The sequence below is a fragment of the Somniosus microcephalus genome, chromosome 7 (genome assembly GCF_052327205.1).
Source record: "Somniosus microcephalus isolate GS21.2 chromosome 7, FLI_Smic_1.0, whole genome shotgun sequence".
Classification (NCBI taxonomy): domain Eukaryota; kingdom Metazoa; phylum Chordata; class Chondrichthyes; order Squaliformes; family Somniosidae; genus Somniosus; species Somniosus microcephalus.
The window spans coordinates 249,133,169-249,395,151 of record NC_140993.1 but is presented as its reverse complement, the minus strand read 5'-3'; the positions used below and the strand labels follow the sequence as shown (position 1 = coordinate 249,395,151).

The window sequence follows — 261,983 nt, the reverse complement described above, 5'->3', positions numbered from 1 at the left end:
GCCTGAAGAGTTTGGGCAATGGGGTACTGCTGGAATTTAACCAGCCAAAATGGTTCAAATTAGAAGTACTAAACACTAGTAAGCTTCTTGCTGCTTGTCTGACTAGGACTTCCATACAAGAGCATTGACTTAAAGACTCATCTGGAGCCAAGTGGGCAGCCCCAAGTAACAGAATAACTCCTCCAGGTGAGCCACACTGGCTGGGCAATCATCAACTGTATCCTGAAGCATTATGGCAGTAAGTATTAGATTACCACAGAGGATTGACTCAGTTGTAATTTCAGATCACCAAACATGCTATCTTGGAACCAATTGCTCATTTGCCTTCCACTAAAGAAAATAGTTACAAGTTGGTTATCAGACTTCTTACAGGCACAAGTCTGAATCCTTGCTAGGCTCCTCCTGAGTGGCATAATGAGCAGCACAACCAATCATAAAGTATGTGTGTGAATTGCCAACATCCTCCTGATCACGGGATAGACACACTCCATCAAACAATGGTTGAATCAGTTAGAAGTGATTAGCTTAAATAAGAACATAAGAAATAGAAGCAGGAGTAGGCCATTCGGCCCCTCGAGCCTGCTCCGCCATTCAATAAGATCATGGCTGATCTGATCTTGGCCTCAACTCCACTTTCCTGCCTGTTCCCCATAACCCTTGACTCCCCTGTAGCTCAAATATCTGTCTATCTCCACCTTGAATATATTCTATGACTCCACCACCACAGCTCTCTGGGGTAGAGAATTCCAAGATTCACAACCTTCTGAGAAGAAATTCCTCCTCATCGCCGTCTTAAATGGGCAACTCCTTATCCTGAAACTATGCCCCCTAGTTCTAGATTCCCCCATGAGGGGAAACATCTCTCAGCATCAACCCTGTCAATCCCCCTCAGAATCTTATGGCCTAGAAATTCAGTTGGTTGCGCCAGCCGCTAGTGCCTTAGGAGGAGTAGATGTCGGGCGCTAGGCGGCTAGCGCCCGGGCGCAGCGCGATCTGCGCCTCGCCCCAACTTCACTAGAGATTTAGCGGCGGCGCAAAGTCTTTGCGCGCGCTCAGCTGCGCGCGCAGATCATGACGTCATTTCCTCGTGCAACGCCCTTTGTGCACCCCAAACCGGAACTTCAGTGGCAACGCCCCATTGTGCGCCTGGCGCCCCTAGCGACTGTTAGAGTGGAATGGTGCTCAGCTGATGCGGGGCGCGGGGGGCGCTATTTAAAGGGGACTCCTCCTGCCGTCTAAGTGGCAGACATTTTGTGCCAATCCCTCTGTGTGAGAGACGGATATTTTGAGAGAGACAAAGGCAGAGAGCTTTCTGCTTTGACTCAGCGCTCGCACAGGTACTTGTGGCTTCAGGCCAGAGCTTTGCACTTGGATTTCACTTTCAGTGCCATAGCCTTGAGTCGCCACATATAATGGGGGCTGCAACGGGTGGAAACGTTGGCTTTCTGCATTGCATTCAAAGGGATCAGAGACGCCGTGAGAGAGTGCCAGTCATGGCCAGATGGAGATTGGCCAACAGGCGTCGGCACAGGAGGCCTTACCCACCCAGGGTATACCGCCAGCAGTTCGCATATCTGACCATGTCTGAGGAGCAGTGTGTTTGGAGGATGCGATTCAGAAGGGAGGTGGTCACTGAGATCTGCCACCTGCTTCGCAGAGATCTGCAGCCACAGCTGAGGAGCAGGACGTCTCTGTCAGTGGCAGTGAAGGTGACGGTGGCTCTCAACTTCGATGCCACTGGCTCCTTCCAATCCGCTACTGGGGACATTGCCAACATCTCCCAGTTCGCGGAACATTGCTGCATCCGCCAGGTGAACAATGCCCTTTTCAGAAGGAGACGTCAGTACATCTCCTTCCCCATGACCCTGGACAAGCAGCAAGAGCGTGCAATCGGATTTGGAAGAATAGCGGGCTTCCCCATGGTTGAGGGCGTGGAACTGATGAACCAGCAATGGTCAGGCCTTGCTTCAGGGCTGCAGTGTGCAGGGCATGGCAGCCAAACAAGTCGACCCTTCCCCTTTAAGAGCTGACCGGCGCCAGCGTGTCTGCCTTCATTGAGCAAGTTGCCGCACCTGCGCTGCGCCCGTCCTCGGTGTTAGCGCCCCGGATCGCCGGCTTAGCGCCTAATGATAGTCATGCATCACCTGTTTTAGCGCAGCAGCAACCTCTTGGGGCGATGCGACTGAATATCGGCGAAGGTGGCGCGACTTTGCGCCGGGCGCAAACTTTAGCGGCCGCCCGACTTTACCGCCCCAAAAGTGGCTATACTGAATTTCTAGGCCTATATGTTTCAATAAGATCACCTCTCATTCTTCTAAACTCCAATGAGTATAGGCCCAACCTGCTCAACCTTTCCTCATAAGACAACCCTTTCATCTCAGGAATCAATCTAGTGAACCTTCTCTGAACTGCCTCCAATGCAAGTATATCCCTCCTTAAATAAAGAGACCAAAACTGTATGCAGTATTCCAGGTGTGGTCTCGCCAATACCCTGTACAGTTGTAGCAAGACTTCCCTACTTTTATACTCCATCCCCCTTGCAATAAAGGCCAACATTCCATTGGCCTTCCTAATTACTTGCTGGACCTGCATGCTAACTTTTTGTGTTTCATGTACGAGGACACCTAGATCCTTCTGTATCGCAGCGTTCTGTAGTCTCTCTCCATTTAAATAATATTTTGCTTTTCTATTCTTCCTACCAAAAAGGATAACCTCACATTTTCCCACATTATACTCCATCAGCCACCTTATTTCCCAATCACTTAACCTGTCTATATCACTTTGCAGGCTCTTTGTGTCCCCCTCACAGCTTACTTTACCACCTAATTTTGTATCATCAGCAAACTTAGATACATTACACTCAGTCCCTTCATCTAAGTCATTAATATAGATTGTAAATAGCTGAGGCCCAAGCACTGATCCTTGTGGCACACCACTAGTTACCGCCTGCCAACCAGAGAATGACCCGTTTGTCTCTACTCTCTGTTTTCTGTCCATTAGCCAATCCTCTATCCATGCTAATATATTACCCCCAACCCCATGAGCCTTATCTTGCATAGCAACCTTTTGTGTGACACCTTATCGAATGCCTTTTAGAAATCCAAATATACTACATCCACTGGTTCCCCTTTATCTACCTTGCTAGTTACATCCTCAAAAAACTCTAATAAATTTGTTAAACACGATTTACTTTTCATAAAACCATGCTGACTCTACCTAATCATATTATGAATTTCTAAGTGCCCTGTTACCACTTCCTTAATAATAGATCCCAGCATTTTCCCAATGACTGATGTCAGGCAAACTGGCCTGTAATTCCCTGTTTTCTCTCTCCCTTTTTACATTTGCTACCTTCCAATCTGCTGGGATCGTTCTAGAATCTAGGGAATTTTGGAAGATCACAACCAATGCATCCACTATCTCTGCAGCTACCTCTTTTAGAACCCTAGGATACAGGCCATTAGGTCCAGGGGATTTGTCAGCTTTTAGTCCCATTAGTTTCTCAAGAACTTTTTCCTCTACTGATCTTAATTACTTTAAGTTCCTCACTCTCATTAGCACCTTGTTTCCCCACTATTTTGGTATGCTTTTTGTGTCTTCTACTGTGAAGACAGATACAAAATATTTGTTTGAAGTCTCTGCCATTTCCTTATTCCCATTATAATTTCTCCTGTCTCAACCTCTATGGGGCCAACACTTGCTTTTGCTACTCTTTTCCTTTTACATACTTGTAGAAGCTCTTATAATTTGTTTTTATATTTCTTGCTAGTTTACTCTCATTCTATTTTTTCCCTTTTTAGCAATCTTTTGGTCATCCTTTGCTGGTTTCTAAAGCTCTCCCAATTCTCAGGCTTATTACTATGCTTTGCAACATTATAAGCCTCTTCTTTTAATCTAATACTATCCCTAACTTCTTTAGTTACCCATGGATGGATCACTTTTCCCATGGAGTTTTTATTTCTCAATGGAATATATCTTTGTTGAGAATTTTGGAATATTTCTGTAAATGTTTGCCACTGCTTTTCTACTGTCATACCTTTTAATCTAACTTCCCAATCTACCTTAGCCAGTTCGCCCCTCATACCTATATAATTGGCTTTATTTAAATGTAAGACACTAGTTTTGGGCTTAAGTATTTCACTCTCAAACCCAATGTAAAATTTTATCATGTTATGATCACTCTTCCCCAGAGGATCCTTTACTATGAGATTACTAATTCACCCTGTCTCATTACACAATACAAGATCTAAAATAGCCTGTTCCCTGGTTGGTTCCATGACGTATTGTTCTAGGAAGCTATTTCAAATGCATTCCATGAACTCATCCTCCAGACTATCTTTGCCAATTTAATTTGCCCATATGAAGATTAAAGTCCCCCACGATTATTGCATTACCTTTATTACAAGTTCCTATTATTTGTTGATTAATACTATGTTCAACGGTATAGCTACTGTTAGGGGGCCTATAAACTACTCCCACCAGTGTTTTCTGCCCCTTGTTATTTCTTATCTCCAGCCATACTGATTCTATTTCATGATCTTCTGAGCCAAGATCCTCTCTCACTACTGTCCTTATGTCATCCTTTATTAGCAGGGCTAACCACCCCTCCCCCCCTCCTTTTACATTCTGCCTGTCTTTTTGAAATGTCAAGTACCCTGGAATATTTAGTTCCCAAGGTTGGTCACCTTGCAATCAGGTCTTACGACACAAAGCTGGGTGGGCGTGTGTGCTGTGAGGAGGATGCAGAGAAACTCCAGTATGATTTGGGCAGGTTGGGTGGGCAGATGCAGTATAATGTGGATAAATGCGAGGTTATCCACTTTGGTGGCAAAAACAGGAAGACAGGTTATTATCTGAACGGCAATAGATTGGGAAAAGGGGAAGTGCAACGAGACCTGGGTGTCCTTGTGCACCAGTCGCTGAAGGTAAGCATGCAGGTTAGCAGGCGGTTAAGAAGGCAAATAGTATGTTGGCCTTCATAGCGAGAGGATTTGAGTACAGGAGCAAGGATGTCTTGCTGCAGTTGTACAGGGCCTTGGTGAGACCACACCTTGAGTATTGTGTGCAGTTTTAGTCGCCTTATCTGAGGAAGGATGTTCTTGCCATGGAGGGAGTGCAGCGAAGATTCACCAGACTGATACCTGGGATGGCAGGAATGACATATGAAGAGAGATTGGGTCGATTAGGCTTATATTCGCTAGAGTTTAGAAGAATGAGAGGGGATCTCATTGAAACTTATAAAATTCTAACAGGACTAGACAGACTAGATGCAGGAAGGATGTTCCCGATGGCCGGGGAGTCCAGAACCAGGGGTCACAGTCTAAGGATAAGGGGTAAGCCATTTAGGACTGAGATGAGGAGGAATTTCTTCACCCAGAGAGTGGTGAACCTGTGGAATTCTCTACCACACAAGGCAGTTGAGGCCAACTTATTAAATATATTCAAGAAGGAGTTAGATATATTTCTTAAGGCTAAAGGGATCAAGGGATATGGGGAGAAAGCAGGGACAGGGTACTGAATTTGGATGATCAGCCATGATCTCATTAAATGGAGGAACATGCTCGAGGGGCCGAATGGCCTACTCCTGCTCCTATCTTCTATGTCTATGTAATGGCTATTAGATCAAAGCCATTTATCTCTATTTGTGCCACTAATTCGTCTATCTTGTTACGAATGCTTTGTGCATTCAGTTAAAGAGCCTTTAATTTTACCATTATTCCCTGCTTTAACCTTATTCACAGATGTACTATTAGCATTAAATTCTCTGCCCCTTCCTGTCACACTCTGCTTATCTTTACCCAAATCGCTGCACTGCTTTATTGCCTTGACTTTCCGCTTTAGATTTCTAAATATCCCCTCACCCGACTCCTCCCCCCGCCCTTTTTAGTTTAAAACCCAGACTACAGCCCTAGTTATTCGATTCGCCAGGACACTGGTCCCAACCCAGTTTAAGTGAAGTCCGTCCCAACAGAACAGCTCCCTCTTTCCCCAGTACTGGTGCCAGCGCCTCATGAATCAAAAGCCCGTCCTCCCACATCACTCTTTGAGCCACGCATTTAACTCTCTGATCTGCTTGTCCTTATGCTAATTTGCGCATGGCTCAGGTAACAATCCAGAGATTATTACCTTTGAGGTTCTGTGTTTTCATTTGGAACCTAGCTCCTCAAACTCTCTCAGCAGAACCTCATTCCTAGTTCGACCTATATCATTGGCTCCTACGTGGACCACGACAACTGGAACCTCCCCCTCCCACTCCAAATTCTTCTCCAGCCATGAGGAGATATCTTTAACACTGGCACCAGGCAGTCAACACAGCCATCAGAACTCCCGGCCGCGGCTGCAGAGTACAGTGTCTATCCCCCTAACTATACTGTCCCCTACCACTACAGCTTTCCTTTTCATTCCCCCCACTTGAATGGCCTCCTGTACCATGGTGCCGTGGTCAGTTTGCTCATCCACCCTGCAGACTTTGCCCTCATCCACACAGGCAGCAAGAACCTCATACCTGTTAGATAATGGCAAAGGTGAGGTTCCTCCAGCACTGCACCTGGGGTCCCCTTACCTGCCTGAGATGCAGTGACATCCTTCTGTCCCTGACCACTAACCCGACCTGTAAAACTACCTAACCTGTGGATTGTGACTGCCTCCTGGATCAAAGTTTCCAGGTAACTCTTCCCCTCCTTGGTGCCCCGCGATGTCTGCACCTCGGACTCCAGCTCAATAACTCTGAGCTGAAGTTCCTCGAGATGCAGATAATTACTGCAGACGTGGCCGTCCGGGATCGCGATGCTCTCCACAAACTCCCACGTGCTGCACTTGCGGCACACTACCTGCACTGCCATCCCTTTATAACTTTGTTTTATTTATTTAATTAATTAAAGTATTTAATAAAATTAGCTTACAGTTTAGTTTTTAACTAATTAATAGATCTAGTTTAAGTTATAGGTAGAAGAAATTAAATATTTACCTGTAACACACAGCGCTACAAGAATTAGAGGCAAAATGCAGTACGTTCTTTCCCCTCTGCTCCGAATTCCCATTCTCTCCATATTCCCAAATTTAACACTGTTTAGAAGCACTCAGTTTAAGTCCACTCAGTGCAGACCACTCTGTGCATCAGCAGATAGTGTTTTCTGTTTTGAGTGAAGAAATTTCTCCTCCTCTCAGTCTTAAATGACCGACCCCTTATCCTGAGTCTATGGCCCCTAGTTCTAGACTCTCCAGCCAGGGGAAACAGCCTCTCAGCATCTACTCTGTCAAGTCCTCTAAGAATTTTATACGTTTCAATGAGATCACCGCTCATTCTTCTAAACTCCAGAGAATAAAAGCCCATTCTACTCAATCTCTCCTCGTAGGACAGCCCTCTCATCCGAAGAATCAATCTAGTGAACCTTCGTTGCACCCGCTCTAAGGCAAATATATCCTTCCTTAGGTGAGGAGATCAAAACTGTACACAGTACTCAGGTGTGGTCTCACCAAAGCCCTATATAATTGCAGCCAGATTACCTTACTCTTATACTCCAAACCCCTTGCAATAAAAGCTAACATACTATTTGCCTTCCTAATTGCTTGCTATACCTGCATTTTAACTTTCTGTGATTCGTGTACAAGGACCCCCAAATCCCTCTGAATACCAACATTTACTAGTCTCTCACCTTTTAAAAAATATCCTGCTTTTCCATTCTTCCTAGCAAAGTGGATAATTTCACACTTCCCCATATTATACTCCATCTGCCACATTCTTGTTCAATCACTTAACCAGTCTATATCCCTTTGCATCCTCCTCACAGCTTATTTTCCCACCTAGCTTTGTATCATCAGCAAACTGGGATATATTACACCCGGTCCCCTCATCTAAGTCATTGATATAGATTGTAGCTGAAGCCCAAGCACTGATCCTTGTGGCACTCCCTTAGTTAAACGTTGCCCTCCCGAAAATGAACCATTTATTCCTACTCTCTGTTTTCTATCTCTTAACCAACCCTCAATCCATGTTAATATATTACCCCCAATCCCATGAGCCCTAATCTTGTGTAACAACATCTTATGTGGCACCTTATTGAATGCCTTCTGAAAATCAAAATATACTACATCCACAGGTTCTCCTTTATCTACCCTGTTAGTTACACACTCAAAAAACTCTAATAGATTTGTCAAACACGATTTCCCTTTCATAAAATCATGTTGACACTGCCTAATCATACTGTGTATGACATTCTGCCTCTCTTCCTTCTTATTCCACTGAAAACTCTGCTCTTCAGCAACTTATTCTAGCCTCATTTCCTCCTCCAGATATCTGAGGAAGATGAAGCAGAGGAATAAAACCTCTGTAGCCACTCCTACCAGAACTTCATAGCATGTGCAATCACTCACACCTTTTTCTCTCAAACACCAACCTAGAAACATCCACAACAGTGGATTTAGAGACACCGCACTGGGTGAAACATAAAGCATGACTGAGCAGAAGCACCCGAGAATAGAAGATGAGAAGGTAAACATTGCTGATCGGAGTGTCAGGAAACATCACACCATAGCTGAAGAGCCTTTGGATCCAGATGCCTGCACAGGCAGAAATGCTGTCCATGTAACAACTCAAGAGATGCAGTCTGTAACAGGCCCATCTCAGGACTTAGCTGCTGTGGAGGCAAGGACCACCTCAGTCCCAAGAGGCTCATAATGGCACTCAGAAACAAGTACCTCACACATTCCTGCCACTCAGGTAGCATCTAGGAAGAGCACGAGATAAGGGATAAGAATTCACACCACACATTGGCAACAAGGGGAAGCATGGTGGTAAGAAGCACTAGGAACATATGTATACTAATGAGGCGCCTGCCTGAAATAGTCATTAGCTGCCTTGTATTAGCAAAACGGGGTATTATCGCTGGTTGGAGGACAGCAATTGAAATTTGTGCTGTGCAAGCTTCGTCTAGGTGTATCATGTTTTGAGCGGTCTAACCAGTGGTTCTTAAAGGGACCACTGGAGGCCGCTCAAGAAATGACCATAAAACCTTTTAAAGGTTGAAAAGCTCCTCGTGGTACAACAAAAATATTGTGAGCTGCTGCCAGCCCTGCACCTCCCAACCTCAATCACCCCCGCTCCCCCCGCCCCCCACCCACACCACCCCCACCCCAACCCCCGCCACATTTTGGAGGGTTACTCACAAGAAAAAGTAAGGACCTTTATAAGTAGAGAGGAATAGTTAAAGTTAATGCCCATAAAATCTTTAGTTATTGTAGATGTAGTAGTATATATTAAAATAAGGTAATTTTTACCGAATGCCAACAAGGATGACAAAATTTTTTGTCTTGAAGAATTTTCTGTTTTTCTTTCTTTTTCCATGACATGAAATTCCTTTTACACTTTATGAAATTCCTCAATTCAACTCCAATATACAGGAAGAGTTCAGTAATGCACACAAAGCTGAGTGTAATTCTCCACCAATCCTAAAACCCAAACAGGAAACAACTATTACATTTAATTGCAAATGAAAAGACTTCAGCAGTTCTATCCCAAATATGTTATGCAAAATAGGTTTCTTAAACTTATATAAAGCTTACCTAGTTTTCACAAAGATTTTTTTAATGAGAATAGACGAGATACTGGGTCTACTTCCAAGTAACAGAGAAGACTGAGGAGATCTATTAGAGGTTTTTAAAATTATGAAGGGTTTTGACAGATTGTATAGGGAAAGACTATGGCCTAGAAATTCAGTGGCCTGCGCCACCAGTTTGCGCCCAAAGAGGGCTTTTGCGCCACTGTGCAAACCTACCGCGATATTTAGCGGGGCGCTAATGGCAGCGTTAGCCATTAGCGCTGCGCCGCCACCGATGACGTCATCGGTGTGCGCAGCGCCCCGCTATCGCCCCGCTGGCCATATTTGGTTGCTGCCGCCTCGCCCGCGCCGGCCGCAAACAGCGACCGGTACACGGGGCCTACCTGTGCCGGTACTGGGACGAGTTAAGGTGGAGGTGCGGCCGGCCGCTTTTTCGGCGGCCGCCTGCCCGCACCTCCTTCCCCAGCCTCCTACAGCCCCTCCCCCGCGGCATTGCCGGCTGTTTCCAGAGAGCCTGGCACTTCTCCTTGGTGCCGGGCTCATTTGCCGGCACTCGCGAGCGGGGATCGCGCTGTTGCAGGCACCTCCCCCTTAAGACTGAGAGGAAGGCCTGCAGTACCGCAGGCTGCCGTGCCGCAGCGGGTGGCGCTGCGGCACTTTGCACGCCGATATTCAGTTTCAGCGCCCCAAGCGTGGCGCCAAAACCCTTGTTTAGCGGCCGGCTTCCACTTGGGGCGCTGAAAGTGAATTTCCCGCTGGCGCAAGTGGTTCCTTGCGCAGCAGTAATTCCGGCGCCCAGGCGAGCTGGGCGCCCCTAACTGAATTTCTAGGCCTATGTTCTCTGGTTGGGGATTAAGTGCTGAAGGATCATTAATTTAAAATTGCACAAAGTGACAGAGGAAAGAAGATAAGAAAAATGTCTTTATGCAGACAGTTGTCAGAGCACAGAATGCTTTGGCACAGTGAGTAGTTAAGGCAGACCACTGCATCTTTTAAAGAAAGAGTAAACATCTAAAGCAGAGGTAGACACAGAGCTGTGGAGAAAGAACAGCAAACTGGGATTAGTTTTGGATTGCTCTAGCAAAGAGCTGGCACAGGCACGATAGACCGAATGGCCTCCAACTGTGCTGTAAACTTTTATGAAAGAAAAAGAATGAAAGACTTGCATTTATATAGCACCTTTCACAACCACCGGATGTCCCAAAGCACTTTACAGCCAACGAAGGACTTGTGAAGTGTGGTCACTGTTGTAAACACGGCAGCCAATTTGCACACAGCAAGCACCCACAATCAGCACTGTGATAATGACCAGATAATCTGTTTTTGTTATGTTGATTGAGGGATAAATATTGGCCAGGACACCGGGTTCTATGGTAGCATAAGGCAGCGCAGATCTTGGTTTCTACTGCCAGTAGCCAGTTCAAAGATAGAATTGTGACTATGTGCTCAGCATTGCTTACAGTTCCTGTAGTTTCTTTTTCTGTCTTACTTTCCACATATGGTAACTCATTGAATCCACTTTGGAATGATGGAAGACTGAGTAAACCCTGCTGAGATTCAAACCTAGCTGCATCTAGACCCCAAGCCAGAGGTCAACCATCTAAGCTACCCAGTGCATACATCACTTAACGCAGAAATATAGAAGATAGGAGCAGGAGTAGGCCATTCGGCCCCTCGAGCCTGCTCCGCCATTCAATGCGATCATGGCTGATCATCCAAGTTCAGTACCCGGTACCTGCTTTCTCCCCATACCCTTGATCCCTTTAGCCTTAAGAAATATATCCAACTCCTTCTTGAATATATTTAATGAATTGGCCTCCACTGCCTTCTGTGGTAGAGAATTCCACAGGTTCACCACTCTCTGGGTGAAGAAATTCCTCCTCATTTCTGTCCTAAAAGGCCTACTCCTTATCCTTAGACTGTGACCCCTGGTTCTGGATTCCCCGACCATTGGGAACATCCTCCCTGCATCTAGTCTGTCCAGTCCTGCCAGAATTTTATAAGTTTCAATGAGATCCCCTCTCAGTCTTCTAAACTCCAGCGAGTACAAGCCCAATCGACCCAATCTCTCCTCATACGTCATTCCTGCCATCCCAGGTATCAGCCTGGTGAATCTTCGCTGAACTCCTTCCATGGCAAGAATATCCTTCCTCAGATAAGGCGACCAGAACTGCACACAATACTCAAGATGTGGTCTCACCAAGGCCCTGTACAACTGTAGCAAGACATCCTTGTTCCTGTATTCAAACCCTCTCGCTATGAAGGCCAACATACCATTTGCCTTCTTAACCACCTGCTGCACCTGCATGCTTACCTTCAGCAACTGGTGCACAAGGACACCCAGGTCTCATTGCACTTCCCCTTCTCCCAATCTATTGCCATTCAGATAATAATCTGCCTTCCTTTTTTTGACACCAAAGTGGATAACCTCACATTTATCCACGTTATATTGCATCTGCCATGCTTCTGCCCAATCACCCAACCTGTCCAAGTCATCCTGTAGTTTTCTGGCATCCTCCTCACAGCACAAACGTCCACCCAGCTTTGTGTCATCTGCAAATTTGGAGATATTACATCTAGTTCCCTTGTCTAGATCATTAATATATATTGTGAATAGCTGGGGTCCAAGGACCGATCCCTGCGGTACCCCACTAGTCACTGCCTGCCACTCGGAAAAAGACCCGTTTATTCCAACTCTTTGCTTTCTATCTGCCAACCAGTTCTCTATCCAAGTCAATACCTTGCCCTCAATCCCATGTGCCTTAACTTTACACGCTAATCTCTTATGTGGGACCTTATCGAAAGCCTTCTGAAAGTCCAAATACACCACATCCACTGGTTCTCCCTTATCTATTCTACCAGTTACATCCTCAAAAAATTCCAGTAGATTAGTCAAGCACGATTTACCTTTTGTGAATCCATGTTGACTTTGTCCGATCCTGTCACTGTTTTCCAACTGCTCTGCTATTACATCTTTTATAATGGACTCTAGCATTTTCCCCACTACCGATGTCAGGCTTACCAGTCTGTAATTCCTCATTTTCTCTCTACCACCTTTTTTGAATAGTGGGGTAACACAGGAGACTGGTCAAGAAGGTAAGAGCCCATGGGATCCAGGGTGCCTTGGCGCGTTGGATCCTAAACTGGCTGAGTGGCAGGAGGCAGAGGGTGATGGTCGAAGGATGCTTTTGTGACTGGAAGCCTGTGTCCAGTGGGGTACCTCAGGGATCGGTGCTGGGTCCCTTGTTGTTTGTGATCTACATAAATGATTTGGATGAGAATGTAAAAGGTATGATCAGTAAGTTCGCAGATGACACGAAAATTGGTGGGGTGGTAAATTGCGAGGAGGAAAGCCTCAGGCTACAGGACGATATAAACGGGTTGGTCAGATGGGCGGAAAAGTAGCAAATGGAATTTAACCCTGAAAAGTGCGAGGTGATGCATTTTGGACGGACAAATAAGGCAAGGGAATACACAATGAGTGGTAGGACCCTAGGAAGTACAGAGGGTCAGAGGGACCTTGGTGTACATGTACATAGATCTCTGAAGGCAGCGGAACAGGTAGATAAGGTGGTTAAAAAGGCATATGGGATACTTGCCTTCATTAGCCGAGGCATAGAATATAAGAGCAGGGAGGTTATGATGGAGCTGTACAAAACGCTGGTGAGGCCACAGCTGGAGTACTGTGTGCAGTTCTGGTCGCCTCACTATAGGAAGGATGTGATTGCTTTGGAGAGGGTGCAGAGAAGATTCACCAGGATGTTACCTGGGATGGAGCGCCTCAGCTATGAAGAAAGACTAAACAGGCTGGGGTTGTTTTCCTTGGAGCAAAGAAGGCTGAGGGGGGACCTGATTGAGGTGTACAAAATGATGAGGGGCATAGATAGGGTAGATAAAGAGGAACTTTTCCCCTTAGTAGGGGGGTCAATAACAAGGGGGCATAGATTCAGGGTAAGGGGCAGGAGATTTAGAGGGGATTTGAGGAGGAACTTTTTCACCCAGAGGGTGGTTGGAATCTGGAACTCACTGCCTGAAAGGGTGGTAGAGGCAGGAACCCTCACAACATTCAAGAAGCATTTGGATGAGCACTTGAAATGCCATTGCATACAAGGCTATGGACCAAATGCTGGAAAATGGGATTAGACAGGACAGGGGTGGATGGGCGGCGCGGACACGATGGGCCGAAGGGCCTCTTTCTGTGCTGTAAAACTCTATGGCCTAGAAATTGAGTTTTGGCTTAGCCAGGGCTTTAGCGCCGGAAGTTAGTGCCGGCGCTAAGTCCCCCTGCGCGCGCCAAAAATTCAGCAGGGCCGCGCCCAAACGGCTGCCGGCGCTACTGAAGGGTCTTTGCGGCGGTAAATCGGCGCTAACTGCCGTTTCGCGCCGCAATTCCGGCGCTGCGGCACCCAATGCGGTGCGGCAGGCTCAGGAAGTGCAGGCCTCCTCCTTCCCTTAAGGAGGAGCTGCCTGCACCCGATCGCGGCCCGCGAAAATCTTTTAAAAAATGAGCCCGGCACCTCGGACAAGTGCCGGGCTTGCTTCTGTTCCGCGGGGGGGGGGGGGGGGGGTTAGTCCGGGGAGGGAGCTGCGGCCAGGCGGCCGGCGGGAAAGCGGCCGGCCGCCGCGGGGCCTTTAATGCGCCGGCGCAAAGACTCGTAAGACTCTGTTGCCAGAGTCTTAGTTGCGGCTGTCACGGGCGAGGCGGCCGCAACTGAATTTCGGCGCTGGGGCCCGTCAGCATGGCAACCGGGACGCTGCGCACACCGATGACGTCATCGGTGCCGGCGCAGCGCTACCGGTCTACCGCGGCGTAAGGGCCCCAGGCAATATCGGCGCCGGCGCCAAATGCAGCGCTAGGCCCTCTAGCGCCGCAAAATCGGCGCTAAGGGCACTCAATTTCTAGGCCTATGACTCTATTAGCTACCCTCCAATCCATGGGTACTGTTCCAGATTCCATCGAATGTTGGAAGATGACATTAACTTACAAAGTTAAGCTCAAATAAGATCAACCATCTGCCACCAAACATACTAAAAACTGGAATTGGCTATACAGATATTGTTGTTTTCATATCTTCACATTATTCCCTTGGTGAAAAGTATGAAGCAGTGGAAGGATTTGCAGGCTGATTAACAGTCTGGCAGGCCACAACGTGAATGCTTGTTCCATGACTGTAACAGCAGAAGTTGTGCTTAGTCTTGTATGGCCGGATGTTTTATGGGGTCTCACAACCCATACAATAAGGGAGGCCACCCACAGACACCGGACAGAGTATCCTGCTGGATGTCAGCCCAGAAGTCAGAGCCGGTGCTCGGTTCCCCACCCATTGGGCCTGTCTGGAGCAGGGTTCGCACCCTGCACCTTCTGAGTCGGAGGAAGGAATGCTAGCACTAAGCCAAAGGCTTGCTCCTATGTGAATAGTATATTGGGATCTTTTACATCCACCTCAGGCCCAGATTTTATAGGACAGGGCTCAGCTACAGCTGGTGATTGTCGGGCCCCGGCTTTCAATGTAAGTTCATTCATGTACCCTGAAATCCTCTTCCACCTCTCATTTTTATGTCAAACACATCTAGACATCATTCCAACTTCTAAAATAAAATCATAAAATGCTGGAAAACACTTAGCAGGTCAGGCAGCATCTGTGGGAAGTGAAACAGAGTTCACGTTTCAGGTCGATGGTCTTTCATCTGAACTCCAACTTCTAAATTCATTTCATCAATGGAATATCAGTCTTCCCCTTTAAGTTCATAGGGCAGATTTTACGAATTCATGCTTCCACCATGGAACTTCACTATTAGGAGTAAATATTGGGAATTCAGGCATGGAGGTCAACTGACCCCATAGGATTTTTCATCAGCTCACAAGTATGCCTGTATGTCCTGTCCCACCGGCAGGACAGACCCACCAGAGGTGGCAGTAGAGTGGTATACAGTTGGGAGGGAGTGGCCCTGAGATTCCGCAACATTGAATCCAGACCCCATGAAGTCTCATGGCTTCAGGTCAAGCATGGGCAAGGAAACCTCCTGCTGATTACCACCTACCACCCTCCCTCTCAGCTGATGAATCAGTACTCCTCCATGTTGAACATCAACTTGGAAGAAGCACTGAGGGTAGCAAGTGCACAAATGTACTCTGGATGGGAGACTTCAATGTCCATCACCAAAAGTGGCTTGGTAGCACCACTACTGACCGAGCTGGCCTGAAGGACATAGCTGCCAAACTGGGACTGCGGCAAGTGGTGAGAGAACCAACACAAGGGAAAAACCGACTTGAGCTCATCCTCACCAATCTATCTGTCGCAGATGCATCTGTCCATGATAGTATTGGTAGGGGTGACCACTGCACAGTCCATGCGGAGACGAAATCCCGTCTTCACACTGAGGACATCCTCCAGCGTATTGTGTGGCATTACCACCGTGCTAAATGGGATAGATTCAGAACAGATCTAGCAGCTCAAAACTGGGCATCAATGAGGCACTGTGGGCCATCAGCTGCCGCAGCAAAATTGTATTCCACCACAGTCTGTAACCTCATGGCCTGGCATATTCCTCACTCTACCATTACCATCAGACCAGGGGACCAACCCTGGATCAATGAGGAGTGTAGAAGAGCATGCCAGGAGCAGCACCAGGCGTACCTAAAATTGAGGTGCCAACCTGGAGAAGCTGCAACACAGGACTACATTGCATGCTAAACAGCGGAAGCAGCATGCTATGGACAGAGCTAAGCAATCCCACAATCAATGGATCAGATCAAAGCTCTGCAGTCCTGCCACATCCAGTCGTGAATGGTGGTGGACAATTAAACAACTAACGGGAGGAGGAGGCTTCGTAAATATCCCCATTCTCACAAATGGCGGAGCCCAGCATGCGAATGCAAAAGACGAGGCTGAAACGTTTGCAACCATCTTCAGCCAGAAGTGCTGAGCGGATGATCCATATCAGCCTCCTCCAGAAGCCAGTCTTCAGCCAATTCGATTCACTCCACGTGATTATTTTTCTTTTTCGTTTATGGGATGTGGACATCGCTGGCAAGGCCAGCATTTATTGCCCGCCCCTAATTGCCCTTGAGAAGGTGGTGGTGAGCCGCCTTCTTGAACCGCTGCAGTCCGTGTGGTGAAGGTACTCCCACAGTGCTGTTTGGTAGGGAGTTCCAGGATTTTGACCCAGCAACGATGAAGGATCGGCGATATATTTCTAACTCAGAATGGTGTGTGACTTGGAGGGGAACTTGGAGGTGGTGTAGAGGAACAAATGGACCTTGGAGTGCATATCCACAGATCCCTGAAGGTAGCAGGCCAAGAAGATAAGGGCCTAGAAATTCAGTGGGCCTTGCGCCCACTTAGCGCCTAAAGAGGTCTTCTGCGCCGGCGGGGTTGGTAGTGCAGAAATTGAGTGCAGCGTTAATGGCGGCGGTAGCCGGTAGCGCTGCGCCGGCACCGATGACGTCATTGGTGTGCGCAGCGCCCTGGTTCTGCCCCGACGCCCATATTCAGTTGCGGCCGCCTCTTCCGCAGCGGCCGCAAACAATGTTCGTGAAACACGGCCTTCATGCAGCGTTAGTGGGGCGCATAAAGGTGGAGGTGCGGCCGGCCGCTTTTTCGGCGGCCGCCTGCCCGCACCTCCCTCCCCGGCCTCCTACACCACCCCCCCGCGGCATTGGTGGCTGATTCCCGCGAGCCCGGCACTTCTCCGTGGTGCCGGGCTCATTTGCCGGCAGAATCCAGCGGCGATCTCACGGCTGCAGGCAGCTCCTCCTTAAGAGAAGGAGGAGGCCTGCAGTACCCCAGCCTGCCGCACCGCATCGGGTGGCGCAGCGGCAGCTGGAGCGCTGAAATTCACTTTCAGCGCCTCAAGCGGAGGCGGGCACACCCTGGAACAGCGCCCGGTTCCGACTTGGGGCGCTAAAAGTGAATTTCTGGCGGGCACAACGGGCTCCGGGCGCTGCGCAAACTTTTGGGCGCAACTGAGCTGGTGGGGCCATACCTAATTTCTAGGCCAAGGTGGTTAAGAAGGCATACGGAATGCTTGCCTTTATTAGCCGTGGCATAGAATACAAGAGCAAGGGGGTTATGCTTCAACTGTATAAAACATTAGTTAGGCCTCAGCTAGACCAGCTCTGGTCACCACATTACAGGAAAGATGTGATTGCACTAGAGAGGGTACAGAGGAGATTTACAAGGGTGTTGTGGGAGTAGAGAATCTTAGCTATGAGGAAAGACTGGATAGGTTGGGTCTGTTTTCCTTGGAACAGAGGAGGCTGAGGGAAGACCTTATTGAGGTGTATAAAATTATGAGGGGCATAGATAAAGTGGATAGAAAGGACCTATTTCCCTTCACAGATGGGTCAAAAACCAGGGGGCACAGATTTAAAGTAATTGGTGGAAGGTTTAGAGGGGATTTGAGGGGAAATTTCTTCACCCAGAGGCTTGTGGGGGTCTGGAACTCACTGCCTGAAAGGGTGGGAGAGGCAGGAACCCTAACCACATTTAAAAAGTACTTGGATGTGCACTTGGGATGCTCTAACCTGCAGGACTACGGACCAAGAGCTGGGAAGTGGGAGTAGGCTGGATAGTTCTTTGTTGGCCGGCGCGGACACGATGGGCCGAAATGGCCTCCTTCCGTGCTGTAACTTTCTATGATTCTATGATTCTATAGTGGAGTTCCCATGCACCTGCTGCCCTCATCCTTCTAGGTGGAAGAGGTCGTGGGTTTGGGAGGTGCTGCCAAAGAAGCCTTGGCGAGTTGCTGCAGTGCATCTTGTAGATGGTGCACACTGCAGCCACGGTACGCCGGTAGTGGATGGGATGCCAATCAAGCGGGCTGCTTTGTCCTGGATGGTGTTGAGCTTCTTGAGTGTTGTTGCCGCTGCACTCATCCAGGCAAGTGGAGAGTATTCCATCACACTCCTTACTTGAGCCTTGTGCATGGTGGAAAGGCTGTGGGGAGTCAGGAGGCGAGACACTCGCCACAGAATACCTAGTCTCTGACCTGCTCTTGTTGCCACAGTATTTATGTGGCTGGTCCAGTTAAATTTCTGGTCAATGGTGACCCCCCAGGATGTTGATGATGGGGGATGCAGCGATGGTAATGCCGTTGAATGTCAAGGGCGGTGGTTAGACTCTTGCTTGTTGGAGATAGTCATTGCCTGGCAATTCTGTGGCATGAATGTTACCTGCCACTTACCAGCCCAAGCCTGAACGTCATCCAGGTCTTGTTGCATGCGGGCATGGACTGTTTCATCATCTGAGGGGTTGTGAGTGGCGCTCAAGACTGTGCAGTCATCAGCGAACATCCCCATTTCTGACCTTATGTTGGAGGGAAGGTCATTGATGAAGCAGCTGAAGATGGTTGGGCCTAGGACACTGCCCTGAGGAACTCCTGCAGCGATGTCCTGGGGCTGTGATGATTGGCCTTCAACCAGCACAACCATCTTCCTTTGTGCTAGGTATGACTCCAGCCAGTGGAGAGTTTTCCCCCCCCGATTCCCATTGACTTCAGTTTTACTAGGGCTCCTTGATGACTCACCCGGTCAAATGCTGCCTTGATGTCAAGGGCAGTCACTCTCACCTCACCTCTGGAATTCAGCTCCTTTGTCCATGTTTGGACCAAGGCTGTAATGAGGTCAGGAGTCTTGGCGGAACCTAAACTGGGCATCAGTGAGCAGGTTATTGGTAAGTGCTACTTGATAGCACTGTTGATGACACCTTCCATCACTTTGCTGATGATTGAGAGTAGACTGATGGGGCAGTAATTGGCTGGATTGGATTTGTCTGGCTTTTTGTGGACAGGACATACCTGGGCAGTTTTCCACATTGTCGGATAGATCTAAGTGTTGTACCTGTACTGGAACAGACTGGCTAGAGGTGCGGCTAGTTCTGGAGCACATGTCTTCAGCACGATAGCCGGGATGTTCTCAGGGCCCATAGCCTTTGCTGTATCCAATGTGCTCAGCCGTTTCTTGATATCACGTGGAGTGAATTGAATTGACTGAAGACTGGCTTCTGTGATGGTGGGGACCTCAGGAGTAGGCCGATATGGATCATCAACTCGGCACTTCTGGCTGAAGATGGTTCCAAACGCTTCAGCCTTGTCTTTTGCACTCACGTGCTGGGCTCCACCATCATTGAGGATGGGGATATTCATGGAGCCTCCTCCTCCCGTTAGCTGTTTAATGGTCCACCACCATTCACCACTGGATGTGACAGGACTGCAGAGCTTTGATCTGATCCGTTGATTGTTGGATCACTTAGCCCTGTCTATAGCATGCTGCTTCCGCTTTTTATCATGCATGTAATCCTATGTTGCAGCTTCCCTAGGTTGGCACCTCATTTTTAGGTATGCCTGGTGCTGCTCCTGGCATGCTCTTCTGCACTCTTTATTGAACCAGAGTTGGTCCCCTGGCTTGAAGATAATTGCAGAGTGAGGGATATGCCGGGTCATGAGGTTCCAGATTGTGGTGGAATATAATTCTGCTGCTGCTGATGGCCCACAGCGCCTCATGGATGCCCAGTTTTGAGCTGCTAGATCTGTTCTGAATCTATCCCACTTAGCACGATGGTAGTGACACACAACATGCTGGAGGATGTCCTCAGTGTGAAGACGGGATTTCGTTTCCACAATGACTGTGCGGTGGTCACTTCTACCAATATTGTCATGGCCAGATGCATCTGTGACAGGTAGATTGGTGAGGACGAGGTCAAGTAGGTTTTTCCCTCGTGTTGGTTCTCTCACCACCTGTCGCAGGCCCAGACTGGCAGTTATGTCCTTCAGGACTCGGCCAGCTCGGTCAGTAATGGTGCTACCGAGCCTCTCTTGGTGATGGACATTGAAGTCCCCCACCCAGAATACATTCTGTGCCCTTGCTACTCTCAGTGCTTCTTCCAAGTGGCACTCAATATGGAGGAGTACTGATTCATCAGCTGAGGGAGGGCGGTAGGTGGTTTCCTTGCCCATGCTTGACCTGAAGCCATGAGACTTCATGGGGTCCAGAGTCAATGTTGAGGACTCAAAAGGGCCACTCCTTCCCAACTGTATAGCCACCTCTGGTGGGTCTGTCCTGCCGATGGGGATGGTGATGGAGTTTGGGACATTGGCTGAAAGGTATGATTCTATAGTAATCTGGTATGTTATGATTAAGGTTATCCACCAGGTGGTGCTGTAGCCAATGCTGCTGCTAAGGTCAGGGGTTAGCTTCCTGCCAAGGTCAGCAAAGGTGCAATGCCTGGATGCAGGCCTGCCTGGTTGTTTCGCAGTCGTTTAATAAAGTACTCATATTAATCCTAATACCTCGCCTCTTTGAGTTCCTTGTCTCACTACATGGATTTATCACATTTGGTGACGAGGTAAAACAGGACCCTGAATAAAGAAGAGACGTCTGCCAGGACGTTTAAACAATAAAATCACAAGCTAAAGTTAGCTACCAGTTGGAAGCGAGCATGGCTGCCACGGTAGGAACGGTCTCCGCTTTTGATATTCAAGCACAAACCTGGGAGGAATACTGTGAAGTGTTGGGTTATTTTTTCGAAGCAAATGAAATAAATGATGCCGGAAAAAGGAAAGCCATTCAGCTTAGTTCAATGGGAAGCAAAACCTACAGTTTGATGAAGAATCTGCTCAGTCCTGAAAAGCCTGGAGACAGGTCATTTGTTGAATTAGTGGCCTTGCTAAAGGAACATTTCAACCCTAAGCCTAGTGAGATTGTACAGCGGTTCAAGTTTAATTCAAGGAACAGAAAAGAGGAAGAGAGTGTAATGGACTATGTAATGGTGTTGCGTAAATTAGCACAAGATTGCAAATATGGGAACAACCTGAAGGAAATGCTGCGAGATAGGCTAGTTTGCGGAATTAGGAACGACCGAATGCAGCGTAGATTTTATCCGAGACTGGGCTTACATATGAAAAAGCATTGGAACTTGCTCAAGCCATAGAGACAGCGAACCGAGATATAAAAGAAATACAGGGTTCAGACAGGGCTAATGCTAAGCAACTTGCAGGTCAGGTTGTTGTGCACAAGTTGAACATGCGTCAGAAACCACAATGTGAGCATGTGAAGGCATGTTATAGATGCAAGGGCGATCACCTGGCGAGTGAATGCCGGTTTCTGGAGGAAAAGTGCTACAAGTGTGGGAAACAAGGACACATAAAATGAGCTTGCAGGGCGAAATCACCTGTGGAGGAATCCAAACCAAAAGGGGGAGGACAGCAAAACCAAGGGAGAGAAGTGAAAAAACAGGAGCACACCACATCAGCGGGGAAGCTGAGGGTGAAGAGGACATGTTCATAATGTATAGCATGTTAGAGAACTTTCCAAAAGTGGCTCCTATCACATTGCAACTGACAGTAAATGACTCTAAGGTGAACTTTGAAGTGGATACAGGGTGTGGCGTGACCATAATGAACAAGGCAGAGTACTCAAAATTGTGGAACTGTGCAAAACTTCCAGAGTTAAAGCCTTGCTCCATGCATCTTAAAACATATACAGGTGAACGAGTAGCGACATTAGGTACAGCTAAGGTAACTGTGCAACACAGGGACACAGTGGAACAGCTACCTGTAGTTATAGTATCGGGTACCGGACCAAACCTGTTAGGTCGCGGCTGGATAAAAGAACTTAAATTAGACTGGGGAGCAGTACATCAAATAGATGCGGGCAAACAGTTGACTTTGCAAGAAGTGTTGAGTGAACATGAGAATGTGTTCAAGGAGGAACTTGGCACATTTAATGGCCCCCCAGCTAAGATTTATGTAGACAAGGAGGCACCACCAAGGTTTTTTAAACAACGACCTGTGCCTTATGCCATGAAGCCAAAGGTAGAGGTTGAGCTTGACCGTCTATTGAGAGAGAACATACTGGAGCCAGTGAAATGTTCGGAATGGGCAGCTCCCATAGTACCTGTTTTAAAACCGGACAATTCGGTAAGACTCTGTGGAGACTATAAATTGACAGTCAATCGGGTGTCCAAGCTAGAGCAGTATCCTATTCCCAAAACAGAGGATTTCTTTGCAAACCTGGCTGGAGGAAAGAAATTCACAAAGTTGGATATGAGTCATGCCTACTTGCAGATTACACTGGATGACGAATCAAAGAAGTATGTCATCATAAATACACACAAGGGCTTGTTTACATATAACCGCTTACCGTTTGGTGTCTCATCTAGTCCAGCTATCTTCCAGAGGACAATCGAAGGTGTACTGCAAGTGATTCCACATGTTTCCATCTATCTGGATGACATTCTGGTGACGGGAAGAACCGACCAGGAGCATCTGAGCACTCTGAGAGAGGTACTACAGAGATTGGAGAGGGCAGGGTTCCGGCTCAAGAGGAGTAAGTGCACTTTCCTGGGGAATGAGGCAGTGTTCCTGGGACACAGAGTGGACGCCACCGGGCTCCATCCACTCAAGGAGAAGGTACAAGCACTGCAGGATGCCCCTGCTCCTACAAATGTGGCTGAGTTAAAAGCTTACCTGGGACTGCTGAACTATTATAACAGGTTTTTACCAAACTTGTCAACTGTGTTAGCACCTCTTCCCAAACTACTGCGCAAGGAGACACAGTGGCAGTGGGGAGAGGAGCAGGGGGTTTCATTTGAACAGTCCAAGAAACTGATGCTGTCGTCGGATGTGCTGGTTCACTACAATGCAGAGAAAGACATCATTCTCTCTTGTGACGCTTCACCTTACGGGGTTGGAGCAGTTCTTTTACACTGCATGGAAGATGGAACTGAAAGACCAATAGGGTTTATGTCCCGAACTCTAACACCAGCGGAAAAAAACTATTCCCAGTTAGACAAAGAGGGGTTAGCAGTAATGTTTGGGTTACAGAGGTTCCACAAGTACATATATGGCAGGAAGTTCACCATATGCACCGATCATAAACCTCTTCTCTCTCTTTTCAATGAAATGAAAGCAGTTCCACAGATGGTGTCACCCCGGATCCAGAGGTGGGCCGTGACGTTGAGGGCATATGAGTATGTCATCATCTACAAGGCGGGCAAGTACCATGGGAACGCAGATGCCTTGAGCCGTCTTCCACTACCAGGCACATCTATCCATGCAGCTCCAGAGGACAGAGTGTTGATGTTGGAGGGCACTGACACAGCACTTGTGACTGCAGAGCAAGTAAGAACATGGACAGGTAAAGATCCAGTACTGTCTAGAGTTCGAGAATATGTGGTGAGGGGATGGCCACAGCATCCGGAAGGGGCTGACTTCACACCCTACAGTGTCAGGAAAACAGAGCTGAGTGTGCAGGATGGTTGCGTGTTGTGGGGAGCACGAGTGATTATTCCACAGCCAGCACGACAGTCTATCCTAGAGCAACTACATCAGTGTCATCCTGGGGTCTCGCGTATGAAAGCCTTGGCTAGGAGTTACTTGTGGTGGCCAAAGCTAGATGAGGAGATAGAAAATCTAGTCAAGACATGCAGCACTTGTCAGGAACACCAGAAGGCACCAGCAGCGGCTCCTCTCCACCCCTGGGAGTGGCCGGATAAACCATGGAGAAGATTGCACTTAGATTATGCGGGTCCATTCATGGGGAAGATGTTCCTCATAATCATTGATGCACATTCCAAATGGATGGATGTTTATCCTGTAAATTCTGCTTCCGCCACTACTACTATAGACTGCCTGCGTCGGAGCTTCAGTAATCAAGGGCTACCGGAGATCGTGGTAAGTGACAATGCCACTTGTTTTGTGAGTAGAGACAAAAGAGTTCTTGAGAAAAAATGGCATAGTGCAGGTGACCTCGGCTCCATATCATCCGTCCTCAAATGGACTTGCGGAGAGAGCCGTACAAACATTTAAAGGGATGATGAAAAAAAGTGCAGAAGGGAGTTTAGCAGCCAAAGTGTCACGGGTTCTGTTCAGCTACAGAATAACACCTCAATCCACCACAGGACTCTCTCCTGCTGAGATGTTATTAGGTCATAGACTACGCTCCACTCTTGACCTTGTCCACCCAGACCTAAAAAGGAAAATGGAAAACAGACAAAACAAACAAAAAGAGAACCATGACAAAAGAACAAAGAGCCGAAGTTTTGGAGAAGGAGATGCGGTCCTTACCAGGAATTTCAGTTATGGATCCAAGTGGATTCCTGGCTTCATAGACTCAATGACCGGTCCCGTATCATACAAGGTCATGTTGGGTGATGGTAGGGTAGTATGCAGACATGTAGATCAGATACTTACCAGACAAGGGGAAATTGAAATGAAGGTTCCAGATGCAATGGCTGAGGACAGGTTTGCCCCCAGTTATCCAAGTGCATCTGTGGTGCCACCACCAGGGACAGAGACAATTCCACAGGAACCCATTCGTCAAGAGGAAACCATCGTTGCAGAGTCAGATACTCCGAGCACTGCTCAGGAGCAGCTGGTGGCTTCACCATAAACAAGCAGGGACTTCACTGTCAGATGTTCACAAAGGCCTCGCAAGCCACCAGAGAGATTGATACTGACCTGTTAGATTCGTCAAGTATGGAACATGGTGAATGGAGACTTCTTATGTGACCCTTAGGAATGGTTGTTTGTTAAGAAATTCATACTGAAATCTTAAGGGGGGAGGGATATAGTAATCTGGGATGTTATGATTAAGGTTATCCACCAGGTGGTGCTGTAGCCAATGCTGCTGCTAAGGTCAGGGGTTGGCTTCCTGCCAAGGTCAGCAAAGGTGCAATGCCTGGATGCAGGCCTGCCTGGTTGTTTCGCAGTCTTTGAATAAAGTACTCGTATTAATCCTAATACCTCACCTCTTTGAGTTCCTTGTCTCACTACATGGATTTATCACAGATTCTGTAAGCATGACTATGTCAGGCTGTTGTTTGACTAGTCTGTGAGACAGCTCTCCCAATTTTGGCACAAGTCCCCAGATGTTGAGGAGGACTTTGCAGGGTCGACTGGGCTGGGTGTATCGTTGCTGCGTCAGTAGCCGGTGCCAAGGTCGATGCCGGGTGGTCCGTCTGGTTTCATTCTTATTGTTGTGTTTCGTAGCAGTTTGTTACAGCTGAGTGGCTTGCTAGGTCATTTCAGAGGGCAGTTAAGAGTCAACCACATAGCTGTGGGTCTGGAGTCACATCTGGGCCAGACCAGGTAAGGACGGCAGATTTCCTTCCCTAAAGTACATTAGTGAACTAGATGGGTTTTTACGGCAATCCAATAGTTTCATGGTTACTGATACCAGCTTTTCATTTAATGAAGTGATTTTAAACTCCCCAGCTGCCGTGGTGGGATTTGAACTCACGTCTCTGGATCATTAGTCCAGGCCTCATTACTATCAAGAAATGGCTGAGCAAAATGGCTGAGCGCACTGGATACAGCAAAGGCTATGGGCCACGACAACATCCCGGCTGTCATGCTGAAGACTTGTGCTCCAGAACTAGTTGCACCTCTAGCCAAGCTGTTCCAGTGCAGCTACAACACTGGCATCTACCTGACAATGTGGAAAACTGCCCAGGTATGTCCTGTCCACAAAAAGCAGGACAAATCCAATCTGGCCAATTACCGCCCCATCAGCCTACTCTCAATCACCAACCAAGTGATGGAAGGTCAACAGTGCTATCAAGCGGCACTTACTCACCAATAACTTGCTCATTGATGCTCAATTTGGGTTCCGCCAGCACCACTCGGCTCCAGACGTCATCACAGCCTTGGTGCAAACATGGACAAAAGAGCAGAATTACAGAGGTCAGGTGAGAGTGACTGCCCTTTACTGAGTGTTTAAGTCAATGATAATCAGGGGGAAAACTCTCCACTGGCTGGAGACATACCTAGCACAAAGGAAGATGATTGTAGTTGTTGGAGGTCAATCATCTCAGCCCCAGGCCTGCAGGAGTTCCTCAGGGCAGTGCCCTGGGCCCAACCATCTTCAGCTGCTTCATCAATGACCTTCCCTCCATCATAAAGTCAGAACTAGGGATTTTCACTGATGATTGCATGGTGTTCAGTTCAATTCGCAACTCCACAGATAATGAAGCAATCCATGCCCGCATGCAGCAAGACCTGGACGACATTCAGGCTTGGGCTGATAAGTGGCAAGTAATATTCACGCCACCCAAGTGCCAGGCAATGACTACCTCCAACAAGCGAGAGTCTAACCACCTCCCCTTGACAGTCAATGGCATTACCATCGCCGAATCCCCCACCATCAACATCCTGGGGGTTACCATTGACCAGAAACTAAACTGGACCAGCCACATAAATACTGTGGCATCAAGAATGGGTCAGAAGCTGGGTATTCTGCGGCAAGTATCTCACCTCCTGACTCCCCAAAGCCTTTTCACCATCTACAAGGCACAAGTCAGGAGTGTGATGGAATACTCTCCACTTGCCTGGATGACTGAAGCTCAACACCATCCAGGACAAAGCAGCCCACTTGATTGGCACCCCATCCACCACCTTAAACATTCACTCCCTACACCACTGGCGCACCGTGGCTGCAGTGTGTACCATCTACAAGATGCACTGCAGCAACTCACCAAGGCTGCTTCAGCAGCACCTCCCAAACCAATGACCGCTACCACCTAGAAGGACAAGGGCAGCAGGCACATGGGAACACCATCTCCTGCAAGTTCCCTTCCAAATTACACACCATCCTGACTTGGAAATATATCACCGTTCTTTCATCGTTGCTGGGTCAAAATCCTGGAACTCCCTCCCCAACAGCACTGTAGGAGTACCTTCACCATAAGGACTACAGCGGTTGAAGAAGGCGGCTCACCACCACCTTCTCAAGGGCAATTAGGGATGGGCAATAAATGCTGGCCTTGTAAGAGGTGCCCACATCCCAGGAATGAATTTAAAAAATGCCCAGTGATGCTTTGTATGCTGCCTTGATTTGTATTAGATCAAATCCATCTTTCATAGGTACAAAGCTGGATACTTGGGACTCACTTATAATATGAAGTGATTTTACTTTAATTGATTTAAACTTTCAATAATTTTATTTGAAGTGGCTGAGAGATGCCACACTGCTCTGAGTACCATAAAACACAAGGGCCTAGAAATTGAGTTTTGGCGCAGCCAGGGCTTTAGCGCCGGAAGTTAGTGCCGGAGCTAAGTCGCGCTGGTTGGGCCTAAAATTCAATAGTTCTGCGCCCAAACGGCTGCCGGCGCTGCTGAGAGCTGTTTGCGCCTGAAAACTGGCGCAACGCGCTGAATTTCGGCGCTATTCCGGCGCTGCGGCGCCCGCTGCGGTGCGGCAGGTTCGGGAAGTGCAGGCCTCCTCCTTCCCTTAAGGAGGAGCTGCCTGCACCCGGCCGCGGCCCGCGAAAATCTTTTTAAAAATGAGCCCGGCACCTCGGACAAGTGCCGGGCTTGCTTCTGTTCCGGGGGGGGGGGGGGAAGTCCGGGGAGAGAGCTGCGGCCAGGCGGCCGGCGGGAAAGCGGCCGGCCGCCGCGGGGCCTTTAATGCGCCGGCGCAAAGTCATGTAAGACTCTGTTGCCAGAGTCTTAGTTGCGGCTGCCACGGGCGAGGCGGCCGCAACTGAATTTCGGCGCTGGGGCCCGTCGGCATGGCAACCGGGATGCTGCGCACACCGATGACGTCATCGGTGCCGGCGCAGCGCTACCGGTCTACCGCGGCGGAAGGGCCCCAGGCAATTTCGGCGCCGGCGCCAATTGCAGCGCTAGGCCCTCTAGCGCCGCAAAATCGGCGCTAAGGGCACTGAATTTCTAGGCCAAGGAGTGTGCAATGCTTCCTTTGCTGAAACCCTTCCACGGTGGGTGACAATGATGATGATTTGTCCATTGTTGTCAATGATGACAGTCTCTGATTCATCTCCAATTTCGTGCAGATTGTAAGTTCTCATATGACTGTAAAGGACACACAGGACATCGGATGTCAGATTGAGTCATGATGCTTCCTAGGAAGGTGAACCTGTCCCTTGCAGACAGCTGTGTGCCTTTCAATGGTAATTTTGGGTGGCACATAAGGTTTCCCGGGGCAGACTGGTATATAACTTCAATCTTCTTCAGATTGATATTGAGGCCAAATTTTTTACAAACATCCGAGAAATGTTCCATGATGATTTGAAGGTCCTCTTCTAATATATCATTGAGTTACATTGGGTCTACAGCATAGGAACCAGCCACTCAGACCAACTGATTTATGCCAGCATTTATACTCCACACAAACCTCCTCCCACCCCTCTTCATCAAACCCCATCAGTGTATCCTTCTATTCCTTTCTCCCTCATGTGCTTATCTAGCTTACCCTTAAATGCATCTACACTATTTGCTTCAATTACTCCTGTGCTAGTGCGATCAACATTCTTACCACTCTTTGGGTGAAGAAGTTTCTCCTGAATTCCCTATTGGATTTATTACTGACTATCTTATATTTATGGCCTCTAGTTATGGGCTCCCCTCAAGTGGAGACATTTTCTCTATGTTTACCCTATCAAATCCTTTCATTATCTTAAAGACAGAATACCCCTCAGCCTTCTCTTTTCTGAAGAAAAGAGTCCCAGTCTATTCAGCCTTTCCTGATAAGTATATCCTCTCAGTTCTGGTATCAGCCTTGTGAATCATTTTTGCACCTTCTCCAATGTTTCTATATCCTTTTTATAATATGGAGACCAGAACTGTGCAGGGTACTCTAAGTGTGGTCTAACCAAGATTTGATACAAATTTAACATAACTTCTCTGCTTTTCAGTTCTATCTCTCTAGAAATGAACCCTAGTGTTTGTTTTGCTTTTTTATGGCATTATTAGTCTGCGTCGCTACTTTTAGTGATTTGCGAATGTGTACCCCTAGATCCCTTTGCTCCTCTACCCCATTTAGACTTTTATTATCCAAGCAGTATGTGGCCTCTTTATTCTTCCTACCAAAAATGCACCACCTCACACTCATATATATCTAATTTGCCATTTACATGCCCATTCTGTAAGGTTACTAATGTCCTCTTGTATTTTGTCGCATTCTTCCTTTATGTTAACTACAACCCCCAACATGGTGTTGTCTGCAAATTTTAAAATTGTACTTCCATCTCCCGAATCCAAATCGTTAATGTAAATTATGAAAAACAGTGGTCCCAGTACTGCGCTCTGTGGAAAACCACTTCCAACCTTTTACCAGTCTGAGTAGCTACTCTGTTTTCTGTTTTGTAGCCAGTTTGTTATCCATTCTGCTACCTGCCCCTGACTCTACATGCTCTGACCTTAGTCAAGAGTCTACTATGCAATACCTTATTGAAGGCCTTTTGAAAATTCAAATATATTGCATCCACTACATTACCTCTGTCTACTCTTTGTTACTTCTTCAAAGAATTCAATAAGGTTGGTCAAGCATGCCTTTCCCTTTTGAAAACCATGTTGACTACGCTTTTGTGGTAAACCACTGTTTGTATTCCACTGTGTACATGCCTGGACATGCCTCGGCTGACTCCTCCCACAAGTCCTAGTATAAAGGTGACTGCTCCCCAGCCCTTTGTATTTCTGGACCGGTCGACCACTCGAGGCAGACCTTCATTCTTTTGTTAATAAAAGCCTTTAGTTACTCTCTTAACTCTCAGTCTTTTATGAGTAATTGATAGCGCATCAATTTTATTAACAAAATTTTTATAATGGAGAAGATCCTCACACCAGCATGCCTGGACTTAGATCATCGGGAGGCGGACTCATCCACCAAGTTTACTCACTGGCTTAAGTGTTTCGAAAAATTCCTGACCGCCTCCGCAGCAATCAAATCGGACGAGGACAAACTGGATGTCCTGACCTCCAAAGTGAACCACCGAGTGTACTCGGTCATCCAAGACGCGACCTCGTATGCGGACGCTATCAAGTTCCTCAAGGACCAGTACACGCGCCCAGTGAACGAAGTATACACCAGGCACCTTCTGGGGAGTCGTAAACAACAACCTGGGGAATCGACCGTGGAATACCTTCAGGCACTGTCTGTGCTTGGCCGGGCCTGTGGTTGTAAGGATGTAAAGGCCGCCGTGTACACAGAGGAACTTATCCGGGACGCTTTTGTAGCGGGCCACAGATCCAATTACACCCGACAGCGACTGTTGGAGCAGAGTGACCTCGACCTCAACAAGGCCTCTGAACTCGCACTATCATTGGATGCAGCCTACCGGGGCATGGATGCCTACTCCTCTGCACCGTGGACGCCGCGGGGAATGACAGCCTGGGACACGGTAGGACCGCCTCATAGCGCCGTGCCACCCCAGCCACACCCCAGCAACGGCCCAACTACCGCAGCAGTGTCCCAAGGCCAGACAGCAGTGCCCCAAGGCCAGAAATGCTACTTCTGTGGCCAGGCAAAACACCCCAGAGCGCGCTGCCCGGCGAAAAACGCGATCTGCTCGGGCTGCGGGAAGAAGGGACACTACGCTAACGTCTGCAGGGCCAAAGCCACCCCGAACCCCAGCAGCGCCGCGTGTGGGCCATGCGGGCCGCCATCTTGGGCCTCCCCGGCCATGTGCGAACCACCGGTACAGTAGCCATTTTGGACGCCTCCAGCCACATGGGGATCATGGACGCCGCCATCTTGGACGACAGCTGGAACGCAGCAGGCCCCCAACACCGCCTCATCTGATACCCGCAGCGACACACCGACCCCTACGTTGGCATCCGTTACACTGGACCAAGCGAGACCGCACCAGCTGGCCAGTTCCACAATGGACATTAAGGTAAATGGCCACGAAACAATCTGCCTTTTTGACTCTGGGAGCACGGAGAGCTTCATCCACCCCGACACGGTGCGGCGTTGCTCTCTCCCAGTCCTGCCTGCGCACCAGCGGATTTCTATGGCCTCCGAGTCCCAGTCGGCGGACACCGGCGGCTACTGCGTAGTGACACTCGTAGTAGACGGGACCGTGTACGATCATTTTAAACTTCTGGTCCTGCCCGACCTCTGCGCTGCCGTCCTGCTGGGGTTAGATTTTCAGTGCCACCTTAAAAGTGTTACGATGGCGTACGGTGGACCCCTACCCCCACTCACAGTCCGCAGCCAGCAGCTCCCAAATTGCCCGCTGCGCACCAGGTGCAACCTCTCCACACTCAGAGTCACCCCCCCCCCCACTGTTTGCTAACCTCACCCCCGACTGTAAGCCCATCGCCACAAAGAGCAGGCGATACAGTGCCGGGGACAGGGTTTTCATTAAAACCGAAGTGGAGCGGCTCCTGAAGGAAGGGATTATTGAGGGCAGCACCAGCCCCTGGCGAGCCCAGGTTGTGGTCGTTAAGACCGGCGAGAAGCAGCGCCTGGTCATCGACTACAGCCAGACAATAAATCGCTACACCCTGCGGGACGCCTACCCACTCCCCCGCATAGCTGATATGGTCAACCAGATCGCGCAGTACCGCGTCTTCTCGACCATTGACCTGAAATCAGCGTACCACCAGCTCCCTATCCGCCCTGAGGACCGCCAGTATACTGCCTTTGAGGCAAACGGCCGCCTCTACCACTTCCTTAGGGTTCCCTTTGGCGTCACCAACGGGGTCTCCGTCTTCCAAAGGGAGATGGACCGGATGGTAGATCAAAATGCGTTGCAGGCCACTTTCCCATATCTGGACAATGTGACCATCTGCGGCCGTGACTTGCAGGACCATGACGCAAACCTCGAAAAATTCCTCCGCACCGCCCAACTCCTGAACCTGACATATAACAAGGGGAAGTGCATATTCCGCACAAACCGCCTCGCCATCCTTGGCTGTGTTGTGGAACACGGAGTCATCGGCCCCGACCCCGACCGGATGCGTCCCCTTATGAAACTCCCACTGCCCCACTGCCTCAAGGCCCTGAAGAGGTGCCTAGGGTTTTTCTCCTATTATGCCCAGTGGGTCCCCTACTATGCGGACAAGGCCCATCCGCTGATCAAGTCCACCTCTTTTCCCTTGACGGCAGAGGCCCGCTTAGCCTTCCACCGTATCAAGGAAGACATTGCCAAAGCCACCATGCACGCAGTGGACGAATCCATCCCCTTCCAGGTGGAAAGCGACGCGTCCGACTTTGCCCTGGCCGCTACCCTCAATCAGGCGGGGAGACCCGTGGCCTTCTTTTCACGAACCCTCCAAGGCCCGGAGACCAGACACTCCGCTGTTGAGAAGGAGGCCCAGGCGATTGTGGAGGCTGTGCGTCATTGGAGGCACTACCTGGCCGGAAAACGATTTACCCTGCTCACTGACCAACGTGACTACGCTTTATTATGTTTTCAGTTTCTAGTTGTTTTTCAATTATGTCTTTGATTAAAGATTCCATTATCTTTCCTATCACCGATGTTAAGCAAGCTGGTCTATAGTTCCCTGGACTTCTTCTATCTCCCTTTTTAAATATAGAAATCACATTAGCTGTCCGCCAGCCAATTTTTACATATATGTAATAGTGCCTCTGCTATCTCTTCCCTAACCTCTTTTAATATGCGTGGATGCAATCTATCTGGACCAGGGATTTTATCCTCTGTAAGTTTGATTAATATAGATAATACTTTGCCTGGAATCTCAAGCAGAGTCTCAAAACCAAGCAGTTCACACATATTACCTCTGATTGAGATACAAATGCCTATTCCACCTGGAATCATGGTCCTATGAAGGAAGTAGGCGGCTGCTAAAATGTTTCTCAGTTGATTCTAGGAATTGGAGCATGGACAGCATGGTCTGAATGGCTTCTCTCAAAGACTCTGCTGAAGACATTGGGCCAGACAGTCATCCAGGGGATACTTAGGGAGTCCTACTTGAATCAATTAGGTAGCCACAATGGAGAAAGCCCAGGTAACATCAGACTGAACTACAGTACATTATACTGATAGTTCACTCTGCCAATGTCAAAATGAAGGTACTGGTGCCCAAAGGAAGTAATTAACATGAAATTCGGCATATATAATTTAGGTATTGAAATCAGGCTGGCACAGGCCAAAAGTACACTTGGCCACTTTCATCTCTATGAAATGATGTGTGTTATAAATGAGGCACTTGGGTCACCACGTCCAATTTCACGATCCATGTTTTCTTTTAGCGAGGGCCCATACTGCCACCAGAGTCTCACAAAATCAGGGCTTTAATACCATTGAGATTTGGAGATTTTTTGTTGTTCCCAAATAATGTAGTTCACCTGACCATGACTTCCTCAGCTAAGATAAAGGCTCCAGATTCCTGTCTGTGTATTTAGATTTATGGCTAGCTCTTTACATTTATCATATATAATTTTCCATCCAGATTTGCAGACAGAATCTTCAAACGTGCCATATCAGAATTAAGTGGATTATTCCTAGCTCAATATGCTAGTTACAATGTAAATTGTACCTTCAACTGATTGGGTGCCTTATTTTTCCAACAGTAGAAGCACTGTTTTGGCGGTGGACCATTTAGTGTTATCCATAGCTCTCAGTCAGCCTGTACAGGTCAGCAATAAGGTTTTTACATTAATCCCTGTAAAGACCCTCCACCAGCATCAGGGAAATTCTGCAGCTGGAAGTATGAAGTCACAATTGTGACTTTTGAGTATCTCTGCAGTCTTGACATGGTTAAGTTGTTTCAATGTATCAGAGTTGAGGACTGGCCTGAATATTACATAACATAATTTTACTATTTGGAATATGTAGTATGACTTGTTGATCGGATCTGTCCTCTTTCCTCTTCGCACCTCAATAATTGGCTCAATTAGTGTTTTTAGTCCACTGTCCAATTGAAACATTTACTACCATGTCAAGCCTACATCAGAATATGCAAACTGGTTTTAAAACCACCCAAATCATCTTTGATAATTGGACAGCCATTTTCTTCATACAGGAGGTAGACATAAAACTCCTAGTATTGCTGTACTCAGTCATACAAGCAGTTGGACAATGACATGTACTAGGAGTTGCTCTAAATTGCTAAAAGTAAAAGCGATTTGTGGAAAAATATTCCATGATTTACTTTCAAAGTCAATGGAGGTTCTTCGTTAGACTTATTAATATCAATTATTAATCAATAAATAGGAAAATGCACATAACAATCACAGTAAGCCTTTTCCTTTCAACTGGTGATTTTGTGACAGGCCTACTTCAGTTAAATTTTACCTGAGGGAAAGTGTAACTATGTCTCTTCTGCCAGTCTGTTATTGTTATGAGGATTGTCCAAGTGATGATAAAGAAAAATTTCAGCACCAAAGCTATGCAGGCTCCAGAACTGAAAATTAATTAAAAAATATTATGAGAGCTCTCCTGCACTATTCACATTAGCATAAAAGATATTTTTCAACCAAAATACCACCACTGACATTGCATTAATTTACTACAGAGAATTTGATTCCATTCATTTTTAGTGTGGTCACACAGAGCATGCCTATTTTATCTGTCAAGAATTTGCGATATCTTGCAATAAGAGCCCCCAGTTTCTTTTTTCATTTCCTGCATTACTTTAAAGGAGTTTTATGCCTGAGTTGTGGCATATAGATGACTTTTTCTTCCCTCTTACTTTCTCCACTCCATTCCAGGGTACAGTTCCAGAAGCATCAGACAACCTTTGGTACTTTGTCAAGCTGCCATTCACAACAGTACTATTGAACAAAGGGGGCGAGGCAGCACAGTTGAGCTCTCTGCTGTTCTCAGATGGTGCAGTTCCAGCAGGAGTTATTGGGCAACGATCAGGAGTGGTAAACCTGGTTGATTTTCCCTTCAATTGTACCATCCCTTTAAACCCCCCCCCCACTCTGAGATCAGTTAGCTCAGCACAGATTGAGGGAGTTGGCTTTTGCAAAAGAATCTTTTAAATATATCCCCATCACAATTCTACATTACTCTATTTTCTTGTACTGTTACATTTTCTGCACATCTTTTAAATAAATTCTACCTCATTGTTATGTTTTTGAATCTTTTGTAACCTTTCTCTCCTAGATCATGCATATCTTAAGTCACTGTCACAAGTTCTCAACTCCCATATCTTCAAGAATATCTATCCTTGCCTTGAGATCTCAGTAAGCGTTCTGTAATGTGCCCAAAAAAATGAACAGCAAACCCTGTCTGGTAATTGCTTTTAACTACTAGACTTATGCCTCCTTAATTATTACTCCAGTCTACAAAAATGGTGAAGTATTACATCAAACCTCATTTTAAGTTTAAAATAACAAGCAAATTTATTTTACAAGCACATAAGTAACAGTCATATAATATATTTATATATTTACAGAAGGCACCTCTACACCCAATTCCTAAAAGTGAACAAAATAGTAATGGTCGCAATTCTAAGAACTAAGTTAATACTTTGTAAGTACATTTTAAATTTAGAGTTTATTTTGCTTGAATTAGTTAATCTATACTGTTCTTAGTAATTCAAATGGATTTTGCTCTCTTTCTGGAATTTCAAACTGATCAGTTCTTTTCAGCTGACTCCTCAAACATACTCTTTCACTTGAACAGAACAGCCCTTTTTTTATAGTCCAGAAAACAGTTACTAGGAGTGCTTGGATTTTAAATATAACACTCAGATGTAAAAAAGAACTGTCAGTCGTGTACAAACTGAACCAATCGCACAGCATTACTGAATTATTTCTGTCTCCAGCCTGTAACTGTCAAAACTGGTGACATTGTATCAGAATAAACATGGTACAGGTATCTGTCTTTTTAAACAGCTTGAGATAGAATTTCCATAGGGGTTCTCCCATCATAACTTTGGTGGAAACCTCAGAGAAACAAAATAATGATCGTTTATGCCCTTTCTTCAAGATTTCTGCTGAACTTTCAATGAATTACGGCGGGAGATTGGGAGAACCCCTGTGGAAATTCTACCTGCTTATGTACTGTGACTGAATTTAAAGAGACCGAGAAATACTTCATTTTTATTCCACTCTCCAAACAAAACAAATAATCTGCCATCTTACTGGGGGAAGGAGGAATCAGCAAGGGATATTACCTCTTTAAGAGATTCACTCCTTGCACAACCATCTCCACCCTTTCATATGTAAGCCTTCTCCTACACCACACTTTAACTGAATGGTGGAACTCGGGGGGGGCAGGGGGGAGCGCCAAGGAGAGCATTGGAGTAGCTGAGTCTGGAGGCGACAAAGGCATGGATAAGGATTTCAGTAGTAGTAGGAATGAGATGGGGTGGAGGCGGGTGATGTTGCAGAGTTGGCCATAGGCAATATTGGTGGTGGCTCAAATGTGGAATTTGAAGCTCAGCTTAGTCAAACAGACACTGAACCAAGACAATGCATTGAAAACATCAACAACTGTAGATGAAGCTCATCAATAGGAACTCTTCTAACTGAGAAATAGTTTCTCACTAAATTAACAGTTCAAAATGAATTGATAATTATTAATGATGTCAGATACTTACAGAAGGCGAATACTAAAACCAAATATCTGCTAAATATCATGACACGCTCAAGTTACACCAACTCCCCGGCATAACTGCTGGTTGCAAGGGATGCCTGGCTGTCCCTGATGCCGAGCATTGCTGTGGGCAGCACTGGGACTGCTTAAAATTGAACAGTTCCAAAAGCTTATGCAATTGATCATTCAGTGCTTGACAGCATAGACTTAGGTGCCAAATTCAAAAAGAGTTTTAAAAAATTGCCTCCTGTAGCTAATCTCTGCTCTCCCACTGGGCAGACTCACACCAAGAAGACTCCTCAGCAGAAGCCAACCCCTAAGGCCAATAAATGAGCCGGGATCAGGGTGCATCTTTATGATGGGCAGAACACATGAGCATACAAAAGAGATAGACAAAAAAGACCAGCTAGTCCATTGAGTTTGTCCCATTCTGCCATGTTGCAACTAAATAACACAACCTCCTCCCACCAACAGCCATGTAATCTCTTGGGAGAGGCAAATAATAAGATATATTTAAAAAATCCTAGGCCAATTCAGGAAAAAAGAATTCTGGGATATTTCTCTCTGACATCCAATGGTGATGTAAAACAAGTTCTAGGAAATAACAATGACCACATGGTACATTACCCAACAACCCACCGAACTTTGCTACTCAGCAATATCGGCCACCTCCAGGAACTCATTCAGCTCCCTTTTGAATATTTGCAGCGAACCTGCATTCACTACTCTGGCCAGCAACTTATTCCAAAGGTCAATGACCCTCCAGGAAAAGAAAAACCTCCTGACATCTAACCTAGTTCTACACTTACACAGCACTGAAAATCATTGGACTGACAGAAAATTACAGGCTGGCAAGCCGAGAAGCAAAAACCCTCGGCCATTATAACCAGCATTAACAATAAAAGATAACATAAAATATTTACTTACAATCCATAGCTATTCCACTTCAGGTTGATGAAGTGTTGAATTGTAGGATGTTTTAGGACTTCAAATATTTGGTACTTCACTATCAGCTCAAGCTATTAAAAAACAAAAATGTTTTATAAGCAGTTCTGTAAGAGCTTCTGCTCCATCTTAACTGGGCTGACTGCTTTGGCTGCATTGAAAAGCAGCTATGAAAGGTCAGCAAGGGAACATGGTCAAACCTGCCCCCCTCCAATCATGATAGTTTGAATGTTCTGCTGGAAAAGATGCAGTAGAGCAGGTGGTGAGAGCAGATGAGGAAGAAATTCTCAGGCCAGAGCAAGAGTGTCAATGGAAGTTTGTCCATAATTTGCCACCTCAAATTAAGTCAATGCCCATAGTATAGGGAACATAGGAACAGGAGTAGGCCGTTCAGCCCCTCGAGCCTGTTCCGCCATTCAATGAGATCATGGTTGAGCTGCGATCTAGCTCCATATACCCGCCTTTGGCCCATATCCCTTAATACCTTTGGTGAACAAAAAACAATTTAAAATTAACAATTGATCTAGCATCAATTGCCGTTTGCGGAAGAGTGTTCCAAACTTCTACCACCCTTTGTGTGTAGAAGTGTTTCCTAATTTCACTCCTGAAGGGTCTGGCTCTAATTTTTAGACTATGCCCCCTAGTCCTAGAATCCCCAACCAGCGGAAATTGTTTCTCTATCTACCCTATCTGTTCCCCTTAATATCCTGAAAACTTCGATCAGATCACCCTTTAACCTTCTAAATTCTAAGGAATACAACCCTAACTTGTGTAATCTCTCCTCGTAACTTAACCCTTGAAGTCCGGGTATCATTCTGGTAAACCTACGCTGCACTCCCTCCAAGGCCAATATATCCTTCCTAAGGTGTGGTGCCCAGAACTGCTCACAGTACTCCAGGTGTGGTCTAACCAGGGTTTTGTACAGCTGCAGCATAACTACTACCCCTTGCACTCTAGTCCTCTAGATATACAGGCCAGCATTCCATTAGCCTTTTTAATTATTTTCTGTACCTGCTCAAGACATTTTAATGATCTGTGTACCTGAACCCTCAAGTCTCTTTGGACATCCACTGCGTTTAACTTTTCACCATTTAGAAAGTACCCTGTTCTATCCTTTTTAGGTCCAAAGTGGATGACCTCACATTTGCTTACATTGAAATCTATTTGCCACAGTTTTGCCCTTTCACTCAATCTATCAATATTCCTTTGTAATTTTATGCTTTCATCTACACTGCCTACAATGCCGCCTATTTTTGTGTCATCGGCAAACTTGGACAGATGACTTTCTATGCCATCATCTAAGTTGTTAATAAATACTGTGAATAGTTGAGGCCCCAACACAGATCGGGACACCACTATTCACATCCTGCCAATTTCAGTATGTACGCCACAAGTACTGTGCCCCCAAAATAATGCAAGCACACAGCACAAGTGAGGATGAACAATGGAGCTGCCTGCAGACAAGCAAGGACAATCTAAATAGAGGGACAGCACCAGCCATTCCTCTACTACAAGATCCACGAAATCTTACCATGGACTGCCCATAGAAGGTCATAGAGTCAAAGGGCGAAAAATTGAGTCGCGCCCTCTTTGGGGCACTAACTTCGTCTTTAGCACCCCGGAAAAATTAGCATCCCCGTGACCGAAATTGAGTGGTAGCGCCCCAAGAGGGAAGCGGGGCGCTACTGGAAGCACCCTGCCTCCCTCTTGGGGCGCTGCGAGGGAATATCGCGGCGCTATGTGCACCACGTCACGCCACGGTATTGCAGGCCTTCCTCCCCTTCTTAATGGGGAGGGGCCTTGTGCAGCGTGACCTGGGGCCCAGCTTGGCCCGCGGGGATTGGGAGTGCTGGCAAGAGAGCTTGGCACGCAAGAGAAGTGCCGGGCTCATGGAGCGCAGCTGGCACTCCACGGGGGGGAGGGGGGGGGCGGGTAAGGAGCCCGGTGCTGGCAGGCGGCCAGCAACAGAAATGGCCGCCCGGCACCTCGCCTTTAAATAGCGCTGCCCCGGCCGCAGGTAGGCCCCCCTGATCCCATCGGACAAAGCGTCCGGAGGTAAGTCAGGGGGCGCTACCAAAGATTGTGGCCGGGACGCGAGTGGGGCGCTGCGCACGGCGATGACATCATCGCCTGGGGCGCAGTGCACTAATGGTTAGCGGCGCCGCTAACATCCCGCTGAAATTCGCGGGAGGTGTTGGCAGCGCCACGCCCGGGCGCAAGTTGCATTGAGTCCTGTTAGCGCCCGCTTAGGGTGCTAACAGGTGGCGCAAAGCAACCGAATTTTTCCCCAACAGAGTCATAACGGCACAGAAGGAGGCCATTCGGCCCATTGAGTCTGTGCCAGCTCTCTGTGGATCAATCCAGTCAGTCCCATTCCACCGCTCTATCCTCGTAGCCCTGCCTATCCAGTCTCCCCTTGAGAACATTGAGTGTCTCCAGTTCCACCACTTCTGTCGGCAGCGAGTTCCAGGTCCTCACCACACACTGTGTAAAAAAGTTTTTCCTCACATCCCCCCTGTAGATCTTGCCCAAAACCTTAAAGCTGTGTCTCCTAGTCGTTGTACCATCAACCAGTGGGAACAGCCTTTCCCCGTCTAGCCTATCCAAACCCGTCATAATCTTGTACACCTCTATCAAATCACCCCTCAACCTCCTTTGCTCTAATGAAAACAAATCCAGCTTCTCCAACCTGTCCTTGTAGCTAAGATCCCCCATCCCCGGAACCATTCTGGTAAATCTCCTCTGCACCCTCTCAAGTGCCTTCACATCCTTCCTAACGTGTGGGGACCAGAACTGGACGCAATACTCCAGTTGTGGCCTAACCAGCACTTTATAAAGGTTCAGCATAACTTCTCTACTTTTGTACTCAATACCACTATTTATGAAGCCCAAGATCCCGCCACCTTCAGGAACCTATGCACATTAACTCCCAGGTCCCTCTGTCTCTGCACACTCTTTAAAACTGTGCCATTAAGTATATATTGCCTCTCCCTGTTCCTCCTGCCAAAATGCATCACCTCACACTTCTCTGTATTAAATTCCATCTGCCATTTGTCTGCCCATTCTGCTAGCCTTTCTATGTCCTGCTACAGTCAATTGGTATCATCCTCACAGTTTGCCACACCCCCAAGTTTAGTGTCATCGGCAAATTTAGAAATTCTACTCTGTATTCTATTCCAATATCCAGGTAATTTATATATAACAAAAAAGCATCGGCCCCAGCACTGACCCTTAGGGAACACCACTGTCTACCTTCCTCCAGTCTTAAAAACAGCCATTTACCAAAACTCACTGGCCTAGAAATTCAGTGCCCTTAGCGCCGATTTTGCGGCGCTAGAGGGCCTAGCGCTGCAATTGGCGCCGGCGCCTAAATTGCCTGGGGCCCTTCCACCGCGGTAGACCGGTAGCGCTGTGCCGGCACCGATGACGTCATCGGTGTGCGCAGCGTCCCGGTTGCCATGGTAACCCGCCCGAACTGGGAAATTGACTTGCGGCCGCCTCGCCCGTGGCAGCCGCAAGCAACGTTCTGGCAGAGGTGCCTTGCACAAGTTTGCGCCGGCGCATTAAAGGCCCCGCGGCGGCCGGCCGCTTTCCCGCCGCCCGCCTGGCCGCAGCTCCCTCCCCGGACTTCCCCCCCCCCCCCCCCGGAACAGAAGCAAGCCCGGCACTTGTCCGAGGTGCCGGGCTCATTTTTAATAAGATTATCGCGGGCCGCGGCCGGGTGCAGGCAGGTCCTCCTTAAGGGAAGGAGGAGGCCTGCACTTCCCGAACCTGCCGCACCGCAGCGGGCGCCGCAGCGCCGGAATAGCGCCGAAATTCAGCGCATAGCGCCAGTTTTCAGGCGCTAACAGCTTTCAGCAGCGCCGGCAGCCGTTTGGGCGCAGAAGTAGTGAATTTTTGGCCCGACCAGCGCGACTTAGCTCCGGCACTAACTTCCGGCGCTAAAGCCGTTGCTGCGCCAAAACCCAATTTCTAGGCCACTGTTTTCTGTCCTTAAGCCAATTCCTTATCCAAGCTGCCACTGATCCACCTATTCAATGACCTATTCCATGGGCCTCAATTTTGTTAACCAGTCTTCTATGTGGTACTTTGTCAAACGCTTTCCTAAAATCCATGTAGACAACATCCATTGCATTCCCTTCACCAATCCTCCCTGTTACTTCATCAAAAAATCCAATTAGACTAGTCAAACACGATCTGCCTTTTACAAATCCGTGTTGGCTCTCCTTAATGAGCTTAAACCTCTTCAAGTACTGGTTAATTTTTTCCTCGATTATTGTTTCTAAAATTTTACCCACCACTGATGTTAAACTGACCAGCCTGTAGTTACTAGGATTGTCCTTACACCCTTTCTTGAACAATGGTGTCACATTTGCCACTTTCCAATCCTCAGGCACCACCCCCACATCTAGGGACTATTGGAAAATGATGGCAAGCCCTTCAGCTATCTCCTCCCCCAATTCCCTTAGCAACCTGGGATGCAAGCCATCTGGACCAGGCGACTTATCCACTCGAAGCATACCCATTTCTAGTACATCGTGTCTATCAATTTTCACCCCTTCCATTGCTTCTACCTTTTCCACTTCTACCAATATTTTGTCAGCATCCACCTCCTTAGTAAACACCGATACAAAGTATTCATTCGGTATTCGGGCCTTGCCCTGCACCTCTAAGCATATATCACCTTCTTTGTCCCTAATAGGCCCCACCCTGCCTCTTACTACCCACTTACTGTTTACATGCTGGTAGTTGATATTTGGGTTCCCTTTTATGTTAACTGCCATTCTACTCTCATATTCTCTCTTTGCCAATCTTATTTTCATCTTCACTTCCCCTCTCAACTTATTGTATTTGGCCTGGTTCTCCCTTGAAGAATTCACCTGACAATCATCATACACCCTCTTTTTTTGTTTCATCATCTTCTCTATCTCCCTCGTCATCCAAGGAGCCCTTGTTTTGGTTCCCTTACCTTTCCTTCTTACTGGAATGTACTTGGAACATCTCTTTAAAGATCACCCATTGCTCCGTTACTGTTTTTCCTGTCAGTCTTTGGTTCCATTTTACCCTGGCTAGATCCTTTCGCATCCCATTGAAGTTAATTGTTTAATAAGTGGAAATGCTTCATAAAGTTTTTTGAGAATGCTCAGAGATCCCTATATAGTAAATCACAGATTCTTCTTCGGACCCCACAAAAATACTCTGGCATGCTGCCAGCCCCCAACCCCCCTGGATCACCTCTCCCCAACCCCCAACCCCAGGTCCTGCTAACATTCAGTGCTATCTGATGAGTGTGGCTACGGGTCCTGATGCAGTAGGTAACAGTGCTATTCTATTGCTTCTTTGGTGAAACACACTCTTCTTATACACACCTCCTCAGTAAAACCCTCATACGACCTATGCTGCCTGTAATTCCGACTAAGTTGCCCTGAGTGCATCAGGAGTATATAAGCAGGAAACCTAGAGCTACAGTGCCATTGGTGCTCATTATATTTGTAAATGAGGGCACTCAGGGTGGGTGGGAGGGGGGTGGTGTTGGTGGGGGTATGGAGAGGAAGCAATTATATGGCCGAAGCACAAAAATTTACTTGCCTCAATTATGCATCAGAAATATGCTCAACGGCAAGGAAGTTGCAGTTTTTGTACTGCAAATAATATACATGTTTTCCTTGTAACACTGAAATGTTTTAAATTCATTTATTACACAACCATAAAAGTGAAAATTTACAAAAATTCAATCTAATTTGAAAATATCTGTAAAATTAAATGGAAATTTAGTCTTGCTTCCAAATAATATTATGCAAAGTACTAGTTAATACTGTAACATTAAATAATTTGTAGGACTAGGTAGAATAAGCTAGTCCAACGAAATTGCCAACCTGAATCTTGTTTGGTCCTGATGGGATCAGATTAGTGGTGTTCTGTTATATACCAGCTAAGTGTCAAAAACTTTGTAGTAAATTAGTTGCACACTTGACATGAGTGCAATTTGTGTACATTTTCTTTCCACTAAATACTTACCGGCAACTTTCTGTCGGCATCTTCCTCTGTAGGTAAAAACGCAAATATTAAATATATCGAAGCCTACTCTCATCTTTTTGTGACAAATTTTAATTTCCATTTGTTCCAACAAACACTCTTGTCTCAAAGTCAGAAGGTTGTAAGTCCAGAGACTTAAGCATATAATCTAGGATGATACCCCAGTACAGTACTGAGGGAATGCTGCATTGTTGGAGGTGCTGCCTTTTGGATGAGACATTAAACTGAGGCCCCATCTGCCCTCTCAAGTGGACAAGAAAGATCCCATGGCACTATTTCGAAGAGTTCTCCCCGGTGTCTTGTTCAATATTTATCCCTCAACCAAAATCACTAAATACCAGATTATCTGGCCATTATCACATTGTTGTGTGTGGGCCCTTGCTGTGCGCAAACTGGTTGTCACGTTTCCTACATTACAATAGTGGCTACACTTCAAAAGTACTTCATTTGCTGTAAAGCGCTTTGGGACGTCCTGAGGTTGTGAAAGGCGCAATATAAATGCAAGTCTTTCTTTCATTGTTTTTTAAACAGTTAAATGTGTGCTAAAGTCAAAAAGGCTTATATTTTTCTGTAATTTCCAGAAATTACAAATCCCCAACAAAAATATTAATGTTTGCGTGCAGTTGCATGCAAAGCATTGGGGCAGATTTTCATCTTTACCACCTGGGCATTAAGCATTGTAAGAACGATAGCTTGCTTCTTACAGAACCCGTCGGATTTTCCTTCCATTCATTTTAATCTTTCGATTAGGCACTTTACAGCCTGACGGACTCAACATAGAGTCATAGAGTTATACAGCACGGATAGAGGCCCTTCGGCCCATCGTGTCCGCGCCGGCCATCACGCCCTGTCTAATCTAATCCCATATTCCAGCATTTGGTCCGTAGCCTTGTATGCTATGGCATTTCAAGTGCTCATCCAAATGCGTCTTGAATGTTGTGAGGGTTCCAGCCTCCACAACCCTTCCGGGCAGTGAGTTCCAGACTCCAACCACCCTCTGGGTGAAAAAGTTCTTTCTCAAATCCCCTCTAAACCTCCCGCCCTTTACCTTGAATCTGTGCCCCCTAGTTATTGACCCTTCTACTAAGGGAAAAAGCTCCTTAGTATCCATCCTATCTATGCCCCTCATAATTTTGTACACCTCAATCATGTCCCCCCTCAGCCTCCTCTGCTCCAAGGAAAACAAACCCAATCTGCCCAGTCTCTCTTCATAGCTGAAGCGTTCCAGCCCTGGTAGCATCCTGGTGAATCTCCTCTGCACCCTCTCCAAAGCTATCACATCCTTCCTGTAGTGTGGCGACCAGAACTGCACACAGTATTCCAGCTGTGGCCTAACCAGTGTTTTATACAGCTCCATCATAACCTCCTTGCTCTTATATTCTATGCCTCGGCTAATGAAGGCAAGTATCCCTTTGAGAGGTTGAGTAGATTGGGACTCTACTCATTGGAGTTCAGAAGAATGAGAGGCGATCTTATTGAAACATATAAGATTGTGAAGGGGCTTGATCGGGTGGATGCGGTGAGGATGTTCCCAATGATGGGTGAAACTAGAACTAGGGGGCATAATCTTAAAATAAGGGGCTGCTCATTCAAAACTGAGATGAGGAGAAACTTCTTCACTCAGAGGGTGGTAGGTTTGTGGAATTTGCTGCCCCAGAAAGCTGTGGAAGCTACATCATTAAATAAATTTAAAACAGAAATAGATAGTTTCCTAGAAGTAAAGGGAATTAAGGGTTACGGGGAGCGGGCAGGAAATTGGACATGAGTCTAGGTTCGGAATGGTCATGGCCCTGTGGGTAGTGGAGTGGGCCCAGGGGCCGTGTAGCCTTGTTCTGCTCCTACTGTGTTTTAATTCTGTTAGATTTCAGGAGATGGTTTTATTCCTGTTCCTGGCTGGGGTGGAGATCGCCTTTACAGAAGGTAAGTACTGTAGAAAATATAGGGACAGAGTGATCTCCTGGAAGAATTTCGATCGCCTAGATGGGTCGGAGAGGAATTTCCCAGATTTTTTTCTCCCAAATTGGCCATTGGGTCTTTATCTGGTTTTTCGCCTCTCCCGGGAGATCACATGGGTTCGGGTGGATGCAGAGTGATAGAAGATTTGAGGTTGGGATCAGATCAGCCATGATCTTATTGAATGGTGGAGCAGGCTCGAGGGGCCGATTGGCCTACTCCTGCTCCTATTTCTTATGTTCTTATGTTCTTATGTTCTTATCCCATATGCCGTTTTTACCACCTTATCCACCTGTTCCGCCGCCTTCAGGGATCTGTGTACTTGCACACCCAGATCCCTCTGACCCTCCGTCTTGCCTAGGGTCTTACCATTCATTGTGTATTCCCTTGCCTTGTTAGTCCCCCCAAAGTGCAACACCTCGCACTTTTCCGGGTTAAATTCCATTTGCCACTGTTCCGCCCATCTGACCAACCCATCGATATCGTCCTGCAGACTGAGACTACCCTCCTCGCTATTTACCACCCTACCAATTTTTGTATCATCCACGAACTTACTGATCATACCTTTTACATTCATATCCAAGTCATTAATATAGACCACAAACAGCAAGGGACCCAGCACCGATCCCTGTGGTACCCCACTGGCCACAGGCTTCCAGTCACAAAAACAACCTTCGACCATCACCCTCTGCCTTCTGCCACTAAGCCAGTTTTGTATCCAACGTGCCAAGGCACCCTGGATTCCATGGGCTCTTACCTTCTTGACCAGTCTCCTGTGCGGGACTTTATCGAAGGCCTTACTGAAATCCATGTATACCACATCCACTGCGTTACCCTCATCCACACACCTAGTCACCCCCTCAAAAAATTCAATCAAATTAGTCAGACATGATCTTCCCTTGACAAAGCCATGTTGACTATCCCTGATTAATCCTTGCCTCTCCAAGTGGAGACTGATTTTGTCCCTCAGAATTTTTTCCAATAATTTTCCCACCACTGATGTTAGGCTCACTGGCCTGTAGTTCCCCGGTTTTTCCCTACTCCCCTTCTTGAATAATGGAACTACATTAGCGGTTCTCCAGTCCTCTGGCACATCCCCTGTGGCCAGAGAGGTTCTGAATATGTGTGTTAGAGCTCCCGCAATCTCTTCCTTTGCCTCACACAGCAGCCTGGGATACATTTCGTCCGGGCCTGGGGATTTATCCATTTTTAGGCCTGCTAAAACCGCCAATACCTCCTCCCTCTCGATGTTAATGTGTTCGAGCATATCACAGTCCCCCCGCCCTATTTCTATGTCTACATCGTCCCTCTCCATAGTGAAAACAGATGCAAAAAATTCATTTAGAACCCCTCCTACATCTTCCGGCTCCACACACAGATTGCCACTTTTGTCCCTAATGGGCCCTATTTTTTCCCTAGTTATCCTCTTACCCTTAATATACTTATAAAACATCTTAGGATTTTCCTTTATTTTGCTCGCCAGTGTTATTTCATGGCCCCTCCTTGATCTCCTAATTTCTTTTTTAAGTATCCCCCTGCACTTTTTGTACTCCTCTAGGGCTTCCTCCGTCTTTAGCCTTTTGTATCTGCCAAAAGCCCTCCTTTTTTTTCTAATCCATTCTCGTATATCCCCTGACATCCACGGTTCCCTGTGGTTTTTGGAACCACCCTTGACCTTTACGGGAACATGTTGCCATTGTATGATCTCAATCTCCCTTCTGAAAGCCTCCCATTGCTCCGATGCGGATTTTCCTACCAGTAGCTGATCCCAGTCCATTTTGGCCAGGTCCTGCCTTATCCTATTAAAATCGGCCTTCCCCCAATTTAGAACCTTTATTTCCGGCCCATCCCTGTCCTTTTCTATGACCACCTTAAATCTCACCATATTATGGTCACTGTCACCAAAGTGCTCACCTACTAGCACTTCTTCCACTTGGCCGGCCACATTCCCTAGAATTAGGTCCAGTACCGCCCCCTCTCTTGTAGGACCTTCTACATGCTGGCTCAAAAAGCTCTCCTGGATGCACTTTACGAATTCTACACCCTCTGTGCCTTTCACACTCTGACTATCCCAGTTAATATTGGGGAAGTTGAAATCCCCCATTATTATTACCCTATTATTTGCACATTTCTCTGAGATTTGCCTACATATCTGTTCCTCTATCTCCCCCTGACTGTTTGGAGGCCTATAGTACACTCCCAGCAAAGTGCTTGCCCCCTTCTTGTTTTTAAGCTCCACCCATATGGCCTCATTAGAGGAACCTGCTAATATGTCATCCCTCCTTACTGCAGTAATTAACTCCTTAATTAATATTGCTACACCCCCTCCTCTTATACCCCCCCCCTCTGTCTCGCCTGAAGATTCTGTACCCCGGAATATTGAGCTGCCAGTCTTGCCCCTCCCTCAACCATGTCTCCGTGATAGCAACAATATCATACTCCCATGTGTTTATCAACACCTTCAGTTCATCCACCTTATTTGCAAGACTCCTTGCATTAAAATAGATGCCATCCAGCCTTGCCCTTGTATATTTGCCCTGTCTACCAAGCTGACTTGTTTTTTTCTCTATAATTGGCAGCACATCACCCCCTCTTTCAGCTCCCCTCTGTATCCCACCCCCCTGCCAAGTTAGTTTAAACCCCCCCCAACAGTGCTAGCAAACCTCCCCGCAAGGATATTTGTCCCGCTCTGGTTCAGGTGCAACCCGTCCGACTTGTACAAGTCCCACCTTCCCCAGAAGCAGGCCCAGTGATCCAGGAAAGTAAAACCCTCCCCCCTACACCAACTCATTAGCCACGCATTCATCTGCTCTATCCTCCTATTCCTATACTCACTAGCACGTGGCACTGGGAGTAATCCAGAGATTACAACCTTTGAGGTCCTGCTCTTTAATCTGTTACCTAGCTCCCTAAATTCTTGATGCAGGACCTCATCCCCCTTCCTACCTATGTCGTTGGTCCCAATGTGGACCACGACCTCTGCCTGCTCACCCTCCCCCTTAAGAATGCCCTGTAGCCGCTCAGTGACATCCATGACCCTGGCCCCAGGGAGGCAACAAACCATCCTGGAGTCACGTTTGCGGCCACAGAAACGCCTATCTGTTCCCTTTACGATAGAATCCCCTACCACTATTGCTCTCCCACTCTTTTTCCTCCCTTTCTGAGCAGCAGAAGCGTCCCTGGTGCCAGGAAGCTGGCTGCTGCTGCCTTCCCCTGGTGAGTCATCCCCCTCAACAGTATCCAACTTGGTATACTTGTTTGAAAGGGGGATGTCCGCAGGGGGCCCCTGCACTTCCTGCCTGCCTCTGTTGCTCCGCCTGATGGTCACCCCCTGTGCAGCCCTACCCTGAGGCGTGAACAACTCGCTAAACGTGCTATCCACAAGCCTCTCAGCATCGCGCATGCTCCAAAACTCATCCACCCGCAGCTCGAGCGCCACAATGCGGTCTACAAGTAGCTGCAGCTGGATGCATTTCCCGCACACATGGTCGCCAGGGACACTGGCAGCGTCCCTGACTTCCCACATAGAGCAGGAGGAGCAGAACACGGGTCTGAGCTCTCCTGCCATGACTTACTCCTTTAATTAATCTAAAAATGTATTCAATACCCCAGTTACAGGTATACTCTAGGGCGCTTTATTTACCAACTGTCCTCACTACAACACAGAGCCCCTAGAAATTTAACACCACAGAATTCAAGCTTGTATTGAAAAGAGAGAAATACTCACCAACCAATCACTTACCTGCTCCCTGGTGACGTCACACCCCGATTACTTTTTACCTCTCTGCAACTTCCGAGCTCGCAGACTGGAGTTTGGTATGCCTCTCCTGGCCCCGCTGCCGCCTTAAGTACCTCGCCGCCGAGTCTCCCACAGGTCCCGCCTCTCGCTGCCTGCCGCCGCTGCTCTGAGGCCTCTCCTGGCCCCGCTGCCGCCTTAAGTACCTCGCCGCCGAGTCTCCCACAGGTCCCGCCTCTCGCTGCCTGCCGCCGCTGCTCTGAGGCCTCTCCTGGCCCCGCTGCCGCCTTAAGTACCTCGCCGCCGAGTCTCCCACAGGTCCCGCCTCTCGCTGCCTGCCGCCGCTGCTCTGAGGCCTCTCCTGGCCCCGCTGCCGCCTTAAGTACCTCGCCGCCGAGTCTCCCACAGGTCCCGCCTCTCGCTGCCTGCCGCCGCTGCTCTGAGGCCTCTCCTGGCCCCGCTGCCGCCTTAAGTACCTCGCCGCCGAGTCTCCCACAGGTCCCGCCTCTCGCTGCCTGCCGCCGCTGCTCTGAGGCCTCTCCTGGCCCCGCTGCCGCCTTAAGTACCTCGCCGCCGAGTCTCCCACAGGTCCCGCCTCTCGCTGCCTGCCGCCGCTGCTCTGAGGCCTCTCCTGGCCCCGCTGCCACCTTAAGTACCTCGCCGCCGAGTCTCCCACAGGTCCCGCCTCTCGCTGCCTGCTGCCGCTGCTCAACAAGAGTTCAACAATTTCAAATAATAATCCCTGCCCCCATTTTTCATGCAGTATGATTTTGCCATTCCCATTTGCAACATTTTCACAGCATGTTCTTTCAATTCCTTCCTCCCCTCCTAAACCGCACCCCCCGTCTCTGCACCTGCTTAATATCTGTTACATTTCCAGCTTTTTCCAGTTCTGATGAAGGGTCCCAGACCGGAAACGTTAACTCTGTTTCTCTCTCCACAGATGCTGCCTGGCCTGCTGAGTATTTCCAGCATTTTCTGTTGTTATTTCTGAAGAGGCATGCTGTTTTCCCCACTAGATTTTCTTTTGTGTGCTCCACCCAAGCAATGTTTAACACCCAGGCGGTAAAGACAAAAATTTACCCCATTGATTTTGATGATTATATTTATATTTTCCTAGCCTGAGTATACTTTAAACTTTATGAGGATGGGCAAATATTTTGTGTATGAACATAAAAACTTGGGTTGTCCACCTTACGGGAATTTCTTAATTCTTAAAGTAGAGGTATTCATCACAAAGCACTGTGGTAAGCTCAAGATACCATCAGGCAGAGTCATGAGAACAAACATCCCAAGGTATAGTTGAAGTCAGAGCATTGACCAAGTGACTCGCCCTTTCTCATGACACATGATAAGAGTTCACCCTGAATATCAAGCCATAGCAAATAACTGCAATGAATAGTTATTGTAAATTAATTCCAAAAGGTTAGAAAGGACAAAGCTAGGTTGGTGCATGCTCTATGAAAAAGGCTTCTATTTGAAGTATGAGGATAAAAACACTACAGAGTAGCTTCTTTTCATTATAGATTGCTCCAATTTCAGGTTGGCTCAAGATGTGGCCTTTAAGGGAGTTTGGCAACTCAGGTTTTTTATCGTTCCTTTCTGCTATACCAAGCGTTTGGAGTACAAAAATGCAGCACTATGCAGTGGGGGGCGGGGGTGGTGATGCAGGTCTGAGCCACTGCTCTGCTGCAATCTCTTTCTTAATCATGTTACCTAAGGAAAATGCCTGGCCTCCACTCAGTGCCCCTTCTGGATAGTGGAGTGGGAATTAGAAGGGTGCTTCTGTTGCACACTGGCTCGTGGCTGGCCAGCATTAACATTAGCCATAGTCTGGGATAAAGCCACTTTCTTAAAACACCTTCTGAGCTGTAGAGGCATCATGGACTGTGAGGGTAGAAATGTGGTAGGAATAATAAGGCCACATAATAATTGGAAAATAAGGCTGCGAATTTAATTGAGGAGGCAGCTTGGAGTCGGGTTGCCTGGTGGGCGGGGTCCGGACCCGGTCCCTCCATGCTCTTGTGGAAGGAGTAAGAGGACGCAGGGAGATTCTGTTCCCTCCCGATGACCGGAGGAAGCCTCCTCAGCAAACCAATGCAGCCTGGCTGCGCATTGCTGAGGAGGTCAATGCAAGGTCCATTTGTTCACGTGCCTGGATCCAGTGCCAGAAACGATTTAAAGATCTCCTGCGATCAGCTAAAGTAAGTATCACATCACACTTACCTTCAATCTGCTTCCCTTCTCTTCTCCTCACCAGCACTCTGCTTTGTAAGCCTGCTCCTCCACAACCCATCTTGCCCTTACTTCCCTTGCACCCTTACCTATCCATCGCTCTCTCTGTACTGAATCACCTCACCATCCTGCTATGCACCCCTCACACTCACTCTCACTTGTAATGATCAATAACATGTCATTCTGGAGTGGTACACTAGATGGAGCCATAGAGCTGTATAGAGCTGTATATTTAGTTGTATGTGTTTAAGACTACACTACCCACGATGCACTAGGCTATCCAGAAGGCAGTAGTCAAGATGGAAGCCTGCACACAGAAGCACACATGATGAATCTCTACAGATGCTGTACCTAGAGAACGTGTACTGAATAAATGTCTAGCTAGAAGCTAGCTGTTCATAATAAGAATGCCTAGTTATTAATGAACATAACATGGTACCAGGATTGATGAAGATCTGAAAATTGTGGAAAGCGACATGGAGAATTTGAGGCCACCGGAGTTTTTGAATCTCACGGGAAATATCGACTACAATTGGCGGACTTTCAAACAACAATTTGAACTCTACATTGCTGCCATCGGATTCGGTACGAAGCCAGACGCAAGAAAAATAGCATTGGTGCTCACGGTTGCAGGCCCACAGGCGATAGAGGTATTTAATACATTTGTATTTAATCCAGAGGAGAACAGAGAAAATTTAGACGATGTGCTAAAGAAATTTGATAAACATTGTTCTCCCAAAAAGAATGAAACCTATGAAAGATACGTGTTCCGTTCGAGGACACAGCGGCAAAATGTGACTTTTGATAGCTTTGTGACCGATCTGAAACTGAAAGCACGGACATGTAATTTCTCTGAGCTGAAAGCATCCATGATTCGTGACCAGATTGTGTTTGGTATTCATGATAAAAAAGTCAGGGAATGTCTGTTGAGAGAAACCGAACATTGGAAAATGCTGTGAATATACGCCAAGCCAGTGAGCTAGCTCGACAGCACGCGAAGACTTTCAGTGAAATCAATAATGATGCGATTGTAGTAAGTGCTGCTGTCGGTGCTGTGTTCTACAAGGGGAAGCAACATGGGCAGAACAGAAATGAAAAGCAATCGGAGGAAGGAATTTTTAATTGTAAACGCTGTGGTTACAAACACCAGTTAAAACAATGCCCAGCGTTTGGAAAAATGTGCACAAAATGTCATGGAAAGAATCACTTTGCCAAACAATGCTTCTCAAAAGTAAAAACAAAGAAAGGGCAACAAGTCCGAGTTAATGTGATTGAGGACACTGATTTAAGTGAGACATTTTTTGTAGGAATGGTGTCATGTGACAATATAGAAAAGGATACAGAAAATGTGCAGCCCTCAGGAATAAACAATGCTGAACATAACGTCAATGCAGTAAAAGAGGACAAATGGATGATCCCACTGCCGGTAAATGGAGCATTAGTTACATTGAAACTAGACACTGGGGCAAAGGCAAACTTAATCAGTATGAGTGACATTAAAAACATGAAAGAAAAGCCCAAAATACAGAAAAAGTCAGTACTACTGGAGAGCTATAATGGACAGAAAATAGATGGCTTAGGTGTATGCAGACTTAAAGTGACAGTCAAAGACAAAGTGCATCATCTCATGTTTTCTGTTGTGGCTGAAGGACTTGATTCACTATTGGGTGACAAAGCTTGTGAGGACTTAGAACTGGTCAAAAGAGTCTACCGTATAAACTGTGCCATAAGCAGACCAGATGACTCAGTGGATTCTGTAGTGAGTAATTTCCAGGATGTGTTCAAAGGATTTGGAGTTCTACCATTCACTTCCAAGATCCAGCAAAAGGAGGATGCTCAGCCAGTGGTACCTGCTCCACGAAGAGTTCCAGCACCCCTGTGTGACCGGCTCAAGAAAGAACTGGACAGAATGACCACACTAGGAGTCATCAGGAAAGTCGAAGAGCCAACAGACTGGGTTAACTCCATGGTATGTGTAAAGAAAAAGAACAATGATCTAAGAATATGCATGGATCCAAAGGACTTAAATGCAAGCATAAAACGTGAACACTACCAGATTCCCAAGCGAGAAGAAATCACCAGTGAAATGTCAGGTGCCAGATACTTTACAAAGCTCGATGCCTCACAAGGATTTTGGCAACTAAAACTGGATGAAGAGAGCACCAAATACTGTACCTTCAACACACCATTTGGCAGGTATTGTTTCCTCAGAATGCCTTTCGGGATAATATCTGCATCTGAAATCTTTCATAGAGCGATGGAACACATAATTGAAGGTCTGGAAGGAGTTCGGGTCTATGTTGATGATATCATCATCTGGGGCTTCTCACTGAAAGAAAACAATGAGCGACTGACTAAAGTGCTACAGAACATACGCTGGAATGGACCGAAGCTCAACAAAGCCAAGTGTCAGTTTGGCATCCAGGAAGTCACTTTCTGGTAAAGGAATAGAGCCAGATATGGAAAAAGTAAACGCCATACTCAAAATGCCCCGACCCACTGATAAAAAAGGAGTGCTACGCATCATGGGGATGATAAACTTCATTGGAAAGTTCATTCCTAACTTGTCAGCCAAGACAACCTGTCTGCGAGACCTGCTACATAAAAGAAATGAGTTCGCATGGACAGAAAGGCATGAACAAGAGTGGGTGAATCTCAAAACAGTGCTGTCAACCACACCTGTACTCACCTTCTTTGACCCAACAAAGAGAATCAAAGTGTCAACGGATGCATCAAAGGATGGCCTAGGCGCGGTCTTGCTACAAGCAGAGGGTGAAGATTGGAAGCCTGTTGCCTATGCCTCCAGGTCTATGACTGATACTGAGTGTCGATATGCCCAGATTGAAAAGGAATGTCTAGGCTTGGTAGTTGGATTAGAAAAGTTCCATGGCTACATCTATGGGTTTCCCACCTTCACAGTTGAGACAGACCACAGCCCACTGGTTGCCATCATTAAAAAAAATCTGAATGGGATGTCTCCAAGGATTCAACGACTCATGATGAAGCTGCAAAGATATGACTTTGAACTGATCTACACACCAGGCAAATACATAGTGTTAGCAGATGCACTAACCCGAGCACCCACAATGAGTCAAGTGAGCTCTACTGAAGAAGACGTGGATGTTCATGTGAGTATGGTCACTGCTGCGCTGCCAGTATCAGACACAAAATCAAAGCAAATAGCAGAAGGAACAGTAAAAGATACAGGCCTAGAAATTCATTGACGCCACTTTTGGGGCGCTAAAGTGGGGCGTCCGCTAAAGTTTGCGGCCGCCGCCAAATCGATGCCACTTCTCCGATATTCATTAGCTTCGCCCTAGGAGTTCGGGCGAGCGCTAAAACTGCTGCTGGATGCCTCTCTTTGGGCGCTAAGCCGGAGGTGGTGATCGATAGCGCCGAGGCCGGGCGCAGCGCAGGTGCGGCCATCTCGTGATTGACATCAGACACCCTGGCGCCAGCCAGCTCTTAAGGGGGAAGGGTCGACTGTGTCTGCTGCCACGCCCTGGATAGTGGAGCCCTCCAGCTAGGCCTGAACACTGCTGCTGGACCCAAATAGCGCCTGAAGACATGGAGAAGGCCCGTGAACGTGCGCAGCGCTTCTCAGAGCGTGATCTGAGTGTGCTGCTTGCTGCTGTGGAGAAGAGGCGCCATGTTTTGTACCCGGACAATGGCAAGAAGGCGACGGTCCGCGTCTACAGGAGAGCCTGGAGGCATGTCGCCACCAAGCTGTCAGCCAACAGCGACGTCCCCAGGAGCGGTGCCCAATGCCGCAAAAAGTTAAATGACCTCACACGCATTGTCAGGGTGAGTACCCTTTCCAGTGACCTCCTCATCCTTGCAGGTGCACCTCACATTATGGGCAAAGGGACCTGAAAGCTCTAATGGCCAGCCTTCATCCAGCAGCTATGGGACAGGCATGAGCATCAATTGCACATTCTGCACTTAACACACTGGCCAAGCTATTCCACCATGGGAGGCATTGCACACCAGATCATGGCGACACACTGGCCAGGCTATTCCACCATGGGAGGCAGTGCACACCAGATCATGGCGACACACTGGCCAGGCTATTCCACCATGGGAGGCAGTGCACACCAGATCATGGCGACACACTGGCCAGGCTATTCCACCATGGGAGGCAGTGCACACCAGATCATGGTGACACACTGGCCAGGCTATTCCACCATGGGAGGCAGTGCACACCAGATCATGGCGACACACTGGCCAGGCTATTCCACCATGGGAGGCAGTGCACACCAGATCATGGCGACACACTGGCCAGGCTATTCCACCATGGGAGGCAGTGCACACCAGATCATGGCGACACACTGGCCAGGCTATTCCACCATGGGAGGCAGTGCACACCAGATCATGGCGACACACTGGCCAGGCTATTCCACCATGGGAGGCAGTGCACACCAGATCATGGCGACACACTGGCCAGGCTATTCCACCATGGGAGGCAGTACACACCAGATCATGGCGACACACTGGCCAGGCTATTCCACCATGGGAGGCAGTGCACACCAGATCATGGCGACACACTGGCCAGGTTATTCCACCATGGGAGGCAGTGCACACTAGATCATGGCGACACACTGGCCAGGCTATTCCACCATGGGAGGCAGTGCACACCAGATCATGGCGACACACTGGCCAAGCTATTCCACCATGGGAGGCAGTGCACACAAGATCACGGCGACACACTGTACTTAGAGGCCGTCCTTTCTCTTGCAGGCCAAGCTGGCGAATAATCGCAAGAGCCGGACTGCGACCAGGGGAGGCCGACCCCATATCCAGCCACTCACCGACCTGCAACATCGCGTGGAGCGCCTCATGGGTGGCCAGGTGATTGGGCCCGTTGCATGTGGAGATGCCGACCCTGTTCTGGGCAGCAATGGTAAGGACATCACCTTTTGCACCTCTCTCGTCCCACTTGCGCATCAGATCTACATCCTTTGCCACTGTCCGACCAATGCGCTGAATGCCACCACTCATACATCCCGCACTGATGCCCTTTCCTCACTCTAAAGCTACTCTTGTGCCTTCCTGCTTTCAGATGGTGAAGAGGAGGTCCCTGAACTTGCCAGTGACAGACCCTCCGAAGAGGAACAGGAGGAGGAGCAAGAGGAAGGCGGCCCATCAGAGGAACCCTCAGCCGCGGCCACCCAGGCCAATGTAGGGGACACGTCTTCCCTGGAGGGCAGCGTGGCGGAAGTGTCGAAGGGGAGGGGAGCTCCTGGGACCTGCGGGCTGCAGAAAGGCGGGAGGGGGGTGGAAGCTCGGCGGCCTTCTCTCCAGAGGGGGGATGCGTCGGAGGGGAGTCCAATTGCTGGGCCCAGCGGCCTCCAGCAACGCAGGAAGGGTCGGCCAGCTCGGCGGCCTTCTCCCCAGAGGGAGAGTCCGGCCTCCAGTCAGGAGATGCTCTTCGCCGAGGAGATGGAACGCCTCGAAGACTTGTCCGCGGACTCGGAGCGCCGGCACACGGAGCTCATGGTGGCAGTGGCACGGTTGCCTGAGTCCATCGATTCCCTCTCTCGGAGTGCGGCCGAGTTCGGGCCCTCAGAGGCCACCAGTCGGGCGGAATACCGGGCAGATCAGGCAGCGAGTCGGGCGGAATTCGGGGCAGCTCTGCCAGCGACTGGCCAGGTGATCAGTGGTGCCGTCCAGTCACTGGCTGCTCTGATGCGGTCAGTGAACAGGTCAACACGGGCACTCACTGCTGCCACACTCGCTGTGTCGGCCAGGCATCGCCAGGGCACCCGGCGCGCTGCAGCAGCACAGCGGTCTGTCCCTCGGCAGATTGGTGCACATGCTGCAGTGCTGGCCCGGGCAAGTGCCAGTGTCTCAGGTGACCAGCAAGCGCCTGCCATCCGCCAGCTTGCCGCCATTCCTCCAGCCGCCACTGCCAGTCCCCCAGTGGAGCTGCCAGGAGCTGCTGCAGCGACTGATGCTGGCCAGCCACAGCTGCAGCAATCAACAGCCGCCCGCTCGACGGCCAGACCTCGACTAGGCCGACCCCCAAGGGCATCTGCCGTCACGACATGTGCCCCTCAGGAGCCTGCCCCCAGCCTTGCAGCAGCCAATGGCCTTACTTTGAGGCGGAGCAGCAGGGCGGGCAGGGGCCACCCAAAGATGGCCAAGGCATCGCCCTAGCGGGCCAAATAGTCGAATGTGTGGCCATTTGTGTTTGTTTCTTGAGGCCGAGAATTGGATGTTTGTTTTTTGAAGGCCGATGATGTGATGTTTGTTTCTGACGAAGGCCGAGAATGACGGCCATTTTAGTTGCCCTATTTTGTTAATCCTCTCCAGGTTGTGGGAGCGAGTAATGTGTTTGAGTGTTTTTTGGGGGTTTCGTCTGTTTTTGGTTTTCATGTGGGAAGGGCCCAGAGTTTGTACAATAAAGCATTTTATTTATTCACATTGTCCATGTTTGATCTTTGAAGTGTTTGTTGCCTTAACCGGCTGAGGGCTTGCGGAGCGGCTGCAATCATGTTCTATCATTGGCACAAGCCATTCCCTGACAGGGGGCCTAGAAGTGACGTTCAATAAGCCGCCGACGGGCGGCCCTTGGACCTTGTGCGTCCCTCCTGGGCTGGTACTCCTCGTCCTTGTCGTCCTCATGCTCCTCCTGCTCCTCCTCCTGAGGTGGTGGTCCAACGTGAGGTGGCAGTGCCTGAGTCCTGCGGGTAGCCAGGTTGTGCAGCATGCAGCAAACGACGACGAATTGGGAGGCTCGATCCTGCGAATACTGGAGGGCTCCCCCGGAGCGATCGAGACAGCGGAACCGTTGCTTGAGCACGCCGATTGTTTGTTCTATGAGGTTCCTCGTCGCTTGATGGCTCTCGTTGTATGCCTCTTCAGCAGGGGTCGTGGGTGCGTGGAGCGGGGTCATGAGCCAGGTACACAAAGGATAGCCTTTGTCCCCGATAAGCCATCCTCTTGGGGGAGGCTGTGCCTGGAACATGTCAGCCACAGTTGTCTGTCGCAGGATAAAGGCATCGTGGCTGCTGCCTGGAAAGCGGGCATTGACAGCTAGGATGCGCTGCCTGTGGTCACACACCAGCTGTACATTGAGGGAATGGTAGCCCTTCCGGTTGCGGTAATCCTCAGCATGCTCAAGAGGTGCCCGCAAAGCCACATGCGTGCAGTCAATGGCGCCCTTCACCATGGGGAAGCCCGCTATTCTTGCAAACCCCACTGCACGCTGCTGCTGCTTGTCCAGGGTCATGGGGAAGGAGATGAATTGATGTCTCCTTCTGAAAAGGGCTTCGGTCACCTGGCGGATGCAGCAATGCACGGCGAACTGGGAGATGTTAGCGATGTCCCCAGTAGCGGATTGGAAGGAGCCGGAGGCATAGAAGTTGAGAGCCACCGTCACCTTCACTGCCACCGACAGAGACGTCCTGCGCATCAGCTGTGGCTGCAGATCTCTCTGAAGCAGCCGGCAGATGTCTGCAACCACCTCCCTTCGGAATCGCAGCCTCCTAACACACATCGCGGCAGACATGGTCAGATAGGAGGTCTGCTGGCGGTATACCCTGCGTGGGTAAGGCCTCAGTTGGCGACGCCTGTTGCCCCCTCTGCGTCTAGCCAGGGCTGCCACTCTCTCACGGCGTCTGTAAGCCCTTCTGGCATAAGGCTGAAATTCAGCGTTGCCACCCAATGCAGCCCCCATTATATGCTGGCAAACACTGAGCTCTGAATGAAGGCAAAGATAATTGGTAAGCTCTGGCCTGAGCCAAAAATACCTGTCCAAGTGTTGGTCCAAACCAGTAAACTCTCCTCCTTGGTCTCTGTCCAAAAAACCGTTGCACAAGAGTGAATGCTGCAAAATGGCTGGCCTTTATACTGCTGGGTAAGTGCCCTTTAATTTGTGCTCCCCGCGGCCCGGCTGGGCTGTGTACCGTTCCACTTCACAGTCGCTCGGGCCGCCCGGCGCACAATGGGCCGGCGCGAGTGAAGTTCCGGTTCGGGGCGCACAAAAGGCGTTGCACTAGCAAATGACGTCATGATGTGCGCGCGCAGCAGGGCGCGCGCTAAGACTTTGCGCCGGCGCTAAATGTGTACTGAAGTTGGGGCGAGGCGCAGATCGCACTGCGCCCAGCCGCTAAGCGCCTAGCGCTCGAAATCTACTCCTCCTAAGGCGCTAACGGCTGCCGCGCCCAACTGAATTTCTAGGCCACAGTGTTACAAACAGTAATAGAGAACATTCATCATGGTTGGCCAAAAGGTTCCTGTCCAAAATACTTTCACATAAGGTCAGAATTGAGTGTCGCAAGTGGACTATTACTAAAACAGAACAGAATAGTAATTCCACAGGCTCCATGTCAAGACATGCTCAAAAGGATTCATGAGGGACACCTCGGAATTGAAAAATGCAAAAGGAGAGCAAGAGACACTGTTTATTGGCCTGGCATAAATAAGGACATTGAGAACATGATAGGCAAATGTGAGACATGTCAGAAACACCAAAACAAACAAACAAAGGAACCAATGATAGTAGCTGACTTACAATAGCACCATGGCAAAAGGTTGGTATGGACCTCTTTCATTTAAATGGTAAAGAATATCTAATAGCGATTGACTACCATTCTAACTATCCTGAGATGGCGCTGCTCTCAAGCACATCAGCAAGCAGTGCCATAATGCATGTGAAATCCATCTTCGCCAGACATGGAATTCCCAGGATTGCCGTTAGCGACAATGGTCCGTGCTTCAACTGTAAGGAGTGGCAACAGTTTGCAGCACAGTATGACTTTCAGCACATCACATCCAGTCCTTTGTATGCTCAGTCAAATGGTAAGGCAGAGAAAGGTGTTCAAGTTCTCAAGCAGCTACTGAAGAAAGCGACAGAAAGCAAGTCTGATCCTTATCTCGCCCTGCTGAGCTACCGAGCCTCACCTTTAGACTGTGGTTCTTCACCTGCTGAACTACTAATGGGTTGTAAGTTGCGCACCACGCTACCCTGCTGTGCAAAAGAACAGCAAAGTGAGGAACTGAGACAGAGACTTCAACTGTTAAAGCTGAAACAGAAATCATACTATGACAAGTCATCCAAAACTCTAAAACCATTGACAAGGATGATGTTGTCAGGATTGAGGATCTAGATGCATGGAACAGGGAAAGCTACAGTTCTTGAGGAAGTACGACCAAGGTCATACACTGTTAGAACTGAGGAAGGACAGATTCTCAGGAGGAACCGCCGTTCCCTCCTGAAAACACAAGAAACTATCCAAGAGCAGATTGATGACAATGCCGCAACTGAATCTTGTCATTCACCACCAGAACAATCTCATGAAAACACATCAGACTTACCCATGCTGAGAAGACCCACACGTGTAGTAAAAAAGCCTGATAGACTTAATCTTTGAGTACAAAGAAAAACTGTATTGAAAATGTATTGACTGTTGTGAAAATGTTTATGTTTATAGAGTACCAACAAAAGTGTTACTGATATCATCTTTATCGTTTTCTTGAAAGTTGATTGATATTGATTTTGTTGACCTCAAAGAAAGGGGGATGTAATGATCAATAACATGTCATTCTGGAGTGGTACACTAGATGGAGCCGTAGAGCTGTATATTTAGTTGTATGTGTTTAAGACTACACTACCCACGATGCACTAGGCTACCCAGAAGGCAGTAGTCAAGATGGAAGCCTGCACACAGAAGCACACATGATGAATCTCTACAGATGCTGTACCTCGAGAACGTGTACTGAATAAATGTCTAGCTAGAAGCTAGCTGTTTATAATAAGAATGTCTAGTTATTAATGAACATAACATCACTGTTATGCATTGACAACAGCTAACACACAGGGAGCTAGCTTACTCTTGGCACTTCACTCCATCCTCATCTCCCTCTAACCTTCTTCACAGTCACTCCATCACTCTCGCTGAAACTTCACTTGTGTCCCTTGCAGGAAAAGATAGCCCACAATAAGAGGGAGAGAGCACAGACAGAAGGAGGCACACCATCCCTTGCGACATTGACAAGAGCTAAGGAGGCTGCGCATGACATCGTTGGAGGTGGCGAGGAGCTGGAAGTGGGGGCCGAAGAGACGGGGACACTAGATGAAGCTGGTGACAGAATAGAGTTTCATCCCTCTCATTTAGATTTCATGTTTGACTGCAATGGGATATGAAGTTCATAGAGGTTCATTTTGTATCATCTGCACAAAAGGATGTGTCTGCTGCATCAAAATCAGATGTCTAACTCATGCCTTTATTCCCCCACAGGACATTAGACGAAGCTGGTGACAGAATAGAGTTTCATCCCTCTCATTTAGATTTCATGTTTGACTGCAATGGGATATGGAGGTTCATTTTGTTTCATCTGCACAAAAGGATGTGTCTGCTGCGTCAAAATCAGATGTCTAACTCATGCCTTTATTCCCCCACAGGACACTAGATGAAGCTGGTGACAAAATAGAGTTTCATCCCTCTCATTTAGATTTCATGTTTGACTGCAATGGGATATGAAGTTCATAGAGGTTCATTTTGTATCATCTGCACAAAAGGATGTGTCAGCTGTGTCAAAATCAGATGTCTAACTCATGCCTTTATTCTCCCACAGGACCATCGAACATCCCCCTCCCCACTGTCCAGGATGAAGAGCCAGACGACTCCTCAGAGGAGCCTGTAGCCTCCGAGGGAGCAGCGTTACCATTACTCAGAGCACCCAGAAGCAGCACAGATACGCACACCTCGGTGGGGCATTCACGACATAGAGTAGTGTTGTCACCTGGTGTATCACAGCTCACAAATGAGCATCAGCAAATGGTGGAGACAACGCAGTAGTGGAGAGTCCTCATCGGAGGTCGCAGGACTCTCCTAGCTCTGCTCAGCTGCATGCAGACGCTGTGCCTCTGGGGCCATCCAGAAAGAGAGCAGTGCTGGAACTCCAGGAACAAGTGCAGAAGTCTCTGACAGGGTTTGTATCCAGGGTAACTGCGAGTTAACATGAGCAGTGCCTTTGTGGAGGCAATGGTGCATAAACATTCCGCCATGGAGTGGGTGGCAACCGCCATGGAGGACATAAGTCGCTCGACTAACGAAAACATGGTGACTCTTCAAAATAGATTGTCTGCTATAGAGGAGAGATGGGCATCTATTGAGGAGAGACACCAGAGCTTTATAGGCATCCTTGTTATGAGGACTGCCAGTACAGATATGGGTCCTCATGGCCCCCCTGATGTGGAGCAAGGTGCTCTCCAGCTCTTTGCTAGCACTGAAGTGCAGCTGACCCATGAGAGGGATGTTGGTAGCAAGCAACACAGAAGTGTGGGCTCTTCTCCAAGCACTCACACGACCATGCCACTGCAGAGCCCTCGCTCAGAGACCCACATTGCACACCCAACTGAGACGGCCATTTCAGCCCCTGCACAGCCACAGGAAGAGCAGACTGTTGCAGAGACCTCCCAGGCTCCCAAACGCAGAGGACGCCCGCCAAAGACGTCTAAGCAGGCGCAGCATCAAAGTCAGCAAGGTGCTTCTATATCTGCTGAAGCCACAGGGGAAGCACCACGTATAAGAGGAGGATAAAGCACAAATAGTCACAAGGGGAGTCACTTGGGTGTTTTGTTCTGTTGTTTTTGGCTCTATTTAATATTTTGCATTGTCATGTTTTTGTGAATGTAGTAAACAAAAGTGATGACAAACTGTTGAAGGTGTGGCCTATGTGTTCTGGGAAATGGAAGTTGCACATTGAGGGCTCAGGGCGACTTGCATTTGCAATGATGATGGTGAAAGTGATAGGAAACAACCATTTATTGCAGAGATGATGTATGGCGTTATAGGAAGGTCGCCTAAACATTCATAGCCATATGGTAGCCATCTGTGGTTGAAGAGCAAGCTTATGGGAATTTGACATGGATGAGTGCATCCCTTGCATGACGGCCAGCAATGAGCTCGAGGGCTGCTGCATTGGTCTCCTCCTTGTCCTCCTCCTCTTCTTCCGAGGATGCTCTGCGCTGAGCCACTTCTTCCTCAGGGAGCGCTAAGCCACGCTGCTGTGCGATGTTGTGCTGGGCACAGCAGACAACGATGATTCTGGACATCGTGGCTGGTGCATACTGCAGGGCTGCACCAGATTTGTCGAGGCATCGGAATCGCTTTTTAAGAAAGTTGATGCTTCTGGTGGAAATGTGGCTCACATTGTACCGCTCCTCAGCTTCGTTTGATGGCCTCCTCATGCATGTCATGAGCCACTTTTTCAGGGGATAGCCCTTGTCACCAAGTAGCCATCTGGAAAGTTTGTTTGGTGGATTGAAGAGCAGAGGCACAGTAGACTGCCGCAGGATGAAGGAGTCATAGTCAAAGAGTCATAACGGCACAGAGGAGGCCATTTGGCCCATCGAGTCTCTGCTGGCTCTCTGTGGAGCAATCGAGTTTGTCCCATTCCCCTGCTCTATCCCCGTAGCCCTGCAAGTTTATTTCCCTCAAGTGCCTATCCAGCCTCCCCTTGAAAACATTGAGTGTCTCCGTTTCTACCACTTCCGTCGGCAGCGAGTCCCAGGTCCTCACCACTCGCTGCGTAAAAAAGATTTTCCTCACGACCCCCCCGTATCTCTTCCCAAAACCTTAAAGCTGTGTCCCCTAGTCCTTGTACCATCAACTAGTGAGAACAGCCTTTCCCTGTCTAGCCTATCCAAACCCGTCATAATCTTGTACAACTCTAAAGGGTTGATGGTGGATAGGCAATGGCAAACATTCAAAGACCGAATGGATGAGCTACAGAATTTGTTCATCCCAGTTTGGCATAAAAATAAAACAAAAAAGGTGACTCAACCGTGGCTAACAAGGGAAATTAGGGATAGCATACGATCCAAGGAGACGACATATAAATTGGCCAGAAAAAGCAATAATCCTGAGGATTAGGAGCAGTTTAGGATTCAACAAAGGAGGACAAAGGGATTAATTATGAAAGGGAAAATAGAATATGAGAGTAAGCTAGCTGGGAACATAAAAACTGACTGTAAAAGCTTTTATAGATATGTGAAGAGAAAAAGATTGGTGAAGTCAAGCGTAGGTCCCTTACAGTCAGAATCAGGGGAATTTATAATGGGAAACAAAGAAATGGCAGACCAACTAAATTCATACTTTGGTTCTGTCTTCACAAAGGAGGACACAAATAGCCTCCCAGAGATGCAGGGGAACATAGGGCCTGATGAAAGGGTGGAACTGAAAGAAATCAGTATTTGTAGGGAAATGGTGTGAGGAAAATTGATGGGACTGAAGGCCGATAAATCCCCAGGGCCTGATAATCTACATCCCAGGGTACTTAAGGAAGTGGCCCTAGAAATAGTAGATGCATTGCTGGTCATCTTCCAGAACTCGATAGACTCTGGAACAGTACCCATGGATTGGAGGGTAGCTAATGTTACCCCACTATTCAAAAAAGGTGGTAGAGAAAAAGCGGGGAATTATAGACCGGTAAGCCTGACATCAGTAGTGGGGAAAATGCTAGAATCTATATATATAAACGGATCGATCTGTCTGTCTGTCTGTCCTCCGGTGTGCGTCTGTCCGGCTATGCGCTCGAAAGTTATAGAGCGTACCTACGCGTGCGTTACGTCGAAAGAAAGCTTACCTTTCCAAAACGGTCGTAAGCGTATTTACGTTTCGGCCGAACAAAAATCGCGTCCGCGGTATCCAAAAAACATTCAAAATTCTGCTCATTAGCATCTCATTATCCGCTCATTAGCCACAGAGTGACGTCGAGGTCGACCAATCGTACGCCGGGTTCCTGGCACGTGCGGGCAGGCCCTCCTACAGTCGAGTGACGGGACGATTGACCAATCCTACGCTTCGGTGACCTGACGGTCGACCAATCGGTGCCTGTGTGGGCGGGCCTTATCGTTCTGAACCGAGGTGAGTCGCCGCCATCTTGATTCCAAACTTCTCATTTCTTTTTCCCGCTTTCTGCGTGTTTCTTTTCAAATCTACATTTCCAGCAAAAAAAAAGTTGCTTTTAAAACACAAATTGTTTTTTAAAAAAGTTAATTAATTTGTAAATCTTTTGTCTAACCTCTATAATTCTCCTACCTTTCACCGTTTTTCCAGGCCCGGGGCCTAGGCTTCTCCAACTGCCAGCAGTGCAACTCTAAACCCAGGCTCCCGGCCTAGACAGAGACAAACGCTGGCAGAGGGCAGAGGGCAGAGGGTGTGCTGCCTTAGCTCCATTCCCGGGGTCAGTAGGTGGGGAGGCTTCATAAGCAACTGGGGTAGGTCGCAAGCCCCGAATAATAATCTGAAGATCCTGTGTTTGCAGCTGAGGAAATTTCTTCTGCTGACAGTCCCCAGGTTAACGCCAGCCATCTTTGTCAAGGAGGGTGAAAAGTTTCAGTGCGACGCCATTTTGATTCAGTGCGTAACAGAGTGCATGCGCGGCCATCTTAGTACAGGAACATAGAGTGGGTGGGCTTCTGTGCTCCAAATCGGGTGCTGGTGACCGAGACAGTGTGGGCGGGGCCTAATCTTTCCAACTGAAAAGCAAGCGGCGGCCATTGTTTGTGATACAATACACTGAGAGGTGAGCACCCCTTTTTTAATAAAAAGATTGGTGAGGTTGTAAAGTGTATGTTATAGAAAGATTTACCAAAAATGTTTTATAAGTACAGGAAACTTTGTGCTATCCGGAGGTGAGCTATCCGGCAATCTGGAGCCACCGGCAAAAATCAGCAGCTGTTTTTTATTCTTTTTTTTTGTTGCTTTGTTTGAACAGTCAAGCTGTGCAAGGTCTGTAGCTATAGCAACAGCTTTAGCTACAGAGCTTTAGGGCCACACCTGAGTGTTTAGAAGCTGTTGCTAAGCAACAGTGTTTGTTGTTAAATACAGAGATAAGAATCTCCGTATCTCTCAACATTAACTCTGCAGAGTACTTGAGGCAAGGCAGCAGCTTGGTCCCATGGGTGCCGGATAGCACAAAGTTTCCTGTACTTTAAGTTTATCTCCCCCCTCCCCTTCCACCCCCCAACCCCCCCCCACACCCCCTTCCACCCCCCTTCCCCCCCTTCCCCCACACCGCCTTCCCCCCCTCCACCCACAACCCCCTCCCCCCCACACCCGCTTCCCCCACACCTCGTTCCCTCCTCTCCCCACCCCCCTACCCCCCCTCCCCCCACCCCCACTTCCCCCCCACACCCCCTTCCCCCCTCCCCACCCCCCTTCCCCCTCCCGACCCCCCTTCCCCCTCCCGTTCCCCCCCTTCCCCCCACTCCCCACCGCCCCTTCCCCTCCCTCCCCCACCCCCCTTCCCCTCCCCACCACACCCCCCTTCCCCTCCCCCCCACACCCCCCTTCCCCCCACTCCCTACCCCCCTCCCCCTCACACCCCCTTCCCCTCCCCCCACACCCCCTTCCCCTCCCCCCCACATCCCCTTCCCCTCCCCCACCCCTCCCAAACCCCCCCTCCCCAACCCCCCTTCCGCCCATCCCCACTCCACTCCCCCATCCCCCCTCCCCCCACCCCTCCCCCTTCCCTTCCCCCTCTTCCCCCTCCCCCTTCCCCCCTCTCTCCCCTTCCCTCCCCCTTCCCCCCTCCTCTCCCTTCCCCTCCCTCCCCTCCCCTCCCCCCATCTCCCCTCCCCCCTCTCCCCTCCCCCCCTTCCCCTCCCCCCTTCCCCCCCTTTCCCCTCCCCGCCTCCCTCCCTCCCCTTCCCCGCTTCCCCTCCTCCCTCCCTTTCCCTCCTCCCTCCCTCCCCCATCCCCCTCCTCCCTCCCCCCTCCCCTCCCCTTCCCCCTCCTCCCTCCCCTCCCCTTCCCCCCCACCCTCCCCCTCCTCCCTCCCCCTCCATTCCCCTTCCCCCTCCTCCCTTCCATCCCCCCAACCCCCCTCCTCCCTCCATCCCCCCGCCCCCTCCTCCCTCCCCCTCATCGCCCCCCCTTCCCCCACTCCCCCCTCCCCCTCCTCCCTCTCATCGCCCCCCTTCCCCCACTCCCCCCTCCCCCTCCTCCCCCTCATTGCCCTCCCTTCCCCCACTCCCCCTCCCCCTCCTCCCCCCCACTCCTCCCCCCTTCCCCTTCCCCCACTCCTCCCCTCTTCCCCTTCCCCCACTCCTTCCCCCACTTTTCCCCTTCCCCCACTCCCCCTCCCCCTCCCTCCCCCCCACTCCCCCTCCCCCCTCCCTCCCCCCCACGCCCTCCCCACTCCTCCCCCTTCCCCACTCCTCCCCCCTCCCCCCTTCCCCACTCCTCCCCCCCTTCCCCCACTCCCTCTCCCCCCTACCCCCTCCACTCCCCCCCGTCGCTCTCTCTCTTCCCCCCAGTCGCTCTCTCTCTCTCTTCCCCCCCAGTCGCTCTCTCTCTCTCTTCCCCCCAGTCGCTCTCTCTCTCTTCCCCCCGTCGCTCTCTCTCTCTCTTCCCCCCCAGTCGCTCTCTCTCTCTCTTCCCCCCAGTCGCTCTCTCTCTCTCTTCCCCCCTGTCGTTCTCTCTCTCTCTTCCCCCCCAGTCGCTCTCTCTCTCTCTTCCCCCCCAGTCGCTCTCTCTCTCTCTCTTCCCCCCCCGTCGCTCTCTCTCTCTCTTCCCCCCAGTCGTTCTCTCTCTCTTCCCCCCCAGTCACTCTCTGCCTCTCTTCCCCCCTTCCCCTTCCCCCACTCCCCCTTCCCCCTCCCCCCCCACTCCTCCCCCTTCCCCACTCCTCCCCTTCCCCTTCCCCCACTCCCCCCCTTCCCCCACCCCCATCCCTCCCCCTCCACTCCCTCCTCATTCCTCCCCTTCCCCTTCCCCCACTCCTCCCCACCTTCCCCTTCCCCCACTCTCCCTCCCCCCTTCCCCCTCCACTCACCCCCCCTCCCCCCGTCGCTCTCTCTCTCTCTTCCCCCCCAGTCGCTCTCTCTCTCTCGTCCCCCAGTCGCTCTCTCTCTCTCTTCCCCCCCAGTCGCTCTCTCTCTCTCTTCCCCCCAGTCGCTCTCTCTCTCTCTTCCCCCCAGTCGCTCTCTCTCTCTCTCTTCCCCCCAGTCGCTCTCTCTCTCTTCCCCCCAGTCGCTCTCTGTCTTCCCCCCCAGTCGCTCGCTCTCTTCCCCCCCAGTCGCTCTCTCTCTTCCCCCCAGTCGCTCTCTCTCTTCCCCCCCAGTCGCTCTCTCTGTTCCCCCCAGTCGCTCTCTCTCTTCCCCCCCAGTCGCTCTCTCTCTTCCCCCCAGTCGCTCTCTCTTCCCCCCCCAGTCGCTCGCTCTCTTCCCCCCAGTCGCTCTCTCTCTTCCCCCAGTCGCTCTCTCTCTTCCCCCCCAGTCGCTCTCTCTCTTCCCCCCCGTCGCTCTCTCTCTTCCCCCCCAGTCGCTCTCTCTCTTCCCCCCCAGTCGCTCTCTCTCTTCCCCCCCGTCGCTCTCTCTCTTCCCCCCAGTCGCTCTCTCTCTTCCCCCCAGTCGCTCTCTCTCTTCACCCCACCCCCAGTCGCTCTCTCTCTTCCCCCCCGTCGCTCTCTCTCTTCCCCCCCAGTCGCTCTCTCTCTTCCCCCCAGTCGCTCTCTCTCTTCCCCCCCAGTCGCTCTCTCTCTTCACCCCCCCAGTCGCTCTCATCTCTTTCCCCCCCGTCGCTCTCTTCCCCCCCGTCGCTCTCTCTCTTCCCCCCCCGTACCTCTCTCTCTTCCCCCCAGTCGCTCTCTCTCTTCCCCCCCAGTCACTCTCTCTCTTCCCCCCCAGTCGCTCTCTCTCTTCCCCCCAGTCGCTCTCTCTCTTCCCCCCAGTCGCTCTCTCTCTCTTCCAACAACAACATGCCCTCGAAAAAGCCTCGGCACCGCCGGGCCCTCCAGCTAGTCTATTATAAAAGATGTAATAGCAGAGCACTTGGAAAACAGTGACAGGATCGGACAAAGTCAACATGGATTTACAAAAGGTAAATCATGCTTGACTAATCTACTGGAATTTTTTGAGGATGTAACTGGTAAAATAGATAAGGGAGAACCAGTGGATGTGGTGTATTTGGACTTTCAGAAGGCTTTCGATAAGGTCCCACATAAGATATTAGCGTGCAAAATTAAGGCACATGGGATTGGGGGCAAGGTATTGACTTGGATAGAGAACTGGTTGGCGGACAGAAAGCAAAGAGTTGGAATAAACGGGTCGTTTTCCGAGTGGCAGGCAGTGACTAGTGGGGTACCGCAAGGATCGGTCCTAGGACCCCAGCTGTTCACAATATATATTAATGATCTGGACGAGGGAATTGGATGTAATATCTCCAAATTTGCAGACGACACAAAGCTGGGTGGGAGGGTAAGCTGTGAGGGGGATGTCGTGAAAGTCCAGTACGATTTGGACAGATTGGGTGATTGGGCAGAAACATGGCAAATGCACTATAATGTGGATAAATGTGAGGTTATCCACTTTGGTGGCAAAAACAGGAAGGCAGATTATTATTTGAATGGCAATAGATTGGGAGAAGGGGAAGTGCAAAGAGACCTGGGTGTACTTGTGCACCAGTCGCTGAAGGTAAGCATGCAGGTGCAGCAGGCGGTTAAGAAGGCAAATGGTATGTTGGCCTTCGTAGCAAGAGGGTTCGAGTACAGGAACAAGGATGTCTTGCTACAGTTGTACAGGGCCTTGGTGAGACCGCACCTTGAGTATTGTGTGCAGTTTTGGTCGCCTTACCTAAGGAAGGACGTTCTTGCCATGGAAGGAGTGCAGCGAAGATTCACCAGGCTGATACCTGGGATGGCAGGAATGACGTATGAGGAGAGATTGTGTCGATTGGGATTATACTCACTGGAGTTTAGAAGATTGAGAGGGGATCTCATCGAAACCTATAAAATTCTGTCAGGCCTGGACAGACTAGATGCAGGAAGGATGTTTATGATGGCCGGGGAGTCCAGAACCAGGGGTCATAGTCTAAGGATAAGGGGTAAGCCATTTAGGACTGAAATGAGGAGGAATTTCTTCACCCAGAGAGTGGTGAACCTGTGGAATTCTCTGCCACAGAGGGCGGTGGAGGCCAGTTCATTAAATATATTCAAAAAAGAGTTGGATATATTTCATAAGGCTAAAGGGATCAAGGGATATGGGGAGAAGGCAGGGACAGGATACTGAAATTGGATGATCAGCCATGATCTCATTGAATGGCGGAGCAGGCTCGAAGGGCCGAATGGCCTACTCCTGCTTCTATCTTCTATGCTTCTATGCTATCAAATCACCTCTCAACCTCCTTTGTTTTAATGAAAACAAATCCAGCTTCTCCAACCTGTCCTTGTAGCTAAGTTCCCCCATCCCCGGAACCATTCTGGTAAATCTCCTCTGCACCCTCTCAAGGGCCTTCACATCCTTCCTAAAGTGTGGTGACCAGAACTGGACACAATACTCCAGTTGTGGCCTAACCAGCGCTTTATAAAGGTTCAGCATAACTTCCCTACTTTTGTTCTCAATACCTCTATTTATGAAGCCCAAGATCCCATATGCTTTGTTAACCACTCTCTCAATATGTCCTGACACCTTCAGGGACCTATGCACATTAACTCCCAGGTCCCTCTGTCCCTGCACACTCTTTAAAACTGTGCCATTAAGTGTATATTGCCTCTCCCTGTTCCTTTTGCTAAAATGCATCACCTCACACTTCTCTGTATTAAATTCCATCTGCCACTTGTCTGCCCATTCTGCTAGCTTTTCTATATCCTACTGCAGTCGATTGGTATCATCCTCACTGTTTGCCACACCCCCAAGTTTGGTGTCATCGGCAAATTTAGAAATTCTACTCTGTATTCCAATATCCAGGTCATTTATATATATCAAAAAAAGCAGTGGCCCCAGCACTGACCCTTGGGGAACACCACTGTCTACCATCCTCCAGTCTTAAAAACAGCCATTTACCACAACTTGCTGTTTTCTATCCTTAAGCCAATTCCTTATCCAAGCTGCCACTGACCCAACTATTCAATGAGCCTCAATTTTGTTAACCAGCCTTCTATGTGGTACTTTGTCAAACGCCTTCCTAAAATCCATGGAGGCAGCATCCATTGTATTCCCTTCATCGATCCTCACTTTTACTTCATCAAAAAATTCAATTAGATTAGTCAAACACGATCTAACTTTTACAAATCCGTGTTGGCTCTCCTTAATTAGCTTAAACCACTCCAAGTGCCCGTTAATTTTTTCCTCGATTATTATTTCTAAAACTTTACCCACCACTGATGTTAAACTGACTGGCCTGTAGTTACTAGGATTATCCTTACACCCTTTCTTGAACAGTGGTGTCACATTTGCCACTTTCCAATCCTCAGACACCTCCCCCTGCATCGAGGGAAGATTGGAAAATTATGGCAAGCCCTTCCGCTATCTCCTCCCCCAATTCCCTTAGCAACCTGGGATGCAAGCCATCTGGTCCAGGCAACTCATCCACTCTAAGTATACCCAGCCTTTCTAGTACATTGTATCTATCAATTTTCACCCCTTCCATTGCTTCTACCTTTTCCACTTCTACCAATATTTTGTCAGCATCCACCTCCTTAGTAAACCCCGGATCAAAGTACTCATTCAGTATTCGAGCCTTGCCCTGCGCCTCTAAGCATATAACACCTTCTTTGTCGCTAATAGGCCCCACCCCACCACACCTCTTACTACCTGCTTACTGTTTACATGCCGGTAGAAGATTTTTGGGTTCCCTTTTATGTTAACCACCATTCTACTCTCATATTCTCTCTTTGCCAATCTTATTTTCATCTTCACTTCCCCTCTCAACTTATTGAATTTGGTCTGGTTCTCCCTTGAAGAATTCACCTGACATGCATCATACTCTTTTTTTGTTTCATCATCTCTATCTCCCTCGTCATCCAAGGAGCCCTTGCTTTGGTTCTCTTACCCTTCCCTCTTGTGGGAAAGTACCTAGCCTGTACTTGGAACATCTCCTCCTTAAAGATCACCCATTGTTCCGTTACAGTTTTTCGTGTCAGTGTTTGATTCCATTTTAACCTGGCTAGATCCTTTCGCATCCCATTGAAGTTAGCCCTATTCCAGTTTAGAAGTTCCACTCTCGATTGTTCCTTGCTCCTCTCCATTGCTAATCTAAATCTTATGATACGATGATCACTCGTACCCAAGTGTTCTCCCACAGACACTTGGTCGACCTGGCCCACCTCATTCCCAGCACCAGATCCAGCAATGCCTCCTTCCTAGTTGGGCCAAGAAAATACTGGTCAATGAAATTCTCCTGAACACATTTCAGAAATTCCTCCCCTTCTTTCCCTTTACCCTAGCATTATCCCAATCGATATTTGGGTAATTAAAGTCCCCCAATATCACCACTCTGTAGCTCTTGCATACGTCTGCGATTTCCCTGCAGATTTGCACCTCTACCTCCCTCTCACTATTTGGAGGCCTATAGAATACCCTCAATAGCGTGATCATACCCTTTTTGCTCCTCAACTTTAACCAAACGGATTCTGTCCTTGTCCCCTCAAGAATATCCTCCCTTTCCAACACTACAATGTCTTCCTTAATCAGCACTGCCACCCACCTCCCGTTTTTCTTTCCCTATCTTTTCTGAACACCTTGCACCCTTGAATATTAAGTGCCCAGTCCTCACCGCTTTTAAGCCACGTTTCCGTTATTGCCACAACATCATATTGCCACACGGCTAATTGTGCTTATAGCTCACCAACCTTCTACCTTTGAGGTCCTGCTTTTTAATCTCTTTCCTAGCTCCCTATAGTCTGCCTGCAGGACCTCATCCCTCTTTCTGCCTATGTCATTGTGATAAATCCATGTAGTGAGACAAGGACTCGAAGAGGTGATATCGTAGAATTAGCACGAGTACTTTATTAACAGAGTAACAAACATCATGCCTGCCTCCTGGCATTTCACCTCGCTGACCTTGACAGGAAGCAAACCTCTAACCTTAACAGGAAGCAAACCTCTGACCTTAGCAGCAGCATTGGCTACAGCACCACCTGGTGGATAACCTTAATCATAACATCCCAGATTACTATATCCCTCCCCCCTTAAGATTCCAGTATGAATTTCTTAACAAACAACCATTCCTGAGGGTCACATGAGGAGTCTCCATTCATCATGTTCCATACTTGACGAATCTAACAGTTCAGTATCAATCTGGTGGCTTGCGAGACCTTTGTGAACGTCTAACAGTTAAGTCCCTGCTTGTTTGTGGTGAAGCCACCAGCTGCTCCTGAGCAGTGCTCAGAGTATCTGACTATGCAACGATGGTTTCCTCTTGACGAATAGGTTCCTGTGGAATTGGCTCTGTCCCTGGTGGTGGCACCACAGATGCACTTGGATAACTGGGGGCAACCCTGTCTTCAGTCATTGCATCTGGAACCTTCATTTCAATTTCCCCTTGTCTGGGAAATATCTGATCTACATGTCTGCGTACTACCCTACCATCTCCCAACATGACCTTGTATGATACTGGACCTGTCATTGAGTCTATGAAGCCAGGAATCCACTTTGGTCCATAACTGAAATGCCTGGTAAAGACCGCATCTCCTTCTCCAAAACTTCGGCCCTTTGTTCTTTTGTCATGGTTCTCTTTTTGTTTGTTTTGTCTGTTTTCCATTTTCCTTTTTAGGTCTGGGTGGACAAGGTCAAGAGTGGAGCGTAGTCTACGACCTAATAACATCTCAGCAGGAGAGAGTCCTGTGGTGGATTGAGGTGTTATTCTGTAGCTGAACAGAACCCGTGACACTTTGGCTGCTAAACTCCCTTCTGCACTTTTTTTCATCATCTCCTTAAATGTTTGTACGGCTCTCTCCGCAAGTCCATTCGAGGACGGATGATATGGAGCCGAGGTCACCTGCACTATGCCATTTTTTCTCAAGAACTCTTTTGTCTCTGTACTCACAAAACAAGTGACATTGTCACTCACCACGATCTCCAGTAGCCCTTGATTACTGAAGCTCCGACGCAGGCAGTCTATAGTAGTAGTGGTGGAAGCAGAATTTACAGGATAAACATCCATCCATTTGGAATGTGCATCAATGATTATGAGGAACATCTTCCGCATGAATGGACCCGCATAATCTAAGTGCAATCTCCTCCATGGTTTATCCGGCCACTCCCAGGGGTGGAGAGGAGCCGCTGCTGGTGCCTTCCAGTGTTCCTGACAAGTGCTGCATGTCTTGACTAGATTTTCTATCTCCTCATCTAGCTTTGGCCACCACAAGTAACTCCTAGCCAAGGCTTTCATACGCGAGACCCCAGGATGACACTGATGTAGTTGCTCTAGGATAGACTGTCGTGCTGGCTGTGGAATAATCACTCGTGCTCCCCACAACACGCAACCATCCTGCACACTCAGCTCTGTTTTCCTGACACTGTAGGGTGTGAAGTCAGCCCCTTCTGGATGCTGTGGCCATCCCCTCACCACATATTCTCGAACCCTAGACAGTACTGGATCTTTACCTGTCCATGTTCTTACTTGCTCTGCAGTCACAAGTGCCGTGTCAGTGTCCTCCAACATCAAAACTCTGTCCTCTGGAGCTGCACGGATAGATGTGCCTGGCAGTGGAAGACGGCTCAAGGCATCTCCGTTCCCATGGTACTTGCCCGCCTTGTAGACGATGACATACTCATATGCCCTCAACGTCACTGCCCACCTCTGGATCCGGGGTGACACCATCTGTGGAACTGCTTTCATGATCGGTGCATATGGTGAACTTCCTGCCATATATGTACTTGTGGAACCTCTGTAACCCAAACATTACTGCTAACCCCTCTTTGTCTAACTGGGAATAGTTTTTTTCCGCTGGTGTTAGAGTTCAGGGCATAAACCCTATTGGCCTTTCAGTTCCATCTTCCATGCAGTGTGAAAGAACTGCCCCCACCCCATAAGGTGAAGCATCACAAGAGAGAATGATGTCTTTCTCTGCATTGTAGTGAACCAGCACATCCGACGACAGCATCAGTTTCTTGGACTGTTCAAATGAAACCCCCTGCTCCTCTCCCCACTGCCACTGTGTCTCCTTGCGCAGTAGTTTGTGAAGAGGTGCTAACACAGTTGACAAGTTTGGTAAAAACCTGTTATAATAGTTCAGCAGTCCCAGGTAAGCTTTTAACTCAGCCACATTTGTAGGAGCAGGGGCGTCCTGCAGTGCTTGTACCTTCTCCTTGAGTGGATGGAGCCGGTGGCGTCCACTCTGTGTCCCAGGAACACTGCCTCATTCCCCAGGAAAGTGCACTTACTCCTCTTGAGCCGGAACCCTGCCCTCTCCAATCTCTGTAGTACCTCTCTCAGAGTGCTCAGATGCTCCTGGTTGGTTCTTCCCGTCACCAGAATGTCATCCAGATAGATGGAAACATGTGGAATCACTTGCAGTACACCTTCAATTGTCCTCTGGAAGATAGCTGGACTAGATGAGACACCAAACGGTAAGCGGTTATATGTAAACAAGCCCTTGTGTGTATTTATGGTGACATACTTCTTTGATTCGTCATCCAGTGTAATCTGCAAGTAGGCATGACTCATATCCAACTTTGTGAATTTCTTTCCTCCAGCCAGGTTTGCAAAGAGAGCCTCTGTTTTGGGATTCGGATACTGCTCTAGTTTGGACACCCGATTGACTGTCAATTTATAGTCTCCACAGAGTCTTACCGAATTGTCTGGTTTTAAAACAGGTACTATGGGAGCTGCCCATTCCGAACATTTCACTGGCTCCAGTATGTTCTCTCTCAATAGACGGTCAAGCTCAGCCTCTACCTTTGGCTTCATGGCATAAGGTGCAGGTCGTTGTTTAAAAAACCTTGGCGGTGCCTCCTTGTCTACATAAACCTTAGCTGGGGGGCCATTAAATGTGCCAAGTTCCTCCTTGAACACATTCTCATGTTCACTCAACACTTCTTGCAAAGTCAACTGTTTGCCCGCATCTATTTGATGTACTGCTCCCCAGTCTAATTTAAGTTCTTTTATCCAGCCGCGACCTAACAGGTTTGGTCCGGTACCCGATACTATAACTACAGGTAGCTGTTCCACTGTGTCCCTGTGTTGCACAGTTACATTAGCTGTACCTAATGTCGCTACTCGTTCACCTGTATATGTTTTAAGATGCATGGAGCAAGGCTTTAACTCTGGAACTTTTGCACGGTTCCACAATTTTGAGTACTCTGCCTTGTTCATTATGGTCACGCCGCACCCTGTATCCACTTCAAAGTTCACCTTAGAGTTATTTACTGTCAGTTGCAATGTGATAGGAGCCACTTTTGGAATGTTCTCTAACATGCCATACATTATGAACATGTCCTCTTCTTCCTCAGCTTCCCCGCTGATGTGGTGTGCTCCATGTTTTTTCACTTCTCTCCCTTGGTTTTGCTGTCCTCCCCCTTTTGGTTTGGATTCCTCCACAGGTGATTTCGCCCTGCAAGCTCGTTTTATGTGTCCTTGTTTCCCACACTTGTAGCACTTTTCCTCCAGAAACCGGCATTCACTCGCCAGGTGATCACCCTTGCATCTATAACATGCCTTCACATGCTCACATTGTGGTTTATGATGCATGTTCAACTTGTGCACAACAACCTGACCTGCAACTTGCGTAGCATTAGCTCTGTCTGAACCCTGTATTTCTTTTACATCTCGGTTCGCTGTCTCTATGGCTTGAGCAAGTTCCAATGCTTTTTCATAAGTAAGCCCAGTCTCGGATAATAATCTACGCTGCATTCGGTCGTCCATTATTCCGCAAACTAGCCTATCTCTCAGCATTTCCTTCAGGTTGTTCCCATAATTGCAATCTTGTGCCAATTTACACAACACCGCTACATAGTCCATTACACTCTCTTCCTCTTTCCTGTTACTTGAATTAAACTTGAACCGCTGTACAATCTCACTAGGCTTAGGGTTGAAATGTACTTTTAGCACAGCCACTAATTCAACAATTGATTTGTCTCCAGGCTTTTCAGGACTGAGCAGGTTGTTCATCAAACTGTAGGTTTGGCTTCCCACTGAACTAAGCAGAATGGCTTTCCTTTTTCCGGCATCATTTATTTCATTTGCTTCGAAAAAATAACCCACACTTCACAGTATTCCTCCCAGGTTTGTGCTTGAATATCAAAAGCGGAGACCGTTCCTACCGTGGCAGCCATGCTCTCTTCCAACTGGTAGCTAACTGCAGCTTGAGATTTTGTTGTTTAAACGTCCTGGCAGACTTCTCTTATTCAGGGTCCTGTTTTACCTCATCGCCAAATGTGATAAATCCATGTAGTGAGAGAAGGACTCGAAGAGGCGATATCGTAGAATTAGCATGAGTACTTTATTAACAAACAGAGTAACAAACATCATGCCTGCCTCCTGGCATTTCACCTTGCTGACCTTGACAGGAAGCAAATCTCTGACCTTAACAGGAAGCAAACCTCTGACCTTAGCAGCAGCTTTGGCTACAGCACCACCTGGTGGATAACCTTAATCATAACATCCCAGATTACTATAGTCATTGAAACCGATATGGACCACGATCTCTGGCTGTTCACCCTCCCCCCTCAGAGTGTCCTGCAGTTGCTCAGTAACATCTTTGACCCTGGCACCAGGGAGGCAACATACCATCCTGGAGTCACGCCTGCGGCCACAAAAACGCCTCTCTGTTCCCCTAACTAATGAATCCCCTATCACTATTGCACTTCAACTCTTGTTCCTCCTCATTGTGCAGCCGAGCCACCTGTGGTGCCGTGGCCTTGGCTCTGGCTGTTCTCCCCAGAGGAGCCATCACCCCCACCAGTTTCCAGAACTGTGAACCGGTTAGCGAGCGAGATGCACTCTGGGGATTTCTGCCCTATCTGCCTGGTCCTCCTTCTCTGTCTGGGGGTCACCCATTCCCTCTCTGCCTGCACATTCTGAGGCTGCGGGGTGACCACTCTAGAAGCATGCTTTCCAAGTATTTCTCAGCCTCGCGGATGCACTGTAGTGACTCCAGCTGCCGCTCAACCTCCGAAACCTGGAGCTCGAGATGCTGCAGTTGGCGACACTTCCTGCACACGTGGTCGTCCAGGCCGCAAGAAGCGTCCAGGACTTCCCAGATGCCACAGGATGTGCAAATCACGGGACTGAGCTGCCCTGTCATACCAGACAAAAGAGAACAAAAAAAAAATCTTACCACAAATACTCACCCTATACTCACCTTTCAGCTCCCTTGTGTCAGCCACACCTTTGTGATTTGGTTTTTTCTCTCGGCTTGTTGCTGCACCACTCCACTCCGCTCCCGCTCTTTTTAAACAGCCGCTCCGCCTTCTGCTCCCGCTCTTGGTAAACAGCCGCTCCCGCTCTCTGTAAACAGCCGCTCCGCCTTCTGCTCCCGCTCTTTGTAAACAGCCGCTCCTGATCTCTGCTCCCGCTCTCTGTAAACAGCCGCTCCGCTCTCTGCTCCCGCTCTTTGTAAACAGCCGCTCCTGATCTCTGCTCCCGCGCTCTGTAAACAGCCGCTCCGCTCTCTGCTCCCGCTCTTGGTAAACAGCCGCTCCCGCTCTCTGTAAACAGCCACTCCGCTCTCTGCTCCCGCTCTCTGTAAACAGCCGCTCCGCTCTCTGCTCCCGCTCTTGGTAAACAGCCGCTCCGCCTTCTGCTCCCGCTCTTTGTAAACAGCCGCTCCCGCTCTCTGTAAACAGCCGCTCCGCTCTCTGCTCCCGCTCTTGGTAAACAGCCGCTCCCGCTCTCTGTAAACAGCCGCTCCGCTCTCTGCTCCCGCTCTCTGTAAACAGCCGCTCCGCTCTCTGTAAACAGCCGCCCCGCTCTCTGCTCCCGCTCTTGGTAAACAGCCGCTCCCGCTCTTGGTAAACAGCCGCTCCGCTCTCTGCTCCCGCTCTCTGTAAACAGCCGCTCCGCTCTCTGCTCCCGCTCTTGGTAAACAGCCGCTCCGCACTCTGCTCCCGCTCTCTGTAAACAGCCGCTCCGCTCTCTGCTCCCGCTCTTGGTAAACAGCCGCTCCGCTCTCTGCTCCCGCTCTCTGTAAACAGCCGCTCCGCTCTCTGCTCCCGCTCTTGGTAAACAGCCGCTCCCGCTCTCTGTAAACAGCCGCTCCGCTCTCTGCTCCCGCTCTCTGTAAACAGCCGCTCCGCTCTCTGCTCCCGCTCTTGGTAAACAGCCGCTCCGCTCTCTGCTCCCGCTCTCTGTAATCAGCCGCTCCGCTCTCTGCACCCGCTCTTTGTAAACAGCCGCTCCGCTCTCTGCTCCCGCTCTCTGTAAACAGCCACTCCGCTCTCTGCTCCCGCTCTCTGTAAACAGCCGCTCCGCTCTCTGCTCCCGCTCTTGGTAAACAGTCGCTCCGCTCTCTGCTCCCGCTCTTTGTAAATAGCCACTCCGCTCTCTGCTCCCGCTCCCTGTAAACAGCCGCTCCGCTCTCTGCTCCCGCTCTTTGTAAACAGCCGCTCCGCTCTCTGCTCCCGCTCTTTGTAAACTGTCGCTCCGCTCTCTGCTCCCGCTCTCTGTAAACAGCCGCTCCTGCTCTCTGCTCCCGCTCTTTGTAAACTGTCGCTCCGCTCTCTGCTCCCGCTCTTTGTAAACAGCCGCTCCGCTCTCTGCTCCCGCTCTTTGTAAACTGTCGCTCCGCTCTCTGCTCCCGCTCTCTGTAAACAGCCACTCCGCTCTCCGCTCCCGCTCTTTGTAAACAGCCGCTCCGCTCTCTGCTCCCGCTCTTTGTAAACTGTCGCTCCGCTCTCTGCTCCCGCTCTCTGTAAACAGCCGCTCCGCTCTCCGCTCCCGCTCTTTGTAAACAGCCGCTCCGCTCTCCGCTCCCGCTCTTTGTAAACAGCCGCTCCGCTCTCTGCTCCCGCTCTTTGTAAACAGTCGCTCCACTCTCTGCTCCCGCTCTTTGTAAACTGTCGCTCCGCTCTCTGCTCCCGCTCTTTGTAAACAGTCGCTCCACTCTCTGCTCCCGCTCTTTGTAAACAGTCGCTCCGCTCTCCGCTCCCGCTCTTTGTAAACAGCCGCTCCGCTCTCTGCTCCCGCTCTTTGTAAACTGTCGCTCCGCTCTCTGCTCCCGCTCTTTGTAAACTGTCGCTCCGCTCTCTGCTCCCGCTCTTTGTAAACTGTCGCTCCGCTCTCTGCTCCCGCTCTTTGTAAACAGCCGCTCCGCTCTCTGCTCCCGCTCTTTGTAAACAGCCGCTCCGCCCTCTGCTCCCGCTCTTTGTAAACAGTCGCTCCGCTCTCTGCTCCCGCTCTTTGTAAACAGCCGCTCCGCTCTCTGCTCCCGCTCTTTGTAAACAGTCGCTCCGCTCTCTGCTCCCGCTCTTTGTAAACAGTCGCTCCGTTCTCTGCTCCCGCTCTTTGTAAACAGTCGCTCCATTCTCTGCTCCCGCTCTTTGTAAACAGCCGCTCCGCTCTCTGCTCCCGCTCTTTGTAAACAGTCGCTCCGCTCTCTGCTCCCGCTCCTTGTAAACAGTCGCTCCGTTCTCTGCTCCCGCTCTTTGTAAACAGCCGCTCCGCTCTCTGCTCCCGCTCTTGGTAAACAGCCGCTCCGCTCTCTGCTCCCGCTCTTTGTAAACAGCCGCTCCGCTCTCTGCTCCCGCTCTTTGTAAACAGTCGCTCCGCTCTCTGCTCCCGCTCTTTGTAAACAGTCGCTCCGCTCTCTGCTCCCGCTCTTTGTAAACAGCCGCTCCGCTCTCTGCTCCCGCTCTTTGTAAACAGCCGCTCCTGCTCTCTGCTCCCGCTCTTTGTAAACTGTCGCTCCGCTCTCTGCTCCCGCTCTCTGTAAACAGCCGCTCCGCTCCCGCTCTATGTAAACAGCCGCTCCGCTCTCTGCTCCCGCTCTCTGTAAACAGCCGCTCCGCTCTCTGCTCCCGCTCTCTGTAAACAGCCGCTCCGCTCTCTGCTCCCGCTCTTTGTAAACAGTCGCTCCGCTCTCTGCTCCCGCTCTTTGTAAACAGTCGCTCCACTCCGCTCCCGCTCTCTGTAAACAGCCGCTCCGCTCTCTGCTCCCGCTCTCTGTAAACAGCCGCTCCGTTCTCTGCTCCCGCTCTCTGTAAACAGTCGCTCCGCTCTCTGCTCCCGCTCTTTGTAAACAGCCGCTCCGCTCTCTGCTCCCGCTCTTTGTAAACAGTCGCTCCGCTCTCTGCTCCCGCTCTTGGTAAACAGCCGCTCCGCTCTCTGCTCCCGCTCTTGGTAAACAGCCGCTCCGCTCTCTGTAAACAGCTGCTCCGCTCTCTGTAAACAGCCGCTCCGCTCTCTGCTCCCGCTCTTTGTAAACAGTCGCTCCGCTCTCTGCTCCCGCTCTTTGTAAACAGCCGCTCCGCTCTCTGCTCCCGCTCTTTGTAAACAGTCGCTCCGCTCTCTGCTCCCGCTCTTGGTAAACAGCCGCTCCGCTCTCTGCTCCCGCTCTCTGTAAACAGTGTGATGAAATCTTCCATTCATCACTGCCTGTGACTGAGATCGGTTTCAGTGTCATTTCCTTTCCCCCAGACCTCATTGTATTGTGTACTGGAATGTGCTGGAATGTGCTGTGTGTAGGGCTCCGCCCATACCTGGCCCCGTTTGTAAGCTAACTCAGTCTGGCCTCAGTCTCCAGAAGGAAGACATCTCTCTCTCTTACGTGTTACGTTCCAAGTTAATAAAAGCCTTGTTTTTGTTTTGCTAACTTCGAGTCTCGGAATTATTGAGGCACATCAATTTTATTAACTTATTTTTCAACACTATGGATCAACTCCTGAAACCCGAACGTTTGGATTTGGATCAACATGCTCCGGACGCATCAGCACGCTTCGGACACTGGTTTGAGTGTATGGAATTCTTCCTGGACAATTCCGCAGCCGTCAAAGACGCTACGGACGCTGCGAGGATGAGACTCGGAATTCTGCGGAATTGGGTAAGCCACCGGGTTTACCCCCTCATCCAAGACGCCGAGACGTACCTGGCCGCCTGCGACATCTTAAAGGCGCATTACCAGCAGCCTACGAATGAGGTGTATGCTAGGCACCTGCTCGCTACCCGCGCACAGCGACCTGGGGAATCGGTGGAGGAGTTCCTAAGCACCCTGAAAATGCTTGGCAAAGACTGCAAGTGCCGAGATGTAAAAGCCGCAGTGTACACTGACGAGCTTGTTCGCGATGCCTTCATCACAGGCCTCAGCTCCACTTACATCCGGCAAAGACTGCTGGAAAAAACGGGGTTGGACCTGAAACAGGCTGCGGACACCGCGCGATCCCTGGATGTGGCCCAGAGAAACTCGGACGCCTACTCTTCAGCCCGCGCCGTCCACGCCGGCACGTGTGCACCGAGGGCGCCGCCATCTTGGAAGGCATCTTCCCCGCCCGACAGCCCGACACCGGCTGGGCCCCGCTCTCCCCCCAGAAGCCCTACGACAGCCGCGACACGTCAGGGACCCAACTGCTACTTCTGCGGGCAGCCAAAGCACACCAGAAACCTGTGCCCGGCGAAAGGCACCACCTGCTTTAAGTGCGGTAAGAAGGGGCACTTCGGGAAGGTGCGCAGAGGGAACCCCGCCGGAAAACCAACCGCCGGAAAACCCGCCACCGCCGCGTGTGCGCCGTGGGAGCGGCCATCTTGGACGCCATCTTGCCCGACCTCGTGGGGTCCGCCATCTTGTGAGCAGACAGCGTGGACGCCATCTTGTATCGATCAGGGCCCTACAGTGGCATCGGTCACAGTGGACCAGACCAGGCCGCACCCGCTATCCAGATCAATGGTGGACATCGAGGTAAACGGGTGCCGGGTTAAATGCTTAATTGACAGTGGAAGCACGGAGAGCTTTATCCACCCAGAACTGGCACAACAACTCTCCCTAAAGGTGGTCCCTACTCAGGGTACCATCTCTATGGCTGACAAAACCCAGACATCGACCATTCTGGGTTACTGCACGGTACAATTGTGCGTTAACGGAACTGTATATGATAATTTTTAAGTATTAATCATGAAGAACCTATGTGCGAGCGTGATCTTGGGCCTGGATTTCCAGTGCAACCACCAAAGCATCACGCTCAAGTACGGTGGGTCCCAGCCGCCCCTCACAGTGTGCGGTCTGGCTACCCTGAAGGTAAAGCCGCCTTCGCTATTCGCGAACCTTACCCCTAACTGCCGGCCAATAGCGACCAAAAGCAGGAGGTACAGCTGGGAGGACAGGTGGTTTATCGCGACCGAGGTAGACAGGCTCCTGAAAGAGCGCATTATTGAACGCAGCAACAGCCCGTGGCGTGCCCAAGTGGTAGTGGTAAGGGGTAGCGAGAAGAAATGGATGGTGATCGACTATAGTCAAACGATCAACAGGTACACCCTACTAGACGCCTACCCGCTACCCCACATATCAGAAATGGTGAACCAAATCGCCCAATACCGGGTGTTCTCCACCATCGACCTCAAGTCAGCGTACCACCAGCTCCCTATCAGACCAGAGGACCGCCCGTACACCGCCTTCGAGGCGAACGGACGCCTCTACCAATTCCTCAGAGTCCCCTTTGGGGTGACGAATGGGGTCTCGGTCTTCCAGAGGGAGATGGACCGCATGGTCGATGACCACCACTTGCAGGCAACCTTCCCCTACCTCGACAACGTCACCATCTGCGGTCACAACCAGCAGGATCACGACTCGAACCTCGAGAGGTTCCTGAAAACCGCACAAAAACTCAACCTCACCTACAACGAGGACAAGTGCGTTTACAACACCACGCGCCTCTGCATACTAGGCAGCGTGGTGGAGAATGGGGAAATCGGACCAGACCCCGACCGATTGCGCCCCCTACGGGAGCTGCCCCTGCCCAACACTCCCAAAGCCCTGATAAGGTGCCTGGGGTTATTTTCTTATTATTCCCAATGGGTCCCCAACTACTCCGACAAAGCCCGCCCCCTCTTGAAAGCATCCTCTTTCCCGCTCTCTGCTGAGGCCCACGCCGCCTTCAAAAGCATTAAGCAGGATATTGAGCGGGCCACGCTACAGGCAGTGGACGAGAACACTCCATTTCAAGTGGAAAGTGATGCGTCTGACTTCGCCTTGGCGGCCACCCTCAACCAGGCGGGGCGGCCCGTAGCTTTCTTCTCGAGGACCCTCCAAGGGCCCGAGATCAGACACTCCTCCGTGGAAAAGGAGGCCCAAGCCATCGTGGAGGCAGTGCGCCACTGGCACCACTACCTAGCCGGCAAACGCTTCACCCTACTTACCGACCAGCGGTCGGTAGCGTTTATGTTCAATAATAAACAGAGGGGGAAGATTAAAAATGATAAGATTCTTAGGTGGCGGATCGAGCTCTCCACCTTCAAGTACGACATCATTTACCGGCCAGGGGCCCTTAACGAATCCCCTGACGCCCTCTCACGAGGGATGTGTGCCAGCGCCACCGGGGATCGGCTACAGACCCTCCACAACGACCTCTGCCACCCAGGGGTCACGCGGCTGTTCCACTTCATAAAGTCCCGTAACTTACCCTACTCGATTGAGGAAGTTCGGTCCCTGACCAGGAACTGCCGCACTTGCGCTGAGTGCAAGCCTCGGTTCTACCGCCTAGATAGAGCCCACTTAATCAAAGCTACACGGCCCTTTGAGCGGCTCAGCTTAGATTTCAAGGGCCCCCTCCCGTCCGTCGACCGCAATGTTTACTTCCTGAACATTGTGGACGAATACTCCCGGTTCCCATTCGCCTTCCCCTGCCCAGACATGACCAGCGCCACGGTCATTAAATGCCTCAACAGCCTGTTCTGCCTGTTCGGTATGCCGAGCTACATCCATACGGATAGGGGGGCGTCCTTCATGAGTGAAGAGCTACGCCAGTACATGCTGTCCAGGGGGATCGCCACGAGCCGTACCACCAGCTACAACCCCCGGGGTAACGGCTGATATACCTATCAATTCCTCCAATAAAAGGCGAAGAGTTACGAAGGTGACTAAAGGTTTTTATTGACTAAATAACAGAGCCCACTCTCGTGGGTGATCCGATCCAAGCAGGAGGAATACCAGCCAGTCGCTCACCTTTATACCTGGCCTGGTGGGTGGAGCCAAGGCGGAGTCGGCAGTGGTCATCCCAGGTATAGCAGTGTGGCAAGAGGCGACCTCGTACCGTGATACAATAGTGGTCAGTGATACAGTTATAACGAACAGTGGTGAACAGTGCTAACTACTAACAGTGATACGATAGTGAACGTGGTTTACCACATTCACCCCTTGTTTAGAATTAAGTCCGGCGGGGTGAAGTGTACTACCAATTCTGGTAGGTCAGTCTGTCCGGAGGCTTCGTAAGCCTCTCCGATCGCCGCAGCGGTGGTGTTGCCTTATCCGGTGCTGGTGCCTTATCCGGTGTTGATGCTGGTGTTTGCGTGGTCGGCGAGGGCTCGTGGGGTTCCGGCATGCCGTCTACCTGGACTGAGGTTGGGGGGGGTGGTGGCGGTGTTTCCGGATCGGCTGAGGGTGCGAGGTCTCGTAGGGAGACAGTGTCCTCCCGCCCGTCTGGGTACGCCACGTAGGCGTACTGGGGGTTGGCGTGCAGGAGGTTCACCCTCTCGACCAGGGGGTCCGTTTTATGGGTCCTCACGTGTTTCCGCAGCCAGACCGGCCCCGGGGCGGTCAGCCAGGTTGGTAGAGTGGTTCCCGTAGTCGACTTCCTGGGGAAAACGAACATTCGTTCATGGGGGGTGGTGTTAGTGGCCGTGCAAAGTAATGACCGGATGGAGTGCAGCGCTGTCAGGAGGACTTCTTGCCAGCGGGAGGTTGGGAGGCCCTTAGACTTTAAGGCTAAGAGGACGGCCTTCCATACCGTCGCGTTCTCTCTTTCCACCTGACCGTTACCTCTGGGGTTGTAGCTGGTGGTCCTGCTTGCTGCAATACCTCTCTCTAGGAGGAATTGCCGGAGTTCCTCGCTCATGAAGGAGGAGCCCCGGTCGCTGTGTATATAGTTCGGGAACCCGAACAAGGCGAAGAGGGCATTCAGGCACTTAATGACCGTGCTACTGGTCATGTCGGGGCAGGGGAAGGCAAAGGGGAAACGGGAGTACTCATCAACGATGTTGAGGAAGTACACATTACGGTCAGAGGACGGGAGGGGCCCCTTAAAGTCGATGCTCAGGCGCTCGAAGGGGCGGGTGGCCTTGATCAGGCTTGCTCGGTCCGGCCTATAGAAGTGCGGTTTGCACTCCGCACAGGTCTGGCAGTTCCTGGTCATGGTCCTGACCTCCTCGATGGAGTAGGTCAGGTTGCGGGCCTTAATGAAATGGTAGAGTCTGGTGACTCCGGGGTGGCAGAGCTGGTCGTGGAGGGTCTGAAGCCTATCGATATGCGCGCTGGCGCATGTCATTCGTGAAAGGGCATCAGGGGATTCGTTCAGCTTGCCTGGCCGGTACAAGATCTCATAATCGTAGGTGGAGAGCTCGATTCTCCATCTCAAAATCTTGTCATTCTTGATTTTGCCCTTCAGCTTGTTATTAAACATGAAAGCCACCGAACGCTGGTCGGTGAGGAGGGTAAATCGTTTGCCTGCCAGGTAGTGCCTCCAGCGCCGTACTGCCTCCACGATCGCCTGGGCCTCTTTCTCGACCGACGAATGTCGGATCTCGGGGCCCTGTAGGGTCCTTGAGAAGAAGGCCACTGGCCTCCCCTCCTGGTTTAGGGTGGCGGCTAAGGCGAAGTCGGATGCGTCGCTCTCCACCTGAAAGGGGATGGACTCGTCCACTGCGTGCATCGTGGCCTTGGCTATGTCTCCCTTAATGAGGGAGCAGGCCGCGCACGCCTCCTCCGTGAGGGGGAAGGAAGTGGCTTTCAGGAGGGGTCTGGCTTTGTCCGCGTAATTGGGTACCCATTGGGCATAGTAGGCGAAAAGCCCCAGGGTTCTCCTAAGTGCTTTAGGGCAGTGGGGGAGGGGTAGCTCCATGAGGGGGCGCATTCTTTCTGGGTCGGGGCCGATGATTCCGTTCTCCACTACGCAGCCGAGGATGGCAAGGCGCGTGGTGTTAAACACGCATTTCTCCTTATTGTAGGTGAGGTTCAGCCGTTGGGCCGTACGGAGGAATTTCTCCAGATTCGCGTCATGTTCCTGCCGGTCGCGGCCGCAGATAGTGACGTTATCTAGGTAGGGGAATGTAGCCTGCAGTTCGTTCTGGTCAACCATCTGGTCCATCTCCCTTTGGAAGACCGAGACCCCATTAGTGACACCGAAGGGGACCCTAAGGAAGTGGTATAGGCGCCCATTCGCCTCGAAGGCGGTATACTGGCGGTCCTCAGGGTGGATAGGGAGTTGGTGGTAGGCCGACTTCAGGTCGATGGTCGAGAATACTTTATACTGTGCAATCTGATTGACCATGTCAGATATGCGGGGGAGGGGGTATGCGTCCAGCTGGGTATATCTGTTTATGGTCTGGCTGTAGTCGATGACCAGGCGGTTTTTATCGCCGGTCTTTACGACTACGACCTGGGCACGCCAGGGGCTGCTGCTCCCCTCGATAATGCCCTCTTTCAGGAGGCGCCGCACCTCAGAGCTAATGAAGGCTCTGTCCCCGGCGCTATACCGCCTGCTTTTGGTAGCGACGGGTTTGCAGTCAGGGGTAAGGTTAGCAAACAGAGAGGGTGGCGGGACCTTGAGGGTGGAGAGGCTGCAGGTGTTACGCGGTGGGCGGTTTAACGTTTGCTGGTTGTTGACTGTGAGTGGGGGGAGGGGTCCACCGTATGCTAGGGTTACGCTTTGGAGGTGGGATTGGAAGTCCAGCCCTAGTAGGACGGCAGCGCAGAGATGGGGGAGGACGAGGAGTTTAAAGTTTTTATACTCCGTGCCCTTAACCGACAGGGTCACGACACAGTAGCCGCTGATGTCCGTGGCGTGGGACCTCGATGCCATCGAGATTCGGCTGCGCGTTGGTAGGACAGAGAGGGAGTAGTGGCTCACCGTGTCTGGGTGGATGAAGCTCTCCGTGCTTCCGCTGTCGAACAGGCAGGTCGTGGCGTGGCCGTTCACTTTGATGTCCATCATTGACTTGGACAGATGGTGCGGGCGGGCTTGGTCCAGGGTGACGGAAGCTAGTGTGTAGCTGAGCGAGTCGTTGTCATCTGCGGGCGAGGCGGTCGGGCGTGGTGAGTAAAATGGCGTCTCCCACGAGGTAGGGCCCCATGAGGCACTATTGGGGTCGGTTGCCTTAATCAAAGATGGCCGCCCCCATGACTCATGTGTGGGGATGCTGGCCTCAGTTGCCCTAAACAAAGATGGCCGCCCCCATGACTCATGTGTGGGGATGCTGGCCTCAGTTGCCCTAAACGAAGATGGCCGCCCCCATAGTTCGCATGCGGCACTGCTGGCCTCTGAGGATCCGCTCCTGCAGGCCTTGGAGAAGTGGCCTTTCTTCAGGCAGGTTTTACATATGGAGTTCTTGGCTGGGCAGCGCGACCTCGGGTGCTTCTCCTGGCCACAAAAAAAACAGCCGGCGGCCCGATCGCGGATGCCCGATGTCGGGGCCGGTGCCGGGGGTGGCGGGGCCGGTCGGGTCCGGGACGCCGACGCAGAGGTAGGTCCCGGGGGCGGCGCTGGGAAGGGTGCTGTGGTAGGGGTCGGGCCCGAGTCCCAGGGTCGCGAGCAGTACCTGGTGAATGCTTCCTGATCTTGGTGGGCCACTTCCAGGGAGATAGCGAGGGCTTCAGCTTTTTCCATGCTGAGGTCTTTAGCTTCCAGCAGTCTTTGCCGTGAGTACTCGGACCGTAGGCCTTTCAGGAATGCGTCGCGGATATTATCTTCAGTATTTTCGGCTGCCGACACCGATTTAAACTCACAGTTCCTGGCGAGTGCATATAGCGCCTGTGAGAATTCGGCTACTGATTCTCCTGGCTGTTGCGGCCGTGATCTTAGGAGGTGCCTAGCGTACATGTAGTTTACCGGGGTCCGGTACTTCTGTTTCAGCAGGTTGATGGCGGTCTCGTAGGTAGTCATGTCCTCGATGAGAGTGTATACTCTCGGGCTCAGTTGTGCCTGCAGGACACTTAGTTTGGATGCCTGAGGGACGCTGGATTCTCTCAGGTATGATTCGAAGCAGACCAGCCAGTGTTTAAAGTCTGCGGCTGAGTTTGCTGCTCGTGGGTTCAGGTCCAGGTACGGCGGTCTGAGGGCTCGCAGCCAAGCTGGCTGGTGTGGCTGTGCTCCTGGGAGCTGCGCTGGTGGCTCCTCCGCCGGTTGTGACTCGTTGTCGGACATCATTAAATTTAGTCAATAAAATTGATATACCTATCAATTCCTCCAATAAAAGGCGAAGAGTTACAAAGGTGACTAAAGGTTTTTATTGACTAAATAACAGAGCCCACTCTCGTGGGTGATCCGATCCAAGCAGGAGGAATACCAGCCAGTCGCTCACCTTTATACCTGGCCTGGTGGGTGGAGCCAAGGCGGAGTCGGCAGTGGTCATCCCAGGTATAGCAGTGTGGCAAGAGGCGACCTCGTACCGTGATACAATAGTGGTCAGTGATACAGTTATAACGAACAGTGGTGAACAGTGCTAACTACTAACAGTGATACGATAGTGAACGTGGTTTACCACAACGGCCAAGTGGAGCGAGAGAACGGGACAGTATGGAAAGCAGTCACTCTAGCTCTAAGGACCAAGGGCCTCCCTATCTCCCGCTGGCAGGAAGTCCTCTCGGATGTGCTCCATTCGATACGGTCGCTATTGTGTACGGCCACTAATACCACGCCTCATGAACGAATGTTTGTCTTTCCCCGGAAATCCACCTCAGGCGTATCCATGCCGTCATGGCTCTCCACCCCAGGTCCGGTACTCGTGCGAAGGCATGTGAGGGGCCACAAGACGGACCCTCTTGTGGAGCCAGTACACCTACTCCACGCCAACCCCCAATACGCATATGTCCGGCACGCCGACGGAAGGGAGGACACCGTGTCCATAAAAGACGTCGCCCCAGCCGGCATCGACAACAACCACGGCAATAGCGGCAACGACGATCACAGCAACTCTTACCCACCCACTACTCTTTCATCACCCCCGGAAGAACACCGACCAACGGCACCCCCACCAACTACCCCTTCAACAACCCTGGCGGCACCCCCGGCAGAGACCCAGGAGGCTACCGGGGACACCCAGCCGACACCCGCGGCACCGCAACAGCCACGTCGGTCGCAGAGGACTATCAAACCCCCGAACAGACTAAATCTATAGAAGGGGTGAATGTGATGAAATATTTCCATTCATCACTGCCTGTGACTGAGATCGGTTTCAGTGTCATTTCCCTTCCCCCAGACCTCATTGTATTGTGTACTGGAATGTGCTGTATTGTATACTGGAATGTGCTGTGTGTAGGGCTCCGCCCATACCTGGCCCCGTTTGTAAGCTTACTCAGTCTGGCCTCAGTCTCCAGAAGGAAGACATCTCTCTCTCTTACGTGTTACGTTCTAAGTTAATAAAAGCCTTGTTTTTGTTCTGCTAACTTCGAGTCTCGGAATTATTGAGGCACATCAAACAACCGCTCCGCTCTCTGCTCCCGCTCTCTGTAAACAGCCACTCCTGCTCTCTGCTCCCGCTCTCTGTAAACAGCCACTCCGCTCTCTGCTCCCGCTCTCTGTAAACAGCCGCTCCTGCTCTCTGCTCCCGCTCTTGGTAAACAGCCACTCCTGCTCTCTGCTCCCGCTCTCTGTAAACAGCCACTCCGCTCTCTGCTCCCGCTCTTGGTAAACAGCCGCTCCGCTCTCTGCTCCCGCTCTTGGGAAACAGCCACTCCTGCTCTCTGCTCCCGCTCTTTGTAAACAGTCGCTCCGCTCTCTGCTCCCGCTCTTGGGAAACAGCCGCTCCGCTCTCTGCTCCCGCTCTTTGTAAACAGTCGCTCCGCTCTCTGCTCCCGCTCTTGGGAAACAGCCACTCCTGCTCTCTGCTCCCGCTCTTTGTAAACAGCCACTCCTGCTCTCTGCTCCCGCTCTTTGTAAACAGTCGCTCCGCTCTCTGCTCCCGCTCTTGGGAAACAGCCACTCCTGCTCTCTGCTCCCGCTCTTTGTAAACAGCCACTCCTGCTCTCTGCTCCCGCTCTTTGTAAACTGTCGCTCCACTCTCTGCTCCCGCTCTTTGTAAATAGCCGCTCCGCTCTCTGCTCCCGCTCTTTGTAAACAGTCGCTCCGCTCTCTGCTCCTGCTCCTTGTAAACAGCCGCTCCGCTCTCTGCTCCCGCTCTTTGTAAACAGCCGCTCCGCTCTCTGCTCCCGCTCTTTGTAAACTGTCGCTCCGCTCTCTGCACCCGCTCTTTGTAAACAGCAGCTCCGCTCTCTGCTCCTGCTCTTTGTAAACAGCCGCTCCGCTCTCTGCTCCCGCTCTTTGTAAACAGCCGCTCCTGCTCTCTGCTCCCGCTCTTTGTAAACAGCCGCTCCGCTCTCTGCTCCCGCTCTTTGTAAACTGTCGCTCCGCTCTCTGCTCCCGCTCTTTGTAAACAGTCGCTCCGCTCTCTGCTCCCGCTCTTGGGAAACAGCCGCTCCGCTCTCTGCTCCCGCTCTTTGTAAATAGCCGCTCCGCTCTCTGCTCCTGCTCTTTGTAAACAGCCGCTCCGCTCTCTGCTCCCGCTCTTTGTAAACAGCCGCTCCGCTCTCTGCTCCCGCTCTTTGTAAACAGCCGCTCCGCTCTCTGCTCCCGCTCTTTGTAAACAGCAGCTCCGCGCTCTGCTCCCGCTCTTTGTAAGCAGCCGCTCCGCTCTCTGCTCCCGCTCTTTGTAAACAACAGCTCCGCTCTCTGCTCCCGCTCTTTGTAAATAGCAGCTCCGCTCTCTGCTCCCACTCTTTGTAAACAGCCGCTCCGCTCTCTGCTCCCGCACTTTGTAAACAGCCGCTCCGCTCTCTGCTCCCGCTCTTCGTAAACGGCCGCTCCGCTCTCTGCTCCCGCTCTCTGTAAACAGCCGCTCCGCTCTCTGCTCCTGCTCTTTGTAAACAGCTGCTCCCGCTCTTTGTAAACAGTCGCTCCGCTCTCTGCTCCCGCTCTTCGTAAACGGCCGCACCGCTCACTGCTCCCGCTCTTTTTAAAGTCATGGCAACTGCCAGGGTACTTGGCGCAAAGATGCATGATGATGTTCCTGTGTTTACACACCAACTGGACGTTAAGGGAGTGGAAGCCCTTGCGGTTGACAAAATCAGCTGGGTTGTGGTAGGGTGCCCTAATGGCCACATGCGTACAGTCTACGATGCCCTGCACCCTTGGGAAGCCTGCCACATTTGCAAAGCCAACCGCACGCGCGGTTACATTTGCTTCATCTGTGGAGAAGTGGATGTAATTGGGCGCCTTTGCATAATGAAGGCATCTGCGGTCGACTGAGAGATGCCGCTGATGTCTGCAGATGATCCCTGGAAGGAGCCCGAAGCAAAGAAGTTGAGTGTGGTGGTGACTTTGACAGCCACTAGTAAGGAGTGTCCAGACGTTCCTCTGGGCTGCAGGTGTTGGTGCAGCATTGCGCAGATATCAGCGACTACCTCTCGCAGAAGTCTCAGCCTCCTTTGGCAGTGCTACTCCTGCGATGCAAACAATTGTCTTTGCAAATTGACTTAGTTCTGTCAATTCAAAAGGTTACGGATTATTTAGCACACAATGGAATTTGAACTCCACTCTGAAGGCTGAACAATGGGTATATAAGGCATGGTAATTTCCTGAGAGATGTAACTTTAAAATTAAATTAGTGTGGAGCTTTGGATGAGGTATAAAGCGGCCGTATCCTCATGCCCAATGGCTGAAACCAAGGTAACCAGTGATATTGTTTACCAAATAATGCTCAAGGGAGAAATATATCAACATATGAAGGATCTAATCCAGCTCTCAATTAGTCACAAAGCATTGACGCACGCATTACAAAGGCGAAAAATTTTAGCCTGAAAGAATATTTTATTAATATTTTTACCACCATAGGAGAAGAATTAATCTGGTCACTGTAATAACATTGTAAACCTATTCCTGGAGTGTGTACGGGATGGTTTCCTGGACCAATATGTCGAGGAACCAACCAGAGATCAGGCCATCTTAGACTGGGTATTATGTAACGAGAAAGGATTAATTAGCAATCTTGTTGTATGAGGTCCCTTGGGTCTGAGCGATCATAATATGATCGAATTCTTCATTAAGATGGAGAATGAAGTAGTTGACTCAGAGACTAGGGTCCTCAATTTAAATAAAGGAAATTACGATGGTCTGAGGAGCGAGTTGGGTAGGATTGATTGGGGAATGGCACGCAAAGGGTTGACGGTGGATAGGCAATGGCAAACATTCAAAGACCGAATGGATGAGCTACAGAATTTGTTCATCCCAGTTTGGCATAAAAATAAAACAAAAAAGGTGACTCAACCGTGGCTAACAAGGGAAATTAGGGATAGCATAAGATCCAAGGAGACGACATATAAATTGGCCAGAAAAAGCAATAATCCTGAGGATTGGGAGCAGTTTAGGATTCAACAAAGGAGGACAAAGGGATTAATTAAGAAAGGGAAAATAGAATATGAGAGTAAGCTAGCTGGGAACATAAAAACTGACTGTAAAAGCTTTTATAGATATGTGAAGAGAAAAAGATTGGTGAAGTCAAGCATAGGTCCCTTACAGTCAGAATCAGGGGAATTTATAATGGGAAACAAAGAAATGGCAGACCAACTAAATTCATACTTTGGTTCTGTCTTCACAAAGGAGGTCACAAATAGCCTCCCAGAGATGCCGGGGAACATAGGGCCTGATGAAAGGGTGGAACTGAAAGAAATCAGTATTTGTAGGGAAATGGTGTGAGGAAAATTGATGGGACTGAAGGCCGATAAATCCCCAGGGCCTGATAATCTACATCCCAGGGTACTTAAGGAAGTGGCCCTAGAAATAGTAGATGCACTGCTGGTCATCTTCCAGAACTCGATAGACTCTGGAGCAGTACCCATGGATTGGAGGGTAGATAATGTTACCCCACTATTCAAAAAAGGTGGTAGAGAAAAAGCAGGGAATTATATACAGGAACAAGGATGCCTTGCTACAGTTGTACAGGGCCTTGGTGAGACCGCACCTTGAGTATTGTGTGCAGTTTTGGTTGCCTTACCTGAGGAAGGACGTTCTTGCCATGGAAGGAGTGCAGCGAAGATTCACCAGGTAAGCCTGACATCGGTAGTGGGGAAAATGCTAGAATCCATTATAAAAGATGTAATAGCAGAGCACTTGGTAAGCAGTGACAGGATCGGACAAAGTCAACATGGATTTACAAAAGGTAAATCATGCTTGACTAATCTACTGGAATTTTTTGAGGATGTAACTGGTAAAATAGATAAGGAAGAACCAGTGGATTTGGTGTATTTGGACTTTCAGAAGGCTTTCGATAAGGTCCCACATAAGAGATTAGCGTGCAAAATTAAGGCACATGGGATTGGGGGCAAGGTATTGACTTGGATAGAGAACTGGTTAGCGGACAGAAAGCAAAGAGTTGGAATAAACGGGTCGTTTTCCGAGTGGCAGGCAGTGACTAGTGGGATACCGCAAGGATCGGTCCTAGGACCCCAGCTGTTCACAATATATATTAATGATCTGGACGAGGGAATTGGATGTAATATCTCCAAATTTGCAGACGACACAAAGCTGGGTGGGAGGGTAAGCTGTGAGGAGGATGTCGTGAAACTCCAGTATGATTTGGACAGATTGGGTGATTGGGCAGAAACATGGCAAATGCACTATAATGTGGATAAATGTGAGGTTATCCACTTTGGTGGCAAAAACAGGAAGGCAGATTATTATTTGAATGGCAATAGATTAGGAGAAGGGGAAGTGCAAAGAGACCTGGGTGTTCTTGTGCACCAGTCGCTGAAGGTAAGCATGCAGGTGCAGCAGGCGGCTAAGAAGGCAAATGGTATGTTGGCCTTCGTAGCAAGAGGGTTCGAGTACAGGAACAAGGATGCCTTGCTACAGTTGTACAGGGCCTTGGTGAGACCGCACCTTGAGTATTGTGTGCAGTTTTGGTTGCCTTACCTGAGGAAGGACGTTCTTGCCATGGAAGGAGTGCAGCGAAGATTCACCAGGCTGATACCTGGGATGGCAGGAATGACGTATGAGGAGAGATTGTGTCGTTTGGGATTATACTCACTGGAGTTTAGAAGATTGAGAGGGGATCTCATCGAAACCTATAAAATTCTGTCAGGCCTGGACAGACTAGATGCAGGAAGGATGTTTATGATGGCCGGGGAGTCCAGAACCAGGGGTCATAGTCTAAGGATAAGGGGTAAGCCATTTAGGACTGAAATGAGGAGGAATTTCTTCACCCAGAGAGTGGTGAACCTGTGGAATTCTCTGCCACAGAGGGCAGTGGAGGCCAGTTCATTAAATATATTCAAAAAAGAGTTGGATATATTTCTTAAGGCTAAAGGGATCAAGGGATATGGGGAGAAGGCAGGGACAGGGTACTGAATTTGGAGGATCAGCCATGATCTCATTGAATGGCAGAGCAGGCTCGAAGGGCCGAATGGCCTACTCCTGCTCCTATCTTCTATGTTTCTATGTTTCTATTCAGAAAGAATGTGTTTATGATTTTGCTGCACAAAGCTACCAGGACAATCGTAACTATAAAGTACCAGAACAGAGGCTTGCTCTGTGCGATTCATGTATGGCATTAGTAATGCTTGGAATACCATATTGAAAGATAACTGAGTTGGACTGATGCGATAAAAGACACTTGCATCTGGTACTATGACCAGAGCTATCAGATCCACAACACATAATGGTTCTACTGAGCTGTCAGTATCACTGGTTACCTTGGTTTCAGCCATTGGACCTACCCACCATCACAGAGTCAGAAGTGGGGATTGACGTAAGAAAACTACTAGGCACTTGGTCAGAGTATTAAACAAGGCTTTAATCGACTGTTTCACAACATGGAAGTCTAGTTAACCGTCACTAGTTCCTGTTTACAAAATGTCCCTGAGCAAGCTGGGCCCGTGCCCGAGTATTTATACTCTCCCTGGACAGCGCCACCAGCAGGCCGCCCAGTATATTTCATAAGACCTTTCTACATGAATGGCACGATTTATGTAATTCTTCCCGCCTGAAAGATTGGAAGTCCGGCGGCTTCTTTCCACCGAACTAGTCGGACTAAGAATAGACGCAGCCGTTTGGATCTCCGTCGGTGGCCGGAAGGCACGTCTCCTCGGACCGCGTTTTGGTCCCTGGGTCACTTAGTTCGTACCAGCGGGCTGGCAGAGTCCGTGTCGCTTTGATCGACCCGAGGGGGACTGGGGAGATCGTGGCTCCGGGTATGTTTGGATATCTGTTGGTGGCCGGAAGGCACGTCTCCTCGGACCATGTTTTGGTCCCTGGGTCGCTTAATTCGTACCAGTGGGCTGGCAGAGTCCGTGTCGCCTTGATCGACCTGAGGGGGACTGGGGAGATCGTGGCTCCGGGTGCGGACCCCCACAGGCGCAGAGCTGGCTTCACCCTGCCCAGTAGTCGGTGACTGACCGGCGTCCTGGCTTCGGGTGGCCATTCCGCGGGGAGCGCTCTGTTCCCTAGGTTAATCCGGCGGAATAGCTGGCAGATCCCTTGACGTCCCGGGTAGGGTGCCATCCTCAGAGGAGCGCAGGGTATCGGCGTCATTGATATGGGTCCCACCATCGATTGGGTCTGTGGGACCGGTTGGGCAGGGAGCCAGATCCCGGAGTGACACTACGGATTCCTGGCCATCAGAGTACTGCACGTATGCATACATGGGATTGACATCCGTCAGTTCCACTTCGTCGACGAGGGGATCACTCTTCGAGGATCGGACGAATCTTCGGAGCAGCACGGGGCCAGGAGCTGCCAACCATGATGGTAGGGACGTCCCATGAGTGGAGTGACGCTGGAACCCGAAGAATCGTTCATGAGGAGTAGCGTTGGTGGATGTAGAAAGAAGAGACCTGATGGAATGCAATGCGTCAGGAAGCATAGTTTCCCACTGCTGGTCTGATAGGTTGTGTGGCCTCAGTGCAAGATGAACAGCGTTCCAAATGATAGCGTTGTATCTCTCAACCTGTCCGTTTCCAATAGGATGATACGGTGTCGTTCTACTTGTGGCGATTCCCCGTTGGGAAAGATAACTTTTAAGTTCGCTTGACATGAAGGAGGGACCCTGATCAGAGTGGATGAAGTTGGCCGTACCGCAAAGGGAAAAGACTTGATCGAGGCAGTTGATCACTGTGGAAGTAAGCATATTGGGACAGGGGAAAGCAAAGGGAAAGCGTGAATATTCGTCCACCATAGTAAGCAAGTAGGTGTTTCGCGTTGAGGAAGGCAGTGACCCTTTAAAGTCAATGCTGAGTCACTGCATAGGCTGTGTAGCGTGTATGAGCGAGCCATCCGACGGACGGAAGAATTGCGGTTTTAATTCCGCGCAAATTCTACAAGTGGAGCATGTTTTTCTCACGTCTTCCATAGAAAATGGGAGATTTTTAGATCGCACAAAGTGTAACATACGGGTAACGCCAGGATGACATAAGTCAGTATGAAGATCCGCAAGAGTCGAAGTTGACATGGAAGAGCAGAATGCACGCGTGAGGGTATCTGGGGCCACATTCTCTTTGCCAAGTCGATAATGTATGCTGTAGCCAAAGGCGGCCAATTCCATCCTCCAGAGCTGTATTTTGTTATTCTTGATCTTAGTGCGTTTCCAGTTATCCAGCATAAAGGCCACGGAGCGCTGATCGGTTATAAGCGTGAAATGGCGACGAGCGAGAAAATGACTCCATTTACGTACTGCTTTGATGATAGCTGTAGCCTCCTTCTCGACAGGAGGATAATGGAGCTCGCTACCCTGCAAAGTTCTGGACAGAAATGCAACGGGTCGACCACCTTGATTCAAGGTAGCCGAGATCGCCACATCCGATGCATCGCACTCGACCACAAAAGGGAGATTTTCATCGATGGAACGAAGCGTGGCTTTTTCCAGTTGTTGCTTGAGGAGGTCGAAAGCTGAAATAGCCATTGCCTTCAACGGAAATGACTTCGCGTGAAGCAGGGGCTGGATCTTGTCGGAAAAGTCGGGTATCCACTTTGCATAATAAGTGAACATGCCGAGGGCCCGACGAAGAGAGCCGAGATTCGTAGGAGGAGGGAGCTCCTGAAGCGGACAAAGTCGCTCCAGATCTGGTTTGATAACACCGTTGCTCACCCAGTAACAAGGATGTTGACTGATGGTACTGATTTCATAGATTTGGACTCATTTAAGGTTAAGTTGCGACGACGGAGAACGTCAAGAAATTTCTGGAGGTTGGCATCCTGCTCCTTCTGGTCATGACCAGCAATGGTGATATTATCCAGATATGGAAAAGTGTCCGTTAAGTTCTCCTGTTTGACTGGGCTATCCATTGCCCGTTGGAAGACGGCCACCCCATTGGTGACCCCAAATGGAAGGAGACAAAACTGGTAAAGTCGACCATTGGCCTCAAAGGCCGTATACTTTTTGTCAGAGTTCTTTAACAGTACTTGATGGTATGCGCTCTTTAAGTCAAAAGTTGAAAATACCTTGTAGTTGGCAAGGTTATTGACCATGTCATCGATGCGTGGTAGTGGGTAGGCATCCAGGTATGTATACTGGTTAATAGTTTGCTAGTAATCGATGCAAAGACGTTTCTTGTGTTGCTTCAGAGGATTTTTAACAACGACAACTTGAGCCTGCCTGGAAGATGAACATGGTTCAATGATATCGTCAGCTAGAAGGCCAGAGATCTCTGCCTCGATAAAGGATAGATCATCTTGGCTGAAACGTCGTGATTTCGTGACTATGGGCTTACATCGGGGGGAAAGATTGGCAAACAAGGAGGGCTCATCGAGCGAAGCCACCAAAAGCGCACAAAACGGTAGTTGGAAATAGTAAGCTCCGGTTTTGACCCTCCAAACTCAAAAGTGAGTCTTTTGTGTTGTTTCTGGAAATCCTGTCCCAGGAGCACATCACTGCATAGGTTTTTGAGCACCCTGAGCCAGGTGGAGGAATAAGTGTGGCCATTGAGGATAAAGGTTGACAAGACAAAAGCCGGAAGAGTTGGTGGTCAGTGTCGTCAGAGCCATTGCAATTTCCATGTCCGAGGGGTAAATACGCAGTTTTAACTTACTGACAGCCTGCTCACTGATGAAGCTGTCAGAGCTGCATGAGTCGATTAGTGCACTCAAAATGTGTCCATTTACCGAAACCTTCGTGGCCGCATGGGACAGGCTTTGGGGAAAAACAGCTGTGATGGGAGAAGGAGCAGTTTTACCCTTGACAATTGTAACCTTAGTAGTGGCTCTTGGGGGAGGAGCAGTTTTATAGATAGCGGCTGTAACCTTAGTAGTGGCTCTTGGGGGAGGAGCAGTTTTATAGATATCAGCTGCAAAACTAACAGGGGCTCTTGACCGGTATACTTTAGAAAAGTGACCTTTCTTACTAACAGAGGCTCTTGACTGACATACCTTAGAAAAGTGACCTTTCTTACTGCAATGACTGCAGGTTGCGTTACGAAATCGACAAAATTTCCTATGGTGGAATGCACCGCCACAGAAGAAGCACTTCCTTCCAGATTGCCAAGATGCCGCTAGGGCAGGGTCGTCATCAGTGAGGGCTTCTAGGGTAGGGTCATCATCGGCTAGTATAGTCATCAGTGAGAGCTCAGCTGAGACAGCTTTGAGATTACAATCCTTGCTGAGCATGCAAAGCTTTTAAAGGAATTCATCAAGTGATACCTCGGGTTGTTGTCGAGTTGTGGCCAGTAGATGCTGAGCAAAAATTTCATTTGGGGCCTTAACATATAGTTGCTGTAGTATTTGGATAGCAGAGTCATAGTCTACACAGTCTTCGATATAGTCAAACACATGAGGGGATACATAATTGGCAAGTACCTCTAACTTATCAGGAACATTCTCACCACACACCCTGAGAAAGTTGCTGAAGGTACGATACCAGTGCTTCCATACCTTAGCCGTTGTAGGTGAATTTGGGTCCAGGTCAAGACGGGCGGGTCGGAGTAGTTTCTCCATGATGGATTGATTACTACCTCTGGTTCCCTTCTACCGTTTGCGTCGTAGCCGTCTGTTCCCAAAACCACTCAGAGCATGGATCAGCAAACAGTCGATTAAATTGACGTAAGAAAACTACTAGGCACTTGGTCAGAGTATTAAACAAGGCTTTAATCGACTGTTTCATAACATGGAAGTCTAGTTATCCTTCACTAGTTCCTGTTTACAAAATGTCCCTGAGCAAGCTGGGCCCATGCTCGAGTATTTATACTCTCCCTGGACAGCGCCACCAGCAGGCCGCCCAGTATATTTCATAAGTCCTTTCTACGTGAATGGCACAATTTATGTCAGGGATGTTCGCTGATGATTGCACAGTGTTCAGTTCCATTCGCAACTCCTCAGATAATGAAGCAGTCCGTGCCCACATGCAGCAAGACCTGGATGACATTCATGCTTGGGCTGATAAGTGGCAAGTAACATTTGTGCCACACAAGTGCCAGACAATGACTACTAGAGAGAATCTAACCACCACCCCTTGACATTCAACGGCATTACCATCGCCGCATCCCCCACCATCAACATCCTGGGGGTCACCATTGACCAGAAACTTAACTGGATTAGCCACATAAATACTGTAGCTATAAGAGCAGGTCAGAGACTGGGTATTCTGCAGCAGGTTTCTCACCTCCTGACTCCCCAAAGCCTTTCCAACATCTACAAGGTACAAGTCTGGAGTGCGATGGAATAATCTCCAATTGCCTGGATGAGTGCAGCTCCAACAATACTCAAGAAGCTCGACACCATCCAGAACAAAGCAGCCCGCATGATTAGCACCCCATTCACCACCTTAAACATTCACTCCCTCCACCACCGGTGCACCATAGCTGCAGTGTGTACCATCTACAAGATGCACTGCAGCAACTTGCCAAAGCTTCTTCAACAGCAACTCCAAAACCCACGACCTCTACCACCTAGAAGGACAAGGGCAGCAGGTGCATGGGAACACCACTTGCAGGTCCCCCTCCAAGTCACACACTATCCTGACTTCGAAATATATTGCTGTTCCTTCATAGTCGCTGGGTCAAAATCCTGGAACTCCCTCCCCAAAAGCATTGTGGGAGTACCTTCACCACATGGACTGCAGCGGTTCAAGAAGGAGGCTCACCACCTCCTTCTCAAGGGCAATTAGGGATTGGGCAATAAATGCGGGCCTTGTCAGTGACAGCCACATCCCGTAAATAAATTTTAAAAATTCAAATTCCCTAGAGTTAAGCCCTTGCCATTCTGGAGAAAGTTAGAAGTTTGTGGAACCTGAACATCCCCAAGGAGCTGGCGAGAATGAATAGAAAAAGGCCTTTAAGTGGAGGTGGGAGGGGGATACATGTATGAAATAGAGCAGGATGTCAAAACTATCATCAGTACAGCAAAATTCACCCACCAACATGGAGACCATAAGGTACTGGTGTGAGCTCTGCGAGGGAGATGTCCTCAATGTATAGCACAACAACAAACATCAATGTCTGACAATCGCCCCAAAACTAAGTCAGAGATGGGCTACCTGATGCATATCTATTGAGTTTGGGGGGCCTACCACAGGGTTACCACATTGAATTTCTGTACAATCCTGGAGTTGAATATGTCAAACAACCATGCAGACTGCTCAAGCTGGGAAGTGGGCCAGGGCTGGGATGTGGCAGCAGGGTATCCCTTGATGGTGCATATTTGGAAATCAGTGATGATCAATGCATATGTGTCATAAATTGCTTCCAATTAGCACTGAAAGGGACATAGTTTTGCTAAGTGGTGAATCCCATCAAGCTCAAATGGTGCTATCCTGACATGGAACAAATGGCCTCCTTCTGTGCTGTACTATTCTATGAATCTATGATTCTAAGCAGAAGGAGCTCAGTACATATTGCTGAAGTCATACCTTGAATCTTAAACTTGGCTGTCAGAATGGCATTGACTGTTGCTGATTACGAGAGTTGATCAGTGCTAATGGTACCAGTCAGCACTGAAGTCGGTGAGGCCAACAGCATGGGCCTCCACCAGATCTGGCACTGAAAGATCCCCTGAAGTACGTGGAGTCAATCTCTCTGGTTTCGAGCCCATGGTACTTTGGCATCACCAGTGTGGTGCTTCAAGGAAATACATAACAAACATCAATTGTGTCCAGCAACAATCAAACGTATGATTATGCTTGATGCAGTGGTTGAATCATGATCTGGGAACCATCTTAAGTGTCACATTGGGTAGCAAATGTCACAGTGATGGTCAATTTTCAGTAAAGTCAAAGTTTAATGAGAAATAAAGTTAGGAATGAAACAAAGACTATTATAAAAATAAGAAAGTCAAAATTTGTGAAAGGAGCATTGTGAAATCAAGGGCAGAATGATTTACCAACACAAGGAACTGGTATTATAGATGGTGCGTTCCTTATACAATGCACACGAAGGAACACATGCATCATCCCTGAAATCAATACGCACATCTTAAAAAGGTCAACCCTTTAGTGATTTTTCCTTAGCTAAAATGTACTAAAGAGTGGTGGAACCCAGCACTTAGTAAAGTATACCTGTCCTGAAGAAGAAATACAATGGGGTAGATTTTTAATTTTGGGTGGCTGGTTGCCCGATAGTCTCGACAGGAGGCCTGGTCCATTTGAGAGCTGGGCTGCATTACCATATGGCTGGCGGGCTGCAGGCAGAAAACCAGTATCCTGGGGCACCCCGCTAACCAGAAGAAGGTAGGTCCAGGGGCGAGGAGGGGGGAAAACCAGTATGGCAGTAGCTCAGGTTGTTTTTGTGGAGCCTGGAGGAGCACTCCTGTTCTTCCTGGCCCCACAAATGTAAATTAAAACTTACCTTCTGGGCTCCTCTGCAGGTACACCACCAGCTGATACTATGCAGAGCATGCACAGCGCATTTTGAAAGTGCCTACCACCTGATTCAGGCGGGCGATCCAACAATAGCCCTTTCAAAGTTGGCACTGGCTGGATTGGAAGCAGGAATAGGACGGTAAGCGTTTACCCAACGCACTGTTTCGGCCCAGCAGTGCCAGTGAAAATCTACCACAATGAAACACGGCAATCAATTACCTCTTTAATTAAATCTGCATTTGACTATGCCAGTTCAAGTATAAAAAATAAATCGCACCTTCAAACACATCCGGCTCCAGATATTTCAGGTAAAAGAACTGTACTTTGTTTGAATGATCAACAAGGTGGAACTGGTTTAGTGCATCGCATGCCTGAAGGGAATCATTTAAAAAGATCAGTACAAAGAACAAAATATGTAGATTTGAACAAATTTTATCATTAGTGCAAAACCAACTTAATTAGATCACAATTATATATTGAACAATTACAGTTTTTAAATATGTTTACTTTCTTCTAATTTGGTTATAAAGTGCAGGGGCAGAGTGAAAATTGCATTTTAGTGTCATAGCTCATATACACAAGATAATAATACAATCAAATTTGACTATAACACATAGGCCTAGAAATTCAGGCATGCCCATTTTTAGGTGCGCCCCTGCACAGGGTACAACCCCTGTGCCTGAATTGTGATGCCCGAGGCACCTACGATATTTGCCTGGCAAAGTGTGTTTGAAGATCAGGCCTCTGCGATACTAACAGTGGCCCTCAGAGTTCTGACGAAGGGTCATCGACCTGAAACGTTAACTGTTTCTCTCTCTACAGATGCTGCCTGACCTGTTGAGTATTTCCAGCATTTTCTGTTTATTCTTTCACCTGTGTTACATTATACCATTACAACAGTGAATACACTTCAAAAGGACTTCATTGGTTGTAAAGTGCTTTGGAGCATCCTGAGGTCGTGAAAGGCACTATATAAATGCAAGTCTTTCTTTCATTATGTATTTAAATTTAATTTCTTACCAGTTTTAAAGATGGCAGCCCTGGATGTCTGATGTTTCTCCCAATCTCCTGCCATAACTTCAGTAGGAGATTGGCAGAAACCTCGGAAGAAATAGCATAACAGTCCGTTTTAAACTGTTTAGACTATTTCTGTGAGGGTTCTGCCAATCTCGCTTTGGAGAACCTCTGTGGAAATTCCACGCAGAGAATTCATAGCAAAATGCACTAATTGTAGTTAAACAGCTGCGGGGGTGAATGAGCACAGGGTTCTCCTGATCTCCCAGCATAACTTCAGCTGGAGATCAGTGGAATCCCTGGAGATTCACTATGAACAGCCATTTGTAACATTTATGCCATTTCTCTGGGGATCCTGTCAAAGTTCAGTCGGAGATATGGGGAACCCTCATATAAATTGTGCTCATATTTAGCAGTACTGTGTGGTCTTGCACTTTGGCGGTACTGTGAGTTATCCTGTGAATTTTTGGTGTCTGTTAGCAGTGAAGGCAAGGGAGGGCACATGCTCGACAGCATTGCGGGGAGAAGTCTGGTAGCAGTGGCTTGAAACTGTTTAAGTGATTGCTGTAAACATTAAATTTAGTGTTTTGTGATTTTTTTTTTCAAGGTGCATCTCCCTCTGTGTGTGTCTCTCGCTCTCTCACATTCACTTTGTCTCACAGGTGTCAGTAATTAATGATGTTTATATTTTCTGCCATCAACAAAACACAGGTGATTAGAGGCTTTGTTTGCTTTCAAATTTAAACTTTTTAAAAAAAAATTCAAATTGGAACTAGGAAAGACACTCTGGGCTGGATTTTGCTAGGGCCGGGGAGGCGGGATTGGAGGCGTGTGGGGGATAAAAATCGCAAAACTGGCGTGCGGGCCCAAACCCGCCTCCATCCCGCCTCCACGCAATTTTCCTAAATTCATGTCTGCTGGTCCCGACTCCGTCCCGCCTCCAGGAGGCGGGATAGGCCCTTAAGGCCCTTAACAAGCCCTCAATTGGCTCTATAATCTCATTTTCCTAACCACTTGCAAGTTTACTCGTTTTCCCACGTGAAACACGCCTGGTGGGAAACACACATCTGAAACCTGCCGGGAGCACAACTGGCTTGCGGAGTAGCAGCTGCAGCTCAACCATTAAATGGCAGATTTGAACAGGCTTTAATTGCAGGTGGCATAACTTTGCTCTCTCAGGTCTGGGGGATCTTTCAGAAGGCATACCCACAGCTCTGGAAGTTTGCAACCTGACAACCATCTCCAGTGTGACCTCCTGGGAAACCCCTCTCGCCACCTTCACTGAGCGCTTCCTCAACTGAGGCATCTACCAGAAGCAAGGGAGCCATTTTTGTCCTGCCCTTCTGGATATTACATGAGGCCGCCCAACAGCAGCAGCAACAGTTGCGCCAAGCTGCTGCTGCCCCACCTGAGGATGCACAGGCCAGAAGGGGCCAGCGCATGGAAGGCCGTCGGCGCAGGAGATACCCCCCAAACAGGGTCTACAGGCGCAGGGTCAGCTACCTCAACATGTCTGAGCAGCAGTGCCAAAGGCGGCTCCGACTTTCGCGAGAGATAGTGGCTGACATCTGCGCAATGCTGCAGCAAGACCTGGAGCCCAGAGGAGCAGCTGGACACCCCTTATCAGTGGCCGTCAAAGTCACCATCGCACTCAACTTTTTTGCCTCAGGCTCATTCCAGGGATCAGCAGCAGACATCAGCGGCATCTCCCAGGCGGCCGCACACACCTGCATCAAGCGGGTAACCGATGCCCTCTTTGCCATCGCGCACAATCACATCCATTTCACCAAGGATCGAGCAAGTGTCATGGCGAGGGCGGTTGGATTTGCTAATCTTGCAGGCTTTCCAAGGGTGCAGGGCATCGTTGATTGCACACATGTGGCCCTTAAGGCTCCCCATCGCAATCCTGGTATTTTTGTCAACCGCAAGGGCTTCCACTCCCTCAACGTTCAGCTGGTGTGTGACCACAAGAAGGAAATTTTGCATGTTTGTGCCAAGTACCCTGGCAGTTGCCATGACTCCTTCATACTGCGCCAGTCTACTGTGCCTCCGCTATTCAGTCCGCCACACCAACTTAACGGATGGCTACTTGGAGACAAGGGCTATCCCTTGAGGACGTGGCTATTGACGCCGCTGAGGAGCCCATCCAACGCAGCTGAGGAGAACTACAACTCCAGCCACCTTTCCACCAGAGCCATGATCGAGCAGACCATTGGTCTGCTGAAGATGCGCTTCAGATGCCTGGATAGATCAGGTGGAGCCCTGCAATACTCAGCAGCCAGGGTCTCCAGAATCGTTGTGGTTTGCTGTGTGCTTCACAACATGGCACAGCGTCGTGGCTTGCAGATGGCCGAGGACCAAGTGGCTCCTGACATATCCTCCTCAGATGAGGAGGAGGAGGAGGGGGAGAAGGAGAGCGAAGACGAACATCTTGCAGAGGCTCATCAACCAGCGGCAGCAGTGCGCAAGAACATTGGTGGCCGGCATGCAAGGAACGCGCTCATATTGGGCAGATTTGCTGAGCCTCGCCCATGAGGGACTATTGCCTCGCATCCTTTTACCTGAGCACTGACAATAGCCAGGAACCAGCTGACTTCTAGCGCTGTGACCACCATACTGACCTCAAAGTGAAAGTCCCATTCGCGAAATGACACACGCCACAACTACAGCAGTAGCCAACAGATGATTTATTAACATTATTCTGATGGCTTTCAACCATAACACATTAAATTCCACCCAAGTGACTACCCTTGTGACTATTTGTGCAGTTTCTTTCTCTTACGCGTGCTCCTACGTAGTGGTTCCCCAGTGGCATCAGCAGATGTGGAGGCCCCTTGCTCACTTCCTTGCTGCTCCTGTCTGGACACCTTTGGCGGGCGTCCTCTGGGGTTGCGAGCCTGTAAGGGCTGCGCAACAGTCTGCTGCTCCTGCGGCTGTGCAGGGGTTGAGACGCCGATCTCACTTGGGTGCTGACTCAGGTGGGGCTCTGGCCGAGGACTTGTCAGTGGCATGGAAGTTTGAGCGCTTGGAGAGGAGCCCCCACCTCCTTGTTCTCTGCCACCTTCATCCCTCTCATGGGTCAGGTCCCCCACAGCGCTTGCAAGTGGCGAGAGAGCACCTTGCTGCACATCAGGGGAGCCATGGGGACCTGTGTCGGGACTGGCAGTCCTCCTCAGAGGGACTGCCATGAAGGTCTGGTTTCTCTGTTCAATAGCTGCCCATCGCTCCTCCAGAGATGTCAGTCTAGTCTGAACACTCACCATGTTTTCAACACTCGCGCGACTTATCTCCTCCATGGCCGTAGCCAGCCTTTCCACGGAGGTTGCCATCCTTTCCGTGGTAATGCGTTGATGCGCCAATGACTCCACAAAGGCTCTGCTCATGTTAGCGACGGACTCCTCCATTCGCTCCACACTCGCAGCAACCCTGGAGACAAAACCTGCCAGAGACTCCTGCATATTTTCCTGGAGTGCCATCACCGCTGATACTGTGGATGGACCCAGAGGCAGAAGGTCGACATGCAGCTGAGCCGAGCTGGGAGAGTGCTGCGCCCTCCGACTAGGACTCTCCACTGCTGTCCCTGTCTCCACCATCTGCTGAGGCTCGCTTGTGAGCTGTGATACACCAGGTGACAACACTACTCTATGTCCCGAAGGTCCCACCGAGGTGTGAGTGTCAGCGCTGGTGCTGGGTGCGTTGCCTTCTGCTGACGCTGCGCCCTCAGAGGTTGCAGCTTCCTCTGAGGAGTCTGGATGCTGAGGCTGAACCTCCTCCTGCGTCCTGGAGACGGGAGCTTGCGATGGTCCTGTGGGGGAGTAAAGGAAAGTGTCAGAGATGAGAGGCCAGGGTTACCTGCACAGTGCTTATTGCAGATGATCAGAGGTCCATCTGCTAGAGCTTCCAAGTCATTATCAGCGAGTCATGCAATGCAATTGAGAGAGTTGGAAAACTCTTCTGTCACCAGCTTGCTCTGCTGCACCGGTCTCTCCGTCCCCCACTTGTGTGTCGTCCTGGATGCCGACGATCTCCAGGATCGCCTCCTCCCATGGGGTCAGCTGGGCTAAGGAGGCTGCCCCTCCCCCTGTCCTGGCTCGCTCTTTTCGGTTGTGAGCTCTCTTTTCCTGCAATGGGGGAGACAAGTGGAGTTTGAGCGAGAATGAAGGAGTGAGTGTAGAGAATCGATGGCATAGATGCTTAGAAGGAGAGAAAGATGGAGTGAGATGGCAAGACCAAGGGCCCTCCCTATGTGATGTAAGTTGTTTTCATAGCATGACAGTGATAGGGAGTGTGAGGGCTGCATAGTCCATTAGTTAGGTGAATGTGACCATAGAGAGAGAGGGAGTGGGAAAGGGTGCATGGATGTCAGTGTCAAGTGGGATGTGGAGGAAGAGATTGGTAAAGCTGAGAGCTGGTGAGGAAAGGCAATGGGGATCAGATTAAGAGTGATGGGAACATCATACTCACTTTTCCAGTGCGCAGAAGGTCATGGAAGTGTTTCCGACACTGGATCCATGTTCTGCTGGTATTCGAGCTGGCGTTCACCTGCTCTGCCACCCTCAGCCACACAGCCTTGGTTTGCTGGGGTGGCTTCTTCCTCCCCGAGGAGGGGAAGAGCACCTCCCTGCTCTCTGTCGCTCCCTCCACCAATGCCTGGAGGGCTGCCTCGTCAAATCTGGGGGATGCCTTACTCCGATGTGTTGCCATGATTGATGATGGTAGCAGCAGCTGCCAGGGCCAGAAGCTTGGCAGTCTGCTGAAGTGAGCAAGGCTTGTGGAAGCCCTTAAATGAAGCAGCAGTGATGATGTCATCGGAGGCGAGCTTCCCACCTGAAAAGCTCTCCGGCTAGGGGTTCCCACACGTGGGGAATCAATTGAGCTATAAAATCAAAATTGCATCAATTTCCCACATCGTTCAGGATTCGTGTGGGAAACACGAAATGTGGGGAACACGACCCCAACCCGCCCCCGTCGCAAAATCCAGCCCTCTGTGTCTTTTCCTCTGTTTAATATACTTAGAGTATACCAACTAAAGCTACAACAGTTGTCTAATCAGTACTAGTTGTCAAGTTTCTCCCCCTCTCTCTCACACGTACACATAGCCTCTTTGTTTAAAACAAACGCTCAATATAAAATTTACCTTAATAAAGATTTTGAAATTTGTTCTCTAGCTGTTCTTCAAATAATTTTGAAAAACAACCAAATAGATGTTTTTAGAGATTGAGAGAAGCATTCTATAATTTAGCTAGTTTAAATTATAGTGATGCATCCTGGGGGAATTGGGGACATTGCTTATGGTCATACTAAAGGATCTACCTTCAGCTAATAGTCACCATTCTGGGCAAAAATATAAGAACATAAGAATTAGGAGCAGGCGTAGGCCATATGGCCCCTCGAGCCTGCTCTGCCATTCAATAAGAACATGGCTGATCTTCGACCTCAACTCCCCTTTCCCACCTGATCCCCATATCCCTTGATTCGTGTCCAAGAGCAGGCTTTTGGGAGAGGGTGCGGCCTTAACTAAAACAAATCAATTAACGTATAAAAAGACACCATAGCAAATTCAATGGATAAATATATTCATATTATTGTGAATTATGTATTTTTGGATTTTTTTTTGCTTATAAGCTCATACTGAACAAATTTCAATTACTGAAAAAAATGGAGTACAAATTTTTTTTAAAGCATTTTGGGTGATTCTGTTAGTTCATCAGAAAACGCACCTTGAATAGTGACATGTTTACAGTAGGATTTCCCATTATAAAATGTTGACATGAAATTTTTTTTTCATTGCAACATGCTGTCATACAGGGCTTCCATTATAAAAGTGTAATACGGGAAGTAAATTTAATGTGTACAAGAAGTACACACTATATGCAAGATTTTTAATAATGTATCCTGAATCAGGTACAAACATTGGTTTATCGTATTCCACTTTGTATTAAAAATACAATTCCAAATGATGAGATATGTTCCAATAATCAGGAGGTAAATAAAAGATAGATTATCTACTTATTGGTTCTTCATTCTTTGATTAAGCATATTACATAAACTGCCTGAGTGGATCTGTGCCATACTATGTTCAACTAGAATTAAATCACATATAGGGGACAATCACTCTTTAAGAAATTTTGTGGTGTTATGATGTCCTCAAGACACAATCTCACTCCCACCCTGCATAAAAGTTTTGCCCTGCCTTGCAGCTTCAGTTCATTTTTTCCCCAATATCTGAAAAGAGGCGATGTTAGATTATTGAATTCCCCACAGGTTATGAAAGGATGGTTGGTGCTAGTGTGGTTTGCAAGTGTGGTTTGTGGAGGATTCTAAGTCGAAGAATGCAAGTAATCTTTCTTCATTTCACATTATCCACATATCTTTGGAGACTCGTCAAGTTGGACCTGAGGATGAGGAGAAGGGAGATCCTTGTGGGGGAATGGCGATTCCAGCCACGAAGGTAACTGCCAAAGCACCATCCACAGCTGCTAAATCCAAACACTAGTATTTGGTCAAGACATGTCCATTACTCCAGGTACCTGCTTTGGATATGGTGAGATATGTGTTCAGAAATGACCACAAACTAGTCATGGATGGATGGAATAGCCTTTAACTGACTCAGTATACATTATGCCTAAGAACAAAGAGAATACATTCCCTGAGCCATTTAGCAAACCACTGTTAGGGCTATTTTTCATGGTTTGTTTTGCTAGTAAAGCAGGATGGCCTGGGTGGAGGGGACATAATTTGGTCATACATACTATAATTAGATGCAAATGATGGGATGACATCATACAATGTATTTCCCACCAACTGTGCTTTAACAATGCTGGTGCATTCCTCCATCCTCCATCCAGTGTTGCTTTAGGCTGCAGGGGTATTTAAATGGCTTCTTTGCTAAGTGAACAAATACATTAAACAAAGTGGGAATTTTGAAAATGTTAAACTTGTAAAATTATTTTTAAGCACCCAAGGAAGGCACTTACCAATGATATAAAGAGCCCCAATGCCGATCCTCCTTATTTACATCAACCTGACCTGACCCCAGGAAATGGGCCAGCTTTGAGGCGTAGGCAAGGGGTGGTAGAAGTCCTACCCGCCAAAGATCCACATACATTGCAGCAAAGAAGAAACTGGGGGCCAGGATTACTAAGAACCTTAGGACCAGAAAAACTAATTAACACCGTGATTGATGGTGGGATTCATTACAGTACAAATAATCTAAACAGTTAAAAAAAATCATGATTCCGACAAAGTGGTCACATACGCAAAACGTTAATTTCTCTGTTCTCTCCACAGATGCTGTCTGATCTGCTGAGTGTTTCCAATACTTTCTGTTTCTGTTTGTAATGAATTCCACCACCAATTACAATGAAAATAATATGCTATTGTAGGAATGGCTAGATTCCTAACTAAAAGACTGAGGTCGAGTCAGTCTATCAAACAAACGATGTTTAATACTATTCAACAGAGTTTAACACGAAAACACAGGAGTACTAAATTACAGGTCTGTACTCTTTGCAGACTCCACGAGGACTGGCGAGGGCAGCTCCCCAGCCTGACGTCATGATGTCATCACGTTTTCCTGCCGCTGGAGGATCACGTGATCAACGTGATGACGTCATCGCGTTTGGTCTCATTCTTAAAGGGACCGCGCTATGTACATGCAATAATATGAACAAAGATACAGATTCATTCTGTAGCTAATAATTTGTTAAAGATAATTATGTACATTAGATCAGAGTCCCCTGGTGGCTCTGCCACATGCGCCCCCCCAGAATTGTCTTTAACAGTAAAAGTCAATCGACTAGGAGGTCTGACAAGCCTGTCAGAGCGACTCCTGTATTCTTGGAGTGGACGTTGTTGAACAGCTGGCGGATGGAAGCCTTGGGTCTGGCGTGGATGCAGCGGGAGGTCGACCACGTCATGGTGGCTGTGCGGTCTCTACTGGCCGGTCGATGTCCAGGTGTGCCGGTTTGATACGGTCAATGGATATGTGGTCGGGTTTAACACCGATGTCGACGGAGAAACTCTTGTCGCCTGTCTCCAGTACGCGGAAAGGGCCTGTGTAAGGGGCCTTGAGCGGATCCCTATGGGCATCATGATGAATGAATACAAATTCAGCGTTCTTTAGCTCCGCTGGTACGTGTGAAGATGGAAGGCCGTGATGCGAAGTTGGGATAGGCGCAAAAGCCTTGGCTGTTTCCTGGTGGTTGCTGAGTTGGTCGGCTGCGGACCACGGCTCAGTTGGAAGCGGCAGGAAATCTCCCGGTACGCGGAGTGGCTGGCCGTACACGAGCTCCGCAGCGGACGATTGCAGGTCCTCTTTGGGTGCCGTGCGAAGACCCAACATGACCCACGGAAGCTTATCCACCCATCCGGCGCCTTGGAGGCTGGCCCTCAGCGATGCCTTCAACGATCTGTGGAAACGTTCACACAAACCGTTTGCCTGCGGGTGATAGGCCGTGGTGCGGTGAAGCTTGGGCCGAGACCTTGGGCCACAGCATTCCAGAGCTCGGAAGAGAACTGTGGACCGCGGTCTGAAGAAATGTCTGCCGGAACGCTGAAACGTGTGACCCACGAGGAGAGGAATGCTCTGGCGACATCAGCGGACGTAGTAGACACCAAAGGAACTGCCTCTGGCCACCTAGCAGTATGATCGACCATGGTGAGGACGTGTGTGAACCCCTATGACGGTGGAAGCGACCCGACGAGGTCCACATTGACATGGTCGAATCAACATTCTGGTACTGCGAACGTGGCCAATGGGGCCTTGACGTGACATTGCACCTTAGACTTTTGACAGACGACGCAGGTGTTAGCCCAGTCGCGGATATCCTTATGCATTCCTCTCCAGACGAACTTAGCCGACATTAACTTTCGAGATGCTTTCACGCCAGGATGGGAAAGCCCATGTATGGCGTCAAAAACTTTGCGGTGCCAGGCAACTGGAACAATCGGGCGGGGACCTCCCATGGAGACATCGCAGAGTAACGAGGTGCCTGCTGCATGGAATTGCACATTGGCCAGTTGGAGGCTAGAGGTGTCAGTGCGATATGCCTGTGTTTCAGGGTCGGATGCCTGATCGGTGGCCATGAGGGCATAATCGATGCCCAGCTAGACCGCCCGTACGGTCGCGCGAGAAAGGCAATCAGCTACCAAGTTGTCCTTGCCAGCTACGTGTTGGATGTCTGTCGTGAATTCTGAAATGAAAGTTAGCTGTCGCTGCTGTCGAGCCGACCATGGTTCGGCGGTCTTGGCCATGGCGAAGGTCAGTGGTTTGTGATCTACAAACGCAGTGAAGGGACGTCCTTCTAACAAAAAACAGAAATGGCGGATAGCCAGGAACAGCGCCAGCAACTCCCGGTCGAAAGTGCAGTATTTGCGTTCATTGCGCCGGAGTTGGCAGCTGAAAAACGGCAGTGGTTGCCACGTCCCATTGACCCACTGTTCCTGTACGGCACCTATGGCATAGTCGGAAGCGTCGGTGGTAAGGGCGATGGTGGCACCTGGCAGAGGGTGTGCCAACATAGTTGCATTGGCTAGAGCGGTTTTTGTGTTGTCGAAAGCGTTGTCCATTTCGACCATCCAGGCTATTGTATCCTTTCCAGCCTTGCCTTTGAGGGCCTCGTAGAGGGGCTGCATGAGTTGTACTGCCTTCGGTACAAAGCGGTGGTAGAAATTCACCATGCCCAGGAATTCTTCAAGAGCCTTGGTGGACTGCGGCCTTGGGAATGCCGTAATTGCTTTGACCTTTGATTGCAGCGGAATTGCGCCGTCCGAAGTAATGCGGTGGCCCAAGAAGTCAATCTGCTGTAGGCCGAACTGACACTTGGCCGGGTTGATTATGAGGCCATGTTGGCTGAGGCGCCGAAAGAGGGTGCGTAGATGGGAGACGTGTTCCTCTTTGGTAGGGCTGGCTATCAGGATGTCGTCGAGGTAGACAAATAAAAACTTAAGATCCCACAGGACCGAGTCCATTAGCCTGTGCAGCGTTCTTGAGCCCAAATGGCATCCGTAGAAACTCAAACAGTCCAAAGGGAGTGATGACTGCGGTTTTCTGGACGTCCGGCGGGTGTACGGGAACTTGGTGGTAGCCACGGACGAGGTCGACCTTGGAGAAGATTGAGTTTCGCGCCAAATGGGCGGAGAAATCCTGAATATGCGGGATCGGGTACCGATCGGGAGTAGTGGCGTCATTAAGGCGTCAGTAGTCCCCGCATGGCTGCCATCCGCCGCCAGGCTTCAGGACGATGTGGAGAGGCGAGGACCAGGGACTATTCGACCGGCGAATAATCCCCAGCCGTTCCATCGTGGCAAACTCTGCCTTCGCAGCCGCGAGCTTGCCGGGTTCCAGGCGCCGAGCTCGTGCGTAAACTGGAGAGCCAGTCGTAGTAATGTGGTGTTCGACACCATGCTTAGTGGCCGAGGAGGAGAAAGTGGGCTTGGTCAGCTCCGGGAATTCACCTAATAGGCGAGTGAACTCATCCGGCGAGGGCAACGCGCAGGAGACAGTGTGCGACGTTGCGGCACTGCGGAAGCAAGGGATGGACTGGAAGGTGGCCGCGTTAACCAATCGACGATTTCTTACATCCACCAAGAGGCTGTTGGCGCATAAGAAACCCGCGCCGAGGATGGCTTGCGAAACCTTGGCTGTGATGAATTCCCACTGAAACCGTTGCCCGCCGAAGCACACCTGGACCCGCCGTTTGCCAAAGGTACGAATGGCCCCACCATTAGCTGCCTCGAGGGAGAGGCCGTGCCTCCCAGACTGAATATCGAGTGCTGAGGCAGGAAGGATGCTACACTGCGCCCCGGTGTCGCATAAAAAGCGCTGGCCCAAGAGGGAATCTGTAATGTAGAGGAGCTTCCCGGAATTTCCAATCACCATCGCGGCCGCGGAACGTCCCTCAGACTCGGTCCTCCTTTTCTGGAGTTGCTGCTGGTGTTGAAGTTGGTTTTTGTTTTTAGGCGCGAAACTGCAGGGAGGGCGGCAGCCTCTGGCTTTTGCGCCAAAACGGGCATGGTAAAAGCACAAGCCGGGGGATGGAGGCATCGGGGCGGCGTTCGCGGGGTAGGGGTGCCTCGTGGCGGCACAGGATTGCTGCGTGACCGCATAAATCGTATCTGCTTCTGCAGCAAGTGCTGCGCAATCTGTGGCTTCCGATCCGGCGAGGGCAGCCTGAACCTGCTCGGGTAGTTGACTCAGGAATAACTCCCGAAAGAGGAAACATTGTGGTTCGGAGCCAAGGAGCGTGAGCATCTGGCTCATTAACTCAGATGGCTTGGAATCACCAAGCCCGGGCATAGCGAGCAGTCGGCGGGCACGCTCCGCCTTCGTGAGCCCGAAGACCTGCATTAACTGTGCTTTAAGAGTATCATACTTGCTGTCAACCGGGGGGTTTTCGAGCAGGCTGATGATCCGTGAAGCTGTGGAGCTGTCGAGTGCGGAGACCACGTAAAGGTAACGGGTCTGATCCGCAACGATGTTTCGGAGTTCGAATTGTGCTTCTGCTTGTACGAACCAGGAGGCCGCCTGTTGTTCCCAAAACTGTGGGAGCTTCAAAGCCACGGAGTTCGCTTCCATGTTTCGTTTCGCTTCGCTTATTCCGCGAAAATTGTTCATGAAAATTCGGGGTCACCACTGTAGGAATGGCTAGATTCCTAACTAAAGGACTGAGGTCGAATCAGTCTATCAAACAAACGATGTTTAATACTATTCAACAGAGTTTAACACGAAAACATAGGAGAACTAAATTACAGGTCTGTACTCTTTGCTGGCTCCACGAGGACTGGCTGGGGCAGCTCCCCAGCCTGACGTCATGACGTCATCATGTTTTCCCGCCGCTGGAGGATCACGTGATCAACGTGATGACGTCATCGCGTTTGGTCTCATTCTTAAAGGGACCGCGCTATGTACATGCAATAATATGAACAAAGATACAGATTCATTCTGTAGCTAATAATTTGTTAAAGATAATTATGTACATTAGATCAGAGTCCCCTGGTGGCTCTGCCACACTATCACCACACAGCATCTTCACAATGGAATCTAACTCCAAATTGTAATGGGGAGGATAGTAGCAAGAAATCTCAATTTCCTAACCTAAATGAAAATGGGACACAACCTTTGGCAGGAATCCTATCTGTAGCTCTTGCAGATCAGTGGTCAGTGTTAGGACCAATGTTTCTTTTCATTTTTTGGGGGTGTGCAGCCCCTTAAAGGCCCATTCAAATACCAAGCATGCACGGTTTTTCCTATTTAAAAGCCGATGAGCTGCTGTGCTCAAAGGGAACATTGGTTAGGACCAATGCTCTTCTCAATACACATGAATAATCTGAACTGAGGTATTTGGGCACAATGTCAACATTTGTAGATGACATAGAAATAGGGACTGTGGTTAACTGTAAAGAGACCTATGACCACCTCTGGACATGACAAGTTTGCAGATTGGACAGGTAGATGTCAGGTTAAATTTTATGCAGAGAAATGCAAGGCAATACATTTTGGGAAGAAAAATGAGAGGAATTTTACATTTTAAAAGGAGTAGAACAACAAAAAGACTTAGGCCGCGATTTTGCCAGCGCTCAGAGGGCGGGTTTGGAGGCGGATCAGAGGGTAAAATCGCAAATATTTACGGTGGGGTCCGATCCCGCCATCAACCTGCCTCTGCGCAACTTTCCCAAATGTGAGTTCCCAGACTCCCGATCGGTTCTGCCACCAAGCAGCGGGAGAGGGCCTTAAGGCAGTTAACAGCTTGTTAACTGCCTGGATAAGTCTATTTTACCAGCGATTTTTGATTTTTCTACTTTTTCTGTGTGTTCCACACTATTCCCAAACCATGGCAGCTGATGGTGCCAGGTTCTCCAAGTGGGTGACTTCTTGACAGCTGCAGCTGCAGCATAAAAATGGAGCTCTCAACAAGGCTCACTTACACATGACAGAACTTTGGTTTTTCAGGTCTTGGAAATCTTTTTGCAGGTCTACTGATCTTGTAAGTGGTGAAGCTGAGATCCATCTCCACTGTGACCTCCTGGGAAATTCCTCTCCCCACATTGACTGAGCGCTTCCTCAACTGAGATATCTACCAGCAGCATGGGAACCATTTGTACCGTCATCCTGGTCCTCAGATTCGGAGGAAGTGCAGCCGCGGCAGCAGCAGCAGAATCAGGCACAACAGCAGCAGCAACAGGAGTGCCAACCTCCTCCTCACCCACCTGATGTTGCACAGGGCAGAGGGCGTCAGCGCAGGGCTGAACATCGCCGCAGGAGATACCCCCAACACAGGGTTTACAGGCCGAGGATGACCTTCCTCAACATGAATGAGCAGCAGTGCCAAAGGAGGCTGAGACTTTCGCTAGAGGTAGTCGCTGACATCTGCGCAATGCTGCACCAACACCTGGAGCCCAGAGTAGCGGGTGGACACCCCTTACCAGTGGCTGTCAAAGTCACCACCGCACTCAATTTTTTTCCTTCAGGGTCCTTCCAGGGCTCATCAGCAGACATCAGCAGCATCTCCCAGTCGGCCGCTCACACTTGCATCATGCAGGTTACCGATGCCCTCTTTGCAAAGGCACACAATTACATCCACTTCTCCACGGATCAAGCAAGTGTAACCGCGCGTGCGGTTTGGCTTTGCAAATATGGCAGGCTTGCCAAGGGTGCAGGGCGCAATAGACTGTGCACATGTGGCCATTAGGGCACCCCATCACAACCCAGCTGTTTTTGTCAACCACAAGGGCTTCCACTCCCTTAACATCTAGCTGGTGTGTAACCACAGGAAGGACATTATGCTTGTTTGCGCAAAATACCCTGACAGTTGCCATGACTCGTTCATGCTACAGCAGTCCAGTGCACCTCCACTCTTCAATCCGCCAAAACAACTTTCCGGATGGTTACTTGGAGACAAGGGCTGGCCCCTGACGATGTGGCTAATGACGCCGTTGAGGAGGCCATCGAATGAAGCTGAGGAGCACTACAATGCCAGCCACATTTCGACCAGATCCATCATAGAGCAAACCATCGGTTTGCCGAAGATGCGATTCAGATGCCTTGACAGATCAGGTGGCGCCCTACAGTACTCAGCAGCCAGAGTCTCCAAAATCTTCGTGGTCTGCTGTGCACTGCACAACAACGCACAGCATCGTGGCTTGCAGCTGCCTGAGAAACAAGTGGCTCAGCGCATAGCCTCCTCAGATGAGGAGGAGGAGGAGGAGGAAGACCTTGCGGAGGCAGATGAGGCAGCTCCAGCAGCACGCGAACACATTGTTGCCCGTAATGCAAGGGATGCACTAATCTTTGCCAGATTCACTTAGGTAGGCGAATCAAACACATGTGGCTGGCACCTTCTTATCACACCATACACAATGTACAAGAACTTGTGGGTTCCTATCACTCTCACCACCATCATTACAAATGCAAGTCGCTCTGAGCCCTCAATGCGCAACTTCCATTTCCCAGAACACAGAGGCCAGACCTTCAACTGTTTGCCATGACTCCTGTTTTATACATGCACAACAGGATGACAATGCCAAAAATTAAATACAACAAAAGTTAACAGAACAAAACACCCAAGGTGACTACCCTTGTGACTAATTGTGCTTGTGCTTCTACGTGGTGCTTCCCCTGTGGCTTCAGCAGATATGGAGGCACCTTGCTCACTTTGTGAGCATTTCTACATTCCAGTCGTTAAAGTCAAAGTAAGGTCTCTAGTTTAGAGTAAGTAGTGTTTAAAGGGAAGTAAGGTCCCTAGTGTATTTAATATTCTTTAATTTAAAGGAAGTAAAGGGAGTAAATTAAAGGTAGGACATGGCAGGGCAGCTCGGCTGCGTGGAGTGCTCCTCCTGTGCTATGTGGAAAGTCAGGGACACTTTAGGTGTCCAGGGCAAACACATGTGCAGGAAGTGTCTCCAGCTGCAGCTACTCGAAATCCGCGTTTCAGAGCTGGAGCTGGGGCTGGAGTCACTGTGGAGCATCCACGAAGCTGAGATCTTCCTGGATAGCACGTTTAACGAGGTGATCACACTGCAGGTAAAGAGTGCACAGGCAGACAGGAAATGGGTAACCTCCAGACAGAGTAAAAGAACTAGGAAGGTAGTGCAGGAGTCCCCTGGGTCCATCTCCCTCTCCAACAGATTTTCCGTTTTGTATACTGCTGGGGGAGATGGTTTCTCAGGGGAATGCAGCAAGAGCCAAGTCCATGGCACTATGAGTGGCTCAGCTGCACAGGAGGGGAGGAAAGAGTGGGAGAGCAATAGTGATAGGGGATTCTATCGTAAGGGGAACAGATAGATGTTTCTGTGGCCGCAGACGTGACTCCAGGATGGTATGTTGCCTCCCTGGTGCCAGGGTCAAGGATGTCACTGAACGGCTGCAGGGCATTGGGAAGGCGAACAGTCAGAGGTCGTGGTTCACATTGGTACCAACGACATGGGTAGAAAGGGGGATGAGGTCCTGCAACAAGAATTTAGGGAGCTAGGTAGCAGATTAAAAAGCAGGACCTCAAAGGTTGTAATCTCTGGATTACTCCCGGTTCCACGTGCTAGTGAGTACAGAAATAGGAGGATAGAGCAGATGAATGCGTGGTTAAAGAGTTGGTGCAGGAGGGAGGGCTTCAGTTTCCTGGATCACTGGGTCTGCTTCTGGGGAAGGTGAGATCTGTACAAGTCGGACAGGTTGCACCTGAACCGGAACGGGACCAACATCCTTGCGGGGAGGTTTGCTAGTGCTGTTGGGGGGGGTTTAAACTAACTTGGCAGGGGGATGGGATATGGAGTGGAGCTATAGTAGGGGGTGATGCACAGCCAAATATAGAGGAAAAAACAAGTCAGCCTGGAAGGCAGAGCAAATACGTAACGGCACAAGGGAGTATGGCAAGGCTGGATGGCATTTATTTTAATGCAAGGAGTCTTGCGAGTAAGGCAGATGAATTGAAGGTGTTGATGAACACATGGGAGTATGATATTGTTGCTATCACAGAGACATGGTTGAGGGAAGGGCAGGACTGGCAGCTCAATATTCCAGGGTATAGAATCTTCAGGCGAGGCAGAGAGGGGTGTAAAAGGAGGGGGTGTCGCAATATTAATCAACGAGTCAATTACTGCTGTAAGGAGGGATGATATCTTAGCAGGTTCCTCTAATGAGGACATATGGGTAGAACTTAAAAACAAAAAGGGGGCAAGCACTTTGCTGGGAGTGTACTATAGGCCCCCAAACAGTCAGGGGGAGATAGAGGAACAGATATGTAGGCAAATCTCAGAAGTGTAGAAATAATAGGGTAACCTAGTAGGGGATTTCAACTTCCCCAATATTAATTGGGATAGTCAGAGTGTGAATGGCTTAGAGGGTGCGGAATTCTTAAAGTGCATCCAGGAGAGCTTTTTGAGCCAGCATGTAGAAAGTCCTACAAGAGAGGGGGCGGTACTGGACCTAATTCTAGGGAATGTAGCCGGGCAAGTGGTAGAAGTGTCAGTAGGAGAGCATTTTGGTGACAGTGACCATAATTCGGTGAGATTTAAGGTAGTCATGGAAAAGGACAAAGGTGGTCCGTAAATAAAGGTTCTAAAGTGGAGGAAGGCCGATTTTAATATGATAAGGCAGGATCTGGCCAAAATGGACTGCGATCAGCTACTTGTAGGAAAATCCACATCAGAGCAATGGGAGTCTTTCAGGAAGGAAATAGAGAGTACAATGCCAACATCCTTCCGTAAAGGTCAAGAGTGGGACCAACAAGCCCAGGGAACCTTGGATGTCAAGGGATATACAAGAATGGATTAGGAAAAAAAGGGAGGTTTTTGGCAGATACAAAGGACTAAAAACAGTGGAAGACCTAGAGGATTATAGAAAGTATAGGGGGGTACTTAAAAAAGAAATTAGGAGAGCGAAGAGGGGGCATGAAAAAACACTGGCGGGAAAAATAAAGGAAAATCCCAAGGTGTTTTATAAGTATATTAAGGGCAAGAGGATAACCAGGGAAAGAGTAGGGCCCATTAAGGACCTGGAAACTATAGACCTGTTAGCCTAACATCTATGGTTGGTAAAATGTTAGAGTCCATTATTAAGGAGACAGTAACGGGACATTTGGATAAACATAATTTAATCGGACAAACTCAGCATGGTTTCATGAAGGGGAAGTCGTGTTTGACAAATTTGCTTGAGTTTTTTGAGGAAGTAACATACAGGGTGGATAAAGGGGAACCAGTGGACGTAGTGTATTTAGACTTCCAAAATGCATTTGACAAGGTGCCACACAAAAGATTATTGCTCAAGATAAAAAATCACGGGATTGGGGGTAATATTCTGGCGTGGGTGGAGGATTGGCTCTCTAACAGAAAGCAGAGAGTTGGGATAAATGGTTCGTTCTCAGACTGGCAACCAGTAACTAGTGGTGTTCCGCAGGGGTCAGTGCTGGGTCCCCAACTCTTTACAATCTATATTAACGATTTGGAGGAGGGGACCGAGTGTAACATATCAAAGTTTGCAGATGATACAAAGATGGGACGGAAAGTAGTGAGTGAGGAGGACATAAAAAACCTGCAAAGGGACATAGACAGGCTAAGTAAGTGGGCAGAGATATGGCAGATGGAATACAATACTGGAAAGTGTGAGGTTATGCACTTTGGCAGGAAAAATCATAGAGCAAGTTATTATCTTAATGGCAAGAAACTGGAAAGTACTGTAGTACAAAGGGATCTGGGGGTCCTGGTGCACGGAACTCAAAAAGTTAGTATGCAGGTGCAGCAAGTGATCAAGAAGGCCAATGGAATGTTGGCTTTTATTGCTAGGGGGATAGAATATAAAAACAGGGAGGTATTGCTGCAGTTGTACAAGGTATTGGTGAGACCGCACCTGGAATACTGCATACAGTTTTGGTGTCCATACGTAAGAAAAGACATACTTGCTCTCGAGTCAGTACAAAGAAGGTTCACTCGGTTAATCCCGGGGATGAGGGGGTGGTCATATGAGGAGAGGTTGAGTAGATTGGGACTCTACTCATTGGAGTTCAGAAGAATGAGAGGCGATCTTATTGAAACATATAAGATTGTGAAGGGGCTTGATCGGGTGGATGCGGTGAGGATGTTCCCAATGATGGGTGAAACTAGAACTAGGGGGCATAATCTTAGAATAAGAGGCTGCTCTTTCAAAACTGAGATGAGGAGAAACTTCTTCACTCAGAGGGTGGTAGGTTTGTGGAATTTGCTGCCCCAGAAAGCTGTGGAAGCTACATCATTAAATAAATTTAAAACAGAAATAGATAGTTTCCTAGAAGTAAAGGGAATTAAGGGTTACGGGGAGCAGGCAGGAAATTGGACATGAGTCTAGGTTCGGAATGGTCATGGCCCTGTGGGTAGTGGAGTGGGCCCAGGGGCCGTGTAGCCTGGTTCTGCTCCTACTGTGTTCTAATTCTGTGTTAGATTTCAGGAGATGGTTTTATTCCTGTTCCTGGCTGGGGTAGAGATCGCCTTTACAGAAGGTAATTACTGTAGAAAATATAGGGACAGAGTGATCTCCTGGACGAGTTTCGATCGCCTAGATGGGTCGGAGAGGAATTTCCCAGATTTTTTTCTCCCAAATTGGCCATTGGGTCTTTTATCTGGTTTTTCGCCTCTCCCGGGAGATCACATGGGCTCGGGTGGATGGAGAGTGATAGAAGATTTGAGGTTAGGATCAGATCAGCCATGATCTTATTGAATGGTGGAGCAGGCTCGAGGGGCCGATTGGCCTACTCCTGCTCCTATTTCTTATGTTCTTATGAAGTGGCAAACTGTGTTTAGAGCCAGAAGATGTAGGTGAGGTTTTAAATGAATATTTTGCATCTGCGTTCACTATGGAGAAGGGTAATGTAGGCATAGAAATCAGGCAGGGGGATTGTGATATACTTGAACAAATTACTATTGAGAGGGAGGAGGTGCTAACAGTTTTAGCTGGCTTAAAAGTAGCTAATCCCCAGGCCCTGACTGGATATATCCCAGGCTGCTGTGTGAGGCAAGGGAGGAGGTTGCAGGGGCTCTGACACAAATTTTCAGATCCTCTCTGGCCACAGGGGAGGTGCCAGAGGACTGGAGGACAGCTAACGTAGTACCATTGTTCAAGAAGGGTAGTAAGGATAAACGAGGGAATTACAGGCCAGTGAGCCTAACATCAGTGGTAGGGAAATTATTGGAAAAAATTCTGAGGGACAAAATTAGTCTCCACTTGGAGAGGCAGGGATTAATCAGGGATAGTCAGCGTGGCTTTGTCAGGGGGATATCATGTCTGACCAATTTGATTGAATTTTTCGAGGGGGTGTCTAGGTGTGTGGATGAGGGTAGTGCAGTTGATGTAGTCTACATGGACTTCAGTAAGGCTTTTGACAAAGTCCCACATGAGAGACTGGTCAAGGTAAGAGCCCATGGGATCCAGGGCAATTTGGCACATTGGATCCAAAATTGGCTTAGTGGCAGGAGGCAGAGGGTGATAGTCGTAGGTTGTTTTTGTGACTGGAAGCCTGAGTCCAGTGGTGTAGCGCAGGGATCGGTGCTGGGTCCTTTGCTGTTTGTAGTGTACATTAATGATTTAGATATGAATGTAGGAGGTATGATCAGTAAGTTCGCAGATGACACGAAAATTGGTGGAATGGTAAATAGCGAGGAGGGAAGCCTCAGGCTACAGGACGATATAGATGGGATGGTTAGATGGGCAGCACAGTGGCAAATGGAATTTAACCCTGGAAAGTGTTAGGTGATGCATTTTGGGAGGACTAACAAGGCAAGGGAATACACAATGAATGGTAGGATCCTAGGAAGGACAGAGGATCAGAGGGACCTTGGTGTGCATGTACATAGATCCCTGAAGGCAGCAGGACAGGTAGATAAGGTGGTTAAAAAGGCATATGGGATACTCGCCTTCATTAGCCGAGGCATAGAATATAAGAACAGGGAGGTTATGATGGAGCTGTACAAAACATTAGTTAGGCCACAGCTGGAATACTGTGTGCAGTTCTGGTCAACACACTATAGGAGGGATGTGGTTGCATTGGAGAGGGTGCAGAGGAGATTCACCAGGATGTTACCTGGGCTGGAGCGCTTCAGCTATGAAGAGAGACTGGACAGGCTGGGGTTGTTTTCCTTAGAACAGAGAAGGCTGAGGGGGGACCTCATTGAGGTGTACAAAATTGTGAGGGGCATAGATAGGGTAGATAGAAAGGAACTTTTCCCCTTAGTAGAGGGGTCAATAACCAGGGGACATAGTTTCAAGGTAAGGGGCAGGAGGTTTAGACGGGATTTGAGGAAAAACTTTATCACCCAGAGGGTGGTTGGAATCTGGAACTCACTGCCTGAAAGGGTGATAGAAGCAGGAACCCTCACAACATTCAAGAAGTATTTAGATGAGCACTTGAAATGCCATAGCATACAAGGCTACAGACCAAGTGCTGGAAAATGGGATTAGAATAGACCGGGCTTGATGGTGGGTGCAGACACGATGGGCCGAAGGGCCTCTTTCTGTGCTGTATAACTCTATGACTCTATGACTTTCATGCTGCTCCTGCTTCGACACCTTTGGCAGATGTCCTCTGGGTTTGCAAGCCTGTGAGGGCTTGGCAACAGTCTGCTCCTCCTGCGGCTGTGCAGGGGCTGAGACGCCGATCTCAGTTGGGTGAGGACTCTGGTGGGGCACTGACCGAGGACTACGCTGTGGCATGGGAGTATGAGCGCTTGGAGAGGAGCCCACACTTCCTTGTTGCCTGCCACCAACATCCCTCTCATGGGTCAGCCCCACTTCAGTGCTAACAAGTGGCTGGGCAGCACCTTGCTGCACATCAGGAGGGCCATGAGGACCCGTATCTGCACTGGCAGTCCTCCTCAAAAGGACTTCCATGAAGCTCTGGTTTCTCTGCTCAATAGCTGCCCATCGCTCCTCCAGAGATGTCAATCTATTCTGAACATTCACCATGTTTTCCTGACTCTGGCGACTTATTTCCTCCATGACCGTGGTCATCCTTTCCTCTACCGTAGCCATCCTTTCGACGGAGGCAGCCATCCTTTGCACAGAGGTAGCCATCGTTTCGACGGAGGTTGCCATCCTTTCAACAGTGCGTTCATGCATCATTGCCTCCACAAAGGCACTGCTCATGTTAGACATGGACTCCTCCATCATCTCCATGCTCACAGTAACTCTGGATGCAAAACGTGCCAGAGACCCCTGCACTTGTTCCTGGAGTTCCAGCACTTGTTCCTGGAGTTCCAGCACCACTCTCTTTCTGGATGGCCCCAGAGGCACAGGTTCCACATGCAGCTGAGCAGAGCTGGAAGTGCCCTGCGGCCTCCGACGAGGTCTCTCCACTGCTGTCCCTCTGCTGATGCTCACTTGTGAGCTGTGATACACCAGGTGACAACACTACTCTATCTCGCGAAGGTCCCACTGAGGTGTGCGTATCTGCGCTGGTGCTGGGTCCATTTAATTCTGCTGACACGGCGCCCTCAGAGGTTAGAGGTTCCTCTGAGGAGTCTTCAGGCTCAGGCTCTTCCTCCTGGACAGTGGGGAGGGGGGCTGTCGATGGTCCTGTGGGGGAGCAAAGGCATGAGTTAGACATGTGATATTAACGTAGCATGCACATCCCATTGTGCAGATGATCATAATTCAATCTGTTTGAGCATCAGATGCCATATCAGTCACTCATGCAATGTAAATGAGACACAAATCTATTCTGTCACCAGCTTGCTCTGCTGCGCCCGCCTGACCGCCCCCAATTCCAGATCCTCATCACCTCCGATTATTTCGAGGGCAGCCTCCTCAGCGTTGGTGAAATGGGCAATGGAAGGTATCCCTCCTCCTGTCCTAGCCCTCTCCCTCTTATTGTGGGCTCTCTTTTCCTGCAATGAGGGAGTCAAGTGGCGTTTGAGTGAGAATGATGGAGTGAGTGTAGAGAAGCCATAGCATAGATGCTTAGAAGGAGACAAAGATGGAGTGAGGTGCCAATACCAAGGGCCCTCCCTGTGCGTTGTTAGTTGTTGGCATTGCATAACAGTGATAGCGAGTGTGAAGGCAGCATAGTCGAATAGTGAAGTGATTGTGTACATAGAGAGAGAGAGGGATAGTTAAGGGTGCAAGGGATGTAAGGGTAAAGTGGGATGTGCAGGAGTAGGTTGGCAATGCAGAGTGGTGGTGATTAGAGGATATTGGGAGCAGATTGAGGGCAAGTGTGATGTTATACTCACTTTTCCTGAGCGTACAAGGTCATTAAACCTTTTCCTGCACTGCACCCAGGATCGAGTGCACACCGATCTGGAGCTGTCCTCTTGAGCAATTTGCAGCCAGGCTGCTTTGCTGTGGAGGCTTCCTCCATCCAGAGGATGGGAAGAGTACCTCCTTGCGCCCTCTGACTCCCTCCACAAGAGCATGGAGGGAATCATCATCAAAACGGGGTGAGGCCTTGGCCCTTGAAGTAGTCATGGCAGCAGTTGGTGGAACGAAATCCAGCATCAAATAATGAAAGAATGAAAGAAGGCTGCAAGGGCCCCTTAAATGCAGCTGGCTGACAGACGTCAGCAGAGGCGAGCAGCAGACCCCAAACCACTAATTGGCCAGGGTAGTGCACACACAGGGACTCAATAGCCCAATTAGGGCAAAATCTCACATTTTTGACCAGCTGAAAGCGGAGGCGGGACCGGAACCCAGCGACCACCTGACCCGCACCCAACCCGCCACCAATGATAAAATCGCGGCCTTAGAGGTTCCGATTCAGAAGTCTTTAGAAGTGGATGAAGTTGATGAAGCCATAAAAGGAGCATATGGGAGCCTAAGTTTTATAATTAGGGCACAGAGTATAAAGCAAAAAGGTAATGCTAAATCTATACAAATCACTGGTTAGGCCACAGTTCCAATATTGTGTCCAGTTTTGAGATGAATAGAGACCATGAAGAGTATACTGATGAGGTTTACTAAAGAAGATATGCAGGGATGAGAAGAGACAAATATACTGGGGATCTTTTCATCGTAACAGAGAGGTTAAGAGGGCCCAGTCAAATAGGCTGCAATGGCCTTTTATTGTCCTACATTCCTGTGTTCCTATGAGGTCTGATAGAGCTTTAAAAAATTATGAGGATTTTGATAAAGTAAATAGGGGAAAACTATTTGGTTGGGAGGTCAAGGTGGTGGAGAAGCAGAGCTGTATACATGGATGCGGTAGCGTAATGGTTACAGTACTAGTACTAGAAGTTGTGAGTTGAAATCTTATGGCAAGTTGTGAAATAAATCTGATAAATTTGAGGGCAAGCATAATACCAGTTTGTTGTAAAGGCCCAACTGGCTGACTAATGCACTTTATAGAAGGGAACCAGCCATCCCTAACTGGTATGATCTGATCTGGCTTATACTTAACTCCAGTCCCACAGCACATGGTTGACATAAAAACATGAGTAGGTCACTCAGCCCTTTGAGCCTCTCCTGCCATTCCATTAGATCATGACTGATCTGTACCTTAACTCCATTTACCCACCTTTTCTCCATATCCTTTTATACCCTTACCTAACAAAAATCTATTGATCTCAGTCTTGAAAATTTCAATTGACCCACCATCCACAGTCTTTTTGGGGGAGAGAGTCCTAGATTTCCACTACCATTTGTGTTGAGAAAGGCTTCCTGATTTCACTCCTAACTGGCCGAGCTTCAATTTTAGTATAATGTCCCTTTATTCTTGATTCCCCCAGAAGAGAAAATAGTTTCTCTGTATCTACCCTAAAGAATCCATTTATCATTTTAAACACCTTGATTAGATAACCCCTCAATCAAACACAAGGTAAAACAAATCAGGTTTATGCAACCTGTCCACATAATTTAACCTTTTTCTAGTATCATTCTGGTAATGCCCTCTGAAGTAAGTGACCTTTGAAGTGGCCTAGCAAGCAATTCAGTTCCAAACAATTACTACCAACTTTAATATAATTTTAAAAACCGGCAACAACCCAAGTTTTGTGGGAGCACCAACACAAGGGCTTAAGCAGTTCAAGAAGGTGACCCGCCATGACCTTTTCAGCATAGCTAGGGTAGTGACCTTGCCAGCGTTGCCCACATCCCATGAGCAAATTTTTTAGAAAACGAATTCTATATCTGCAGATGATGTCGCCAAAGGGCAGCATGTAGATGAGGAAGAGGAAAGGTCCAAGGATGGATCCTTGGCAGACTCATAAGAACATAAGAACATAAGAAATAGGAGCAGGAGTAGGCCAATCGGCCCCTCGAGCCTGCTCCACCATTCAATAAGGTCATGGCTGATCTGATCCTAACCTCAAATCTTCTATCACTCTCCATCCCACCCGAACCCATGTGATCTCCCGGGAGAGGCGAAAAACCAGATAAAAAACCCAATGGCCAATTTGGGAGAAAAAATCTGGGAAATTCCTCTCCGACCCATCTAGGCGATCGAAACTCGTCCAGGAGATCACTCTGTCCCTATATTTTCTACAGTACTTACCTTCTGTAAAGGCAATCTCCACCCCAGCCAGGAACAGGAATAAAACCATCTCCTGAAATCTAACACAGAATTAGAACACAAGGGCCTAGAAATTGGGTTTTGGCTTAGCCAGGGCTTTAGCGCCGGAAGTTAGTGCCGGCGCTAAGTCCCCCTGCGCGCGCCAAAAATTCAGCAGGGCCGCGCCCAAACGGCTGCCGGCGCTACTGAAGGGTCTTTGCGGCGGTAAATCGGCGCTAACTGCCGTTTCGCGCCGCAATTCCGGCGCTGCGGCACCCGATGCGGTGCGGCAGGCTCGGGAAGTGCAGGCCTCCTCCTTCCGTTAAGGAGGAGCTGCCTGCACCCGGCCGCGGCCCGCGCAAATCTGTCTAAAAATGAGCCCGGCACCTCGGACAAGTGCCGGGCTTGCATCTGTTCCGGGGGGTGGGGGGGAGAAGTCTGGGGAGGGAGCTGCGGGCAGGCGGCCGGCGGGAAAGCGGCCGGCCGCCGCGGGGCCTTTAATGCGCCGGCGCAAACTCATGCAAGACTCTGTTGCCAGAGTCTTAGTTGCGGCTGCCACGGGCGAGGCGGCCGCAACTGAATTTCGGCGCTAGGGCCCGTCGGCATGGCAACCGGGACGCTGCACACACCGATGACGTCATCGGTGCCGGCGCAGCGCTACCGGTGCAACGCCGATTTAGGGCCCCAGGGAATTTTTAAACTGGCCATAACTCTGGCGCTAGTCCCTCTAGCGCCTCAAAAGCGGCGCTAAGGCAACTGAATTTCTAGGCCAAGAAGTAGGAGCAGAGCCAGGCTACACGGCCCCAGGGCCCGCTCCACTACCCACAGGGCCATGACCATTCCGAACCTAGACTCATGTCCAATTCCCTGCCCGCTCCCCGTAACCCTTAATTCCCTTTACTTCTAGGAAACTATCTATTTCTGTTTTAAATGTATTTAATGATGTAGCTTCCACAGCTTTCTGGGGCAGCAAATTCCACAAACCTACCACCCTCTGAGTGAAGAAGTTTCTCCTCATCTCAGTTTTGAAAGAGCAGCCCCTTATTTTAAGATTATGCCCCCTAGTTCTAATTTCACCCATCATTGGGAACATCCTCACCGCATCCACCCGATCAAGCCCCTTCACAATCTTATATGTTTCAATAAGATCGCCTCTCATTCTTCTGAACTCCAATGAGTAGAGTCCCAATCTACACAACCTCTCCTCATATGACCACCCCCTCATCCCCGGGATTAACCGAGCGAACCTTCTTTGTACTGACTCGAGAGCAAGTATGTCTTTTCTTAAGTATGGACACCAAAACTGTATGCAGTATTCCAGGTGCGGTCTCACCAATACCTTGTATAACTGCAGCAATACCGCCCTGTTTTTATATTCTATCCCCCTAGCAATAAAAGCCAACATTCCATTGGCCTTCTTGATCACTTGCTGCACCTGCATACTAACTTTTTGAGTTTCATGCACCAGGACCCCCAGATCCCTTTGTACTACAGTACTTTCCAGTTTCTTGCCATTAAGATAATAACTTGCTCTATGATTTTTCCTGCCAAAGTGCATAACCTCACACTTTCCAGTATTGTATTCCATCTGCCAAATCTCTGCCCACTTACTTAACCTGTCTATGTCACTTTGCAGGTTTTTTATGTCCTCCTCACTCACTACTTTCCCTCCCATCTTTGTATCATCTGCAAACTTTGATATGTTACACTCGGTCCCCTCCTCCAAATCGTTAATATAGTTTGTAAAGAGTTGGGGACCCAGCACTGACCCCTGCGGAACACCACTAGTTACTGATTGCCAGTCTGAGAATGAACCATTTATCCCAACTCTCTGCTTTCTGTTAGAGAGCCAATTCTCCACCCACGCCAGAATATTACCCCCAATCCCGTGATTTTTTATCTTGAGCAATAATCTTTTGTGTGGCACCTTGTCAAATGCCTTTTGGAAGTCTAAATACACTACGTCCACTGGTTCTCCTTTATCCACCCTGTATGTTACTTCCTCAAAGAACTCAAGCAAATTTGTCAAACATGACTTCCCCTTCATGAAACCATGCTGAGTTTGTCCTATTAAATGTAGGAATTGGAGGAAAAGTTATTGCTGCAGATACTCTGGCTATTATTCAATAAGGAAGAATGGAACCAAGTGAGGGAAGAGTTGGACAAGAAGCTTGGGGAAAAGGGGAGACGTACATTGACAATTTTAAAGGAAAGGTGAGAGGAGCGGAACAGAGCGAGGTGCTTGAAGTAAGAGGTTTCCCGTGGAGAAGAGCGCATATGAAAAGACACAAAGGAAATTCCAGAGATTAAGAGGGACAGGTAATGATCTTAAACAGAAGGCATAGAGGAGACAATGGCCCGATAGTCCTCTAAATAGCAGCAGTTTTGAATCCGATGTTGGGGTGCAAAAATGGGTAGACTTGTCTCGTTAGGTTTCCACCCCAGTTGTGCTGCCTTTTTAATTCCTGTGGGTGACAGGCGAAGGTGCATCTGAAACAGGTGTTGCTATGTAAATTCCATTTAAATCTCAGGAAAAGTAGGTTAATAGGAACCTCTGATTAGCTTTTTCCACTTCTGCTGGTCGTAAATGAAGTGCTGACTGTCCTTAAAAAAAGGCTACTGATGCGGGAGGTTGCATACATGAGGCAGTGCTTTTTTAACGTGGCAGACAGCATTCAACAAATATCAGTTAATGAAACATTCTCCTGAAAGAGCCTGGTATATTAACACAACTACCACATTCCACTGTATTTGTTCCCACGGTGGTTTCCCATCCTATCAGTGACTGCGTGTTGTGTTCTTCTAATACAATACTTCTTCTCAGCGCTGTCTCTGTGGAAGGGGTTGGAGAGATGGCTGCCAGCCGAGTGTCATCGAATCACCCAAGAGAATGATGACTGTATACCTCTGACAGCATCGACCCCAAATGGTTCTGCTTGAGGCTTGTGCAGTGCCAGCCTAGTCCTGTACACTGTCAAGCTCCTGTGAAGTAATCGGGGTGGGGAGTTGGAGGGGATTTGGACTAGCATAAATGTGTTGTCATCTGGAGAAATAGCAACCTCTGGCCTACCACTGCTGCCAGCCTCCATGTCACTGGGTCCAGTGAAAGGTGAGTGTGCAGGCACCATTGGAGCAATGGCATTGTGAAAGCCATTACCCATCTCTTATTTAATTGCCAAGCTTTCCTGGCTAATGAGGTGGTGGAAGCCAACATTGCTGTGAGAAGGGTCTCCGGTGTAAAGGGCTGCACTGCAGAAATGCCTGGAGCTGCCACTTGGTCAAGGCTGACTGCATGCTTGTATGCCTTGGCCAAGCACGCCACACATGCATCCAAGTGGATTTCTCCACACTTTCAACCATGTTTTGGAAGTTGTTTTGCAAATCACCCAAAAACGACGTGTTCTGAAAGCATTCTCTTTTAAAAGCTGAACCCTAGATCTCTATAGGTGTAACTGGGGAGGGAGGCGACAGGTGCTACCTGCTCTTCTGGCACCCTCGCCTCTAGCTGCTGCTCACCTCTGCACTATGAATCACCCAGGGTGCACCCCTCAAATTGACTATCTAGGTCCCATGAGGTGATTAGCTCTGTGCTGGTACTTGCTTGAGTAAGATTCAGTAACAAGGTCCTAGGTGAGGTGCTGTTGAAAGTCTCTTGGTGGAAAGGGTGCTGCAGCTTCTGGTCATATACCTGAGGAATCAGGAAGAGGAAAATGTTAAGGGAAGTCCTCAGAGCTACATACAGAAGAGCTATATTCATCAAGTAGCTGGCTTGATAGGGATGATGTATGGTAGCTTGTGCATCAGTGCTTGTAGGAGTATGTAGTATGGAGTGTGAAAGAAGGAGCAGTTTGGTACAAACCTTGAGCTGGAGCCATGGCTTTTGGTTCACCATCTCCTGCCTATTTCATCAAAATCCAAGCCCTAAATTTGCAGGGCATGCTTCGCATCTGGGTCATATACACAATTGTGGATGTGATCCTTGAGTATCAAGCATCTATCATCTGTTATTCACAGCTTTCTCCTACAAAACAAGAGGAAGGGATAAAAAGGTGAGTATGTCTGCCCTAACACTATTTACCCCCCTGTGCAAAGGTGCACTACTTGGAAAAATGAGGCATGCAAGTGTAAGTCAGAGAAAGAGTTGGCTGTGGGTTATCCTGGACTCCTTGTGCACAAGGAATAGAGAGTGGACAAGAGAGATCATGGAAAGTACATGAACCACCTTCAGGACAGTCATGGAAAGGTGCATTGAAAGTGAAGGAATACATGGGTAAGAGGTACAAGATGATGCAATGACCAATTGATGGACAATAGAGATAATAGGGACAATGTCTCTCACCTACCTTGCTTCTCCTGGTGAGGCTGTTGAATTTAATCTTGCACAGCAGTCACCTCCTCTGCATTGTGCTAGAGGCATTGACTCTGTCTGCTGCCTCCTACCATTTTTTTATCCCAAAGGTTTAGGGGTCAATTTTCTGGCAGCCGTCAGGCGGCTATTCATGCGGCCGGGGGCAGAAAATTGACGAAAAAGCAGGTCGGGACCCACCCCCCCGCTTGTTTCGCCGACCCATCCGACTTTCGGACCGCCGTTTCCCTGCGACCCGCTTCAGTCCCGGCTGCCGCTGGCGGGACTGGTCGTCGGCACACTAATGACCAATAATTACCTTGCTGAAGTAGGTTTTCCGGGGCCGTTGCGACTTTGGGGCTTTCCCCACATCAAACACGCCTGCGGGGAACCCCGCTGATGAGACCTGGCGTGAAGCTTGCTGGCTTGCTAGCTGTCAGCTGCAGGTCAATCGGAGAAGCTGCGATTTAAAGGGACAGCACTTGTATGTTGAAGGACCTTATTGTTGCAGGTTTGGGGCTACTTCTTCAAGGCTTAGGCACAGCTGTGGAAGGTTGGAGCCTCACACACTTCTCCAATGCGATCTCCTGGGAAGCCCCTCTCGCCACCCTCACTCAACGCTTCCTCAGCGGAGGCATCTACGAGAAGCATGGGACGCCTTTTGTTCCTTCCCTTCTTGCCATTAGAGGATCTCCAGCAGCAAAGGCGGCAGCAGCAGAACCAGGAACAGCAGGATCAGCAACAGGAGCACCAGGCTGCTGCTCACTCACCTGAAGCTGCACAGGCCAGAAGGGGCCAGCGCTTGGAAGTGGCTTGAGAGCACCTTGCTGCGCTTTAGGGGGCCATGGGGACCCGTTTCTGCACTGGCAGTCCTACTCAGAAGGACTTCCATGAAGATCTGGTTTCTCTGTTCAACAGATGGCCAACGCTCCTCAAGAGATGTCATTCTCTTATGAGCACTCACTATGTTTTCCGTACCCTGGCGAGTTATCTCCTCCATGGAGGTTGCCAACCTTTCCATGGTGATGCGTTCATGCGCCAATGACTCCATAAAGGCTCTGCTCATGGTCGCTATGGACTCCTCCATTCGCTCCACACTCGCAGCGACCCTGGAGACAAAACCTGCCAGAGACTCCTGCATCTGTGCATGGAGATCCATCACCTCTTCTCTTGCGGATGGACCCAGAGGCAGAGGGTCGACATGCAGCGCAGCTGAGCTGAGCTGGCAGAGTCCTCCGCCCTCCGACGAGGACTCTCCACTGCTGTCCCTGTCTCCAGAATCTGCTGAGGCTCACTTGTGAGCTGTGAAACACCAGGTGACAACACTACTCTATGTCCCGAAGGTCCCCCCGAGGTGTGAGTGTCTGCGCTGGTGCTGGGTGCGCTTACTTCTGCTGACGCTGCGCCCTCAGAAGTTGGAGCTTCCTCTGAGGAGTCTGGCTGCACAGCCTCTTCCTCCTCCACAATGAGGACGGGGGCTCTGGATGGTACTGTGGGGGAGTAAAGGAAGAAGTTAGAGATGTAATGCCAAGGTTCTTCTGGTGACTCCCAGTGAGTTGGCATCTGCTGACACCTGCATCCATGCAGCATTGGTCTCAGTGGGAGGCCTCTTCCTGCCTGACCTAGGGAAGAGGACCTCCCTGTGGGCCCTAACCCCATCCAATAATGCCTGCAGTGAAGCCTCGTCGAATTTGAAGGCAGCTCGGGGTCTGGCACTGGCCACAGCTGCTGCAGGCCCCTCTGCCATCCTGTATGGTTCGTTTGGAAGCCTTCAGATGATGTAGTGCTTGCTATGGACCTTGAAAGCACCACGAATGATGACATCATACTGTGGGGATTTCTGACTCGAATTGGACAATTAGCAAGGCTTCCCACATGCTGGGAATTAATTGGCCACTTGAGGGAAAATTGTGTGGAGCTGACTGACACTTTTTTATGTGTGTCAGAAACCCCACATTCGGGGAAACACGACCATTTCCCACACAAGCCGAAAATCGGGGCCTTAGAGATCCTACAGTTTTGGTGGGGAAAGACAACATTCTTCTGGCATTCCACTTCCTAAAGCATCATCTCTACTGCTTCCCCATCAAAGCAGGGGACCCTGCTACTTCTTCCAGTACTGCCTGCCATCCTTTTGCTGAAATTAAAACCGGTAATTTCCAGACAGCCCCAAAAAACTTGATATCACAGAAAATGTTGCCACAGGGCAAGATTAGCCACAAAAGATTCTACTGAAAGTCAAGGTCAACCATCAAAAATAATACTGAAGATCAAAGTCAACCAAAGTACAGTATAAAGTTCTAGCCACCAAGCCAGTATGCCTTCAAGATGATGCCGGCCTTTAGATCTTAAATTTCTCCCACCAAATGGTGTGTGCTAAATCAAATGCACTGTGAACTCCTGGTGCACACCCACTGTAATGATCAATAACATGTCATTCTATAGTGGACACTAGGTGGAGCCGTAGAGCTGTGTAGAGCTGTATATAGCTGTATGTATGAGACTACACTACTCAGCTGTATGTATATTAAGACTACATTGCCCATGAGGCACTAGGCTACCCACAAGGCAGCAGTCAAGATGGAAGCCTCTACAGATACTGTACCTAGTCCACATGTGCTCAATAAAGTAACTAGCAAAAGCTAGCTGTGTTCATAATAAAATGTCTATTTATTAATGAACATAAGATGGTACCAGGATGGTGAAGATCTGCTGAAAATTGTGAAAAGCGACATGGAGAATTTGAAGCCACCAGAGCGTTTGAATCTCGAGGGAAATGTCGACTACAATTGGCGGATTTTTAAACAACAATTCGAACTCTACATTGCTGCCATCGGATTTGGTACGAAGCCAGACACAAGAAAAATAGCGTTGCTGCTTATGGTTGCAGGCCCACAGGCGATAGAGGTATTTAATACATTTGTATTTAATCCAGAGAACAGAGAAAAACTAGAAGATGTGCTAAAAAAATTTGATGCACATTGCTCTCCCAAAAAGAATGAGACATATGAAAGATACATCTTCCATTCTCGGACACAGCAACAAAATGAGACTTTTGATAGCTTTATAACTGATCTGAAACTGAAAGCACAGACATGTAATTTATCTGAGCTCAAAGCATCCATGATTCGTGACCAGATTGTGTTTGGTATTCATGATAAAAAAGTCAGGGAACGTCTGTTGAGAGAAACCGAACTAAATTTGGAAAATGCGGTGAAAATATGCCAAGTCAGCGAGCTAGCTTGAAAGCACGCGAAGACTTTCAGTGAAATCAATAATGATGCGATTGTAATGAGTGATATTGCTGCTGTCGGTGCTGTGTCCTACAAGGGGAAGAAACGTGGGCAGAACAGAAATGAAAAGCAATCGGAGGATGAAATTTTTAATTGTAAACGCTGTGGTTACAAACACCAGTTAAGACAATGCCCAGCGTTTGGAAAAATGTGCACAAAGTGTAATGGAAAGAATCACTTTGCCAAACAATGCTTTTCAAAAGTAAAAACAATGAAAGGGCAACAAGTTAATGTGATTGAGGACACTGATTTATGTGAGACATTTTTTGTAGGAATGGTGTCATGTGACGATATCAAAAAAGATACAGAAAATGTGCAGCCCTCAGAAATGGACAATGCTGAACATAAAGTCAATGCAGTAAAAGTGGACAAATGGATGATCCCACTGCAGATAAATGGAGCATTAGTTACATTGAAACTGGACACTGGGGCAAAAGCAAACTTAATCAGTATGAGTGACATAAAAAATATGAAAGAAAAGCCCAAAATACAGAAAAAGTCAGTACTACTGAAGAGCTATAATGGACAGAAAATAGATAGCTTAGGTGTATGCAGACTTAAAGTGACAGTCAAAGACAAAGTGCATCATCTCATGTTTTCTGTTGTGGCTGAAAGACTTGATTCGATACTAAGTGACAAAGCTTGTGAAGACTTAGAACTGGTCAAGAGAGTCTACCGTATAAACTGTGCCATAAGCAGACCAGATGACTCAGGTGATGAAGCAGAGAGCCCATCAAGGATGAAAAGGCCAAAGGGTATCCATGTCTTCAAAAAGCCTAGTTTCTCCAAGAAGAAAGAAAAAGACTTTAAGGTCAAAGAGAAGCCAAAGGAAGAAAAGCACAAAGAGGAAAAACACAAGGAGAAAAAGTCCAAAGATATAACCGCAGCAGATGTTGTTAAGCAATGGAAAGAGAAAAAGAAAAAGAAGAAGCCTGCACCAGAGCAGGAAGCAGTTCCGGTGGATACTCCTTCTTCCCTCAGGCCAATCTTTGGTGTTCCATTAGCCGAGGCTGCTGAGAGGACTATGCTGTATGATGGGATCCAGCTGCCAGCAGTTTTTCGAGAGTGCATTGACTACATTGAGAGTTATGGCATGAAGAGTGAAGGAAACACTGAAACCCTCTCCAAGCAAAGATCGCAAGGAGACCTCGATCTATACAAGAGCAGATCGATGACAATGCCACAACTGCATCTTGTCATTCACCGCCAGAACAATCTCATGAAGGCACATCAGACTTACCCGTGTTGAGAAGATCCACACGTGAAGTAAAAGAGCCTGATAGACTTAATCTTTGAGTACAATGTAAAGCTTTGAAAATGTGTTGACTGTTTTGAAAATGTTTATGTTTATAGAGCACTAACAAAAGTGTTACTGATATTATCTTTATTGTTTTCTTGAAAGTTGATTGATACTGATTTTGTTAAACCTCAAAGAAAGGGGGATGTAATGCTCAATAACATGTCATTCTATAGTGGACACTAGGTGGAGCCGTAGAGCTGTATATAGCTGTATGTATAAGACTACACTACCCAGCTGTATGTATATTAAGGACTACATTACCCATGAGGCACTAGGCTACCCACAAGGCAGCAGTCACGATGGAAGCCTCTACAGATACTGTACCTAGTCCACATGTGCTCAATAAAGTAACTAGCAAAAGCTAGCTGTGTTCATAATAAAATGTCTATTTATTAATGAACATAAGACCTGTGATAATAATGATAACTTCCGGGAAGTTATGTGTCACTTCCTGTGAACTGTGAACTATGAACTGTGAACTTTGTACATACATCACTTCCTGTCATACATCACTTCCTGTTGGACTGGTATAAATACTGAACTGCTCAGTATTGTAAGGGGCTTCTACCAGAGGCATGGTGAAGACCTCGCTTGTATATAGTGTGATTATAAGTTGCTTAAAGCTTACTTTAAAGTTACTTGATGTGTGAGACTCCTTTTTCTTACATCAAGACCCACATGATGCAAATTAACCACCTAACCAAATACAGGTGCAGCAATCACATTCGAGCAGAGTGAACTTTTGGTGCACTCACTGCAGTTGCACACAGGTACAGTCTCTAAAGGAATATCAGGATCAATATTACGGTATCCAAAATTGGTCTTAGGGCCAGCAGGCTGCAGTGGGTTAATTCCACTTGTAGACAGGGGTGGAGGGTAGCTTTGATCAGCCACTGACCAATGAAGGAGAGCAGTCCAGATTCAGAATCAGGGAGCAGGGTGGCTGTTCCAGCTGCTGTCAGACGAGTACTAAATCAGCAGAGGCACCAGTGGAGTAAAAACTAGAAAATACAGTGGATCCAGAGAGCTGAAAGGAACAGAGCATCGACCAGAGTCAACAGAAGTTGATTCTGGTGTTTAGCAGAGTGATACTAACTGAAGAAATCTTGTGCACCATCAGCAAATGTTTTTTAGAGCTAAAAGTAATGAACTAATCCTTTAGGGCAGGCCAGAGAGTAGCGTTGATCACATGGGAATGTCACGACATCAGGTCGTCAAAAAAAATCTTAAAACAAGAGGTCGTCCTTTATGTGATTTAATCCCAGTTGATCATGGCCTAGAATTGGTTCACTCCAGCAGTATGCGAGAGATACAAAAAGATACACTTGCGTCGTGTGACTAACAGGAAAATGTATTACAACTACTATCAATGGGACCAAAAATTGTTAATAAGAATGACTAGTCACTACCAGATGTTCAATTATCATTACAAATAGGAGTGACAGAGGAACCTTGTCTCATAAGTCTTACAAAAAAGGTAATCAAACATCTTCTAGTGGTGACCACTTAAACCACAAGGATTCATATAAATTGTTTTTACATATCTGCAAAATATTTCACCAGTGTAGATTAATGCTAAAAGAGAACATTAAGCATCGCTCCATGAAATCACAAGCTTTTTCAGTGAATCTAAGTAGTTTTAACATCTCACCACATGAGGCATTTTGAGCAACATTATATTCAAGCAACTTTGATCATAAGCATCTGTAGCACCAGCATAACAACCAAGCTGCAAGAGTAACATTGCTGCATCATGTCGACCTAAAAAAAAAGAAATGTTTTTGTTATGACAACTCCATGATGAAAAGGAACTCGTGTTTTGAAGCATTAATCATTCAATGTCGTACAATGTTGATAAATTTATTTTGCTCACCAATGTGTTTGACAGAATTACCCGCTAAGTAATTGTGAGTGCATTTTTATATCAAAGTATCTTCCCATAACATCACCACAAATTCAGATCACCATCGGAAATAATATTTGAAATGTTTTGATATCTGTGATGTCCTGAAGTCACATTACCTTTGTGAACATTCCCTTTCCTGCTCTAAAGTGGGTCCTCTAGTGACCCCTTCAGTTTGTTTTACTTAAAGAAAGCAGTGAAGTACAAAAAGATCAAAATGTTGATTTAGGCTATAAAATTAACAAGCAAGACTAGAGATTAAAGGGGTGATTCAGGTTATAAAATTAACAAGCAAGACTAGAGATTAAAGGGGTGATTCAGGTTATAAAATTAACAAGCAAGACGAGAGATTAAAGGGGTGACTTAGGCTATAAAATTAACAAGCAAGACTAGAGATTAAAGGGGTGATTCAGGTTATAAAATTAACAAGTAAAGCTAGAGATTAAAGGGTAGATTTTCCAACTGTTGATGTGAAGTGTTTCCTGATTTCGTTCCTGCATGGCCTAGCTCTAATTTTATTATGTTCCTTTTTTCTTGATTCTCCCACCATTCCATACAAATGTGTTAAAAAAGATACAAAGAATTTTATGAGTGTATTAAGCATCCATACAGGAACAGTAAATGTCAGAAAATCTATTCTTACAGAAATACACTCAATGCTGTGTTGATCAACTCTTTCAGAAAAGATGAAAAAATCTGTTTTGTAATGGGATTGAAGATTAAGGATATATGAAGACAGATGATCAAATATTCTGTAGACATATGGCTGCCATGCTGCTGGAGCTGGGGAGGGAAGGACAGAGAGCTGTATGAGGAGAAAGCAGGTCACGGCTCAATAGTGGAGATATATTGGGCCAGATTTTGCTAGAGTGTTAGGTAGACTTGTTCGTGTATGTTTAGGTTTAAAAAAAATTTGCCCACAAAGTTGCTGGAAGTGCGTGCTGATAAAGGCACAGCAAGGGCAACGGGGCATCTGGGATCTTGGTGAACAACAGGGCAGTGTATCTCTTTAATGAATGAGATTCATGGATTGAGAAATAAACAGATAAAGAACTAAGAAGGAGGGAGAATTAGAGTTGGTGAATTAATGTCAAGACAGGTACAAATGTAAGAAAGTGGGCTTTTCAGAGTATTTGGAGGGATTAGGCATTGCAAGAGTTAAATGACCTCAAGCCTTTTGTTAGAACTGCTATTCTGCAGAATCCACAGCTTTCAGACTGCATGTGCTGGGTACGTCTGGGATGGCCTTGTTTATGGCTGAATCACCCTTGTTTCTGCTAGAAAGGCTAGGGAAGAGAAGTAGGGAGGCTCCAAGCTGTCTCAGTCTTATCTCTTCTCTGGTTCTTGTATATGGGAAAGTGAGTCACCGAAACATAACCAGCTAAATTCCTTTTACTAATTTTCAGTATTCAGCTTTGCTAGACTGTAGGAGTTGTCTATAGGCCTCCAAACAGTAGTGGTAATGTCGGGGATGGCATCAAACAGGAAATTAGAGATGCATGTAACAAGGGTACTACAGTAATCATGGGTGACTTTAATCTACATATAGACTGGCCAAACCAAATGAGCAATTATACTGTGGAGGATGAATTCCTGGAGTGTGTATGAGATGTTTTTTTAGGCCAGTACGTTGAGGAGCCAACTAGGGAACAGGCTATCCTAGATTGGGTATTGTGCAATGAGAAGGGGTTAATTAATAATCTTGTTGTGCGGGGTCCTTTAGGGAAGAGTGACCATAACATGATAGAATTCTTCATTAAGATGGAAAGTGAAGAAGCCCAATCCGAAACTAGGGTCCTAAATCTAAACAAAGGACACTACGAAGGTATGAGGAGTGAGTTGGCTATGATAGTTTGGGGAGCTTCATTAAAAGGCATGATAGTGGTTAGGCAATGGCTAACATTTAAGAAACGAATGCATGAATTGCAACAGTTTTACATTCCTTTCTGGCACAAAAACTCAAAAGGAGAAGCGGCCCAACCATGGCTAACAAAAGAAATTAAGGATAGTATTAGATCCAAAGAGGAGTCATATAAAGTTGCCAGAAAAAGTAGCAAGCCTGAGGATTGGGAGCAGTTTAGAATTCAGCAAAAAAGGACCAAGAGATTGGTTAAGAGGGGAAAAATAGAGTATGAGAGTAAACTTGCAAGGAACATAAAAGCAGACTGTAAAAGCTTCTACAAGTATGTAAAAAGAAAAAGATTAGTGAAGACAAATGTAGGTCCCTTACAGTCAGAAACGGGAGAATTTATAATGGGGAGCAAGGAAATGGCTGAGCAATTAAACAAATACTTTGGTTCTGTCTTCATGGAAGAGGACACAAATAACTTCCCAGAAATGCTAGGGAACTAAGGGTCTAGTGAGAAGGAAGAATTAAAGGAAATTAGTATTAGTAAAAAAATAGTGCTGGAGAAATTAATGGGACTGAAAGCTGATAAATCCCCAGGGCCTGATAATCTGCATCCTAGAGTACTAAAAGAGGTATCCATGGAAATAGTGGATGCATTGTTTGTCATCTTCCAAAATTCGATAGATTATGGAACAGTTCCTGCAGATTGGAGGGTGGCAAATGTAACCACACTATTTAAAAAAGGAGAGACAAAACAGGGAACTACAGACCGGTTAGCCTAACATCAGTAGTAGGGAAAATGCTAAGAGTCTATTATAAAGGATGTGATAACATGATGCTTTTAAATATCAACGGGATTAGACAAAGTCAACATGGATTTATGAAAGGGAAATCGTGTTTGACAAACCTACTGGAGTTTTTTTGAGGATGTAACTGGTAGAATAGATCAGGGAGAACCAGTGGATGTGGTGTATTTGGATTTTCAGAAGGCCTTTGATAAAGTCCCACATAAGAGGTTAGTGTGCAAAATTAAAGCAGATGGGATTAGAGGTAATATACTGGCATGGATTGAAAATTGGTTAACAGACAGGAAACAGAGAGTAGGAATAAATGGGTCTTTTTTGGGGTGGCAGGCGGTGACTAGTGTGGTACCGCAGTGATCAGTGCTTGGGCCCCAGCTATTCACAATGGGCCAGTAATTCCGGTCCCAACGCGTGAGTACGGACAGTGTACTCACGTGTGGGCCCGATGGAAGTGCCGGTTTTCAGGATGCACAGAGCATGCGCTGAAAACCGGCATTTCCTGTCCTCTGAACCAAGGGGTTAAGAGGCGGAACGCGTCCGACGTATCAGGCAGCGTGTGCGCGCTGAATTTCCTTTTTTTGTAAAGAGTTGCCCGTGCGTAAAGGCCTCCGGTTTTTACGCTTGAAAATACCAGACATAAGTACTTAGTTTTACAGGTAAGTGGTCTATTAATACAATTTAGAATTTTTTTTCCACAGGTTTAATTTTTTAAAGAATTTACAGTAAGGTAAGTGTATTTTTAGACCCTATTTGTTAAAAAAAAAAAATTTTTTAAATTTGATTATTGTTTAAAATAGTTTTTTACAGTTATTCATAGTTCATTTATTTAGTGGGATTTTTTTTAACTTTTATTTGTAGTTTAAGTGCTGTTTTGGGCGCCCTGAGTTTACATGAGTTTGACAGTTCTTACTATCAAACTCATGAATGAACTTTTGCAACCTCCCATTGGTTGCCCAGTGCCCACGTGATCCCAGCCGGCTTATCAAAATAACTACGCTTTAATTCTGTTTAAAACTACTTTACATTCTTCAAAATAATTTAAAAGTATTTAAAACTTTATAAAAGTTACCTAAAGATTAATAAAAATACAAAAAATTTCTTTAAAATGCTGCTCTGCATGTAGAATTGCTTTGCAGCTTGTTAAAAATTGGGGGCATGGCCTATGTTAAGGAGACCTCAAGGGGCGTGTCTAACTTAGACTCCGCGCTCGAGGCTTCGCGCTGGCTGCACTCCTGGGCGGCGTGACGTCAGACGCTGCCCGGGAGTAATCAACTGAAAACAGGAATTGCAAGCGTCCCGGGAGCCGAATGGCAGGCGCGCCGGGTAAGTGCTCATCGGGGGCTTGCACGCGCGGCAAGCCCCCGAGCCTAATTTCTGGGCCAATATATATCAATGATTTGGATAAGAGAACCAAATGTAATATTTCCAAGTTTGCTGACGACATGAAACTAGGTGGGATTGTGAGTTGTGAGGAGGATGCAAAGAGGCTTCAAGGCGATTTAGACAAGTTGAGTGAGTGGGCAAATACATGGCAGATGCAGTATAACGTGGATAAATGTGAAGTTATCCACTTCGGTAGGAAAAACAGAAAGGCAGAGTATTATTTAAATGGTGATAGATTGGGAAATGTTGATGTACAAAGGGACCTGGGTGTACTTGTACACCAGTCACTGAAAGCAAACATGCAGGTGCAGCAAGCAGTTAGGAAGGCAAATGATATGTTGGCCTTCATTGCAAGAGAATTTGAGTACAGGAGCAAGGATGTCTTACTACAGTTATACAGGGCCTTGGTGAGACCACATCTGGAGTACTGTGTGAAGTTTTGGTCTCCTTACCTAAGAAAGGATATACTTGCCATAGAGGGAGATCAGCGACGGTTCACCAGACTGATTCCTGGGATGGCAGGGCTGTCGTATGAGGAGAGATTGGGTCGACTAGGCCTGTATTCACTAGAGTTTAGAAGAATGAGAGGGAATCTCATTGAAACGTATAAAATTCTGACAGGGCTAGACAGACTGGATGCAGGGAGGATGTTTCCCCTGGCTGGGGAGTCTAGAACGAGGGGTCACAGTCTCAGGATACGGGGTAGGACATTTAAGACTGAGATGAGGAGAAATATCTTCACTCAGAGGGTGGTGAACCTGTGGAATTCTCTACCACAGAAGGCTTGGGAGGCAAGTCACTGAATATATTTAAGAAGGAGATAGATAGATTTCTAGACACAAAAGGCATCAGGGGTATGGGGAGAGAGCAGGAATATGGTATTGAGATAGAGGATCAGCCATGATCATATTGAATGGTGGAGCAGGCTTGAAGGGCCGAATGGCCTACTTCTGCTCCTATTTTTCTATATTTCTATGTAGTTTAATACTAAGATTACCAGTTTATAGTTTTTAGTAAGTTAGTATAGTTTTATTAATTGATTTTATTCCTGTTAGAATTAGGTTAAAGCATGTTAAAAACTGGACTATAATTAAAACCCATTGTCAAAGTCCTGGGTTATGTCATCACCATGGAAACACGTCATCATCATGGAAACAGAAAAAGCTAGTGCTAAGGCTCCGATAAGGGAGACCCAAATTCTGTGCTGGCCACAGACCTTACCGGGCTCCTGATTGGGTAGAATGTGGGGTATGGAAGATACATGATCGGATAGATATTTCTTTAGTTCCGATTCTTGGGGTATATCCCAGTGAGTTTGGGTCATTCTCAGTGTAGAAGGGTCAGGAACGGCACCGATCCAGACAGGTGTAAACCTGTGTCCGTGTAGAAGGAACGAGGGATGGGCCATGCCTACTATTGGACAGAGAGGCAGTCAGTGCCCGCTGGAAGGAGCACTTCGAAGATCTCCTTAACCGAGGCTCTGTCTTCGACACGAATGTCCTCAACTCCATCCCGCAGCATGCAACCCGCCACCACCTCAGCATAACCCCAGCCCGGCATGAGGTTGAAAAGGCCATCCGACAACTGAAGCACAACAAGGCCTCAGGAGCAGATGGAATCCCCGCCGAGGCACTAAAGCATGGAGGAGAAGCACTATTGGCATGAATACATGAACTCATTTCTCTTATTTGGAAGGAGGAGAGCATGCCAGGGGATCTCAGAGACACTGTAATCGTAACCATCTTCAAGAAAGGTGACAAGTCCGATTGCGGTAATTACAGAGGAGTTTCCCTGCTGTCTGCCACAGGGAAAATCATCGCAAGATTCCTCCTCAACTGCCTTCTCCCAGTGGCTGAAGAGCTCCTCCCAGAGTCGCAATGCGGATTCCACCCACCAAGGGGCACAATGGACATGATCTTCACCGCGCGTCAATTACAGGAGAAATGCAGGGAACAGCACCAACCACTGTACATGGCCTTCTTTGACCTCACAAAGGCTTTCGACATTGTCATCAGTGAGGGATTATGGAGTGTCCTCCTCAAATTCGGCTGCCCTCAAAAGTTTGTCACCATCCTCCGCCTGCTCCACGATGACATGCAAGCCGGGATCCTGACCAATGGATCCACCACAGACCCAATTCACGTATGGACCGGGGTCAAGCAAGACTGTGCCAACGCTCTTCCGATCTTCCTTGCTGCAATGCTCCATCTTGCCGTCAGTAAGCCCCCCACTGGAGTGGAGCTAATCTACAAAACAAACGGGAAACTGTTCAACCTCCGTCGCCTCCAGTCCAGATCCAAGGTTGTCCCACCCTCTCTCATCGAATTGCAGTATGCGGACGATGTTTGCGTCTGCGCACACTCGGAGGTCGAACTCCAAACCATCGTCAACACCTTCACCAAAGTGTACGAGAGCATGGGCCTTTCACTAAACATCCGTAAGACAAAGGTCCTCTACCAACCTGCCCCCGCCACACAGTACTGCCCCCCCCCCCCCGATTATCAAAATCTATGACGAGGCCTTGGACAACGTGGATCACTTTCCATACCTCAGGAGCCTACTGTCAACAAGGGCAGACGTCAACGACGAAGTCCAACACCGCCTTCAGTGTGCCAGTGCAGCCATTGGTCGCCTGAGTGTTTGAAGACCAGGACCTCAAACCCGGAACCAAGCTCATGGTCTACAGGGCAGTGGTAATACACGCCCTCCTGTATGCTTCAGAGACATAGCCCATGTACAGCAGGTACCTCAAAGCACTGGAGAGGTACCACCAACGCTGCCTCCGCAAGATCCTGCAAATCCATTGGCAGGATAGGCACACCAATGTCAGTGTTCTCGCTCAGGCCAACATCCCCAGCATCGAAGCTTTCACCACGCTCGATCAGCTCCGATGGACGGGCCACATCATCCACATGCCCGATACGAGACTCCCAAAACAAGCGCTCTACTCAGAGCTCCGACACGGCAAGAGAGCCCCAGGTGGCCAGAGGAAATGCTTCAAGGACACCCTCAAAGCCTCCATGAAAAAGTGCAACATCCCCACCGACACCTGGGAATCCCTGGCCCAAGACCGCACAAAGTGGAGGAGAAGCATCCGGGAACGCGCCGAACACCTCGAGTCTCTTCGCCGGGAGCAAGCAGAAGCCAAGCGCAAACAACGGAAGGAGCACACGTCAACCCAAGCACCCCACCCACCCGCCCCTTCAACCACCATCTGCCCCACCTGTGACAGAGACTGTAGGTCCCGCATTGGACTCATCAGTCACCTGAGAACTCATTTTTAGTGTGGAAGCAAGTCATCCTCGGTTTCGAGGGAGTGCCTAAGAGAAGAGAAGAAGGAACAAGGAATGGGCCATACCTACTACCCAAAGGACAGGCAGAACAGTTATAACGGGTAATATTATTCTTAGTTCCACTTTGTAAACTGCTGTTCAAATACTTTAATGTATTAAGTCTGACTTACGCTTAAATAAAATAATAACTTTTACCAATATGGAGTCAGCTTCGAATCTTTGAACAGACAGTCCTAAGGGACTCCAATTTTTTCTTAAAACAGAAAGAGAAATAAAGAGAGGTAAAGAAAGATTGGATTAAGAGAGAAAAAAAGAGACAGAAAGGAAAAGAAAAAATTTTTTTTTTCACATTTTTAAAATCTCCAACAACAATGCACAATCTGAAGTAATGAGCGCCACATTTATAATTGTTTACTTTCTGGGCAAAAAAGATTGATTGGCAGTCACTAACAATAATCACATCGTTAAAAGGGTATTTACACTGTTAATTACTAGACTTAACATTCTGTGGTTTAATGTGCAATTAATGTGCAAATACAGCAACTTCATGAAAATCACGAGCAGGTTAAGCGCGAGATGTTGTTTTTGCGAATCACACGGCAGAGTGGCGCAAGTCATCCAGAAACTTGTGCCAATTCACAATTCACAAGGTATTTCTTCCTCTCTACAAGTTGCTGGCTGATTTGTGCATTAATGACGGCGTGCATCATTCACACGCCCTCATTTTTTCAGCAAAATCTGGCCCATAAATATTCTGGAGTTTCATTTTGATTGCCTTTGAAATGAGGGAATACTTCTGCATAAATTGGGCCTGAGTTTCCACTGGGGGTTGTCCCAACGTCAGCAGATCAGTGGATCCCCAGGAAAATGGTTAACAGTTGAAAACAATTGTCTATGCTGTTTCTCCAGGAGTTTTACTAATCTTCCAGTGAAAAGCCCTGTGGAAATTCAGGGCCCCCTTCTTCAGGAGATCAAATAGGTGGGGTAGTCCATGATGGGATAGATTTTTCGTTTTGTTGTACTGCACTTGTGCACTAACAATGACAATAAAGTTGATTATGATTATGATTATGATTTTACATGTTCTGTGCTTGATAGACAACATGGCCTCTTCTTGTTTAATTTTTAAAATCTTTTATTGCCATTGACAGGATACATATTAGGGAAGGTCATGGTACATATACTTCCACGCAGCATGCAAATACTTGGGAGGTGTACATAGAAGCAAAGGTACATAAGGAACAGGAATAGGACATTCAGCCCCTCGGGCCTGCTCCGCCATTCATATTAGATCATGGCTGATCTCCAGCTCAACTCCATTTTCCCGCCTTTGCTCCATATCCCTTGATACCCATAACTAACAAAAATCTATCTGTCGCAGTCTTGAAAGTTCCAATCATCCCACCATCCACAGCCTTTTGGGGGAGAGATTTCCAAATTTCAACCACCCATTGTGTGAAAAGGTGCGTCCTGATTTTGCTCCTGAACGGCCTAGCTCTAATTTTAAGATTATGTCCCCTTGCTCGATTTCCCCACGAGAGGAAATAGATTCTCCGTATCTACCCTATCAAATCCTTATAACATTTTAAACACCTCCATCAGATAGCCTCTCAATCTCCTATACTAATAAAAGGAATAAAAGCCAAGTTTATGCAATCTCTAAACCCTGGTCTCATTCTGGTGAATCTGCGGTATTTTGGGCAGGTGGTTCCAGGACAAGTGGGGGAGGAGAAGGCAAGTTGTGAACTGGTTGCGACATTGAGTCCACTTGCAATATTTAAGGGGGTATGTGGGAATTTCTGAGCTGGCCAGGGTGATGGGAGGCTTAAAGAAAAGATTCAGAAGGACTGTGAACGCCAAAAAAAACCTCCAGATATTTTGCTAGCTTTCCAACTCCAAGTGCAGCCCAGGTGTGACAAATTCCCTGATACTGTCACTGTATATAGATACAGACAAATCTAGCTTTGTGCATATAAATATAAATTAATATGTTCCCTGCATGAAGCTAAGACTGGAGAAGGTCTAAGATGTCCACTGATTCAAGTGTGTCCAGCTTCCAGAAGATGGCTTTTGTCTTTGGCTTCCAGCTGTATTAATGTGCTAATTGAACCAGAAAGCCTTTGTTTGGCAGGAGTGCACAACCTCCTGTGGATCTTTCGACCTGGAGATGGGATTACCAGAGGAAGCATTATTCATTAATATGCATTTTTTATGTCCATTAGACGTGCAATCCAGGTAGAATAGGATATTCAACCCTCTGAGCTAGACAGACAGAAAAAAAATTGACCCCTGAAATTATAGGAACCATGGGGGTCCTAGGTGAAACAGAATTGAAAAGAACTGGAGCATGCGACTGCTTGTTGGTAAAGTGACTCTTTTCATTACATTCACTACAGTCAGAAAAAGAGTTTCAATTTTAAAAGATCAGACCATTTAATGCTGTAATTGCACAAACTCGTGCTGTTCCATATAAGCTATATTTCCTGGGTAAGGCTAGACCACTTGCTACTCATCCTGGCTGATGAGACTGCTGCTGATGCTCTTCTTCCTCCAACTATTCCTCCAGCCCAAGCAATGAAGCAAAAATGGCACCCATGGTAAACTGTGAGAGCTTAATTAGGGTGAGTAAAGCAAAAAAAGACAGAAGCAAGCAATCTCCAATCTCAACAATCCATTGGAAATTCACTATGCACAATAGCACATAGATCGCTATGATCTGAGTGCCTGCAGCTGAGTCCAACTAATATCACAAGACCCCAATTTGCATGTATTCATGAGGCACCCACCTGCTCCAAAATGAAGTGAGCAGTTAAAATGGTGGCCAGCACAATTGCAGCAGGAAAGGGGTGGTAAATCAAATCGGTCGATTTTAATATCCCCCCAACCGGGCCAGGTGGGTTAAAATCAATCCCTTGGTGTAGCTTACAGTTAAATGCAGTAGCACACCCTTAGACCATATGTACAATGATATTGTAGGAGAGACTGATCCTGGATTTCAATTCAATTTCGACTCAGGTGTAAAACGGGTGGTTGCGGATTGGTCACTCAATATACACCCCACCCAATTTTCCTTTCTCCTCCACCTAAGTTGAATTATTTTAGGTCTTATTTTAGAATCTTCTTGTTCTGCAGAACTCTTGAAAAGAGATTCTGTACAGTCAGTTTCTCCGCACTGTTGGTAACAATAAACATTTCCTTCATAGTCTGATCCAGAAAACACAATAAAAATATAATGGGGCATTAATTCCTCCCCAAACGCGTGAGTACGGAAGGGGTACTCACGCGTCTGGCCGGAGGAAATGCCGGTTTTCAGCATGCACAGCGCATGCGCTGAAAACCGGCATTTCCTCTCCTCTAACCCAAGAGGTGAAGAGGCTAGCGCGTGCGTCTTGGATTTCCTCTGTTTTGGGGGATTTGCGCATGTGTAAAGGCCTCCGGTCTTTACGCTTGTAAAAAGCACACGTAAGTATTTATTTTTTACAGGTAAGTGGTGTTTTATTGCAGTTTAGAATTTTTTTTCCCACAGGTTTATTATTTTAAAGAATCTACAATAAGGTAAGTTTAGTTTTAGACCCCTTTTATTAAAAATTTATTTTTTTCAAAAAAAAAAATTGTTTAAATTATTTTTTTTAACTTATTTATACTTAATTTAATGATTGGGATGTTTTTTAAATTTTTATTTAAAGTTTAAATAGTGTTTTGGACCCCCGTAGTTTTCATGAGTTTGACAGTTCTTACTCTCAAACTCATGATTGGTTGTACAGTGCTCACCTGATCCCAGCCGGCACATCGCACTAACTACGCCGCTGGGTCAGGTAAGCACTGCGCGCTGACATCTGAACCGGGCCTGTGACAGGAAATGCAAGCAGGCCCGGGCTTCAGATGTCAGCGCGCAAGGTGAGTGCAGATCGGGGGCTTGCACGCGCGGCAAGCCCCCGACACCAAGTTCTGGGCCATTAAAATTGACTGATTAAAAAAACTGAAAACATAAGCTGAAAAATTTTAAAGCATTACTAATTCATACACCAGACATTATCTGAAATATAAAATCATTAATTTAGAATGCAAACATTACCTGAAAAATGATTAAAAGCTTGCAAAAGGGACTTTAGAAACATTTTCCTTCTGTTCCTCTAATTGAGACTTCAAGGAACTTCCATTTAATATGATTACAATGAGTGGAAGCCCCATCCAATGGCACTTCTACCTGAACATCAGATAGAGAAACGGCCCTGACAAAGCCCTTTATCAGCATTCTGAATACACAGGGGCATTTTTGTTTGGGACCAGCTAGGACAAGGAGAGGCAATATAAACTAAAGGGTACAATTCTAAAGGGGGCGCATGAACAGAGAGAACTGGGGGTATAGGTGCACAAATCGTTGAAGATGGCAGGGCAAGTTGAGAAAGCGGTTAAAAAAGCATACAGTATCCTGGGCTTCATAAATAGAGGCATAGAGTACAAAAGCGAGGAAATTATGATGAACCTTTATATAACACTGGTCCGGCCTCAACTGGAGTATTGTGTCCAATTCTGGGCACCGCACTTTAGGAAGGATGTGAAGGCCTTAGAAAGGGTGCAGAAAAGATTTACAAGAATGGTTCCAGGGATGAGGGACTTCAGTTACGTGGATAGACTGGAGAAGCTGGAGTTGTTCTCCTTAGAGCAGAGAAGGTTGAGCGGAGATTTGATAGAGGTGTTCAAAATCACGAGGGGACTAGACAGAGAAGATAGAGAGAAACTGTTCCCACTGTCAGAAGGGTCGAGAACCAGAGAACACAGGTTTAAGGTGATTGGCAGAAGAACCAAAGGCGACATGAGGGAAACGTTTTTTACACAGTGAGTGGTTAGGATCTGGATGCCTTGCCTGAAAGGGTGGTGGAGGCAGATTCAATCGTGGCTTTCAAAAGGGAATTGGATAAGTGCCTGAAGGAAAAAAAATTGCAGGGCTCTGGGGAAATGGCAGGGGAGTGGGGCTAGCTGAAATGCTCTTGCAGAGATTTGGCACAGGCTCGACGTGTATTCAAAATCATTTTTAAAAGTCGCTCGGCTGAAAATTCAGTAGCCTTAGCGCCTCATTTGAGGCGCTAGAGGGCCTTGCGCCGGAGTTATGGCCAGTAGTGAAATTCCCTGGGGCCCTAAATCGGCGTTGCTCCGGTAGCGCTGCGCCGGCACCGATGACGTCATCGGTGTGCGCAGCGTCCCGGTTGCCGTGGTAACCCGCCCGAACTCCGAAATTGAGTTGCGGCCGCCTCGCCCGTGGCAGCCGCAACCAGCGTTTTGTCAGAGGTGCCTTACTGCAGTTAGCGCCGACGCATTAAAGGCCCCGCGGCGGCCGGCCGCTTTCCCGCCGGCCGCCTGCCCGCAGCTCCCTCCCCGGACTTCTCTCCCCCCCCCCCCCCCCCCCCGGAACAGATGCAAGCCCAGCACTTGTCCGAGGTGCCGGGCTCATTTTTAAGCAGATTTGCGCGGGCCGCGGCCGGGTGCAGGCAGCTCCTCCTTAACGGAAGGAGGAGGCCTGCACTTCCCCAGCCTGCCGCACCGCATCGGGTGCCGCAGCGCCGGAATTGCGGCGCGAAACGGCAGTTAGCGCCCTTTTCCAGGCGCTAAGACCCTTCAGTAGCGCCGGCAGCCGTTTGGGCGCGGCGCCACTGAATTTTTGGCGCGCGCAGGGGACTTAGCGCCGGCACTAATTTCCGGCGCTAAAGCCCTGGCTAAGCCAAAACCCAATTTCTAGGCCGCTATATTTAAAATATCTATCTTTGAGAACTGGCTGGCCACTTTAAATTTTGTTTACTGCAATAGTCAGTAGAGCTGAAATATACATGTGGTTAGGCCTTTCCCACTCACTTAAGAGACGTGGCATTATTCATATGCAAATACAATTGTATTGCAAAGGAAAGGGGGAAAAAATTGAACAGAGTGGTTCTGCTTCTGAGGTGCACTGTACTCTACTACCATGTGGGCAAGGAGTCAAGTGGGCAACATCTGAAATATCCAAACTTGTACCTCATGTTTTTTCTTCTACATTCAACCAGATAACCAGATCTCCTCTAGTGAAGTGTAGAGGATACAGAACAGGAGAATGTAGCATAATCATATAATTTACACAGTTTAATGATTAAAGTAGATACAGAGACTAATCTGGATGTCCGTGCACATAGGATTAAAAATAGCATCAACAAATGTTATTCAATTAAATAATTCTATTTTATCATGTTAATAAAAACAGAGACTGGTAAAATGACTTGATAAATACAAGAACTTTTTAAAGCATAAGAATACTTTGTAATTACTTCAGCAACTTAAAACTGCATTACTTTATATTTTTAATTTTTGCTGCTGTACTTTAAAATGTTAATTTCCCTTTCAATCTGTTTCTCTGCAACATTTATTTTATGTTAATTTCTCCAATATCTCAAACACTTTTTTCCTGCCCTATTTTAGTTATCTTTAAGTACCTTTATGTCCCATTCCAAACATATGCAATGGACCATTCTTAAAGTGGCACAGCAAGTCACCTACTCCAGTTTAACTCATCTTTCGATTAGGCACTTTAAAGCCTTCCGGACTCAACACTGAGTTTAACAATTTCAGATCATAACCACTGCTCCCATTTTTTCGGACAGCAGCTGTTGGCAATGATTCTGCTATTACCAGTTATACCTCCTCTAGACCCATCTTTTGTTTCTTTATTTGTCGTACTACCACTCCCTTTTGCCTTGCATCATTATCCCTTTGTCATTTAATCGCTCCTGTCTTCCACCCTATCCCTTTTGTTCTTTCCTCCCCTCCCCGCTTTCCCTGCCTCGGTACTTGCTTAGCACATGTTACATCTCTAACTTTTTTCAGTTCTGATGAAGGTTCATCAACCTAAAACGTTAACTCTGTTTCTCTCTCCGCAGATGCTGCCTGACCTGCTCAGTATTTCCTGTTTTTATTCCAGTTTAACTTTAAGTGGTTGGCGCAAGGTATGAATTTTCCCTCCAAAGAAGCATTAGCACAAATATACATCTCATCACTCCATGTAGAACAACCTTGGTACACCGATGTATTGCATTGACTAATGATTATTCAGTTTTACTCATCTTGACAATTACCATGAAGTGCTGCCAGATACAATGAAGTTCTTTCCTTGTAATCCACAGCATGAATATTCACACCATAGTCGTGTAAGCACTGAAGAGCATTTACTGCATCATACTTAGCTGCAAAATGGAATGGGGTCTGCCGTTCTTCAAAAGTTCGTGCCTCAATATTCGCTATAAATAAATGAATATAGACCAAGTAAGAAAATGTGCAAAAAGTTTTTTTCTCCAAAGTGGTCTTGATACAAGAATATCACATCAGCCAAGTGTGTCATAAGCAGAGGTCATGTTGTTCCAATTAATAATTATGAGTCAATAGTAGGAGTTTGTTCAAACCCACATATTCTAGTACCCATAACAGGGTGTAACAGACTGCCTAACTTGTAGGGTCTTTTCATTCTTTAAAAGAAACTATCCTCATACAGGGACAGGCACCAACTCCTTGTAATACTGGACATGGAGACTTATGGCATGCTCTGCGCCTAATGCAGCCAGCTAGTAACTGAAGTGCTGGGAGCCTCCAGTCAAAATATGCATTAAAATCATTAAGGCGCCAGAAAATATATAATTTTAGGGCCTCACCATAATGTGACTGAGCAGCACCCCAGAGACTAAACACCTGCTTGATACAGTTTTTCAGGAGAGGGGACTCTTGACCCAAAATAACACTTTCATTTATCTGGGCCATTCTTACCTTGCCCGTAACTGATCTATTTTTCAACTGGCACTCTATGCCTATTTGATCCACAATAGCCCTCCTGTTTATAAAGGACTACCCTTATCTTGCCCACACCATTTCCCTGGCCTCATGGTGTTAGCATAAGTCCTGCATTTCTTCCTCCCATGCCATATAAAAAGAGCACCTCTCACAAATTATTGGGGGTCAATTTCCTGGCCGCCGTCGGGTGGCTTTTCATGCGGCCGGGGGCCGAAAATCGGCGAAAAAGCGGGTTGGGACCCCCCCCCCCCGCCTGATTCCCTGCCCCGTCCGACTTTTGGACCGCCGTTTCCCCGCGCCCCGCTTCAGTCCCGGCCGCCGCTGGCGGGACTGGTCGTCGGAGCACTAATAAGCAATTACCAGCTTGTTGAGGTAGTTTCTCCGGGGCCGTTGCGACTTTGGGGCTTTCCCCACATCAAACCCGCCTGCGGGGAACCCCGCTGCTGAGAGCTGGCGTGAAGCTTGCCGGCTTGCTTGCTGTCAGCTGCAGGTCAATGGAGAAGCTGCGATTTAAAGGGACAGCACTTGTATGTTGAAGGACCTTGTTGTTGCAGGTTTGGGGCTACTTCTTCAAGGCTTAGGCACAGCTGTGGAAGGTTGGAGCCTCACACACTTCTCCAATGCGATCTCCTGGGAAGCCCCTCTTGCCACCTTCACTCAGCGCTTCCTCAGCGGAGGCATCTACGAGAAGCATGGGATGCCTTTCTTTCCTTCCCTTTTTGCCATTACAGGATCTCAAGCAGCAGAGGCGGCAGCAGCAGAACCAGGAACAGCAGGATCAGCAACAGGAGCACCAGGCTGCTGCTCACTCACCTGAAGCTGCACAGGCCAGAAGGGGCCAGCGCTTGGAAGTGGCTTGAGAGCACCCTGCTGCGCTTTAGGGGGCCATGGGGACCCGTTTCTGCACTGGCAGTCCTACTCAGAAGGACTTCCATGAAGATCTGGTTTCTCTGTTCAACAGATGGCCAACGCTCCTCAAGAGATGTCATTCTCTTATGAGCACGCACCATGTTTTCCGTACCCTGGCGAGTTATCTCCTCCATGGAGGTTGCCAACCTTTCCATGGTGATGCATTCATGCACCAATGACTCCACAAAGGCTCTGCTCATGGTCGCTATGGACTCCTCCATTCGCTCCACACTCGCAGCGACCCTGGAGACAAAACCTGCCAGAGACTCCTGCATCTGTGCATGGAGATCCATCACCTCTTCTGTTGCGGATGGACCCAGAGGGTCGACATGCAGCATAGCTGAGCTGAGCTGGCAGAGTCCTGCGCCCTCCGACGAGGACTCTCCACTGCTGTCCCTGTCTCCAGAATCTGCTGAGGCTCACTTGTGAGCTGTGAAACACCAGGTGACAACACTACTCTATGTCCCGAAGGTCCCCCCGAGGTGTGAGTGTCTGCGCTGGTGCTGGGTGCGCTTACTTCTGCTGACGCTGTGCCCTCAGAGGTTGGAGCTTCCTCTGAGAAGTCTGGCTGCACAGCCTCTTCCTCCTCCACAGTGAGGACGGGGGCTCTGGATGGTACTGTGGGGGAGTAAAGGAAGGAGTTAGAGATGTAATGCCAAGGTTCTTCTGGTGACTCCCAGCGAGTTGGCATCTGCTAACACCTGCATCCATGCAGCATTGGTCTCAGTGGGAGGCCTCTTCTTGCCTGACCTAGGGAAGAGGACCTCCCTGTGGGCCCTAACCCCATCCAATAATGCCTGCAGTGAAGCCTCGTTGAATTTGAAGGCAGCTTGGGGTCTGGCACTGGCCACAGCTGCTGTAGGCTCCTCTGCCATCCTGTATGGTTCGTTTGGGAGCCTTCAGAGGATGCAGTGCTTGCTATGGACCTTGAAAGCACCACGAATGATGACATCATACTGTGGGGATTTCTGACTCGAATTGGACAATTAGCAAGGTTTCCCACATACTGGGAATTAATTGGCCAATTGAGGAAAAATTGCGTGGAGCTGGCTGACACTTTTTTATGTGTGTCAGAAACCCCAAATTCGGGGAAACCCGACCATTTCCCACACAAGCCGAAAATCGGGGCCAAAGAATCTGCAAAGGGATATAGACAGGCTAAGTGAGTGGGCAAACAGTTGGCAGATGGAGTATAATGTGGGAAAGTGCGAGGTTATCAACTTTGGCAGGAAAAATTAAAAAACTAATTATTTAAATGGACAGAGATTACAAAATGCTACAGTTCAGAGGGACCTGGGGGTCCTTGTGCAGTAAACATCAAAAAGGCAAATGGAATGTTGGCCTTTATTGCAAGGGGGTTGGAGTATAAAAGCAGGGAAGTCCTACTACAACTGTACAGGGTATTGGTGAGACTACACCTTGAGTACTGCATACAGTTTTTGTCTCCTTATTTAAGGAAGGATATACTTGCATTGGAGGCAGTTCAGAGACGATTCACTCGGCTGATTCCTGAGATGAGGGGGTTGACTTATGAAGAAAGGTTGAGCAGGTTGGGCCTATACTCATTGGAATTTAGAAGAATGAGAGGTGATCTTATTGAAACATATAAGATACTGAGGGGGCTCGACAAGGTAGATGCAGAGAGGATGTTTCCCCTCGTGAGAAAATCTAGAACTCGGGGGCATAGTTTCAGAATAAAGGGTCACCCTTTTAGAACTGAGATGAGAAGGCATTTCTTCTCTCAGAGGGTCGTAAATCTGTGGAATTCTCTGCCCCAGAGAGCCGTGGAGGCTGGGTCATTAAATACATTTAAGGTAGAGATAGACAGATTTTTGCAAGATAAGGGAGTGAAGGGTTCTGGGGAGCGGGCAGGGAAGTGGCTTTGTGCCCAAGATCAGTCATAATCTTATTGAATGGCAGAGCAGGCTCGAGGGGCCAAGTGGCCTATTCCTGCTCCTATTTCTTATGTTCTTATGTGTGTGATATGATATATGGAGATGCTTTCATTCAAAGTAGGTAATTAAGTAATGTATCTCGCTTCTTAATTCACAGCCTCCATATACTAAAAGACATCAATAATTAGTATATCCTGCGAGAAATTCTAAAATTCCCATTAAGGTTCATCCATCAAATAATAGTAATACTTAGTAAATGTATGAAGATTGTTCCATTAGGCAGATTTATAGCTATTCTAAGTTTGAATGCTGATATTTTGAGGATGGTCCAAGCAAATGGCAATGAAATGTGCTAATTATTATAAACATTATTGTGGTGTATGGAACCTGTTCTACCTTAAGAGAACTTAAGCCTGTTCCACCTTAAGAGATGTACTACTTTCTCTGGCTGCTGTATACGTAATACCGGTGGTGACCACCGGTATATAAGTACTGTGTCGTGATATTGCTGTTAGTATAGCCCTGACCTCCAACTAGTAAAGACCTGTTGAAATGTTATTCTTGTAGTCTGTGTCAGTAATTAATCTTAAATACAACTAGAACACACAGACTTAACAATTATATTTTCAGAAAACATTGGCTGGACTCAATGGGAACTGCCAAAAGAAAGAAAATTATGATAAATAGAAAATGCTCTGCCCAGCAGCAACTAAGAATAGATTGATGGTTGTATGGATAATGGTAATTAAATATTCTATGGAACACAATAGTTCCTGTGCAGCTAGCTTCATTAAATCATCAGCTATGGAAATCAATAGGCAATGTTTGAATAATGGAGGTGTGGTGTAGATAATTATTGTGGTATTTTGCTCAGTTGCATTTGGGTGTCATGGAGAAGATTGTTGAGCCTCCCTTCAAATGATTAAATAGGTGGGGTAAAACCTATGACAAGCAAATTGCATAAGGTCTGTAGTGGAATGTTGTTGATGGAACAAATGTTCTTTTTGGGTTCCATGCGACCTTGTGTTCATGGGCCTAGAAATTCATTGACGCCACTTTTGGGGCGCTAAAGTGGGGCGTCCGCTAAAGTTTGCGGCCACCGCCAAATCTAGGCCACTTCTCCGATATTCATTAGCTTCGCCCTACTAGTTCGGGCGAGCGCTAAAACTGCTGCTGGACGCCTCTCTTTGGGCGCTAAGCCGGAGGTGGTGATCGATAGCGCCGAGGCCGGGCGCAGCACAGGTGCGGCCATCTCGTGATTGACAGCAGACACCCTGGCGCCGGCCAGCTCTTAAGGGGGAAGGGTCGACTGTGTCTGCTGCCACGCCCTGGATAGTGGAGCCCTCCAGCTAGGCCTGAACACTGCTGCTGGACCCAAATAGCGCCTGAAGACATGGAGAAGGCCCGTGAACGTGCGCAGCGCTTCTCAGAGCGTGATCTGAGTGTGCTGCTTGCTGCTGTGGAGAAGAGGCGCCATGTTTTGTACCCGGACAATGGCAAGAAGGCGACGGTCCGCGTCTACAGGAGAGCCTGGAGGCATGTCGCCAGCAAGCTGTCAGCCAACAGCGACGTCCCCAGGACCGGTGCCCAATGCCGCAAAAAGATAAATGACCTCACACGCATTGTCAGGGTGAGTACCCTTTCCAGTGACCTCCTCATCCTTGCATGTGCACCTCACATTATGGGCAAAGGGACCTAAAAGCTCTAATGGCCAGCCTTCATCCAGCAGCTATGGCATAGGCATGAGCATCAATTGCACATTCTGCACTTAACACACTGGCCAAGCTATTCCACCATGGGAGGCATTGCATGCCAGATCATGGCGACACACTGGCCAGGCTATTCCACCATGGGAGGCAGTGCACACCAGATCATGGCGACACACTGGCCAGGCTATTCCACCATGGGACGCAGTGCACACCAGATCATGGCGACACACTGGCCAGGCTATTCCACCATGGGAGGCAGTGCACACAAGATCATGGCGACACACTGGCCAGGCTATTCCACCATGGGAGGCAGTGCACACAAGATCACGGCGACACACTGGCCAGGCTATTCCACCATGGGAGGCAGTGCACACCAGATCATGCCGACACACTGGCCAGGCTATTCCACCATGGGAGGCAGTGCACACAAGATCACGGCGACACTCTGTACTTAGAGGCCGTCCTTTCTCTTGCAGGCCAAGCTGGCGAATAATCGCAAGAGCCGGACTGCGACCGGGGGAGGACGACCCCATATCCAGCCACTCACCGACCTGCAACATCGGGTGGAGCGCCTCATGGGTGGCCGGGTGATTGGGCCCGTTGCATGTGGAGATGCCGACCGTGTTCTGGGCAGCAATGGTAAGGACATCACCTTTTGCACCTCTCTCGTCCCACTTGCGCATCAGGTCTACATCCTTTGCCACTGTCCGACCAATGCGCTGAATGCCACCACTCATGCATCCCGCAGTGACGCCCTCTCCTCACTCTAAAGCTATTGTGCCTTCCTGCTTTCAGATGGTCAAGAGGAGGTCCCTCAACTTGCCAGTGACAGACCCTCCGAGGAGGAGCAGGAGGAGGAGCAAGAGGAAGGCGGCCCATCAGGGGAACCCTCAGCCGCGGCCACCCAGGCCAATGTAGGGGACACGTCTTCCCTGGAGGGCAGCGTGGCGGAAGTGTCGAAGGGGAGGGGAGCTCCTGGGACCTGCGTGCTGCAGAAAGGCGGGAGGGGGGTGGAAGCTCGGCGGACTTCTCCCCAGAGGGGGGATGCGTCGGACGGGAGTCCAATTGCTGGGCCCAGCGGCCTCCAGCAACGCAGGAAGGGTCGGCCAGCTCGGCGGCCTTCTCCCCAGAGGGAGAGTCCGGCCTCCAGTCAGGAGGTGCTCTTCGCCGAGGAGATGGAACACCTCGAAGACTTGTCCGCGGACTCGGAGCGCCGGCACACGGAGCTCATGGCGGCAGTGGCACGGTTGCCTGAGTCCATCGATTCCCTCTCTCGGAGTGTGGCCGAGTTCGGGCCCTTAGAGGCCACCAGTCGGGCGGAATACCGGGCAGATCTGTCAGCAACTGGCCAGGTGATCAGTGCTGCGGTCAGTGAACAGGTCAACACGGGCACTCACTGCTGCCACACTCGCTGTGTCAGCCAGGCATCGCCAGGGCACCCGGCGCGCTGCAGCAGCACAGCGGTCTGTCCCTCGGCAGATTGGTGCGCATGCTGCAGTGCTGGCCCGGGCGAGTGCCAGTGTCTCAGGTGACCAGCGAGCGCCTGCCATCCGCCAGCTTGCCGCCATTCCTCCAGCCGCCACTGCCACTCCCCCAGTGGAGCTGCCAGGAGCTGCTGCAGCGACTGATGCTGGCCAGCCACAGCTGCAGCAATCAACAGCCGCCCGCTCGGCGGCCAGACCTCGACTAGGCCGACCCCCAAGGGCATCTGCCGTCACGACATATGCCCCTCAGGAGCCTGCCCCCAGCCTTGCAGCAGCCAATGGCCTTACTTTGAGCCGGAGCAGCAGGGCGGGCAGGGGCCACCCAAAGATGGCCAAGGCATCGCCCTAGCGGGCCAAATAGTCGAATGTGTGGCCATTTGTGTTTGTTTCTTGAGGCCGAGAATTGGATGTTTGTTTTTTGAAGGCCGATGATGTGATGTTTGTTTTTGACGAAGGCCGAGAATGACGGCCATTTTAGTTGCCCTATTTTGTTAATCCTCTCCAGGTTGTGGGAGCGAGTAATGTGTTTGAGTGTTTTTTGGGGGTTTCGTCTGTTTTTGGTTTTCATGTGGGAAGGGCCCAGAGTTTGTACAATAAAGCATTTTATTTATTCACATTGTCCATGTTTGATCTTTGAAGTGTTTGTTGCCTTAACCGGCTGAGGGCTTGCGGAGCGGCTGCAATCATGTTCTATCATTGGCACAAGCCATTCCCTGACAGGGGGCCTAGAAGTGACGTTCAATAAGCCGCCGACGGGCGGCCCTTGGACCTTGTGCATCCCTCCTGGGCTGGTACTCCTCGTCCTCATGCTCCTCCTGCTCCTCCTCCTGAGGTGGTGGTCCAACGTGAGGTGGCAGTGCCTGAGTCCTGCGGATAGCCAGGTTGTGCAGCATGCAGCAAACGACGATGAATTGGGAGACTCGATCCTGCGAATACTGGAGGGCTCCCCCGGAGCGATCGAGACAGCGGAACCGTTGCTTGAGCACGCCGATTGTTTGTTCTATGAGGTTCCTCGTCGCTTGATGGCTCTCGTTGTATGCCTCTTCAGCAGGGGTCGTGGGCGCGCGGAGCGGGGTCATGAGCCAGGTACACAAAGGATAGCCTTTGTCCCCGATAAGCCATCCTCTTGGGGGAGGCTGTGCCTGGAACATGTCAGCCACAGTTGTCTGTCGCAGGATAAAGGCATCGTGGCTGCTGCCTGGAAAGCGGGCATTGACAGCTAGGATGCGCTGCCTGTGGTCACACACCAGCTGTACATTGAGGGAATGGTAGCCCTTCCGGTTGCGGTACTCCTCGGCATGCTCAAGAGGTGCCCGCAAAGCCACATGCGTGCAGTCAATGGCGCCCTGCACCATGGGGAAGCCCGCTATTCTTGCAAACCCCACTGCACGCTGCTGCTGCTTGTCCAGGGTCATGGGGAAGGAGATGAATTGATGTCTCCTTCTGAAAAGGGCTTCGGTCACCTGGCGGATGCAGCAATGCACGGCGAACTGGGAGATGTTAGCGATGTCCCCAGTAGCGGATTGGAAGGAGCCGGAGGCATAGAAGTTGAGAGCCACCGTCACCTTCACTGCCACCGACAGAGACGTCCTGCGCATCAGCTGTGGCTGCAGATCTCTCTGAAGCAGCCGGCAGATGTCTGCAACCACCTCCCTTCGGAATCGCAGCCTCCTAACACACATCGTGGCAGACATGGTCAGATAGGAGGGTTGCTGGCGGTATACCCTGCGTGGGTAAGGCCTCAGTTGGCGACGCCTGTTGCCCCCTCTCCGTCTAGCCAGGGCTGCCACTCTCTCACGGCGTCTGTAAGCCCTTCACAGAAATCACAGAAACCCCACAGTGCAGATAGAGGCCATTTCGGCCCATCGAGCCTGCACCGACACATATCCCACCCGATCCCCATAACCCCTACACCAACACATATCCCACCCTATCCCCGTAACCCCACGTATTTAATCCCCCTAACACTAAGGGTCAATTTATCATAGCCAATCAACCTAACCTGCACATCTTTGGACTGTGGGAGGAAACCGGAGCACCCGGAGTAAACCCACGCAAACACGGGGAGAATGTGCAAACTCCACACAGACAGTCGCCCGAGGCCGGATTCGAACCCGGGTCCCTGGCGCTGTGAGGCAACAGTGCTAACCACTATGCCACCGTGCTGCCCTTCTGGCATAAGGCTGAAATTCAGCATTGCCACCCAATGCAGCCCCCATTATATGCTGGCAAACACTGAGCTCTGAATGAAGGCAAAGATAATTGGTAAGCTCTGGCCTGAGCCAAAAATACCTGTCCAAGTGTTGGTCCAAACCAGTAAACTCTCCTCCTTGGTCTCTGTCCAAAAAACCGTTGCTCAAGAGTGAATGCTGCAAAATGGCTGGCCTTTATACTGCTGGGTAAGTGCCCTTTAATTAGCGCTCCCCGCGGCCCGGCTGGCCTGTGTACCGTTCCACTTCACAGTCGCTCGGGCCGCCTGGCGCACAATGGGCCGGCGCGAGTGAAGTTCCGGTTTGGGGCGCACAAAGGGCGTTGCACTATTAAATGACGTCATGATCTGCGCGCGCAGCAGGGCGCGCGCAGCAGGGCGCGCGCTAAGACTTTGCGCCGGCGCTAAATGTGTCCTGAAGTTGGGGAGAGGCGCAGATCGCGCTGCGCCCGGGCGATAAGCGCCTAGCGCTCGAGATCTACTCCTCCTAAGGCGCTAACGGCTGCCGCGCCCAACTGAATTTCTGGGCCTTAATGTTTTCTCCTGCCAATCAATGGACAAAGGTATGTTCCTGCTTCATCAAGCTACTGGAACATTTATATCACTGTGTTGACCAGAAGCACCTAGAATTAATGCTAACATTGGTTGCCTTGCATGTTATTATTTAATTGGACTTGGCACAGTTGGTGCAACAGGTTCGCCAAAAGTTAGCGCCCCCGCGGCCAATTTTCCCAGGTAGCGCCCCAAGAGGGAGGAGGGGCGCCACTGGAAGTGCCCCGCATCCCTCTTGGGGCGTTGTGAGCCAATATCGTGGCGCTACCTGCCGTGGTGCTGCAGGCCTTCCTCCCCTTATTAAAGGGGAGGGGCCTGGCGCAGCGCGTCCCAGCACCCAGCTGGGCCACCAGGGATCGGGAGTGCCGGCAAACGAGCCCAGCACTCAAGAGGAGTGCCGGGCTCACGGAGAGCAGCCGGCACCCTGCGGGGGGACTTCATGGGAGCCAGGGACAGCAACGGGGGCAGTGCTGGCAAGCGGTCAGCAACAAAAACGGCCGCCCGCCATCTCCCCTTTAACTAGCGCCGCCCTGGCCGCAGGTAGGCCCCCCTGACCCCGGCGGACATAACGTCCGGTGGTAAGTCAGGGGCACCACCCAATATTACAGCTGGGTCAGCACAGTGCCGCCGCTAACCTCCCGCTGAATTTCGCAAGAGGCGTTAGCGGCGCCGCGCCCAGGCGCGAGTTGATTTGCGCCCCGTTAGCGCCCTCTTAGGGAGGCGCAAATCAACCGAATTTAGCCCCCAAAATCTTCCATGAACCAGCACAATTGGGCAGCGTAATAGAACGTAATTGCTTTTTTTTTCTTTCCATTAAAAAGTATTTCTGGATATATTTAAGAGTGGTAACCTGGTGCAGTTTCAGTTTTATTAATACAGCTGAAAATGGGTTTATCACCAAGAATAAGCATTTTTAATAAGGATGTCCAGTCCTCCACTTGTGAGTAACCTATTTTAAAATCACTGAAAATTACTTTAAAAAATAACTGAACCATTTATTGGTATATTTAGTGTCCGTGTGTAGATAAAGACACTGAAGACAGGAGTTGGTTCATAGGTATTTACTAAGCAAGTCTGGGGGGAGTTCTAAAGGATATACACAATACACAGGCTTATATAGCCCAAGTGGCAATTACCGGCATTGCGCACACCTGGGGCTCTTAAAGGCACATACACCACAATTGCTTTTAAAGGCACATACACCACAATTCCTCCCCTTCTAGCTAACTAGTACATCATATTTTAAGTAATTATTAATTACATGTTATATGCAAAATAATATACATTGCTGTATTAATTAATTATAAGTTAGTCTCTCAGGAGGCTTCCTGACTCGGTCCGGATAACGCCTCGGGGGTGTAGTAGTTTCTGGTGGTGTAGTAGGTTCTTCTGGTAAGGCTGATTCGGCTTGAAGGCCAGTGTCGGGTTCATCGGGTTCCAGTATCACCGGATCGGAGGTAGATATGGGTATCTCTACTTCATCGTTAGATGTATAGCACGGTGGTGTAGGTTGTCCCTTTTCGGATGACTTGATGATTTGGTCAGCATGGCGCCTTATTATGCTTTCTCCGATGTCCACGGTATACATCAGTGGTCCTAGTTGTGTGCAGATAGTTCCAGGCTGCCATTTCTCGGTACGGTAGTCCCGGGCCAAAACCGGTTGGCCTATCTGGAAGGCCCTAGTTGGCCTTTCATTCATGCCCTGAAACTGCCGGTTCTCCACGTCCCTTCGGATGTTGGGCTTGACCAAATCCAGCCGGCATCTTAGGTTTCTATTGTAGAACATCATGGCGGGAGTTTGGTTTGTAACCATATGTGTTGCATTCCTATATGCAAATAAGAAGTTATCCACCTTGTGCTGAAGTTTTATGTTTTCATTACCCATGGCCTTTATGGCCTTCTTAAAGGTCTGGACAAACCTTTCAGCCAATCCATTGGTGGCGGGATGGTATGGGGCGGACGTGTAGTGCTTTACCCGATTGTTCTTTAAGAACTTCCTGAATTCTTCGGACACAAATTGCGGTCCATTATCAGAACATATCTGTTCCGGCAGCCCATTCCTGGCAAATATGGTCCTTAATACTGTGATGGTTTTTTCCGTGGTGGTGGAGGACATCTTTATTACCTCCGGCCACTTGGAGTGTGCATCAACTGCGATTAAGAACATTGAGTCCATAAATGGACCAGCAAAGTCGATGTGCACCCTTTGCCAGGGAGATGAGGGCCACTCCCATGGATGTAGAGGGGCCTGTGGCGGAGCATTTTGGACCTTCTGGCATCCTAGGCAGCTCTTGGTCATGTCTTCGATGTCTCCATCGATACCTGGCCACCATACAAACGCTCTAGCTAGGTTCTTCATTTTCACTCCACCCAGATGCCCCTCGTGAAGCTCCTTTAGCACTTTATCCTGGAGTTTGGGTGGAATCACCACTCTGGATCCACACATCAAGGTTCCTCGGCACACTGACAGCTGTTCTCTTCTTTGCGAGAATGCTGGCAACATGTGCTGGCCATCCCTTCACTGTTAAATCGTAGACTCGTGAGAGAGTCGGGTCATTTCTCGTTTCCCTTTCGATGGCAGAATTTGTTACTGGTAGACATTCGACTATGGTAGAGTGGAATATCTCTACTGGGTCTACTGTAGGTGCCTCTTCTATCGTTGGCAACGGCAGGCGCGATAAACCGTCAGCATTCCCATGCTGTTTTGACCCTTTGTATTCAATGTTGTATTGGTGTGCCCCTAGAAAAAGGGACCACCTCTGTAGTCTTTGTGCCGTCATAATGGGGACACCTTTCTTAGGGTTGAATATGGAGATGAGGGGTTGATGGTCAGTCAGCAAGGTAAATTTTTGTCCGTGTAGGTAATGGTTGAATTTCTTCACTCCCCATACCAGGCTGAGTGCTTCCCTGTCTATCTGGGAATAGTTACGCTCAGCTGAGTTCAATGAGCGTGACGCAAAAGCTATCGGCCGTTCCGAGCCATCAGGGAATCTATGGGACAATACCGCTCCTATGCCGTAAGGGGATGCATCGCACGCCAGTCTGATTGGTAGTGATGGGTTGTAATGAGCCAAAACTTTCTCGGATGTGATTAAGTCTTTACATTTATGGAAGGCACGTTTACAGTCTTCGTTCCATTTCCAAATCACTCCTGTGTGTAGAAGATCATTAAGAGGGTGTAGAATAGTTGATAAGTTCGGTAAAAATTTATGATAGTAATTTATTAATCCCAGGAATGACCTCAATTGTGAAACATTTTCAGGTGCTGGGGCTTTTATAACTGCTTCAATTTTTTCAGGTGACTTATGCAACCCTTCCTTATTAATTATGTGGCCACAATATGATATCTGATTTTGGAAAAATTCGCACTTGGGGCGATTTGCTCGTAGGCCCCATTCTTTCAGCCTAGTGAGCACCTGCTCCAAATTGGCAAGGTGCTCGTTGTCGTTTTCTCCTGTTATAAGGATGTCGTCTAGGTAACACTGAGTCCCCGGAATCCCTTGCAGGACTTGCTCCATAGCTCTTTGCCAGATAGCTGGAGCTGATGCTACTCCAAAAATCAGTCAATTGTACTGGTACAGGCCTTTGTGTGTGTTTATTGTGAGATACTTTTTAGAGGTCTCCTCAACCTCCATCTGTAGATATGCCTGTGCCAAGTCAATTTTTGTGAAACGTTTTCCTCCGGATAGTGAGGCGAAAATATCTTCTATCCTCGGAAGAGGATACTGTACCGTGTGAAGGACCGGGTTCACAGTCACCTTAAAGTCCCCACAGATGCGAATTTTTCTCTGTTCCTCATAGTTATTTTTCAATGCTTTTTTCATGACTGGAACGATGGGTGTTGCCCATTCGCTCCAATCTATTTTGGATAATACGCCTGCCTTTTCCAAATTCTCCAGCTCTGCCTCGACTGCCGGACGTATTGCGTATGGCACCGGTCTTGCCTTAAAAAATTTTGGAATTGCTGCATCTTCCACTTTTATTGAGGCGGTGATGCCTTTCAAGGTTCCTAGTTTCTCTTGAAACACTTCTTTGGCGTTGGCCAAGATGTCTTTTAATCGTTCAGGTATGATGTCATCATTGTTTTTTTCCTTACTGGTCACCGTCAGTGCCTGAATGGAGTGCCAGTCTAAACGTATCTTCCTTATCCATTCACGTCCCAACAACGGTGGACCACCATCTTGTAGAATGTATAAATACAACTTTTGTATTTCTTTGCCGTTGTATACCACAGGCACCTTTATTTTTCCTTTGGGGTATACTTTCTGCCCCGTATATGTTTTTAAGATAATGGATGTGTCTTTTAGAGGTATATGCGAAAATAGCCTCTCGTAATCTCGTCGATTTATTACGGTTAGAGCTGATCCTGTATCTAGCTCCATTTTAACTGGGGACCCTGCTATTATGAGGGTAACCCAAATGGTCTGGTAATCTTCATTGGCAATTACATTATGTAATTTGAGAGAGCTTAGTCTCTTGTTCCCGGAGTCGCTATCGCTCTTCTGGTCTTTGGAGCTACTGTCCGTCATCATTTGTACCTTTCTGTGCTTTTCCTTATTGATTCTTTTCCCATTAGTGGATTTTTTATTTTCAGATCGGCATACACGTGGAATGTGTCCCATCTTTCCGCATCGCCTGCATGCTTTTTCTTTGAACCAGCAATCCCTCTGGTCATGGTTGGATCTGCCGCAGCGATAACATCTTTCGAAACCCCGTGTCATTTCATGGGTGCCGAAGTCCTGTGGCCTTTGCTGTATCTTTGCCGCTCCTATTGCACTGAAAGCCTTGTCCAGTGTTAAATCTTTTCCAGAAGATACCTTTTTTTGTGTTTCTACACTTAGGGGATCGCAGATGAATTTGTCTTGCAGAGAATCTGCCAGTCCTGCCTCGAATTGGCAGTGTAGGGTATCAACAATCTCCTCAAAATTCTTGTCCATCGGTTTGGCTGGAGTGATTAAGTTGCGTAACAGCTTGTATGTTTCTGCGCCCATTAGATCCAAAAGCACTGAAGCTTTTTTTTCATCTTCTATTCCATTTGCGGTGCAAAACACCTCCACTCTTTCTACATATGTGGTCCAATCCTCTATCTTGTTATCAAAAACATCAATATTGCCAAAGTTAGGCTCTGTTTCGTTATCAAAAGCATCAATATTGCCAGACTTAGGCATTTCAAAAAAAAGATATGGTGCTTCCCGTGCTTTTTTTTTTCTCTCTGTAGCAACGATATGGCGCTTCCTGCGCTTTCCCGCCGCTGCTACCGATAACAATGCTGTTTTACTGTGGTTTCCGTTTATTCACTGTTGGAGACTCGTTCCCGACGGAGGTTTAAACGCTGACCTACTTGCCGCGCCGGCCATCTCCCGAGTGCACCCTCCCAGTCCGTTATTGCTTGCCTCCGATTTCGCTGCCTGTCTCAGCTGTAGAGCCCGCCGCTGGAGCCCCAGCCAGACGCCCAGGAAGGATTAGCGCAGTACCTGCTACCAGCTTGGCCAGCTGGTGAAACCACAGTTTCTATTACTTCCTTGAGTCTTCTGGACGCTGGAGGAATCGATGTCCTTGAGGTGCTGCCGAATTGCAGGTAAGTCCGTTTCCACTTCGTCGCCACTGTAGTGTCCGTGTGTAGATAAAGACACTGAAGACAGGAGTTGGTTCATAGGTATTTACTAAACAAGTCTGGGGGGAGTTCTAAAGGATATACACAATACACAGGCTTATATAGCCCAAGTGGCAATTACCGGCATTGCGCACACCTGGGGCTCTTAAAGGCACATACACCACAATTGCTTTTAAAGGCACATACACCACAGTATACACTAGTCAGTTTCTTAGTAAATTAAATATTTTTTGACATGAAACTTTTAAAACGTGCCTACTGGTGCCTGTGCTTCTAAGAAAATTAGCACAATTTAAACAGCTTTCCCAAAACAGCGCAATCGGCGGAATATCGCAATTTCGATATGGGGGCATGGCCAGTTTTGGGGGCAGGGCCTGATTCGGCCAAATAGAATCTTGAACCAGTGGAAAAGATCGCGGAAAACACGAGGGCAAGTGGTTTTGGGCCTAACTCACGTTTAAAATTCCCAGATCTTTTGCACTGATTCGGTCAATTCTGCCCGGATTGAGCTGATGTAACAAGCAGAAACATGACCCCAAAAAATTTTAAGGATTGGAAAAGGCCTATAGGCCTTAAAGGCCTTCCCTTTTTGATAGTTATTCTCACCTACCTAGCTCTCACTATATATATAGCCTATAAATCACTATTGGTGTTAATCAAGGGTTCCTTGAGCACTGCTAGTACTTTTTGATCACTACAAAGCATGTCCATTATCCCCTGCTTTCACTGTTTTATAGAACAGTGATAAATTGTGCAGTATAGCACACACACAGTGGGCTGTCCAAGGGAACAGCAAGAATGATAATGAGCCACAGCATTTGCCAGTCATTGAAATCTCTGCAATAGCAATGGGAAGAGGTTAATGTTATAATATTGCTATGCTATGAAGGCTGTCACACAAAGTATAACAAGCTTTGATGACCAGGCACTGGAAGTGTTTCTGCAGAGAGTGAGGGAAAGGAGGAATACCACTCATGGCAGGGTGGCCATCCTCACCAGAAGTGCCTGGAAAGATATTAGGAAAAAATGCCAGTTATGAAGAAACCTGCTAAGGTAAGCCACAAAGTAGACACGCAAGAAAGTCTGCCATGACAAACTTGAAACTACTGAATGTTGCTGAACCATGTTAACTGGTAAGAGGGAGTTAAACAGTGCACTACTTTCATGAGAGAACCAGGGCAACACTTGGCATGAATGGGGAAACTTCTGTATTGAAACAATACAATGATTAATTACATGTCAGTTTGAGTGGATAGCAACAATTCTTAACGGGGTACAGACAAGGAACAGGGGTAAGTCAATCCAACAAAATGATGTCTGTTCTGTATGATATCAGGCAGTATGGCCTTGAAGCTATGCAGGTGCATAATGATGTCTGTGCTCCAAGTACTTGCAATACCTTCATTCCCCTCAATATTGGTATTGAGGGGAATGAAAAGGGAAACTGGATTTTAAAAATTGGCTAAAAGGGTACAAAAGCAAAATATTGTGGATGCTGGAAATCTGAAATAAAAACAGAAAATGCTGGAAATACTCAGCAGGTCAGGCAGCATCTGTGGAGAGAGAAAGAGTTAACGCTTCAGGTCGATGACCTTTCGTTCTACGCACCTCAGACAGTGCGACATTTCCTCAGTACTGCACTGAAGTGTCAGTCTAGATTATGTGCTCAAGTCTCTGGAGTGGGAAATGAACCCACAACCTTCCGACTCAGAGGCGAGAGTGCAACCCACTGAGCCAAAACTGACATCCAAGGGTAGATATCTAATTTGATCCCGTCACAAGTGGGGTACCCCAGGATTCAGTTCTGTTCGGTATATTCTTTCATGATGTGGAGGTGTGTGTAGACAGCACCTTAATTAAATTTGTAGATGATATCAAATTGTGTGTCAGAATCTAGAAGAGAGAAAGAGATTGCAACTGATTTTAGATAGATTGGGGAAGTGGGCCCAAAGCTAACAAATGTCCTACAATGTAGACAAATGTGTAGTTATGCACATAACAAGGGCATGGAATATAATGAGTGGGTGTCAGTTTAAGGTAACTAAGAGGGAGAAAGATTTGGAAGTAATAATTGAACGCTTCCTCAAAATTCAAGCTTGGTGGTAGGAGCTATGGCCGAAGCAAACAGGAACATAGGCTGTGTTGCCTGGAATATTAATTATAAAACCAGGATCATGATATAGGGTTATACAGTCCCCACCACTTAAAATGTTCACGTTTAAAATGGGGGTCGATTGTATCAGCCAAATAATGGTAACCATTATCTATTTGCATTAACGTCAATTTCAAAGTTGCAGGTTATAGCGTCTTAAGTGCGCCATTTATTTCAGGCAGAAACAGCTCATTAATTACACTTCATTCTACTTGGAGCTTCTGAAATTCAAATACTAATCATCAGAAGTTGAATTACTGTAAGTGTTTTCTTCAAGGCACAATGCTTTTGCCATTTGCCTGCATTCACATGATTAGGTTTTGCCATATAAATTAAACCTCCCTTTAGAATTGCATAGTACACTGTATTATTAATCATTAATAAATTTGGCTATGTCCGGGACAATTAAATTAAAAATGAGCATACATAAATAAAGTATAATACTTTTTTTTATAAAAATCATTAAATTGTGATAGTTAAAATGTACTTGAAAGTAACAGTACTTGTCAGGATTCTGTTTTCTATTTACGTTGCGAAGCAGTGAAAAGTATCCCAGATGTTGGCCAGGATGTTCTCAGTGTATTGGATTTTAGTTTAAATTATACTACTTCAAATGTAGTAAACAGTGAGGAGGATAGTAGCAGACTTCAGGAGGGCATAAACAGACTGGTGAAATGGGCAGACACATGGCAGGTGAAATTTAACTCAGAGAAGTGTGAAGTGATTCATTTTGGTAGGAAGAATGAGGAGAGGCAATATAAACTAAATGGTACAATTTTAAAGGGGGTGCAGGAACAGAGAAACCTGGGTGTGCGTACACAAATCTTTGAAGGTGGCAAGACAAGTTGAGAAGGCTGTTAAAAAGGCATATGGAATCCTTGGATTTATAAACAGAGGTATAGAGTACAAAAGCAAGGAAGTTATGCTAAAACCTTTCTAAATCACTGTTTAGGCCCCAGCTGGAGTATTGTGTCCAATTCAGGGCACCACACTTTAGGAAGGAAGTCAAAGCCTTAGAGAGGGTGCAGAGGAGATTTACTAAAATGGTACCAGGGATGAGAGACCTCAGTTACGTGGAGAGTCTGGAGAAGCGGGGGTTGTGCTCCCTAGAGCAGAGAAGGTTAAGGGGAGATTTGATAGAGGCGTTCAAAATCATGAAGTGTTTTGATAGACTAAATAAGGAGAAACTGTTTCCAGTGGCAGAAGGGCTGGTAACCAGAGGACACAGATTTAAGGTAATTGGCAAAGGAACCAAATGCAATATGAGGAGAATTTATTTTTACATGGCGAGTTGTTATGATCTAGAATGCACTGCCTGAAAGGTTGGTGGAAGCAATTTCAATAATAAACTTTGAAAAGGGAATTGGATAAATACTTGAAGAGGAAAAATTTTCAGGACTATGGGGAAAGGCAGGGGAGTGGGACTATTTGGATACCTCAAAGAGCCGGCACATGCACGATGGGCCAAATGGTCTCCTTCTGTGCAGCATCATTCTATGATTCTATGACGAGATCAGAAGTAGATCAGGTATACACTACTGAATGTGCTTTGTAGGTTATTTCAAATAAATTTTAAACCTGAAAAGCTACAATATTAGGCGTTACATGTCACACACAATCCATTAGCACAAAGGGAGGATTGTCGCAAAACAACAGTCACACACCATACCATTAATTCAGTAACAGATTTGAACTTTCTGCTGAATAAAGTAGAAGCACAACAAAAGATGGGAATAGATAGTAACTGAAGACCTGCACAGGAGGTGATTTTAGAAAGGCGAGTCTGCTTGGCACACTAATCCATGCTGCACTGGTGGTTCAGCAACCAATCCTTGGTCACTTTTACCTCATGCTGTGCCATGGCATCACAATCTCGTTCTCCAACCTCCATGGTGAGGTCTCTTTGCAGGGCAAAGTTGTGGAGCGTGCAGCAAGTTGAAATTATTTGCAAGACTCTAGAAGGAGTGTACTATAAGGTGGCTCCAAAATCAGTCAAGGTACTCAAACCTCTGCTTTAAAATCGCAATATCACAGAAATCACAGAAACCCCACAGTGCAGATAGAGGCCATTTCGGCCCATCGAGCCTGCACCGACACATATCCCACCCGATCCCCGTAACCCCTACACCAACACATATCCCACCCTATCCCCGTAACCCCACGTATTTAATCCCCCTAACACTAAGGGTCAATTTATCATAGCCAATCAACCTAAACCGCACATCTTTGGACTGTGGGAGGAAACCGGAGCACCCGGAGGAAACCCACGCAAACACGGGGAGAATGTGCAAACTCCACACAGACAGTCACCCGAGGCCGGATTCGAACCCGGGTCCCTGGCACTGTGAGGCAACAGTGCTAACCACTATGCCACCGTGCAATAGTACATGTTTAATAATCAATCTGGTTATATTATGAACTTCATTCTATCTCTGCTCTGCTTCTGCCCTTAGTTTGTGCATGTGTGTCATGCATGATTCATGGTTGCAGAGGGTAGTCTTGGTCTGCCTCCCAGGACCCATGCTTCCAATCTTCCTACCCCTACAACAAATAGAGGAGACACATTTGATTACCTTACACTGAAGGTATTGTGAGCAATGTTCCCTCTAATTTTTTTGTGTGTGCGGCCCCTTTAACTGGCTGCATGGCCCATTCAAATTTTCGCGCATGCGCAGTTTCTTCAATGTAAAAGCCATTGAGTGGCCTGCGCAGGACCTCCAGACCGCTGGTCAGCTGTGCAGCTTAGCGGGAACGTTGATTGTGAGAAACTCCTGGAAATACAGGCATCACCTGCATCATTCTGTGCAGGTGGTCACACATCAACTGGACATTGATATTAAACCCTCTTTTGCACATTGGCCCAGATGGCAACAAGGGTGCAATCAATGACCCCCTGGAATTTTGGAAGGTATTCCAATTGTGTTACCCTATCCCAGTTAGCGTGCCAAAATCAGAAACACAATGAGGCACATCACAAAGCACCAGCACAACATAAGAGCAGTTTAAGTCTGTGGTATAGTTCTAATTTGCTAAAAACTAGTGAGGCATGAAATTCACATTTTGCATCCATAAGCTGCATCTTTACCATTGTGTTGTAATAACAACGTGATCATTTCAACGTAGTTCAAGGCTGCAGCAACATGGAGTGGAGTTCGGCCATATTTATCAGCGTAGTCTACTATAGCTCCTCTTTCTATTAAAAAGGAAGCTACGTCAATATGCCAATTACGTGCAACCTAAAAAACATATTAAAAAACAAACAAGTCAGGGATTGGGCTACATGGCTGGCAAGCATCATATGCATTATTACAATATACAACATTTCTTTGTTGGTAGTTACTTTTAACATAACTTTCATGAGTCCACATATGCTAGAAGAATGAAACAAAAAAATGCAATGCATTAATGTGCAATGACTAAAACATTGGCCTGGATTTTGTGGTCAGTGACGAACTGATGGCGCTCGCCGCTGACCTCGAAGAAAGCTGATTACAAAGATTTAGCGATCTCTGTGGCGTCGATTTCACCTCACCCGACGTTAATTTGAATCTGACCCCAAGTCTAGTGGATCTCCAAAGTCTAGCAACATGATGTCATCAAGCTGGCTAAGCAGCCAATCACACTGAAGAATTCTCACAGACAGCAAACCAGTGAAGAGATCGCAAAGTCTCTGAAGAATGGACTCAGTCAAGAATACTTTTGTGGATTTTTCTGAGGGTATTTTCCCTGTTATGGAATCGCCCTGTGCAGATACGTGAAAGACTGGTTTGTTAAAACTCCAGAGAACGCATGGCAGTTGGCTGTGACAAGAGAACTGTCCGTCATCCAGTATGTATGGGTTCGCCCGACAGTCCTGGAAAAAGGAAGGGGACCATTGAATCTGATTAGAAAAACCACTCTAATATGCAAAGCACTTCTCACCTCCATCTCAGAAGAGAAGCAGAACAATGAACCCACTGGCCTCAGCCAGCCAAAAGGGAGCCAGTTTTTTTCCCCAACATAAAGACCGAAAGCTATGTCCCAGACTTAGGGACATTAATCCAATACGCATGAGTCCGAGGATGACTCATCACAGATTAAGCACCGGAGTGCTCAGAAGCAAATGGAATTTAAAGATTGGTAGGAAAAGATAGGGACTACTATAAAGATAGATTCTTTTCCACCACTCTCTCTCTCTCGCTCCCTGCTCCTGCAAGATCAAACTAACAAGAAGTACCATAGAAGCAGGACTGCACTAGTTGCATTAGCACATTTTTTTTAAACTTGTACTTGGGGTGCAAGCAATGCTTCATTGATTGGCCATCCTTACTTTCCCTGAGAAGGTGACTGTGGGCCTTCCACTCCTTGAACCATTAGAATCCTTGTGTTAATTCTGCTTCCAATAATAGTGTTGGGTCAATTTCCTGGAACTCCCTAACTAACAGTGGTGAAAAAAGTGATATTTATTCAATACAGGATGGTGTGTGATTTGGAGGGAACAGAGGAACATAGGAACAGGAGTAGGCCATTCAGCCCCTTGAACCTGTTCCGCCATTGTGAAATTGTGGCTGATCTGCGATCTAACTCCATATACCCACCTTTGGCCCATATCCCTTAATACCTTTGGTGAACAAAAAGCTATCAATCTCCGATTTAAAATTAACAATTGATCTAGCATCAATTGCTGTTTATGGAAGAGAGTTCCAAACTTCTACCACCCTTTGTATGTAGAAGTGTTTCCGAATTTTGCTCCTGAAAGGTCCGGCTCTAATTTTTAGACTCTGCCCCCAGTCCTAGAATCCCCAACCAGCGGAAATAGTTTCTCTCTATCTATCCTATCTGTTCCCCTTAATATCCTGAAAACTTCAATCAGATCACCCCTTAACCTTCTAAATTCGAGGGAATACAACCCTAACTTGTGTAATCTCTCCTTGTAACTTACCCCTTGAAGTTCGGGTATCATTCTGGTAAACCTATGCTGCACTCCCTGCAAGGCCAATATATCCTTCCTAAGGTGTGGTGCCCAATACTGCTCACAGTACTCCAGGTGTGGTCTAACCAGGGTTTTGTACAGCTGCAGCATTACTTCTAACACCTTGTACTCTAATCCTCTAGATATAAAGGCCAGCATTTCATTAGCCTTTTTTGATTATTTTCTGTACCTGTTCATGACATTTTAATGATCTATGTACCTGAACCCCCAAGTCTCTTTGGACATCCACTGTTTTTAGCTTTTCACCATTTAGAAAGTACCCTGTTCTATCCTTTTTAGATCCAAAATGGATGACCTCACATTTGCTTAGATTGAAATCCATTTGCTATAGTTTTGCCCATTCACTTAATCTATCAATATCCCTTTGTAATTTTATGCTTTCATCTACATTGCCAATAATGCCGCCTATCTTTGTGTCATTGGCAAATCTGGATATATGACTTTCGATGCCATCATCTAAGTCATTAATAAATATTGTAAATAGTTGAGGCCCCAACACAGATCCCTGCGGGACACCACAATTCACATCCTGCCAAATTGAGTATCTACCCATTATCCCTACTCTGTCTCCTGCCGCTCAGCCAATTTCCTAACCAGCTCGATAATTTCCCCTCAATTCTGTGGGCTTCTACCTTAGATAACAGTCTCTTATGTGGGACTTTTTCAAATGCCTTCTGGAAGTCCATATAAATAACATCCATAGACATTCCCCTGTCCACTACTTTAGTCACCTCTTCAAAAAATTCAATCAGGTTTGTCAGGCATGGCCTACCTTTCACAAATCCATGCTGGCTCTCTCTGATCAACTGAAAATTTTCGAGGTGTTCAGTCACCCTATCCTTAATTATAGACTCTAGCAATTTCCCAACAACGGATGTTAGGCTAAACTGGTCTATAATTCCCTGGTTTCCCTCTCTCGCCATTCTTAAAAAGCAGAGTGACATGCACAATTTTCCAATCTAAAGGGACGGTTCCTAAATCTAGAGAACTTTGGAAGATTATAGTTAGGGCATTTGCAATGTGCTCACCTACTTCCTTTAAAACCCTGGGATAGAAACCATCTTCATTACTGTTATTTTACTTACGCCCCTTCCTATCTCTGTAATCTCCTTCAGCCACACAACCCCCACCACCCCTGAGATATCTGCGCTCCTCTAATTCTGCCCTCGAGGATCCCTGATTATAATCGCTCAACCTTTGGTGGCCGTGCCTTCTGTTGCCTAGGCCCTAAGCTCTGGAATTCCCTGCCTAAACCTGTCCGCCTCGCTACCTCTCTTTCCTCCTTTAAGACGCTCCTTAAAACCTACTTCTTTGACCAAACTTTTAGTCACCTGTCCTAATTTATCCTTATGTGGATCGGTGTCAAATTTTTTGTCTTAAAATACTCCAGTGCAGTGCCTTGGGACGTTTTACTACGTTAAAGGCGCTATATAAATACAAGTTGTTGTTGTTGTTAATTTTAATGAGTCCCTGTCCCCGATTCAATATTAGTTTCTTTGGGATTTCCGGCATACTATCCTCTTCTTCTACTGTAAATACTGACGCAAAGTAATTATTCAACATGTCAACCATTTCCCTATTGTCACTGACAATATCACCACTTTCAGTTTTTAAGGGGCCAATATTGCTCCTGACCATCCTCTTTTTCCTGATGTAACTGTAAAAATTCTTCATATTGATTTTGATATCCCTTGCAAGTTTCTTTTATATAGCTCTTACTATCTGTTTTGTGATCCTTTGCTGTTCTTTGTATCTTTCCCATTCGCCAGGATCTGTGCTATTTTTTGTATTTTTGTATGCCCTTTCCTTTAGTTTTATGCTGTCCTTTACCTCTTTAGTTGTCTATGGCTGTTTTTTTTGGCAACTAGAGCTCTTGCCCCTCGAGGCTAAACTGGTTCTGTATCACCTTAAATTCTTTTTTAAACATCACCCACTGATCTTCTGTCATTTTACCCATTAACAGATTTGCCCAGTTTACTGTGGACAGTTTCTGCCTCATCCCGTTGAAGTTGGCCTTACCTAAATCTAGAATCTTAGGGGGAGAAATTCGGTATCGCCCCGTTTAGGGCACAATTATCGGCCGGGCGCAAAGTTTAGAGCCTGGCGTTAATTATCGCCTCCGACGGCAAACTTGACTTTTATCGCCCCTGGAGGTGATTGGAGCGCTAAATCAGGTGCTACATACCTGTCTTAAGGCGCAAAGGCCGAGGAGCGAGGCGCTAACTCAGAGCGCGGGCGAAACTCAGGTGATGTCAGTTAGCAATGGAACACAGACAGACTGGTGCCAGCCAGTTCTTAAAGGGGAGGGTCGATTTTGCTCTCCAGCCACACCCTGCTCATTGGAGGCTTCAATCTTGTCGTGGACAGACCTGTGCCTAAATTTTCCAGCCAAGGACTATGGAGAGGGTCAGGGAATGAGCTCAGCGCTTCAGCGACCGGGCCTTGGAGGCTCTGGTTGGCGCGGTGGAGCACCGAAGAGCTATACTGTACCCTGAGAGTGGCAAAAGGCCATTGCCGCGTGACTACAGAAGAGTGTGGAGGGAGGTGGCTCATCACCTCTCCTCCAGGAACATGGTGCCCAGGACCCATATATAAAGTCGCAAAAAGTTCAACGACCTCACTCGGGTCATCAGGGTGAGTGGCTGCTTTTCAATACCTCTCCATCCCTCCATCTTAACCTCACTCTATGGCCAGAGGGTATTAAAACCCCAATGCCCAATACTCATCCAAGACCTATGGCCATCTCATAAAACACACATGCACATTCTACACCTTGCATATATTAAGGGCTATTCAACTATGGGAGGCACATCAGGCAAGACCATGGCTGCATACATTAAGGGCTATTCAACTACGGGAGGCACATCAGGCAAGACCATGGTTGCATACATTATGGACTATTCAAATATGGGAGGCACATCAGGCAAGACCATGGCTGCATATTTACTGAGACGCCATCCTTTTTCTTGCAGGCCAAGCTATCTCACAACAGGAGACAGCAGCAATGGACGGGTGGAGGGCCGCCTCAGCTGCAACCCCTCAGCGATCTTGAGGCACGCGTCCACAGGATTGTGGCAAGCCAGGTGATCGGTCCCGTCGCCCCTGGAGAGGCTGACCCCGTTCGGGACAGCAATGGTAAGGTTATCAGCTTTCTCTCCTCTCTCATTCCACTTGTCCCTCACAACACCAGCCTTTTACACTTTCAATCCAACTTACTAAATCGCTCCAGTCCTTCCTCCCTTACTGCCCCCCTGTCCTCACGCTAAATTAGCGTGCAAAATGAAGGCACATGGGATTGGGGGCAAGGTATTGACTTGGATAGAGAAATGGTTGGCGGACAGAAAGCAAAGAGTTGGAATAAACGGGTCGTTTTCCGAGTGGCAGGCAGTGACTAGTGGGGTACCGCAAGGATCGGTCCTAGGACCCCAGCTGTTCACAATATATATTAATGATCTGGACGAGGGAATTGGATGTAATATCTCCAAATTTGCAGACGACACAAAGCTGGGTGGGAGGGTATGCTGTGAGGAGGATGTCGTGAAACTCCAATACGATTTGGACAGGTTGGGTGATTGGGCAGAAACATGGCAAATGCACTATAATGTGGATAAATGTGAGGTTATCCACTTTGGTGGCAAAAACAGGAAGGCAGATTATTTTTTGAATGGCAATAGATTGGGAGAAGGGGAAGTGCAAAGAGACCTGGGTGTTCTTGTGCACCAGTCGCTGAAGGTAAGCATGCAGGTGCAGCAGGCGGTTAAGAAGGCAAATGGTATGTTGGCCTTCGTAGTAAGAGGGTTCGAGTACAGGAACAAGGATGTCTTGCTACAGTTGTACAGGGCCTTGGTGAGACCGCACCTTGAGTATTGTGTGCAGTTTTGGTCGCCTTATCTGAGGAAGGACGTTCTTGCCATGGAAGGAGTGCAGCGAAGATTCACCAGGCTGATACCTGGGAAGGCAGCAATGACGTAAGAGGAGAGATTGTGTCGATTGGTCTTATACTCACTGGAGTTCAGAAGATTGAGAGGGGATCTCATCGAAACCTATAACATTCTGTCAGGCCTGGACAGACTAGATGCAGGAAGGATGTTTCTGATGGCCGGGGAGTCCAGAACCAGGGGTCATAGTCTAAGGATAAGGGGTAAGCCATTTAGGACTGAAATGAGGAGGAATTTCTTCACCCAGAGAGTGGTGAACCTGTGCAATTCTCTGCCACAGAGGGCGGTGGAGGCCAGTTCATTAAATGTATTCAAGAAGGAGTTGGATATATTTCTTAGGGCTAAAGGGATCAAGGGATATGGGAAGAAGGCAGGGACAGGGTACTGAATTTGGATGATCAGCCATGATCTCATTGAATGGCGGAGCAGGATCGAAGGGCCGAATGGCCTACTCCTGCTCCTATCTTCTATGTTTCTATGTTTCTAAAGCCACTCTTGTACCTCCCCGCTTTCAGATGGTGATTCACTAGCTGAGGAGACGGGCCCTCAAGCTGTCAGTGGAAGCCGCAGGCGAGGAGGAAGAGGAAGCCAGAGCCTCAGCGCCGCCCTCTCCAGAGGAAGCCTATGCCCACAATGGGACCACGTCTTCCCTGGAGGGGAGCAGGGGGGAAAGGTCTGATGAGGGTGAAGCTCCGGGACCCAGCGGGCTGCAGCAACGCAATGGGGGTAGGGAAGCTCGGGGGTCTTCTCCCCGGAGGGAGAGTAGGCCAGCGAGTCCTGCTGCACTGGACGCAGAGGAGGAGCGGCTCATCGCTGAAATGAACACCCAGGCAGTGGACATGCACACTCAGCTCATGGGTGCAGTGGGAAGGGTGCTCGAAAGCATTGATGCACTGGCAAGGAGTGTGGAGCACTACGTTGCAGCACAGGTGGACGCCACGCAAATGCTTAGTGCTGCAATTCAGTCACTGGCTGCTGTGATCCAATCTCAGACTGCTCTCATGATCGTCTGCTCAATGATGTTCCTGGTGGCGAGATGGCTCTCATTGTACCGCAGCTCAGCAGGGGTGTTGGGGTTATGGAGCGGTGTCATCAGCCAGGTGCAGAGTGGATAACTCTTGTCCCCCAGGAGCCAACCACTTGGCTGATGCACTGCCTGGAAAAGCTCTGGCACACCAGTCTGGCGCAGGATGAAAGCAACGTGGCTGCTGCCAGGATAGTGGGCATTGACAGCGAGTATCAGCTGTCTGTGGTCACAGACCAACTGGACATTTAAGGAGTGGAACACCTTGCGGTTTCGGAAAATCTCTGCATTCTCATGCGGTGCCTGCAATGCCACATGCGTGCAGTCAATGGCGCCCTGCACCATGTGGAAGCCCGCTATCCTCGCAAAGCCCAATGCATGTTCATGCTGTTTGGCCCGGGTCATCGGGAAAGAGATGTACTGGCATCTCCTTTTATAGAGGGCATTTGTGACCTCCCGGATACAGCAATGGACCGCGAACTGGGAGATATTGGGATGTCCCCAGTAGCAGCTTGAAAGGAGCTGGTGACATAAAAATTCAGAGCCACTTTGACCTTCACTGCCACCGACAGAGACGTCCTGGTCCTCAGTTGAGCCTGCAGATCTGGCTGCAGCAGGTGTCAGAGCTCAGTTACCACCTCCTTGCTGAAGCGCAGCCTGCGCAAACACTGCTCCTCAGACAAATGAATGTAGGAGAATTGTTCCTGGAATACCCTGGGAGGGTAAGGTCTCCTGTTCAGAGGCCTGTTGGCCCTCCTCCCTCTGGCCATGATTGCCACTCTCTCTCTGCGTCTCTGATGCCTCCGATTCTGCAGGCGCAGGACAACGCCCAGAATCAGTGCAGCCCCCATAGTCCGATAGCAAAATACTGCAGATGCTGGAAATCCGAAATAACAACAGAAAATGCTGGAAAAACTCAGCAGGCCAGGCAACATCCGTGGAGAGAAAATAGAGTCAACGTTTCGGGTGAACCCTTTGTCAAGACTAAAGAAGCACAGGAAATGAAATAGATTAAGAGGCCAGGCTGGGAGAGAACAAAAGAGCAGTGAAGAGACATTAAGAGGTATTCAAAACGAGACGAGATGGGACTAGTGGAGACAAAAGACCTAGGCCTAGAAATTCAGTTGGGCGTGCCAGCTGTTAGCGCCTTAGGAGGAGTAGATCTCGAGCGCTAGGCGCTTAGCGCCCGGGCACAGCGCGATCTGCGCCTCGCCCCAACTTCAGTACACATTTAGCGCCGGCGCAAAGTCTTAGCGCGCGCCCTGCTGCGCGCGCAGATCATGACGTCATTTCGTCGTGCAACGCCCTTTGTGCGCCCCGAACCGGAGCTTCACTCGCGCCGGCCCATTGTGCGCCGGGCAGCCCTAACGACTGTGAAGTGGAACGGTACACAGCCGAGGCGGGCCGCGGGGAGCGCTAATTAAAGGGCACTTACCCTGCACTATAAAGGCCAGCCATTTTGCAGCATTCACTCTTGTGCAACGGTTTTTTGGAGAGAGACCAAGGAGGAGAGCTTACTGGTTTGGACCAACACTAGGACAGGTATTTTTGGCTCAGGCCAGAGCTTAGCAATTATCTTTGCCTTCATTGAGAGCTCAGTGTTTGCCAGCATATAATGGGGGCTGCATTGGGTGCCAACGCTGACTTTCAGCCTTATGCCAGAAGGGCTTACAGACGCCGTGAGAGAGTGGCAGCCCTGGCTAGACGCGGAGGGGGCAACAGGCGTCGCCAACTGAGGCCTTACCCACCCAGGGTAGACCGCCAGCAGTCCTCCTATCTGACCATGTCTGCCGCGATGTGTGTTAGGAGGCTGCGATTCAGAAGGGAGGTGGTTGCAGACATCTGCCAGCTGCTTCACAGAGATCTGCAGCCACAGCTGATGCGCAGGACGTCTCTGTCGGTGGCAGTGAAGGTGACGGTGGCTCTCAACTTCTATGCCACCGGCTCCTTCCAATCCGCTGCTGGGGACATCGCTAACATCTCCCAGTTCGCCGTGCATTGCTGCATCCGCCAGGTGACCGAAGCCCTTTTCAGAAGGAGACATCAATTCATCTCCTTCCCCATGACCCTGGACAAGCAGCAGCAGCGTGCAGTGGGATTTGCAAGAATAGCGGGCTTCCCCATGGTGCAGGGCGCCATTGACTGCACGCATGTGGCTTTGCGGGCACCTCTGGAGCATGCAGAGGAGTACCGCAACCGGAAGGGCTACCATTCCCTCAACGTACAGCTGGTGTGTGACCACAGGCAGCGCATCCTAGCTGTCAATGCCCGCTTTCCAGGCAGCAGCCACGATGCCTTTATCCTGCGACAGACAACTGTGGCTGACATGTTCCAGGCACAGCCTCACCCAAGAGGATGGCTTATCGGAGACAAAGGCTATCCTTTGTGTACCTGGCTCATGACCCCGCTCCGCGCGCCCACGACCCCTGCTGAAGAGGCATACAACGAGAGCCATCAAGCGACTAGGAACATCATAGAACAAACAATTGGCGTCCTCAAGCAACAGTTCCGCTGTCTCGATCGCTCCGGGGGAGCCCTCCAGTATTCGCAGGAGCGAGTCTCCCAATTCGTCGTCATTTGCTGCATGCTGCACAACCTGGCTATCCGCAGGACTCAGGCACTGCCACCTCACGTTGGACCACCACCTCAGGAGGAGAAGCAGGAGGAGCATGAGGAGGAGGAGGAGGATGAGGAGTTCCAGCCCAGGAGGGAGGCACAAGGTCCAAGGGCCGCCCGTCGGCGGCTTATTGAACATCACTTCTAGGCCCCCTGTCAGGGAATGGCTTGTGCCAATGAAAGAACATGATTGCAGCCGCTCCGCAAGCCCTCAGCCGGTTAAGGCAACAAACACTTCAAAGATCAAACATGGACAATGTTAATAAATAAAATGCTTTATTGTACAAACTCAGGGCCCTTCCCACATGAAAACCAAAAACAGACGAAACCCCCAAAAAACACTCAAACACATTACTCGCTCCCACAACCTGGAGAGGATTAACAAAACAGTGCAACTAAAATGGCCGTCATCCTCGGCCTTCGTAAAAAACAAACATCACATCCTCGGCCTTCAAAAAACAAACATCCAATTCTCGGCCTTCAAAAAACAAACATCCAATTCTCGGCCTCAAAAAACAAACATCCAATTCTCGGCCTCAAAAAACAAACACAACTGGCCACACATTCGACTTTTTGGCCCGCTAGGGCGATGCCTTGGCCATCTTTGGGTGGCCCCTGCCCGCCCTGCTGCTCCTCCTCAAAGTAAGGCCATTGGCTACTGCAAGGCTGGGGGCAGGCTCCAGAGGGGCACAAGTCGTGACGGCAGATGCCCTTGGGGGTCGGCCTAGTCGAGGTCTGGCCGTCGAGCGGGCGGCTGTTGAATGCTGCAGCTGTGGCTGGCCAGCATCAGTCGCTGCAGCAGCTCCTGGCAGCTCCACTGGGGGAGTGGCAGTGGCGGCTGGAGGAATGGGGGCAAGCTGGCGGATGGCAGGCGCTCGCTGGTCGCCTGAGACACTGGCACTCGCCCGGGCCAGCACTGCAGCATGCGCACCAATCTGCCGAGGGACAGACCGCTGTGCTGCTGCAGCGCGCCGGGTGCCCTGGCGATGCCTGGCTGACACAGCGAGTGTGGCAGCAGTGAGTGCCCGTGTTGACCTGTTCAGTGACCTCATCAGAGCACCCAGTGACTGCACGGCACCACTGATCAGCTGCCCACTCATTGCCTGAGCTGCCCCGAATGCAGCCCGACTCGCTGCCTGATCTGCCCCGAATGCCGCCCGACTCGCTGCCTGCTCTGCCCCGAATTCCGCCAAACTGATGGCCTGTGAGGCCCCGACGTCGGTCACACTCCGAGAGAGGGACTCGATGGCCTCAGGCAACCGTGCCACTACCCCCAGGAGCTCCGTGTGCCGGCGCTCCGAGTCCGCGGACAAGTCCTCGAGGCGTTCCATCTCCTCGGCGAAGACCATCTCCAGACTGGAGGCCGGACTCTCCCTCTGGGGAGAAGGCAGCCGAGCTGGCCGACCCTTCCTGCGTTGCTGGACGCCGCTGGGCCCAGCAATTGGACTCCCCTCCGACCCTTCCCCCCTCTGGGGAGAAGGCCGCCGAGCTGGCCGACCCTTCCTGCGTTGCTGGACGCCGCTGGGCCCAGCAATTGGACTCCCCTCCGACCCTTCCCCCCTCTGGGGAGAAGGCCGCAGAGCTTCCACCCCCCTCCCGCGTTTCTGCAGGCCGCAGGTCCCATGAGCTCCCCTCCCCTCCGACACTTCCGCCACGCTCCCCTCCAGGGAAGACGTGTCCCCTACATTCGCATGGGTTGCCGCGGCTGAGGGTTCCCCTGATGGGCCGCCTTCCTCTTGCTCCTCCTCCTCCTCCTCTTCTGAGGGGCTGTCACTGGCAAGTTCGGGGACCTCCTCCTCACCATCTGAAAGCAGGAAGGCACAAGAATAGCTTTAGAGTGAGGAGAGGGCGTCAGCGAGGGATGCATGAGTGGTGGCATTCAGCGCATTGGTCGGACAGTGGCAAAGGATGTAGATCTGATGCACAAGTGGGACGAGAGAGGTCCAAAAGGTGATGTCCTTACCATTGGTGCCAAGAACAGGGTCGGCATCTCCACATGCAACGGGGCCAATCACCCGGCCACCCATGATGCGCTCCACGCGATGTTGCAGCTCGGTGAGCGGCTGGATCTGGGGTCAGCCTACCCCGGTCGCAGTCCGGCTCTTCTTATTATTGGCCAGCTTGGCCTGCAAGAGAAAGGACGGCCTCTAAGTACAGTGTGTAGCCCTGATCTTGTGTGCACTGCCTCCCATGGTGGAATAGCCTGGCCAGTGTGTCGCCCTGATCTTGTGTGCACTGCCTCCTATGGTGGAATAGCCTGGCCAGTGTGTCGCCCTGAACTTGTGTGCACTGCCTCCCATGGTGGAATAGCCTGGCCAGTGTGTCGCCCTGATCTTGTGTGCACTGCCTCCCATGGTGGAATAGCCTGGCCAGTGTGTAGCCCTGATCTTGTGTGCACTGCCTCCCATGGAGGAATAGCTTGGCCAGTGTGTTAAGTGCAGAATGTGCAATTGATGTTCATGCCTGTCCCATAGCTGCTGGATGAGGGCTGGCCATTAGGGCTTTCAGGTCCCTTTGCCCATAATGTGAGGTGCACATGCAAGGATGAGGAGGACACTGGAAAGGGTACTCACCCTGACAATCTGAGTGAGGTCATTAAACTTTTTGCGGCATTGGACACCGGTCCTGGGGACCTCGCTGTTGGCTGACACCTTGCTGGCGACATGCCTCCAGGCTCTCCGGTAGACGCGGACCGGCGCCTTCCTGCCATTGTCCGGGTACAAAATATGGCGCCTCTTCTCCACACCACCAACCAGCACACTCAGATCAAGCTCTGAGAAGCGCTGCGCTCATTCACGGGCCTTCTGCACAGCTTCAGGCGCTATTTGGGTCCAGCAGCAGTGTTCAGGCCTAGCTGGAGGGCTCCACTATCCAGGGCGTGGCAGCAGACCAAGTCGACCCTTCCCCCTTAAGAGCTGGCCGGCGCCAGGGTGTCTGCTGTCAATCACGAGATGGCCGCACCTGCGCTGCGCCCGGCCTCGGCGCTCTCGCTCAGCACCTCCGGCTTAGCGCCTAAAGAGAGGCGTGCAGCGCCAGTTTTAGCGCTCGAGCAAACTCTTAGGGCGAAGCTAATGAATATCGGAGAAGTGGCCTCGATTTTGCGCCGGCCGCAAACTTTAGCGGCCGCCCGACTTTACCGCCCCAAAAGTGGCTACAATGAATTTCTAGGCCCTAATCTAGAGCTGTCTTTTGTCTCCACTAGTCCTATCACCAATTCAATTCAATTCAATTCAAATCGCTTTATTGGCATGACAAGTTACATCTTATGTTGCCAAAGCATCGAAAAACATTCATGTTTGTTCACAAAAATACAGATCTATCCATACAGTGTATAAACAGATATATCCCTGAGTGTATAAATATACTTTCATATAATTTATATATACTCTTTTCTTATATTTAGTGGTTGTCCCTCTGTTTATGGCAAGCTGTAACATAGTGTGCCGCTAGTGTTACACAATTTCTCTCTTCCCCTAGTAAGTATGGGAGTTTTTGGTCGTCATTCAAATTTCTGAAATCCGGGCATATTTTTGTGAATTTTGGGTAGAAATTCTCCCTTATGCCCTGATATTTTCTACAAGCTGTGAGGAAGTGCATCTCTGTCTCCACCACTCCCTGACTGCAGTGAGAGCATATTCTGTCCTCTCTTGGTAGCCGGGTCTGCCTGTGTCTACCTTTTTCGATCGCCAGGTTATGTTCACTAAGCCTGTACATTGTCAAAGTTTTTCTCAGTTTGCTATCCTTTACCATGGTCAGGTAATCAGCCATGTTGTATTGTCTGTTTAGGGCCAAGTAGCAATTGAGTTTGCTTTGGGTTTTTGTTGTTTCTGCCCAATATGACAGATATTTTTCCTTTTGCTTAGCGACGATTGTGTTGGGTCGAATTCTTTGTGTTACGCTGTCACTGTCCTGGGGCTGGTTATTGTTAGTAGTGTTAGTAGTTACTTCACTGAGTCCCAGGACTAGTTGACTGAGGGTATTCTTCTTTATGGTCCTCTCTTGGCATTTCAGGGCTTCGTAATGATAGCATTGGGGGTTGCTCATTTCTAGGTGTTTCCAAAATTTGGTGGTTCTTTTTTGGATAGTGATTATTAATGGATATTGGCCTAGTTCTGCCCTGCATGCATTGTTTACGGTTTTCCTTTGAGTCCGGAGGATACTTTTACAGAATTCTGCATGTAGGATCTCAATTGGGTGTCTCGTCTCGTTTTGAATACCTCTTAATGTCTCTTCACTTCTCTTTTGTTCTCTCCCAGCCTGGCCTCTTAATCTATTTCATTTCCTGTGCTTCTTTAGTCTTGACAAAGGGTTCACCCGAAACGTTGACTCTATTTTCTCTCCACGGATGTTGCCTGGCCTGCTGAGTTTTTCCAGCATTTTCTGTTGCTATTTCAGCCCCCAAAGTCTTGTTGACAATTGAAGTAATGAAGGTCAAATCCAAAAGAATCTGCAAAGTGCTGCTCAGTAGCCAAAACTACTTCACACAGCATTGACTCTCTGCAGAAGTCTCTCTCTCTCTGTCTCTCAGAATCTCTCTCTCTCTGTCAGAATGAGTGGTGCAAAAATGTCTCCCACAAAAAAAGGCAGGAAGAGGGTGATGTAAGAAAAAGGAGTCTTACCATCAAGTAACTTTAAAGTAAGCTTTAAGTAACTTATAAACACACTATATACAAGAGAGGTCTTTACCATGCCTCTGGTAGAAGCCTCTTACAATACTGAACAGACCAGTATTTATACCAGTCCAACAGGAAGTGACATATGACAGGAAGTGAGGTATGTACACAGTTCATAGTTCATAGTTCACAGGAAGTGATGACATAACTTCCCGGAAGTTATCATTTTTATCACATTCTTCCCTCCTGCAGGATTAGGAGGCTGTGGTCTACCTTTTGGTCCGCAGCCGCCGAACAAGGAAGAGTCGCACCCGTTTGGATTCCCGTCGTAGAGGGTCGCTGGTCCGCTTACATGCGGTTGGCCATTGGTCAGAGTCTGTGTGGCCTGGATTGCCCTGTGAAGGGTCGGGGGGATCATGGCTTCGAGTACGAGCCCCAATAGGTTCAAAGTCGGACTGCCTCTGTTCAGAGGGAGGTGCAGAGCTGGTCTGTGGCGGATCAGTACTTTCATGCGCGGTACTGGGAGGGTCACAACCTTGAGCACGGGGTTCTACCGGCACCAAGCTAGTTGGTGTCCGATCAGGATCCTGGAGAGGGGTACCCGATAGGTCCCAAGAGTTTCCTGGTGAAATGCCATCACCCGATGTCCCACTAGGTCCTGGTGGGCAGGGAGCCAGATCCCGTAATGATACGGTAGATTCTCAGCCGTCGGAATATCGTATGTTTGCATAGGTGGGGTTGGCATCGGTTAGTTCAACCTCGTCTACAAGAGGGTCATTTTTAGACGTCCGAACGTATCTTCGGAGTAATACAGGTCCAGGAGTAGTTAGCCATGACGGGAGTGATGTCCCATGAGATGAGCGACGCTGGAATCCAAAGAACCGCTCATGAGGTGTAGTATTTGTGGCTGTAGAAAGCAGGGACCGTATAGAGTGCAATGCATCCGGAAGCACTGTTTCCCATTGCTGGTCTGGTAGGCCCCGAGATCTTAAAGCGAGACGTATGGAATTCCAGATGATACCGTTATACCTCTCTACCTGCCCATTTCCGATGGGATGGTATGGTGTTGTTTTGCTTGTAGCAATTCCCCGTTCTGAGAGGTAGTCCTTGAGTTCCCTTGACATAAAGGATGGACCCCGATCTGAGTGAATATAAGCCGGCATGCCACAGAGAGAAAATACCTGCTCAAGGCAGCAGATTACTGTGGACGCCAGCATATTGGAGCAGGGGCAGGCAAACGGAAAACGTGAATATTCGTCGATCATGGTGAGCAAATATGTGTTCCGAGTTGAAGAGGGCACTGGGCCCTTAAAATCGATGCTAAGTCGTTGCATCGGTTGGGTTGCATGTATGAGTATACCATCTGAGGGGCGGAAGAACTGAGGTTTTAATTCCGCACAAAGCCGGCATTCTGAGCATATTTTCTTTACATCTCCAGTGGAAAAAGGGAGATTCCGTGATCGTACGAAATGTAGCATGTGCGTAACGCCAGGATGACACAATCCATTGTGGACATCCATGAGAGTAGAGGATGACATAGTGGAGCAGAATGCCCGTGTGAGGGTGTCCGGGGCCACATTCTCCTTGCCAGGCCGATAGAGAATGGTATAACCAAAAGAGGCCAGTTCCATCCTCCAAAGTTGTATTTTATTATTCTTAATTTTGGTTCGTTTTCGATTATCGAGCATGAAGGCGACTGATCGTTGGTCCGTGATCAATGTAAAGTGCTGGCGAGCTAGAAAATGGTTCCACTTCCGTACTGCCTCTATGATGGCTGTGGCTTCTTTCTCAACCGGAGGATAACGTAGCTCGGCACCTTGTAAGGTCCTGGACATAAATGCTACAGGACGACCTTCCTGATTCAGAGTAGCCGAGATCGCCACCTCCGAGGCATCACATTCAACCACGAAAGGGAGATTCTCATCGATGGAGTGAAGAGCCGCTTTCTCCAACTGTTTTTTGAGAAGGTTAAAGGCTGCAACAGCCGCTGTTCCCAGTGGAAATGATCTAGCATGCAGCAAGGGTTGGATTTTGTCCGAAAAATGAGGAATCCATTTAGCGTAGTATGCAAACAGACCGAGAGCCCAACGTTAAGAAGCCGGATTCTTAGGTGACGGGAGCTCTTGGAGCGGGCGAAGTCTTTCTGGGTCTGGCTTAATGATACCATTGCCTACGCAGTAGCCAAGGATGTTGATGGTCGGTCGCGACTCAACAGATTTGGATTCATTCAGGGTCAAATTACGGCGATGGAGGGCATCCCGAAATTTTTGGAGGTTGGCGTCGTGTTCATGTTGATCGTGACCTGCAATGGTAATGTTATCAAGATAGGGAAAAGTGTCCCTTAGGTTTTCCTGCTTAACCAGGCCATCCATTGCCCGTTGGAAGACAGCCACTCCATTAGTAACCCCGAATGGGAGGCGACGAAATTGGCCTCAAAGGCCGTGTACTGCTTATCTGAGACCTTCAAGGGTACCTGATGATAGGCACTTTTTAAATCGTAAGTTGAGAACACTTTGTATTCGGCCAGTTTATTAACCATATCATCAATGCGTGGCAATGGGTAGGCGTCCAAGTCGGTATATTGATTGATGGTTTGCGAATAATCGATGCATAGTCGCTGTTTGTGAGGTTTTAGAGGGTTCTTGACAATGACGACTTGAGCCCGCCAGGGCAACGAACATGGTTCGATGATATCCTCTGCTAGAAGTCGAGAGATTTCAGCCGCAATAAAAGATTGGTCTTCCTGATTAAAGCGCCGCGATTTCGTTATTATTGGTTTGCATCGAGGCGGAATACTGGCAAATAATGAGGGTTCATCAAGTGAAGCTGCTGACAATGCACAAAACGGTCATTTAGACGGTATATTAGAAATAGTAAGTCTGGGTTTGGATCCACCAAACTCAATGGTGAGTTTCTTATGCTGTTTTTGGAAGTCCAGTCCTAAGAGGAGATCACTACATAAGTCCTTGAGCACCGAAAGTCGGGTGGAGGGATACATACGACCATGAAGTGTCATATCAACAACACAAAAGCCGGAGATTCTGGTATTAAGTGATGACTGAGCCATCGCAATTGCCTGGTCCGATGGGAAGACATGTAGTTTCAATTTCGCAACAATCTGTTCCTTAATGAAACTATCAGTACTTCCTGAGTCAATTAAGGCATCTAAGGTATGCCCTTTAATTGAAATTTTTGTGGCTGCATGAGACAGGTTCTGTGGGCAAGCAGCTGTAATTGGTGTCGTTGCACAGAGAGTGGCTAAAACTCTCGGTTTGCTTCTTCGGGAGAGAGCTCGAGAGGAAGCTTGATAGGTCCTAGCTGGAGCATCTTGATAGGCCCTAATTGGGGCAGTTCGGTAGGCCTTAGCTGGATTGGCCCTCGTAGAGGCCCTTGATAGGCAAACTTTAGCAAAGTGTCCTTTTTTTTGCAATAACTGCAGATTGCATTGCGAGCAGGGCAGGTTTTCCTAGGGTGAAAAGCATCTCCACAAAAGAAGCACTCCTTCCTAGATTGCCAAGAGGCTGCTAAAGTGGGGTCATCCTCCTCTTCTTCATCAGAATTATCAGAATTAGATTCCCCCATGATAGGGTTCACCTGAGACCGCTTGAATTGTCTGGTTGCAGCTACAGCAGCAGATCGAGGTCTGGGCAGCTGATAGAGGTCTGCATTTCTCTTTGCCAAATCCAGAGAACAAGCTAGGTCAAAAGCTTTTTGTAGCTCAAGTGTTTTACTTTCTAGTAGACGCTGGCGTATAAATGGAGAGGCAATCCCGCAGATGAAAGCATCACGAATCATTTCTTTGCGGTACAGCTCAGCTGAGGCTGCCTGAAAGTTACAATCTATGCTGAGCCTGCGAAGTTCTTGCAGGAATTCGTCAATTGATTCCCCTGGCCCTTGTTGGGCTGTGGCCAGTAGATGTCTAGCATAGACCTCATTTGGGGTCTTGGCATACAGTTTCTTAAGTGCCCGAATCACCTCATCGTAATTATCCCATTCATCAACATATTCGAACACTTTTGGGGTCACATAATTGATAAGTATCCTCAATCTAGCAGGAGCATCCGCTTTACATTCATCCAGAAAATTCTCAAAAGTACGGTACCAATGCTTCCATACCCTGCCAGCTGCTGGTGTATTCGGGTCCAAGTCCAGACGAATAGGTCTAAGGATTCTCTCCATGATGGGTGGTTCCCTGGATCCTTAACTCCGAGTTTGTCCGAAGGTCTAGTATTTGTGAGTGTAAATACTAAGTTACTTAAATTGATGTAAGAAAAAGGAGTCTTACCATCAAGTAACTTTAAAGTAAGCTTTAAGTAACTTATAAACACACTATATACAAGAGAGGTCTTTACCATGCCTCTGGTAGAAGCCTCTTACAATACTGAACAGACCAGTATTTATACCAGTCCAACAGGAAGTGACATATGACAGGAAGTGAGGTATGTACACAGTTCATAGTTCATAGTTCACAGTTCACAGGAAGTGATGACATAACTTCCCGGAAGTTATTATTATCACAGAGGGCGCCTTTAAACAGCGCTCCCCCAGCCCCTTACCGACTGGAAAATGTTCTACTCTCCCTGTCGTTGATTGCAGCAGACGGAAAGGAAGGGGGCGCCACCAGGGCGTTGCACGCTCGGCTGACGTCACGATCTGCGGGCGCAGGAGATCGGGGCGGTAGAGTTTAGCGGTGCCGCAAAAACTCTGGTCAATTTCGCGAGCGCCGCAAACATCGCTGCGCCCGGGCGCTAGTTGCATTGCGCCCCATTAGGTTGCTTAGCGCCTCTTAGGGCGCTAATGGGAGGCGCTAAGCAACCAAATTTTTCCCCCTTAGTAGCTGTTTCGCGTTTTTTCCTTTCAAATGCTACGATGAGCTCAATCATGTTATGATCACTATTGGATAAATGTTAACGCACCTTGATTATAATTGCTCAACCATTTGGGCCGTGCCTTCTGTTGCCTAGGCCCTAAGCTCTGGAATTCCCTGCCTAAACCGCTCCACCTCGCTACCTCTATTTCCTCCTTTTTGACGCTCCTTAAAACCTACCTCTTTGACCAAGCTTTTGGTCACCTGCCCTAATTTCTCCTTATGTGGCTTGGTGCCAAATTTTTTGTCTTTTAATACTCCTGTGAAGTGCCTTGGGATGTTTTACTATGTTAAAGGCGCTATATAAATACAAGTTGTTGTTGTTAGGCTGTTAACTAAATCTGGCTCATTACTCATTATTAAACCTAATATGGCTTGCCCCCTTGTTGCCTCTAGGACATATTGTTGTAGAAAACTATCCCGGACACAGTCAAGAAATTCACTACCTTTCTGACAGGTGCTATTCTGCTTTTCCCAAACTATATGAAAGTTAAAATCCCCCATTAAAACCACTCTGCCTTTACAACACGCTTGTCTAATCTCTGCATTTATACAATTCAGCACTTCAGAGCTGCTACCAGGGGGCCTATACACAACTCCCACTACAGTCTTAGATCCTTTCCTATTTCTTAATTCAACCCATAAGATCTCCACTTGCTGCTTACCTCTCTTTAAATCCTCTCTTATCGTTGAAGTGATTTCATCCTTAATCACTAAGGCTACTCCTCCCCCTCTGCCATTTTCCCTATCTTTCCTGCAGACCTTATAACCTGGTATATTTAGTTCCTAGTCCTGACCATCTTGCAGCCATGTCTCAGTAATGGCTACTATCTCATATCCTCCAATTTGAATTTGTGCACTTCATTCAATTTGTTCCTTACCCTACGTGCGTTTGTATAATGAAGACTTATTTGGGCCACACACCCTAGCCTGTCCTTCGGTTCTACGTAATGTTTTACTCACATGTTCCATAATTTTATCTCATTGTTTAATTGCTTTACATCTTTTAGTTTTCCCTTTACCTGTAGTGCCTAAAGCACAATTTCTGACTGCTACTCTACTCTCTTCCATTTCATTTGTTTTTGAACTACTATTTGTACTGCAATTTCCCCCCCGCCCCATTTACTAGTTTAAAGTCCTTGTGACTGCCCTATTTATCCTTTCTGCCAGGACCCTGGTCCCAGACCGGTTCCGGTGGAGCCCGTCCCAACAGTACAGTCCCTTCCTGTCCCAATACTGGTGCCTGTGCCCCATGAAATGGAACCCCTCTTTCCCACACCACTCCTTTAGCCATGTGTTTACTTCCCTAATCAGCTTATCTCTACGCCAATTTGCACGTGGCTCAGGTAATAATCCAAAAATTATAACCCTTGAGGTCCTGTTCTTTAATTTAGCTCCTAGTTTCTGGTATTCCCCAAACAGGACCTCTTGCCTACTCTTCCCTATGTTGTTGGTCCCAACATGGACCACAACGGCTGGATCCTCCCCCTCCTGCTCCAAAATCCTTTTAAGCCAGTTCAAGATGTCCCTCACCCTGGCACCAGGTAGGCCACATACCATGTGGGACTCTCGATCTTGCTTACAAAGGATGCTTACAAATAATTATAGAATCCCCTACAACGATCACATTACGCTTCCTCTCCTCCTCCTCCTCCCCCCTTAGGACAGCCTCCTGCTCCAAAGTGCCATGGTCCACATTCTGGCTGTCCTTCTGACAGTCTTTATCCCTATCCTCACAAGTAGCAAGTACATTGTGCCTGTTGGATAGGATCAGTTTCTGTGGATCCTTGTTCCCTTTCTTACCTGGGTTCCCCTTACTCTGTACACTAGCGGTCACACCAACCCCATTCTGATCCTGCACCTCTCTACAAGGTGACCCTAAAGTCTGATGCAAACTGTCCAGATACTCCTCCCCTCCCTTATGTGTCGGAGTGTCTCCAACTCACACTCCAGCTCAATGACTGAACCGGAGAGATTCGAGACAGAGACATCTCTACTGCAGACGTGTTTGCGCGGGACAGTCTCGCCGTCCACAAACTCCCACATACTGCAGTCCAGATGCACAACCTGCTCTGCCATGTCTTAGTCTAACCTTATTTTATTTATTTAATTATTAAAATCTTTATTCAATGACTATTTATAGTTATATTTAGTTTAGCTAATTTATAAATTTAATAAGGTGTGGTATAGTTTCCCGCTCCTAGTTTAAACCACTGTCCTAGCTTAGAGAGAAAATACTCACCAACCAATCACCTACCTGCTGTCCTGTGACATCACTCCTTGGTTTTTGTTGTTGTTGAAGTCGTCGGAGGTGCCGCCTCCAATGCTGCCGCTGCTTAGGTCCACACTGCCTCTCCTCTCGCTGTTTAAATCTTGCCCCCTCCTCCAATGCTGCCGCCGCTTAGGTCCGCACTGCCTCTCCTCTCGCTGTTTAAATCTTGCCCCCTCCTCCAATGCTGCCGCCGCTTAGGTCCGCACTGCCTCTCCTCTCGGTTTAAATCTTGCCCCCTCCTCCGATGCTGCCGCCGCTTAGGTCCGCACTGCCTCTCCTCTCGGTTTAAATCTTGCCCCCTCCGCCAATGCTGCCGCCGCTTAGGTCCACACTGCCTTTCCTCTCGGTTTAAATCTTGCCCCCTCCTCCGATGCTGCCGCCGCTTAGGTCCGCACTGCCTCTCCTCTCGCTATTTAAAATCTTGCCGCCTCCTCCGATGCTGCCGCTGCTGAGGGAAACTTGTAAGTGATGGTATTCCCATGACATTGCTGCTCTTGTCTTTCTCAGTAGTAGAGGTCACAGGGCTGGAAAGTGCTGTCAAAGTAATCATGATGAGCTACTGCAGTGCATTCTATAGACTGTATATACTGCAGCCACAGTGCGCCAGTGATGCAGTGGGTGGATTTTGAGTACAGTGGCAGGGGCGCCAATCAAGCAATCTGCTCTGCCCTGGATGGTGTTGAGCTTCAAGCAGTTACACTCAGCCAGACAAGTGGTGAATATTCTATCACACTCCTGACTTGAGCCTTGCAGCTGGTGGAGAGGCTTTGAGGGATCAGAAAGTGAGCCACTCATCGCAGTGTACGCAGCCTCTGCCCTGCTCTTGTAGCCACAATGTTAATATGGCTGGTCCAATTAAGCTTTTAATCAATGGTGACCCTAAAATGTTGATGGTGGGGGTCTCTGCTGTGGTTGTGCCTTTGAAGGTCAGGAGATTACTGGGCTTTGTCTTGTTTGAGATGCTCATTTCAAGAGCAGTTAAGAGTCAACTATTTTGGTGTGGGACTGGAATCACACATAGGCCAGAATGGGTAAGGATTATAGGTTTCCTTCCCTAGTGGACATTAGAGAACTTTGTAGTTTAACATGATTAAATGACAATGGCTGGAATTTTGCTTACCTGGGCAGATCCGGTACGGGCGGTGCCTGTGGTGGGTCGTGACCCCGCTGCTGGCTCCATTCCGCTGTTGAAAATGAACTTACCTTAAGGGGGCCTATTAAGCCCACCCAGCGTGTTACCCGGCCCAATTAGATGGAGCGGGTCTGGTGACATCATTCATGACGCGTTTTTAAAGGGACCATGGCCACATTAGATTTGAAATTTCATCTAACATAGTGCTGTCAGTGTACTACAGTATTGGAGTGCTGCAAACACTGACACTAACTACACAGAGGCAGAGGGCTGCACCCAGGTTTTCCGATGACTCCCTCCATAAGCATATAAGTCCTCTTCGCTTCCGATGGGCGGAAGAGACTTTCCCAGGAGACCAAAACAGCCTGGTTGCAGATTGCAGAGGAGGTCACAAGCAGGGATGTCATCAGGAGGACCTGGGTGCAGTTCCGCAAATGCTTCAATGATCTCATTAGATCAGGAAACGTTAGTACAAAGCCACACTCAACTTCATCCTGCTGTGCCTCTCATCACATCCCCATCACTCTGCCTTCCCTACCCTACTCCTGAACATCCTTACTCACACCAACATACCTTGCACCTCCACCCATCCCTCTCTATCTACATTGTCACATCCCCATTTCACTAGCCACCCCTCACACTCGCCCTCATCCTAGTGCAATCATACCAACTAACAACACACAAGGGTAGCCACTTGGTGTTTTATCCAATGTTTATGTAAAGTTTGTTAATATGGTGTCAAACATAAAAATCTTTATTTTCAACACTTTGCGTTCTTGGACAGATTTGTGTGCACCTTTGGAACTGGCTTAGTGAGTTGCAGAGAATGGTGAGACATAATGGTACCACCCGCAACGGCGATGAGTATGAAAGGAATGGCTTGGTCATTGTAGGGATACTTTATGGCGTTGGTGTGGGGTGGTGCCAACCTGGCGCATCATGTGGCAGCCATATGGGTGCACAGCATGGGTGTACAGCGTAAAGTTAACTAAATCTGGCCATGATGAGACCATCCCTGGCCTCCCAGGCAGCAATGTGCTCAGGTGCTGCTGCCCTCTGACCTGTGCACCACCAGGTGATTGCAGAGAAGGTCGTTGTTGTTGGTGCTGCTGGTGTTAGGTTTCATCGTGGTCCGATTCTGGGGACCGAGGTGAGACAGTATAAACGGCACCCATGTCGATGGAATAGATGGCAGGTGAAGTACAGGTAACAGAAGCATTCCGTCAATGGTGAGAGAGTTCTTCCAATGAGGTGACACTGGATGGCGACTTTGCTGGAAACACTCAAACAGATATACCACTTTGGATATTGTTGAGGGAGATGGCGTATCAGGGGAAGGCAGCAGCAGCCAACTTCCTGGCACCGTGGATGGTTCTGCTGCACAGGACGGGAGGAAAAAGAGTGGGAGAGCTATAGTGATAGGGGATTCTATTGTAAGGGGAATAGATAGGCGTTTCTGCGGCCGCAAATGAGACTCCAGGATGGTATGTTACCTCTCTGGTGCAAGGGTCAAGGATGTCTCGGAGCGGCTACAGACCATTTTGGAAGGGGAGGGTGAACAGCCAGTTGTCGTGGTGCATACAGGTACCAACGACATAGGTAAAAACTGGGATGAGGTCCTAAAAGCTGAATATAGGGAGTTAGGAGGTAAATTTAAAAATAGGACCTCAAAGGTAGTAATCTCAGGATTGTTACCAGTGCCACGTGCTAGTCAGAGTAGAAATAGAAGGATATTTCAGATGAATACGTGGCTAGAGGAATGGTGCAAGGGGGAGGGATTCAAATTCCTGGGACATTGGAACCGGTTCTGGGGGAGGTGGGACCAGTACAAAATGGACGGTTTGCACCTGGGCAGGACTGGGACCGATGTCCTAGGGGGAGTGTTTGCTAGTGCTGTGGGGGAGGGTTTAAACTAAAATGGAAGGGGTTGGGAACCTGTGCAGGGAGACAGAGGAAAGGGAAACAAGGATAGAAGCAAAAGACAGGAAGGAGAAAAGCAAAAGTGGCAGTCAGAGAAATCAAGGGTTTAAATCAAACATAGCCACAGTAAATAATAATTCTAAAAGGTCTAAGAGTGTTAAAAAAAAAGCCTGAAGGCTTTGTGTCTTAATGCGAGGTACATTCGTAATAAGGTGGATGAATTAGCTGCGCAAATAGATGGAAACGGATATGATATGATTGGGATTACGGAAACATGGCTCCAGGGTGACCAAGACTGGGAACTCAACATCCAGGGGTATTCAATATTCAGGAAAGACAGGCAAAAAGGAAAAGGAGGTGGGGTAGCATTGCTGGTTAAAGAGGAGATTAACACAATTGTAAGGAAGGATATTAGCTCTGATGATGTGGAATCTGTATGGGAAGAGCTGAGAAGTACCATGGGGCAGAAAAAGTTAGTGGGAGTTGTATACAGACCCCCAAACAGTAATGCGGAGGTTGGGGATGGCATTAAACGGGAAATTAGAGATACGTGCAATGAGGGCACAACAGTTATCATGGGTGACTTTAATTTACATATAGATTGGGCTAACTAAATTAGTAACAATACTATGGAGGAGGAATTCCTAGAGTGTATACGGGATGGTTTCCTGGACCAATATGTCGAGGAACCAACTAGAGATCAAGCCATCTTAGACTGGGTATTATGTAATGAGAAAGGAATAATTAGCAATCTTGTTGTGCGAGGCCCCTTGGGGCAGAGCGATCATAATATGATAGAATTCTTCATTAAGATGGAGAGTGAAGTATTTGACTCGGAGACTAGGGTCCTCAATTTAAATAAAGGAAAGTACGATGGTATGAGGCGCGAGTTGGGTAGGATTGATTGAGGAATGTTACTCAAAGGGTTGACGGTGGATAGGCAATGGCAAACATTTAAAGATCGCATGGATGAACTACAGAAGTTGTTCATCCCTGTTTGGCATAAAAATAAAACAAAAAGGGTGACTCAACCGTGGCTAACAAGGGAAATTAGGGAGAGCATAAGATCCAAGGAGAGGACATATAAATTGGCCAGAAAAAGCAGCAAACCTGAGGATTGGGAGCAGTTTAGGATTCAGCAAAGGAGGACAAAGGGATTAATTAAGAGGGGGAAAATAGAGTATGAGAGTAAGCTTTCAGGGAACATAAAAACTGACTGCAAAAGCTTCTATAAATATGTGAAGAGAAAAAGATTGGTGAAGTCAAGCGTAGGTCCCTTGCAGTCAGAATCAGGAGAATTTATAATGGGGAACAAAGAAATGGCAGACCAATTAAATGCATACTTTGGTTCTGTCTTCACAAAGGAGGACACAAATAACCTCCTAGAGATGTCGGGGAACATAGGGTCTAATGAGAGGGAGGAATTGAATGAAATCAGTATTTGTAGGGAAATGGTGTTAGGGAAATTGATGGGATTGAAGGCCGATAAATCCCCAGGGCCTGATAATCTACATCCTAGGGTACTTAAAGAAGTGGCCCTAGAAATAGTAGATGCATTGCTGGTCAGCTTCCAAAATTCTATGGACTCTGGAACAGTTCCCATGGATTGGAGGGTAGCTAATGTTACCCCACTATTCAAAAAAGGTGGTAGTGAGAAAACGGGGAATTATAGACCGGTAAGCCTGACATCGGTAGTGGGGAAAATGCTAGAGTCCATTATAAAAGATGTAATAGCAGAGCACTTGGAAAATAGTGACAGGATCGGACAAAGTCAACATGGATTTACAAAAGGTAAATCGTGCTTGACTAATCTACTGGAATTTTTTGAGGATGTAACTGGTAGAATAGATAAGGGAGAACCAGTGGATGTGGTGTATTTGGACTTTCAGAAGGCTTTCAATAAGGTCCCACATAAGAGATTAGCGTGTAAAGTTAAGGCACATGGGATTGGAGGCAAGGTACTGACTTGGATAGAGAACTGGTTGGCAGACAGGAAGCAAAGAGTTGGAATAAACGGGTCTTTTTCCGAGTGGCAGGCAGTGACTAGTGGGGTACCGCAGGGATCGGTCCTAGGACCCCAGCTATTCACAATATATATTAATGATCTAGACGAGGGAACTAGATGTAATATCTCCAAGTTTGCAGACGACACAAAGCTGGGTGGGCGTGTGTGCTGTGAGGAGGATGCCGAGAAACTGCAGTATGATTTGGACAGGTTGGGTGATTGGGCAGATGCATGGCAGATGCAGTATAATGTGGATAAATGTGAGGTTATCCACTTTGGTGGCAAAAACAGTAAGGCAGATTATTATCTGACGGTAATAGATTGGGAGAAGAGGAAGTGCAACGAGACCTGGGTGTCCTTGTGCACCAGTTGCTGAAGGTATACATGCAGGTGCAGCAGGCGGTTAAGAAGGCAAATGGTATGTTGGCCTTTGTAGCGAGAGGGTTCAAGTACAGGAACAAGGATGTCTTGCTGCAGTTGTACAGGGCCTTGGTGAGACCACACCTCGAGTATTGTGTGCAGTTTTGGTCACCTTATCTGAGGAAGGATGTTCTTGCCATGGAGGGAGTGCAGCGAAGATTCACCAGACTGATACCTGGGATGGCAGGAATGACGTATGAGGAGAGATTGGGTCGATTGGGCTTATACTCGCTGGAGTTTAGAAGAATGAGAGGGGATCTCATTGAAACTTATAAAATTCTAACAGGATTAGACAGACTAGATGCAGGAAGGATGTTCCCGATGGCCGGGGAGTCCAGAACCAGGGGTCACAGTCTAAGGATAAGGGGTAAGCTATTTAGGACAGAGATGAGGAGGAATTTCTTCACCCAGAGAGTGGTGAACCTGTGGAATTCTCTACCACAGAAGGCAGTTGAGGCCAATTCATTAAATATATTTAAGAAGGAGTTAGATATATTTCTTAAGGCTAAAGGGATTAAGGGATATGGGGAGAAGGCAGGGACAGGGTACTGAGTTTGGATGATCAGCCATGATCTCATTGAATGGCGGAGCAGGCTCGAGGGGCCGAATGGCCTACTCCTGCTCCTATCTTCTATGTTTCTATGTTTCACTTGCAGCTTGCGGAATCTGTGCTGAAAATGGACTGAGCAACAGCTTCTGCCTGAGGAAAGTGATCATCTGTCAGGTGGGAGCTTTTACTGTACATTTGATGCTGTCAAGTAATCAGCTGGAGCAATGGCAATGGAACTCCTGCCTCAGGTTGACAGACGTAGTTCCCGAGCTGCGTGATTCCCGTGGCCATGTAGGGAAATTTAAAATGTAGGGGGAAAAAGGCTCTTAAGTGTGTGTAAGCTACCTGATAATGATTTCAATTGGGTCGCCTGCCGCTGCCGGTCAGGTTTCCTGGGGGAAAGGCGCTGTCAAAAATAACTTTCCCACTCGACCTGCCAACGATGGCGCCCTCTACCACCCTGGAAAATTCGGGCCAATGTATCTCTTATGTCTTTCATCATTTCATTCAGGTTTTTACTTGAAAGCATCAGACTCCCTCAAAAACTTGGATTTGGACTCGATAATTTTACCTAGAGCTATGACTCATTTACGTGAAAGCATATCCTACAGTCTGAGCATGTGCAGTGTACTCAATTTCTTATCGGCATCAGTAGCAGTTTATCAGTCCAACTGTAATATGCTTCTCTTTAGCCTCCAATGGTATCTATTTGGTGCTTGTTCAGAAGTATTTGAAGAAATACGAGAGAAAAAATTCAAAAGCTTTACTCAGGTAAGGACAACATTTCCAAGATCCTGACCCCACAGCAGGGCCTTGCATGGGCAGCCCATTGGAAGACCACGAATGCAGTGCCCATGATTTACTAATAAGCCAGCCAAAGCATGCAAGGTGTCACTGGTGATGCAGGATCTCATAAAGGTTTGCCCACTTCTGTAATAAATGATTGTTTTGAATTCTAAATGTAAACGAAGCAAGCATAGGTATGTGATTTCTCCATCTGGCTCTCTTGCTCTGTGTCACTCACAGCTCGGTTCTCAAAAAAAAGAAACGCTTAATTTTTTTAATGTGAAACTACGTAAATAAAGCTGCTAAAATTAATTCCCCAGCTGGATTTCAAATCATTTGGAATAACAAAGGAACTCAGAAATCCTGTTACAGCTGATGCAATAAGAGGTTAATACTGATACATGCCTGGAATGTCTTCATGTGCTATAACTAGGCCAACTAGGGAATGGCCTAGTTTTAGCCTATCTAGGGAATAACAGACATAGGGGTAGATCTTGACTTTGTGCGATAGTGTAAATCAGGTGTTGCCTATTGACTTCAATGGAAATAAAAATCAGCAGAGATGTAAAATGGGCTGCTGACTCACTACAGGTAGACTATCCTTTATCCGAAAACCTCGGGACCAGCCGTGTTTCGGTTTTCGGAAAATTTCGGATTTCGGAAGGTATTTTATAAGACTGGGAAATTTGTCGGGGGTGGGTCGGCGGGGGGGGTCGGGGGTGGGGGTCGTCGGGGTCGGCGGTGGGGGTCGGCGGGGGTCGGGGTCGGCGGGGGGGTCGGCGGGAGTCGGGGTCGGCGGGGGGGGCGGCGGGGGGCGGGGTCGGCGGGGGTCGGGGTCGTGCGCACGACTTACGCTGACCCTCTGCTCAGCGTAAGTCGTGCGCCACTCTGGTCATGTCGTGCGCACGACTTACGCTGAACGAAAAAACCTTCGGTTTTTAGAGGGTTTCGGTTTTCGGAAGTTCGGATAAAAGGTAGTCTACCTGTATTACCCTTTTTACTCTATCGCACAAAGTCAAGATCTACCCCATAGAGTGATGGTTCTGGAAAACATAGCAACTACAGGCCCAAGCTGCTGAGAGAGGTTGAGTCCATCAACTATATACATTAATGAAGATATTTAAAGACACAAAAGACAAGCTTATAGGTAAGTTTAGTCACATTATTGTGAAAGATGTATTTTTTATATTTCATGCCTATTATAAGTTGATTGCTGGCTGAGGGGAAAAATGGTAAAGAAAATGTTTTCATCGTGGTTGGAGCAATTTGATAGTTGTGCCTTTTCTAAGTAATTTGTATATAACTGAATTACAATAAATCTGAATCAATGAATAAATTTGCACATAAAATAGCTAGAACATTTTCACTGAGCTCAAATAATTTAACTGGAAGAATTTAAATATGAGCAAACTTACACTGCGATAATTTGATTGTAAGAAGATTGCAAACAGTAAGTGTAATGCTGAGTTGTTAAAGGAAGAGTGGCGAAATCACACACTAACCATAGCATTTTCATGATATAGATAGATGGGAGCTATTCTGCTTCTGCTCACCAGGCAGACACCTAGGGGTCGATTTTAACTCAAGTGCGGGCTATTGTCGTGTTCCCCGAATTTCATGTTTCCCACACGAATCTAAATGGATGTGGGAGATTGATGCAATTTTAACTCAATTGGCCAATTGATTTCCAACGTGTGGGAAGCCTTTGCAAAGGGGTTTTTCATGACTGAAAGTCCCCTCCGATGACGTCATCATTGCTGCTGCATTTAAGGTCCACAGCAAGCCTTGCTTCTTCTGCAGACTGCCAAGCTTTCTCCATTTGATGGCACAGGAACCTGCAGGAACAATGGCTAGCGGGAGGCCAAGAGCAGCTCCTAAGTTTGATGAGACAGCACTACAGGCATTGGTGGATGGGGCTAGGGCCCACAGGGAGATCCTGTTCCCTTCCTCAGGGAGGAAGAGGCCTCCCAGTCAGACCAAGGCTGTGTGGATACAGGTGGCTGGGGAGGTCAACTCCTTGGGGGTCACACGGGGCACCTGGATGCAGTGCAGGAAAAGATTTCATGACCTCCAACGCACTGGAAAAGTAAGTATGAAGTTCCCATCACCCTCAATCTGATCCCCATTGCCTTTCCTCACCAGCACTCAGCTTTAGCAATCTCTTCCTCCACATCCCACTTGACACTCACATCCATGCACCCTTACCCATTCCCTCTCTCTCTATGCTCACAATCACATAACTATTTCACCATGCAGCCCTCACACTCCCTCTCACTCTGATGCTTTGAACATAACTGACAACACACAGGGAGGGCCCTTGGTCTTGTAACCTCACTCCATCTTTGTCTCCTTCTAAGTATCTATGCTATGCAATCTCTACACACACTCCTTCATTCTCACTCAACCTCCACTTGTCTCCCTCATTGCAGGAAAAGAGAGCTCACAATAAAAGGGAAAGAGCCAGGACAGGAGGAAGCCCACCATCAGTAGCCCAGCTCACCCCCTGGGAGGAAGCCGTCCTGGAAATTGTCGGGGTTGAAAAAGATGCGCAAGTTGGGGACGGACAGACGGGTGCATCACAGCAAGCTGGTGACAGAATAGTTTTCCATCTCTATCATTGACATTGCATGAGTCGCTGATAATGATTCTGAAGCTATAACAGATGGACTTATCATCATCTGCAATATGCAATGTGCATGTAATCTTGACCTCACATCTCTAACTCTTTCCTTTACTCCCCCACAGGACCATCGAGAGCCCCCATCCCCACTGTCCAGGAGGAAGAGCCTGAGCTTCCACACTCCTCAGAGGAATCTGCAACCTCCGAGGGTGCAGCGTCAGCAGAAATAAGCGCACCCAGCACCGGCACAGACACTCACACCTCGGTGGGACCTTCGGGACATAGAGTAGTGTTGTCACCTGGTGTAGCACAGCTCACAAGTGAGCATCAGCAGATTGTGGAGACAGGGACAGCAGTGGAGAGTCCTCGTCGGAGGGCGCAGGACTCTGCCAGCTCGGCTCAGCTGCATGTCGACCCTCTGCCTCTGGGTCCATCCATAAGATCAGAGGTGATGGAACTCCATGCACAGATGCAGGAGTCTCTGGCAGGTTTTGTCTCTAGGGTCGCTGTGAGTGTGGAGCGAATGGAGGAGTCCATAGCGAACATGAGCAGAGCCTTTGTGGAGTCATTGGCGCATGAACGCATCAACACGGAAAGGCTGGCTACGGTAGAGAGGAGGGCTACGGCCATGGAGGAGGTTAGTCGCCAGGGTATGGAAAACATGGTGAGTGTTCAGAATAGAATGACATCTCTTGAGGAGCGATGGGCATCTATTGAACATAGAAACCAGACCTTCATGGAAGTCCTTCTGAGTAGGACTGCCATTGCAGATACGGGTCCCCATGGCCCCCCTGATGTGCAGCAAGGTGCTCTCCAGCCACTTGCAGGTGCGGAGGGGGAACTGACCCATGAGAGGGAGGTTGGTGGCAGACCTCAAGGAAGTGGGGGTTCCTCTCCAAGCGCTCACACTTCCATGCCACTGCAGAGCCCTCGGTCAGAGCCCCACCGGAGTCCACACCCAAGTGAGATAGACGTCTCAACCCCTGCACAGCCGCAGGAGCAGCAGACTGTTGACGAGCCCTCACAGGCTCGCCACCCCAGAGGACGCACGCCAAAGGTGTCGAGACAGGAGCAGCAGGAAAGTGAGCAAGGGGCCTCCACATCTGCTGAAGCCACAGGGGAACCACTACGTAGGAGCACGCGTAAGAGGAAAATAAAGCACAAGTAGTCACAAGAGTAGTCACTTGGGTGAAATTTTATGTATTGTTAAAAAAAGCCATCAGATGAATTCTGTCAATAAAAAGTCTGATGGCTACTGCTGTGTTTGGGGCGTGTGTCATTTCGCGAATGGGACTTTCACATTGAGGGCTTAGGATTACTTGCAATTGTCAGTATGCTGGACAAATAGCTAGGAATCCGCAGGGGCTTGGCCATTGTCGATGCTCAGGTAAGAAGCTGCGAGGCAAAAGTGCTTGATTGGCTAGGCTAAGCAAATCTGGCCAGGATGAGTGCGTTCCTTGCATCCCGGGCAGCAATGTTCTGGTGTAATGCTGCCGCTGGTTGTTGGTCCTCTGCAGGATGGTCGTTTTCACCCTCCTCCTCCTCATCATCTGAGGAGGGTATGTGAGGAGCCCCTTGGTCCTCAGGAATCTGCAAGCCACGACGCTGTGCCATGTTGTGAAGTGCACAGCAAACCACGACGATTCTGGAGACCCTGATCTATCCAGGCATCTGAAGCGCATCTTCAGCAAACCGATGGTTTGCTCGATAATGGATCTGGTGGAAATGTGGCTGGAGTTGTAGCGCTCCTCAGCTTCGTTGGCTGGCCTCCTCAACTGCGTCATTAGCCAAGTCCTCAGGGGATAGCCCTTGTCTCCAAGTATCCATCTGTGAAGTTGGTCTGGTGGCCTGAATAGCGGAGGCACACTAGACTGGCGCAGTATGAAGGAGTCATGGCAACTGCCAGGGTACATGGCACAAACATGCAAAATCTCCTTCTTGTGGTCACACACCAGCTGAACGTTAAGGGAGTGGAAGCCCTTGCGGTTGACAAAAATAACTGGATTGCGATGGGGTGCCCTAAGGGCCACATGTGTGCAGTCAAAGACGCCCTGCACCCTTGGAAAGTCTGCCAGATAAGCTAATCCAACCGCTCACGCCGTCACACTTGCGCGATCCTTGGTGAAATGGATGTGATTGTGCGCGAGGGCAAAGAGGGCATCGGTTACCTGCGTGATGCAAGTGTGTGCGGCCGCCTGGGAAATTCCACTGATGTCTGCTGCTGATCCCTGGAAGGAGCCTGAGGCAAAAAAGTTGAGTGCGGTGGTGACTTTGATGGCCACTGGTAAGGAGTGTCCACCTGGTCCTCTGGGCAGCAGGTCTTGCTGTAGCATTGCACAGATGTCAGTCACTACCTCTCGCGAAAGTTGAAGCCGCCTTTGGCACTGCTGCTCAGTCATGTTGAGGTAGCTGGCCCTGTGTCTGTAGATGTTTGGGGGGTATCTCCTGCGCCGACGGGCTTCCAGGCGCTGGCCCCTTCTGGCCTGTGCAGCTTCAGGTGGGTGAGCAGCAGCCTGGCACTCCTGCTGCTGCTGCTGTTGCTGGTGCTGCTGTTGTTCCTGGTTCTGCTGCTGCCGCGCCTGGTGCTCGACCTCCTCTAATGCCCAGGAGGGAAGGAAATAAATGGCTCCCATGCTTCTGGCATATGCCTCCGTTGAGGAAGCGCTGAGTGAAGGTGGCGAGAGGGGTTTCCCAGGAGTTCACACTGGAGATGTGTGTGAGGCTCCAACCTTCCACAGGTGTGGTTAAGCCTGGTAAAAGTTGCCCCAGGCCTGAGACAACAAAGTTCTGCCACCTGCAAATGATGGCTGATTAAATCTCCTCTTTAATGGTTGACCTGCAGCTGATAGTCAGCAAGCCAATAGTGCTCCCTCCAGGTTTCAGTCGTGATTCCCACCAGGCGTGTTTTACGTGGGAAAAGGGTTAAAATTGCAAGGGACTGTTAAAATGGGATTATAGAGGCCATTTAGTGGTGATTAAGGGCCTTAAAAAACAGTCCCGCCTGTTGGATGCGGGACGGATTCGGGACCATCAGGCACGCCTGAGTAAAAATGGCTCGGAGTCGGGAATCAGGCGGGCCCACCCACCCACCAGTTTTTGCGATTTTAACCCCCCGCATGCCTCCAAGCCCGCCTCCACGGCTCAGTTAAAATCGACCCCCTAATATCAGGAAATTTCACATCTTCAGCCAATGATTTTCAGTCCATCAATTTTAATGGAAGGAAAATCATGAGGCACGCAATTTTGCGATGGGTGTTTCTGGCATGCACCAAGAACAGCGAAACAGAGAGTCTCCCCAACGTGCAATGTTTTAGCAGTCCTCAAGTTCATAATTCCTGCAATATCAACTTGAATTTTCTAGTCAAACACTAACTTAGAAAAGATACAAAACATTTCTTTCAAATGTTAGAGCTGTTGGATCATGCTAAAACCTGGATATGAAGCTAACCAAAATTAAGCTAAACAAAATGTTAATATTTTTCTAACTCTTCATGGTTCATCTAAGATATTATGACTGCAATCAGTCTCAGCTATGCATATACTACAACAATTAGTTGCAATAGCCTGCACCAATTAAAAAAGATTTAAATAAATACACACACATCTACAAGGATGCATTTACAATACAATGGTGGTGTTGATGCAAAGTAGTTTCTCTAAATCCAGACTCCTGGCCTGGAATCAGGTCTAGCCCTAACTCTGTATTTGCACTAGAAAATGTTAATATCAGTGCAAAGCAAAACTACTTTGCACCAGTGCAACAGTTATAGGGATGCTGCGCCACCAGCCGGATTTCACATTCAGTGGGATCAAAAATCACTGACATACTGCCCCCATTTCCCATCTACTGAAATTAATAGAGGTAAAACAGGGCCGTGCACCTGCAATTTTCCAATCCACACCAGCTGCATGAGAGGCCCAGCTGTGGTATTGGAGCTCAGAAAATTTACCCCATATAGTGTAAACACACCCCAATAAAATTTGAAGTCCAATATCCTTCTACAGGTAGACTACCCTTTATCCAGACTTCCGAAAACCGAAACCCTCTAAAAACCGAAGGTTTTTTCGGTCAGCGTAAGTCGTGCGCACGACATGACCAGAGTGGCGCACGACTTACAGGCCTAGCCGGATAAGGGATAGTGTAGCATTTTTCCGCACTTCTGAAAACCGAAATCGCTCAGCGTAAGTGTACCAGCCTTTATCTGCACATCCGAAACCAGAAAACCTCTGAAAGCCAAAAGTGGAGCAAAGCATGACTTCTGAAAACCGAAATGCGCACGACCACGACCCCCGCCGACCCCCACCCCCGACCCCCCCGGCCGAACCCGACCCCCACCGACCCCCGACCCCCCCGACCCCCGACCCCCCCGCCGTACCCCACCCCCGCCGAACCCCACCCAATTTCGGATAAGAGATAGTGTACCATCCTTTATCCGCACATCCGAAACCAGAAAACCTCTGAAAGCCGAAAGTGGCGCAAAGCATGACCCGACGCTGCCGATGCTTGACCCACGCAGGTGTTATGCTGCTCTGTGTGATATTTGCTGCTCTCTTAGATATTTGCTGCTATTTGCTGCTCTCTTAGATATTTGCTGCTCTCTTAGATATTTGCTGCTCTCTTAGATATTTGCTGGCTTTTAACAATTTGTGAAAATGCTAAAAAGAGCTGCAGATACCCCAATGGGTAACAGTGAGAAGCAGAGAAGGAAGCATCGCTCATTATCGATATCGCAGAAAGTGGAGTTATTGCAGAAGCTTGATCGTGGTGTGTCTGTGCGACATCTTACTGAAGAATATGGTGTGGGAAGTACCACCGTATATGACTTAAAGAAACAGAAAGACAAGTTGTTGAAATTTTACACTGACAGTGATGACCATAAACTAATGAAAATTAGGAAAACATTGCATAGGGCAAAAAATGAAGATCTTGACCGTGTGCTGATTGAGTGGATTCGACAACGCAGAGGTGAACGTGTGCCACTGACTGGTTTGATGGTCATGAAGCAAGCTAGAATATACCATGAAGAACTGAACATTGAAGTTGAGTGTGAATATTCAGAAGGTTGGCTGCATAAATTTAAGAAGCGTCATGGTATAAGATATCTGAAAATCTGTGGTGAAAAAGCTTCTGCTGATCATGAAGCAGCTGAAAATTACATAGATGAGTTTGCAAAAATAATATCGGATGAGAACCTCGGTCCTGAACAAATTTACAATGCTGATGAAACAGCTCTGTTCTGGCGCTACGTTCCTAGAAAAACATTAGCAACGGCTGATGAGAGTGCACCAGCAGGTTTTAAGGATGCTAAGGACAGGTTGACTGTTCTTGGGTGTGCCAATGCTGCAGGCACACACAAGTTAAAGTTGGTAGTGATTGGAAAAAGCCAACATCCGAGATGTTTGAAAGGTGTATGCAATTTACCTGTGCATTATTATGCGAGCAGGAAAGCATGGGTAACCAGAGGAATATTTTCTCACTGGTTCAATAACCACTTCGTACCAGCGACACGAGCTCATTGCAGGCAAGTTGGACTGGAAGAAAACTGCAAAATTTTATTGTTCCTGGACAACTGCTCCGCACATCCCCCTCCTGAACTTCTTGTGAAAAGTTATGTTTTCGGCATTAACTTTCCCCCTAATGTGACATCTTTAATACAGCCTTGTGACCAAGGAATTTTACGCTCCATGAAGAGCAAGTATAAAGACGTTTTTTTGAACTCTATGCTTGATGCAATCAACAGAGGCGAAGGAATCCAAAGCTTCCTGAAAGAATTCAATGTTAAGGATGCCATTTATGCAGTTGCTAATGCTTGGAACGATGTTGACAAACCAACACTAACAAATGCTTGGCACAGACTTTGGCCTTCAACGATGTTTCATGAAGATGGACCTGCAGATGACGAGTTTGAAGGATTTCCTGTCAGTCAGGAGAAGATGATGATATCAAACCTCCTCACTTACGCCAAAGGTTTATCATCCGAAAGTGTAAATACGTTAGAGGAAGCTGACATCGAAGAAGTGCTGAACATTGACAATGATGCACCTGTTGTGAATTCATTGAGTGATGGGGAAATTGCTGAAATGGTGTTAAATAAAGACAAGCATGAGGACAGTAGTGATGATGATGATGACATTGTGAACACAGGTGAAAAAATCCCCATAGACGATATGGTGACAATGTGTGATCAGTTAATTGCTGGCCTTGAAAAACGTGCATTTATCAGTGAGCAAGAGATTATGCAAGTTTACTCAATTAAAGAGAGACTGCTTAGACAGAAACCAATGTTAATGAGACAGATGACACTGGAAGAAGTCTTTAAAAAGGCCGTCTGTCGTAGTCATGCTTCATCACTTGAGAATCCTGTTCCTGGCCCATCTTCAGATGTCCAACTCCAACCTGATGACAATGATGCCAACACTGATGTACCCTCTTCTCCAAGATCCTCAAGCCAGATGTAATGCTGCTTCATCACTTGAGAATCCTGTTCCTGGCCCATCTTCAGATGTCCAACTCCAACCTGATGACAATGATGCCAACACTGATGTACCCTCTTCTCCAAGATCCTCAAGCCAGATGTAATGCTGCTTCATCACTTGAGAATCCTGTTCCTGGCCCATCTTCAGATGTCCAACTCCAACCTGATGACAATGATGCCAACACTGATGTACCCTCTTCTCCAATCCTCAAGCCAGATGTAATGCTGCTTCATCACTTGAGAATCCTGTTCCTGGCCCATCTTCAGATGTCCAACTCCAACCTGATGACGACGATGACAACACTGATGTACCATCTTCTCCAAGATCCTCAAGCCAGATGTAATGTACCTTTATTGCATGTTTATGTACAGGTATTTAGCTTAGTTTGTACCTGTACATGTTTGAAGTTTTACTGAATGTTTTCCTTACAAATAAACTGTACTACAGTATTTATCCCTGTAACTACAGTATTTATAGTCGTTATTTTCGGATAAGGGATAGTGTATCCTTTATCCGCACTCCCGAAAACCGAATTACCTCTGAAAACCGAAGTGTTTTCGCGCACCTTCCGAAATCCGAAATTTTCCTAAAACCGAAACACGGCTGGTCCCGAGGTTTTCGGATAAAGGATAGTCTACCTGTATTATCAAAAACTCATTACTATACTTTCTTTAAAAAAATGAATATCTATATATACCTCATGAAGCAATGTTTGTCCATACTTGTCTGTAGTGTTAACTTTAGCTCCTTTTAGTAACAACTTCTGTACCACTTCCAGATTTACCTAGAAAAAAAATCATTTTTTTCCTTCAAATTTCAGTACAATTTTTACAAAGGGAACTAGACATTTTTTAAAGTACTTGACTGCTGTTTATTACGAGTGAAGTAATTGAGTTATATGCCATAATGAGATTCTTAAAGAAAATTGGGTGGGGGAGATTGCCTGACCATTATGGCGCTAACTTGATAGCCTAATGGGTCAGCAACTTCATCCAGTGTGTAGCTGAGCCATACAGGCCAAGGTCCCAGGAGCCAAGCTCACTCTGTGTTTGTTTCACTGATCTCAGTCAGGACAATAAGAGAACTACAATTGGTCTTAGCACCTCTGTATTAGTGAATGAAATGTGGGCTGGAGTTCCCACTCCTGATCACTATCCAGCAACACCTGCTAGAAGGAGATGTGCATGGACATCACCCTTTTCCACCCTTTTCCTCTATTCTTCTTGCTCTTCCTGCCTGGTTGTCCCGTGTCTTCTCTCATTATTTCCCTTTGCTTCACCCCCTCCCCTCATTGTTGCTCTCACCATTTCCCTCTTCCTTTTACGGTTACCTCCTCTCCCCTCATCGATTTCCTATTCCTTGTTATTTCTCCTTCCCAGCTTAGCCTTCCTCTTTTATGACCTTTTGCCACAATACCTCACAGAACTCTTTGTCTGCTCTCTGCCAGTGGGAAACCAGTTGATTGGTTGTTAAACCATTCACTGTGCAGATTTAATAGATCATTTTAAAATTCTGAAGGGCTTTAATAGAGTGTATAGGGAAAGACTATTTACCCTGATTGAGAAATCATTGACAAAGGGTCATCAGTTTAAAATTGTAACTAAGAGTGAGGAGAAATTTCTTTATGCAGAATGTTTCTGGAGCATGGAATGTTTTGCAACAGCCAGTGGTTGAGGCAGACATCATTGCACCTTTTAAGGGAAAATTGGAAACATATTTGAAGCAGGAGATGATACAGAGTTCACTATGGGACGACAGCAAGGTAGTGGGATTAGTTTTGGATTGTTCTAGCAAAGATCCAGTACAGATACGATGGGCTGAATGGCCTCCTTCTGTGCTGTAAACTCCTATGGTTCTGTGAGCCTCATTGTGTTTTCTTTCAAAACCCGTGTGGGTGTTCCAGACTGGTGTCAATAGCTACGGCAGTAAGAAGTATCCCTGGCCCCGCCAGCACCCATTTATCCATTCATCCTGTTCAAATTGTTGTGGCCCTGTGAACTGTCGCAAGATGAAAGCTGCTAGGGGTGCCTACCTCAAAAAAATGTTCTTCTGCTGAACAGACAGCTCAGCGCAGAGTGCACAGAGACATACCCACTTAATTTTGCAGGCCCCAACTGCACCACTGCACAATTGTCCCTTATGTGGCAAAGGGAGATTTTTACACAATTATTTATCAATATATTTTAGTTGTGCTTACTTTACAACTGCTAGTAGAGGGAGCCTAAGAGCACTCTAGACTTTCCTCTGGTATGACATCATAAAATTCCATTCCAGAGATGTCACGAATGGGAAATAACAACAGAAAATGCTAGAAAAACTCAGCAGGCCAGGCAACATCCGTGGAGAGAAAATAGAGTCGACGTTTCGGGTCTAACCCTTTTTCAAAACTGGAAAGGAAATGAAATAGATCGAAAGGCAGGACTGGGAGAGAACAAAAGAAGTGATGAGACATTAAGAGGTTTCTGCATTACTTTCTGCAGTATTTTGCTATCGTACTAATGTCACAAATGGGAATGGTGTATTGTGAATTACACAATATGTCTGTCAGAATCCAGTAATTATAAAGAATGAGTCAAAGGAACAAAGGCACACTTAAGAGACACCAGACAGTGTACAGATATCTATCTGTTTTTATAATATGTACAATTTTGTGACAATTCAATGGAAAACACTTGTTCTTTCAGATTATATATTACATGCTAAATTATGTCTTTTCAATACCTTAACTTGTTGTCTATGATCAAGCATTCACTATAACACCAATATCAGATTTTTATCTTACCGTTGCATTTGGACGTTTCGATCTTGAAGCAGAAATGAAATGTTTGACCAGGGCTTCATTTAGTAAATATACTGAATCCTCTACTTCAGTAAACTTTTCAAGATCAAGATCAAATTCATCACCAGCAAAGTTTGCCCATTCTAAACCTGAAAAGGTGACAGGTTCAACTCCAGGAGCTTTCGGAAAAAAAATTAAAGTAAACTGTCGATACTGTACAATGGAATACTTACAAAACCTTAGACAGCAATAAGCACTACAAGATTACTTACATTCATCCCATATAACATGATTAAATGATCAGTTCCGATTTTATTTTCATTTATTCCCTTTTCAGGAACTGGACTTCCCTATGGTGAAGCCTATTGTAACAGCCATTAAAGGTATTGAAAGTTATCTACTTTATACTTGAACTAGCATAAGAAACTCCACGGTCTTTGCCATTGTCTCTTATCTGAATCCCCTACAGGGATGGGTAGCCAGGTATCAATTAACCCTTAGGGGGAAAAATTGGGTTGGTTTGCGCCTCTCGTTAGCGCCCCGTGGGCGCAAATCCCCTAGCGCCCGGGTGCGGCACTGCTAACGCCTTCGGCGAAATTCAGCAGGAGGTTAACAGCGGCAGTAGCCCACAGCGCCCCGCAGCGTTGCACTGCCGGCGATAACATCATCGGCGTGCGCAGCGCCCCGCTCGTGGCCTGGCCGCAAACTTGGGTTGCGCCCCCTGACCTATCACCGGATGATATGTCTGACAGATTCAGGGTGGCGTTTCTGCAGCCGCGGCGGCGCTACTTAAAGGACAGGTGTCAGACGGCCATTTTTTTGGGGCCGACTGCCAGCAACTGCCCCCTTCCCCTTTTTTCTTCGGGGTGCTGGCCGCGATCGCTCAGCCCAGCACTCCTCGAGTGCCCGACTGTTTTCACAGCACCCTGCTCCCTATTGCGCGCAGCACTAGGCCCCTCCCCTTTAATCAGGGGAGGGAGGCCTGAACTGACGCGGCGCTACGTGCCGACGTGCGTGGTGCTGTTGCACGCTTCCAGTAGTTTGGGGCACTACAACTGAATTTCAGGTGAAGGGGTGCTAATTGGTTAGCGCCCCAAAAGGGGCGACACCGAATTTTTCCCCCTTAAAGTTTACAAAGAGCTGCACAGCACAAGTAGAGAGGGATAAACAGGCAACCAGTATCAGTTTCATCATCCAGGACATTAATAAGTGAATTGAACCTGCAGATATAATGCTTGCAGTTTTACTCATGAGAGTTTGCATGGCCTGCGCAGAAATTCAAATTCCATAACCATGTAAACCGTAAGACTGGAATTAAAAAGCAAAAATCAACTATATGCTTCCTCACCTTTCTTCCAAGGGGGAGGGGGCAGCAATTCTCATGGAGCTGAGGAGCAGAGGACAGAAAGTGAAGAATATTGAGGCTGGAATGTAAATTTTGAGGTTGATAGGGAGTGGGGGAGGGGTTTGGAAAGCGGTCGGAAAACCCAGGAGAACAGGTTTCCTGCAGGCCCTGCCGAATGTAACATCATAGCCTGATTAGCATTTTAAAACCCTGATTTCTGCCCGCAGCCAGCCAGATGGAGAGGCTGGCTGGCTGGCGGGCGGGCAGGCCTGCGGCACCAGGCCACAGAGAGAAGGGAAGGAGGGATTGGGGGCCAGAGTGGGGAGGTCGGAAGGGGATCGAGGGCGGATGGTTGGAGGCGTCGGGGAGGCAGATCGGGGGCAGTGGGTCAGATGCCTCGGGGGAGATCGGAAGGGTCAGGTGGGAGGTGTTATGTTCATTAATAACTAGTCGTTTTTATTAAGAACAGCTAGCTTTTGCTAGACACTTTATTGAGCACATGTGGACTAGGTACAGTATCTGTAGAGGCCTCCATCTTGACTGCTACCTTCTGGGTAGCCTAGTGCATCCTGGGTAGCCCACTCTTATATACATACAGCACCACCTAGTGTACCATTCCAGAATGACAGGTTCCTGATCATTACATCCCCCTTTCTTTGAGGTTAAACAAAATCAGTATCAATCCATATCAATCAATAACAACATAAACATCTTCAACAGTCAATACATTTTCAATGTAGTTTTCTTTGTACTCAAAGATTAAGTCTATCAGGCTTTTTTACTTCACGTGTGGATCTTCTCAGCACAGGTAAGTCTGATGTGTTTTCATGAGAGCCTGTATGTGTATTTGTGTTAGATTGTTCTGGTGGTGAGTGACAAGATTCAGTTGCGGCATTGTCATCGATTTGCTCTTCGATAGTCTCTTGTGTTTTTAGGAGGGAACGGCGGTTCCTCCTGAGAATCTGTCCTTCCTCAGTTCTAACAGTGTATGATCTTGGTCCTACTTTCTCAAGAACTGTAGCTTTCCTGTTCCATGCATCTGGATCCTCAATCCTGACAACATCATCCCTTGTCAATGGTTTCAGAGTTTTGCATGACTTGTCATAGTATGATTTCTGTTTCAACTTTAACAGTTGAAGTCTCTGTCTCAGCTCCTTACTCTGCTTTTCTTTTGCACAGCAGGGTAGCATGGTACGCAACTTGCGACCCATTAGGAGTTCAGCAGGTAAAGAATCAGAGTCTAAAATGAGGTTCGGTAGCTCAGCAGGGCGAGATAAGGATCAGACTTGCTTTCTGTCGCTTTCTTCAGTAGCTGCTTGAGAACTTGAACACCTTTCTCTGCCTTACCATTCGACTGAGCATACAAAGGACTGGATGTGATGTGTTGAAAGTCATAATGTGCTGCAAACTGTTGCCACTCCTTACAGTTGAAGCACGGACCATTGTCGCTAACGGCAATCCTGGGAATTCCATGTCTGGCGAAGATGGATTTCACATGCATTATGACACTGCTTGCTGTGGTGCTTGAGAGCAGCGTCATCTCAGGATAGTTAGAATAGTAGTCAATCACTATTAGATAGTCTTTACCATTTAAATGAAAAAGGTCCATACCAACCTTTTGCCATGGTGCTGTTGGTATGTCAGCTACTATCATTGGTTCCTTTGCTTGTTTGTTTTGGTGTTTGACATGTCTCACATTTGCCTATCATGTTCTCAATGTCCTTATTTATGCCAGGCCAATAAACAGTGTCTTTTGCTCTCCTTTTGCATTTTTCAATTTCGAGGTGTCCCTCATGAATCCTTTTGAGCATGTCTTGACGTAGAGCCTGTGGAATGACTATTCTGTTCTGTTTTAGTAATAGTCCACTTGCGACACTCAATTCTGACCTTATGTGAAAATATTTTTGACAGGAACCTTTTGGCCAACCATGATGAATGTTCTCTATTACTGTTTGTAATACTGTATCTTTTACTGTTTCTTCTGCTATTTGCTTTGATTTTGTGTCTGACACGGGCAGCGCAGCAGTGACCATACTCACATGAACATCCACATCTTCTTCAGTAGAGCTCACATGACTCATTGTGGGTGCTCGGGATAGTGCATCTGCTAACACTATGTATTTGCCTGGTGTGTAGATCAGTTCAAAGTCATATCTTTGCAGCTTCATCATGAGTCGTTGAATCCTTGGAGACATCTCATTCAGGTTCTTTTTTATGATGGCAACCAGTGGGCTGTGGTCTGTCTCAACTGTGAAGGTGGGAAGTCCATATATGTAGCCATGAAACTTTTCTAGTCCAACTACCAAGCCTAGACATTCCTTTTCAATCTGGGCGTATCGACACTCAGTATCAGTCATAGACCTGGAGGCATAGGCAACAGGCTTCCAATCTTCACCCTCTGCTTGTAGCAAGACTGCGCCTAGGCCATGCTTTGATGCATCCGTTGACACTTTGATTCTCTTTGTCGGGTCAAAGAAAGTGAGTACAGGTGTGGTTGTCAGCACTGTTTTGAGGTTCATCCACTCTTGTTCATGTCTTTCTGTCCATGCGAACTCATTTGTTTTATGTAACAGGTCTCGCAGACAGGCTATCTTGGCTGACAAGTTAGGAATGAACTTTCCAATGAAGTTTATCATCCCCATGATGCGTAGCACTCCTTTTTTGTCAGTGGGTCGGGGCATTTTGAGTATGGCGTTTACTTTTTCCATATCTGGCTCTATTCCTTTACCAGATAGATTATCTCCTAGGAAAGTGACTTCCTGGACGCCAAACTGACACTTGGCTTTGTTGAGCTTCAGTCCATTCCGGCGTATGCTCTGTAGCACTTTAGTCAGTCTCTCATTGTGTTCTTTCAGTGTGGAGCCCCAGATGATGATGTCATCAACATAGACCCGAACTCCTTCCAGACCTTCAATTATGTGTTCCATCGCGCTATGAAAGATTTCAGATGCAGATATTATCCCGAAAGGCATTCTGAGGAAACAATACCTGCCAAATGGTGTGTTGAAGGTACAGTACTTGGTGCTCTCTTCATCCAGTTTTAGTTGCCAAAATCCTTGTGAGGTATCTAGCTTTGTAAAGTATCTGGCACCTGACATTTCACAGAATCACAGAAACCCCACAATGCAGATAGAGGCCATTTCGGCCCATCGAGCCTGCACCGACACATATCCCACCCGATCCCTGTAACCCCTACACCAACCCCACCCTATCCCCGTAACCCCACGTATTTAATCCCCCTAACATTAAGGGTCAATTTATCATAGCCAATCAACCTAACCCGCACATCTTTGGACTTTTCACTGGTGATTTCTTCTCGCTTGGGAATCTGGTAGTGTTCACGTTTTATGTTTGCATTTAAGTCCTTTGGATCCATGCATATTCTTAGATCATTGTTCTTTTTCTTTACACATACCATGGAGTTAACCCAGTCTGTTGGCTCTTCGACTTTCCTGATGACTCCTAGTGTGGTCATTCTGTCCAGTTCATTCTTGAGCCGGTCACGCAGGGGTGCTGGAACTCTTTGTGGAGCATGTACCACTGGCTGAACATCCTCCTTTAGCTGGATCTTGTAAGTGAATGGTAGAACACCAAATCCTTTGAACACATCCTGGAAATTATTCACTACAGAATCCACCGAGTCATCTGGTCTGCTTATGGCACAGTTTATACGGTAGACTCTCTTGACCAGTTCTAAGTCCTCACAAGCTTTGTCACCCAGTAGTGAATCAAGTCCTTCAGCCACAACAGAAAACATGAGATGATGCACTTTGTCTTTGACTGTCACTTTAAGTCTGCATACACCTAAGCTATCTATTTTCTGTCCATTATAGTCCTTCAGTAGTACTGACTTTTTCTGTATTTTGGGCTTTTCTTTCATATTGTTAATGTCACTCATACTGATTAAGTTTGCTTTTGCCCCAGTGTCTAGTTTCAATGTAACTAATGCTCCATTTACCTGCAGTGGGATCATCCATTTGTCCTCTTTTACTGCATTAACTTTATGTTCAGCATTGTTAATTCCTGAAGGCTGCACATTTTCTGTATCCTTTTTAATATTGTCACATGACACCATTCCTACAAAACATGTCTCACTTAAATCAGTGTCCTCAATTACATTAACTCGTTGCCCTTTCTTAGTTTTTACTTTTGAAAAGCATTGTTTGGCAAAGTGATTCTTTCCATGACATTTTGTGCACATTTTTCCAAACGCTGGACATTGTTTTAACTGGTGTTTGTAACCACAGCGTTTACAATTAAAAATTCCTTCCTCCGATTGCTTTTCACTTCTGTTCTGCCCATGTTTCTTCCCCTTGTAGGACACAGCACTGACAGCAGCACTTACTGCAATCGCATCATCATTGATTTCACTGAAAGTCTTGGCATGCTTTTGAGCTAGCTCGCTAGCTTGGCATATTTTCACAGCAATTTCCAATGTTAGTTCGGTTTCTCTCAACAGACGTTCCCTGACTTTTTTATCATGAATACCACACACAATCTGGTCACAAATCATGGATGCTTTCAGCTCAGAGAAATTACATGTCTGTGCTTTCAGTTTCAGATCAGTCAAAAAGCTATCAAAAGTCTCATTTTGCTGCTGTGTCCGAGAACGGAAGATGTACCTCTCATAGGTTTCATTCTTTTTGGGAGAACAATGTGTATCAAACTTCTTTAGCACATCGTCTAATTTTTCTCTGTTCTCCTCTGGATTAAATACAAATGTATTAAATACCTCTATCGCCTGTGGGCCTGCAACCGTGAGCAGCAACGCTATTTTCCTTGCATCTGGCTTCGTACCGTACCCGATGGCAGCAATGTAGAGTTCGAATTGTTGTTTAAAAGTCTGCCAATTGTATTCGACATTTCCTGTGAGTTTCAAACGCTCTGGTGGCTTCAAATTCTCCATGTCACGTTGCACAATATTCAGCAGATCTTACCAATCCTGGTACCATGTTATGTTCATTAATAACTAGTCGTTTTTATTAAGAACAGCTAGCTTTTGCTAGACACTTTATTGAGCACATGTGGACTAGGTACAGTATCTGTAGAGGCCTCCATCTTGACTGCTGCCTTGTGAGTAGCCTAGTGCATCCTGGGTAGCCCACTCTTATATACATACAGCACCACCTAGTGTACCATTCCAGAATGACAGGTTACTGATCATTACAGGAGGGGGTTGTGGAATCGTGGGAAACCCGACCTGCCAGAGTTAAATTTAAAATGGTGGATCACATGAGGCATGGAGCCTCATTATAATATTAAAAGTGCCAACCCACCTCCTGGGAGTAGGTTAGCCAGCCACCCCCCATCCCACCTCCATTAAAAACAGAAGTGGGCGGGTTAGGGGCAGTTTGGGGTCGGGATTCAGATTTTTAACTCTTTAACCTCCCACCTTACCCCAACCCACCCGTTTATTGGGGTAAAAATTCCACCCGAAGTGTGTACTCCAGAGGACCAATGCCCTACACTGTGTACTTGGGGGGGGGGGGGCGGTAGGGAAGTGTGAAGAACACTCAAGTTTGGTGTTTTACCGGGTACTGAATTTGGATGATCAGCCATGATCTCATTAAATGGTGGAGCAGGCTCGAAGGGCCAAATGACCTACTCCTGCTCCTATCTTCTATGTTTCTATGCTTTGCCCTAGTTATTTTGCTATTTCCTGTGTTGATTAGAGAAGGGAAGCCATGTATAAGACTTGGGGTTAGTAAAAAAGAAAATTAGGTATATAGGTTATTTTATATATATATATAGGGTGAATGGTGTTAACTTTGGTGCTTTCAAATTACACTGCAATATTAGCACAGTGCACAAACGCTCAATGCCCATGTAGGAAATCCTTCTGTCTGCTATTCTAATGAGGATATTAACGGATCGACCCCTCCATCAAAATAAAGGACCAAATGAGTTTTCTATGAACCAGTTATGCATTTATACACCTTGTGAAATATTTGAGAGCTCAACATCAAAGACTCAAAGACAGGAAAGACCGACAGATTTCCCCCCCCCCCCCCACATGTTTAAGAACAAACGGCCTCATAGTTCAGCTGTTCCGGTATTTTGGTGACAATTCATTAAATATCATTAAATATATTCAAGAAGGAGTTAGATATATTTCATTGGTGTACACTAGTCAGTTTCATAGTAAATTAAATATTTTTTAATATTTAAAAACTTTTAAAAGATGCCTATTAGTGCCTTTGCGCCTAAGAAAAAAGCTTAATTTTGAGGGCCTCCTCGAAGGGCCGCAAACTGGCACAATTGGCGGAAACTCAACATGCTTATTAATTGGATCTAGGGGCATGGCCAGTTTTGTGGGTCAGACCGACTTCCTGCGCTGGTTTGAATGATTTTGGGCGAATTGCCCAGAAACTCTACCCCCCTTTTCTTTGGATAGCTGTGATGTTCAACTATAAAAAGACATGACTTTACCCCATTAAGAGTTATAGGAATAGGTAGTCAGAAGAAAACAGAAAGACAGACTGGATTAGCAGAGATACAGGCCATAATTTTCCCGTTGCAGAGCGGCGGGTTTGGGGTCGGGTCGGCAGTAAAAATCCTGGAAATAGCGAGTGCATCGGGAACCCGCCGTCATCCCACCGCCTCGCGCATTAAACTCGGGCGGCTCTGCAGGCGCGACACGGACCCGATTGGCAGAGGCGGGCGACCTCATTGAAATCATTAAGTGCTTGTTGAGAGACCCTTAAGAGGGATTTTAACGCCAGCTTTTGACTTTAACTGTAGGAGCACGGGATTCCCAGAGGTCAGGTACCTTGCCTGTGAAGGGGAGGCAGAAGCTCAGTGGCCATTGGCGAGTTCATTCACTGACAACTGGGTAAAGCACATAAATACACCAAAATTACACCTCATTACCTGCCTCATGGAAAGGCTCTTGCTTACTCCATTTTGTCCACAGATTTGGGTGTCTGCAGCTTGCAGGTCATTTTTGAAACCTCGGAAGCCACTCTCACCACATTGCTACTCATTATCATAACATTGAGGGATTGACCCTCTGAGCTCCACTTTACCTGCCATCTACTACAACAGCATGGGTGCCGCTTATACTGTCTCACCTTGGTCCTCAGAATCGGACCAAGATGAGCCCCACCACCAACAACACCAGCCACACCAGCAGCAACCACAACAGCAGCCTTCTTCTCAACGACCTGATGATCCTCAGGAGAGAGGGGGGCACCACAGAGCTGCAGCATGCCAGAGGCGATACCCCCAAAACAGGGTATACAGACAGAGGATGAGCTTCCTCAACATGACTGAGCAGAGTGCTTTAGGACGCTCAGGCTATGGCACCAGGTCGTCGCTGACGTTTGTAGCTTGCTGGAACAAGACCTGCTGCCCAGAGGTCCTGGTGGACACTCCTTACCAGTGGCTATCAAAGTCACCACCGCCCTCAACTTCTTCGCCTCAGGCTTTGCCACTGACGAGGCCAGTGTTAATGAGCGGGCGCTCGGCTTTGCGGCTCCGGCTGACTTCCCACAGGTGCAGGGCATCATCGACGGCAAACATGTTGCCATGAAGGCACCCCATCATCACCCAGGAGTGTTTGTGAACCACAAGGGCTTCCACTCCCTCAATGTGCAGATCGTCTGCAAACATAAAAAGATGATTATGCATGTGTGCGCCAGATTCCTTGGCAGCTGTCATGACTCTTTCGTTCTGCAACAGTCCACCCTCCCTCAGCTCTTCGCACCTCCAAACAGACTTACCAGCTGGCTCCTTGGATCATTGAATTGTTTCCTGCACTGGGTCCAGGTCCTCCTCACCACATCCCTGCTGCTGACCTCCTCAGCTATATCCAGCCAGGCTCTTTTGGTCACTTGTGGAGATCTCCTTCGCCTATCAGCAGGGAGGAGGATCTCCCTGCATGCTCTGACTGGAGTATGCAGGGATGAGTCTGAAAAGTGTGGTGCAGCCCTCTGTCTTTGGCTATCCAACCTTGCTACTTTATAACTTACTCAGGCCTTTGTTTGTCAGGTTCCACCCTCCTCTAGCAACCTTCAAATGAATTGAGTACAAGGCTACTTTAAATATCGGCATTGGAAACAAGTCATCGATGACACCATCAGACTCGCACCATTTAGTAGGGCTGGGAAACGCGCATGACTCTTTCAATTGGGGCCATTAAGTTAAAGTCGCTCTGAACAATGCGCTGCTACGCGGCCCGCACACACCCAACCCGACTCCAAGGTAAACATTCCAGCCAGAGTCTCAGACAGACAATCAAAGAATCATAGAATGATACAGCAAAGAAGAAAGAGCTGTCCAATTAGTCCCACTCCTCTGCTCTTTCACCATAGAGCAGCAAATTTTTCCTTTTCAAGTTTTTTCAAGTGCACATGTTCGAAATTTACAGAAGACACAAAACTTGGAAGTGTAGTAAACAGTGAGGAAGATAGTAACAGACTTCAAGAGGACATACACAGGCTGGTGAAATGGGTGGACACAAGACAGCTGAAATTCAACGCAGAAAAGTGTGAGGTAATACATTTTGGTAGGAAGAATGAGGAGAGACAATACAAGCTAAATGGTACAATTTTAAAGGGGTGCAAGGATAGAGAGACCTGGGGGTGTTTGTGCACAAATCTCTGAAGGTGGCAGGACAGGTTAACAAAGTAGTTAATAAAGCATATGGGATCCTGGGCTTTATAAATAGAGGCATAGAATACAAAGCCAGGAGGTTATGCTACAAAACACTGGTTTGGCTCCAGCTGGAGTATTATGTCCAATTCTGGGCACCACACTTTAGGAAGGACATGAAAACCTTGAAGAGGGTACAGAAGAGATTTACTAGAATAGTTATAGATGATGAGAGATTACAGTTATGTGGATAGACTGGAGAAGCTGGGGTTGTTCTCCAGAGCAGGTTAAGGCTAAGAGGGGATTTGATAGAGGTGTTTAAAATCCTGAAGGATGTAGATAGAGCAAATAAAGAGAAACTGTTTCCAATAGCTGAAGGGTTGATAACCAGATTTAAGGTGATTGGCAAAAGAACCAGAGGCAATATGAGGAAAAATGATTTTTTACACAGCGAGTGGTTAGGATTTGGAATGCACTGCCTGATAGGGTGGTGGATACAGATTCAATTGTAGCCTTCAAGGGAATTGGATAAATACTTGAAGGAGAAAAAATTGCAAGGATATGGGGAACCCCAGTTTCTCTAGTCTCTCCACGTAACTGAAGTCCCTCATCCTGGTACCATTTTAGTAAATTTCCTCTGTACCCTCTCTAAGGCCTTGACATCTTTCCTAAAGTGTGGTGCCCAAAATTGGACACAATGCTCCAGCTGGGGCATAACCAGTGTTTTATAAAGGTTTAGCATAACTTCCTTACTTTTGTACTCTATGCCACTGTTTATAAACGCAAGGTTCCCATGTGAACTTGTCCTCCCACCTTGAAATACCTGTGTACATACACCCCCAGGTCTCTCTGTTCCTGCATCCCCTTTCTAGTGCTGTAACAGCATTTTGATCAATACTGCCACCCTCCTTTTTTTCCTTCCCTATCTTTCCTGAATACTTTGTAGCCAGGTATATTAAGTGCCCATTCCTCCCCTTGTTTGAGCAAGGAGTCCGTTATTGCCACTATATCATAATCCCATGTGGCTACTTGTGCTGGCAGCTCACCAAATTTATTTACCATGCTCCAGGCATTTATGCACATGCACTCTAAATCCATCATAGTCTGCCTCGCATTTCTCCCCTGTCTGATCCCTCCCATTTCTGAACTACTCATTATTCTAATGCTGTTTGTCTCTCCCAGTCCTCGGCACACCTTGTATCTCCTCTCTAATGCTTCATCCTCGTGCCTCTCCCCACCCGCCCCCTGGCAAATTATTTTATACCCTTCTCCACAGCACTAGTTAGCTTCCCTGTGAGGACATTGGTCCCACCCTTGTTGAGGTGCAACCCATCCATCTTGTACAGGTCCCTCCTGTCCCAGAACTGGTCCTAATGCCCCAGGAATCTGAAGCCCTCCCTCCTACACCATTTCTCCAGCCACGTGTTAACCTGTCTTTTCTTATTGCTCCTATACTCACTAGCTTGTGGCACTGAAAGAATACTACCTTTGAGGTCCTGCTCTTTAACTTCCACCACCCCCCTCCACCCCACCCGTAGCTCCTGAAACTCTGTCTGTAGAGCCTCAACCCTTTTCCTACCTATGTCATTAGTTCCAAGATGGACCATGACTACTGGCTGTTGCCCTTCCCCCCGCAAAATGTTCTGCACCCATTGAGTGATGTCCGTTAACCTGGCACCAGGGAGGCAATACACCATGCAAGACTCATGTTGGCGGTTGCAGAAATGCCAGTGTATCCCCCTGACTATCGAATCTCCTTTGACCGCTGCATTTGTACACTTTGCTGTGGCCACTGCCTCCCCCAACCCCGTGCAGTAATTTGCTTTAGACTGCACTTCCCCGAGGTGTCATCACCCTCACCAGTACTCAGCACAGAATACCAGTTTGGGAGTGCAACAATCCCAGAGGATTCTTGACAAAGGAGGACTCAGAGACTCAAACAAAGGAACATAAAGAAAGCCAGAACAGAAGTTATGACGTGAATGATGTGATGTCATCAAAGGAGCATGCCTAGATCAGGGATTTTCAGCCAGGGGTCTGCGCCACGGGAGATTGACTAGTTTTAGCAGGTGGTCCCGCCTCACTGCTGCTGCATGCAGGTAGCACCCTGCGAGGATGTCGTCGGCCGGGCCTGGGCTCTCCAGGCCTTCGGTGGTGGTAGAGGCGCGCGCTGCCAGTGGATGCTCTGTGAGCCAATCGAGAGTGGCAGGTGGAGGAGGAGGAGGATGGCCCGGAGCTGCTGCGGGAAAGCAAAGACTTGGGGCCCGTCACACACCACCAAGCCAGCCCGACGCCTAGGTCTCTGTTTTAAATCGGCACGGGTGGGCCTGAGGGGAGAAAAAACACAAAATTACCCTGTAGGAGCCATGGTGAAGGTGCAGGTGAACAACGTGGTAGCACTGGACAACCTGTCGCCATTTTTCAACCCTTTTCAGTTCAAGATCACCTTCGAGTGCATCAAAGATCTGTCAGAGGGTGAGTGAGGCCTGGAGCGTGGACGTGAGGGCCTCCAGGCGCCATACAGTGGGTGGAAAGTTATCTCTGTTGAGTTGAGGGACTGAGGCCTGGTGAACTTTGACGGTTGCTAATGGCAACCATGTGAGATGAACCCTCAATCCCCACCCCTCACACACACACCCTTCATCCCCCACACCCTCTTTCTCCCTTCCCGCACCCCCTCTCTCCCCCCACGCATCCACTCTCTCCCCCCCATGCACCCCCTTGCAGAGAACTCAGTTTAGTTCAGAGAAAGGTCTAGAGTACTGCACCAAAATAAGTAGGCCCAAGGCATGCCCGATATTGGGCATCGGGTCTCATTTATATGAGGTTGGTGAGTGGCAGACGCCTGCTGGATGCCTCCAGGCAGCTCACCGGTGAAGAGGATTTCAATTTTTGCCAGCTGCATTATCCTCAGGTAGGTCCCGGGGGGTGGGGGGGGAGAAGCATTCCAGAGAGAGGGAGGAAGCTGACTGAGGAGGGAGGGGGTAAGAATGCAGTGTAGCCAAGAGGAGTACTCCTGCACCTCCCGGCTCCATATTGAAGTAAGTATTTTTGAAAAATTTCTTGGTGGTGGCCCTTAAAGGATTTCTGGTTTGGCCGCATATGGGCCAGGTTTTCCTGAATGCAGCCGAGAGGGACTGAGTCAAACAGGCGGTAGGCTCCCTATTTGCATATGCAATGGGCTTAACACAATTTCAGGCATGGGCCCTGAACGTCACTTTTTCTGCCTTCGCCAATATGGCGGGTGGTGCACTTTCTGCACGTAATGAACAATAATTCAGGTTTCCAGAAAAACACAGCAAATAATAAGTTATCTACAGAAATTATACAGACCTGAATTGTTTAATTCAGCTGCAATATCAACAGCATTTTGAATAATTTTTATCAAAACTGTAATGTTATCAGGATTTCACCTACCTAGTGCAGAGTTACTTTCAAACCTTTGAGTGTTTCCATATTGCATTGGTTTTGTACTTCCACTTGATTGTGACAGAGTTTCATCTCTTGTCCATTTACTTGCAGAACCAAACTAAAAACAACATAGAAGATAAGGTCAACTACTTTCCTGTAACTTTTAGTGAAACTAAAATTACTGCATTCCCATAGAAAACACCCCACTCTACACCAATAAGCATTTTTTTCTGCTGCTGTTGTATTATTTTATATTCAAAGCACATATAGACTATCATAGCTATAGGTTATCAACAACAACAACTTGCATTTCTATACTGCCTTTAACATAGTAAAACATCCCAAGGCGCTTCAGAGGAGCGTTAGCAAACAAAATTTGACACCGAGACACATAAGGAGATATTCGGACAGGTGGTCAAAAGCTTGGTCAAAGAGGTAGGTTTTAGGAGCGTCTTAAATGACGAGAGAAAGCTGGGGAGCCAGAGAGGATTAGGGAGAGATTGAGCAGATTGTTAGCTTCAGAAGTATTGTGCTGAATGGAGGGCCAAAGGCTAGGCATATGAGATTTAGAAACTGCAGTTGGAAGTGACTTGAGAGAGTTTTTCTGGGGAAGGGGCAGAGAAAAGTGTGGTTGGAAGGGGGTAGGGGATAGAGGGTTGTGGGTGGTGAGAGATGCAAGGAAGTAGTTGCAGATGACCCTCTCTGTAATCAAGACCATGGGAGAAAGAGGTTAAGGGAGATGGAAAGATGGTTGGGGTGGCCGCTTATATGGAGCGGGAGGTTTAAGAAGGGCAGGAGGTCAGTGAAATCAGATGAGAAAGGCATAGGCGAGTTGCGATGGAAATTGAAATCACTGAAGCTGAGGAATCGTTCAGTGCAGAGGATGAGGGAGGATATTTCAGGAAAAACACCAACAACTTATATATATACATAGAGCGCCTTTAACATAGTAAAACATCCCAAGGCTCTTCACAGGAGTGTTATGAAACAAAATTTGACACCGAGCCACATAAGGAGAAATTAGGGCAGATGAGGGTCAAAGAGATAGGTTTTAAGGAGCGTCTTAAAGGAGGAAAGAGTTAGAGAGGCAGAGAGGTTTAGGGAGAGAATTCCAGAGCTTAGGGTCGAGGCTGCTGAAGGCACGGCCACCAATGGTTCAGCGATTAAAATCAGGGATGCTTAAGACACCAGAATTAGAGGAGCGCAGATATATCGGGGGGTTGTGGGGCTGGAGGAGATTTGAAAACAAGGATGAGAATTTTAAAATGGAGGCGTTGCTTAACCAGGAGCCAATATAGGTCAGCGAGCACAGTGGTGATGGGTGAACGAGACTTGGTGCGAGTTAGGACACGGGCAGCAGAGTTTTGGATGACCTCAAGTTTACGTAGGGTAAAATGTGGGAGGCCAGCCAGGAGTGCGTTGGAATAGTCAAGTCTAGTGTTAACAAAGGCATGGATGAGGGTTTCAGCAGCAGATGAGCTGAGGCAGGTGGCAGAGACGGGTGATGTTACGGAGGTGGCAATAGGCAGTCTTAGTTATGGCGCGGATATGTGGTCGGAAGCTCATTTCATGGTCAAATATGACACCAAAGTTGCGAACAGTCTCAGACAGATGCTAGGGAGAGAGATGGAGTCAGTGGCTAGGGAACAGACTTTTTGGCGGGGATCAAAGACAATGGCTTCAGTCTTCACAATATTTAGTTGGAGGAAATTTCTGCTCATACAGTACTGGATGTCGGACAAGCAGTCTGACAATTTAGATACAGTGGAGGGGTCGAGAGAAGTGGTGGTGAGGTAGAGCTGGGTGTCGTCAGCATACATGAGGAAACTGACGATGTGTTTTCGGATGATTTCACCGAAGGGCAGCATATAGATGAGGGGGACATCAGAGGTAATGATGCGGGAGCGGGAAGGAAGCCATTGCAGGTGATTCTCTGGTTACGATTACATAAATTGGAATGGAACCAGGCAAGTGCATCCAGCTGGACGACGGTGGAAAGGCGTTGGAGGAGGATGGAGTGGTCAACCATGTCAAAGGGGCAGACAGGTCGAGAAAGACGAGGAGGGATAGTTTACCTTTGTCACAGTCACATAGAATGTCATTTGTGCCTTTGATAAGAGCTGTATCGGTACTGTGGCAGGGGCAGAAACCTAATTGGAGGGATTCAAACATGGAGTTCCGGGAAAGATGGGCACAGATTTGGGAGCCAACAACACATTCTAGGACTTTGGAAAGGAAAGGGAGGTTGGAGATGAGGCGGTAGTTTGCAAGGATGGAGGGGGGGGTCAAGGGTTGTTTTTTTGAGGAGAGGGGTGATGACGGCAGATTTGAAGGAGAGGGGGACAGTACCTGAGGAGAGAGAACCGTTAACAATATCAGCTAATATGGGAGCCAGAAAAGGAAGTTGGGTGGTCAGCAGTTTAGTGGGAATAGGGCCGAGGGAGCAGGAAGTGGGTCCCATGGACAAGATGAGTGCGGAGAGGGCATGAGGAGAGGTCGGAGAGAAACTGGAGGAACTGGGTTTAGGGCTAGGGAACCTTAGAAGAAGTTTGGTTCAGTGGGCACGGGGAAGGAAGGGAAGTGGCAGAAGCAGCTGATCAGATGGTCTCAACCTCAGAGACAAAGAAGTCCATGAGCTCCTCGCACTTGTTGTTGGAGGTGAGGGTGGAGGAGGCAGGGGAGAAGGGTTGAAGAAAAGTTTGCAGTAGAGAAAAGAAGTCGGGGTTATCTTTGCATTCCAGAATGATCCTGGAATAGTGAGTAGTTTTGAGGAGAGAGCAGGACCCGAACATAAAACAAAATAGTAAAATATTTTATAGGCACATCAATAAAAAAAGGAAGGTTGGGATGGGAATAGGGCCATTAAGGGATAGTCAGGATAATACCACAGGTAACGATAAGAGAGATGGCAGAAATATTAAATAATTATTTTGCTTCAGTATTTACCAGGGAGATAGAACAGGTGAACATGACATTGGATGATGAGATTAGTCATGAGAAAAGTGCATTTAAAATAAAAAGAGGGGATATATTAATTAAATTAATCAAACTCAAAGAGGATAAAACCCCTGGTCCGGATGGATTGCATCCACGCATTTTAAAAGAATCTAGGGAAGAGATATCAGAGGCATTACTTCGCATATTTAATAATTTGGTAGAAAATGGTATAGTACCAGAGGACTGGCGGATAGCTAACGTAATACTGATATTTAAGAAGGGGGATGGAACATGTCCAGGGAATTATAGACCAGTCAGCTTAACATCGGTCGTAGGAAAAATAATGGAATCCCTACTAAAGGAGAAAATAGAAGAACATCCAGAAACCAAAAATATAATGAATAGTCAACATGGATTTCAAAAGGGAAAGTCTTGCTTGTCCAACCCTATTGAATTTTTTGAAGAGGTAACAGAGAGAGTAGACAATGGTAATGCAGTAGATGTAATTTATCTGGATTTTCAAAAGGCCTTCGATAAGGTACCAAATAATAGGCTGATGAACAAGGTCAGAGAATGTGGAGTCAGGGGACAATTAACAGAATGGATTGTTGGCTGGCTTCAGGGCAGAAAGCAGAGAGTAGGGGTAAAGAGTAGCTATTCACAGTGGCAGAAGGTGGGTAGTGGTGTTCCACAAGGATCAGTGCTGGGACCACTGCTGTTCACAATTTACATTAACAATGTAGACTTAGGAATCAGAAACAATTTCTAAGTTTGCAGATGACACCAAATTGGGGGGGGGGGTAGTCAATACTGAGGAGGACTGCAACAAGTTATAGGAGGACATTAATAAACTTGCAGAATGGGCATATAATTGGCAAATGAACACAGATAAATGTGAGGTCACTTATCACTTGGAAGGTGCGAGTCTAGGTAGGGTAGAGGAACAAAGGGATTTTGGAGTACAAATACACAAATCACTAAAAAGTTGCAACACAGGTTAACAAGGCCATAAAAAAAGCAAACCAAGCACTAGGGTTTATTTCTAGAGGGATAGAATTGAAAAGTAGGGAAGTTATGCTAAATCTGTATCGAACCTTGGTTAGACCACACAGAGTACTGCGTACAGTTCTGGTCACCATATTATAAAAAGGATATAGAGGCACTGGAGAGAGTTCAGAGAAGATTTACAAGGATGATACCAGAAATGCGAGGGTATACATATCAGGAAAGGATGAACAGGCTGGGTCTCTTTTCTCTTGAAAAAAGGCTGAGGGATGACCTAATAGAGGTCTTTAAAATTATGAAAAATTTTGACAGAGTGGATAGAGAGACTAGGCAGGATTTTAACTTGGGTGCGGGATGGTGTCGTGTTATCCGCATTTCGTGTTATCCACCCGAATCTAAATGGATGTGGGAGATTGATGCAATTTTTACTTAATTGTCCAATTGATTTCCAACGTGTGGGAACCCTTGGCAAATGGGTTTTTCCTGACTAAAAGTCGCCTCCGATGACATCATCATTACTGCTGCATTTAAGGTCTACAGCAAGCCTTGCTTCTTCTGCAGGCTGCCAAGCTTTCTCCATTTGGTGTGAGAGGGACCTGCAGGAAACATGACAAGCGGGAGGCCCAGATCAGCTCCTCGTTTTGACGAGGTGGCCCTGCAGGCATTGGTGGATGGGGCTAGGGCCAACAGGGAGGTGCTCTTCCCTTCCTCAGGGAGGAAGAGGCCTCCCAAGCAGACTAAGGCAGTGTGGTTGCAGGTGGCTGAGGAGGTCAACTCCTTGGGAGTCATACGACGAACCTGGATTCAGTGCCGGAAAAGATTTCATGACCTTCAGCGCACTGGAAAAGTGAGTATGAATTTCCCATCACTCTCAATCTGACCCCCATTGCCTTTCCTCACCAGCACTCAGCTTTAGCAATCTCTTCCTCCACATCCCACTTGACACTGACAGCCATGCACCCTTACCCATTCCCGCTCTCTCTATGCTCACATTCACATAAATATTCGACTATACAGCCCTCACACTCCCTATCACTGTGATGCTATGAAAAAAACTGACAACACACAGGGAGGGCCCTTGGTCTTGCCACCTCACTCCATCTTTGTCTCCTTCTAAGTATCTATGCTATGCAATCTCTACACTCACTCCTTCATTCTCACTCAACCTCCACTTGTCTCCCTCATTGCAGGAAAAGAGAGTTCAGAACAAAAGAGAGTGAGCGAGGACAGGAGGAGGGACAGCCTCAATAGTCCACCTGACCCCCTGGGAGGAGGCAGTACTCAAAATAGTGGGACTCGAGGATGATGCGTGATGTAAAAAGACTACTGAGGACTTGGTTTGAGTATAAAACAAGGCTTTAATCAACTGTTTCACAACCATGAGATTCTAGTTACATCACTATTTCCTGGTTAGAAAAACGTCCTGAACAAGCTGGGCCCACGCCCAATTATTTATACGCCTTGGACGGCGCCATCAGCTGGCCGCCCAGGGTTATTTCATGAGTCATTTCTTCATGAATGATAAGATTCATGACAATGCGCATGTGGGGGACGGACAGACGGGTGCAACACGGCAAGGCAGAAAAGTTTCCCCTCTCTCTCTTTGACATTGCATGAGTCGCTGATAATGATTGTGAAGCTCTAACAGATGGACTTATGAGCATCTGCAAAAAGCAATGTGCCTGTAGCCTTGGCATCACATCTCTGACTCTTTCCTTTACTCCCCCACAGGACCATCACAAGCATCCGTCCCCCCTAGCCAGGAAGAAGAGGCTGAGCATCCAGGCTCCTCAGAGGAAGCTGCAACCTCTGAGGGCGCAGCGTCACCAGAAATCTGCGCACCCAGCACCAGCGCAGACACTCACACCTCGGTGGGACCTTCGGGACATAGAGTAGTGTTGTCACCTGGTGTATCACAGCTCACATGTGAGCATCAGCAGATTGTGGAGACAGGGACAGCAGTGGAGAGTCCTCGTCGGAAGACACAGGACTCTGCCAGCTCAGCTCAGCAGCATGTCGACCCTCTGCCTCTGGGTCCATCCATGAGATCAGCAGTGATGGAACTCCAGGCACAGATGCAGGAGTCTCTGGCAGGTTTTGTCTCTAGGGTCGCTGCGAGTGTGGAGCGAATGGAGGAGTCCATAGCGAACATGAGCAGAGCCTTTGTGGAGTCATTGGCGCATGAATGCATCACCACGGAAAGGATGGCTACCTCCGTGGAAAAGATGGCTACCGTAGAGGAGAGGATGGCTACCGTAGAGGAGAGGATGGAGGAGCTTAGTCGCCAGGGTGTGGAAAACATGGTCATTGTTCAGAATAGAATGACATCTCTTGAGGAGCGATGGGCATCTATTGAACAGAGAAACCAGACCTTCATGGAAGTCCTTCTGAGTAGGACTGCCATTGCAGATACGGGTCCCCATGGCCCCCCTGATGTGCAGCAAGGTGCTCTCCAGCCACTTGCAGGTGCTGAGGGGGACCTGACCCATGAGAGGGAGGTTGGTGGCAGACCTCAAGGAAGTGGGGGCTCCTCTCCAAGCGCTCAAACTTCCATGCCACTGCAGAGCCCTCGGTCAGAGCCCACACCCAAGTGAGATAGGCGTCTCAGCCCCTGCACAGCCGCAAGAGCAGCAGACTATTGACGAGCCCTCACAGGCTCGCCACCCCAAAGGTGTTGAGACAGGAGCAGCAGCAAAGTGAGCAAGGGGCCTCCACATCTGCTGAAGCCACAGGGGAGGCACCACATAGGAGCACGCGTAAGAGGAAAATTCTGCACAAATAGTCACAAGGGTAGTCACTCGGGTGCAATTTTGTGTTTACTGTAATTTTGTGTTTACTTCGTTATTGTACATAAAAATTCTGATGGCAAATGTTGCAGTTGTGGCATCTGTCATTTCGCTATTGGGACTTCCACATTGAGGGCTTAGGCATACTTGCAACTGTCAGTATGGTGGTCAGAGTGCTAGGAATCCTCTGGTTCTTGGCCAATGTCAATGCTCTGGTAAGAAGCTGCGAGGCAAAAGTGTTTGATTGACTAGGATAACCAAATCTGGGCAGGATGAGTGCGTTCCTTGCATCTCGGGCATCATAATTCTTCCTCTTCCTCCTCCTCCTCCTCCTCCTTCTCCTCCTCCTCCCTCCTCCTCCTTCCTCCTCCTCCCCCTCCCTCCCCCTCCTCCTCCTCCTTCCTCCTCCTCCTTCCCCCTCCCTCCCCCTCCCTCCCCCTCCTCCTCCTCCTCCTCCTCCTCCTCAGGAATCTGCAAGCCACGACGCTGTGCCATGCTGTGAAGTGCACAGCAAACCACGACGATTCTGGAGACCCTGGCTGCTGAGTACTGCAGGGCTCCACCTGATCTATCCAGGTATCTGAAGCGCATCTTCAGCAAACCGATGGTTTGCTCGATTATGGCTCTGGTGGACATGTGGCTGGAGTTGTAGCTCTCCTCAGCTTCGTTGGATGGTCTCAACGGCGTCATTAGCCATGTCTTCAGGGGATAGCCCTTGTCTCCAAGTAGCCATCCGTTAAGTTGGTCTGGCAGACTGAATAGCGGAGGCACACTAGACTGGCGCAGTATGAAGGAGTCATGGCAACTGCCAGGGTACTTGGCACAAACATGCAAAATTTCCTTCTTGTGGTCACACACCAGCTAAACGTTAAGGGAGTGGAAGCCCTTGCGGTTGACAAAAATACCTGGATTGCGATGGGATGCCTTAAGGGCCACATGTGTGCAGTCAACGATGTCCTGCACCCTTGGAAAGCCTGCCAGATGAGCTAATCCAACCGCTCGCGCCGTGACAGTTGCTCGATCCTTGGTGAAATGGATGTGATTGTGCGCGAGGGAAAGAGGGCATCGGTTACCTGCGTGATGCAAGTGTGTGCGGCTGCCTGGGAGATGCCGCTGATGTCTGCTGCTGATCCCTGGAATGAGCCTGAGGCAAAAAAGTTGAGTGCGGTGGTGACTTTGACGGCCACTGGTAATGCTTTTCCACCTGGTCCTCTGGGCAGCAGGTCTTGCTGTAGCATTGCGCAGATGTCACTCACTACCTCTCGCGAAAGTCGGAGCCGCCTTTGGCACTGCTGCTCAGACATGTTGAGATAGCTGACCCTGTGTCTGTAGACCCTGTTTGGGGGGTATCTCCTGCGCTGACGGGCTTCCAGGCGCTGGCCCCTTCTGGCCTGTGCAGCTTCAGGTGGGTGAGCAGCAGCCTGGCGCTCCTGTTGCTGCTACTGTTGTTGGTGCTGCTGTTGTTCCTGGTTTTGCTGGTGCCGCGGCTGGTGCTTGAGCTCCTCTAATGCCCAGATGGGAAGGAAATAGGTGGCTCCCATGCTTCTGGTATATGCCTCAGTTGAGGAAGCACTGAGGGAAGGTGGCGAGAGGGGTTTCCCAGGAGGTCACACTGGAGATGGGTGTCAGGCTCCAACCTTCCAAAGGTGTGGTTAAGCCTTCTAAAAGTTGCCCCAGACCCGAGACCACTAAGTCCTGCCACCTGCAAATGATGGCTGATCAAATCTCCTCTTTAATGGTTGACCTGCAGTTGATAGTCAGCAATCCAATAGTGCTCCCGCCAGGTTTCACCGTCGTGTTTCCCACCAGGCGTGTTTCACGTGGGAATAGGGTTAAAATCGCAAGGGCCTTTTAAAATAGGATTATCGAGGCCATTTAGTGCTTGTTAAGGGCCTTAACGACCAGTCCCGCCTATTGGAGATGGGACGTAGTCGGGACCATCAGACACGCCTGAGTTAAAATTGCTCGGAGTTGGGACCCAGGCCGGGGGGGGTGGGGGGGCGGTGGTCCCGCCCGCCCGCCAGTTTTTGCGATTTTAACCCCTCACACGCCTCCAAGGCTCAATGAAAATGCTGCCCAATGTTTCCACTTGTGGGGAAGAGCATAACTAGAGGCCATCAATATAAGATAGTCACCAAGAAATCCAATAGGGAATTCAGAAGAAACTTACGCAAAGAGTGGGGAGAATGTGGAACTCGGTACCACAGGGAGTGATTGAAGCGAATAGTATAGATGCATTTAAGGGGAAGCTAGACAAGCATATGAGGAAAAGGGAATAGAGGGTTATGCCGATAGATTTAGATGAGGAAAGACGGGAGGAGACTCGAGTGGAGCATAAACGCTGGCATGGACTGGTTGGGTCGAATGGCCTGTTTCTGTGCCGTATATTCTCTGTAATCCTATGTAAACAGCAGCTGTGGGGGAAGGGCTATAGATGACCAAAGTTACTTTAAAAATTTTAGCAGCAGAACAGCATATCAGAGACACAGCAGAGGAACCTTACGGTGTAATCCAGTGTAGTCCAGTGCAGAAGCATAGTCTTGATGTTCAGAGAAATCCAGGAATTCAGAAGGCAAATTTAAGAGATCCAGCAGCTCGGTGAGAGAAGCAGAGAGCAGGCATAGGGGTTGGGGGATGGGTAATGGCAGATTAAAATAGCAGTTATCTTGTAGTTAACTTGTAGTTAGGGCTAAAATGCACCAACTAATAGAGACAGGCAAACTTGAACAATGAAAGCGAGGAGATTTGGGAGAGAAAGGGCAAAGGATGGCAGCAGATTCCGATAGAGGTGCAGCAATGAGGAGCTGCCTATGGAACTGTCGGCCTAGGAGCAGCCATCTCAACAGACTTAGTCATAGAGTCATAACGGCACAAAAGGAGGCCATTCGGCCCATTGAGTCCGTGCCAGCTCTTTGTAGAACAATCCAGTCAGTCCCATTCCGCTGCTCTATCCCCGTAGCCCTGCAAGTTTATTTCCCTCAAGTGCCTATCAAGTCTCCCCTTGAAAACATTGAGTGTTTCTGCTTCCTCCACTTCTGTCAGCTGCGAGTCCCAGGTCCTCGCCACTCGCTGCGAAAAAAAGATTTTCCTCACATCTTCCCTATATCTGGTGCCCAAAACCTTAAATCTGTGTCCCCTAGTCCTTGTACCATCAACTAGTGAGAGCAGCTTTTTCCCGTCTAGCCTATCCAAACCCGTCATAATCTTGTACACCTCTATCAAATCACCCCTCAACCTCCTTTGCTCGAATGAAAACAAATCCAGCTTCTCCAACCTGTCCATGTAGCTAAGTTCCCCCATCCCCGGAACCATTCTGGTAAATCTCCTCTGCACCCTCTCAAGGGCCTTCACATCCTTCCAAAAGTGTGGTGACCAGAACTGGACACAATACTCCAGTTGTGGCCTAACCAGCGCTTTATAAAGGTTCAGCATAACTTCTCTACTTTTGTACTCAATACTTCTATTTATGAAACCCAAGATCCGATAAGCTTTGCTAACCACTCTCTCAATATGTCCTGCCACCTTCAGGGACCTATGTACATTAACTCACAGGTCCCTCTGTCCCTGCACACTCTTTAAAACTGTGCCATTAAGTTTATATTGCCTCTCCCTGTTCCTTCTGCCAAAATGCATCACCTCACATTTCTATGTATTAAATTCCATCTGCTACTTGTCTGCCCATTCTGCTAGCCTTTCAATGTCCTGTTGAATTTGATTGGTATCATCCTCACTGTTTGCCACACCCCCAAGTTTGGTGTCATTGGCAAATTTAGAAATTCTACTCTGTATTCCAATATCCAGGTCATTTATATATATATTATAAAAAAGCAGTGGCCCCAGCACTGACCCTTGGGGAACACCACTGTCTACCATCCTCCAGTCTGAAAAACAGCCATTTACCACAACTCGCTGTTTTCTGTCCTTAAGCCAATTCCTTATCCAAGCTGTCACTGACCCACCTATTCCATGAGCCTCAATTTTGTTAACCAGCCTTCTATGTGGTACTTTGTCAAACACCTTCCGAAAGTCCATGTCGACAACATCCATTGCATTCCCTTCATCGATCCTCTCTGTTACTTCATCAAAAAATTCAATTAATTAGTCAAACACGATCTGCCTTTTACAAATTCGTGTTGGCTCTCCTTAATTAGCTTAAACCTCTTCAAATGCCCGTTAATTTTTTCCTTGATTATTATTTCTAAAACTTTACCCAGCACTGATGTTAAACTGACCGGCCTGTAGTTACTAGGATTGTCCTTACACCCTTTCTTGAACAATGGTGTCACATTTGCCACTTTCCATTCCTCAGGCACCTCCCCCGCATCCAGGGAAGATTGGGAAATTATGGCAAGCCCTTCTGCTATCTCCTCCCCCAATTCCCTTAACAAGCTAGGATGCAACCCCTCTGGACCAGGTGAATTATCCACTCCAAGCATACCCAGCCTTTCTTGTACATACTGTCTATCAATTTTCACCCCTTCCATTGCTTCTACCTTTTCCACTGCTACCGATATTTTGTCAGCATCCACCTCCTTAGTAAACACCGATACAAAGCACTCATTGAGTATTCTAGCCTTGCCCTGCGCCTCTAAGCATATAACACCTTCTTTGTCGTTAATAGGCCCCACCCCGCTTCTTACTACCCGCTTACTGTTTACATGCCAGTAGAAGATTTTTGGGTTCCCTTTTATGTTAACCGCCATTCTACTCTTATATTCTCTCTTTGCCAATCTGACTTTCATCTTCACTTCCCCTCTCAACTTATTGTATTTGGTCTGATTCTCCTTTGAAGAATTCACCTGACATGCATCATACACCCTCTTTTTTTGTTTCATCATCTTCTCTATCTCCCTCATCATCTAAGGAGCCCTTGCTTTGGTTCCCTTACCCTTCCCTCTTGTTGGAATGTACCTAGCCTGTACTTGGAACATCGCTTCCTTAAAGATCACCCATTGTTCCGTTACAGTTTTTTATGTCAGTCTTTGGTTCCATTTTACCCTGGCTAGATCCCTTCGCATCCCACTGAAGTTAGCCCTATTCCAGTTTAGAAGTTCCACTCTAGATTGTTCCTTCCACCTCTCCATTGCTAATCTAAATCTTATGATACAATGATCACTCATCCGCAAGTGTTCTCCCACAGACACTTGGTCGACCTGGCCCACTTCATTCCCCAGCACCAGATCCAGCAATGCCTCCTTTCTAGTTGGGCCAAGAGCATACTGGTCAAGGAAATTCTCCTGAACACATTTCAGAAATTCCTCCCCATCCTTTCCCTTTACCCCAATCATTATTTGGGTAATTAAAGCCCCCCAATATCACCACTCTATAGCTCTTGCACATCTCTGCGATTTCCCTGCAGGTTTGCTCCTCTACCTCCCTCTCACTATTTGGAGGCCGATAGAATACCCCCAATAGCGTGATCATACACTTTTTGCTCCTTAACTCTAACCAAATGGATTCTGTCCTTGTCCCCTCAAGAACATCCTCCCTTTCCAACACTACAATGTCTTCCTTAATCAGCACTGCCACCCCACCGCCCTTTTTTCCTTCACTATCTTTTCTGAGCACCTTGTACCCTTGAATATTAAGTGCCCAGTTCTCACTGCTTTTAAGCCACGTTTCCGTTATTGCCACAACATCATATTGCCACATGGTTAATTGTGCTTGTAACTCACCAACCTTATTTACCACACTTTGTGCGTTTATGCACATGCATTCTAAATTCATTTTTGAATTTTTCATAGTCTTTTTTACTCTGCTCCTATCTAATGTGGTACTACTTCCGCCTCTAGTACTTCTTTCTTCTCTAGTACTATCCAACACACTCACTCTTTTATGCACCTTCTTCCTCTTTTCTACTCCTATATGCTGGTGCCCATCCCCCTGCCAAGCTAGTTTAAACCCTCCCCAACAGCACTAGCAAACCTCCCTGTGAGAATATTAGTCCCGACTCTGTTGAGGTATAACCCGTCCGGCTTGTACAGGTCCCACCTTCCCCAGAAACGGTCCCAATGCCTCAGGAATCTAAAGCCCTCCCTCCTGCACCATCTCTCCAGCCACACATTCATCTGTTCTATCCTCCTATTCCTGTACTCACTAGCACGTGGCACCGGGAGTAATCCAGAGATTACTACCTTTGAGGTCCTGCTTTTTAGTCTCTCCCCTAGCTCCCTAAACTATGCCTGCAGGACCTCATCCCTCTTTCTGCCTATGTCGTTGGTACCGATATGGACAACGACCTCTGGCTGTTCACCCTCCCCCCTCAGAATGTCCTGCAGCCGCTCAGTGACATCCTTGACCCTGGCACCAGGGAGGCAACATACCATCCTGGAGTCACGTCTGCGGCCGCAGAAACGCCTGTCTGTTCCCCTAAATATCGAATCTCCTACCACTATTGCTCTCCCATTCTTTTTCCTCCCTACCTGTGCAGCTGTGCCACCCGTGGTGCCGTGAACTTGTCTCTAGCTGCACTCCCCAGAGGAACCATCACCCTCACCAGTAATCAGAACAGAATACCGGTTGGAGAGTGAGATGCAGTCCGGGGACTCCTGCACTACCTTCATGGTCCTCCTCTTCTGTCTGGTGGTCACCCATTCCCTCTCTGCCTGCATACTCTTAAGCTGTGGGGTGACCACCTCCTGAAACGTGCTATCCACGTAACTCTCAGCCTCGCAGATGCACCGCAGTGACTCCAGCTGCCGCTCAAGCTCCAAAACCCGGAGCTCAAGTTGCTGCAGCTGGCGACACTTCCTGCACATGTGGTCGTCCAGGCTACGCGAAGCGTCCAGGACTCCCACATGGCACAGGATGTGCTCTCCACGGGACCGAGCAGCCCTGCCATGCCTCTAGTTATTAGATTAATTAACTAAAGTATTTAGTATAACCCTCCACCCTTAGTTAAAGACTAAGGGGTAGCAATTTGGTATCGCCCCGTTTAGGGCGCAATTATCGGCCGGGCGCAAAGTTTAGCGCCTGGTGCTAATTATCGCCTCCAAATGCAAACTTGGCTTCTATCACCCCTGGAGGTGATTGGAGCGCTAAATCAGGCGCTATACACCTCTCTTAAGGTGCTAACAGCGAGGAGTGAGGTGCTACTTCAGAGCGCTGGTGAAGCTCATGTGATGTCAGTCAGCAATGGAACAGAGACACACTGGCTCTGGCCAGTTCTTAAAAGGGAAGGTCAATCTTGCTCTCCATGCACACCCTGCTCATTGCAGCCTTGAATCTCGGCCTAGAGAGACCTGTACATAAAATCTGCTGGAAAGAACAATGGAGAGGCCCAGGGAAAGAGCTCAGAGTGCAGCCCCCACAGTCTCTTCGAAATCGATGCAAGGAAGGTCAAATCAAAATGAACCTGCAAAGTGCTGCTCAGTACCCAAAACTCCTTCACAGAGCATTGAATCTCTCCAGAAGTCTCTCTCTCTCTCTCTCTCTCTCAGAATGCGTGGCGCAAAAATGTCACCAACACAAAAAGGCAGGAAGCGGTCGCTTTTAAATAGCGCTTCCCCAGTCCCTTCCTGACTGCAAAACTCTCCCCTCAACCTGTCGTTGCTAGCGGCAGGCAGTAAGGCAGGGGGCGCCACTCAATATCTGGTCCGGGGCGCTACCGGGGCGTTGCATGCTTGACTGATGTCACGGTCTGCGGCGCAGGAAATCGTGGTGGTAGTGCTTAGCGCCGCCGCAAAATGTCTGGTCAATTTCGCGAGCGGCGCAAACATCGCTGCACCCGGGCGCTAGTTGCTTTGCGCTCCATTAGCACTAACGGGAGGCACAAAGCAACCGAATTTTTCCCCCTAAAAGGCTACAGACAAAAGTGATGCTCAAAAAAAAGAAATAAACATCTACTCACCAATCAGCTTCTTCCCTAGTGCCGACATCACTTTTTTCTCTCTGAAGTCACTCTTTTGAATTTTGCCTCTCAGGTCCCACTGCCGCTCCCACGCTGGTCCGACTATTCCGGTGACTGGCCTCCTCTGCCACACTCCTTTATGGCCGCTCCGCCTTCTCTCAGGTCCTGCTGCCACTCCCACACAGGTCCGCCTCCTCCAGTGTCGGGCCTCCTCTGCCACGCTCCTTTATGGCTGCTCCACCTTCTCTCAGGTCCTGCTGGCTCTCCCACGCAGGTCCGCCTCCTCCGGTGTCGGGCCTCCTCTGCCACGCTCCTTTATGGCTGCTCCGCCTTCTCTCAGGTCCTGCTGGCTCTCCCGCGCAGGTCCGCCTCCTCCGGTGTCGGGCCTCCTCTGCCACGCTCCTTTATGGCCGCTCTGCCTTCTCTCAGGTCCCGCTGCTGCTCCCGCTCCCACACAGGTCCACCTCCTCCGGTCTCGGGCCTCCAAACTCGACTACTACAATGATCTCCTTGCTGGTGTTCCATAAACTGCAATATGTTCAAAACTCTGCTTCTATCTTCTATCATGTCCCACACCATGCTCGCGATTTTACCATCGGCGTCGGGTTGGCTGGTCGGCGGGTTCTGGTCCCGCTGTCGGTTTCAGCCGCTCTGAATTAACTATTTTCCCTTAACTGGGCTTATTAAGCCCATTGTACACGTTGCCCGGCCCAATCAGTGGGTTTGGGTCTGCTGCTCGCTTCTGCTGACGTCTTCCATTCAGCTGCATTTAAGGGGCCCATACAGCCTTGTGGTTTTTCATTCATTTTCTGATGCTTCTCAGTGTGGCAGATAGTGAGATGACTGGTTCAACAGCAAAGGCCTCTCCTAGATTTGATGATGACTCCCTGCATGCTCTTGTGAAGGGAGTGAGAGGGCGCAAAGAGTTCTGTTCCCCTCAAATGGACGGAGGAAGCCTCCTCAGCAAACCAAGGCAGCCTGGCTGCAAATTGCTTGAGGAGGTGAGCGCCAGGTCTTTGTGCTCGCGCACCTGGGTTCAGTGCTGCAAAAGGTTCAATGATCTGCTACGTTCAGCAAAAGTGAGTATAACATGACACTTACCTTCAATCTGCTCCCCATCTCCTCTCATCACCAGCACTCTGCATTGTCGACCTACTCCTGCACATCCCAACTTACCCTTACATCCCTTGCACCCTTAACCATCCCTCTCTCTATATACAGAATCACTCCACCATTCTACTATGCACCCCTCACACTCGTTATCACTGTTATGCAACGCACAGGGAGGGGCCCTTGGTATTGGCACCTCACTCCATCTTTGTCTCCCTCTAAGATTTCTCTACACTCACTCCAACATTCTCGCTCAAACTCCACTTGTGTCTCATAGAAACATAGAAGATAGGAGCAGGAGTAGGCCATTCAGCCCCTCGAGCCTGCTCCGCCATTCAATGAGATCATGGCTGATCATCCAAATTCAGTACTCCGTTCCTGCCTTCTCTCCATATCCCTTGATCCCTTTAGCCTTAAGAAATATATCCAACTCCTTCTTGAATATATTTAATGTATTGGCCTCTACTGCCTTCTGTGGTAGAGAATTCCACAGGTTCACCACTCTCTGGGTGAAGAAATTCCTCCTCATCTCTGTCCTAAATGGCTTACCCCTTATCCTTAGACTGTGACCCCTGGTTCTGGACTCCCTGACCATCGAGAACATCCTTCCTGCATCTAGTCTGTCTAGTCCTGTTAGAATTTTATAAGTTTCAATGAGATCCCCTCTCATTCTTCTAAATTCCAGCGAGTATAAGCCCAATCGACCCAATCTCTCCTCATACGTCATTCCTGCCATCCCAGGTATCAGCCTGGAGGTATCCCTCCATGGCAAGAACATCCTTCCTCAGATAAGGCGACCAAAACTGCACACAATACTCAAGATGTGGTCTCACCAAGGCCCTCATTGCAGGAAAAGAGAGCCCAGAATAGGAGGGAGAGGGGGAGGACAGGAGGAGGGCCACCTTCCATGGTGCACTTGACCACCACTGAGGAGGATGCTATCGACATCGTCGGAGGTACTGAGGATCTGGAAGTGGTGGATGGAGAGACGGGCACAGTAGAGCAAGCTGGTGACAGAATAGATTTGCAACCCTCTCATTTAGATTTCATGAGTGACTGATATGGCATCTGATGTTCATACAGATTGAGTTCTGATCATCTGCACAATGGGATGTGTCTGCTACGTTAATATCACATGCCTAATTCATGCCTTTACTTCCTCACAGGACCATCGATAGCCCCCCTCCCCACTGTCCAGGAGGAAGAGCCGTAAGACTCCTCAGAGGAAGCTGGAACCTCTGAGGACGCAGTGTCAGCAGAATTGAGCGCACCCAGCACCAGCGCAGAGACGCGCACCTCGGTGGGTCATTCACGAGATAGATTAGTGTTGTCACCTGGTGTATCACAGCTCACAAGTGAGCAGCAGCAGATGGTGAAGACAGGGACAGCAGTGGAGAGTCCTCGTCGGAGGGTGCAGGACGCTTATTGGTGTCCTTAGCCATGTCTTCAGGGGATAGCCCTTGTCTCCAAGTAGCCATCCTGAAAGTTGGGTTGGCGGATTGAACAGCTGAGGCACAGTAGACTACCGCAGGATGAACGAGTCATGGCAACTGCCAGGGAACTTGCCACAAACATGCATAATGTTCTTCCTGTGGTTACACACCAGCTGGACGTTAAGGGAGTGGAAGCCTTTGCAGTTGACAGATGCAGTTGGGTTGTGATGGGGTGCCCTAATGGCCACATGTGTGCAGTCTACGATGCCCTGCACCCTTGGGAAGCCTGCCATATTTGCAAAGCCAACCACACGCATGGTTACACTTGCTTCATCTGTGGAGAAGTGGATGTAATTGTGCAACTTTGCAAAGAGAGCATCGGTAATCTGCGTGATGCAAGTATGTGCGGCCGACTGGGAGATGCCGCTGATGACTGCTGCTGATCGCTGGAAGGACCCTGAAGCAATGAAGTTGAGTGCGGTGGTGACTTTGACAGCCACTGGTAAGGAGTATCCACCCGCTCCTCTGGGCTACAGGTGTTGGTGCAGCATTGTGCAGATGTCAGTGACTACCTCTTGCGAAAGTCTCAGCCTCCTTTGGCACTGCTGTTCACTCATGTTGAGGAAGCTCATCCTCGGCCTGTAAACCCTGTGTTGGGGGTAACTCCTGCGGCACGGTGCAGCCCTCTGCCCTGTGCAGCATCAGGTGACTGAGGAGAAAGTTGGCGCTCCTGTTGTTGCTGCTGCTGTTGTGCCTGGTTCTGCTGCTGCTGCGGCTGGTCGTCTTCCGATTCTGAGGACCAGGATGAGAGGGTATAAATGGTTCCCATTCCGCTGGTATATATCTCAGTTGAGGAATAGATGTTATAAGCGCTCAGTCAATGTGGGGAGAGTGTTTTCCAAGGAGGTCACAATGCATATGGTTCTCAGCTTAAACATTTACAAGCTCAATAGACCTGCAAAATGTATTCCAAAACCTCAAAACACAAAGTTCTGACATCTGAAAGTCAGCCATGTTACAGGTCCGCTTTTATACTGCAGGTGCAGCCGTCAAGAATTCAAGTAGTTGCTGAACCAGCAACAATCAGCTGGTGTATTTGTCGCACGACGTGGAACACGCTGAAAATGTAGTAAAATGGGAAGAGCCTGTAAAAATGGGATTATGTAGGCAGTTAACAAGCTGCTTTAAGTGCCTCTTCCGCCGCTTGGTGTCGGGTCTGATCGGGACTCGCAGACCCAACACTTTGTAAAGTTGTGTGGAGGCAGGATGGCGGCAGGTTCACAACCCGCTGTCAATCATTTAGATTTTCACTCCTGACCCGCCTCCAGACCCGCCGGCAAAATCGCGGCCTAAATCCCACTCATCCAACACCCTCTCCACTTGCCAAACTTCAGTGGCTCCATCGTTCAAAGTTTTCTTAGTCTACTGCCCCCTGAAGTCCCTACTAACTTCCTCACTGAAATCTTCCTATTTTCCTCACTTTTGTATCCTGAATGATTTCAACCCATACCTAAATTCTCCTTGCCCCTCTCCTGATTTCTATGTACTTCTACCCTCACTCAGGCACCCCGCATGTCAACCCTCCCACCAATCCCCACAGCCATCCCCTCATCATTCCCCATGTCCTCACCACTCACTCTTCTCTTAAGCAGTCCCTCGGAACCGAGGATGACTTGCTTCCACACTAAAAATGAGTTCTCAGGTGACTGATGAGTCCAATGCGGGACCTACAGTCTCTGTCACAGGTGGGGCAGACGGTGGTTGAAGGGGCGGGTGGGTTGGGTGTTTGGGTTGACATGCGCTCCTTGCGCTTGGCTTCCATTTGCTCCCGGCGAAGAGACTCGAGGTGTTCGGCGCCTTCCCGGATGCTTCTCCTCCACTTTGTGCGGCCTTGGGCCAGGGATTCCCAGGTGTCGATGGGGATGTTACATTTTTTCAAGAAGGCTTTGAGGGTGTCCTTGAAGCATTTCCTCTGCCCACCTGGGGCTCTCTTGCCGTGCCGGAGCTCCGAGTAGAGCGCTTGTTTTGGGAGTCTCATATCGGGCATGCGGACAACGTGACCTGTCCATCGGAGCTGATTGAGCGTGGTCAAAGCTTCGATGCTGGGGATGTTAGCCTGAGCAAGAACACTGACGTTGGTGCGCCTATCCTGCCAATGGATTTGCAGGATCTTGCAGAGGCAGTGTTGGTGGTACCTCTCCAGTGCTTTGAGGTACCTGCTGTACATGGACCATATCTCTGAGGCATACAGCAGGGTGGGTATCACTGCTGCTCTGTAGACCATGAGCTTAGTCCTGGGTTTGAGGTCCTGGTCTTCAAACACTCTCTTCCTCAGGTGACCGAAGGCTGCACTGGCACACTGAAGGCGGTGTTGGACTTCGTCGTCGGCGTCTGCCCTTGTTGACAGTAGGCTCCCGAGGTATGGAAAGTGGTCCACGTTGTCCAAGGCCTTGTCGTGGATTTTGATAATCAGGGGGCAGTACTGTGTGGTGGGGGCAGGTTGGTAGAGGACCTTTGTCTTACGGATGTTTAGTGTAGGGCCTATGCTCTCGTACGCTTCGGTGAAGGTGTTGACAATGGTTTGGAGTTCGACCTCCGAGTGAGCGCAGGCGCAAGCATCGTCTGCATACTGTAATTCGACGACAGAGGATGGGACGACCTTGGATCTGGACTGGAGGCGACGGAGGTTGAACAGTTTCCCGTTTGTTCTGTAAATTAGCTCCACTCCAGTGGGTCTCTTACTGAGGGTGAGATGGAGCATGGCAGCAAGGAAGATCGAGAAGAGCGTTGGTGCGATGACACAGCCTTGCTTGACCTCGGCTCGTACGTGAATTGGGTCTGTGGTGGAACCGTTGGTCAGGATCATGGCTTGCATGTCGTCGTGAAGCAGGCGGAGGATGGTGACAAACTTTTGAGGGCAGCCGAATTTGAGGAGGACACTCCATAATCCCTCACGGTTGACAGTGTCGAAGGCCTTTGTGAGATCAAAGAAGGCCATGTACAGCGGTTGGTGCTGTTCCCTGCATTTCTCTTGTAATTGACGCCGTAATTGTGACCATCTTCAAGAAAGGTGACAAGTCCGATTGCGCTAATTACAGAGGAGTTTCCCTGCTGTCTGCCACAGGGAAAGTCATCGCAAGAATCCTCTTCAATCGCCTTCTCCCAGTGGCTGAAGAGCTCCTCCCAGAGTCGCAATGCGGATTCCGTCCACTAAGGGGCACAATGGACATGATCTTCTCCGCTCGTCACCTCACCACTACTGAGGTTTCTGCCACTGACAGTACTATTTCCAAACACTTCCTTTTTTCCCCTCACTATCGACGTCCTTCTGCATGCCCCAAACCATTCTACTATCACCCTTCTCCCCTGGAAGTTTATCTTAGCACGTCCTTTAATTGATCCCTGCTCACGTTATAGATTCCTACACTAAAATAACTGAATCTGCAACATGTCATAGAAACAGGAGTAGGTACTTAAACTCCAGAAGCCAGTTTCGCTATTGTTAGATCATGGCTGATCTATACCTCAGCTACAATTACCCACATTTGCTCCATATCCCGGAATAACCTTACCCAACAGAAATCTATCAATCTCAGTCTAGAAAATGTCAATAAATCCAGCATCCACAGCCTTTTGGGGAGAGAATTCCATATTTCCACTACCCTTTGCGTAAAAAAATGCTTCTTGATTTCATTCCTAAATGACATTGCTCTAATTTTAAGATTATGCCCTCTTATTCTGGATTCCCCCACCCGAGGAAATAGTTTCACTCCCTTTATCATTTTAAACGCCTTGATTAGATCACCCACTCAACCTTCTAGCATCAAGGGAATACAAGCCAAGTTTATGCAACCTGTCTTTGTGATTTAACCCTTTAAGCCCTGGTATCATTCTGGTGAATCTGCACGGTACCCCATAAAAGGCCAATACATCTTTCCTGAGGGTTAGTGCCCAAAAATCAACGCAGTACTCCAAAATGGGGGTCTGACCAAGGCCTACAACTGAAGCATCACTTCCTCACTTTTGTACTCCAACCCTCTTTAGATAAAGACCATCATTCCATTAGTCTTTTTGATTACTTTTTGTACTTGTACACTAGCTTTTAGTGATCTGTGTACATGGACACCTAAATCCCTTTGAACCTCCACAGCTTCTAGTCTCTCACCATTAAGAAAATATTCTGATTTCTCTTTCTCAGATCCAAAGTGGATGACCACACACTTCCACACATTGAACTCCAGCTGCCATAGTTTTGCCCACTCACTTGTCTGTCTGTCGGCCCTGTTAACTCATTAACAGAAGAAAATAACAGTCTTTCTTAAAAAACATAAACTGCTGACATGAAGACCCTCTAATAGGGTTACACACCGTGCAGACCCTGCACACCACCAGTAAGCTCTCCCTTTCAAACAACAGATGATGAAACTTTGAACCAGACTGCAGGCTGCTCTAGAGGCTCCAGAAATTATTATTTTCTAAGTGCCCTGTTACCACGTCCTTAATAATAGATTCGAGCATTTTCCCTACTACTGATGTCATCTATTCTACGTAGCGTGATACCTTGCTACTGAAACCTTGCTACTGAAAAACCTTTATTCTCTTGTTACCATCTATATCCTGTTTGAGTATTGCCCTTTTAACTCTACTAATACTCATTTTGTTATCCACAATTGACATTTGTGATGCTGTCTAATTTTTTTAAAAGTGGGCTTACATATAATGTACACTTCATGTACGCATTAACCTTTCTTCCATTCTGCAAACTTCTGTAACCAACAGCAATTAAACCCTGACTGGCCTCAGCCTGGGTTTACTTATAGCAACTAGACTTTATGGCATTAAAAGAACAGGACACAACAACATAATATATGTGCATTACATGGTACAATGCACCAGTTATTATAAAATAGCATGTGGTGAGCACTAGTATCTTTCAAAATATTACTGTTTGGTCTTTAGATTAGTATCATTAGTATTAATTTGATTACATGCTAAAGCATTGGAGAGCTATGCTAATGAGACTCCAACAATGAGATGCCCCTTTCAGGGTGCAGTTTTCTGATATGAAGCGGTTAAGCCTATACTTCAATACAAAACTGGCAACAAAACTCAGGAATCAGGTTAGAAATCTGGCTTCCAGGCACCTAGAAGCAAGAATTTTAAATGCATCCTGGTGGTCCTCTAGGCCTCTTGGTCATATTAGAAACTTATTTTTCAAACTTTTTGTCACATAAGAAGTATGCTCCTCTCCAGGGAGCAGAGCACCCAAGCATGCTCCATTGTTGTTAAATTTAATTGAAAGGTTTAGTCAGCGGTACAACTCAGCTCTACCAGCTGAGTATCACGCTACGTAGAATAGATGACATCAGTAGTAGGGAAAATGCTCGATCCTATTATTAAGGACGTGGTAACAGGGCACTTAGAAAATAATAATAGGATTGGGCAGAGTCAACACGGATTTATAAGAGGGAAAATGTGTTTGACAAATCTGTTAAGAGATTTTTGATGTTGTAACTAGCAGAATAGATAAGGGGGAACCAGCGGATGTGGTGCATTTGGATTTTCAGAAGGCATTCGATAAGGTGCCATACAAGAGGTTATTAAACAAAATTAGGGCTCATGGGATTGTGGGTTATACTAGCCCCTGGGCCTCGTCCTCGCTCCTGGGTCCTGACCTCGCTCCTGGGCCTCGACCTCACTCCTGGGTCCCGTCCCCCAGCAGCGACAGACCAGAACGCCGTACTGCTATCGTTACCTGGGAGCTCAGACATTTCAACATAGACATCTCCGCCCTAAGCAAGACCCGGCGGGCAGGGGAAGGCCAGCTCAAGGAGCAAGGCGATGGTTACACCTTCTTCTGGAAAGGAGACTGTAATTCCCGCATTGGACTCATCAGTCACCTGAGAACTCATTTTTAGTGTGGAAGCAAATCATCCTCGGTTCCGAGGGACTGCCTAAGAAGAAGAATATACTAGCATGGATTGAGGATTGGTTAACGGACAGAAAACAAAGAGTCGGAATAAAGGGGTCATTTTCAGGTTGGCATGCTGCTGTAACTAGTGGGGTACCGCAAGGATCAGTGCTTGGGCCTCAGCTATTCACAATCTACATCAATGATTTGGATGATGCAAAGCTGGATGGGAATGTAAGTTGTGAGGAGGATGCAAGGAGGCTTCAAGAGGATATAGACAGGCTAAGTGAGTGGGCAAGAATATGGCAAATGGAAAATAATGTGGAGAAATGTGAAGTTATCCACTTTGGTAGGAAAAATAGAAAAGCAGAGTATTTTTTAAATTGAGAGAGATTGGGAAATGTTGGTGTTCAGAGAGACCTGGGTGTCCTTGTACACAAATCATTAAAAGTTAACATGCAGGTACAGCAAGCAATTAGGAAAGCAAATGGTATGTTGGCCTTTATTACAAGAGGATTTGAGTATAAGAGTAAAGGGCCTAGAAATTCAGTCGCGTTTGCGCCCACTTATGGGCTATAGAGTGGTTTGCGCCGGAAGTTTTTTCGCGCCCGAAATTCAGTTGGTCCGTAACATCGACGTTAGCCGGTAGCGCTGCGCCGGCACCGATGACATCATCGGTGTGCGCAGCGCCCCGGTTCCAATGCAATTCCGGTCCGACCGCCAAATTCAGTTGCGGCCGCCTCTCCCGTGGCGGCCGCAAACAGCGTTTGCAAAACGGTGCCTTGCAGCTCCGAGAGGCCGGCGCATAAAGGTGGAGGGGCGGCCGGCCGCTTTCCCGGCGGCCGCCTGTCCGCACCTCCCTCCCCGGACTCCTGCACCACCTCCCCGCGGCATTGGTGTGTCACTCCCGCGAGCCCGGCACTTCTCCGTGGTGCCGGGCTCATTTGCCGGGGGAATCCAGCGGCGATCTCACGGCTGCAGGCAGCTCCTCCTTAAGAGGAGGAGGCCTGCAGTACCCCAGCCTGCCGCACTGCATCGGGTGCCGCAGCGGCAGCTGGACGCCTGAAACTGACATTCTTCGCCCCAAACGAGGCGGCCAAACCCTCCAATAGCGCCCGCCTCCGTGTTGGGGCGGCGCAACTGAATTTCAGGCGGGCGCTACGGGAATCCGGCCGAGCGCTAAATTTCGGGCGCTAAAGACCTGGCGGGGCTATACCTAATTTCTAGGCCAAGATGTCTTACTGCAATTATATAGGGCCCTGGTGAGACCGTACCTGGAGTATTGTGTACAGTTTTGGTCTCCTTACCTAAGGAAGGATATACTTGCCATAGTGGGAGTGCAACGAGGGTTCACCAGACTGATTCCTGGGATGAGGGGATTGTTCTATGAGGAGAAATTGAGTAGACTAGGCCTATATTCGCTAGAGTTTAGAAGAATGAGAGATGATCTCATTGAAACATACAAAATTCTTACTGGGCTTGACAGGGTAGTTGCAGGGAGGATGTTTCCCCTGGCTGGGGAGTCTAGAACCAGGAGTCACAGTCTCAGAATAAGGGGTCGGCCATTTAGGACTGAGATGAGGAGAAATTTCTTCACTGAGGGTGCTGAATCTTTGGAATTCGCTACCCCAGAGAGCTGTGGAGGCTCAGTCGTTGAGTATTTTCAAGACAGAGATCATAGGAACATAGAAGATAGGAGCAGGAGTAGGCCATTCGGCCCCTCGAGCCTGCTCCGCCATTCAATGAGATCATGGCTGATCGTCCAAATTCAGTACCCCGTTCCTGCCTTCTCTCCATATCCCTCGATCCCTTTAGCCTTAAGAAATATATCCAACTCCTTCTTGAATATATTTAATTAATTGGCCTCTACTGCCTTCTTTGGTAGAGAGTTCCACAGGTTCACCACTCTCTGGGTGAAGAAATTCCTCCTCATCTCTGTCCTAAAAGGCTTACCGCTTATCCTTAGGCTGTGACCCCTGGTTCTGGACTCCCTGACCATCGAGAACATCCTTCCAGCATCTAGTCTGTCTAGTCATGTTAGAATTTTATAAGTTTCGATGAGATCCCCTCTCATTCTTCTAAACTCCAGTGAGTACAAGCCCAATCAACTCAATCTCTCCTCATACGTCATTCCTGCCATCCCAGGTATCAGCCTGGTGAATCTTCGCTGCACTCCTTCCATAGATCGATAGATTTTTGAATATTAAGGGAATCAAAGGATATGGGGAAAGTGCAGGAAAGTGGAGATGAGGTAGAAGATCAGCCATGATCTTATTGAAAGGTGGAGCAGGCTCAAAGATCCAAATGGCCTACTCCTGCTCCTATTTGTTATATAACAGTCTCAGACTGATCGGTAAGGTTCAGGATTGTCCCAGGCCTTGATTTTCACTGAGCCGTGGAGGCGGGCTTAGAGGCAAAAACTGGCGGGCGGGTGGGACCACCCCCCCGCCCCCCCGGCCTGGTTCCCGACTCCGAGCAATTTTAACTCAGTCGTGTCTGATGGTCACGACTCCGTCCCGCATCCAACAGGCGGGACTGGTCGTTAAGGCCCTTAACAACCACTAAATGGCCTCGATAATCCTATTTTAAAAGTCCCTTGCGAATTTAACCCTTTTCCCACTTGAAACACGCCTGGTGGGAAACACGACGGTGAAACCTGGCGGAAGCACTATTGGATTGCTGACTATCAACTGCAGGTCAACCAAAAGATCACCAATGAGGGGAAGAGGGTACTGTTCCGCAGACAGCACTGGGTTAATAGTCACTTTAAAATCCCCGCAGATTCGAACAGATCCATCCTTTTTCAGGACAGGAACAACGGGTGTGGCCCATTTGCTCACGCTCACAGGCTCCAGGACTCCATTCTCGACTAAGGCCTCCAAGTTAGCCTCAACTTTTGGCCTAATTGCATAGGGTACAGGTCGGGCTTTGTGAAACTTCAGCTTGCTGTCAGGTTTAATGTCCAGTCTCACGCTGATCTTTTTCATGCTCCCAAGTTCACCATTGAAGAGTTCTGCATGTTTGTTTCAAACTGCAGTCACATCCAGCTATAGACAATTCAGAGCATAGGCTAGATAGCAGTTGACCACTCCAGGGCCATCCAAGGATTGGGTCTTTACCAAATTGGTAAAATTCTGTATGGACATTACCATGGTGAAGTACATAAACTGGGAGGGCATCATCTCTGCATCCCAGCACCAAGCTGATATGGCACTGGTGTTGACTAAATCTTGTCCTCCTTTCTGATTAAACTCCTCACTATGTTGGTGGAATGTCAGAGTGGACATCTTGAACTAATTCAGGGTCCAGTGTGAAGAGAACACCAAGAGCCTGCAAAGAGATATAGACCGATTAAGTGAGTGGGCAATAAGGTGGCAGATGGAGTATAATGTGGGAAAATGTGGAGCTGTTCACTTTGGTCGGAAGAATAGAAAAACAATAGTTTTAAATGGTGAGAAATTGTTAAATGTTGCTGTTCAGAGAGATACAGGTGTCCTCTTAAAGGAAACAAAGGAAGTTAGCATGCAGGTACAGCAAGCAATTAGGAAGGCAAATGGCATGTTGGCCTTTATTGTAAGGGGGTTGGAGTACAAGAGTAAGGAAGTCTTGCTACAATTGTACAGGGCTTAGGTGAAATCACACCTGGAGTACTGTGCACAGTTTTAGTCGCCTTATCTGAGAAAGGACATACATGCCTTAGAGGCGGTGCAACAAAGGTCCCCTAGATTGATCCCTGGGTTGAGAGGATTGCCCTATGAGGAGAGATTGAGTAGATTAGGCCTCTCCTCTCTGGAGTTTAGAAGAATGAAAGGTGATCTCATTAAAACATATAAGATTCTGAGGGGGATTGACAGGGTAAATGCTGAGAGGTTGTTTCCCCTGGCTGGAGAGCCTAGAACTAGGGGGCATAGTCTCAGGATAAGGGGTCGGCCATTTAAGATTGAGATGAGAAGGAATTTCTTCACTCGAGGGTTGGAATTCTCTACAAGAAAGGACTGTGAATACTGAGTCTTTGAGTATATTCAAGGCTGAGACAGATAGATTTCGAGGGGAATCGGGGGATATGGGGATCGGGCGAGAAAGTGGAGTTGAGGTCAAGGATCAGCCATGATCTTACTGAATGGCAGAGCAGGCTCGAAGGGCTGAATAACCTACTCCTGCTCTTAATTCTTATGTTCTTAAAGAGGAGATTTGATCAGCCATGATTTGCAGGTGGCAGAACTTAATGGTCTCAGGTCTGCGGCAACTTTTAGAAGGCTTAACCACATGTGTGGATGGTTGGAGCCTCACACCCATCTCCAGTGTGACCTCCTGGGAAACCCCTCTCGCCACCTTCACTCAGCGCTTCCTCAATGGAGGCATATACCAGAAGCATGGGAGCCATTTATTTCCTTCCCATCTGGGCATTAGAGGAGCTTGAGCACCAGCCGCGGCAGCAGCAGAACCAGGAACAACAGCAGCACCAGCAACAGCAGCAGCAGCAGGAGCGCCAGGCTGCTGCTCACCCACCTGAAGCTGCACAGGCCAGAAGGGGCCAGCGCCTGGAAGCCCGTCGGCGCAGGAGATACCCCCCAAACAGGGTCTTCAGATCCAGGGTCAGCTACCTCAACATGTCTGAGCAGCAGTGCCAAAGGCGGCTCTGACTTTCGCGAGAGGTAGTGACTGACATCTGCGCAATGCTACAGCAAGGCCTGCTGCCCAGAGGACCAGGTGGACAAGCATTACCAGTGGCCATCAAAGTCACCACCGCACTCAACTTTTTTGCCTCAGGCTCATTCCAGGGATCAGCAGCAGACATCAGCGGCATCTCCCAGGCAGCCGCACACACTTGCATCACGCAGGTAACCGATGCCCTCGCGCACAATCACATCCATTTCACCAAGGATTGAGCAAGTGTCACGGCGCGAGCGGTTGGATTAGCTCATCTGGCAGGCTTTCCAAGGGTGCAGGGCGTCGTCGACTGTAAACATGTGGCCCTTAGGGCACCCCATCGCAATCCAGGTATTTTTGTCAACCGCAAGGGCTTCCACTCCCTCAACGTTCAGCTGGTGTGTGACCACAAGAAGGAAATTTTGCATGTTTGTGCCATGTACCCTGGCAGTTGCCATGACTCCTTCATACTGCATCAGTCTAGTGTGCCTCCGCTATTCAGTCTGCCAGACCAACTTAACGGATGGCTACTTGGAGACAAGGGCTATCCCCTGAGCACGCGGCTAATGACGCTGTTGAGAAGGCCAGCCAACGAAGCTGAGGAGCGCTACAACTCCAGCCACATTTCCACCAGATCCATTATCGAGCAAACCATCGGTTTGCTGAAGATGCGCTTCAGATGCCTGGATAGATCAGGTGGAGCCCTACAGTACTCAGCAGCCAGGGTCTCCAGAATCGTCGTGGTTTGCTGTGCACTTCAGAACATGGCACAGCGTTGTGGCTTGCAGATTCCTGAGGACCAAGTGGCTCCTCACATATCCTCCTCAGATGAGGAGGAGGAGGAGTGTGAAAACGAACATCCTGCAGAGGCCCATCAACCAGCGGCAGCATTACACGAGAACATTGCTGCCCGGGATGCAAGGAACGCACTCATCCTGGCCAGATTTGCTTAGCCTAGTCAATCAAACACTTTTGCCTCGCTGCGTCTTACCAGAGCTTTGACAATGGCCAAGAACCAGAGGATTCCTAGCACTCTGACCACCATACTGACAGTTGCAAGTATTCCTAAGGCCTCAATGTGGAAGTCCCAATAGCGAAATGACAGACGCCACAACTGCAACATTTGCCATCAGAATTTTTATGTTCAATAACGACGTGATAGCATTTTTATAATAAACACAAAATTGCATGGGATTGGGGGCAAGGTATTGACTTGGATAGAGAACTGGTTGGCAGACAGAAAGCAAAGAGTTGGAATAAACGGGTCTTTTTCCAAGTGGCAGACAGTGACTAGTGGGGTACCGCAGGGATCGGTCCTTGGACCCCAGCTATTCACAATATATATTAATGATCTAGACAAGGGAACTAGATGTAATATCTCCAAATTTGCAGACGGCACAAAGCTGGGTGGGCGTGTGTGCTGTGAGGAGGATGCCGAGAAACTACAGGATGATTTGGACAGGTTGGGTGATTGGGCAGAAGCATGGCAGATGCAATATAACGTGGATAAATGTGAGGTTATCCACTTTGGTGGCAAAAACAGGAAGGCAGATTATTATCTGAATGGCAATAGATTGGGAGAAGGGGAAGTGCAACGAGACTTGAGTGTCCTTGTGCACTAGTCGCTGAAGGTAAGCATGCAGGTGCAGCAGGCGGTTAACAAGGCAAATGGTATGTTGGCCTTCGTAGCGAGAGGGTTTGAGTACAGGAACAAGGATGTCTTGCTGCAGTTGTACAGGGCCTTGGTGAGACCACATCTTTAGTATTGTGTGCAGTTTTGGTCGCCTTATCTGAGGAAGGATGTTCTTGCCATGGAAGGAGTTCAGCGAAGATTCACCAGGCTGATACCTGGGATGGCAGGAATGATGTATGAGGAGAGATTGGGTCGATTGGGCTTGTACTTGCTGGAGTTTAGATGAGAGGGGATCTAATTGAAACTTATAAAATTCTGACAGGACTAGACAGACTAGATGCAGGAAGGATGTTCCCGATGGTCGGGGAGTCCAGAACCAGGGGTCACAGTCTAAGGATAAGGGGTAAGCCATTTAGGACAGAGATGAGGAGGAATTTCTTCACCCAGAGAGTGGTGAACCTGTGGAATTCTCTACCACAGAAGGCAGTAGAGGCCATTACATTAAATATATTCAAGAAGGAGTTGGATATATTTCTTAAGGCTAAAGGGATCAAGGGGTATGGGGACAAGGCAGGGACCGGGTACTGAATTTGGATGATCAGCCATGATCACATTGAATGGCGGAGCAGGCTCGAGGGGCCGAATGGCCTACTCCTGCTCCTATCTTCTATGTTTCTATGCACCCAAGTGACTACCCTTGTGACTATTTGTGCAGAATTTTCCTCTTACGCGTGCTCCTACCTGGTGCCTCCGCTGTGGCTTCAGCAGATGTGGAGGCCCCTTGCTGACTTTCCTGCTGCTCCTGTCTCGACACCTTTGGCGGGCGTCCTCTGCTGTTGCAAGCCTGTGAGGGCTCGTCAACAGTCTGCTGCTCCTGCGGCTATGCAGGGGTTGAGGCGTCTATCTCACTTGGGTGTGGACTCCAGTGGGGCTCTGCAGTGGCATGGAAGTGTGAGCGCTTGGAGAGGAGCCCCACTTACTTGAGGTCTGCCACCAACCTCCCTCTCATGGGTCAGGTCCCCCTCAGCGCCTGCAAGTGGCTGGAGAGCACCTTGCTGCACATCAGGGGGGCCATGGGGACCCGTATCTGCAATGGCAGTCCTACTCAGAAGGACTTCCATGAAGGTCTGGTTTCTCTGTTCAATAGATGCCCATCGCTCAAGAGATGTCATTCTATTCTGAACAATTACCATGTTTTCCACACCCTGGCGACTAAGCTCCTCCATGGCCGTAGCCATCCTCTCCTCAACCGTAGCCATCCTCTCCTCTACCGTAGCCAGCCTTACCACGGAGGTAGCAATCCTTTCCACGGAGGTAGCCATCCTTTCCGTGGTGATGCGTTCATGCGCCAATGACTCCACAAAGGCTCTGGTTATGTTCGCTATGGACTCCTCCATTCACTCCACACTCGCAGCGACCCTAGAGACAAAACCTGCCAGAGACTCCTGCATCTGTGCCTGGAGTTCCATCACCTCTGATCTTATGGATGGCCCAGAGGCAGAGGGTCGACATGTTGCTGAGCCGAGCTGGCAGAGTCCTGTGCCCTCCGACTAGGACTCTCCGCTGCTGTCCCTGTCTCCACAATCTGCTGATGCTCACTTGTGAGCTGTGATGCACCAGGTGACAACACTACTCTATGTCCCGAAAGTCCCACCGAGGTGTGAGTGTCTGCGCTGGTGCTGGGTGCGCTGAATTCTGCTGACGCTGCGCCCTCAGAGGTTGCAGTTTCCTCTGAGGAGTCTGGCTGCTCAGCCTCTTCTTCCTGGCTAGGGGGGACGGATGCTTGTGATGGTCCTGTGGGGGAGTAAAGGAAAGAGTCAGAGATGTGATGCAAAGGCTACATGCACATAGCTTTTTGCAGATGTTCATAAGTCCATTTGTTACAGCTTCACAATCATTATCAGTGACTCATGCAATGTCAAAGAGAGAGATGGGAGACTTTTCTGTCACCAGCTTGCTGTGTTACACCCGTCTGTCCGTCCCCCATGCGTGAATCATCCTCTATTCCCATAATTTCCAGGACGGCCTCCTCCGAGGGGGTCAGGTGGGCTATTTAGGCTGTCCCTCCTCCTGTCCTCACTCGCTCTCTTTTGTTGTGAGCTCTCTTTTCCTGCAATGAGGGAGACAAGTGGAGGTTGAGTGAGAATGAAGGAGTGAGTGTAGAGATTGCATAGCATAGATACTTAGAAGGAGACAAAGATGGAGTGAGGTGGCAAGACCAAGGGCCCTCCCTGTGTGTTGTCAGTTGTGTTCAAAGCATCAGAGTGACAGGGAGTGTGAGGGCTGCATGGTCGAATAGTTATGTGAATGTGAGCATAGAGAGAGAGGGAATGGGTATGGGTGCATGGATGTCAGTGTCAAGTGGGATGTGGAGGAAGAGATTGCTAAAGCTGAGTGCTGGTGAGGAAAGGCAATGGGGATCAGATTGAGGGTGAAATTCATACTCACTTTTCCAGTGCACTGAAGGTCATGAAATCTTTTCCTGCATTGTATCCAGGTTCTGCGGGTGACTCCCAAGGAGTTGACCTCCTCAGCCACCTGCATCCACACTGCCTTGGTCTGAGTGGGAGGCCTCTTCCACCCTGATGAAGGGAAGAGCACCTCCCTGTTGGCCCTAGCCCCGTCCACTAATGCCTGCAGTGCCACCTCGTCAAAGCGAGGAGCTGATCTGGCCCTCCCGCTTGTCATATTTGCTGCAGCTCCCTCACACTGCACAGTCAAGAAGCTTGGCAGTCTGCAGAAGAAGCAAGGGTTGCTGTGGACCTTAAATGCAGCAGCAATGATGACGTAATCGGAGGGGACTTTCAGTCATGAAAAACCCATTTGCAAAGGCTTCCCACACGTTGGAAATCAATTGGCCAATTGAGTTAAAATTGCATCAATCTCCCACATCCATTTAGATTCGTGTGGGAAACATGAAATTCGGGTAACACGACACCATCCCACACCTGAGTTAAAATCCCCCCCCTAGAGTCTCCAGGAATTGAAGATTGATCTCTAGGGCACTGCTGCAAACAATCCTGGAGAAAAATCATTAAAAAGATTGTGCCCTTTAACTAAAAAATATTTGTACACTTTTGCTTGTTAGTAATATAAAAAAAAACATTGGCGATGGGGGGAAAAGAGCCGTTTGAGTGAAGTTGGCAGACCAATGGTGGAGGCAGGGTAGTGGGTCGGCGGTGGGGGGGGTGGGGGGTCATGTAATGAAACCTCCAGAAATAGGACCAACCAGAGTTGCCAACCCTACTGATGGGGCGCCCTGGAAATGCAACCATAGGTTAGATGTTTCTATTTGTGCCCAGGCTATCAATAGGAAACATATCCTGCACTTGAGAGCCTGACATGTACTCAGCTGCAAATGATTCAAGTCTTCACTCCCAGCAAGAGCTGGTCCGGCAATTGAAAGAAAGGATGAAAGAAAGACTTGCATTTATATAGCGCCTTTCACAACCACCGGACGTCCCAAAGCATTTTACAACCAATGAAGTACTTTTTGAAGTGTAGTCACTGTTGTAATGTGGGAAACGCGGCAACCAATTTGCACACATCAAGCTCCCACAAACAGCAATGTGATAATGACCAAATAAACTAGTTTTTTGTTACGTTGATTGAGATATAAATATTAGCCAGGACACCGGGGTTAACTTCCCTGCTCTTCTTCCAACGAGTGCTGTGGGATTGGTGACGCCCACCTGAGGGAGCACACGGGGCCTCAGTTTAACGAAATAACAACAGAAAATGCTGGAAAAACTCAGCAGGCCAGGCAACATCCGTGGAGAGAGAAATAGAGCCAACGCTTCAGGTCGAAACCCTTGTCAGGACTCCGTTGTTATTTCGGATTCCCGGCATCTGCAGTATTTTGCTATCGCCTCGGTTTAACGTCTCATCCGAAAGACGGCGCCTCTGACAGTGGGAGTGTCAGCCTAGATTTTTTTATACTCAAGTCTCTGGAGTGGGACTTGAACCCACGATCTTTTGACTCGGAGGCGCGAGTGCGCTACCCACTGTGCCACTGGCAATGCTCCATTTTTTGGGGGGGCTTTTTTTTTTCGCGGCTGGGGGGGCGGGGGGCGGTGTCTAAGTAAATGTCAGAAGTCACACAACACCAGGTTATAGTCCAACAGCTTTATTTGAAATCCCGAGGCTGTTGGACTATAACCTGGTGTTGTGTGACTTCTTACATTTGTCCACCTTAGTCCAACACCGGCATCTCCACATCATAAGTAAATGTCAGCTGGTTAAACGCGCCTTACTTCAGCCATTTGGGAGAGCCTCTTTGGGCTTCAGAAGCGCTGGTTGCTTCGATGCGATTCACACGGCGACGTCCGGCCAGCCTGCTCCCCCCTCCCTGACCAACCGTCACATTCAAACCGGGCGCCAGCCTTCCGGGAGAGGAACGTGGCCCGGACACCCGCCCGGGACACGGCGCGCGGCACCGGCTCCAAGGCAAGCGGGCGGGTAGGGTGGGCGAGCTGCTGCAGCACTGCCCACATGGCCAACAGGGGGAAACCCCGCTGTTGAGCCCTGATAATGATTGCACATGCACAGAAATTGATAGCCTCGATCTTTAGCCACGTCTCTTTTTTTAAATATGAAAATATCCTGCACGGTCACTGTGCACAGCAACACCTTGGCTTGTCGGTGCACCGCTAGCTGTTCCAAGCCAGAAACAAACATTCGCAAAATAGAATATGCCCATTCAATTGTTTTACCTTCAATACGCCCAGCAGCACTTGCAACCTTAAAGCAATGGTGAGTGGGCGATTGTGGACAAGGCAAGCCCCAATTCCTTTAAGGACAATGTGCCGGCCCAATGTTTTGATTTTAGAACGCTCTTGACTAAATGTTGGAACATACTACAGTATATGCCAACCTAGAAAACTAGCAGAAGCAGGCAGAGCCCCAATCTCGTTGACAATTCAAAGATAGCCCTGAATATAGGCTTATGACATGCAGTTGCATTGAAAGTGCAGTCGGGTGAGGGCTTTTCAAAACCTAAGTTGCAGGTATACTAGACATT

The 261,983-nt window shown here is 48.3% G+C and overlaps 1 protein-coding gene across 2 annotated transcripts; it reads right to left on the bottom strand.

Moving 5' to 3' along the window:
• Positions 1–138,990: 138,990 nt before the first annotated feature.
• Positions 138,991–261,408, bottom strand: LOC147115216 (uncharacterized). 2 transcript variants are annotated; one of them, XM_085993589.1, is made up of 7 exons: positions 261,217–261,408; positions 227,656–227,767; positions 214,305–214,480; positions 212,220–212,306; positions 174,396–174,546; positions 154,081–154,242; positions 138,991–139,510 (listed from the first exon to the last, which is right to left on the bottom strand). In XM_085993589.1, exons 1-7 carry the CDS (start codon positions 261,223–261,225, stop codon positions 139,389–139,391), a joined length of 819 nt encoding a protein of 272 aa, XP_085849715.1. In that variant the 5' UTR covers positions 261,226–261,408; the 3' UTR covers positions 138,991–139,388. The 2 variants fall into 2 exon arrangements, with proteins under 2 accessions (XP_085849715.1, XP_085849716.1); XM_085993590.1 differs by lacking the exon at positions 138,991–139,510 and adding an exon at positions 148,092–149,141.
• Between the last annotated feature and the right edge of the window lie 575 nt (positions 261,409–261,983).

Coding starts and splice junctions, on each gene's coding strand:
- LOC147115216 (XM_085993589.1), bottom strand. Junction 154,243..174,395: donor GTTGTTATTACAACACAATG/GTAAAGATGCAG, acceptor ATTTATTTATAG/CGAATATTGAGGCACGAACT. Junction 139,511..154,080: donor GTATCTGGCAGCACTTCATG/GTAATTGTCAAG, acceptor CTTTTTTTTTAG/GTCGACATGATGCAGCAATG.